The sequence below is a fragment of the Hippocampus bargibanti genome, linkage group LG11 (assembly GCF_051943395.1).
Source record: "Hippocampus bargibanti isolate YZ-2025 linkage group LG11, ASM5194339v1, whole genome shotgun sequence".
NCBI classification, from domain to species: domain Eukaryota; kingdom Metazoa; phylum Chordata; class Actinopteri; order Syngnathiformes; family Syngnathidae; genus Hippocampus; species Hippocampus bargibanti.
The window spans coordinates 22,651,374-22,939,731 of record NC_142744.1 but is presented as its reverse complement, the minus strand read 5'-3'; the positions used below and the strand labels follow the sequence as shown (position 1 = coordinate 22,939,731).

Genomic DNA, 288,358 nt, shown 5'->3' with positions numbered 1-288,358 from the left:
TAGCCTTTGTCTTCCTAAACTTACCCACAAGGCAGCAGGGCAGTGGTTGGTCAGTTCCAGGGCATGTCCACTACATGGGCCTGTGCAGCTGACCTCTGGGGACCATTGCAGCTGCGAGATCCCATGTCGATTAGCCTGGAGTCGCGAGACATCCAGTTACCATGTGTGGACACGAGGAGGCCCGACAGGAGTCTTGGTGATGGAGAGGCTGTATACTGGCAGAGGAAGACTTACATAGAGCTCCTTCCCTGTTCACCACTAAGGGCTAGCCAGCGGCAGTGAGCTGTAAGCGAGACAGTTTCAAGCAGGTGGCGGGTAAACATGCCTCTTGCCTCTAGCTACTGCGCTACTGCACTAGACGCATCACAACACCCTGTGTTAAACACACACACACACACACACACACACACACACACACACACACACACACACATTAACGATCTCGACACCACAAAAATTTAAGACACCAATAAAATGCCATTTTTACATATAAAGAATGTGAACATTTTGTGTACTAATGCCGAGAGGAAGACCAAACAGGAGGTTTATGGATGTTTTCAAAGAGGACATGAAGGTAGCTGGTGTGAGAGAAGAGGATGCACAAAACAGGGTTAGATGGAGGACATTGATTTGTGGCGACCCCTGAAGGGAAAAGAAGAAGAATGGCAACTTATATAAACCATTTCTATTCAAGACTCAATTATGTAGATGTGGGTAGTAGAACATTATTGACCATGATACAACAATAACTTATTATACACCAAATAAGCATGGTCTGGACAGTAGCGATATACATAGGGCCGAAACTACCAGTAAGACTTTAGTTCGCTGAAGAAGCATCTTGGATAAGAAGCGAAACGTCCGACACCTTCAAAGAAGTACCGATGCCAGCTGAAAAAACCTTTTCATCGATGGACAACGACTGAGAGCTTACACAGACGTATGGTCTATGAAAGTTTTGATTTTCATCCAAATGAGTCATGTTGGCACATCCCTCCATTGTGCAAGAAATTTGAATTTTGGTACCACCAGGACTACAACTGGGGTAAATTTAATGCGGTCTCCTTTTTGGAAATGTACTTGACAAATGTTGCAAAAGTCATATTCATACTTGTGCATATTCATGACTTGTACAAAGTCAATTCATACTTGTGATAAAAAATGTGCACTCATAAAAATCTACATATTTGGTTACATTCCTGCTTCAATTAGTTGATTTTAATTTTAAACACTATAGCCAAGAATGTTTGCCTTGATGAGTTTTCTCTTTTTATTTTGTTTTCTCTTCTAAGGACTTTGGAAGAGCAACAGCAGAAGGCCAAACCTATCACAACTGTTTCAGAACTCCCAAATGCAGAAAGTCCACGCAAGGTAAACTTTTTCGAAGGCCTTATGCCAGGGGTGTCCAAAGTCAGTCCTCAAGGGCCGCTGTCCTGCCTGTTTTCCAGCTCTCCTAGGTTGCAGCCGGGTCAGATGTAAAACAGGCAGGACAGTGGCCCTCCTTGAGCTGGACATGTCTGCTTTATGCCCATGGCACACTCACTCACCAATCGAAAATAGGTCTCAGATGAGGGATCGGACAAACGGTGGCTTAAAGGACAACCGACCCCTCCCGACAAGTTGTGTCCATAATTTGTAAAATCACTTCAAATGACTTCTACTGAGCGTATTTTACAAAGATTCCACCGCATATAGCTATATTTTACCTTTTAAGACTCGCGCTGAATATTCAGGAAGTCTTGTTTTTGAGTTGATGACGATTCCTGACATCACGGAGGGAACGCCCCTGACCGAGAAAGCGACACACAATGCATTTTGGGTGTTTTGTTTGGTCTGAAATCTTCATGTTGATCCGTGTGGATGGCGAAATTAGAAGGAAAACACATAAATAACCCGATGGTGAATCGTTGTGTGTTACACCAAGACTACTATTTGATATTCGCTGACACAAATTCCCAGCAGACAAATCAGACCATTTCCAACGGAGCTTTGGCATCATCTTGTGCATTTTCTGGGATGCTACATTTTATCCAAATGACTCGAAATGACACGGAATGACTTCTTTAATCGATTGCAAACATTTATGCTTTCCTGTTCAGAACTATTTGAATCATTTTCATAACTGGATGAAAAACAAGAAAGCATCTTCTCCGAATCTGAAGCCATTGTTTTGATTCTTGAGCAAGGCAACACATCTTGGCATGACGTCACGAACAAGGGGGCAGGACCTTCTGAAACTGAAACTTTCTCAGATAATTTTGAAGTAGTTTTGGGACAATTTAAGTCATTTTTATTGGTGTTTTGCATTTGACTAAAAATATCAGCATGTGTGTTTTGGGTATTTTAGATGCTATAAAACGTTTTTCTGATGTCAGTTCGGAAACAAAAAAATGGTGTCGGTTGTCCTTAAAAAGACCTCTTGTCAGGATGACAGTCACAACATGGGTCCTCGTTCTCATGGACTCACCCGCTGTGAAAGGAGTCGTGAGGTCAGGTACAATGTGAGCTGGACGGCCAGAGACGGGAATCTTTGCGGCCTGATCACAGGCTCTTGTCTAGAATTTGACTCTTGGGGTGTGGAAGAGGAAAAGGAAAGTTGTACGAGTTTGAGAAGTTCACATTATACATACTAGCGGCACCTTCCTTGATATATATACAGTCAGTAGCTTGCTTGCACTCTAGTGCCAGTCCTCTTGAGTGGTTGGACTCTCTTCCAGTCTAAAGTTGGCCATGGAGAGAGGTGCCGAGCAGATGTGTGCAGACTTGTCATGTGGGGTGACTTGCCCGAACTGTTGTTTATGCTTGCGCACCTTCTTCTTTTCCTTTCGGCTTTTCCCCTCAGGGGTCGCCACAGCGAATCAGTGTCCTCCATCTATCCCGGTTTTGTGCATCCTCTTCTCTCACACCAGCTACCTTCATGTCCTCTTTGACCACATCCATAAACCTCCTCTTCGGTTTTCCTCTCGGTCTCCTGCCTGGCAGTTCAAGACTCAGCATCCTTCTCCCGATATAGTCACTCTCTCTCCTCTGGACATGTCCAAACCATCTCAGTCTAGCCTCTCTGACTTTCTCTCCAAAGCCTCTAATATGAGTTGTCCCTCTAATGTACTCATTCCTGATTCTATCCAAACTGGTCACACCCAAAGAAAACCTCAACATCTCGGGCTCTGCTACCTCCAGCTCTGCTTTTTGTGCTTGCGCACCATTTCTTCTTATTTCCAATATTCAGCACAGATGAAAGACGAAAAACAGATGAAAAACAAAGGAGATGTGCAGAGTTGTACTAACTAAAAAGGAATAAAGTTGAGGAGCCATACAATGAAACTCTGGGAAAGAGTAGTTGAAGCTAGACTAAGAGCAGAAGTGAACATTAGTGAGCAGCAGTATGGTGTGATGCCAAAAAAAGAGTACGGCAGATGCAGTGTTTGCTTTAAGAATGCTGATAGAGAAGTACAAAGAAGGTCAGAAGGAATTGCATTGTGTCTTTGTAGATCTGGAGAAAGCGTATGACAGAGTGCCCAGCTGTGGTATTGCATGAGGAAGTCTGGAGTGGCAGAAAAGTATGTCAGAGTGGTGCAAGACATGTATAATGACTGTAAGACAGTTGTGCGGTGTGCTGTCGGTGTGACTGAGGAATTCAAGGTGGAGGTGGGACTCCACCAGGGGTCAGCTCTGAGCCCCTTCTTATTTGCTATGGTGATGGACAGGTTGACAGCCGACGTTGGACAAGAATCTCCTTGGACCATGATGTTTGCAGATGACATTGTGATCTGTAGCGAGAACGGGGAAGAGGTGGCGGAGAAACTAGAGATGTGGAGAAATGCCCTGGAAAGGAGAGGAATGAAGATCAGTCGCAGCAAGACGGAATATATGTGTGTGAATGAAAGGATTCCAAGTGCAAGAGTGAGGCTACAGGGGGAAGAGATAAAAAAGGTTGAGGATTTTAAGTACTTGGGGTCAACTGTCCAGAGTAATGGAGAGTGTGGAAAAGAGGTGAAGAAGCGTGTCCAGGCAGGCTGGAGCGGCTGGAGAAAAATGTCAGGTGTGATGTGTGATAGAAGGGTTTCAGCTAGGATCAAAGGAAAAGTGTCCAATCCAAAACAGTGGTGAGACCAGCCATGATGTTTGGACTGGAGACAGTGCCACTGAAGAAAAGACAGGAAGCAGAGCTGGAGGTAGCAAAGCTGAAGATATTGAGATTTTCTTTGGGAGTGACCAGGTTGGATAGGATCAGGAATAAGTACATTAGAGGGACAACTCATATTAGAGGCTTTGGAGAGAAAGCCAGAGAGGCCAGGCTGAGATGGTTTGGACATGTACAGAGGAGAGAGAGCGACTATATCGGGAGAAGGATGCTGAGCCTTGACCTGCCAGGCAGGAGACCGGGAGGAAGACCGAAGAGGAGGTTTATGGATGTGGTCAAAGAGGACATGAAGGTAGCTGGTGTGAGAGAAGAGGATGCACAAAACCGGGTTAGATGGAGGACATTGATTCGCTGTGGCGACCCCTGAAGGGAAAAGCCGAAAAGAAAACAAGAAGCACAGATGAAAGAAAACCACGTTTGAAAGTGCTCACCTTCATCTGGGTTCTTTGACCTCTGCATTGTCTCATCTTAAACCTCATCTTAAACTTGTTTGTCTTGCCTAGAAGAAAGTAGTAATTGTACCGTATTGGCCCGACTATAAGATGGCCCCGATTTTCAGCCGACCTTTTTTAAGACTGAAGTTTGAAATCAAACTTTTTGAACACCAAATTATTTTTAATGCAGAAAATAATACAGTAAATCTGAAACAAATGATGATAACAATATATTTCAGAGAATAAGCATGTTATTTTGCCTCCTTCAAATCTTAAGGTCTGAAAATTTAAATATGAAAACTAAAGTGCAATCACATTTGTAAATGAAGAGCTTCTGGTTTTTGAAATGTAAATACATCTATTGTGATAAAACAACAAAATTGCAATAACTGAATTTACTGTCAAAGTGAAGTCCAACAACTTCGTTGAAGCAGCCACTCTGAGGACCACAGAAAGCTTTTCTCTTACTGTGAGTATTTTTAGGTGATCTTTTTTAGCTCTCCATCGCCATACAATACACTCTGACACCATATTTCCTCGCCGCTTTGCCATTGTTTGAAGATGAAAAGGGTTCTTCAGCCGTCATCTGTACTTCTTTGAAGGTGTCGGACGTTTCGCTTCTTATCCAAGATGCTTCTTCGGCGAACTAAAGTCTTACTGGAGACTAAACAAATTCTCAAAAAAAGTCTTTATCAACATCGCAGGGATAATACTAGTGGGCCTCAATCGGCAGTACACATGCACCTAAAAGCTAGCAACCACTCATTTGACGACAATGAAGTTAAAATCTTAGCGAAAGAACATAGATGGTTTGAAAGGGGAAAGAAGCGATTTTCATAAAACAGCTAAATCCTTCACTAAACTGATATGGTGGGTTGAGGTTCAATTTGGATCGTTCATACAACAGCCTGCTTAGGAAACATAGGATTAGTCATGCTGATGATACCGGAGCAAGTGGGGCAATCAGGCCAGTTGTTATTCAGGACAATAGGAACAATCAGTGGAGCCGCAGGGAGTAGTCCTCTGCTCCCCCCAACCTGAGAGCTGGGACCTATCATGGCAGAGTCCGGCACCGCCATGTCTGGACAGTAGGGATATATATATATATATATATATATACAGTAAAGTCTCGTTATATCGATATCGGATATATCGATAGTCCCGGTTATATTGATACTATTTCTATGCACGCACGGAGAAAATTACATGCAAACAGGGTCGGATATATCGATAGTCCCGGTTATATCGATAATTTTTCGGACACCCTTGAATATCGATATAACGAGACTTTACTGTATATATATATATATAGGGGTGAAACTACCAGTAACACTTTAGTTCGCTGAAGAAGCATCTTGGATCAGAAGCGAAACGTCCGACACCTTCAAAGAAGTACAGATGACGGCTGAAGAAACCCTTTCATCGATGGACCACTCCTGTACGACTGAGAGCTTACACAGACAAATTGTTTGGAAGACAATGCCTCATTTATCGCTGTCTTCTTGAAGTTTACGTCCTAACTTCTCAGCTGCTGGTTCACCTGGCTGATCTTCAAACCACTTCTCTCCAGATTGTCGCTATGTTTTTCCATGTTCCATTTTCTCTTCTCATACTGTCTTTTTTTATTCTTTTTATTCTTCTTCGTGCTAACACTGTTTGTATTTTTATTATTTGTGATCGGTTCGCTTTGGCCTGTGGACTCAAGTTCAGCATTTGCTTCAATGACAACGTGAATGGGGGACCTCCACTCCCACTTTTTCATCGATGAGAAGGTTTCTCGTGAATGAAGGTATCGGACGTTTGCCTCTATCCAAGAGACTTCGTCAGCGAACTAAAACCTTACTTTTGTACAGATGAGACGACTGAGAGCTTACACAGACGTGTCCCACTTTTTCAGTCTTATTTCAATGCAAAAAACACAATTTTATGAGAGAGAAATTATCATGATGCCGAAATTGCTAATGTTTTGATTCATATTTTGTTCTTCTAGAGCTTTTTCTGTTTATCTTCTTTTCATGCTGTGAATTGTGAATTTCTCCATTGTGGGACCAATATAGGTTACCCTAATCTAATCCAATCTAATGTAGGTCACTGCTGAATACATTGAAGGTGGGGACAAAGGATTCCAAGTGACAGGTGAAACATCAGTACAGTCAGCAGGAGAAACTGCAACTGGCGTGAGTGTTGACCCAAGGTAAACATTAATTGTGATAATTGTGACAGTTGTAACTTCTATACATTTACGTCTTCTGACATTTCTCTTTTGCTTCAAAAACTTTGTTTTTTTATCTTTCCACCCCCCCCCCCCCCCCCAACCCTCACCCCTTTTAATTTTGCTGCTGTGGATTGCAAATATCCCCTTTGCGGGACTATTAAAGGACAACCGACACTGTCAGACAAGTTGTGTCCAATATTTGTAAAATCACTTCAAATGACTTCTACTGAGCGCATTTTACAAAGATCCCACTGCATATAGCTATATTTTACGTTTTAATACTCGCGCTGAATATTCAGGAAGTCTTGTTTTTGAGTTGGTGACGATTCCTGACGTCACGTCACGGAGGGAACGCCACTGACCGAGAAAGCGACACACAATGCATTTTGCGGTACTTTGTTTGGTCTGAAAACTTGATGTTGATCCGCGATGGTGAATATTTGTGTGTTGCACCAAGACAACTATTTGATATTCGCTGACTCAAATTCCCAGCAGACAAATCGGCCCATTTCCAACTGCGCATTGGCGCCATCTTTTGCATTTTCTGGGACACTACATGCTGTCCTTGACGGCTCGAATTGATATGGGAGGACTCCTTTAATCGATTGCAAACATTTATGTTTTCCTCTTCAGAAGTATTTGAATCATATTCATAACTGAATGAGTAACAAGAAAGCATCTTCTCCAAATCTTAAGCCATTGTTTTGATTCTCGAGCAAGGCAAGACGTCTTGGCGTGACGTCACAGAGTTGTCGTAACTACAGAGGAATAAAGTTGATGAGCCATTCAATGAAACTTTGGGAAAGAGTAGTTGAATTTGGACTGAGAGCAGAAGTCAGCATCTGTGAACAATAGTTCACATTTTCATGCCAAAAAAGTGTGACAGATGCCGTGTTTTCTGTAACTCATTCACTGCCAGGCATGTGCGAAAATGTGTCCATCCAGTGACAGGGTTTTTATCATTGTTACTCCAAACTCAAGGACCCACAGAATATTGAGTTTTACGACATAAACATTCAATGCAGCGTAAGAAACCTCACACTCACTTCTTTCATCAGACAATGACTGCAAACAGTTATGAGGTGTGCTGTCGGTGTGACAGAGAAATTCCAGGTCGAGGTGGGACTTCACCAGCAGTCACCTCTTATTCGCTATGGTGATGAACAGGATGGCAGATGGAGTTACAGAAGAATCTTCTTAGACGATGATGTTTGCAGATGACATTGTAATGTGTAGCGAGAGCAAGGAACCAGTGGAGGATAAACTGGAGAGATTAAGGTTTGCCCTGGAAAGAAGAGCAAGATGGAGTGCATGTGTATGAATGAGAGATGTGCATGAATGGGAGGGACCGAAGTACAAGAGTGGGGTTAGAGGAATAATAGGTAAAGAAGGTCAAGGCTTGATTTTAGGTACTTGTGGTCAACTGTCCAGAGCAATGGCGAGTGTGGAAATGAGATGAAGAAGCGTGTACAAACAGGCTCAAATGGCTGAAGATGTGGTGTAATGTGTGATAGAAGAGTTTCAGCAAAAATGAAAGGAAAGGTGTATAAAACTGGTGAGACCAGCAATGATGTTTTGACGAAGAAAAGAAATGAATCAGATCTGGAGGTAGCAGAGATGAAGATAGTTGAAGATATTGAGGTTTTCATTGGGAGTGACCAATTTGCATAGTATCGGGAAAGAGTATATCAGAGGGACAACTGATATTACAGGTTTTGGAGAGAAAATGAAAGAGGCCAGACTGAGATAGTTCAGAAATGTCCAGAGGAGAGGGATTGAATATATTGGGCTGACACACAGAAAACAATTTAAAATTGATTGTTTTACTTGGCATGAAGATCTTCTTCTTTTCCTTTCGGCTTTTCCCTTCAGGGGTCGCAACAGCAAATCAGTGCCCTCCACCTTCAGAGGTTTGATTCGCATGTGTGTTTCGGCCATGCTTTTATGTTGGATGCCCCTCCTGACACAACCCTCTGGACACTGGCTTGAAAAAGTATTCATACCCCTTGAACTTTCACACATTTTGTCACTTTCTGACCACAAATGTGAATATATTTTATTGGCATTTTATGTGAAAGACCAACCCAAGGCGGTTCACAATTGTGAAGTAGAAATAAAATTATACATGGCTTTCAAATAAAAAAAATAATAAAACAACTGAAAAATGTGGCGTACAAAAGTATTCAGCCCCCCTCTGAGTGCAACCAGTTGCCTTCAGAGGTTGCCTGATGATTGTTGAATGATCAGCTGTTGACTTAATGACCAAATGGAGTCCACCATTGTGTAATCTAACCTTAGTATAAATACAGCTATTCTGTGATGGCCTCAGAGGTTTGCATTGGTCAGTGAGCATGCAACACAGCATCATGGAGTCCAAGGAACATATCAAACAGGTCAGGGATAAAGTTGTGGAGAAAGGTAAAGCAGGGTTAGGTTATAAAAAGATTTCCCAAGCTTTGAACATCTCACGGAGCACTGTTCAATACCTCATCAAGAAATGGAAAGAGTATGACACAACTGCAAACCTACCAAGACGTGGTTATCCATCGAAACTTACATGCTGAACAAGGAGAGCACTGAACAGAGATGCAGCTATACGCCCACAGTAACTCTCGAGGAGCTGCATAGATCCACAGCTCAGATTGTGGAGTCTGTCCATAGGACAGCACTGCACAAATCTGGCCTTTATGGAAGAGTAGCAAGAACGGAACAATTGTTGATAGAAAGCCATAAGAAGCCTCGTGGAGAACACAGCAAACGTGTGGAAGAAGGTGTTCTGGTCAGATGAAAATTTTTTTGGCCTAAATGCAAAACATTACGTGTGGCGTAAAACTAATACTGCACATCACTCTCAACACACCATCTCACACTGTCAAACATGGTGGTGGAATCATCATGTCGCGGGGCTGCTTTTCATCAGTCGGCACAGGGCAGCTGGTCAGGGTTTATGGGAAGATTGATGGGGCCAAATACAGGACAATCTTGGAAGAAAACCTGATGTAATCTGCAAAAGACTTGAGAATGGGGCAGAGGCTCACCTTCCAGCAGGACAGTGACCCTAAACACAAAGTGAGATCTACAATGGAAAGGTTTAAAACAAAACACATTCATGTGTTAGAATGGCCCAGTCAAAGTCCAGACCTAAATACAATCGAAAATAATCCATGCTGCTTTCAAGGATCGAAGGGTAACATCATGCCAAGCCTTTTCTATCAGCTGAACACAATGATACATATTGAAATGGTTCTTCCAATAATCCCTAAGGGATAGTTAGGTGTCATCAGTCACGTGAAAGCATCAAGTAAATAAAGCCTTTGTGTAAAGCTTTGTTGCAAAGGATGGTAGCAATGGTGGACTTAGCATATCGGTACCGGGCCGCTAAATCAGACAAACGCACACCTCGTTCGTGTTTCTCAATGATCACCTTCTTCTCCTCGGCTGTAATTTTGTTTTGTCTTCTTCGGCTGAACACGAGCCTGTGGTGGGGTCTTTTTCGGGCCCATATCAGCAAAAGTATCGTTGAAGACGATCGTCGTGTGCATTCAGATAAAGGGGGTGTGGAAAGGTAGGACGGCTGGGGCGCTGTTCGGTCGTGTGCTTTGGTGTTCTTCCGTCGAAGATTACTCCGCCAGCCCTGGTGGGACGGCGCTCCATGTGTATCCCGAAAAGTAGTGCTTATGCCAAGGTTTAATTTTCATAAATTTTACGTTCATAAACCGAAAATTTCGTCAGGCAAGGTGTTCGTAAACCGAGGCCCCACTGTGTGTGGCTAGATCTGAAAACTGCTGTTCACAAATGCTATCCATCAATCTTGCTTAGCTTGAGCTGTTCTGCAAAGAAGAATGGACAAAAAATCCACTCTCTCGATCTGCAAAGCTGGTAGAGACATACAACAAAAGACCTGCAGCTGTAATTGCAGCGAGAGGTGCTTCCACAAAGTATTAACACATGGGAGCTGAATACTTTCGCACGCCGCATTTTTCAGTTTTTTATTATTTTTTTAATTTTAAAGGTCAGTAATATTATCTTTCTACTTCACAATTGTGAACCACTTTGTGTTTGTCTTTCACATAAAATGCAAATACAATATATTCATGTTTGTGGTCAGAACGTGACAAAATGTGCAAAAGTTCAAGGGGTACGAATACTTTCGCAAGCCACTGTATTTATCCGGGCTTGGGACCAGCACAATAACACACTGGCTTGTGTCCCCTTGTGGCACAGGACAAGTGACTCAATGAACTTAATAAAGATGGAGATGCTCAGTAAAAGGCTCCCAAACACAAAATGGTCATCGGCACAGCAGCATTCAAAACAAAGCAAAACTATACTCACTATTTGATGTCTATGCTTTGATCTTACCATGAAATGGCTTAAAAAAAGACAGTAATACAGTATACCATAAATAAATATAATATTTGCGTGAGAGTGAGAGAGATAAATGCACCAAATACAGTGATACTTTTGCTAACGAACTTAATTGGTTCCCAGAAATTGCGTGTAAGGTGAAAAGATGTGTATTCCAAACTTTGATTTCCCATAGGAAACCATTAAAATGAGAATAATCCGTTCCCAGGTTCCCGTAAAACATCATTTTCAACTAAATAAGCCTTAAAACTACACATGATATACCTCATTTTTTGTATAATAAATGTGCTATGGTTATTTTAATTCAGGAAATAAACTGTACTATATAATAAAGTCGTTTTATTGGCCTTTGTGATGGTTGTTGATGGCTTGATGGAATGGATAGCTTTTTGCATAAAGTGTCTCAAGGAGCTCTGGATTGTCCTTCTTGGAAGTTGTAATATTGCAACAGCTGCAGACAGACACACTAGAAACTTCATTCATAGCTGGTTCCCTTGCTTGTCTTGTCTTTTCAAATTGTACAGATGGCTTGTGTGGGTTATTTGTGGAGCCTGATTAATGGGATATTTTAACCTTGCAGTCTACACTCTGCCTGTCAATAAAGTTGAAACAAGTCCAAGTTTCACTGTTTTCTATCCATTTCCTCACCTTTCACTTTTGATTTTTTTTTCACTTTTGTTTTTTTTTTTTTTTGGGGGGTTTTTTTTTTTAGCTCCATGCCTTTCCTGTGGCGTGTGCTCACAGCGTGCTGTTGCACCCCTGCTCCGCTCACTGCTGCGTGTATCTTGCGTGTGTGTCCCCCCACCCCTCCTCTACCACGGACCTTGACCAATCACGTGAGGGCGGAGAATCGAGAAAAAAGTCAGCTGCTATCACCTTATTAGGAGCGCCAAGAACCGTCTCGTTCGCGAACGACACATCACTCACTGTGGCGCTCCGTGTGTTTCTAAAGCGTTCATTAACCGATGTATCACTGTATTGGATTGATGTTAATTTAGGTTCCTATTTAATGCTTTGTAATGTAATGTTCAGTGTTTAAAGGCTCATTGGAACAATATCACAATTAGATGTTAAAATATGGTTTTCTTTTACATTTTCGGTTAGTGGTGTGCCGTGGGATTTTTTTCAATGCAAGAAATGTGCTTTGCCTCAAAAGATTTAAAAATACTGTAGTATACTATTAAAGTCTAAATTATTGTCTCGTAAAAGCAGTGTGTGTACATTACAGTTTTTTTTTTTATTTCTTAATTATCTAATAGTCATGCTACATACAAAGGGTTGAATGATTCCTTTATTTCTGTGCTCATTACTATGTGACCGCTCAGCATTTTTTGACAAATATCTCATCAATTTGTTTTTGGACAGATTAGTGGGAAACAATGGGTCGTTTGCACTGCAGGATGTTTTTCTGTCCTCTTCCTCAACACTCTTGGAAATCCTAGAGGCCATCAAAAATCCCACGTAAGTGTGTATATGGCAAACTGATCACATCATAGTATGGACATTGATCTATGGCTTCCTGCGTGTGTGTGTGTGTGTGTGTGTGTGTGTGTGTGTGCGCGCCCATGCGGGTGTGTACGTGTGCGCACCCATGCGGGTGCGCGCCCATGCGTGCGTGTGCGTTTAAATTATTACTATGGAGTTGTGTAGTGGGAAATAAGATTTATTTGTGAATCTGTAATCATATAGGACAGGTGTACTCCTACTCTCAGAACAGAGAGGCCTGCCATTAAACTGCTTCATAAGCGCTGAAGTCATCCACTGGTTAGTCACCAATGTTGAGGATATAACTACGCAGAGCATGGCTGTTGATCTTATGCAGGTAAAAGTCTGTATGTAATGCAAATAATTTAGTTGTTTCCTCTGTTTTGTTAAGCACTTCGTTACAGCTTCAGATGCTGTTAAAGCGCGATACCAGCGTCTGAAACTCATGACAAAAAGTTAGCGACACCCGGGCAGACAACTCTGAAAATTTGCCTGCCCGGCCATAAAGTTGTGTGCCCCATTTTTCACAACTTGAAACACACAATAAGACGACTGATCGCAAAAAAAAAAGTTGTGAAGTATAAAGGATTTTTTTTAATTAAGGAAGTACCTATGACAAATGCTCCCTTGCTTACTTTATGATTAATATCCCTTGCTGAAGATTTTGCTCCAGTTGTCGTCATGGTGCGCAATCCAATGTCTGCATTGCGTTGTCTGCTACAAGCCACGTAGACTCCTCTTTCTAAGCATTTCAAAACTCTCAAGTACACTTTTCAGTCAAGGTGTCGTCCGAAGCAAGGCTTCTGATTGGCTGCCGGTGCCGAGTATGCAAATTATCATTTGCAAATTGTTATTTGCATACTCGGCACCGGCAGCCAATCCTGTTTCGTGCTTCGGACTACACCGCGACTGAAAAGTGTACTTGAGAGTTTTGAAAGCCGCTTAGAAAGAGGAATCCACGTGGCTTGTAGCAGTTTGCTTGTAGCTTTTGCTTTATTGAATAAAACAAACATTTGATTTGAAAAAAAAAAAAAAAAACACTTTTTTTCTTGAAGAAGTTGTCGGCCACCCGGGCTGAGACATTTTGAAAGTTGTACGCCCGATGTAAAAGTTATACGCCCTGGGCCACCGGGCAGACGCTTTTTCAACCACTGTATAAAAAAATATGTCTTCCTTTCGGCTTTTCCCTTCAAGGGGTCGCCACAGCAAATCAGTGGCCTCCATCTTTAAAGGTTTGATCCGCATGTTTGTTTTGGCCAAGCTTTTACGTCGGATGCCCTTCCTGACACAACCCTCTGTATTTATCCGGGCTTGGGACCGGCACAAGAAAACATATGTCCCTTTGTGGCTACAGAACAAGCAACTCGCTCAGTAAAAGGCTCCCAAACACAAAATGGTAATCGGCACAGCAACATTCAAAAAGCAAAAACTATACTCACCATTTGATGACAATGGTCTGATCTTCTGCGATTACTGTATTTTCCAGACTATCTAGCGCACCCAAAAGCCTTCATTTTCTTCAGATTACCATGCGCCTTATATGTCAAATAATATTGAGCCACACTATTCTCAGCAGCCACTGACTCCATTTCCCCCTGCATACATACACACACACACACTGGTTGAGATCTCCCCAAATCGGACGTTATCCTTAGCTTTCCGTTGTGACTCGACATGTTTGTATTGTTCAATATCGATCACAAAAAGAAAGCGAGATAATACATTTTTTGTGTCTGTTTTGTCTACTTAGAAAATGCTTGAGGAAGGTTTGGTGGCCCATGCATCTGGAGATGCAATGCGGACCTTTGTTTATGGCTTCTACATCTATAGGATTGTGGCAGAGAAGGACGGTGAATGGGTTGAAATCACTTTGGAAAGTGTGCACAATTTCGATAATGTCAGAGATGTCACCATTGCCTTTTCTCATTCAGCAGGGTTGGCTTCACTGCTCCCCCCAACAGTGGCGTGCGGCTGGTCCACTGCAGGCTTGGAAGACTTTGCCCTGTTTCAGAGAAAATGGTTTGAAGTGGCCTTTGTGTTTGAGGAGCAACAACCAAATGACCTCCCGGCATTCCTTCTGCCCTGGTTGCCTAGCCGACCAGCGTCATATGCAAGCAGGCACAGCTCTTTCAGTCGCAGCTTTGGTGGACGCAGCCAGTCAACTGCACTTTTAGGTAACAGGCCAGGTTGTAGTTACAGGTCTATATGAAAATTTCGAGGCATATGCCAGTACCATCTAACCCTACCCAAGGTGCTTTACCATAACGCTGTGGGAAAGTCTGCCATGATTTTATTCATGCTCATTTCCATTTTTTACTTTTATAGATTAACAAAATAAAAAAACAAACATTAAAAATTCAACTCATTTTATAATCCTATCCAGATTAGTGGGCCGGTAGTGAAGTGGTTAGCCTGCAACTTCATGCTGCAGGGGTCTTGAGTTCAAATCCCGCTCTGGCTACCCTGTGTGACGTTTGCATGTTCTTCCCGGGCCCGCATGGGTTTTCTCCGGGTCCTCCAGTTTCCTCCCACATTCCAAAATCATGCATGGCAGGATTGAACACTTGAAATTGTCCCTAGATTTGAGTGTGAGCGTGGATAGTTGTTGTCCACCGCCTCATCCTCTGTTGGGCTCCAAGACCCACCACGACCGTCATGAGGAAGCATGAATTAATTTTCCAGATATTTAAAGGACAACCGAGACAATTTTTTTGTTTCCTAACTGACATCAGAAAAACGTTTTATAGCATCTAAAATACCCAAAACACGCAGGCTGATATTTTGAGTCAAATGTAAAACACCAGTAAAAATGACTTAGTGTCCAAAAACGACTTCAAAATGATCTGAGAAAGTTTCATTTTCAGAAGGTCCCGCCCCCTTGTTCGTGACGTCACGCCAAGACGTCTTGCCTTGCTCGAGAATCAGAACAATGGCTTCCGATTTGGAGAAGATGCTTTCTTGTTACTCATCCAGTTATGAATATGATTCAAATAGTTCTGAAGAGGAAAGCATAAATGTTGGCAATTGATTAAAGGAGTCCTCCCATATCAATACGAGCCGTCACGGACAGCATGTAGTGTCCCAGAAAATGCTAAAGATGGCAAAGCTCCGTTGGAAATGGGCTGATTTGTCTGCTGGGAATTTGTGTCAGCTAATATCAAATAGTTGTCTTGGTGCAACACACAACGATTCACCATCGCGTTATTTATGTTTTCCTTCTAATTTCGCCATCAACACGAAGTTTTCAGTCCAAACAAAGTACCGCAAAATGCATTGTGTGTCGGTCAGGGGGCTTTACAAACGTGGCGTCACGTAGGGGATCGTCATCAACTCGAAAAAAAGACTTCCTGAATGTTCATCGCGAGTCTTAAAACGTAAAATATAGCTATGTGCGGTGGAATCTTTGTAAAATACGCTCAGTAGAAGTCATTTGAAGTGATTTTACAAATTATGGACACAACTTGTTCGGAGGCGTCGGTTGTCCTTTCAGATACAATTTTGACCAGAACATTTTTTTCAAACACCATTGGCGTAGAAGCAGGGTTTTTTTGGCACGCAAAAAAATATTGACATTTTGATCATCTAAAGCAGGGATGCCCATATATTTTGGACTAAAGACCCGTTACCGCGCACGGTATGATGAGAAGGAGCCTGGCACAGAGGCATGCCACGCATATACTGGTCGATTGCTATCAACATTGGGAACCCCTGGTCTAAAGCATGCGTGAAAACAAAATTGTGCACATGTCAGATTTTGCAAAATACAGTACATATTGAATGTTTTTTGCATTTTCTGCATTTTTTTTTTTTTTTTTTTTTGTTTTACAAAAAAAGTATCGGTCTCAGGTTTGACGGAGCCTCTGCCATGGAGACTCAACATATACTTATTCATATGTTGAGTCGTGGATGACACGTTCGCTTGGCCTTCACTGGGTGCAGTTGATCACATGATTTTGCTTGTCCAATCAGTGCAGTGGGAAATATTTTAACATTTGTAAAAATCGATATATTTATTTTTCACTCATCGGTGAATGTGATATGAACTGGTTTGGCTAAGAACCACACTGCTGAACCTTCATTCAGACTTTGGTGGTAAATATAAGGCTAACTGAAACTGTCAGATCATTTTCAGCCTATTTCAGTTGAACTGTGGTTTTTGACAATTTTCTTTTTTTGTTGTTGTTTTTAATGAGGTCAATATGAATAAGCAAAATGCAATACAGGTGAGTAAATGTTAAGTGCATTTTAAACTGGAACAAACAACTACCTTATACACTATTCACATTTGGTCAATGTATACTTTGAAAGTATCTATAAATGGTTGGCGAGCCATGCATTTCACACCTTGGCCTTGGGTATTGCTACATCTGAATCAATCCAACACTGAATAACTATTTTATGACTGTACAATCTAAAATGTTTGGTGTGATTTACTACAAGTCCACTATAGGGTACTGTTAGCCAGGAAAGCGAGAAGCCATGCTATCACAAACTGGAAATCTCATTGGTTCAAGCAACAGTTTCATCGAAACTTATTTAATGCTACAGTTGTCCGGACAACTGTACGCTCTTGTCAAATCAGCTGTGATAAGAGCAATTTTCACTCACTATGATTGGCTAGTGACTAGCCAATCATAGTTTGCTTAAACCTGCAAGAAGGCATTGGTACCATTTGTGGGTTGCCAACTCAAAATCTCATTGTTTAAATCAACAGTTTGATTGACATTTGATGCGAAAGGGCCTGCAGAACTGATTGTGAAGGTGTCGAAGTTAAATTTCTGACCCTGGCAACAAGTGATGGCTGAAATGTTATTGGTTAAATGCTTGAATATGAAAGCACACATCTGGAAGAAACACAACAGGGGAAAAGTAATCAAAAGAAGCTGAAAGACAATTTCATAAGAATTCATGGGCAAAATGTAATTAACATCAGTCTGTGATTCAGATATTTTTCAGCCAGCAGAGAAGGCCTTGTGGACCCTGATGGTCCACCACTTCAGAAAGATGAATACTTGTAAACATATAGGAATATTTGAAATGATAAAACATTTTCAGTATAGTATTGATTGATTATTGACCCAGTCATGGGTGGCAACTCGCGTTTAAGACATTTAGTAAGGGTGGCATCTGTGCCACGTTTGCCACCCTATAAAACTGCCTAAGTTGAACACACTCTAGAGCAGGGGTCGGGACTAAGAGAGCCATAAAAGTCAAATATTTCGAAATGTTTTTCAGTGAGAGCAACACACACGCACGCAAACACGCATGCGCGGCCACTTTTCAACTAAATGTCAGAATGTATTACAGTAAAGTCTCGTTATATCGATATCAGATATATCGATAGTCCCGGTTATATCGATACTATTTCTATGCACGCATGGAGAAAATTACATGCAAACAGGGTCGGATATATCGATAGTCCCGGTTATATCGATATTTTTTCGGACTCCCTTGAATATCGATATAACGAGACTTTACTGTATTTACAATAATTGATCATACTCACTGTCAACATGAATGGTTTTCTGTTCCTTGTTAATGGTAAAAATCCAGCCAAACGATCGAAATGAAAGTCAACTTGCCGGGTCCATAGGCGAAGTTACTGCTAGCTAGCCTGCACACGGCTCATTAGCTTCCACACTTGCTATCTGCAATATACTTCTCGCAGGAGTATATTGATGCTAACGTTAACATGGGGCTTGTTAAAATGTCACTGACATTCGATTGTTTCATTGCAAATTAGAATCAGAACCTTTTCTCTCCACAAAGGCGAATCCTCCGATGCATTCAAGACCCCGTCCCGTAAGTGTTATTTCCTTTCGGGAGTGTGGCTATCTGCACCACTGTGTGCTATTTGCTTTTTTTCAAGGGCTCGGCAATTACAGATTCCTGCAACTTGTTTGTCAAGAAACAACATTATTTTTGAGGGTCTAAACATGCACAAAATCAGGTGTTTTTGTTTTCATCTTTCATCCATGCTCATTTAGGTTGTTTGTCTCTTATCTGTCTCTCCCTCAGCTGCCACAGTTCCAGAGCAGAAAACAGTCACTCTGGATGTGGATGTTAATAATCGCCGGGGTCGAAATGAATGGTGCACTTGTTATTATCATGGCAGCTTCTCCCTGAATTCTGCATTTGAGATCAAACTTCATTGGATGGCTGTCACTGCAGCAGTCCTCTTTGAAATGGTGAGATGATGTATTTATTATTAGTTTTATGTTCTCTATCATTTCTAGATTTCTATGTGAATACTCTCAAATGTTTTTTTGTACTTTATTACTATTTCTTGAAACTATCGCATTAATTTAGGTTGTTGGCACTTTGTCCATCCATTCGTTTTCTGAAATCACTTTATCGCTTATTAAGGTTGGGCACAAAGGCTGGGATAGGCACAGTGCTGGTGCCTATCCCAGCTGACTTGGGCATTAGGCCCAGTACACACTGAACCAGTTGCCAGCCAATTACCGGTAACGTGCAGGTTAGGAAATCCGTGGATTTTTGGGTGCAAGTCTCTTTGGAGTTTGGAATGGGTTTGATTTTTCATCCATCCATCCATTTTCCGTACCACTTATTCCTCAGTAGGGTCGCGGGGGGTGCTGTAGCCTATCTCAGCTGTCTTCGGGCAGGAGGCGGGGGACACCTTGAATTGGTTGCCAGCCAATCGCAGGGCACACAGACATACAACAGTCACTCTCACACTCACACCGAGGGACAATTTGGAGTGGTCAATCTGCCTGCCATGCATGTTTTTGGAGTGTGGGAGGAAACCGGAAGACCCGGAGAAAGCCCACGGGGGCCCGGGGAGAACATGCAAACTCCACACAGGGAGGCCGGACCGGGACGCGAACCGGCGACCTCTGCACTGTGAAGTCAGTCAGTCCACCCTCCCTCCACCCGCCCGCCGACCAAAACTGTCCACTGTTTGTTCTCTTCATACAAAAAATAAAAATAAACACCTCATGTCACGTTCAAAGTCTATTTCAATCTTTTATTAGGTGCAAGGTTGGCACAGGAAAGCGGCATCCTGTGGTTTCCTCTTGGTTCCTGTGTTGGAAGGTCCATTTGCACAGACGTCGCACCTGTATGGAGATCCTCTGAGAGCTCAACTTTTCATTAGTCTCAATATTCATAGTCTTATGAAGAATGGAAGCGAAAACCTGTTTGAAGGTACTGTTCACAATCCCAGATTGAGCAATCCAATGCTCATATGACAGTTTTATCTTCTTCACGTCATTTCTTACATTTATCCAACAGCTTTTGAACCAGAGACGTACTGGGACAGGATGCAACGGTTTCAAGAGGCCATATTGTACAGGTGTAACTTTATGAATTTATTATTAATGGCTGTGCTATACCATGCTTTAAGATACGTCTGTGTTAGCCGGGGGTCGGCAACCTTTACGACTCAAAGAGCCATTTGGACCCATTTCCGACAGAAAAGGAAACACTGGCAGCCACAAAATCCTTTTGACATTTAAAAGGAAGACAACACTGCATCTTTTCATCATCGTTTTTTACCTTTATATATGCATAAACACACTTTGCATTTATGAATCAATGAACTGTTACAGAGAAGCGAAATTACATTTCTGCACGCAACAAAAACATTTTAAACTCCGAAAAAAAGACGTTGGGTTGAAGATTACTTTCAAATATAATACTCAATGTCTATTTGAAAAAAAAAAGAATATTTGCAAAATGGCAAATGCCATATTTATCCCCTAATCCCCTGATTTTCTGCACAATTTCACTCTTGTTTTTAAAGTCTGTGTATAGATGTTCTGACATCTTAATGAATGATTCTTTGATATATTCTCCATCTGTGAACGGCTTCCCGTGCCTGACTAATTCCTGAGCGGCCACAAAACTAGCATATGTAGCTAAATTTGTAGATTTCATCCACTTCATAAAATGATTTTTGCTAAGATCAGCTTTCCGCATCAGTTCCGAAAAGGCTCTTTTTCTCTCATCTCCATCCGGATATTTTTGAGCAAAGGCTGTGTGTTTGTTCTGGAAATGTCTTGCGACATTTGACTTTTTGTTGTTTGCTAACTTCTCATTACATATTAAGCATACCGGTAAAGCCGTCGCGCCAGCAGTGAAGGCGAACGAATCTGCCCACGTATCATTAAATGTTCTGTTTTCTTCAGATACTTTTCTTTTCTTAGATTTATCCATAGTTGGCCTACCTGGGGGTCGAAAAATTCAAGAAATCGTGCACAATTTGGCGGTTGTGACCGGATATACGTCCAATGTCAATAGTTGTGACGTATATTATGAGCGACATAAAAATTGAATACGTTTTATTTTGTATTATTTATAATCACCATAATCTTCAAATTTAGAATTACAGTTTAAAAACGAATGAACTAAAATAACATACATTAAATTAAATACTCATTATTTATTTTCTAAAGCCGCAGGGAGCCGCAGCAGGGGGGTGAAAGAGCCACATGCGGCTCCGGAGCCGCGGGTTGCCGACGCCTGGTGTAAGCTCTCAGTCGTACAGGAATGGTCCATCGATGAAAAGGTTTCTTCAACAGTCATCTGTACTTCTTTCAAGGTGTCGGACGTTTCACTTCTTATCCAAGAAGCTTTGTCTTACTGGTAGTTTCGGCCCTATATATTTCCCTACTGTCCATACGTGGCGGTGCCGGATCATAGCAGAGTCTGGCACCACCACGTCTGGACAGTAGGGATATATATAGGTCCGAAACCACCAGTAGACTTTAGTTCGCTGAAGAAGCATCTTGGATAAGAAGCGAAACGTCCGACACCTTCAAAGAAGTACAGATGACGGCTGAAGAAACCTTTTCATCCATGCTTTAAGATGTTAATATGTTTTTGTTTGAGTAAGACATAGACAAGAAAAATTCCCACAAAAATAAAATAACTGGCTGCACGATCTCTTCCTAGTCTGAAGCCGGCAATTGCTATTGCAAGTTGGCTTGACTTTTAAAACTGTTTTGAACTTTGGTTCCAACAAAATGGGCAGCCATAATGTCCAATTTTAGGCGACTATGAAAAAGCTAACATTTGTTAAGGTGATATTGAGGAACCTGATTGAGTACTTGACATGCTATAAAAGCAGTTAAGCTATCCCTTCCAAGATTGCAACCGGATTGGGAAAAGCCCGAAGGCATAAAGTTCATGATTTTACATTTGTACCCAATTGGAGAATACTTCTTCTAATGAGAAGTGATACAAAAGCTAACGTGTAAAAATGTGTGTATCTAACGTATGACGTAAAAATGTGTGTAGCTAACGTTTAAAAAGAGCCATAGAAAGAATTGCACCCCATGGCCAGGTATGTTTTTGAAAGAGAATGGCTCAGCTGTTGTCATATTAATAATTAGTATGCCAACATATACCAAAATAGAAATTAACACAAAGAAAGCACTGAACAGGATTTTTTTAAAGAACACTTTCCCATATGGTTGCATACAATGCAATTTTTTTTTCAGAAATGGAGGTCTCAAGTCCGTGACTTGACTCAATCGAGACCTGAATTGCGGTTTTTAAGACTTGCTTGCCAACATTGCACCATAAATACTTTTACAGATTTGGATTCATACTTGACAAGTTTTCCGCTTCAGCTTTTAATTTCCCATCAGAAAACAGACCTCAGTACATCCACTTAACAGGTTGGTCACACCCTTAGATACTGTATATATATAAAAAAATGTGTATTCTCTGTACAGGCAAAGATGCATTTTAACCCTTTCTTCTCAGGTACTGTTCTGTTACAGCTGCCATACTCCAAAAGAAAGTATAGCAGCGGGCAACAACGTCGACGCAGGAACTCCACGACATCCACCAGCCAGGGCTCTATCAGTGGTGAAGATCAGATTGGCTTCTATTGGTGCTACAACACCATGTTGACAAAAGCTTGGCGGGCCGGTGTTCTGGGTGACGAGAGAATGGCTGACCGACTGCTAAAAGATTTAACAGACTTCTGTGCCAATAAAGACAACAGACTGCTGAACTTCTGGAACATTTGCCTGGAGAAAATAAATACCAGTGCCCCCTAAAGACAGCAACTGTAGCTCCACGTTTTGATGCCTGATTTAAAATGCCTGATTGCTACATCACCTCTTCTTTTGCTTTCGGCTTTTCCCTTCAGGGTTCGCCACAGCGAATCAGTGTCCTCCATCTTCAGAGGTTTGATTCGCATGTTTGTTTTGGCCAGCTTTTACGTCGGATGCCCTTCCTGACACAACCCTCTGTATATATCCGGGCTTGGGACCGGCACAAGAAGACATTGGCTTATGTCCCCTTGTGGATACAGAACAAACCTGATGGTTAAATTTTTGAATACAAAAACACACATCTGGAAGCGGCGGAACAGTGAAAAAGCGGAAAGACTTCGAATATACAGTGGGGCTTCGGTTTACGAACGCCTTGCATTACGAACTTTTCGGTTTACGAATGTTACATTTATGAAAATGAAACCTTGGAATACACACTACTTTTCGCGATACACACCCCCCACTACGGCTGGCGGAGTAATCTTCCACGGAAGACCACCAAAGCACATGAGCGAAAAGCGCCCCAGCCGGCCTGCCTTTCCACACCCCCTTTCTCTGAATGCTCCCGTAGATCCAGAGCCAGAGAGAGACACACATATCGATCACCTCCAAAGACTTTTTTTACAGATACTTTTGCTTTTTTGGGATCGAAAAAGACACCATAGGCTCGTGTTCAGACAAAAAAGAAAATTACAGTCGAGGAGAAGAAGGAGATCATTGAGAAACACGAACAAGGTGTGCGTTTGTCTGATTTAGCCGCTTAGTGGATATGCTAAGTCCATTTCAATGTGTATCGTTGTGTTCAGCTGATCAAAAAGGCTTGGCATGATGTTACCCTTCGATCCTTGAAAGCAGCATGGACGAATTTGTGGCCCGCATGCATCCTTGAGAGGGACTTTGAAGGATTTGATCCTCATGACTGTTGTTTTGGACGACATTGTTTCCATTGGACAGAACATGGGACTCGAAGTGGATGCAGATGACATCAAGGAGCTTGTTGCTGACCATAATGAGGTCCTCAACACACAGGATTTGATTTGCTAAGTGCAATCATGTGCCGGCTTTGATTGAACAGTTCCATCCTGAAAAGACTGGCTATGAGAATCATCAACATGATGAATGATAATGTGATGCCTCAGTTTCGTAAGACCTTACAAGTCAGAAAGCAACAGGTGTTAATTAAGAGCCATCAACGACCATCACAAATCTAAATAAAGTGACTTTATTATACAGTGCACTGTATTTCTTTCATTACAATACAATAGCACATTTATTATACATAGAATAAGGTATGTTGTATGTAGTTTTAAGGCTTTAGTTGGAAATTATATTTTATGGAGACCTGGGAACGGATTATTCTCATGTTAATGGTTTCCTATGGGAAATTTATTTTTGGGATACACACTTTTCGCCTTACACACTGTCTGGGAACCAATTAAGTTTGTAAGCCAAGGTCTCATATATATATATATATATATATATATATATATATATATATATATATATGTATATGTGTATGTGTATGTGTGTGTGTGTGTGTGTATGTGTGTGTGTGTGTGTGTGTGTGTGTGTGTATTGTGATATCATGAGAGGCTAGCTCTCAGCGGGACGGGACAAGAAGTGCAATGGACGACAGGTTTGGATACAAACAAAAGGTTTTAATCAAGGGTTCCAGGGGGAATTCACAAGCAACAAAGGTTTGAATAGTGTCTCTTCCAATACTTATCAAAATAAAGTCTCTTCTGGTACTTAAATACAAATAAAGTCTCTTCTGCTCCTTAAATCCAAATAAAGTCTCTTCTGAGGTAAAAACTGAAGACGGGGTTCTTTACAAGAGTCTCTAGGCCTCACCCCTCTTGACGACGTCCTCATGCAGCTAGCCACCTTAGCAAGGTCCAAATCCAGTGTCCTGTCGTGTGGTCCCAACTGGCAATGAGTTCCACGCAGCAATCCAGAAGCGAGTAGTTTCGGGACAAGCCCAGAAGAGGTGAGTTGCAGTTTCAGGCTCAGCTTCACAAAATGTACAAGATATATCCTGTAAGGACCGTATCTTATGTTTAACAGGATAGCAACGGTGCAAAAGTTTGTAGGTTATTTCTCTTTGTTTGTTTGTGATGAAAAATTTATATGGGAGGGTCCAAACCTTTTCCCATGGGATATTTGGGACATACGTTCTCCAGTGATGAACAACGTAGGGAACCGTCACAAAAGAATTTTGAAACAAATGTCAAATTGCACGGTTCCGATTTCGAGCAATTGATGAGAAACAGAGTTTCCCCAGGGCAGTTTCTGTCACTGGAATTGGCGGTGGTCTGTCGGGAGTAGCGGAGTGACCCTTGAACAGGCTTATGATACCACTTGGGATGGCATCCATAACGAAGTCCACTTGGGATGGCATCCATAACGAAGTCCTTAGGGGTCACAGGGATTTGATGCGTATTGAGAAACTCAGCTTAGTTCATTAAATCATTGTGTTAAAAAGTTGCTTGACATAAATGATACCCAAGTCAATCCATCTCGACAAAAACAGTGATTTGTTTTTGTACAAAATATGACAGTTATTCCAGATCATACATGAATGCGGAGAGAAAGAATGGTTATACATTAGGCACCAGGCTAATAAAACTTGTTTATGAAATTTTGATAGGTTAACAGGCAATTTTTCAACCTTATAATTACATTTCAGCAAGAAAGACAGACCACCAAGTCGGGAAAACATGGATTTTGGAATGAAATTCCAGATTGCATCAGGGCTACACAGATAATTACGCAGCCAGTTAATCTTAAACGTATAGTTTAGAGAAGTAAAGTCCAAAAAATTTAGGCCTCCCTCCTTTAACGTCCTGGATATGACAGAGTTTCTTACATAATGAGTTGTATTTTTCCATACAAAGTTATACATTATTTTGTCCATTGTCTTACATGTGCTTGGATCCACATTTAAAGCCATTGCAGGATATACAAACCGAGAGATTCCCTCACTTTTTGCTAGCAGTATTCTTCCGTTTAGTGATAGATCCCTTTGTAACCAGTGATTAAAGCGCTTCTTGGTTTTATCAATTATTGGATCGAGGTTCAAATGACAACGCTCTTCGTCGTCTTTGGCTATGACAACACCTAGGTACGTCACTTGATTTTTAACAGGTATGTTGTATAGCATAGATTCATTACATGATTTCACAGCTAACAACTCACATTTATTTATATTAAGCGAAAGACCTGACGCTTTGGAAAACTCTTTAACCAGAGATATGGCCCTTGGAATTTGCTCAGAATTTTTCAGGAAGAGTGTGGTGTCATCTGCCACCTGGCTAATCACAACCTGCCTGCCCGCTACTTCAATACCTCGCTGGACCTCGCTGTCAGTGACCAACAGTGATAAGATTTGTGCTGAAAGTAAGAATAAATAGGGAGAAATGGGACAACCTTGACGGATGCCACGGGAGACGTTGAAGCGAGGGGACGTACCATATTTAAGCAGTATTGAGGAGTTGCAGTTGGTGTACAGTGTCTTAACAGCCTGAGTAAAGTAGTTTCCAAAACCAAAATTGTTAAGTGATTGAAAAATAAAACGGTGTTCCAAAGTGTCAAAGGCTTTGTAAAAATCGAGAAATAAAATAAAACTATTGTGGTTAATAAGCTCCTGATAATCAAGAATATCCAATACAAGACGAACATTATTGGCAATGTGTCTTTTACTCAAGAAGCCTGACTGTGTTTCACTAATTATATGCGGTAAGGATTTTCTAATTCGGTTTGCAAGGATGGAGGCCAAAATTTTATAGTCTGTATTTAATAGGCAGATAGGGCGCCAGTTTTCAAGAGATGATGTGTCTTTTTTTGGTTTTGGAATGAGAGATATAAGACCTTGAGAGAGTGAATAGGGGAGGGAGCCTTTTGAGATGCTTTCAGAAAAAAACATTGAGCAGGAAAGGAGCCAAAGGGTCAGAAAAAGTTTTATACAATTCTGAAGTAAGCCCGTCGTTTCCAGGAGATTTATTCATCTTGAGCTGCTTAATTGCATCCTGCACTTCAATTAGATTGATTGGTTGATCACATCGTTTTTTCTCATTAATGCTAATAGTTTTATTGGACGTAATGGACTCTAAAATTGACACTGGCTCTGCTTGCATATGGTTGGAAGTGTATCGGTTACCATAGAATTTTGAGCAGAAAGAGGAGATTTTGTGGTAGTCTGAAACCATTTTGTTATCAATTTTTAATGTGTCAATGGTTTGCTTTTTAGATTTAGATTTTTCCAAGTTCAAGAAGTACGATGAGCATTTTTCCCCTTCTTCCAGCCAACGGCTCCTGGATCTGATGAATGCGCCCTCTGCTTTTCGTCTATATATATCATCAAGTTTATTTTGGTAGTCTGCTAACTTGGCGTGATCATCCTCAGATAGGGTTGCTGATTGACTGGAAAGAGACATTATTTGAGCACATAAATCATCCTCTTCCGCTCCTCAAAGTCAAAAAGTCAAAGTCAAAGTCAGCTTTATTGTCAAATATGCTAATATGCATGACATACAGCACAGATGAAATTAATGTCCTCTCGGACCCAGCGTGCAAGACATGCAAGGCACTAAAAAAGACATACAATTGACAACAAACAATACATGTAATTTCTGTATGTAAAGTGAGGTAGTGTCGTATGGAAAGTGAGGTAGTGACATATGTATTCCTCTGTGTTTCGCTAAATTGCTGCTATATTTCCTCATATATTTACCAATTTCGTATTTTAGAAGTTCCCATTGGAGGCTGAAAGATTTTTGAAGAAGGGCTGTGTCCCAATGATACTTTATTAACCTGTTTATATTTTCCTTTACTTCATCATGGGCTAACAAACTATTGTTCAGCTTCCAACATAAAGCCTTAGGAATATTCATAACTGGTGTCAAGGTTACCTTAAGTGTAATTATTTTATGATCAGACAGTGGTGCTGGGTGGTAGTCTACTTCAACGAGGTTCGCAGAGATTGTTTTAGATATCAACCAGTAATCCAGTCTAGACTGTTTTGAAAGGTCCTTAGAGTGCCAAGTGTATGTTTTTAGAGAGGGAAACTTTTCTCTGAAAACATCATATAGGTTGTATTTCTCCATGAAGGTGATGAGGTATAGATTAGAGACTGCTTGGCTTGGTGGTGGTAGTCGATCTAGTTTGTTATTCATAACTACATTAAAATCACCAAGAATTAAATAGGCAGTTGGATATTTGTTTAACCAGTACTCAACTTTTTTATCAATTTCTTCGAACAATACAGTAAAGTCTCGTTATATAATAGGCAGTTGGTTATATCGATTATTTCTATGCACGCACGGAGTACATGCAAAACGGATATATCGATAGTCCCGGTTATATCGATATTTTTTCGGACTCCCTTGAATATCGATATAACGAGACTTTACTGTAATATATTTTTAGGACGTGAATTGTACCCATATATATTAATCATGATAACATTTTTATCAGAGATTGCCAACATAAGTATGATATAGTGACCTTCTGGGTCACTGTCATGACCAATAATTTCCCCAGAGAAATTTTCTTTTAGAACTGTGACACCGGCTGCTTTTTCCGACCTGTGTGCTCCCCATAAGTCTCTTCCCCATTGACTTTTCCAGAGACTGATGTCATTTGTTGTACTATGATTTCTTGTAAAAACAAGAAATCACACTTAAATTTTCTGAGAAACAAAAATACAGCTTTGCGTTTCAAGGAGTTCCTTAAACCCCTGGCATTTAGGGAGAGAAGGGAAAGGGACATAGGGATGAGAACAGTAGAAAATAGACAAGGAAAATAGAAGAAGTGAAAAATTAAGCTATGAAACTCTGATGTTTTTCATGTCTTTCAAGTCAGCCTGACGCGTTCCCACGCAGGCAAAGGGTATATAAGTAGCGCGGGACAGCGAGATCGGGGGAATCACTCGCATTCAGACACACGCATGCAGACTCCTCGCCACGACCAAGCTCTGCGAGTCACTTGCCTGTGAGATCTGACAACGAACCTATTATGAATAAAGAGAAACATCAAAACTCTTTAAATCATGCCAACTTTATTTATTTATTTTTTTTGCTGGCAAGATGATTATTCTTGCGTAAAAATAGCAGGGAGTTGTGATGTTAATGAATGTGCGTGTGTTACATGAAAAAAAAAAAAATAATTGCTTTACTTCAAACAGTGACACACAAACAAGGAACAAGACATACCTTTCTTTCATTTTTGTTGAGGGGAAGGTGTTCAGTTCTGTCGAACAAAGTTTACACTTCACCTTTGAAAATACCAACAAAGACATTAAAACAAGGGGTTGAGATCTGCAGTGTTTTTGCGGTGCATTTGAGAGAATATAGCTCGAGATGGTCCTTGTTTAGCTTGAACAAGTGGGATGTTTAGAGGGAATATCTGTTACGAATTTTCAAAAACTGGCATGTAAAGACTTATTTTTGCCATCGAAGTCAAAGTCGATTTGTCGATTTGTGATGGGAATTCCGGCTCTTTTCAGAGATCAGGTTCTTTTGGCTCGGTTCACTAAAAATATCTGGTTCTTTTTGCTCCCAATTTTGTTGTTGTTGTTGTTGTTGTTTTTGTTTTTTTTGTTGCTCTAATTAATTACTGCCAAAACTACCAAAAATCATGTACAATTACGTGAAAAACGAATTACTCATGTAAACAAATACACTGTCAAATATTTTTATTTATTTACGCATATGGCTTTATTTATATGTGCACAGTTAGTGGATGCTAACTTTCACTTTCCCTGTGGTTGCTCTGGTAAGATGATCAGGTGTCACTAATTTGCTTTTCATATTAATAATGCTATAATCCCAAATAGTAAAATTGATAATAATTGAATAATAATAGCAGCATAATGTGATTTGTCCACTGTGCCTGTCTACACTGATCTCCAGTGACCTGCTCAAATGCCTCTAAAACAGTGCATGCGTCCTGCAGCACCTCCCCAGCTCCTCTGCTAAGTTCTCAGAAATGTGTCTTTCATTGAACTCAAAACAATCCAGCAGACAGGTCCCCACTGAAATTTTCAAGAAAGTGGCATGTAACTGACATGTAGGGTGTCGTGGTTCGGGGTGTCCAGCAGTTGTTAGACAAACAGCTATGGCTTTTTTTGACCCGTTCTTGGACTACAGCACGTTCTTTGTCATATATAATTCTGGTATGATTTGTTGAGAAAGTCGTATCAGAATCAGAAAGCCCTTTCGTTTCATGTGCTCCTCACAGTGTGCTTCTGTTTCTCTAACCACTCCTCGTTCTCCTCACTGCTGCACGTGTCTTTAATTCTCCCGTCCCGCCTCTACCACGGATCTTGACCAATCACGCGCGGCTTTAACCGAAGTTTGGGGGAATAGAGGGGGAAATGTCGGCTCCCATTTCTGGCTCCTTGTGACGCGCCGGCTGCCTTCGTTCACTTTAGATTCGACTCTAACTACCGGCTCGTTCGCGAACGACACATCACGATAAACATCAACATGGCCGCCACCTAGGCCCAGTGGTTCGGCTGCTTCGTGTGCTTGCGTTGTGTTCATAGCTGTGGCAGTGGTTACAGATTTCCGACCGCCCCCCAAAATCTCTCTGCAACGGGAAATACGTGTTTAAACGGTGAAGTTTGAACCCTTTTGTTACAGCTAGACCACTGACAATATCGCAACAGGTAGGCATGAGAAATGTGTTTTCATGTGAGCTTCCAAAGGTTAAACTCCGTACATGTATGTTTAATTTGGTGTCGAATTTAGCGAACGCTGTTATTAATACTCATTCCATGGGATTGTTTATACATTTGATGCCACAGACGTGAACATATATGTGTACGTGAATTTTGATGAGGATTGGCTGAACTTGGCTAACATTAAACCACTTGTATTTTTTTAACCGAGAGTGAACATGTGTGTACAAGGAAAAAAGCAGGATACCCGTACAATCCAGAAATACTTTGGCGATTGTTAAGATTTTTTTCAAATGTGTAATTGTGCATATTGTAATGCCCCTCAGCGTGACAAATGATGCGCACAGTCGCTGGTATAGCGGGTCGGTCTTTTAATTACAAAACGTAGCAGTTGTCACATATAAGCTGTTGTTACGCCACAACTCACGCGCAGTCATTCTACTCTGGCACACTGTCGAACCCCCCGTTGTCGGGTCCTCCCTTCTCTCCGTGTCGTCACGCTCCCCCGACAAGCCCAGCCCCCCAAACATGCACAACACAAGCACCGGACGTTACACTATTTGGACATGTGCGTATGACGTTTGGTTACGATTAGTCGTTTTCTTAGTTAAAAAAGACGTGAAGCGTTTTCGATGTTCCAAAGCTTTTTTTGTATCCAGACCCGACGGCCGTGCATTCGAGCACCCTAAATTTGTGTTGCCAATTTAGAGATAGTGTACTGTATGAATTATTCCACCAATGTCTGTTTTCTCAATTTAAAGGACAACCGACACCATTTTTTTGTTTCCTAACTGACACCAGAAAAACGTTTTATAGCATCTAAAATACCCAAAACACGTAGGATGATATTTTTAGTCAAATGAAAAACATCAATAAAAATGACTTAAAGTGTCCAAAAACTACTTCAAATTAAACCCGGAAGTGGCCAGTTGCAGAAGGTTTTGTTGGTGACGTCACGCCAAGACATCATGCCTTGCTCGAGAATCAAAACAATGTCTTCAGATTCGGAGAAGATGCTTTCTTGTTACTCATCCAGTTGTGAATAGGATTCAAATAGGTCTGCAGAGGAATGCATAAATGTTTGCAATCGATTAAAGAAGACCTTCTGTGTCATTTTGAGGCGTCTGGACTGCAATGTAGCGTCCCAGAAAATGCACAAGATGGTGCCCATGCTCTGTTTGGCTGATTTGTCTGCTGGGATTTTGTGTCAGCTAGTATAAAATAGTCGTCTTGGTGCAACACACAACGATTCACCATCGCGTTATGTGTTTTCCTTCTAATTTCGCCATCAACACGAAATTTGTAGACCAAACAGTACCCAAAATGCATTGTGTGTCGCTTTCTCGGTCAGAGGCGTTCTAGACGTGACGTCACGTCAGGCATCGTCACCAACTCAAAAACAAGACTTCCTGAATATTCAGCGCGGGTCTTAAAAGGTGAAATATAGCTATATGCGGTGGAATCTTTATGAAATACGCTCAGTAGAAGTCATATGAAGTGATTTTACAAATTATGGACACAACTTGACCGGGGGCGTCGGTTGTCCTTTAATGCTGTGAAGGAAAAATTGACCGTCCCGGTTTAGTCAACCACAAAAATTTATTGACACAAAATATGTCTCAAAACTGCATTAAAAAAAATACCCCTATTTGTAATGCCTGGGTCCATCACAAATATTAGCCTATTTTAGTGGGTGCCTCAAGTAAACCCATACACCCCCAAAAAATTAGATCTTAAGATATTCAGTCATTCATTCAAGAGCACAATGAGACAAACAACCCTTTGCTCACATCGGGACAATTTTGAGCTTTCAATCAGCCTGCCATGCATGTTTTTGGAAGGTGGGAGCAAACCGGAGGGCCCGGAAAAAACACTGCAAACTCCACAACAGGGAGGCCGCAGCAGGATTTGAACTCATGACCTCTACACTGTGAAGTCCCCATGCTACCCACTCGACTACCGGGCCCCAAAGTATGGCTTATTTTTATTCATATTTTTTTTCAAACTAGCGTATAAATGAATTTTTATTATTGAATATGATATGAATTATTATTATTATTAAAGTTAAAAATAAATGTGGGGTGTGGGCGAAACCTGGATTAACTGGACAAAACCTATGCAGGCACCAGGAGAACACACAAACTCCACGCATCATGTCCCAAGATGGAATCAAACCACTGCAGTGTGAGGCAAACAAATGTAATGCTTTATTTATTATTGAAAAAAATAATACAGTAATTACCCCATTTTTCAAAGGGTTTGATCCACCTGATTCCTCCGACCACTTCTCATCTGAGCAAGTAGGCGGTCTTCTCATTACATGGAGTAGTGTGAGTGAGGAGCTCTACCAGCAGCGTGCAGCAATGTCTTAATCCACTCAATATAATGCGATCATTTGACTAGACCAGGGGTGGGCAAACTTTTTGACGCGCGGGCCGCATTGGGTTCTAAAATTTGACAGAGGGGCCGGGCCAGGAGCATTTGGAGGGAGTGTTTGGGCCGGAAATACTAAACCTAAAGCATTAAAGGACAACCGACGCCACCGGACAAGTTATGTCCATAATTTATAATATCACTTCAAATGACTTCGACTGAGCATATTTTACAAAGATTCCACAGCATATAGCTATAGTTTACGTTTTAAGACTTGCGCTGAATATTCATGAAGTCTTGTTTTCGAGTTGATGACGATCCCCATGTGACGTCACGTTTGGACCGCCCCTGACCGAGAAAGCGACACACAATGCATTTTGGGTACTTTGTTTGGTCTGAAAACTTCGTGTTGATGGCAAAATTAGAAGGAAAACACATGAATAACGCCATGGTGAATCGTTGTGTGTTGCACCAAGACAACTATTTGATATTCGCTGACACAAATTCCCAGCTGACAAATCAACCCATTTCCAACGCAGCTTGGGCGCAATCTTCTGCATTTTTTGGGTGCTACATTGCTGTCATTGACGGCTCGAATTGATATGGGAGGACTCCTTGAATCAATTGCAAACATTTATGCTTTCCTTTTCAGAACTATTTGAATCATATTCATAACTGGATGAGTAAAGAGAAAGCATCTTCTCTGAATCTGAAGCCATTGTTTTGATTCTCGAGCAAGGCAAGACGTCTTGGCGTGACGTCACGAACAAGGGTGTGGGACCTTCTGAAACTAGCCATTTCCGGATTCATTTTGAAGTCATTTTTATTTGTGTTTTTCATTTGACTAAAAATATCAGCCTACCTGATTTGGGTATTTTAGATGCTATAAAACGTTTTTCTGATGTCAGTGGGAAACAAAAAAAATGGTGCCGGTTGTCCTTCAAATGTAGTGTGTACAAACCTCATAGCACAGTAAGAATACTACAACCCAATTTAGTAACTGTCTTTCAAATGTGAAAAATATCCCTGATTAGTTAATAAATTCGTCTCAAGGAATATGGCGTTTACATACTATTTCGCAGATACTTGGAGGAGGAAATGGAAATAGATTAAAATAACATATGCACTGTGATTTATCAAGATTGCGTCTGTTTTTAATAAGTTTTCATTGAAGGGGCAAAGTTAAAGAAATCAATATTTATTGAAAAATGGAATCACTTTCAACATTCAAAACATATTATTACACAACAAAATATTCAAGCTCAATAATGCCTACTTGTGTTAAATTCCGTCAAATCATAGATGGTTTGTCCTGACCGCGTGCTCAACAAACTCCTCACTGACGCCCTCGCCTTCACGCGCAAACAATACACGTGTCCGTCGCTGAGCACACAAACGTAGACTACCTGCAGTTGAAATTGCATACTCGGCACGGCAGCCAATCAGATGTATTTCACCATTGGTCATTCTTGAAGAAAATTAGGAAGCAAACATTTCTGATCGACAAAAATGTGAGATAGCACCACTCTCCCATTTGAATGTCAGTGAGAGCGAGTGCTGTTTGTGGCGCGCCCCTGTCGAGACGGTATTAAAGGACAACCGACAAGTTGTGTCCGTAAGTTGTAAAATCGATTCAAATGACTTCTACTGAGCGTATTTTACAAAGATTCTAGCGCATAGAGCCATATTTTACCTTTTAAGACTCAATATGAATATTCAGGAAATCTTGTTTTCGAGTTGATGATTCGCCCCTGACCGAGAATGGACACACAATGCATTTTGCGGTACTTTGTTTGGTCTGAAAACTTTGTGTTGATGGCAAAATTAGAAGGAAAACACAGAAATATGGTGAATCATTTTCTGGGTGCTACATTGCTGTCCAGATGCCTCAAAATGACAGGGAATAAAGAAATTTAATCGATTGCAAACATGTCTGCTTTCCTCTTCAGAACTATTTGAATCATATTCATAACTGAATGAGGAACAAGAAAGCATCTTCTCCGAATCTGAAGCCATTGTTTTGCTTCTCGAGCAAGGCAAGACGTCTTGGCGGGGCCTTCTGAAACTGCCCACTTCCGGCTTCAATTTGAAGTAGTTTTTGGACACTTGAAGTCATTTTTATTGGTGTTTGACTGAAAATATCAGCCTGCGTGTTTTGGCTATTTTAGATGCTATAAAATGTTTTTTTGATGTCAGTTCGGAAACAAAAAAGTGGTGTCGGTTGTCCGTTAAAGTCAAGGTGTGACGGACTACGGAACTGATTGGTTGGCTAGCTGGCCATAATCATTAATCAATAATGAATGAATTGATGGGTAGCTGATCCTTCTTAACTGTTAAAAGCGTCACAAACTTGCACTGCCACTTACCATTGCCATTTACAAGCATCTTTGTCATCTCAGTTCCCCTCACGATGTTGTTTGTTAGGGACCTCTGGCTATGGCTCAAGACTTACTCGACGAGGAAGGCATTTTTTTTGATGAATTTAACAAAATACGAGCACTAGAACCAGATGTGAGCCAGAAGACCTCGGAACTTAAGGAAGAGTGCAAGGAATTTGCCAACAGTATGACCCGTCCATCTGTACACATCAAAGTTGATTTGTTGATCTCATCGACTGACAATCCGTCTTTTACAGAAATCGGACAGTTCCAGGAAAAAGTTGGATGTCTAATTGAGCTTGTAGATCAGTTGGCAAAAGAGACAGAGACCGAAAAGTTCAAGGTAAGCTTGGGCCTTGATGTACTGTCAATGAAAATGAACTCTTCAAGTTCTTCTGCTGTCATGGATTCTCTAATTTTAGGCGATTGGAGCAAGAAACTTGTTGAAGTTAGTGGCAAAGCAAAGAGAATCACTGCAGCAGCAGCTTCAAGCTCTCATTGCAGAGAAGACGACGCAACTTGAAAGGTAAATGACAATGAAAATGCCATCCGTGTAAGGTTCAAGTGGTTGTAAAGGCCCATGGACATCTCTTTCATGTTGGTTTTATTGTTTTCGCTCCATATTGTGGCTCAAACTACCAAAGACAAGTTCCTTATTTAATACTCTCCATGTCGGTATTTCAGATATCGCATTGAATGTGATGCCTTGTCTAAGGTGGAATCTGAGCAGAACGAGTTTATCAAACAGTTTATTTTGCAGTAAGTATGTGCTTTTTGTGCTTTGTACTGTCGTAGCCACTTTGACATGATGATACAATCGTCAACATAGCCAAAGTATAAATTGACATGAAAGCAAAAGGGAGGGAGGGTGACAAATAAACCCACACTTGCACATAAAACACAACTTCTTCTTTTCCTTTCGGCTTTTCCCTTCAAGGGGTCGCCACAGCGAATCAGTGTCCTCCATTTTCAGAGGTATCAATCTAAATCTCAGCAAGCAGTGCACCCATGACTGCGGGTCTCACATTTCCACTTTTCTGTAATATTTCGACAGTGCTGCATGGAACCTCCCCATTTAGCTTTTCATTGAATTACAAAGGCTCTTGGCGTCACAAGTGAGATCAAACTTGCTTGCAAATCAACTCATCGTCTTTGCCCTGATGGCTCGTCGACTGCTTCCAGTCTCCATCCCAGATATTTTGGATTCCTTCCACCAAGTGTGCATGCTGAAGGGTGGCCTTGGGCAGCCCTCTCAGAGAATTGCTTCCTGCTGCGTTGTACCTTGACTACCGTGCTCGACGCCCTATCCTGTGTCCACGAGCTCAACTCGATGATTAACAACAATCACGGCAGGTGTTGTTGTTACCTGCCCATCCTCTAATGTAGTGGGGAGGAGTCATACTGGGATAAATCTGTATATCAGCGGTAATTGCGCCCAAGCTTGAAAACTTGTCCATGGCTATCATCCAGCTGTCAAGTGCAGCAGAAACACCAAATAGAGTTTGACAGGCAGCTACCTCAATGTTCACAATGGTTTTGAGGTGGTCAACGTCAGCATTTACATTATTTGCTGCATTCTTCGGAGGAGTGGTGAATCCTCGACCTGACAGACTGAGTATAAAACTGGTGAGACCAGCCATGATGTTTGGACTGGAGACAGTTCCACTGAAGAAAAGACAGGGATGAAGATGTTGAGGTTTTCTTTGGGAGTGACCAGGTTGGATTGCGTCAGGAATGAGTATATCAGAGGGACAGCTCACATTAGAGGTTTTGGAAAGAAAGTCTGGACATGTCTAAAATCATCTCAGTCTAGCCTCTCAGAGGAGAGAGGGTGAATATATTGGGAGAAGGATGCCGAGTCTAGACCTGCCAAGCAGGAAGCCGAGAGAAAGACCAAAGATGAGGTAATATGGATGTTGTGGAAGGACATGAAGCACCAAAAAGGGTTAGAATCTAACCGTTAGATGGAGGCAACCAATTTGCTGCGGCAACCCCTAAAGGGAAATAAGAAGACATCCTTCAATGTCTGTTGTGTTGAAGAGGCTATGACAAGATCGCCTTTGCACATTCAATTGACTCAAAACTGAAGTTGTTGGTCATGACCGAAACAAATGTGTCGCCCAATTTTCCCCTTTTATTGATGAAAAGGTTTCTTCAGCCGTCATCTGTACTTCTTTGAAGGTGTCGGACGTTTCGCTTCTTATCCAAGATGCTTCTTCAGCGAACTAGTCTTACTGGTAGTTTCGGCGAAACGTCCGACACCTTCAAAGAAGTGCAGATGACGGCTGAAGTAACCTTTTCATCGATGGACCACTCCTGTACGACTGAGAGCTTACACAGACGTTTCCCATTTTATTTAATCACCATTCACCACTCTTTAACTATAACTTCCCTGTTGTAAATTTGATAGTTTAACTCAGAAAAATTCATCCATCCATTAATTTTCTAATGCACTTGTCCTCACTGAGGTTGCAAGTATTCCGGACAGACTGTCTTTGGGTAGTAGGTGGAGGACACCTTACACTGGTCGTCAGGGTACTAAAAAGTACAGCGAGACCTCAACTTACGAACTTAATTGGTTCCCAGACAGAGTGTGTAAGGCGAAAAGTGTGTATCTTAAAAAAAAAATCCCATAGCAAACCATTAAAATGGGAATAATCTGTTCCCGGGTTTCCATAAAATATACTTTTCAACTAAATAAGCCTTAAAACTACACACAACATACCTTATTCTATGTATAAGAAATGTGCTATTGTATTGTAATGAAAGAAACACACTGCATTGTATCATAAAGTCACTTTATTTACATTTGTGATGGTCATTTATGGCTTGATGGAATGGCGTTGGAGGTCGAAGGTCAAAGGGAATTGCTGTTTGGAAAGAGGCGCATAACTCCCTTGCAGCACTCATTGAAGTTGCAAGTCGCTACATGTCAAAAAAAATCCCAAATAAGTGTGTTTTAATATTTTTAGTTTTGGTGTTTTTTTTTTCATTTTATTTTTTTAAGTGCGGACCAGAATACTGTTAAACCCAACACATCGATAAGCATCGACTTTAAGGGTATTATTATTGATTAAATGTTATCCGTAGCCATTTGTTCTGTGGCCAGGTGGCGGTATGCATTACCAGGCTGTAGTTTAATTATGTGCCATTTTTTTCTCTTTACAGTTGAGCTGCAATAATGAGGTTTTCAAAACAAGTGATATTGTTCAGGATGAAGAGTGGTTGCATTTTAAATCTAAGGTCCTGAAAGTTACACTTAAACACAATTTCCTGGTCCACATTTCTCAAGTATCTTTGATGTACAACTCTGGAATCAATGAACATCAGCACGTCTGTGGTGTCCTCCTTTTCATGTTTTGTCATTCCTTCTGTTCAGCAAACTATGTATCTTCACATGTATTCTTAATGCGGAAAGAAGTAAAAAGATACTGTACACACACATTCATCAATAAACATGTTTGAGATATATATGTTGTTTTTTTATTTTTTTCTTGACCACAACTCTGCCCAAAATGATAAACTGTGTGATCAATTGTTGAAGGACGTTCAGGCTAATTATTATCTTTATTTGCTTGAAAATGGGATACAATAGGTTGGAGTGGGATAGATGGAATATGTTGATATATACGTCTTTCAAAATGACCAGACACGGTATACATCGGTCACATGGAGTTAAAGACCCCAAAATACAGAAAGCAATTGCAAGCACGCAGGAAGTGACTTCAAAATCGACTAGTGATCTTTGTAAAAATTAGAAACACAAGGATAATGTCACACATGACAAGTCACCAAAAAAAGGCCAAGTAAGAATGTACAAAATAAAATGAAAAAAAGCAAGTGTTGGGTTAAATGTTGTTCTTCCTGGTTCAGCTCTCCATTTGTATAGTCTAAATATTAAATCAGCAGAAAGCAAGGTGATATACACAAAATGAATATTTATTATCAGGCAGCGAGAGGATGTTCTCCAGGGGAGAAGCTATGTCAAGGGACAGAGAGGCAAGAGAGAGAGCGCGAGAGCTCGTCTCAGACATTTATAAACAGGAGTGATGTCACTTTGGAAAGGACCTATCATCTGCTAGATACAATCATGAATATTTATTATTAGACTGAAACGTGACAGCTAGATTTGTATCCTAACTAAGTACAAGCTGACTACATGTATACTAATATATACAAATAACTAAACTACATACATATATGGACTTACTAATTGATAAGAATAAGTAGAAATGAAATAACAGGATGTTTTTAGCATGTGTATCAACTAGTTCTAACAGCAAGGCTTATGAGAGCACTTGCCAACGGATGCCGACTCAGGCGCCATCTAGGACTTTGTTTACATTTACGTCCTCTACATCATGCCATCTAAACAAAAAGTAACCGTAATGATTGCGGAAGCGAAAGTGATGCACCTTGTCAAGGGCTCACCGCCCATAGGGGGGACCAAAGGGATCAAGTGTTATATGAGCTGGGCGGCAGAAAAGGTGGGGACCCGGGCCGTCCGATCCACGGCTGCAGAAGCTAGCTCTTGGGACATGGAATGTCACCTCTCTTGCAGGGAAGGAGCCTGAGCTGTTGTCCGAGTTCGAAAAGTTCTGACTAGATAGTCGGACTTGGTAGCAGCCCTCTCGAGAGGGGTTGGACTCTCTTCCACTCTGGAGTTGCGAGAAGCGTAGAGCAGTTGTGAGCATACTCATTGCCCCACGGCTCACCGCCTGTACATTGGGATTCACTCCGGTAGACAAGAGTGTTGCTTCCCTCCGCCTTCGGGTGGAGACGGATCCTGACTGTTGTTTGTGCGTATGCATCAAACAGCAGTTCAGTGTACTGAACGCTTTTTGGGGATCTGAGAAGGTGTACTGGTGAGTACTGGGACTCCCTTGTTCTGGTGAGTGATTTCAATCCTCACATGGGCACTGTCAGTGAGACCTGGAGGGTGCGGGATTGGGAGTAATGCCCCCCCACCAGAACCTGAATGGCGTTTTGTTATGGGAGCTCTGTGCTCCACACGGATTGTCTATAACAAACACTTTGTTCAAAACATAACGGTGTCCATGCACTTAGCACCAGGACACCCTTGGCTGCAGTTCGATGATTGAATTTGGATTGGAGTAGGTTCAATTAGTCTTGCATTGGAAAAATTTACGTTTCACACCAGCAAAGTGATGAAATGAAGAGGAAAGGCAAGGAAGAAGTAGAAAAATAAAACAAATACAGAGCTGCAAAAAGGCAGCCACTCTCACGCCGCCATCTTGAAGTCAAAACAACCAAAAAATAAAAGATAACAAATAATGTGACAACACAAAAGACAGCCATTCAATCGTAATCACTTTCTACCCCTTCCTTGTTATATGAAGCAGTTCTAGATGACAGTGTGGATCAAAGCCTCCTTTTCACCAGTGGATCAGGGACATCGTGAAATGTGCACATCTGCTACAAGATAAATGTTGAAAGCAAACACAAAGCTAAATTGACGAAAAGAGACTGTCTCACATCTCGTGTCCCACATAAATGCGCTTCCCTTGTTCTGCTAGGGGATTTCAATGCTCACGTGGGCAATGACAGTGACACATAGAGGGGCATGATTGGGCGGAATGCCACACTCCTGCCCCGATCAGAAGCCGAGTGGTGTTTTGTTATTGGACTTCTGTGCTCGACACAGATTTCTATAACAAACACTTCAAACATAAGGGTGTCCATATGTGCACTTGGCACCAGGACACCCTTGGCCGCAGTTCGATGATGTTTTGGACATTCGGATGAAGAGAGTGGCAGAGCTGTCAACTGATCACCACCTGGTGGTGAGTAGGCTCCGACGGTGGGGGAAGATTTTTCGTGGTGAAGAAGGAGCGGTGCACAATTTACCAGTCGATCGACGTCCCAACCCTCGTCTATGACCACGAGCCAAATGATTGTGACCTAAAGAACAAGACCCCAGATAAGAGCAGCTGAAATTTGTGTTCTCAGTCGGGTGTCTGGGCTCTCCCTTTGAGATACGATGAGAAGCTCAGTAGTAGGCAGGGGCTCAGAGTATAGCCGCTTCTCCTCCACATCGAGAGGAACCAGATGAGGTGGCTCGGGCATCTGATTAGGATGGCTCTTGGAACACCTCCCTGGTGTTTCGAGCACGTCCCACTGACAAAAGACCCAGGGGACGACCCAGGACATGCTGTAAAGATTCTGTCAGCCAGATGATGCCGGAAGAAGTGCCTGGGGAGAGGGAAGTTGGGCTTCCCTACTAAAGCTGTTTTCCCCGCGACCTGACCGTGGATAAGTGGCAGACAATGGATGGAATGATGGATGAACCTCACGCAATGTTAATTCTCCCAAAAGTGTGGAGGTGATCAGAAAATTGATTGATGGAAAAAACTACTGAGAATGGGGGAAAAAATTTATTTCCTTTTTTTCTGTCTACATGCATATATATATGTGTCAAATACAGGTAACATCCGAGTTACGACCGGGTTCCGTTCCGACAACACGGTCGTAAATCAAAATGCATTCAAAATGGCTGACGACATGATAGAATACGATGTCAATCAGTTGTTTTTAAGCAACATTTTCTATTGAATACTATTACAGTAAAGTCTCGTTATATCGATATTATCAAGAGTCGGAAAAAATATCGATATAACCGGACTATCGATATACATACAGTGGTACCTCGGTTTTTGAACGACTCACAGTTCAAACAAATTGGAGTCCGAACAAAATATTCGAATAATTCTTGCTCGTAGTTCGAACAATAATCGGAGTTCGAACGCCGGTACGCCGCGTGCGTGCGTACGCAAGGGTGGGATGCTGAGCGGCGTACAGGTGTATCGCTCTGTTCGTGACCAACTGCTGTCGCTTGCGGACGTGCTGCGTTTTGCTCTCGCGTTTAATACAGGTGTAGGAAGAGTTTTAGCCCCTAATCATGCCTCCAAAGAAAGTAAGTGCTGCTACAAGTTAAAAAAGAAAAGCAGTGCGTACAACTATTGCATTTAAGAAAGAAATAATAGCAAAATATGAAGGAGGTGTGCGAGTGTCTGATCTGGCTAGGGCAGGGGTGCTCACACTTTTTTCAGCAAGGGAGCTAATTTTGAAATGACCAAGTCAAAATGATCTACTCATGATATTTATTGAGAAATATAGTGAAGATTATTGCAATTTATGTTGATGTATATCCGCATATGTTGCACAACACAACATCTCTCATCTCATCTCATTTTCCGTACCGCTTATTCCTCATTAGGGTCGCGGGGGTTGCTGGAGTCTATCTCAGCTGTCTTCGGGCACGAGGCGGGGGACACCCTGAATTGGTTGCCAGCCAATCGCAGGGCACACAAAGACATACAACAGTCACTCTCACACTCACACCTAGGGACAATTTGGAGTGGTCAATCTGCCTGCCATGCATGTTTTTGGAGTGTGGGAGGAAACAGGAGGACCCGGAGAAAACCCACGCGGGCCCAGGGAGAACATGCAGACTCCGCACAGGGAGGCCGGACCGGGACGCGAACCACTGCCGGACCTCTGCACTGTGAAACCCTAACCACTCAACTACTGGGCCGCCCCACACAACACAACATAATTATATCAATTGTTTGCCATTACCTGAGTTCACTCTGATAACTGGCAGACGAGACAACCGCACTTGAAAATGTCATCGTGAAAAAAAGTCATCCTCTCATTCCGTATGAAAGATACGTTTTTTCTTCTTACTTGGTCCAGCTCATCCACTTTTTTATACTCTCTTACATTTAAGGGGGAAAACCGAGCGAAAAATTAGAATGTAACTAACGACATCCTTGTTCACTTTGCAACGAAGGGGCGTTGTTTGAGCTCGCAGTGAGTCTCTCAATGAGATGTCATTTGATTGGTTCTCCGGTGTATCAATCAAATAAAGGGATGGCTGATTGGCTGACGTCGAGTTTTTTTCAAAAGATATCCACTTGATTTGTTAAGCGTCAGTTCCTGAAAATGTCACATCACCTTGTCTTGCGATCTACCAATAGTACCATGGAGATCGATTGGTCGATCACAATCGACATATTGAGCACCTCTGGCAGGGAATACAGCATGGCGAAATCTACGATCAGTACGATATTAAAGAATAAGGAGGCTGTGAAACCTAGTGATGTGGCCATGGGAGTGAGAGCAAGTGTCATTGGATAGATATTTTAAGAGAAAAGAACATCCTGTCGCCGAGTCATCCGTAGCAAAGAGATTTGAACGTGTGAGCACCCCGAAGTTTTTATGGAAGGGGACTCTCCTTCCAAATAATAAATTTCCTTCCTCCGTCCACCTGCACCTTCTGCTGACCACCACTAAGGTAAAAAAATCCGATTCATAATTATTTTCTTTACGAACGTACATTTAGCCTGGGTTACATTTATGTTTATGTTACGAACGTACATTTAGCCTGGGTTACATTTATGTTTATGTTATTTGTGTCTTTGCCATTTTGCTTAACATTTTCTGAGATATACAGTAAAGTCTCGTTATATCGATATTCAAGGGAGTCCGAAAAAATATCGATATAACCGGGACTATCGATATATCCGACCCTGTTTGCATGTAATTTTCTCCGTGCGTGCATAGAAATAGTATCGATATAACCGGGACTATCAATATATCCGATATCGATATAACGAGACTTTACTGTACATTGCTTTTTATGTGTTGGTCAGCATTTTAATGTGCAATTTAATGCATAAAATTATGTATAAAAACTGTACTAAAAAGGTAAACATTCAGGGTGTTGGAACGGATTAAAACAATTTACATAATTTGTAATGGGAAAAATGGTTTCGTGTTCTAACAAATCGATTTTCGAACAGTGTTCTGGAACGGATTACGGTCGAGAACCGAGGTACCACTGTATACACGATCCTGCGCCGAACTGCATTAAAAGTGGGCAATGGGGGATCTTTGATATGGCATGTCATTTTCTCCTTGAGTTCATGGATTGCGTATATAGCATGCTTTTGTACTGTAGTGAAGTGAAAAATAAACTTATGCATTAAATAAAAATGTCATTTATTATTTTCATAACGCACTCTTGCAATTGTGACTCTGGGTAGCAGTCGACATTGTTCTATACACACGAGAGAAACCACCAACGCCAGCATGTACATTCTATCTGAAAAATTGTGATGATTGCAAGCGATAAATATATCAGAATACAACACAATTAAATACATGTATGGAAAACAAAAATGGCAACGTTTACATTACTTACGATGAAGTATTCTGCGGTACGTCGAACTGTTTCGCGATGGAGAATTTGCTCCTTGTTGGATACTCCTCCACAGCCATTATTGCCTTGTATTTCGTTCCGAGGTCACAATTCTTACGTTTCCCCATGGTTGAAATTGGTGTTGAACAACCGTATACTGTATACTGTTTAAGAAGACTACAGTATGTTTCAGATGCTAATGCAGCTCTGCTACACAGTGTAAGACACGAAAGCTGGTCATGTGACCAAGGGTGAGACCGACACAGATATCGTTAATGGTGGTGCTGTATTGAAACCCTTAAACAAATATCGATTCAGCTTAAGCTGCTTTTGTATCGATATAAGCAGACCAAATTGGCTGGCGGGAGATGAAAAGTGCACCGTAGTAACTGGATTATCGTAATAACCAGGTATCGTACTAACCGGAACTAATTATACAAAAAAGACATTACACATGAGGTTAAAATCTTAGCGAAAGAATATAGATGGTTTGAAAGGGGAGTAAAAGAAGCGATTTTCATAAAACAGCTGAATCCTTCTTTAAACTGATATAGTGGGGTAAGGTTCAATTTGGATTGTTCGTACAACAGCCTACTCAGGCAAAATAGGTTTAGGAATACTGATGAGGTGATACCGGTGGAAGTGGGGCATTCAGGCCAGTCGTTAGTCAGAACAATCAGTGGAGTGGCAGGAAGTAGTCCTCTGCTCCCCCCAACCTGAGAGCAGGGACCTATCATAGCAGAGTCCGGCACCGCCATGTCTGGACAATATATATATATATATATATATATATATATATATATATATATATATATATATATATATATATATATATATATATCGACGAGTGGTTGCAACAGATCCCGGGAACAACATCGAATATCTCGGTACAGAAAAGCGCAGTGCTGGGAACAGCACGGATACTGCGCAGAACCCTCAAGCTTCCTGGCCTCTGGTAGAGGACCCGAGCTAAAATGGTGGACAGACACCACCCATGCTGGGTGAGACGCGGATTTTTTTTTTATATGTATGTATGTATATATTGGGCCGAAACTACCAGTATCACTTTAGTTCGCTGAAGAAGCATCTTGGATAAGAAGCGAAACGTCCGACACCTTCAAAGAAGTACAGATGACGACTGAAGAAACCCTTTCATCGATGGACTACTCCTGTATGACAGAGTTTACACAGACATATACATAAGACTAGAAATTTGCCGGGAAATGAAAATAGTATCGTAATAAGCAGTACTATCAATATAACCAATATCGATATAACGAGACTTTTTTTTTGTATATATCTAAATGTTGACAGTTCATTTATAAATCTTATAACTTTTAGTGTCATTTTAATCATTTGATATTTTGTATTATCGATTTGTATTACTGTATAACTGTACCTGTAATGTATACAAAACGGTTTACTGGAGTTATTTATTAATTTTATACTTTCCTTTTTAGAGTCATTTTATCATTTTATCGATGAGAAGGTTTCTTCAGCCGTCATCTGTACAATTTTGAAGGTTTCAGACGTTTCCCCTCCTATCCAAGAGGCTTCGTCAGCGAACTAAAGTCTGACTGGTCGTATCGGCCCTATTTATATATCCTGAATGTCCAGGCATGGCGGCGCCGGACACAGCTATGATAGGTCCCTACTCTCAGGTTGGGGGGAGCAGAGGACCACTCCCTGTGGCCCCACTGATTGTTCCTACATTCCTGACTAACGACTGGCCTACTTCCCCCACTCCCACCGGTATCACCTCATCAGCATTACGAATGTTGCCTAACCTGTTTTGCCTAAGCAGGCTATTGTATGAACGATCCAAATTGAACCTCACCCCACCAGACCGGTTTAAAGAAGGATTTTGTTGTTTTATAAGAATCGCTTCTTTTAACCCCCACTCATTTGACGACAATGAGGTTAAAATCTTAGCGATATATAAATAGGGCCGATACGACCAGTCAGACTTTATTTCGCTGACGAAGCCTCTTGGATAGTAGGCGAAATGTCCGAAACCTTCAAATTTGTACAGATGACGCCTGAAGAAACCTTCTCATCGATGGACCACTCCTGTACGACTGAGAGCTTACACAGACGTATTTATCATTTTATATTTCATATTATCGATTTTTATTACTGTGTCGGCGCAGATGTTTTCTGCCGACCCAAATACGCACGGCTTCCCACGCATGAGAGCCGTACAAAAATCGCTCTCTCTGCTAACGGAGAAGCCAAAAGAGGTCACCCAACACACACGATTGCTGTGCAAGTGAGATGCTGTCATGCTGGTGAGAATTGTCTACGCGTTTGTTAAATAGTTATTTTGTATCCTCATTTTGTGCAATGCTGCTCCGGCAAATAAACATCCTATTTGTTCGATATTGTCACGTTCGGATTGACAGCTGGGGGCGGGGCCACGCCTAACCGCTTTCCACCACCTCCTTCATCAGGACAGCGGGTACGAAAACGGGACGCTGCCAACTTGTATTTGTACATTGTATTTCCCTGGATTTTCTATATCTTAGGTGTTCGGTCCGAGCCCCCCCCCCCCCCCCCACACACACACACACATCCTGTAATTAGTATTATCCTTCGGGATTGTTCCTTTTCTGCACCACTGTGCGCAAGTTGCTTTTCGCCATTGGCATCGTATGCGGGTCGGGTTTCCCTTTGCCCCCCTTCACTTGTCGTTTTTGGTGTTCTTTAGTTTTGATTATTCTCTGCCTCGTTCGGAACGTGACAGATCTAAACAAGAAGGACCATCTCAGGTGTGTATAGTAGTAAATGCATCACATACATGCTGCGGAGTTCAACAGCGTTGCCGGCTGTAGCGGTGGCAACTGTAGAATTAAAAAAAAAAAGAAAAAAAAAAGGTCCGGTGGTCGTAAGTACGGGTGGTCGTGATTCGGATGTTACCTGTATGTGTATGTATGTATGTATGTATGTATGTATGTATGTATGTATGTATGTATGTATGTATGTATATATATATATATATATATATATATATATATATATATATATATATATATATATATATATATATAGTGCACCGCTCGCTCACTGATTTTAAAAGGAATGAGAGAAGCCACTTCCAATGGCTTCGAAGCAGTTTGGCTGTGTTCACACCTACAATGGTGCAAGCCACCCATTTTAACTGCATGCATGTGCATCTGCGAAAATACCAAAATGAAGTTTATCCCACCTATCCGCACAGTTAAGAAACGTCAAACTTGGATTGAGCGTGAATGTCAAGCCCAACATCACCACAGCTGGCCTTGCATTGTGCTGCAGATAACGATAAAAACGAACAGATTTTTACATACATTTGGAGTTCTTGGGTCCCTTGACAGGTGCCATAAAATGATAAGAGTTAAGAACTACCTTAAAAGTGATTCATTTTCATTTGTTAAATGAAATAATTATGGTGGAAAATGTTTCAAATAAGGGAACCTATTTCTAAATCAATTTTCCTACAGTTACAGAATCAACATGTAACAGACATTTGACTAAATCAATTTTAAATAATTATGTATATATTTCACATATCACCTCGTGGTGAGAAAGATCTGAATGGCCTTCCCGGAACTCTAATGAACATTTCCCCAAACAAATGCATACACCTCAATGTACTTTTGATGTGTGTCATGGGGAACTGACGGCTCATGTTTGTTTTCTTAGGTTCCAAAAAACTGGATTGTTCATCTCTAACTGGGGGGGGGTTGGAGGAGAGGAATGTTGAGGAGTGGATGTAGTTTAAGACATCTGGGGATATGATGATTTCAACTGTAGTAGTTAGTCTCTTGTAGTCTCTTGTAGGATGAGGAAAGAATAATGGAAGGTGATGAATGAAAATGACAGTGACATGTTCAGTGACACCCTCAATTCTCCTCACTCTCTTTTGAAATCATCCTGAACCTCTGCAGAGGCTCATGCACAGGTTCACGAATCGTAAAACTCTGGTGAGTTTGAAGCCCAACTTGCTGGGTAGATCCTTAGTTAGGAGGAAGCAGTTCCTCCTTTGAATAAATTATGGACCCAGGCAAGGGGCGTAGCCTGATGTCAGGAGTCATCATCTGTATCATCGATCAAAACTTTGGTGTCACGAGTCTTTGATCTGGAGGGGGAGAAAAACAGAAATATCATCGCTATACATTGCACTGATAAGTCAGAGACTCTAAGATTTCTAGTCAACGCGATACCAAATGGCAGACTCCCTCTTCGGTTTAGAACAGGGCTTGGGAACCATTGTGATTAAGAGAGCAATAAAAGCAAAATATAGAAATATTTAGAAATGTTTTTCAGTGAGAGTCACACACACACGCATTACTTTTTATACATATATACCTCGGCTTATGAATGCTTTAGCTAACGAACTTTTTGCCTTACGAATGAATGTTAAATTCGCGAGAATATAAACTTGGCATACAAACTATTTTTCGGGAAACACAAAGAACACCACAATGAGTATGCGTCGTTCGCGAACGAGCCAGTTCTTGGAGCTGAATCTCTGAAATGAACAAAGAGAGCCGGCACCTAACTAGGAGCTAGAAATGGCAGCCTACTTTTTTTTGTCCTCTATTCCCCACCCCCAGTGTTCGGTTAAAGCCGCACATGATCGGTCAAGATCTGTCGCAGAGGAGGGAGGGAGAATTACAGACACACGCAGCAGGTAGGAGAAGGAGGAGGGTTTGAGAAACAGAAGCACGCTCTGAGCACATGAAACAGGAATGGCAGACGACAGAGCTTGATACCACTACAAAGAAAAAACTAAAGTGTAAAGGTGAGAAAATGGATAGAAAACAGTGAAATTTGGACTCGTTTCAACTTTATTGAGCGTGCAAATGCAGAGTGTAGGCTGCAAGGTTAAAATATCCCATCAATCAGGCTCCACAAATAACCCACACAAGCCATCTGTCCAATTTGAAGAGTAAAGACAAGTAAGGGAAGCAGCTATTAATGAAGTTTCTAGTGTGTCTTCCTGCATCTGTTGCTGTTGCATGATCACAACTTCCAAGATGTACAACCCAGACCTCCTTGAGACACTTTATCCAAAAAGCTATCAACCCAGCTAAACAGAACACAATTGATGAGTAACTGGGTAAAATTATCACAGAGAAAGCAACTCTAATTAGGCCCCATTTCTTAGTGCTTTGTCTGAATGAAATGAAACTTTAGTCATAACTAGTTTATTATTTTCAAAAAATCACATCAAAACACTAGGGTCTTTTCACCAACACAACACTATCCACAAGTCTTTTCGGGACTAATCGCGAGTGACGCAGCAGCTCCGTACGGAGCTTTGAGATGCCGTCAGAGGAGGGGCAAGAGATCCAGCGTGCTCATCAAGTTACGGCAGTGTGGGTTTCGAACGCCGATCCCATCAATGCATCTCGCTAACCTACGTTCTCTGTTTAAGACTGAGAAGAAATGGACAGATGAAGCAAAGTTAGCTCCACAAGAATGCATAGACTGCACTGGTTGGAGTGTCTTTGAAACTTCAACAGCAACACTGGATGAATATAGACACTGTAACATCATACATTAGTTTCTGTGACGACATGTGTGTACTAACCAAGTCTTTCCGCTTCTTCAACAATAACAAGCTATGGTTCACCCCCAAACTTAGTCATCTTAGAAAGGCCGCATTTAGAATCGGAGATCGAGCGTGTTACAAACACGCTCAAAACCGATTGACATCTGCATCGGTGTGGAATGAACTGAAAGCAATAACAAACTAACTACCTGGCAGAGTGTCCCCTTCCTGCCTGAAAGTCTGCACTGACCAGCTGGCTCCAGTCTTCACATAAATCTTCAAAAGAACCCTGCAGCAGTGTGAAGTCGCATCCTGCTTCATATAGTCTGCCATCATCCCAGTTCACAAGAAACCGCCAACATCTGGATTAAATGACCTTAGGCCTCTCGCTATGACGTCTGTGGTCATGAAGTCCTTTGAACTCCATGTGCCGAACCATCGAAAGAACATCACTGGACCCCTCCTGGACCCTCTTCAGTCTGCCTACCGGGCAAACAATTCTGTGGATGATGAGGTCAATATCAGGATGCACCACATCCTTGAGCACCTCGACAACACAGGATCTTACGCAAGGATCCTGTTGTAAACTTCAGCTCTGTGTTCAACGCCATCATTCCGAAACTCCTCACCCCCAAACCTCTCCAGCTCGGTGTGTCCTCTACGATCTGCCAATGGATCCTCAGCATCAGCAGATGGCGCCCGAGTAGGCAGCCGTCAGCAAGTGCTCTCATGAGCCTTGCTTTTTTTTTGTCTTGTTTTGTGTTTTCTTTTGTCACCTTGTGTTGTTGTGCGTCATGTGGAACGGATACGGATTGTTTTTCAGCATTTTTGGCCACGGCATTCATCAAGGAGGAGACTGTGCTGAGTGGTAGCCGATGTGGAACTGTCGCGGCTTGAAATTGAAGCGGATTTATGGGGGACAGGAGATCTCTTTCGTCAAGAGCATGCTGCATGTTTGCTTTCCACATTGAGCTTGTAGTCGACATGCACATTCCACCATGATGTCCCTGATCCACTTGTGAAAAGATGCTTTGATCCTATCCTCTTTCATCTAGAACTGCTTCATGTAGCAAAGAGGGTACAGAAAGTGATTAAGAAGGAATGCCTCTTTGTCTTTGTGTTGTCATATTGTCGTTGTGTTGTCACATTATTTGTTTTTTAGTATTTTTTGTCCTTTTGACTTCAGGACGGCACATTGGACTCAAGACAGCGACGAGTCTGTGCACTGACAACAGGTGGAGCAGCTGGTGCTGCCGACCTAGAACTGAACACGCTCAAGATGGTAGAGATGATCGTGGACTTCAGGAAACATCCATCACCACAGTTACCCCGCACACTATCCAACAGCCCCATGCCAACTGTCAAGACCTTCAAGTTCCTGGGAATCACAATCTCCAAAGACATGATGTGGGCGGTCAACACCAACCCATCCTGAGAAAGGCTCAACAGAGGATTTGCTTCCTGAGGCTGCTGAAGAAGATATGGCCTGCCACAGGAGGTGCTACGACCTCCTCCTCCTTTCGACACGTCAGTCATCGAATCAATCATTTATTCTTCCATCACGGTTCTGTTCGGTGCCGCCACAAAAAATTGACACAATCTGACTTCAACGGAAAGCTTGGACGGCAGAAAAAAATCATTTGCACCGCCCTTCCCACTCTCGGGGAACTTGCACACTGCAATAATCAAGACAAGAGTGATGAAAATCCTACTGGACCCTCCACACCCCGCCCACCACTTTTCCCAGCTACTCCCCTCAGACGCGACCAATCCATGCGCACCAAATTCAACCAAATTTAAAAAGCTTCTTTCACCTAGCCATTAACTATCTAAACAGTAACCCGAATATAACTGTGTAGTTCCTTTTTGCAATTTTATAAATGTATTATCCCGTTGTCATCATTGTAGCTCCAGCTCCGTACTCACTTGAACCACTGTGTGCTTGATACTTTGATACATTGTCTCACAGTTGTTACTGAGCGATATCCCACTTATGGAATTCGATTAGATTAGCCTTTATTAGTGTCCTCCATGTCATGTCTTTTTTATGATGAGACTAGTGCAGCGTGTTCCACCGGAGACAAATTTCTTGTGTGTTCTACATACTTGGCCAATAAAGATTGTTCTGATTCTGAAGAAGGATCCCACTCACAGTTACGAGTGACGCTCTGTGAATGCTGGTGACTATGCACGCTCCACTGAGATATCCAGGAAAGACATGGTGAGTAAATGTATTTTATGCCTAGGTTAATGTTTGTTTTATGTCATAATACACTTGCAGTATCATGCACACTCCAGTGAGACAACCAGAAAGATATGGTACATTTATTTAATGCTTTGGTTAACTAATTTACAACAGATTCTTTTATTTCAGACAGTGGCGCTTTAGGTGGTTCAATTACATAGTAATTATGTACTTTATCAGAGTGCCACGGATGTTGTTGTGACGCGCCGTTTTCAGCTGATGTTGCTATGAGGACGTGAACTACCTGTCACTCTGTCCACTCGCCCCTCCAGGATACTGCTCCAGGTGGTAAAGAGATGTAAGCTCCCTCATTCCCGTTGATGGTCTTAGGTCCTCGCTTCCGGATCTCAATGGCCTCCCTGATCCAGCACTGATGTTTGTTTTCTTCGGTGCGGATGATTCTGGCCTTCTTCCAGTCCATGATGTGAATTTTCTCTTTTGCAGTGGTCTGTGATGGCTGATTTGTAGTGTTCTTGTTGTGCTTGTTCTTTTATTGCTCTTGTTTGTAGTGTTGCTGTCTCCTTGTCACACTCCTTCATGTGCTATTTTTTTCTTGCATGGGATTTCATATATTTAGTTGCATTTGTTTTCGGGGTGTCTTTTGTCCTTTGGATGTACCAATATCTGGCGGAGAGTTGTGTATGGTTTAACAGAATGACTCTCTGTCTTTGTGTTATGTTTTTTTGTTATTTAGATTTTTTTGGTTCTTTTGACTTCAAGACGGCGCCGCGAGAGTGGCTACCTTTCCAGCAGCTCCTGTATTTTGTTTTTCTACTTTCATTCCTTTCATATCTTTGCTGCTGTGAAATGTAATGTAATTTGTAATGTAATTTCTCCACTGCGAGACTAATAAAAGCAAACCAATCCAATCCAACAGATTTGCCTGTCAGATCTCAGAGGTAAGGTCACGCCTTCCTTGCAACATCAGCTGAAAAAAGGCACGTCACAACATTTGTGACACTCTGATGAAGGCGGAAGTACACGCCGAAACATGTCAGGTAATTGAACCACATAAAACGGCACTGTCTGTAATAAAATAATCTGTTATAGATTAGATCAGGGGTGTCCCCAACCCCTGGATTAGATAATAAGGAGACAGTATGAACTTAACGCAACTGCTTTGGTTAACATGTGTCTTTTTACAGTACATTAGCAGTTACAATACAAAGACAATTCTGTCTAGATTTAAGACTGAATTTTGAAGAGGCCAAATTATGATGAATAGCATTAGCCCCATCCAAGTCCACAAAGCACATGGAGACTGGTTGGGCGAATTCCCATGTACCCTCGAGGACCCTGCTAAGGGTGTAGAGCTGGTCCACTGTTCCGCGGCCGGGACAGTGGACCAGCTCTAGGCTCGACTTCCCGACGGACCCGCCCCTCTAGACCCCCTGAATAGACCTTTCCAGGCGGGCTGAGGAGTGTGATCCCTCTGTAGTTGTAACACACCCTCCGGTCCCCCCTTTTAAAAAGGGGGACCACCACCCCGGTCTGCCAATCCAGAGGCACTCTCCCCGATGACCACGCAATGTTGCAGAGGCGTGTCAGCCAAGACAGCCCCACATCATCCAGAGCCTTTAGGAACTTTGGGCTCCAACCCCAGGGCCTTGCCACCGAGGAGCTTTTTAACCACCTCAGTGACTTCAACCATAGAGATCGGAGAGCCCACCTCAGAGTCCCCAGACACTGCAAGGCGTGTTGGTGGAGTTGAGGAGGTCTTCGAAGTACTTTGCCCACCGGTTCACGACGTCTCGAGTCGAGGTCAGCAGCACCCCATCATCACTGTACATTGTGTTAGTGGTGCACTGCTTTCCCCTCCTGAGACGCCGGATGGTGGACCAGAATTTTCTCGAAGCGGTCCGGAAGTCGGCTTCCATGGCCTCACCGAAGTCTTCCCATGCCCGTTTTTGCCTCGGTGACGATCGAGGCTGCATTCCAAAACATGTGTCCAAAACATGAGGCCGCAAATGCGATGATACAACTACAAAGTCAATCATCGAACTGCAACCAAGGGTGTCCTGGTGCCACGTGCACATATGGACAACCTTATGTTTGAATAAAGTGTTTGTTATAGACAATCCGTGTCGAGCACAGAGGTCCAATAACACCCTCTAAGGTCTCCAAAAAGGAATCTGTCCCCCCACCCGAAGGCGCAGGGAAGCAACCCTCGAATCCCAACGTACAGGTGGCGAGCCGGGGGGCAATAAGTATGCCGACACCTGATCTACGCCTCTCACCGTGGGCAACTCCTGAGTGGAAGAGAGTCCAACCCCTCTCGAGAGGACTGGTACCAGAACCCAGGCTGTGTGTGGAGGCAAGCCCAACTATGTCTAGTTGGAACTTTTCGACCTCGTGCACCAGCTCGGGCTCGTTCCCTGTAAGAGAGGTGACGTTCCACGTCCCAAGAGCTAGCTTCTGCAGTCGAGGATCGGACCCCCAGGGTCCCCGCCTTTGGCTGCCGCCCAGCTCAAAATGCACCCGACCCCTCTGGCCCCTCCCATGGGTGCTGAGCCCTTGAGAAGGGGGACCCACCGGGCCCCATGAGTGTAGGCCGGGCCAACAGGCGCTCGACAGCGAGCGCCATCTCCAGGCCTGGCTCCAGTCCATTTATGTTTCTCCTCATATGGGGTCTTTTGAGTCGTACTTTGTCTGGTCCCTCACCAAGGACCTGTTTGCCATGGGTGACCCTGCCAGGGGCATACAGCCCCAGACAACCTAGCTCCTAGGATCATTGGGACACACAAACCCTTCCACCACGGTAAGGTGACGACTCATGGAGAGGTAGCATTACCTCAAAATGGGGAAATATGACTTGTTATAGTGGCAAAGAGAAATGTTGAAAATATATTATGGTACAACTTTAGGGTTGTTTACATGTATTTTTTGCTAAAATTGTCCCTGGCTGTATCTAAATCAAGAAAGTGAAGTGTGTGGATTTTGAAAATAAACCGTTCAGCAATGTTACAGGTGGGCTGGGCCTGAAACTGCCGGGGATTTTGGGCAAGATAAAAAAGAACCCTCTTCACACTGAAATACTGAATTGAAGCGGATTTACGTGTGACAGGAAATGTGAGACAGTCTCTTTTTGTGAAATGGATGCAACGGCTTCATATTTGGTTTCAACCTATAGCTTGTAGCAGACACACATTTCAGATTTCACCCTGATCCACTGGTGTAAAGGATGCTATTGCTTTGATCCTCTCCTCTTTCACCTAGAACTGCTTCATACAACAAGGAGGGCGCAGAAATTGCTAAAGATTGAATGACTGTCTCTGTCTTTTGTGTTGTGTAACATTATTTGGTTTTTTTTTTGCTGTTGTTTTCCAGCAGGTCTGTATTTTTGTTTTTCTACCTCTTCCTTTCCTTTCCTTTTAGTTTCATCACGTTCATTCGTATGCTGCTGTGAAATGTAAATGTACGACATTTCAAGGGTTATTTTTACTGACCGTTGATTGGTAATGACACATACAAATGTTTGTTTTCCTAACACACGGTCCACCTTTGTTTTCTTATAGTTCTTAGAGCGGCTGTAAGACGCAACAGCCGAATATGTTGAGTCACAGACCAGGAAATCGATGTGACAATCAAAAGATAGCTACATCTGGCTCCGGATGGGGAAAAGAGGGCATTGAATTTCACAACTTTCTGATACATAGAAAATTGCCATTCAAGAATAAGCTGCATTCTGGTTTTGGGACTCTTGTGTTCACTATAAAAGTGCAATTTTTCCAGCGTATGTACTGTTGCATGTGGGGTTCACAAATTATGGCAATAAATATGTTTTTATAGCAGCTGTTTTTGAGTTGTTGTTTTTTTAATGTGTGTCAAATATGGCTCATGGTCTGGCGCAGCATAGGGCCAGAGTTGCAGCAGGCTAGCCTCGCGGCACTCCGTCTGGTGTTGTGTTAGCGCCGCTAGCTCGTGCATCTAGTATTTGATATTATATTCCCCATAATGACAGACAGGAGGAAATGTCTGTATTTTCTCTTATGCAGCGGTCCTTCCCGGCCTGACACCCCCATTTCCTCCTCTTGAGCTCATTGGGGATGTCTGGTTTGACGGACAGTAGCCCGTTGTTTGCTCGCCATGCTAGCAGCGGTGTGGTGTGCAAATATCGGGGGCAGTGTTTTTCTTGTATTTTGCAAATATAAACGATAAAGGTTCAACAGGAGGACAAGGGGCAACTACCATCCGTCGTCCCCAGATATCCTCTTACGCCATCAAAAAAGACAATCTTCCCTGTGTGCAAATTTGTCCGTTTAACTCTCTCCGAGAAAAACTGACAAAATATTCAAAATTTCACCAGGCCTGATAACAGTGCAAACGTTGGTGTGTTTTTGTGCATAACTCGTTCCTCTAAACTGCAATGACAGTGTTTGAAATAGCGTCTGCCCGGTGGCCCGGGGCGTACAACTTTTACGTCGGAAACCTAACCCTAACCTTTTACGTATGAAAGTTGTATGCCCGACGTAAAAGTTGGGCATACAACTTTCTAAACGTCTCGGCCCGGGTGGCCAACAACTTCTTCAAGAAAAAAAAACAACATTTTTTCAAATCAAACGTCTGTTTGATTCAATAAATCAAAAGCTAAAAGCAAACATCCTTATTCATTTCATTCCTTTCATCACTTTGCTGCTGTGAAATGTAAATTTCTCCACTGTGAGACTAATAAAGGCAAATCCAATCCAATCCAATCCAAACCGCTACAAGCCAAGTGGAGTCCCCTTGGCTTGCAAATGACAATTTTGCATACTCGGCACCGGGAGCCAATCAGAAGCCTGTTTCGTGCCTAGGACTCCACCATGACTGAAAACTGTACTTGAGAGTTTTGAAAGCCGTTTGGAAAGAGGAGTCCATGTTGCTTTGAGCAGACAGCGCAACGCAAACATTGCATTCTGCACCATGATGAAAAAAACGACAACTGGAGCAAAATCTTCAGCAAGGGATATTTACCATTACCATATTTAAATTAGGCAAGGGAGCATTTGTGGAAGGTACTTCCTTAATTAAAAAAAAATTCTTTATACTTCACAACAATGTGTGTGTTTTGTTTTTTTGCCATTAGTCGTCTCATTGTGTTTCAAGTTATGAAAAATGGGGCCGGCAACTTTCTGGCCGGGCAGGCAACTTTTCAGAGTTGTCTGCCCGGGTGTCCGCTAACTTTTTGTGTGTCAGACACTGGCAATGAATAATAATTTCTAAAAAACAAGAAGGACCTTGCAGCGGTGACTGCTTGGGTCCTAATATGTTTTATAATAATAATAATTATCATTATTAATAGTTTGTAAAAAAAATATTCAAACTTAGCAGCGGTCACTGCTCAAGCATTTACTTGAAGAAAATAAAGTACTTAGGCAAAAATAAAATACTGCAAACAGCAAAATATGGTCCAAACGTGAATATAATAAACTACGCTACAGGTCACTCTACAACATGGCATGTTGGGAATGTATTTCAGCAACTGTACTGTTGGTGTCGCAAAACTTACTGTGATGCAAGTCTCGGCCTACGTAGGCTCATGCTATAGGTCCGTTTCCAGCTCTTTTTTCCTTGTCGATTCCTGACTCCATCCTCTTGATCCATCATCTGCTCCAGCAGAGTCTGGTCATCAGCATTTAGTGGAGCCACGCTAATGTCTCTGACAGCTCTGAACTCACCACAGTTATTCAGATGTTCATTCTCCAGTCTGAAGAAGTTCCACACAAACCGCCTGGAACAAAAAAAAATATTCCAAATGTTACAGTATTCTATTCTATGAATTTGGTGATCCTGGTTGGATGTAAAATTGCTACATCAAGTTAAAGCTTGGGGCGGGGGGCAGTAGAAACCACACAGTGTTTACACTTCCTAATACGAATCAAACAATAACTAAATTTCACATACAACATTGCAGTGTGAACCTCACGCTATTGAATGTGACATTTACATATTGTTAGATTTGTATTAGTAAGTGTAGAATGTCACATACAAGATAACAGTGTGAACCTCACGGTCTCCTCCATGAGCCATCATCTTAACATGGTGGAGAGGTTTGTGTGTCCAAATAAACCGAGGAGTTAAATTGTCAGGGGCTTTATGCCCTTGGCAGGGTCACCCATGGTAAACAGGTCCGTGGTGAGGGTCCAGACGGAGCACAGCTCAATCTTATGATGAATAAAATAAATGGAACCAAGTTTGCCTTGTCCGGACAGGGGTCACCGGGGTTCCTCTCAGGAGCCAGGCCTGGAATAGGGCTCATTGGGGAGTGCCTGGTGGCCTACACCCATGGGGCCCCGCTCAGCTCAGACCAAAGACGCAATGCTCTCTTGCAGGGAAGGAGCCCGAATTGATGTCCGAGGTAGAAAAGCTCTGACTAGATATAGTCGGATTTGTCTCCACAAACAACCTGGTTTCTGGTACCAGCCCTCTCGAGAGGAGTTGGACTCTGTTCAACTTTGGAGTTGCCCATGGTGAGAGGCATAGATCAGGTGTGGGCACACTCATTGATCCCCGGCTCACTGCTTGTATATTGGGATTCACTCAGGTAGACGAGAGGGTTCCTTCCCTCTGCCTTCAGTTGGAGGGGAGTGGACCCTGACTGTTGTTTGTGCATATGCACCAAAACACAGTTCAGTGTATTGAAGTGTTTTTTGGAGTCCTGAGAAGGTGTACTCGTGAGTACTCCTGCTGGGGACTCCCTTGTTCTTCTGGGTGATTTCAATGCTCATGTGGGCAATGACAGTGAGACCTGGAGGGCCGTAATGAGGAGCGCCCCCTTTCCTGATTAGATCTGATCGGAGCCTCCTTTTCACCAGTGGATCAGGGACATGGTGAAATGAGCACGTCTACTACAAGATAAAGGTTGAAAGCAAACACAAAGCTAAATAATTCATTGACCAAAAGAGACTGTCTCACATCTCCTGTCCCACATAAATCCGCTTCACTTGTTCTGCGAGTGCAGGGGTCGGCAACCCAAAATGTTGAAAGAGCCATATTGGACCAAAAAACAAATATGTCTGGAGCCTCATAATGAAGGCAACACATGCTGTATGTATTTATATTAGCTATATTAGCCTACTATCCAAATGACTAAGTTGGCTACAAATACATAATGAGCCTTCATGATTAAATATTTATTTTCCCTGCAGCGCATCCTGTAGAGAATGGCGCACCACGTGACTACTCTGTTGTACGATGCCACCTCGAGTTTAACTTCATTACAATATTAATGAATTATGTTTCATTGCTTTGATGAAATTAAAGAAATGCAATAAAGAAATCCGATTTTTGATGTCATTTTTATTTTGACAACAAAATGGAACGTGCATAACGTGCCCCTTATCTGGGCAACAAACAGAGTACAATAAAACGCAGCCTGCATTTATAAAAATAAAACAGCAGGCTTTTGAAAAGGTAAAGTATATAAAATCAAATTAATACAGTTTAAGTTTGATTTCTGTGCAAATGCCAAGCAAGTCAGTGCAAGGGTAAAACGCAGCAGCATCCTCTTCTCTTTTGACACGCAACCAACGCAGCTATCCTGGGACATGAGACACTTTATTATTTATCGTCCGGGTTGTAACAAAACTTGCAGCAGTAGTGGAGTTTGGAGATGCAATCCACTTCTTAAATCTATTTTTACACTCCTCTAATTTCTCCAGAAGTAATGCAATCGCACTTTTTCTCTCACTCCTAACTGGATGCCTTCCCTGGAAATGTCTTTCCACATTACTATTTTTGTTATTTGACAACTTCTCGCTACAGAGCAAACATATAGGCAATCCTTCCACATTGGCAATGAATGCAAATGATTCGGTCCAAGAATCGTTGAATCCTCTGTTCTCCTCAGTTATTTTTCTCTTTTTCCGTTGGGATTCATGGCCCGGTTTGTTTACAACAGCCACCTGCCTGGCATCCCGCCCTGCTGATAGAAACGTGTGTCGTAGGCTATGACGCAAATCTTCGTTGACAGAAATGTTGAAATGTAATATTTATTCTACACATTTTTACAGCATTGGAAAACGTTAAGAATGTTTGTGTTGTTGTTCCTACAGAAACCATATTTAAACAAAAATATATATTTCCCTCCCCCATCTTTTTCCATTTTCAAACATTTTTAAAAAAGCTCCAGGGAGCCACTAGGGGACGCTAAAGAACCGCATGCGGCTCTTGAGCGCGGGCTGCCGACCCCCGTGCTAGGGGATTTCAATGCTCACGTGGGCAATGACAGTGACACATGGAAGGGCATGATTGGGAGGAACGCTACCCCCTTCCCCCGAGCTGAAGCCGAGTGGTGTTTTGTTATTGGATTCTGTGCTCGACACTGATTGTCTATAACAACTACCTTGTTCAAACATAAGGGTGTCCATATGTGCACTTTGCAGAAGGACACCCTTTGCTGCAGTTCGATGATTGATTGCTCTCTGATTGTATCATTGGATTTGTGGCTGCATGTTTTGAACACATGGGTGAAGAGAGGTGGAGCTGTCAACTGATCACCGCCTGGCTCTGATTTCCGGGTTGAGTGAACAATGGCGTGTGTGGCTGCTGCTGCTCAACCACAGAAAAACTTATCCTGTGACAGTAAAGTGACCTTGAGAGTTTTGAAAGGCGCTTATAAATGAAATGTCTTCTTCTTCTTATTATTATTATTATTATTATTATTATTATTATTATTGTAAGATGGTCCGACCTGCCGTATTGTGAGGGTTTGTTGGAGTTTGTTGGAGAGTTTGTTGGAGCGGAGTCCCCTGTCAGAAGGAGTTTCAACTCCCACCTCCAGCAGAACTCTTCACATGTGCCGGGGGATGTGCGGACATTGAGTCTGAATAGACCATGTTCCGTACTCATCCTGTTGAGGCGAACATTCAGAGTTGTGGCCGTAAGGTAGTTGGTGCCTGTTGTGGCGGCAACCCCCGTACTCGCTGGTGGACACCAGTAGTAAGGGATGCTGTCAAGCTGAAGAAGGAGTCCTATCTGGCCTATATGGCCTGTGGGACCCCAGAGGCAGCTGATATGTATCGATTAGCCAAGCGGAATGCGAATTTGGTGGTCACCGCGACAAAAACTGGCGCATAGGAAGAGTTCAGTGAGGTTGTGGAAGCCGACTTCCGGAAAGCTTTGAGGAAATTCTGGTCCACCATTCAGTTCTCAGGGGGGAAAGCAGTGCACCACTAAAACCGTGTACAGTGAGGATGGGGCGATGATAACCTAGACTTGGGACGCTGTGAGCTGTTGGGCAGAGTACTTCGAAGAGCTGCTCAACTTCACCAACACACCTTCTTTGGAGGAAGCAGAGTCTGGTGACTCTGGGATGGGCTCTGCGATCTCTGTGGTTGAAGTCACAGATGTAGTTAAAAAGCTCCTCGGTGGCAAGGCACCAGGGGTGGTTGAGATCCGCCCAGAGTTCCTTAATGCCCTGGATGTTGTGGGCATGTGTTGGTTGACACGCCACTGCAACATCACACGGTCATCGGGAGAGTGCCTCTGGATTGGCAGACCAGGGTGGTGGTTCCCTTTTCAAAGGGGGGACCGCGAGGGTGTGTTCCAACGACAGAAGGATCATATTCCTTAGCCCCACTGGTATGTCTATTCAGGGTCTCGGGGAGGGGGCTTATCAGGAAGTCGAGCCTCAGATTGAGGAGAAGCAGTGTGGGTTTCGTCCTGGCTGTGGAACAGTGGACCAGCTCTTCACACTTAGCAGGGTCCTCGAGGGTGCATGGGAAATCGCCCAACCAGTCAACATGTAGTGGTGGGAATATGAGGCCTCATGAAGCAATGAGGCATTCCACCCAAATGGTTCACTTTTTGGCCGATGCATCATCGAGCCCCAATTGCTCGACTGCGCAATCATGTGAATACTAAATCATAACAGACAGTGATAAAAGGCAGGGAGTTGTGATGCGAATGACTGTGTGTGTGTGTTACTTGAAATATTTTTTTTACTTCAGACATTGACACACAAAGAAGGAACATGACACACCTTTCATTCATTTTTGTTGAAAGCAAGGTGTTCTGTTGGTACCCAAGTTCCTCCAAACAAAGTTTACACTTCACCTTTTAAAATATCAGCAAGTAGAATACGTTAAAACCAGTGATACACCTTGTTGTCACAGTAGTTTACATTATATATTCACACTGGTTATTGTAATTTGTACCATGTGCTCTCTGTGAATGGTGCATCCAATGCAGAACAAGTCCGATTAATATCTGTCAAGTGATACTTTTTTGAAAGCATTTTTAGCAGTTCCGAGGCTTTGGGCGTGGCCACAAACAAAAGTAACCTCGAATTGCGCTTGGCAAATTGTTTCACCTGTTTACTCGGCATATGCCGTGGAGCCTCAGCACAGTCGGGCACATCACTCTCTACATGTGCCTTGTGGACTTGGAGAAGGCGTTTGACCGAGTTCCTCGCAGAGTTTTGTGGGGGGAGGGTGCTTTGGTAGTATCAGATAGAGAAAACTCTGATACGGGCCATTCGGTCCCGAGATGACCGAAGTCAGAGTTTGGTTCGCATTGTCGGCAGTATGTCGGAATAATTTCCAGTGAGGGTTGGGCTCCGCCAAGGCTGCCCTTTGTCACCGATTCTGTTCGTAACCTTTATGACAGAATTTCTAGGCACAGCCGAAGCGTTTAAGGGCTCCATTCTGGCGGCTTTCATATAGCAACCCTGCTTTTTGCAGATGTGGTACTGTCAGGGCCTTCAAGTGGGGCCTTCAAACTCTCACTGTAGCATTTCGCAGCCGAATGTAAAGTGGTTGGGATGAGAATCAGCACTTCCTAATCAGAGACAATCGGAAAAGGGTGAAGTGCCCTCTTCGGGTCAGGAGGAGATTATGTCATGATCTGGTTGGCGACCAATGGGGGGCGCTGTCGGCCCCGCCTGCACCTGCACAGGTGCTGGTCGTCCCGATCAGATTGGCGACCAACGGGTAGCGACGTCAGCCCTGCCTGCAGCCTCGCAGGTGCTGGTCGTCTTAATCACTGACACTTAAAATGAGACCCGGCACGACCATCTGGTGTCGGTTCATTGTTTGCTGCTTGTTTGCTGCATGCTGTGCATGCGTTTGTTTAACCTTGCCGGACTTTTACTTTTGGTCTTCTTTTGATACTTTGTATTTTTTCTGTTCAGTTGATTTTGATGTTTTACATTTTGTTCCTGCTGACCTTTATTTTAATACAATTTGTCAAACAACCTCCTGCTCCCTCCTGCCTGCTTCTTGGGATCCGCACCCGCCATCATCACCTCGCAAACCGTGACAGAATGAACCGACCAACCATCGGATCCCGCAGGTACATCGGACCCGTCTCATTTCCACCCTGTGCCTGGCAATGCTACGTCCACGTTAGCCAGAGCCTCGTTGAGTTTGAATTGCGTCACTCGACGAGCCGTAACGTCCACGTAAACGTCCGGCCGAGACCTCCTTCCAGATGGACGTCCAGGGAGACACTGGGGGTCTGGCAGTGCACGCCCACGTCCAGCCACGCTGTCGTCGTGCATGACGAATTGAGTCTCATCCACGACGAGCCGTGCAACGTCCGCGTCAACGTCAGTCCGAGACCCCACTCACCGCTGGTTCCCGGAGCGGCTCCGGACTGGTCTCGTTCTGGTCTCGTGCCAGGCAGTTCACGCCCACGTCGGCATCCGGCCGAGACCTGGTCCCATACGGCCGTACGGGGTGCCATTCTGCGCCTGGCAGTTCGACGTCCACGTTGAGCCATGTGCCGTCGCGTGAACGTGCGAGAGGGATCGCACTCACTCCCACGACGATCCGTGCCGCGTCTTCGTCCACCCCAGGCCGAGTCCCGTTCCCTTCAGGCCGCCGCCCGACGTATGCTGGAGAGTCAGCGGTTGCCCTCTCCACCGATCGTTCCCTGGCGAGTGGACCTTTTGGGAGACTGTTGGGACTTCTGGAAGCAGCCCCTTGAAGGGGGGGGGGGGGTTACTGTCAGGATCTGGTTGGCGACCAACAGGGGGCGCTGTCGGTCCCGCCTGCACCTGCACAGGTGCTGGTCGTCACGACCAGATTGGCGACGTCAGCCCTGCCTGCAGCCTTGCAGGTGCTGGTCGTTTAATGACTGACACTTAAGAGGACACCCGGCACGACCATCCGGTGTCGGTTCATTGTTTGCTGCATGCATTGTGTATGTGTTTGTTTAACCTTTGCGGACTTTTACTTTTGGTCTTCTTTTGATACTTTGTATTTTTTCTGTTCAGTTGATTTTGATGTTTTACATTTTGTTCCTGCTGACCTTTATTTTAATACAATTTGTCAAACAACCTCCTGCTCCCTCCTGCCTGCCTCTTTGGATCCGCACCCGCCATCACCACCTCGCAAACCGTGACAGATTTAGCCCCAAGTGGAGGAGTTTAAATATCTGGAAGTCTTGTTCACAAATGACGGTAGGAAGGACCGAGAGATTGAAAGGTGGATCAGCGTAGGGCCTGCTGTGATGCGGACTTTGTGAGTTCCCAGTTACAAGTGGCCGAAATGAGCTTTCTCCGGAGTCTGTCCGGGTTCTTCCTTAGAGATAAGGTGAGAAAATTGGTCATCCGAGAGGGGCTCAGAGTCGAGTACATAGGGAGGAGGCAGATGAGGTTGCTCGGGCATCTGATTAGGAGGCCTCCTGGACTTCTTCCTGGTGAGGTGTTCCGGGCATGCTCCACTGTCAGAAGACCGACATGCTGGAGAGAGTATGTCAACCAGCTGGCCTGGAAGGCAGGAAGAGCTGGAAGACGTTTTGACAGACAATGAATGGCTGAACCTCACGGTATGTTTATTTTCACAATAATGTGGAGGGTCAGAAAAGTGATGGGTGGAAAAAAACTGAAGAGATTGGTGAAAAACATATTTTTAACATAACTTTGAAAAGAAAAAAGCTCATCAATTTGAATATCAAAGAGCTTTTCTTTTGCAATGTATTCTATAAAATATATACAGGTAACATCCGAGTTATGACCGGGTTCCGATCCGACAAAATGGTCGTAAGTCAAACGGTCGTAAATTGAAAAGAATTCAAAATGGCTGAGGATCACGTGATCATAACAACTGACGACACGCTGGGATCTCCTATACGACAGGGTAGTATACGATGTCAATCTGTTGTTTTTAAGCAACGTTTTATATTGAATACTATTACATACCAAAATGTTAACAGTTCATTTATAAATCTTATAACTTTTAGTGTCATTTTAACCATTTTATATTTCGTATTATAGATCTGTATTACTGTGTCGGCGCACACGCTTTCTCCTGACCCAAATACGCACGGCTTCCCATGCATGTGAGCTGTCCAAAAATCGCTCTCCCTGCTAACGGAGAAGCCAGAAGAGGTCATCTGTCTCAAAGAGGCGACGGCGCCGACCGTGAGCACGACGCGGCGTTTGCGTCACAGCGATCCCACCCGCTCGAGCGCCAGCACCCACCGACCCCCCTCTGCCTCCGATTGCTGTGCGAGTGAGATGCTGTTATGCTGGAGTAAATTCTCGTATGTGTTTGTTAAGAAACAGTTATTTTGTATCATCATTTTGTGCAATCCTGCAAAACATCCTACTTTTTCGATAGTGTCACGTTCAGATTGACAGCTGGGGGCGGGGCCACGCCTCCCCGCTTCCACCACTTCCTTCTTCAGGACAACGGGTATGAAAACGGGACGCTGTCAACTTGTATTTGTACTTTGTATGACCCTGGACTTTCTATATCTTCGGTTCTCGCCCCCCAATCCTTTCGGGATTGTTCCCTTTCTGCACCACGGTGTGCGAGTTACTTTTCGCCATTATCGGGTTTCTGACCCCCCCACTTGTCGTTTTTGGTATTTATTTTTGATCATTCCCCTGGTCCTCTTTTTGGGACCAGCGCTTTGTGTTGTCTCTGAACAAATCATCCTGCACGGACCTCTGTCTCTGTCTTTTATTCGACCAAATGCATCGCAAACACGCCGCGGAGTTAAACAGCATTGCTGGCTGTAGCGGTGGCAGCCGTAGAATTAAAAAAGTAAGTAAGTATGGGTGGTCGTAACTCACGCCGGTCGTAAATCGGATGTTACCTGTATTTGGAAGATCTTTTGCAAACCATTGTATTCTGTTTTTGTGTTTAACGCAATATCCCAACTTCATTAGAATTGGGTTTTAATGTAGCCACAAGGGGGCACAAGCCAGTGTCTTATTGTGCCGGTCCCAAGCCCGGATAAATACAGAGGGTTGTGTCAGGAAGGGCATCCGACGTAAAAAAATTGCCAAAACAAATATGCGAATCAAACCTATGAAACTCTGGGAAAGAGTAGTTGAAGCTAGACTAAGAGCAGAAGTGAACATTTGTGACCAGCAGTATGGCTTCATGCCAAAAAAAGAGTACGACAGATGCAGTGTTTGCTTTAAGAATGCTGATAGAGAAGTACAGAGAAGGTCAGAAGGAATTGCATTGTCTTTGTAGATCTGGAGAAAGCGTATGACAGGGTGCCCAGAGAAGAGCTGTGGCATTGCATGAGGAAGTCTGGAGTGACGGAAAAGTATGTCAGAGCGGTGCAAGACATGTATCATGACTGTAAAACAGTTGTGAGGTGTGCCGTCGGTATGACTGAGGAATTCAAGGTGAAGGTGGGACTCCACCAGGGGTCAGCTCTGAGCCCCTTCTTGTTTTCTATGGTGATGGACAGGCTGACAGACGATGTTAGACAAGAATCTCCTTGGACCATGATGTTTGCAGATGACATTGTGATCTGTAGCGAGAACGGGGAACAGGTGGCGGAGAAACTAGAGATGTGGAGATATGCCCTGGAAAGGTGAGGAATGAAGATCAGTCGCAGCAAGACGGAATATATGTGTGTGAATGAGAGGGATCCAAGTGCAAGAGTGATGCTACAGGGAGAAGAGATAAAGAAGGTGGAGGATTTTAAGTACTTGGGGTCAACTGTCCAGAGCAATGGAGAGTGTGGAAAAGAGGTGAAGAAGCGTGTCCAGGCAGGCTGGAGCGGCTGGAGAAAAATGTCAGGTGTGATGTGTGATAGAAGGGTTTCATCTAGGATGAAAGGAAAAGTGTATAAAACAGTGGTGAGACCAGCCATGATGTTTGGACTGGAAACAGTGCCACTGAAGAAAAGACAGGAAGCAGAGCTGGAGGTAGCAGAGCTGAAGATGTTGAGGTTTTCTTTGGGAGTGACCAGGTTCGACAGGATAAGGAATGAGTATATTAGAGGCACAAGTTATATTAGAGGCTTTGGAGAGAAAGTCAGAGAGGCCAGACTGAGATGGTTTGGACATGTCCAGAGGAGAGAGAGTGACTATATCGGGAGAATCGATGAGAAGGTTTCTTCAGCCGTCATCTGTACAAAAGTGAAGGTTTCGGACGTTTCGCCTCCTATCCAAGAGGCTTCGTCAGCGAACTAAAGTCTGACTGGTCGTATCGGCCCCATTTATATATCCCTAATGTCCAGACATGGTGGCGCCGGACACAGCTATGATAGGTCCCTACTCTCAGGTTGGGGGGCCAGGGGACCCCTCCCTGTGGCCCCACTGATTGTTCCTACATTCCTGACTAACGACTGGCCTATTACCCCCACTCCTGTACGACTGAGAGCTTACACAGACGTATATCGGGAGAAGGATGGTGAGCCTTGAACTGCCAGGCAGGAGACCGAGAGGAAGACCGAAGAGGAGGTTTATGGATGTGGTCAAAGAGGACATGAAGGTAGCTGGTGTGAGGGAAGAGGATGCACAAAACCGGGATAGATGGAGGACATTGATTCGCTGTGGCGACCCCTGAGGGGAAAAGCCGAAAGGAAAAGAAGAAGATTAGAATTGGGTTTTCACTGCCTTTGACACAGCCTCAGGAAGTACATCCTCTGTTGGGCCTTTCTCAAGATGGAGTTGGTATTGACCTCCCACTTCATGCCCAAGGAGACTCTGATTCCTAGGAACTTGAAGGTCTTGACGGTTGACATGAGGCAGTTACATAGTGTGAGGGCAGCTGTGGTGATGGATGTTTCCTGAAGTCCACGATCATCAGAATCAGAATCAGAATCATCTTTATTGCCAAATATGTAGAACACACAAGGAATGTGTTTCCGGTAGAACACACTGCCCTAGTATCATCATCAAAAAATTGCAAAGAGGCACTATACAGTTCTATTTGGGTTACTGTATAAGGAGTCAATGGCTTGAGGGAAGAAGCTGTTTAAATATCTGCTGGATTTGGTGCGCATGGATCGGTAGCGCCTGCCTGAGGGGAGTAGCTTGAAAAGGTGGTGGGCAGGGTGCGGAGGGTCCAGTAGGATTTTCCACGCCCTTGTTTGGATTCTTGCAGTGTGCAAGTCCTCGAGAGTGGGTAGGGCGGTGCCAATGATTTTTTTCCACCGTCCTAACTGTCCACTGAAGTCGGATTTTGGCCATTTTTGTGGCGGCCCCAAACTAAACGGTAATGGAAGAACACATGATGGATTCGATGATAGCCGGGTAGAAATGTCGCAGCACATCCTGTGGCAGGCCATGCTTCTTTAGCACCCTCAGTAAGTACATCCCTGCTCCCCCCAACCTGAGAGCAGGGACCTATCATAGCAGAGTTCAGCACCGCCATGTCTGGACAGTAGGGCTATATATATATATATATATATATATATATATATATATATATATATATATATATATATATATAGGGCCGAAACTACCAGTAAGACTTTAGTTTGCTGACGAAGCTTCTTGGATGGGAAGTGAAATGTCCGACACCTTCAAAGAAGTACAGATGACGGCTAAAGAAACCTTTTCATCGATGCCATATCAAAGATCCCCCATTTATTGCCCCCTTTTAATGCAGTTCGGTGCAGGATCGGATATATCGATAGTCTGGTTATAACGATATTTTTTCCGACTCCCGAGAATATCGATATCTTGAGACTTTACTGTAATTCTAAAGTTTATAGGGAGCCAGTGAATGGATGTAGGGGTTATTGGATTGGATTGGATTTGCCTTTATTAGTCTCGCAGGATATATCGATAGCCTGGTTATAACGATATTTTTTCCGACTCCCGAGAATATCGATATCTTGAGACTTTACTGTAATTCTAAAGTTTATAGGGAGCCAGTGAATGGATGTAGGGGTTATTGGATTGGATTGGATTTGCCTTTATTAGTCTCGCAGTGGAAAAATTTACATTTCACAGCAGCAAAGTTATAAAAGAATAGAAAGTAGAAAAGCAAAACACAGGAGCTGCTGGAAAGGCAGCCACTCTCGCGGCGCCGTCTTGAAGTCAAAAGAACAAAAAAACTAAATAACAAATAACATGACAAAACAAAGACACAGAGAGACATTCAAGAACTTTCTGTACCCACTTTGTTACATAAAGCAGTTCCAGATGAAAGAGGAGAGGATCAAAGTGTCTCTTCATCAGTGGATTAGGGACATCATGGTGGAATGTGCACGTCGACTACAAGCTAAATGTTGAAAGCAAACACGCAGCTGTAGCATCCATGTGCTTATGTGCTTCCTCTTACAAATACCAGTCAGTAGGCGAGCAGCAGCGTTCGAGACCAACTGGAGACGCTACATGGAGGATTGGCTGACTCCAAAGTAAAGCGGATAACAGTAACAGAGCCTAGATGTTACAAAGCCATGCATTAATTACTGTTTTAAGGTGCTCATGACCAAGGAGTGGTCTTATTTTGGCCAGTTGGCTAAGACGAAACAAGCTGGATTTAATAACAGCACCAAATTGTCAGTCAAGTTTAAAGTCACTGACCTGTTTAAGACCCAAGTTTGAGACTGTCGACTTCAGATAAGGAGCCAGGGGGCCCAAGTCAACAGGATGAGCCATTTATCATCTGCCAAGTCTGCAACCTGCTGAGTCATTTTAGACCAGACTGAAAGGTGTTGACTTATACACCGCGTGATTCAAAGCTAAACCAAGGGAATTAGATCACTACCAAGGGGCTTGACTGGATCGTGGTTAAGCGCTTTGTTAGAGCATCAGCGCAAGATAAATCAATACGTATTGTATTATATGCAAATACCGGTGGCAGTATTTTTCTTGTATTTTGCATATATAAACAATAAAAGTCAGACTGGAGGACAAGGAACTCTTAAGTCTGATTACTGGGCAACTACCGCCGTTTGTTCACCCCAGAGATCCTCTTCTACCGTCAAAAAAGACAATGTTCCCTGTGTGCTAAGTCGTCTGTTTAACTCTGTCCGAGCAAAACTCTGACAGATAGCAATTGACGTTTGTGAATGTTGGACTAGTTGTTTCGCGGTCAACTGTGACTGAGTGTTTTGAAGGAAATATTCAGCCCACATTCTCTGCCTGTAACCCTTCTGACCAGGGTTGCTTGTGTAGCATTCCAACAAAGCCATGCAGCCCGTAGCAGCCGTGGCCGCCGGCAATGAAAGTGAGCTGCTTTTCATCACAGACTCCTCGTCAGGTAGACGTTTTCTTGTGGATAGCGGATCACAAGTAAGCCTGCTGACACCCACAGCCACGGACAAGATGGCAGGTGGATGTGGGCCTCCCCTGTGCGCAGCTAATGGCTCGCCCATCCCCAACTTTAGCTTCAGGTCGGTGACTGTGTGCTTACACGGATGGGAATTCAAGTGGAACATTATTGTAGCCTCGATCACAGTTCCAATAATCGGCGCAGATTTTTTTATGTGCTCAGGGACTACTTGTGGACACTTGTGGCTAACCGTCGTTTGATTGACGCCATCTCGTTCGCCACTTTCTCGTGTGAGGCTGGAGGGCTCGGAGTGTTAACACACGCAACTTCTTGAACGACGGGTAACGTTTATGAACATCTGCTGACCGATTATCCCGACTTTTACAATGGCGATAATAAACGCGGGGTAGAGCATTTTATTCCCACGGTTGGCCCGCCAGTTTTTGCCCGCCCTTGTCGCCTCGACGCGGCCAAATTGGCGTTGGCGAAAGGGGAGTTCGCTACGATGGAGCGCTTGGGCATCGTGAGGCGTTCCAACAGCTCGTGGGCCTCACCATTATACATGGTGCCCAAAAGTGACGGTCCTTGGCGGCTGTGCAGTGATTTTCGTCGGTTAAGGAGTATAACCACACATGACCGTTACCCCATTCTGCACATACAAGACTTTTCCGCACGTTTGGTCGGCACCACGATCTTTTCTAAAGTATATTTAGGTCGCGGTTATCACCAGGTGCCGGTACAGGCAGAGGATGTAAGGGGGTAATCACCGCAGTTCTGGGCAAGAGGAACACCTGTCACACTTAACGATGGTTTTCAAGTGTCTTGATTCGCACGGCCTTATCGTTAACCCTGTGAAGTGGCAATTTGGTTTGTCTGAGATAGATTTCTTGGGGCACCGCATTTCTCCACAGGGCACCATCCCCTTACCCGCCAAAGTACAGGCAGTGGTGTATTTCCCCCGCCCGGCCACAGTTAAGGCTCTGCAAGAGTTTTTGGGCATGGTTAATTTTTACAACCCGTTATATTTTATTTTTCTACTTTCATTCCTTTCATAACTGCTGCTGTGAAATGTAAATTTCTCCACTGCGAGACTAATAAAGGCAAATCCAACCCAATTCCTCACACTGCTGACCTCCTACAACCCCTTTATGGCGCCTTGAGAAAAAAGAAGGCTAATATATTGTAGCCGTCTACAAGTGTTAGACGGCTACAATATATATATATATATATATATATATATATATATATATATATATATATATATATATATATATATATATATATATTGTGATGTCACGAGAGGCTGTGTCCTGGAGGGCAAATACATCCCCCTAAGATGGCTCCACCCAGAGAGGCAGCAATTAAACCCACACACCTGCAGCTGAGCAGGGCTTGATTGGAAAGCAGGGCTCTTAAGGCAGAGAGCCTCTGAGTGTGCAGCTTGGGGAAAGACAAGCTCGATTGCTGTGCTCTGTGGAGAAGTTGATTGCTGCGTGGAACTCATTGCCAGTTGGGACCACACGACTGGACACTGGATTTGAACCTAGCTAAGGTGACTAGGCTACATGACGAGGACGTCAAGAGGGGTGAGGCCTCGAGACTCTTGTAAAGAACCCCGTCTTCAGTTTTTACCTCAGAACAGACTTTATTTGGATTTAAGGAGCAAAAGAGACTTTATTTGGATTTAAGTATCAGAAGAGACTTTATTTTGATAAGTATTGGAAGAGACACTATTCAAACCTTTGTTGCTTGTGAATTCCCCCTGGAATCCCTTGATTAAAACATTTTGTTTGTATCCAAACCTGTCGTCCATTGCACTTCTTGTCCCGTCCCGCTGAGAGCTAGCCTCTCATGTCATCACATATGGTGGAGGATGCGGGCACTGGACAAGCGGTAGTAAGTGCATGGACATTGATGGTTTGTGTTATGGTTTTTCTAAATTGAAAATATCCTCAATTACAAAAATGGAAGACGTTTTGAAAACCCTCCTTGCAAGTCAGGAAGCCCAATATCAGACCAATTTGGCTCTCCTGGAGGAGCAAAGGAGAGCCAATGAACTGAAGGCAGAGGAATTGCTCTTGCAGAAACAAATGGCCGCCAAGAATATTCCCCGGGTGAAGGCGGGGGATTTTTTAGCCAAGATGGGGGCGACGGATGATGTTGAGGCGTACTTGCATACGTTTGAAGCAACCGCCACTCGAGAAAAGTGGCCCAAGCAGCAGTGGGTGGGATTGCTTGCACCCTTCGTGACAGGGGAATCGCTGAATGCTGTCCTGGACTTGACCGCAGACAGAGCAGAAGACTACGACTATTTAAAAGCTGAAATTCTCAGCAGACATGGGCTCACCAAGTTCGGGATGGCACAGCGCTTCCACACCTGGACTTTCCAGCCAGACCAACCTCCACGGGCACAGATGCACGAATTGGCCCGCATCGCACGGAAGTGGCTGGAACCGGAAAGGAGCACGGCAGCTGAGGTGGTCGAGGCCATTGTCGTGGATCGCTACTTACGAGCCCTGTCTTATGAGGCAAAAAGGATAATCAGTCAGCAGTCGCTGACAACTGCGGGTCAAACAGTGGCAGCGGTGGAGCAGTACCAGGCCACGGCGGAGATGCTGCGAACGACCAAGAGGGAAACCGGCAACACACCCCCATCCCGGACTGAAATGGCCCGCCCAAAGTTGCCCAAGCCCGCCAAGATTGCTCCAGGTAGTGTCAGAAGTCCACCCAGGCAGTGGCGGACGCCCAGTGGCACCGAAACCAGACGATGCTACAGATGCGGAGAGACGGGACACATCTCATGGCAGTGTGGAAAACCAGCGGAAGAGTCCATGCCGACCGCTGACTCTTCCAGTGCCCACCCTGCTCACTATGCCTCCCTCCTGGGGGGTAGTGAAAGCTCACTAACAAGGCCCCCCACCTGTCCGGTGACAGTGAATCAACAGGATGTTGAAGCCCTGCTGGACTCCGGAAGCCTGGTCACCTTGGTGCGCCAAACGGTGGTCGATCCAACCAGGTTATCTCCGGAGAAAACCCTTCCAGTCTCCTGCGTCCACGGAGACACCAGAGAGTACCACACTACGGAACTCACCATGACCACAACCAAGGGAATGATCCGCACGGTAGCTGGTGTGGTTGACTCTCTCCCTGTCCCCCTCCTGATTGGACGCGACTGCCCGGCCTTTCACCCCCTGTGGAGAGAAACCCAGGAAAGACTGGCCCGACTACCTCGGAAGGGAAGAGGTAAGACGCGTACAGTGAATACTCAAGCCTACCCCTCTGATTCACTCTCCCCAGCCTGTGCCCTCCTAGGGACAGCACATGCACCACCGGAGACGGAGTCTGGCCCAGAGACCGCCGAGGAAACTCCAGCGCCAGAAAATCTCCTGGCTTCCAGTGGTGATGAGAACCCAGGGACCCAGAAGCTGCTTCCTCTAACAGGCCGGTATGGTACAGCCCAGTTACAGGATCCTACCCTTGCCAACGCCATGAAGAATGTGCAGGTTTTAGAGGGTGTAGTACTGGGGGAAAGGACAAGCCCCACATACCCCCATTTTGCGGTTGATCGGGGGTTATTATACCAGGTTACGAAGCAAAATGATGAAGTACGCGAACTACTTCTTGTACCACAACCACACCGAGCTACAGTACTGGACTTGGCACACACACACCTGCTAGGGGGACACCTAGGGGTGGAAGAGACAAAAGAGAGAATCTTGCAACGGTTCTTCTGGCCAGGGGTGCACAAGGATGTGGAGAACTATTGTCGTTCTTGCCCCGAGTGCCAACAGGTGGCGCCCAAGCCCACATACAGAAACCCGCTAATTCCCTTACCCATCATTGAGACCCCTTTTCAGAGGCTTGGGCTGGACATAGTCGGACCGCTACCAAAAAGTGCTAGGGGACACCAGTATATTTTAGTAATGATGGATTATGCCACCCGGTTCCCAGAAGCTGTCCCCCTCAGAAAGGCTACCACAAAGCAGAACCCCGTCTTCAGTTTTTACCTCAGAAGAGACTTTATTTGGATTTAAGGAGCAGAAGAGACTTTATTTGGATTTAAGTATCAGAAGAGACTTTATTTTGATAAGTATTGGAAGAGACACTATTCAAACCTTTGTTGCTTGTGAATTCCCCCTGGAACCCTTGATTAAAACCTTTTGTTTGTATCCAAACCTATCGTCCATTGCACTTCTTGTCCCGTCCCGCTGAGAGCTAGCCTCTCATGACATCACTATATATATATATATATATATATATATATATATATATATATATATATATATATATATATATATATATATATATATACACAGTAAAGTCTCGTTATATCGATATCGGATATATCGATAGTCCCGGTTATATCGAAACTATTTCTATGCACGCACGGAGAAAATTACATGCAAACAGGGTCGGATATATCGATAGTCCCGGTTATATCGATATTTTTTCGGACTCCCTTGAATATCGATATAACGAGACTTTACTGTATATATATATATATATATATATTTTTTTTTTTCCCCAACCCTCAAATAACTGACGTGAGAAAAATCAAACAACAGGTTCACAGGTATCACAACATGGACAGATAGCTACATACCTAAAGACTTCCATAGGAGCCAGTGCAGTTGCCAGTATGTCAGAGATGCTATGAAAACTGGTGAATGTGCTGAGGGAGATGGTTAAAATCCATGAAAATCGTAATACTACATCTTCTACAATGGCACTGTAGTAATAAGCCTAAAGAAACACAGAGACCATAAAATCATGAACACAGAAAAAAACTACTGTGTCGACAAATTTAAGTAAGGTGCCCAATGGCAAGACAGGATGAGTAATATTTGTGAATATACCTTATGTGGGTAGACTATCTCCTCCCTCAAAAAGGTATTTTCTCCAGCACTCCGGTCAAAAAGGCCCCAGTCCATCTTGAGATCCCAAACTAGTGTGTAAAATGAGCTGACCACCAAACATATGATATACAAGTAAAAGAAGATCTTGGCATCATCATTTGATTGAGCTGAGGAAGCAAGACAACAATAGTCATGTGTCAGATTGTCAGAAAGTACAAATGCATGTTTTTGTTATTTGAAGGCCAATATTTCAGAAGCAAAGTTATGTTTTAGCATAGAATATCTCTCTCTCTTTTTATAGTTGTTCATTTATGAAAACAATTAAACCATCCAGTTAGTTGTCTTGGATTTCGCTTTACAAAAAAACACAATGTAGAATATCCCCCTCGTTGCAATCTGCTCCAATCAGGGGCTTGCCTCCACTGCCAAGTTCCCCACCGGGTCCAACGCTCGCTTTTGCGCAAAGACCACATCAAGTGCGGCCCTGATTTTTGTTTAAGGAAGGTTGTGGGGCGGCTACTCTGACACTCTCCTCCATTCTGGCGGGGAGAGTGCTGGTGGACTCACTTTCTTGTGACCCCCCACCTCCTTCTTCACCAGCTGTGGGCATCTAGTCATGTCAGGAGCCCAAAAAAATCCCTTCGCACCACTCGGAGGTATCCCACCAGATGAGGTACAGTATCAGCTAACAATCAAATTAGGATATAGTTTATCATCATCATTAAACTAAAATGATGATTAATCGGTTCTCTTTCTGAGTCAAAGAATAATCTTTACTCTCATTTGACTTGTGTCCTGGCCTACTCTGCTATGAAAATGCCATGCAGTCAATATTGCCACAATTTAGATAGGACTCCTGTCACGTTTCATGTTTTTTTTTTAGGAAAAAAAAAACTTGATAGCGGCAGTGGCTGGTGAATAATGCAGCCAGCCTCCAAGTGATCTGTTAGTATTTTGTTGTATTATTTGTTTTTTTATGAATTATTATTGCCTCACAATAAGTGCCTGTGCCTGAATTAGTTAGTTGAGTTAAATTGTGACAATACCGAAAGACATGATACATCATTTTATCGCTTTACAGACTAAGAAACAAGTATATATGAACAGTCTCATGTTAGACAGTGATTATCTAAACTGCTCAAAACTGGTAAAAATGCACTGCTCAAGGTGTATCATTATTAGACTTAGTTGTATTAAGTTCATCCTGTCTACTTGATCTCTAATTTAATACAGATTCTTTTCTTACAGACAGTGTACACCTAAAATACACTGTCTGTAAGAAAATAATATGTTTTTAAATTACATTATTAGACTTGTTTTTCCAGCGAAGGAGATGACATTAATATTTTCATTCTTAATATTAAAATGCAAATGGCCTAATCAAGTGAAGGACAATACGTTTTCAGTGATACATTCTGAAAGCTGCTTGTGATTGACCAAACTGACAGAAAAGAATTCCATAATTACAGTGGTACCTCAACTTACAAATGTCTCTTTATGGAAAAATTTCAAGTTATGAAATACCTCAACATGAAAATATTGCCTCTTGTTATGAAATACACTTCAAAATATGAAAGTAAAAATACAGTCTTGGAAACTAGTCACTGCTCAAGAGTTTCCTGAACGTAACATGCATAGATGGTCTACCGTTCGCTATTAATGAGCATCATCCTGTCATCTTATTGGCCAAAAGGAACATCTATCGCATGTGTCTATGCTGTCTGTCATTCGCCCCTTGGGCCATGAGGTGGTCCGTTGCTTTTTCTATAAATGTGAAACTCCCAGAAAGTGTAGAACAGTCGGCCAATTGCTCACTATGCTGATGTTTGCCTTGTACGTTTTCAAGGGATTGTTAAAAGCCGACAAAAGAAAACATCCTTCTATCCAAAAGACCAGGCGAACTCACTTTTGAGAGCGAATTTGAACCAAAGAGGGCAAAGAACGGTGAGGATGTACTTGAAGGTGAAATGACCATTTTTATTAATCAATTCTTTATTTCTTCCATGATGCAAAATTCTCATTTATGGTGCAATAATTTAATTGCAACATGTATTTGTTACAGGCGGCCCGGTAGTTGAGTGGTTAGCCGTCTTTACAGCGAAGGGTTTTCTCTGGTCCTCCGGTTTCCTCCCACATTCCAAACACATGCATGGCAGGCTGATTGAACACTCCAAATTGTCCATCGCTGTGAGTGTGACAGCGAAAGGTTTGTTTATCTGTGCGTGCCCTGCAATTGACTGGGAAATGGTCTAGGGGTGTTGCCTGCCTAGTGTGGAGGCTCCAGCCACCACCGCGACCCTCGTGAGGATATAGCGGTCAGGGAGATAAATGGATGAATTGCTACATTCATTGTCATGCTTTATAAAATATTCATATGATTTTTTTTTGGGGGGGGAGGACGAAAACACTCTTCTAATAAAATTTCCTTCCAATACACATTAAATTCCTAAGTAGAGGTACCACTGTATTAATTTATCATGCATTTTTGATATTGCATGTCTCATTGTCATGATGTCGATACACAGTGGTACCTCGGTTCTCGATCATAATTTGTTCCAGGACCCTGTTCGAAAAGCATTTTTTTTGAACACCGAAACCACCTCTTTGCTCCTGTCACGTGCGAGTTGACAGCGGGGGAAGGGGGGCGGGGCTGCCTCTCCCGGCCGTTCTCCACCTGCTGTCAATTCTCTAATCACGGACACGGGGCATTTATACGGTTCGCGATCAGCTCGCCAATGCCGGATGATTGACTCAACTCGCCACCGTACCTGGATTCTTCCTTCGATGCGCGAGTGTATCCGGTCCGAGGTATTTTCCCTGCATCCCGTAAATTTATGTCATCTTCCGGGATTGCGTCATTTTGCACCCTCCTGTGCCATTTGCTTTTTGGCGTAGTAAGCGGGTAGCAAATCGCTATGAGCCACGTTGACTCCACTTTCTCAGCGGGTTTCAAAACTCTGAAGTACACTTTTGAGTCAGGGTGTAGTCCGAAGCATGTTTTTGATTGGCTGCCGGTGCCGAGTGTGCAAATTGCCAAACGAATGTTCGTTTGGCAATTTGCGAGAGGATTTAACAAACATTATGTGTCATAATTTTTCGCGTCTTCGAACGTTTGTTCGAAGACGCGATCGATTGATGTTTCAACGCCGAAGCAAGAATATATCTAATATTTTGTTCGAACACCGATTTGTACGAACTGTGAGGCGTTCGAGAACCGAGGTACCACTTTATATTGTTTTGATATATTGTGCAGCCTCAGTCGCTAAACAATCCAGGTTTCTTTTAAGGTTGCCAAAAAAAGGGGAAAAAGTACATAGGAGGGCGAAGAAAAAGTACTCCTGTGTAAGCAGTGGTTGATCTCCTTCTGTTTCTTGTCCCCATTAATATAGGTGAAACTGTCTACAAAATAATATACCTTTATGTGTGTTGTAAAGGGCAGCAAAGGTTACAACAAAGAAGGAAGTGGAGTATTTCCCAGCATTAACCAGGTGAGGGAAGGCCCTTTTCGTGTCCCGGTAACGACGAAGACACTGGATGAATCTGAACCAAGCAGGGAGACAGTGAACCACTGCACGGATGCCATAGGAGTAGGTATTACACACATCGTTACCTGAGCAGGATGACATTTGAATGATGTTACAATAAGATTTGATTGTTTACAGATAATATGTGATTGCAATACAATTTAATGATTGTATTGCAACTGAAAGAGCAGTCCCACCTTCACTGTTGATGAGTCCATCGTGTTTTCTCCAGTCAAGTTCAAAACTGTAAAAACAGATCATATACTCTATATCTAATAAAACAACTCCCAAAGAGTTCAACTGGTCAGCCAACCAGAAGTCAGCAAAGCCAACACGATGGAATGGTGCCGTCATTACTCGAAACTGTGGGGGAGAAAATTGGGATTTTCTTTCAATATATACCCATGTTAATTATTTCAAACCAGTGAGCAGGAAAGCATCCCAATTACAGAAATCTAAACTTTAATATTTTGTTTTTCTTGACATTCATCATTTGAAGATTGTAAATGTGAGTGATGTTACCAGGAGTTTGAGAAGCCAGAAGCGTGACTTGTAGTAACAGGTCTTGAATGGGTTGATCAGAAAGACAACAAAGAAGCCATAAAGAACCAAAGGATTGGCCTGCATTGGTACTGGAATGTTGTCACTAAACAGACATGACAGCAGGCTGACACACCACAACACCCCCAAAAGGCCTGCAATCTGAGGACAAAAAGGACCAAAATCAACCAAATAAACTACTGTCATAGTAATGGTTAGACACGCACGCTTGCACACACATAATACATATTGTTGCTGTCCATCTTTGTCATGGTAGGTAGGTACTGTAGGTAGGTAGGAGTGTCCATCTTTGTCATGGCAGGTAGGTGGGTTGGGTAGGTAGGTAAGTAAGTAGGTAGGTAGGTAGGTCAGGAGGTGGGTAAGTAGGTAGGTAGATAAAGATATAATAAAATTGTGAATGGGGTCTCCGTGTTTCGGACATCCCATTCCTAAGGTATCCTACACTTAGGAACAGTACAGAAAAGTACATTAACATCCTCAACATAACATCCGTAAATGCAACTGAAAACTCCTCAGCAAAGCAAAAAACAGTTAGCAACAACACCCAGAAAGGCTGATATTTTCTTTGAAACTGAGCTCATCGAGGATGGAAAGGGTGCAGTACTTTGTGATCTAACAACTCCACATTTCAAATTGGTTTGCTTTTTAAAAATTAAAATGAACTATTTGGTTCATTTTAAGAGGGATTATTTTGCAAAACATGATGGGGTTTGGGACGGCCCAGTACTTGAGTGCTGAGTACATTGACTTCACAGTGCAGAGGTTTAATTCCAGTTCCTGCTTTCCTAAGTGTCCATGTTCACCCCTGTGTCGCTTTTCTCCAGGTCATACAGTTTCCTCTCACATTCTAAAAACATGCATGGCAGTCTTATTGAATAATCCAAATCTTACTCTTATCATATTATTTGTTATTTAGTTGTTTTGTTCTTTTGACTTCAGAATGTAGCCACAAGGGGGCACAACCCAGTGTCTTATTGTGCCTGTTCCAAGCCCGGATAAATACAGAGGGTTGTGTCAGGAAGGGCATCCGACGTAAAATTTTTGCCAAAACAAATATGTGAATCAAACCTCTGAATCTCATACCGGATCGGTCGAGGCCACGGTTAACAATGACCGCCATTGTTGACCTTCAAGATGCCGGTGGAAAATGGACTACTGTTGGTCGAAGAAGGAGAGGAGGGAGGTGTGCCCGGAGAAGAGAGAAATGGAACGCCAAGAGTATAAAACTAAGAGTAGGAACTTTGAATGTAGGAACAATGACAGGAAAAGGTAGAGAGCTGGTTGACATGATGCAGAGAAGAAAGGTAGACATACTGTGTGTCCAGGAGACCAGGTGGAAAGGGAGCAAGGCTAGAAGCTTAGGGTCAGGGTTCAAGTTGTTCTATCATGGTGTAGAAATTGAGTAGGTGTTATCTTAAAAGAGGGGTTTGTTATGAATATTTTAGAACTTAAAAGAGTATCAGAGAGAATGATGACTCTGGAGTTAGAAATGGTGTAATGTTATAGGTTGTTAGTGGGTATGCCCCACAAGTCGGATGTGAGCTGGCGGATAAGGAGAAATTTTGGTTGGACTTTGAAGAAGTCATACAGAACATCCCTAGAAGTGAGAGGGTTGTAATTGGTGGAGACTTCAATGGACATGTTGGCGCAGGAAACAAAGATGATGAGGAGGTGATGGGCAGGTCCTCCACACGAAGAACGCTGAATGACAGATGGTGGTTGACTTTGCGAAGAGGATGGAAATAAATTGGGACTTGGGAAACTCCTTCACATCAAGAGGTCATGAGCCAGGTTACAAATCTATCGGTTCAGGGAAAGACAACTAATTAAGATGTCTATGTTCTGTTGTTTATAGTTGTTGGTGCATGTGACGTCCAGGGGCGTGGTATTCAAATCAAGAAGCCTATGTTTTAAGAACGTATCACTTAACTTGGCATATACTCGCAATAAATAGCTTGGCAGAGGGCTGCAGAATTTGGGCGTCGGTCATGAATGGCTGCGTCCCCTGCTGGCAGTAAAAGACATCATCCTGTGTTTGAGCCTTTGTCCACAGTGTCCGACCGAATATCTCTGACACACTGGTAGTGAGGATAATGAAGAAAACAAAGGCAGAACTGAGGACAAAATGGTGGAAGTTGAAAAAGGAAGAGTGTTGCATGACTTTTAGGAAGGAGTTAAGACAAGCACTGGGTGGGCAAGAGGTCCTCCCAGATGACTGGCAAACTACAGTGGACGTAATCAGAGAGACAGGTTGGAAAGTACTTGGTGTATCGACTGGAAGAAAGGTAGACATGGTGGTGGAACGGGGAGGTGCAGGAGTGTATACAGAGAAAGAAGTTAGCAAAGAAGAAGTGGGACACTGAGAGGACAGAAGAGAGTAGACAGCAGTACAAGGAGATGCAGCATATGGTTAAAGTAAAGGTGGCAAAGGCCAAACAAGAGGCCTATGATGACTCGTATGCTCGACTGGACAGCAAGGAAGACGAGACTTATCTTTACAGGCTGGCGAGACAGAGACAAAGATGGTAAGGACCTGCAGCAGGTTAGGTTGATTAAGGATAGAGATGGCAATGTCTTAGCAGGTGCCAGTAGTGCGATAGCAAGATGGAAAGAGTACTTTGAAGAATTGATGAATGAGGAAAATGAGAATGAATAAAGAGTAGAAGATGTGACTGTTGTGGACCAAGACGTAGCAAACATTAGCAAGGCTGAAGAGATCACCCAGGCCAGACCACCCACCCGGAGGTTTGTTTGCAATGTGAATTCTGTAATAATACTGTATACTGTAATAATCTGTCATAATTCAGGTCCGTTATGTTAAAAAAGGCCAGTTTGTCGAGTTATGTACCATTTGCTTTCATGCTGTCGACATCACAAGCGCACTAGTGATGCAACTGTTGTCTCAAGCCAATGGTGTGCTTTTTACCTCTTCGATGCTGTGAGGTGAAAATGGTACAGTATGATGATGTTAGTAAATATTTCTACAGAGCCTGGTCCGAGTGTAGGATCCCCGAATCCCACAGAAAGTACTACAAGGCAAATGGACAAGCATCAGCTCCCACATCAAAGAAGGCATGAACAACCAGAGACAGTAGGATCTGTGTATGGGGGGGGGGGTCTAGGAATTAGACAAGACCTTATTGCAAGTCCTGACCACCTGATCAGTCTCGCTGCACCCAAGGGAGTGCTACACCACATACACTCAAAAGAACTATTGCACACACACACACACACACACACACACACACACACACACACACACACACACACACACACACACACACACACACACACACACACACACACACACACGCACGCACGCACGCACACACACACACACACACACACCTCCACCTGTATATAGTTCATGCGCACACCTGTAAATAGTTCAAACACATGAACACATCTATAAGTAGATTATTTTTGTTATGTGTTTCTGATGCTCTAAAGTAAATGTCGATTTGTCAAGTCTTTTTTTCTTTTGTTGTTGCACAGAAGTAAACTACTGTCTAGATTTGTTAGTTTGAGGTGTCATTCGAAGTTAAAAATATGAGCCTTGATCACGGTTCTGCTTGAATTTGCTTGTTCGCAGAAAAAAATATATCGTTTTCACGTCTTCTCAAAATCAGGTGCTTTTGCTGAAACCACATGATTTGAACAGCCAATATCTCCAGAACCAAATAAGCTACAAATGAATTTTGGAGATGAAAGAAGAGAGTGTAAGGTTTCTAACGCTGTATTGAATATTCATGTAGTCCTCAAACTCAATATTCTGTGGTTCCTGCAATTTGAATGAAAATGATCAAAAGCTCTGGGACTGGAGTGGACACGTTTTTGCAAATCACCTGGCAGTGAGTGAATTAATATAGAGCACCACATTCAGCCAACAAAAGAAAGATACATTAAATACAGGTAACATCCAACGTACGACGGGGTTCCATTCTGACCAAATGGCCGTAAGTGAAAATGGTCGTAAGTCGAGACTCTTTGCTAAATGACTTGCGAACAACATTAGTACAAAATGACTCTTTATGAACTGAAATAGCAAAGTTTGTGGCGGAAATATTTAAAATTTATGACATTGTACTCTAACTCATTGAAACTTGTTGGGGCAATTCGCTATATTTACATGTATCATTTTGTTTTTCTTGTGAACATTTTCACTTGCTGTCACACCTTATATATTTAATAGAGACTGTGTGGCTTTGCTTTCAACATTTGAGCGGATTTATGTAGTAGACGTCCTACATTGCCAACATTTAGCTTGTAGTAGACGTCCACATTCCACCATGACATCCCTGACCGACTGCTGAAAAGGATGCTTTAATCCTCTCCTCTTTCATCTAGAACTGCTTCATATCACTAAGAGGGTACAGCAAGTGCTGAAGAATGAATGACTCTGTGTCTTTGTGTTTTCATATTATGTTATTTTTGTTTTTTTCCCCAAGATGGTGGTGCGTGAACATGCAGCGACTCCTCTCTCTCCCGGCAAATTTCGTGTTTATTATGTTTGTCAAAGTGCCTTGCACGCTGGGTCCGAGAGGACATAAATTTCATCTGTGCTGCATGTCATGCATATTAGCACAATTGACAATAAAGCTGACTTTGACTTTTTGGCGGCAAATATTCCACCCACAGCGTCACACCCAGATTAAGAAATTTCAAGGGTTATTTTGACTGATCATTCATCGGCTTGAATTGGACGGGCCTTTACTCATCTCCCAATGGAGAAATTTACATTTCACAGCAGCAAAGTTATGAAAGTAAGAGGAAAGGAAGTAGAAAGGGTAACGACATGTACAAATACTTGTTTTTATTTGTCTAACACACTGCCCATCTGTGTTTTCTTACAGTTCTTATTGCCGCTATGAGACCAAACAGCCTAGCATGTTGTGTCAGAGACCAAGAAACCGATGTCACAATCAAGAGATGGCTACATCTGGCTTTCGATGGTCAAAAGAGGGTATGGGGAGTACAACAATCTGACGGATAGAAAATTGCAGTTCAAGAACAACATGCATTCTGGTGTGGACTCTTGTGTTCACTGTTAAATCAAGAAAAGTGCAGTTTTCCAGTGCATGTGCAGTTATATGTGAGGTTCACAAATTATGACAATAAAATATTGTTTTTATAACAATTGTTTTTGATGGTTTTTTTAATAAGGGTCAAATATGGCTCAAGACAGAAGTGGGTTAGTAAAGGTTGTATGAAGGCTGACATCAGGAGCCTGTTCTGGCCCAGCATCGGGCCGGATCTGGTCTTTTAATGTGGCTCCAATACGGGCCTGATGCGGCCCACATTGTGGGTGCCGGACCCGGGTCACTTTGCCGTATCTGGGCCAAGTGTGCAGCCATGTGTGGGTCTGAGCTGGTCCAGATCATTTTTGCTGACTGGGTATTCACTGAATTCTGTGTTCTGTTAGAATATTCGAAAGAGAATGATTTACAATGACACCTGATGATTTATGCAGTTGTCACCCTGTTTGGGTTTGCGTAAACTTAGCATTTTGTACAAGTTAGTTACATGGAGTTCTACTCTGCACATGTAAGCATAGCAATTGCAGATCGTCAAGTATACAGCCTGTTGCTAACAGAGAACCCGGTCATAGAGATAATGGCCAAAGTGGGTATTAATTTACAAATTTTCCACTGATCAACTGGGACATGATCTGAGGTGGATAGCTATGGAAATTTCTGCATCAAAAAACTGTGTTCTGATGAGTATTCCCAACAGATCCCTGGAGCAGTGTGTTCCATCCTGCTTCAAACAGTCTACCATCATCCCAGTTCGGAAGAAACCATCAGGATTGAACGACTATAGACCTGTTGCTCTGACGTCTGTGGCCATGAAGTCCTTTGAACGCCTCGTGCTGAACCACTTAAAGAACATCACCGGACCTTTCTGAGACCCTCTTCAATTTGCCAACCGGGCAAACAGGTCTGTGGAGAATGCAGTCAACATCGGGCTGCACCACATCCTTGAACATCTCGACAACACAGGAACCTACACAAGGATCCTGTTTGTGGACTTCAGCTCTGCGTTCAACACCATCATCCCGGAACTCCTCATCCCTAAACGTCTGCAGCTTGGAGTGTTCCCCACCGATCTGCCAGTGGATCCTCAGCTTGCTGACGGGACGGACACAACAGGTCAGACTGGGAAAAATATCATCCGCAACGCGCACCACGAGCACTGGAGGCCCACAAGGATGCATCCTCTCTCTATTGCTCTTCTCCCTCGACACAAACGACTGCACCTCAACGCACCCAGCTGTCAAATTCATAAAGTTCGCAGACGACACTACGGTCATCGGTCTCATCAAAGACGGTGACGAGTCTGCGTATCGACAACAAGTGGAACAGCTGGAGATCTGGTGCTGCCGTCACAACCTTGAGCTGAACACGCTCAAGACAGTAGAGATGATCATGGACTTCAGGAAACATCCATCACCACAGCTGCCCCTCACACTATCCAACTGCCTCGTGTCATTGAGACCTTCAAGTTCCTGGGAACTCAGTCTCACAGGACATGAAGTGGAAGGTCAACACCAACTCTATCCTGAAAAAGGCCCAACAGAGAATGTACTTCCTGAGGCTGCTAAAAAAGCATGGTCTGCCACATGAGGTGCTGCGACATTTCTAAACGGCTGTCATCGAATCCATCCTGTGTTCTTCCATTACCGTTTGGTTCGGGGCCGCCACAAAAATGGACAAAATCCGACTTCAACGGAAAGTTAGGACGGCGGAAAAAAAATCATTGGCATCGCCCTACCCACTTTCGAGGACTTGCACACTGCAAGAATCTAAACAAGGGCGCGGAAAATCCTACTAGATCCTATCTACTATACTATACTATACTATACTATACTATACTATACTATCGCTGCGCATCCTGCCCACCACCTTTTCCAGCTACTCCCTTCAGGCAGGCGCTACCAATCCATGTGCACCAAATCCAACAGACATTTAAACAGCTTCTTCCCCCAAGCCATTAACTCTCTAAACAGTAACCCAAATAGAACTGTATAGTGCCTCCATGTTTCTGCATTTTTTGGTGACACTAGTGCAGCGTGTTGTGCCGGAGCCAAATTACTTGTGTGTTCTACAAACTAGGCCAATAAAGATGATTCTGATTCTGCAGCGCTTTATTTTATCCAATGACCTCCATGTTGTATTGCGGTTAACATTCAATAGTACCACATTATGTGTAAATTGCTGCCCACTTTGCAATTATGTAATCCTGGAAGGGGATCATTCCCCCCCAATTTTGGGACTCATTGCCATGATTTCTTTACTGTATTTTCCGGGCTATAAAGTGCACCCAAAAGCCTTTGTTTTCCTCAAAAGACGATCCTGCGTCTTATATGTGAAATAATATTGATCCAGAACTACTGTCAGCAGCCACGACTGCATTTCCCCCGTATGAAAAAAGTAGTGCGCGATCCATGTTAGGATATGTCTGTGTAAGCTCTCAGTCGTACAGGAGTGGTCCATGGATGAACAGGTTTCTTCAGCCGTCATCTGTACTTTTTTGAAGGTGTCGGACGTTTCGCTTTCCATCCAAGATGCTTCTTCAGCGAACTCAAGTCTTACTGGTAGTTTCGGCCCTATATACAGTAAAGTCTCGTTATATCGATATCGGATATATCGATAATCCCGGTTATATCGATATTATTTCTATGCACGCACGGAGAAAATTACATGCAAACAGGGTCGGATATATCGATAGTCCCGGTTATATCGATATTTTTCGGACTCCCTTGAATATCGATATAACGAGACTTTACTGTATATATATATACAGTATATATATATATAACGCACGGAGAAAATTACATGCAAACAGGGTCGGATATATCGATAGTCCCGGTTATATCGATATTTTTTATATATCGATATACAGTATATATATATATATACATAGAAATAGCATAGAAATACAGTAAAGTCTCGTTATATCGATATCGGATATATCGATAGTCCCGGTTATATCGATACTATTTCTATGTACGCACGGAGAAAATTACATGCAAACAGGGTCGGATATATCGATAGTCCCGGTTATATCGATATTTTTTCGGACTTCCTTGAATATCGATATAACGATATAACGAGACTTTACTGTAGTATCGATATAACCAGGATTATCGATATATCCGATACCGATATAACGAGACTTTACTGTATATATATATATATATATATATATATATATATATATATATATATATATATATATATATATATATATATATATACTCCACTGATTGTTCCTATTGTACTGACTAACGACTGGCCTGATTGCCCTATTTAATCTGGTATCACCTCATCAGCATGACTAATCCTATGTTGCCTAAGAATGCTGTTGTATGAACGATCCAAATTGAACCTCCCACCACCATATCGGTTTCGTGAAGAATTTAGCTGTTTTCGGAAAATTGCTTCTTTTACTCCCCATTCAGACCATCTATGTTCTTCCGTGAAGATTTTAACCCCGTTGTTGTCAAATGAGTGGTTGCTAGCTTTTAGGTGCATACGTACTGCCGATTGAGGCCCACTAGTATTATCCCTGCGATGTTGATAAAGTCTTTTATTGAGAATTTGTTTCGTCTCCAGTAGGGATATATATATATATATATATATATATATATATATATATATATATATATATATATATATATATATATATATATATATATATATATATATATACACAGATGGCGGCTGAACAAACCTTTTCATCCATGTTAGGATATGTAAAATGCAGTTTCATTTCAATAATGTCTTAAAATTACATTGTGACGTGTGAATTTGTTTCACAATTTCGCCAGTATTTTCAGTTTACAGCACAATGATTAGAAATGGAAATGTTTTTTGCTTGTTTTTGTATTTAGTATCTCCTCTCCTTTCCAGGGCATATCTCCACATCTCTACTTTCTCGCCACCTGTTCCCTGTTCTCGCTACAGATCACAATGTTATCTGCAAACATCATAGTCCAAGGAGATTCTTGTCTAACATCGTCTGTCAGCCTGTCCATCACCATAGCAAACAAGAAGGGGCTCAGAGCTGACCCCTGGTGGAGTCCCACCTCCACCTTGAATTCCTCAGTCATACCGACAGCGCACCTCACAACTGTCTTACAGTCATTATACATGTCTTGCACCGCTCTGACATACTTTTCCGTCACTCCAGACTTCCTCATGCAATGCCACAGCTCTTCTCTAGGCACCCTGTCATACGCTTTCCCCAGATCTACAAAGACACAATGCAATTCCTTCTGACCTTCTCTGTACTTCTCTATCAGCATTCTTAAAGCAAACACTGCATCTGTCTTACTCTTTTTTTGGCATGAAGCCATACTGCTGCTCACAAATGTTCACTTCTGCTCTTAGTTTTGCTTCAACTACTCTTTCCCATAGTTTCATTGTATGGCTCATCAACTTTATTCCTCTGTAGTTAGTACAACTCTGCACATCTCCTTTGTTCTTAAAAATGGGCACGAGTACACTTTGTCTCCATTCTTCAGGCATCTGTTCACCATCTAAGATCTTGTTGAATAACCCAGTCAGGAACACCACCGCCACCTCTCCAAGACACTTCCATACCTCGATTGGTAAATCATCAGGCATCAGGCATCATTACATGAAGACATCTAAAGATCATAAATGTGTTAAAGAAGGAAGATTGGTAATCGCTGATTATTGTGTTTATTCTTGTTTTGCCATAAACTGATAGAACCCTGGAATATTCAGCATATACAGGTAACATCTGAGTTACGACCAGGTAAATCGAAAAGAATTCAAAATGGCTGAGGATCACTTGATCATAACAAATGACAACATGCTGGCATCTCCAATACTACAGGATACTATATGATGTCAATGTGTTGTTTATAAGCAGCGTTTTCTATTGAATACCATTATATACCAAAATGTTGACAGTTCATTTATAAATCTTAGACCTTTTAGTGTCATTTTAATCATTTTATATTTCGTATTATGGATCTTTATTACTGCACACGCTTTCTGCTGACTCAAATACGCACAGCTTCCCACGCATGTAAGCTTTCTAAAAATCGCTCTTCCTGCTAACGGATAAGCCAGAAGAGGTCACCTGTCTCAGAGAGGCGGCGGCGGCGAAGCGCCGTTTGCGTCACGGATCCCACCTGCTCCGCCTCGGCGTCGGTGGACACCCCTCCTTCCCCCCGATTGTCACGTTCGAATTTACAGCTGGGGGCGGGCCCACGGCTCCCCGCTTCCTTCACTTCCTTCTTCAGGACAGCGGGTACGAAAATGGGACGCTGTCAACTTGTATTTGTACTTTGTATAACCCTAGACTTTCTTATATACATGAAATGTATTATTATTATTATTATTATTATTGTTTCGTTTCTGCACCAACGTGTGCGAGTTGCTTCCCGCCATTGTCGGGTTTCCCATGCCCCCCCACTTGTCGTTTTTGGTAGTGATTATTCTCCTGGTCTTCTTTTTGGGACCAGCGCTTTGTGTTGTAGCTTAATAAATCAGCCTGCACGGACCTCTGTCTCTGTCGTGTTGCTGGCTATAGTGGCAGCCGTACTATTAAAAAAGAAAAAAAAAAAAGGTCTGGCTGTCGTGGTCGTAACTCCGAATTATGACCGGCGCCATAATTCGGATGTTACCTTCATATGGAAAACATTTTAAAAAATGTCATTCATTGAAGGTGTGCCTTATTATCCGGTACGCCCCCTACGTGGAAAAAGATTGAAAATACACCATTCATTAGGGGTGTGCTTTGAAGTGCCTTAGAGTCCGGAAAATATGGTAAAGTACTTATTTCACCCACGCAGGGATGTTGGTTCATATTTTTCAACAGAGACTCTTTTTTTTTATATTTTCTGTTGTATGTAAATACATTTGACTTGACAATAAGATACATTCAACACCCCTCCTCACCACATGCATGCTAAAATGAAGTAAAAATGTGGTTATATTTCATCGCAGCATCAGTTAATTCTCTTCATTGAAATGCCCGTGGCACATCATTCACTGTGACTTCATGAAAATGAGTTCATGCTGATAATGGGGTCAAAACAATTGGTAATATGTTTTCAATACAATCATTAAATATTCTGCATTCCATTTATGCAAGATGATTGAGACATTGACCATATATGTGTGCTTGTTCAAACCTCAAACAGATGTTGATGGGAGAGGTTATTTCTGGGATTGAGTTCAAATATAAGCACATGGTTGACACCTGCTTGCCTCCAGCCATAGGTGTTAATGCCTATAACAAACACAATTAGGAAAAAAGAGAACATGCATGTGAGAAGACTCAAGGATATACCCATTGTGTATTGTGAACTTATCCACTGTGAGACCTTCCTGTCATGCTACCTTGGAGGCACACTCAATTCAATGCACATTCCATAACTGAATTTCGAGTTCAAGGCCACTTTATTCTCAAATAATAATACATTTAATTTCCCACCATCTTTCAGAACACCCAAGGACACTTTACAATTAAAAGAACAATACACAGAACAACAACACCATAAATAAATGATAAATAATGAAATAGCTGATTTAAACTAAACCGTGAACGCAATTTTAAACAGACGGGTTTTGAGGTAGGATTTGAAAGTGGGAAGTGAGTCAATATTAGGCTATATAATATAAGGAGTCCAAGATGGCGCCCGAGTAGGCAGCCATCAGCAAGTGCTCCCATATGCCTTGCTTTTTTTGTTGTTTTTGTCTTGTTTTGTGTTTTCTTTTGTCACTTTGTGTTGTGCGTCGTGTGGAATGGATACGCATTGTTTTTCAGCATTTTTGACCACGACATTCATCAAGGAAGAGACTATGCTGAGCGGTTGCGCCTTTTCGGCAGCATGAATATGCCAGTACTGTTTTTGAATGGGAGAATGTCAGTGCCATTCGACTTTTATCGCTGGACACCTCTGGGGCCATTGTGCTTTTTTGCGCCTGTTATGGGCAGAATCTTCACAGCCCCGCTTTGTTCAGCGGAAGGTCGGTGCTGTTGGACAGTTTGCAGCTGGATGAATGCATCGCTTGAGCAGCCCGCATTAAGAAGGAGCGTCAGCGCAGAGCGCCGATGCGTATGTGGAAGTGTCGCAGCTTGGAATTGAAGCGGATTTATGTGGGAGAGGAGATGTGAGACAACCGCTTCGTCAATGGATGCTACAGCTACGTGTTTGCTTTCAACATTTAGCTTGTAGTTGACGTGCACATTCCACCATGATGTCCCTGATCCACTGGTGAAGAGACGCTTTGATCCTCTCCTCTTTCATGTAGAACTGCTTTGTGTAACAAAGAGGGTACAGAAAGTGCTTAAGAATGAATGACTCTCTGTGTCTTTGTGTTATCATGTTATTTAGTTTTCTTTGTTCTTTTGACTTCAAGACGGTGCCGCGAGAGTGGCTGCCTTTCCAGCGGCTCATGTATTTTGTTTTTCTACTTTCATTCCTTTGATAACTTTGCTGCTGTGAAATGTAAATTTCTCCACTGCGAGACAAATAAAGGCAAATCCAATCCAATTTTGTTTGGGAGCGGCTGAAAGCTCTGCACCCCATTATGGTGAGACAGGCAGAAGGCACACAGAGGTGGAGGGAGGATGATGATCTGAGGGACCGAGAGGGAACAGAAAATTTTGAAAAAGGTCAGAGAGATGGGGGGGGGGGGGACAAGAAGAGGGTGGCTTTAAAGGACAACCGACGCCTCCGAACAAGTTGTGTCCATAATTTGTAAAATCACTTCAAATGACTTCTACTGATTGTATTTTACAAAAATTCCACCGCATATAGCTACATTTAACATTTTAAGACTCACGCTGAATATTCAGCATGTTTTGTTTTTGAGTTGGTGACGATACCTACTGTGATGTCACGGTAGGTATCGTCACTGACCGAGAAAGCGACACACAATGCATTTTGGGTACTTTGTTTGGTCTGAAAACTTTGTGTTGATGACGAAATTAGAAGGAAAACACATAAATAATGCGATGGTGAATCGTTGTGTGTTGCACCAAGACTACTATTTGATACTAGCTGACACAAATTCCCAGCAGACAAATCAGCCCATTTCCAACAGAGCTTGGGCGCCATCTTGTGCATTTTCTGGGACGCTGCATTGCAATCCACACGCCTCAAAATTACACAGAAAGACTTCTTTAATCGATTGCAAACATTTATGCTTTCCTCTTCAGCACTATTTGAATCATATCCATAACTTGATGAGTAACAAGAAATCATCTTCTCCGAATCTGAAGCCATTGTTTTGATTCTCGAGCAAGGCAAGACGTCATGGAGTGATGTCACGCACAAGGGCGTGGGACCTTCTGAAACTGAAACTTTCAGGCTGTGACACCCTCAACAACTTAAACACAGGAAGTGAATACACTAAAAGGGCATTTCGAAGAAGGCAACCCACCGACAGAAACAATAAAGGCAGGAATATATCTAAAAAAGGGAGGTTAATGCCAAAAACAAACAATTAACACACTAAAAGGCTGCGAGTCGCGGGGGCCCCTCTCTGGAGCCAGGCCTGAAGATGAGGCTCGTTGGCAAGTCAGCCCGGTATTTGCACACACAGCCTGGGTTCTGGTACCAGCCCTCTCGAGAGGGGTTGGACTCTTATCCAATCTGGAGTTGCCCACGGTGAGAGGCGTAGAACAAGTGTTGGCATACTTATTGCCCCCTGGCTCGCCGCCTGTACGTTGGGATTCACCCCGGTAGACAAGAGGGTTGCTTCACCCCCGCCTTCGGGTCGGGAGACGGGTTCTGACTGCGGTTGTGAGGGTTTGTTGGGAACGTCTGGCGGAATCCCCTGTCAGAAGGAGTTTCAACTCACACCCCCGGCAGAACCTTTCACATGTCCCGGGGGGGGGGGGGGGGGGGGGGGGGGGGGGGGGACATCGAGTCTGAATGGACCATGGTCCGTGCCTCCCTTGCTGAGGCGGCCAATCGGAGTTGTGGCCGTAAGGTGGTTGGTGCCTGCCGTGGCATCAACCCCTGTACCTGGGATGACGTCAAGCTGAAGAAAGAGTCCTATCGGGCCTACATGGCCTGTGGGACGCCTTAGACAGCTGACAGGTATCGATTAGCCAAGGGGAATGCGGCTTTGGTGGGCGGCATAGCGAAAATTATGGCATGGGAAGAGTTCGGTCAGGCCATGGAAGACGACTTCCAGATCGCTTCGAGGAAATTCTGGTCCACCATCCGGCGTCTCAGGGGGGGAAAGCAGTGCATCACTAACACTGTGTACAGTGAGGATGGGGCGCTGCTGACCTCGACTCTGGACGTTGTGAGCCGGTGGGCTGAGTACTTTGAAGACCTCCTCAACTCCACCAACACGCCTTCCTTGGAGGAAGCAGTGCCTGGGGACTCTGAGGTGGGCTCTCCGATCTCTGTGGTGTAGCTGACACAAATTCCCAGCAGATAAATCAGCCCATTTCCAACAGAGCTTGGGCGCCATCTTGTGCATTTTCTGGGACGCTACATTGGAGTCCAGATGCCTCAAAATGACACGAAAGGACTTCTTTAATTGATTGCAAACATTGATGCTTTCCTCTTCAGAACTATTTGAATCATATTCATAACGTGAGATGATGAGTAACAAGAAAGCATCTTCTCCGAATCCGAAGCCATTGTTTTTATTCTCGAGCAAGGCCGTCTTGGCGTGACGTCACGAACAAGGGGGGGCGGGACCTTCTGAAACTGGCCATTTCCGGTTTCATTTTGAAGTCGTTTTTGGATACTTGAAGTCATTTTTATTGGTGTTTTCCATTTGACTAAAATATCAGCCTGCGTGTTTTGAGTATTTTAGATGCTATAAAACGTTTTTCTGATGTCAGTTAGGAAACAAAAAAATGGTGTCGGTTGTCCTTTAAATAAGTGGTTAGCACGTCAACTTTACAGTGCACAGGTACCAGGTTCTATGCTTTCCTGTTTCGAATTTGCATGTGCTCCCGGGCCTGTGTGGGGTTTCTCTTGGTTTCCTGACACATTCCAAAAACAATGCATGGCAGGCTGATTTGAACACTCCAAATTGTCCCTGGGCGTGGGTTTGAGCGCGAATGGTCGTTTGTTTCTGTGCGCCCTGCGATTGGCTGCCCACCGGTTCAGGATGTCACCCGCTTACTGCATAAAGACAGCGGACAACTCAACTCTACTGAGATAAAGCGGTTTGGAAAATGAATGAATTAATGCATTTATACGTAGATAATTATGTACAGTGATACCTTGGTTTACAAAATTAATTGGTTCCCAGAAAGTCACATCCCGATTGGCGACAGGTGCGCGCCCCTCCCCTCCCAGTTCCTTCGCCTTGCACACCTGATTTCCATTTCACTAATGTGCCTTCTGACTATAAAAGTCACCCGGTTAGTCTCGGTATTCGCCGGCGTATTCTCCGTTGTGACTTATCGCCTCAACCGTACGCCAGGTTGGTCTCGCTCGATATTGCTGTTCCGTTGTGGCTTGCCCCCCTCCCGGTGTGTCTCCATCGTGTATTTTGAATCCAGCTCCTTTTTGTCCGATGAGGTCGTTTGCTCTCTCCTCGTGCGGACGTGACAGAATACACCAGCCACTATGGATCCCGCCGATGGAGACAAGTTCATGTCTGTTTTAGCTCATCAGGCGGAGCGTTGGAGCCAGCTGGTACAAGCTATCGCGGAGATCCGTGGTACGATGTCCATGCTGACTCACCGCTTAGAAGAGACATGCCTCGTGACTTTGACGACCCCCCCCCCTCTGTAAGCAGTCGCATGCTCCCCTTACCGCACCGCTCACGTTACGGAGGCGAACCCGGGCGCTGCGCTCAATTCCTGACGCAGTGCTCATTGATGTTCGACCAAAAACCCTCCGCATACGCCAGGAACGAGGCTAAGGTTGTGTTTGTCACCAGCCTACTCACCGACCAGGCAGCATCCTGGGTGTTGGCGGTCCGGAAATCCCAACCCGAACTCCAAGCCTCTTACCCAAACTTCGTTGCCGAGTTACGCCAGGTGTTTCATCACCCGGTAACAGAGAGTGAAGCAGAGGGACTGCTCTTGGGCTGTCAAGAAAGGAAGTCGTTCGGCCGCCGAATATTCCATTGCCTTCCGCATCCTGGCCGCCTGGAGCGGGTAGAACGATCGGCCGCTGAGAGGAGTGTTTCGCCGCGGACTCACCGCCGCACTCAAGGATGAGTTGGTGACCCGCGACGCTGGCACAACTCTCAATGAACTAATCGACATCGTGCTCTGCCTGGACAATTGTCTCCGGGAGAGGAAGCGTGAGCAAGGCGGCCAGCGGGCAGGCAAACCCGGCATCCGGCTGCGTATGTCATCACCCGGCATCAGCGAGCGGGCCCGGTGTCAGGAAGGAAGTAACGAGCCGATGCAGATGGGGATCGGGAGCGATCGCGCTAATCCCGGAGGACGTCATACTCAAGGCCCCCCGCCAAAGACCCCCGGCGTCTGTAAGTCCCTTACAAACAGCGGCCGCGGTCCCCGTCGAGGAATGCGCCCGTTACGCGGCTGGATTGGACGGCGAGTTGATTGGTCCGTCCAGTCCGTCCAGTCCGTCCAGAAACAAGCACCCGCTCCTCATATGGATTACATCTACCATCTAGTTCGCATCAGAGAGGGGGATGAATGGAAAACTGCATTCAAAACGCCCTTGGGGCATTTTGAATACATGGTGATGCCGTTCGGACTGGCTCAATCCCGCCGTATTCCAAGGTCTTATTAATGATGTGCTCAGGGACTTTCTCAATGTGTTTGTCTTTGTTTATTTGGACGACATTTTGATTTTTTTCCAAATCCGCAGAAGAACATCGGCAGCATGTCCGGCGGGTCCTGGCGCGGCTCCTGCAAAACCGGCTTCACGTTCAGGTAGAGAAGTGTGAGTTCCACGTCCGTTCTCTGTCTTTGCTAGGGTTCATCGTGGAGCAGGGGCAACTTCGGGCCGATCCCGACCAAAGCGGTGGTAGATTGGCCAACCCCCAAGACGCGCAAGCAACTTCAGCGGTTTTTGGGGTTTGCCAACTTCTACCGCTGCTTTATACGCGATTATACATACACATATATACAATCCTTTAGCACTGGGCAGAGTACTTTCACTCCCTGCTCAACCCAGTAAACCCTTCAGATCCATCTGTCCATGACTCCCTCCCAGAGCTTTCATCAGTTCTCTCCTTTGAACCTCCTCAGTTCACAGAGGTCCTCTCTGCAATCCGCATCCTTAAAAACAACAAAAGCCCTGGCCTTGATGGACTTTCCAGTTTTCAAGTTTTCAAGAGCGCTGGTTACCTCCTGACACGGCAGCTACACCACCTCATCCCTAACATCTGGCAAAACGGGCCACTTCCTAAGAAATGGAAAGACAGCAACATTGTCACCATTTATAAAAGGAAGGGGGACAAGTCAGTCTGTGGCAACAGTCGTGGCATCTCCCTGCTTTCTGTTGCTGGCAAGATTCTTGCAAAAGTAATGCTGTTCCGTCTTACATCGCACATTACCGAAGACATCCTGCCAGAGACACAATGCGGTTTCAGAAAGGACCAAAGCACTCTGGACATGATCTTTGCTGCGTGACAAGTTCAGGAGAAATACAGGGAACAAAACAAGGACCTCTATATCACCTTCATCGACCTTACCAAGGCATTTGGCACAGTTAACCGTGACATTCTCTGGACCATACTGCAGAAATTTGGCGTCCCCTCCAAATTCCGCAGCATCCTTAAACAATACCACAGCGGCATGCAAGCAACTGTACTTGTTGGTGGCCAGCAATCCACCGCGTTCCCTGTGGAAGTCGGGTTTAACATCAGACGCCTACATGCCAAGACCAAGACCCTGATCAGTGACATTCACGAGTTACAATATTATGCAGATGATTGTGCTCTGCTGGCCCACAGCCCATCTGCCATGCAACATGCTCTTGATCCCATGTCCTCCATCTACCGATCACTCGGTCTCGTGATCAATGTAACCAAAACGGAGGTCATGGAAAAAGAGAGTTCTCCACCCTCCATGTTCACCCTCAGTGGCACACCCCTCAAGGTTGTCCAGCAATTCAGCTACCTCGGCAGAATTCTAACACCCTCCTGTCTAATTGATGATTACGTCCAGGCCCGCATCAATCAAGCCTCCAAAGCTTTTGGCAGATTGCGTACTCGTGTGTTCGAAAACAACCACTTATTAACTCCAACAAAAGTCGCAGTCTACCAAGCAGTGTATGTGCCCACGCTGCTATATGGCACAGAAGCCTGGACCATCTATCGACGCCATGATGCATTGCACATCAGGTGCCTCCAACGAAAACTTGGCATCACCTAGCAGGATCGTGTCCCACATACTGACATTCTTCAGCGCACTGCCGCCACCAGTATCAAGGCTATATTAGCAAAGAGGCAACTCCGGTGGGTTGGACATGTCGTCCGGATGCCTAGCTGCCGCTTGCCTCGACAGGTTCTTTATGGACAGCGAATAGGAAGCCTGGTGGTCCTAAGCTGCGATACAAAGACCAGCTTAAACAGACTCTAAAGAACTGCAACATCAAGCCCAGCAATCTGTAGTCTGCTCCAGCTCTGTAGTCTACAGGCCACTCTGGCATTCCTTATGCCACAAAGGGGTGACACAACTTGAAGACAAAGGCACCCAGAGGAGGATCGTGCGGAACCCGCAAAGACACCTTTGTGCTGCTCCAGTACCGCCCCGGCAGCCTGGTCCGGGCCTCACATGTCCTGAATGTGGCAGGATTTGTGGCTCCAGAACCGGGCTTCATAGTCACCTACAGTGGCATCGGCGCCAGCAACAATAACCACTGTCCCACATCAGAATTGAAGCAAGCTATGTCATCTTCGACTTCAATGGACTGCCGAGAGATACTAGCTCACAGGTCATAATCTATGCAGCGTGCTCTGTATACAATTTCTCGTTTGTACCAGTCATTTGGTCTCCAGATCAACTTTGAAAAAACTGAGATGAGAGAACACTCTCATACCACCCAGCCTTCACATCAATGGGATTTCACTAAACACATTACTTACATTAGTTTCCACTTTGCCTGCCAACTGCTCCCTTGACATTGAAGTGCACAAACATATCAATAAACCCTCGTCATTCTCTAGTCGCCTACGCAGTTTTTGCAAACTGAAACCTGAACATTGGAACCAAGATTGCCGGTCTGTCTCTCCGCACTCCTATGTGGGGAACAATCACGGACCACATACTGCCGGCACATTACGACCCTGAGACCTTCCACATCCAAAGCCTGCAAAACATCTTTGGCCTGTCCTGAGAAGATAGAGTATGCCATACAGACATCCTTCAGTGCACAAATTCCAGCTCCAGGGAAGCAGCAGTAGCCAAGAAACATCTTCGGTGGATTGGACACACCATCCGCATGCCTGATCACCGCCTGTTCCGCCAAGTCCTCCATGGCCAGCTGAAAGACGCAAAGCGCTCTGCAGAGGGGTAAAAGCGACAACTCAAAGACTTAACCAGGGACCTCCTCAAACGAGCCACCATCAATACCACGCAGCTTGAAACTCTGGCATTCAATCGACAAATCTGGCAGACCACTTGTGCCAGGATAGTCTCTCAAATCTTCTTCTTTTCCTTTTGGCTTTTCGCTTCAAGGGGTCGCCACAGCGAATCAGGATAGTCTCTTAAATACAGTACATAAAACCAACCAAGACAGACGAATAGAGAGACGCACTCAAAGGCACCAGCAGGCAGCTGGTGTTGGCATCTGGCTTCCTTTGTTCAATCTGCTGACATGTCTGCGACTCAAGGATTGGACTCTATGCTTACGACAAGTGGCACCAGTGACAGTGTCGCTGACCCCCTCCCGCCACCCTTGGAGCAAGCGTCATCATCATACATGATGGAAAACTGTGTGCGTGTGTGTGTGCGTGCGTGTGTGTGTGTGTGTGTGTGTGTGTGTGTGTGTGTGTGTGTGTGTGTGTGTGTGTGTGTGTGTGTGGATGTCTGCGTGCGTGCGTGCGTGCGTGCGTGCCTGCATGTGTGTGCGTGCGTACCTGCATGCGTGTGCGTGCGTGCATGCATGTGTGGGTTTCCTTACCCAAGAGGAAGAGGAATTCTATTAACAGGAAGCCTCCTCTGTAGATTCTGATCATTGGCCAAACATCAACAATAGGAAACATGACAGCTCCTGAAGAAAGGGGTATGAATATAAAGGTATGAAACAAAAACTAGCTATTTATTTCGAGTCTTACTGATTTCTAAATCTTGAATAAAATTGCAGTGTGACAACATTTAAAAAATAGATTTCTATTTTTGAAATAAAATGTTAAAGAAGAACAATATTTCCAAAACGTAAATAATAATAATGACACAATACAATACATATTAATTTATATAGTGCTTGAATAAAGCTGAAGCTCTACCAAAGCGCTTAATATGGACAACTATCGTATACAGGAAATAAAGCGGTCACAAAGATAGTAGAAAGCCCCAGGGAGTAAAACTAAGATGAAGTCTGAATCATGCTGAGTCAAATGTCGAAGAGGAAAAGTGAGTTTTGAGGTCGGTTTTAAAGATCTGCAGAAAATGGGCTTGCCGAATGTTCAGTGGCAGGTCAGTCCAGCGAGTGGGACAAGGAACAGAAAAGTATTGATCCCCTCTGAGCCTCCGTTTAGTTTTTGGCTCATTGAAAATGTCTGCTCAGCAGACCTGAGGCACTGGCGAGGTCCGTAGGGGCGGACGAGCTCAGAGAGGTAAGGAGGAGCAAGGTAAAACAAAATAATGTAGTTTATTCGATACATTGTAAAAATAAAGATTGTAAAGAGCAATAAATTGGGGAGACTCAATAAATTCTCAAGACTTTATCAACATTGCAGGGGATAATGCTCGTGGGCCTCATTCTGCAGTTCATATGTACCAAAAGAAAATACATGGTTTGAAAGGGGAAGAAAATAAGCTAATTGGATATATACAGTAAAGTCTCGTTATATTGATATTCAAGAGAGTCCGAAAAAATATCGATATAACCGGGACTATCGATATATCCGATCCTGCGCCGAACTGCATTAAACAAAAGCCGCCAAAAGAGGGCAGCCAAGCGCCATATAAGAAACGGAGCTGGCCATTAGCTCCCTTTTTTTTGGGTGAGAGATGTTCCCCCAATGTTGCCTCAAAATGGCACATATAATTCTTTAATGATTGTAAACATGTATGCTATAATCTTCAGAACTACAGTGTATTTGAAACATATTCATAACTGGATGTGTAACAAGAAAGCATATTATCCGAATCTGAAGCCATTGTTTGGATTCACAAGCAATGCAAGACGTCTTGGCGTGAAGTCATTTTTATTTGCATTTGAATAAAAAGTGACATCGGCTGTCCTTTAATACACAGTATGGAATGTTAATTTTCATCAAAATCATCGCGCTTCAGCAGACAAAACAAGAAACATTGTTGCAAAAAACGATTGCATTCATATACATTACAGTGGGCATGTACATAACACAACAGGGAAACTGCAACACTTACATCTTACTGTATTATGTATACAATTTAAAAAAGTCATCAATCTTCTTCTGCTTCCCATTTTTACCTTTTAACACAAACACTTCAATCTTGTCTGCTACACACGAGCTCGCGTCTGAAAATGAAAATGGCTCTGCTACACGGGTGCTGGGCACGTAACTAAGTCACCTGACCAAGTCGACCAATGGCGCGACTGATGGCGTGACACGTAACCAAGACACGTGACCAAGTTGACCAATGGCGCGACCGATGGCGTGTCACGTGACAAAGTCACACGGCCAAGTCGACCAATAGCGCGACCGATGGCGGCTCATGTGACCAAGTCGACCAATGGCGCGACCGATGGCGGCTCACGTAACAAGACACGTGACCAAGTTGACCAATGGCGCGACGGATATATCGATATAAACAACAAAAATGGCCGGCGGGGGATGAAAAGGAGCACCGTAATAACCGGATTATCGTAATAACCGGGTAGCGTACTAAACGGTACTAATTATACATAAAAAGACTAGAAATGTGCAAGGGAAATGAAAATAGTATCGTAATAAGCGGTACTATCGATATAACCGATATCGATATAACGAGACTTTACTGTATATATATATATATATATATATATATATATATATATAGTGAGACCTCAACTTACGAACTTAATTGGTTCCCAGGCAGAGTGTGTAAGGTGAAAAGTGTGTATCTCCAAAAAAAATTCCCATAGGAAACCATTAAAATGTGAATAATCCGTTCCCGGGTTTCCATAAAATATATTTTTTAACTAAATAAGCCTTAAAACTACACACAACATACCTTATTCTATGTATAATAAATGTGCTATTGTATTGTAATGAAAGAAATACACTGCATTGTATCATAAAGTCACAAAGAGAGGCACATTACATGAGGGCTGTAATTAAAGAAATAAACTGTGCTGTAAAATAAAGTTTTATTTACCTTTTTGATGGTCGTTGATGGCTTATGGAAGGACAGTCACCTTCCATAAGGACTGTTGGTAACTTAACCTCTAATGTGGCTTCTCTTCTTTTTTCTTTGGAGACTTAAGTCTCCAAAAGTTTTAATTGACACCTGTTGCTTTCTGACTTGTAAGGTCTTACTAAGCTGAGGCAACACATTATCGTGCATCATGTTGATGATTGTCATAGCCAGTCTTTTCTGGATGGAACTGTTTGGTAAAAGCCTGCACATCATTCCACTTTGCCAACATTGCCTTCTCCTCCTCGCCCTCAGATGTTCATCCGTTACTGGCTTTAAAATCCTCAATAAGCGCCGAACTTCCAGGTTGGCGCATGGCGATATCGGCGTGAATTAGCCGTGCTTTCTCGCATAAAATAGCTTTACTCACGCTGTCGCCGGATAGCTGCTTTTCGTGACTCCAAATTAACAGAAGGTTTTCAACTTCGATTGCCCGAGACCGTCGCTTTGAGAGCACGGAAACACCTTTTGCAACAGACGCACCTTTGATGGCTTCTCTGTTCCGGAGAATGGGAGCAATGGTTGACTTAGCATAGCCGTGCTCAGCCACTAAATCACACAAACGCACACCTCGTTCGTGTTTTTCAATTATCTCCTTCTTCTCAGCGACAGTGATTTTATTTTGGGCTGAACACGAGCCTGTGGTGTTTTTTTTTCGGCCCCATCATAGTAAAATTATCAGCAAAAAGCTCCAAGTAGGCGATCGACAAGTGCATTCAAAGAGAGGGGGTGTGGAAAGTAGCGCCGGCTGGAGCGCTGTTTGGTTGTGTGCTTCCGCCGAAGTTCACTCCGCCAGCCACGGTAGGTGTGTATTATGAAAATAGTGCTTATTATAAGGTTTAATTTTCATAAATTTGACGTTCTTAAGATAAAAAGTTTGTAAGATAAGGTGTTTGTAAGTTGAGGTCTCACTGTATATATATCCTCGTCTCACCCACCATGGGTGGTGTCTGTCCCCCATTTTTTTTTAGCTCGGGTCCTCTACCAGAGGCCAGGAAGCTTGAGGGTTCTGCGCAGTATCCGTGCTGTTCCTAGCACTGCGCTTTTCTGGACCGAGATATCTGATGTTGTTCCCGGGATCTGTTGCAACCACTCGTCTAGTTCGGGGGTCACTGCCCCGAGTGCTCCGACCACCACAGGCACGACTGTCACCTTTACCTTCCGGGCTCTCTCCAGCTCCTCTCTCAGCCCTTGGTATTTCTCGAGTTTCTCATGTTCCTTCCTCCAGTTATGTGATGGATTGTCTCACGTGCCTCTTTGCACAACCTACACCTTGGGTCTTGCCTGGTGTGGTGTATCCGTGCGTGGCTCTGGTGCTCAGGGCCTGCTCTTAAGCAGCCACGATGAGTGCCTCTGTGCTGTCCTTTAGGCCAGCCCTCTCTAGCCACTAATATGACTTCTTGAGATCAGCCACTTCAGTTATGGTTTGGTGGTACATCCCATGTATGGGCTTTTCCTCCCATCATTGTCCCTCTTCCAGCACCTCATCCTCTGTTCCCCATTGTCTGAGACATTCTCTGAGCACATCATCCGTTGGAGCCTTCTCTTTTATGTATTCATAGAGTTTGGATGTTTCATCCTGGACAGTGGCTATCACACTCACTAGTCCCCGGCCTCCTTCCTTACGGCTTTTGTACAGTCTCAGGGTGCTAGATTTGAGATGAAACCCTCCATGCATGATGAGGAGCTTTCGGGTCTGAACATCCGTGGTCTGAAGCTCTTCCTTTGGCCACCTTATTATTCCTGCACGGTATCTAATATCTGGCAGGGCATAGCTGTTTATTGACCGGGTCTTGTTCTTGCCATTCCGCTGGCTTCTTAGGACTTGACTCTCCCACTGGAGGTATTTGGTCGTAGCCGCTTTCCTTGTTGCGAGTTCGAGGTTGCCATTGGCTTGTCTTATACCGAGGCACATGTAGCTGTTTTCAATGTCTGCTATTGTTCCTTCAGGGAGTGAGACCCCTTCACTGTGGACTTCCTTGCACCTCTTCGTCACCATCCAACTACATTTCTCCAGCCCGAATGACATCCTGATGTCACTGCTGTAGATCCTGGTTGTGTGGATCAGGGAGTCAATGTCCCTTTCGCTCTTAGCATACAATTGTATGTCATCCATGTAGAGGAGGTGACTGATCATAGCTCCATTTCTAACGCGGTATCCATTGGCGATTATTTGGCTGAAGAGTTTAGTCCTATGCAGAGCAGCAGTGGGGAGAGTGTATCACCTTGGTATATTTGATGGACACTTGCGTTAGTGGCTTGCCATTGGCTTCAAGTGTGGTTTTCCACATTCTCATCGAGTTTGCAACGAAGGCTCTCAGGGTCCTATTGACCTTAGACAACTCCAAGCATTCAGTGATCCATGTGTGTGGCATCGAGTCATATGCTTTCTTGTAATCAATCCAGGCGGCGCCGGACACAGCTATGATAGGTTGTAAGCACAATCCAAAAATATGAAGAGGGTTCGAATCCCGCTTGGGGTAGAAAAGCGCCACCCAGTGTGGGTCCTTGGGCAAGACCCTTGACGTGAATGCCTACCTCATACAATGATAAGAGACAATAAATCGGTTGACATGCCGGCTCAGACATCGCCCAGCCAAACAAGGTCTGCGTCAGGTGCTGGGGAACCAGAGCACCTTGATGAAAAATGGACTGCTCGAACAAAGCGGACAGTGCTGAGCGAGGCAGCAACTCTGCTGACAGATGGCAAGAATGAAAACTGGGCAACCAAGAAACAGATTACAACAGCTATGTGAAGTACCACCTGAAAGACTCATGGACACTGTGAATGCAGCACTGAGGGCGATCCCAACCGAAACGATCATGGAAACCATTGAGCAGATATACGCTTCAGCATCAGTGATCCTAGAGATGCTTGGCTTTAAGAGCAACCATGAGAGCCATGAGACTCGTTATCCACCATGTAAAAGACTGTTGGAGGCTAAGATCAACAGGGCTCGGAAAGATGTGAGTCAATTGACGGAGACCCAGAGGGGTATATGCAGATAACCATACCTGAAGCACTCGAAACTGCCAAACAAAGGCTCCAGACCTTGTCCACTCACCGAAAGAGGTACACGAAAGAGAATGAGGCCAGAAGAATAAACAGGCTGTTCGCAACACAACTTGCAAAAGTGTATGCTCAGTGGCAGGGTTCAAACAGCAGAGCAGACTCTCCAAGGTTGGAAACTGAAAGATACTGGAAAGGCATGTGTGAAAAGGAGGTCGCACATAACAGCAGTGCACAATGGCTGGTGACTCTGAAAGAGGAGCACAGCAACCTCCCCGAGAAGAACCCAGTTACCATCACAGCAGCAGACATACAAGAATGAGTCTCAGACATGAAAAACACGACGGCAAAAGATATGGTCCAGACCTACTGGCTAAAGAAACTCCCAACACTCCACGAGCGCCTAGCAGCACAAATGAACCAGTTGCTGATGGATGGGACTCACCAAGGATGGCTAACCGAAGGGCGAACAATCCTGATCATGAAGGATTCCTCAAAGGGTGCAGTTCCTTCCAACTATTGGCCAATAACCTGTCTGTCTTGTGTATTGAGCCTGTCTGGGTCAATACATGTTGATCCTCAACATGTATTGATCCAGCTGATGTTGCAAAACATCAGCTGCTGGTTGACAGAACAGTCGCACTGCAGACTGCAGGTCCCGACATACTAACCTGCGCACAGCCTGGATTGATTACAAGAAAGCATATGACTCGATGCCACACACATGGATCACTGAATGCTTGGAGTTGTCTAAGGTCAATAGGACCCTGAGAGCCTTCGTTGCAAACTCGATGAGAATGTGGAAAACCACACTTGAAGCCAATGGCAAGCCACTAACGCAAGTGTCCATCAAATATACCAAGGTGATACACTCTCCCCACTGCTGCTCTGCATAGGACTAAACTCTTCAGCCAAATAATCGCCAATGGATACCGCGTTAGAAATGGAGCTATGATCAGTCACCTCCTCTACATGGATGACATACAATTGTATGCTAAGAGCGAAAGGGACATAGACTCCCTGATCCACACAACCAGGATCTACAGCAGTGACATCAGGATGTCATTCGGGCTGGAGAAATGTAGTTGGATGGTGACGAAGAGGTGCAAGGAAGTCCACAGTGAAGGGGTCTCACTCCCTGAAGGAACAATAGCAGACATTGAAAACAGCTACATGTGCCTCGGTATAACACAAGCCAATGGCAACCTCGAACTCGCAACAAGGAAAGCGGCTACGACCAAATACCTCCAGTGGGAGAGTCAAGTCCTAAGAAGCCAGCGGAATGGCAAGAACAAGACCCGGTCAATAAACAGCTATGCCCTGCCAGATATTAGATACCGTGCAGGAATAATAAGGTGGCCAAAGGAAGAGCTTCAGACCACGGATGTTCAGACCCGAAAGCTCCTCATCATGCATGGAGGGTTTCATCTCAAATCTAGCACCCTGAGACTGTACAAAAGCCGTAAGGAAGGAGGCCGGGGACTAGTGAGTGTGATAGCCACTGTCCAGGATGAAACATCCAAACTCTATGAATACATAAAAGAGAAGGCTCCAACGGATGATGTGCTCAGAGAATGTCTCAGACAATGGGGAACAGAGGATGAGGTGCTGGAAGAGGGACAATGATGGGAGGAAAAGCCCATACATGGGATGTACCACCAAACCATAACTGAAGTGGCTGATCTCAAGAAGTCATATTAGTGGCTAGAGAGGGCTGGCCTAAAGGACAGCACAGAGGCACTCATCGTGGCTGCTTAAGAGCAGGCCCTGAGCACCAGAGCCACGCACGGATACACCACACCAGGCAAGACCCAAGGTGTAGGTTGTGCAAAGAGGCACGTGAGACAATCCATCACATAACTGCAGGGTGTAAGATGCTGGCAGGGAAAGCCTACATGGAGCGCCATAACCAGCAGGCTGGCATAGTCTACCAAAACATCTGTGCAGAGTAAGTACAGGAAACCCCAAGGTCAAAATGGGAAACACCTCCCAAGTAGAGAATGGTAGAGAACGACCGAGCAGAGATCCTGTGGGACTTCCAGATACAGACTGACAAGATGGTCATGGCCAACCAACCAGATATCGTGGTCATAGATAAAGGGCAAAGGAAAGCCGTTGTTGTGCATATTGCGATCCCAAGTGATGGAAACACAAGAAAGAAGGAACATGAGAAACTCGAGAAATATCATGGGCTCAGAGAGGAGCTGGAGACAGCCTGGAAGATAATGGTGACAGTCGTGCCTGTGGTGGTCGGAGAACTCGGGGCAGTGACCCCCAAACTAGACGAGCGGTTGGAACAGATCCCGGGAACAACATCGGATATCTTGGTCCAGAAAAGCACGGTGATGGCAACAGCACGGATACTGCGCAGATCCCACAAGCTTCCTGGCCTCTTGTCGAGGACCCGAGCTAAAATGGGGGACAGACACCACCTAAGTCGGGGTGGGACGAGAATTTTTTTTAAATATATATACAGTGTCTGAAACTCATGACAAAAAGTTAGTGAACACCCGGGCAGACAACTCTGAAAGGTTGCCTGCCCGGCCATAAAATTGCCTGACCCATTTTTCACAACTTGAAAAACAATAAGACGACTAATCGCAAAAAAATACAAAAAACAAAAAAAACATTGTTGGGAAGTATAAAGGATTTTTTTAAATTAAGGAAGTACCTACCACAAATGCTCCCTCGCTTAAGTTATGGTAAATATCCCTTGCTGAAAATTTTGCTCCAGTTGTCGTTTGTCGTCATAGTGCACAATGCAATGTTTGTGTTGCGTTGTCTTCTCAAAGCCACGTAGACTCCTCTTTCTAAGCGGCTTTCAAAACCCTCAAGTACACTTTTCAGTCACGTATAGTCCGAAGCACGAAACAGGCTTCTGATTGGCTACCGGTGCCGAGTATGCAAATTTGCATACTCTGCACCCGCAGCCAATCATACCTGTAACCACTAACCCGGTAGTCGAGTGGTTAGCACACCGCCTTCACAGTATTATTTATCATTTTACTTATGGTTTTATTGTTATGTGCTTTGTTTTATTGTTTTTATGGTAAAGTGTCCTTGGGTGTTTAGAAAGGCGCTTGAAATTAAATGTATTATTATTATTATTATTATTACAGTGCACAGGTTGCTGGTTCGCGTCCCGGTCCGGCCTCCCTGTGTGGAGTTTGCATGTTGTCCCCGGACCCGCGTGGGTTTTCTCCGGGTCCTCCGGTTTCCTCCCACACTCCAAAAACATGCATGGCAGGCAGATTTGCCACTCCAAATTGTCCCTAGGCGTGAGTGTGAGAGTGATTGTTGTATGTCTTTGTGTGCCCTGCGATTGGCTGGCAACCAATTCGGGGTGTCCCCCGCCTCGTGCCCAAAGACAGCTGAGATAGGCTACAGCACCCCCCGCGACCCTAATGTGGAATAAGCGGTACGGAAAATGGATGGATGGATGGATGGATGGATATTCAACTTCAAATTTTATCTGTGGTTTTAGTGTCCTTGAGTGTGTTCAAAGTCACTTATTAATACAATTATTAGTATTAGTATTAGTATTATTAGTAGTCGCAGTAGTATTATTACTATTAGTAGTAGTAGTAGTAGTAGTAGTAGTAGAACTAGTAGTAGTAGTAGTAGTAGTAGTAGTAGTAGTAGAACTAGTAGTAGTAGTAGTAGTAGAACTAGTAGTAGTAGTCGTCGTAGTAGTAGTAATAGTAGTAGTAGTAGTAGTAGTAGTAGTAGTAGTAGTAGTAGTTGTAGTAGTAGCAGTATTTTAAAATCAAGAGTGTAAAACCAGTCAAGAATTGTATGCTCTGCGCAATGCACTGCAACAAAATATAATATGATCCAAGTGTGTGTGTCATACCTGTAATAATAACAGTGACCAATAACACAAGGAAAACTCCGCAGTAAAGGCCAACTCTAAAGGTGGTCCAAGCAGGAGCTGGCTGTAAGAAAAAAGAAAGAGTATGAAGAACACATAAAACATAAAGAGGGGAAGGAATTTTTGACATAAATGTATTTGAACCATAGAAAGTACCATGGACTGTATTACAGAGATCCCTCGATATATTGCTTCATTTATCGCTGTTTCAGTACATCACAATTTATGTGCAAGGTGTGACGTTGACCAACAACAGAACACGTGGATATTGCCCATGAGCTGATTGACTGAGCATCTTTCACAGCACCTTAGCACCTTTACTTGTGTCTCGTGACGCTGTTGACTCTGGTTAGTGTTTCATCTCCTTGTTGACTCTGATCCTTTGCCTGCCTCTCTCCGGCATACTCTCTTCTGTTGCATTTGCTATGTGCGGTGTGACGTTGTTAACCAGTGTTTAAACCTTCAAACGGTCGCGACAAAATTATATTTATTATTTCTATTAATATTATAACATTAAGAAAAAGGGACCTGTAAACATTTAACAATAATCAAGAGGAAGGAAAGTTGTTTTGTCATATATAGTAATCCGGAGTGATAATGTAGCCACAAGGGGGCACAAGCCAGTGTCTTATTGTGCCGGTCCCAAGCCCGGATAAATACAGAGGGTTGTGTCAGGAAGGGCATCCGACGTAAAAAAAATTGCCAAAACAATTATGCGAATCAAACCTCTGAAACCCATACCGGATCGGTCGAGGCCCGGGTTAACAACGGCCGCCATTGGTACTGTTGACCTTCAGCGTGCCAGTGGAAAATTGAATACTGTTGGTCGAAGAATGGAGAGGAGGGAAGTGTGCCCGGAGGAAAATAGAGAAATGGAACGCCAAGAGTATAGAACTAAGAGTAGGGACTTTGAATGTAGGAACAATGACAGGTAAAGGTTGAGAGCTGGTTGACATGATGCAGAGAAGGAAGGTAGACATACTGTGTGTCCAGCAGACCAGGTGAAAAGGGAGTAAGGCTAGAAGCTTAGGGTCAGGGTTTAAGTTGTTCTAACATGGTGAAGACAGAAAGAGAAATGGAGTTGGGGTTATCTTAAAAGAGGAGTTTGTTAGGAATGTCTTAGAAGTAAAAAGAGTATCAGATAGAATGAACTGTCTGAAGCTAGAAATTGAAGGTGTGATGTTCAATGTTGTTTGTGGGTATGCCCCACAAGTAGGATGTAGTAGGAGCTGGCGGAGAAGGAGACATTTTGGTTGGACTTTGATGAAGTCATACAGAACATCCCGAGAAGTGAGAGGGTTGTAATTGGTGGAGACTTCAATGGACATGTTGGGGCAGGAAACAAAGATGATGGGGAGGTGATGGGCAGGTTTGGACTCCAGATGAGGAACGCCAAAGGACAGATGGTGGTTGACTTTGCTAAGAGAATGCAAATGGCTATTGTGAATACTTTCTTTCAGAAGAGACAGGAACATAGGGTGACCTACAATAGTGGCGGCAGAAGTACACAGGTAGACTACATTTTGTGTCAACGGCGCCATCTTAAGGAAATCAGTGACTGCAAAGTAGTGGTTGGTGAGAGTGTAGCCAGACAGCATAGGTTGGTGTTGTGTAGGATGACGCTGGCAGTGAGGAAGATGAAGAACCCAAAGGCTGAAGTGAGGACAAAATGGTGGATGTTGAAAAAGGAAGAGTGTTGCATGACATTTAGGAAAGAGGTAAGACAAGCACTGGGTGGGCAAGAGGTCCTTCCAGATTACTGGCAAACTACAGCGAACATAATCAGAGACACAGGTCGGAAAGTACTTGGTGTATCGAGTGGAAGAAAGGTAGATAAGGAGACTTGGTGGTGGAATGGGGAGGTGCAGGAGTGTATACAGAGAAAGAGGTTAGCAAAGAAGAAGTGGGACACTGAGAGGACGGACAAGTGTAGACAGCAGTACAAGGAGATGCAGCGCACGGTTAAAGTAAAGGTGGCAAAGGCCAAACAAGAGACCTATGATGACTTGTATGCTCGGCTGGAAAGCAAGGAAGGTGAGACTGATCTTTACAGGCTGGCGAGACAGAGAGACAAAGATGGTATGGACTTGCAGCAGATTCGGGTGATTAACAATAGAGATGGCAATGTATTAACAGGTGCCAGAAGTGTGATGGCAGGATTGAAAGAGTACTTTGAAGAATTGATGAATGAGGAAAATGAGAAGGAACAAAGAGTAGAAGACGTGACTGTTGTGGACCAAGACGTAGCAAACATTAGCAAGGATGAAGTGAGGAGGGCGCTGAAGAGGATGAAGGGAGGAAAGGCACTCGGGGCTGCTGATTTACCAATCGAGGTATGGAAGTGTCTTGGAGAGGTGGCGGTGGTGTTCCTGACCGGGTTATTCAACAAGATCTTAGATGGTGAACAGATGCCTGAAGAATGGAGACGAAGTGTACTCGTGCCCATTTTTAAGAACAAGGGAGATGTGCAGAGTTGTACTAACTACAGAGGAATAAAGTTGATGAGCCATACAATGAAGCTCTGGGAAAGAGTAGTTGAAGCAAGACTAAGAGCAGAAGTGAGCATTTGTGAGCAGCAGTATGGCTTCATGCCAAAAAAGAGTACGACAGATGCAGTGTTTGCTTTAAGAATGCTGATAGAGAAGTACAGAGAAGGTCAGAAGGAATTGCATTGTGTCTTTGTAGATGTGGAGAAAGCGTACGACAGGGTGCCCAGAGAAGAGCTGTGGCATTGCATGAGGAAGTCTGGAGTGACGGAAAAGTATGTCAGAGCGGTGCAAGACATGTATCATGACTGTAAGACAGTTGTGAGGTGTGCTGTCGGTGTGACTGAGGAATTCAAGGTGGAGGTGGGACTCCACCAGGGATCAGCTCTGAGCCCCTTCTTGTTTGCTATGTTGATAGACAGGCTGACAGACGATGTTAGACAAGAATCTCCTTGGATCATGATGTTTGCAGATGACATTGTGATCTGTAGCGAGAACAGGGAACAGGTGGCGGAGAAACTAGAGATGTGGAGATATGCCCTGGAAAGGAGAGGAATGAAGATCAGTCGCAGCAAGATGGAATATATGTGTGTGAATAAGAGGATTCCAAGTGCAAGAGTGATGCTACAGGGAGAAGAGATAAAGAAGGTGGATGATTTTAATTACTTGGAGTCAACTGTCCAGAGCAATGGAGAGTGTGGAAAAGAGGTGAAGACGCGTGTCCAGGCAGGCTGGAGCGGCTGGAGAAAAATGTCAGATGTGATGTGTGATAGAAGGGTTTCAGCTAGGATGAAAGGAAAAGTGTATAAAACAGTGGTGAGACCTTCCATGATGTTTAGACTGCAGACAGTGCCACTGAAGAAAAGACAGGAAGCAGAGCTGGAGGTAGCAGAGCTGAAGATGTTGAGGTTTTCTTTGGGAGTGAGCAGTTTGGATAGAATCAGGAACGAGTACATTCGAGGGACAACTTATATTAGAGGCTTTGGAGAGAAAGTCAGAGAGGCCAGACTGAGATGGTTTGGACATGTCCAGAGGAGAGAGAGTGACTATATCGGGAGAAGGATGCTGAGCCTTGAACTGCCAGGCAGGAGACCGAGAGGAAGACCGAAGAGGAGGTTTATGGATGTGGTCAAAGAGGACATGGAGGTAGCTGGTGTGAGAGAAGAGGATGCACAAAACCGGGTTAGATGGAGGACATTGATTCGCTGTGGTGACCCCTGAAGGGAAAAGCCGAAAGGAAAAGAAGAAGTAATCCGGAGTGATCCATCATTGCAAAATGGATTTGCCTTCCAACATTGGACCACAATGTATATTTTAATGTTGAAGTGTACAGTTGCTTACGAACTTAATTGGTTCCCAGACATAGTGTGTAAGGCAAAAAGTTCGTATCCCAAAAATTAATTTCCCATAGGAAACCATTAAAATGTGAATAATCTGTTCCCATAAAACGTAATTATCTATTTAATAATTTTCTCAGCCTTAAAACTATACAAAATATACATTATTTAATGTATAATAAATGTGCTATGGTATTATAATTAAAGAAATAAACGGTACTATATAATAAAGTTGTTTTATTTACCTTTGTGATGGTCGTTGATGGCTTGATAGAATGGAGTGGCCGGTTTAATCAGCATTAAACACTTGAAGTGAGGTCTGCAAGACCTCACTTCAACCACTTCAACCCTTTCTTCTTGTTATTTTTTGCATTACTACATTACGTCACTACCTCACTTTACATACGTCACTACCTCACTTTACATAGGTCACTACCTCACTTTACATACGACACTACCTCACTTTACATTCAGAAATTACATGTATAGTCTGTTGTCAATTGTATGTCTTTTTTAGCCACGTTAGCCAACTATTAGTGCCTTGCATGCTGGGTCCGAGAGGACATTAATTTCATCTGTGCTGTATGTCATGCATATTAGCATCTTTGACAATAAAGCTGACTTTGACTTTGATGAGGAACGTAGCCTTCTTCTTTCACCATCTAGAGGAATGATCCCTTGTAGGTGCTTTCTCTGTGATAATGTTACCTTGTTTCTCATCAATTGTGTTATTTGTGGAGCCTGATTGACGGGATATTTTAACCTTGCAGTCTACACTCTACCTTTGAACTATCAAAGTTTAAACGATTCCAAATGTCACTCTTTTCTATCAATTTTCTCATTCTCTCTCTGTCGTCGGCCTGTCTCTTTAATGTTTAACGGCCTCACTCTTTCTCTGTCTCTCTCTGTCTGTAACCCAACCCCTCACTGCTGCGTTCTTGACCACTCACGTGGCTTTAACCAAAAACTGGGGGCAGGGAATAGAGGACAAAAAAAGTTGGCTGCCATATTCTTTTTTGGAGAATGGCCTCACTCTTTCTCTGTCTGTAACCCCCACCCCCTCACCGCTGCGTTCTTGACGAACCATGTGGCTTTCACCGAAGACTGGGAGCGGGAATAGAGGACAAAAACAGTTGGCTGCCATTTTGTTGTTAGAGAACGGGCTCATTCGCGAACGACACATCACTCATTGTGGCGCTGCATGTGTATCCTGAAAGAAAGTTCATATGCCAATGTAATTTTTTCATAAATTTAACGTTCGTAAACCGAAAAGTTCGTAAGCCAAGGGGTTCGGAAACCAAGGTATCACTGTACTTTATAAGCAGTTCGGTGGTCCAGTGGTTAGCGTGTCGACCTCACAGTACAGAGGTCGTGGGTTGCTAATAATAATAATACATTACATTTTAATATCAAGGAGACTATCAAGGAGATTTTACAGTTAGAAAATATTTTTTTCTGCGGGTGAGCAGCGGCAACCACACCTTTTCTGCATCCAATATTATAAGCGCCTTTCAAAGCTCTCAAGGACACTTTACAGTCACAGACAAGCATAGGTACTATAATAAATAAAATATAAGCACAAACAGAATACAATAAAGAAAATACAATTATAAATAGAAACAAGAGAGAGAGCTACACAGAAAATGCAATTTTAAATAGGTCGGTTTTGAGGTGGGACTTGAAGGTAGGAAGAGAATCAATGTTACGAATGTTGGGAGGAAGTGAGTTCCAGAGTTTGGGGGCAGGGCAGCTGAAAGCTCTGTCACCCATCGTGCTGAGACAGGATGGGGGCACATAGAGGTGGAGGGAGGAAGAGGATCTGAGGTAACGAGAGGGAATAGAGATTTGAAGAAGGTCAGATAGGTATTATGGGGGGCAAGGTTATGGATAGCTTTAAATGTGTGAAAAAGAATTTTAAAGTTGATTCTATATTTGACCGGGAGCCAGTGGAGCTCTTGGAGGACAGAAGTGATGTGGTGAAAGGATGAGGTTCTGGTGATGATCTGGGCTGAAGAATTCTGGAGGAGTTGAAGTTTGTAGAGAAGTTTCTGAGGGACACCAGAGAGAAGTGAATTGCAATAGCCAATCCAGGAGGTGACAAGATTATGAACGAGGATAGCAGTGGTGAGAGGAGTGAGAGACGCGCGAAGACGATTGATATTGCGTAGGTGGAAGTATGCAGATCGGTTATTTATATGGGAGTGGAAAGATAGTGTGCTGTCAAGAATGACACCTAGGTTTTTGACCAGATGGGAGGGAGAAACGGTGGAATTGTCAATAGTGAGAGAGAAAATGTTAGCTTTGCTCAAGGTGGATCTTGTACCAACGAGGACAATTTCACTTTTTTCGCTGTTAAGTTTGAGGAGGTTATGGGTAAAACAGGATTTAATGTCAGAGCAGCAGAGTGAAAGGGAAAAGGTGGAATAGAGGCGTCGGGTTTGCTGGAGAGATAGAGCTGGTTGTCATCCACAAAGCAATGAAATTGTATACCAAATTAACGGAGAATATTGCCAAGCGGAAGAAGGTAGGTGATAAAGAGGAGCGGTCCCAGGACAGAGCCTTGGGGCACACCAGAAGATACAGGAGAGGACTGTGAAGTGAAGGAGTTCATTTGGATGAAATGAGAGCGGCCAGAGAGATAAGAGTGGAACCAGCGTAGTAGCGTGTCGGTGATCCCTCTGGAGGATAGTCTGTCAAGGAGGATGGGATGAGAAATGGTGTCAAAAGCTGCAGTGAGGTCAAGAAGGATGACGATGGAGAGTAATCAGAATCAGAATCAGAATCATCTTTATTGCCAAGTATGTAGAACACACAAGGAATTTGTTTCCGGTAGAACACGCTGCACTAGTATCGTTGTCAAAAAAACTGCTAAGTGGCACTATACAGTTCCATTTTGGCTACTGTTGAAACTTCCAAAAGAAGATCATTCGTGACTTCGCGACCCTAGTGAGCATAAATTTGATTGGAAAATGTATGAATGAAAGAATGTACATTTTCAGGGCTGTGTAGCCTTACCCAGACTATAAAGCATATTATCCACGCATGTGTCTCACCTGTGCAGCTCCCAATGGAGGGACCCTCAGTCTCTTCATTGCCTTCTGCCTGTCACCACCTTCCAATTCTGTTGTGACCAATGTCTGAAAGACAGCATCAAGTTGTTATCGTGTGAGCCACAAGGTGCATACCATGTGAACAGTTCATTATCTCTTTAAAGGACAACAGACACCTCCCAGCATAGTTGCGTCCGTAATTTGTAAAATCACTTCAAGTGGCTTCTACTGACCGCATTTTACAAAGATTCCACACCCTGAATTGATTGCCAGCCAATCGCAGGGCACACAAAGACGTACAACAGTCACTCTCACACTCACACCTAGGGACAATTTGGAGTGGTCAATCTGCCTGCCATGCATGTTTTTGGAGTGTGGGAGGAAACGGGAGGACCTGGAGAAAACCCACGAGGGCCCGGGGAGAACATGCAAACAGGGAGGCCGGACCGGGACGCGAACCGGCGACCTCTGCACTGTGAAGCCGGTGTGCTAACCACCCGACTACCAGGCCGCCGTAGCTCCTTCAGCTACGCGGGAGACTATTAGACCTGCGCTGCAAGAAGAAGAGGTACCGCCGCTCGTTCTTACCGAATGCTGTCAGGCTTCGCAATTCTCAATGATCACATGTGGGAAAGAAAAAACTGGACACTTGTAATTATGGGTTGATGCAATACATATCAATATGCCTTTCTTGATACTTACATTATGTACAGTTTTTATGAAACGGTTTTTGCACATTTACAGTATACAGTTGACATTTTTATTCAAGCGATGCTTAGAATATCTTGTTTTCTATCCTTTCACCCCTCAGCCCATCCCCTTTCAAATTGCTGCTGTGGACTGCAAATTTCCCCATTGTGGGACGAATAAAGGTTTTCTGATTCTGATTCTGAAGTGACGTATATTCAGGAACTCCCTCAGCGAGAAAGCGATACACAGGCGAGTTTGAGTGCATTTTTGGCACTTTGGTTAGTCTGAAAACACTGTGTTGAGCGCAAAATTATAAGGAAAACAACAAAAATAACTTGATGGTGAGTCGTTGCGGTAACACGCATCAGAATCAGAATCAGAATCATCTTTATTGCCAAGTATGTAGAACATACAAGGAATTTGTTTCCGGTAGAACACGCTGCACTAGTATCGTCGTCAAAAAAACTGCTAAGTGGCACTATACAGTTCCATTTTGGCTACTGTTGAAGAGTTCAAAGAGTTAATGGCTTGGAGGAAGAAGCTGTTTAAATGTCTGCTGGATTTGGTGCGCATGGATCGGTAGCGCCTGCCTGAGGGGAGTAGTTGGAAAAGGTGGTGGGCAGGGTGCGGAGGGTCCAGTAGGATTTTCCGCGCCCTTGTTCAGATTCTTGCAGTGTGCAAGTCCTCGAGAGTGGGTAGGGCGGTGCCAATGATTTTTTCCGCCGTCCTAACTGTCCGTTGAAGTCGGATTTTGTCCATTTTTGTGGCGGCCCCGAACCAAACGGTGATGGAAGAAAAGGTGTAAGTTTACACAAATTCCCAGCGGAAATACCAGCCATTTGGGCGGAATGGGAAAGACAAGTCCAACAAACGAGAGCAGGGTGGAAGGCCACGAAGCATTCATTTGTTTGTCGTGCTCATTTTGAAGAAGATTGTTCCGAGAGGAAAGTGTCCTCAACAACAGATGGAACAGACGCGGCCGCCCCCAACCAAAAAACAAACAAACTCTGGTTGTCATTTGATAATCAATCCAAAATGCTTAGCTCACCTAACGAAACAGATTTTTTCCCAGTTTTGAGAGGTGAAAATGGCTTGCTTTAATTTGTTACAATGTTTGGGACTTAACAAACATGCTGTCTATGGGTTTCCTTTCAGGTCAGGCTTTTGGAGAAGCGACGTGAAATTAATTAACACGTACATTAAGTGTACAGGCAACATCCGAGTTACGACCGGGTCTGGTTCCGACAAAACGGTCGCAAGTCAAACGATCGTAAATAGAAAAGCATTCAAAATGGCTGACGCGAGGATCACGTGATCATAACCAATGACGACAACCCGGCATCTCCTATACGACAAGATAATATACGATGTCAATCTGTTCTATTTAAGCAGCATTTTCTATTGAATACTATTATATAACAAAATGTTGACAGTTCATTTATAAATCTTAGAACTTCTAGTGTCATTTTAATCATTTTATATTTCGTATTATCGATCTTTATTACTGTGTCGGCGCACACGCTTTCTGCTGACTCACGCATGCGAGCTTTCCAAAAATCACTCTCCCTGCTAACAGAGAAGCCAGAAGAGGTCACCTGTCTCAAAGAGGCGGCGGCGCTGACCGTGAGCCCGACGCGGCGTTTGCGTTGCGGCGATCCCACCCACTCCGCCTCAGCGTCGGTGGACACCCCTCCCTCCCCCCGATTGTCACGTTCGGATTGACAGCTGGGGGTGGGGCCACGGCTCCCCGCTTACTTCACTTCCTTCTTCAGGACAGCGGGTACGAAAACGGGACGCTGTCAACTTGTATTTGTACTTTGTATTACCCTGGACTTTCTATATCTTCGTCCGAGCTTCCCCCCGCCTACCCCAGTTTTTAAAGGCGCATATAAATTAAATGTATTATTATTATTATTATTATTATTATTACAGTAAAGTCTCGTTATATCGATATCGGATATATCGATAGTCCCGGTTATATCGATACTATTTCTATGCACGCACGGAGAAAATTTCATGCAAACAGGGTCGGATATATCGATAGTCCCGGTTATATCGATATTTTTTCGGACTCCCTTGAATATCGATATAACGAGACTTTACTGTATTATTATTATTATTCCGTTTCTGCACCACCGTGTGCGAGTTGCTTCTCGCCATTGTTAGGTTTCCCATCCCCCCCCCCCTTGTCGTTTTTGGTATTCTTTATTTTTGATTACTCCCCTGCTCCTCTTTTTGGGACCAGCGCTTTGTGTTGGAGCTTAATAAATCATCCTGCAGAGACCTCTGACTCTGTCGCGTTGCTGGCTGTAGCGGTAGCAGCCATAGAATTAAAAAAAAAAAAAAAAAAGGTCTGGCGGTCGTGGTCGTAAGTATGGGTGGTCATAACTCGCGCCAGTCGTGAATCAGATGTTACCTGTATATTCAGCAGATTGTTTCTGTCCCCTGAAAATGCGAGCACAACTTTCAAAGAAAGTCACGTAGAGTTCTCAAATGGAGAAAATACAGAGACAAAGAGACAAATAAGTACAAACGGAGAGCCCTTCACTTCCACAGGCTGTAGAGGACACAACAGCCCAGCAGTCGGACAGTTACTTGCTCCAAGGAACAAGGACAGAAAAAAATGACACCTAACAAGCAACTCAAGTGCTTCTCCAGGAGTCTGAAACTTACAAAATGCGCCTGTGTTGACAGACCAAAGCTTCTTCTTCTTTTCTCTTCGGGTGTCGCCACAGCCCATCAACGTACTCCATCTTACCCTGTTTTGCGCATCCTATTGTCTCACAAACGCTAGAAATTAGAGCAACTTTTCACTGAGTTGTAGATGCCACAACCACCTGGCAGTTGAACAGTTACTTGCTTCAACAAGGTAAGCACCGCTAGACACATATTGACATCCGAGAAGCCACTTGAGTGAATGTTACTTCAAGAGTGTAAAATTGACAAGATGTGGTTCATCATATTTCTCACATTCCTGGAATTTGTCCAACATGATCAGAATCAGAATCAGAAAACCTTTAATCGTCCCACAATGGGGAATTTTGAAATACAGTAAAGTCTCGTTATATCGATATTCAAGGGAGTCCGAAAAAATATCGATATAACCGGGACTATCGATATATCCGACCCTGTTTGCATGTAATTTTCTCCGTGCGTGCATAGAAATAGTATCGATATAACCGGGACTATCGATATATCCGATATCGATATACCGAGACTTTACTGTATTCGAAACAAAAGTATTTTGAAGACTGTTTTTGACAGGAACCAACTCCTTTGACATTCCTCTGAATATTCTGATTCATCCAAATCTTCTTAAGGCAATGAAACGATTGCAATTGGACTGTCACAATTTCTCAAACTATTTTAAGACATTTTCAGGGATGAGCTCCTCAAGCCCTTTGCTAGAAATGAAGGCAGTGCAGTGGACCCTGGAATTCTACAGTGTCCAGTGACTGGGTCAGCAGTGATGAGACGACGTAGGCATGCCATTGAGTGGCTCACCTATTCCCCAGAACTCAATAATATTCGAGCAAATCTGGAGAATCATGTTTGTATCTCGAGAGCAGTCCAATGGTTGAGAATCATTAGATTTTGATGGGAAGTGATCCCAAAGCACAATAATAACATTATTATACGGATTTTAAGCATTTGTGACATTTTTAAATGTTTTTATCCTAATTTCATCAGCAATTATTTCTTTGTGACTGAAAAATCCCTTCTTTTTTGTAGTCATGGAATCAGAATCACAAATCCTTTATTCGTCCCACAATGGGGAAATTTGCAGTCTACAGCAGCAATTTGCAGCAATTTATGAAATGTATTTACCTCAGTTTCAGATATAAGCTGTGTGATTTTCTTGCAAGTGTAGAATGGAGCAACTTCAACATGGGCGACTCTCCAATAAGCACCCCGTGATGTATCCAAAATCTTGTCATGCTTCTTCAAGATCTTTCTGAATCCTGTGAAATTCAAGTTCTGTAAACATGCACAGAGAGGAGAGAGAGAAACACTGGTTAATGGACGTGTGTTATGAAAGCACAAAAACATTTAATAATAATAATAATAATAATAATAATAATAATACATTTCATTTACAAGCGCCTTTCAAAGCACCCAGGACACTTTACAATCAAAAAGAACAATCAAACCATAAACACCAGAACACTAAAACCATAAATAAAATTATAAATAATAAAATAGCTGATTAAACTAAACTGTGAATGTGGTTTTAAACAGATGTGTTTCGAGGTGGAATTTGAAAGTGGAAGAGAGTCAATATTTCAGATGTTGGGTGGAAGTGAGTTCGAGAGTTTGGGAGAAAGCTCTGCACGCCATCGTGTTGAAACGGGCAGAGGGAACAGAGAGGTGGAGGGAGGATGAGGATCTGAGGGACCGAGTGGGAACGGAAATTTGAAGAAGGTCAGACAGATAGGGAGGGGCAAGATTATGGATGGCTTCAAATGTATAAGAAGTATTTTGAATTTGATTCCGATAACCATGGCACTGGAGTGGACACATATTTGTACAACGTCTGGTAGTCTTCTTTTCCTTTCGGCTTTTCCCCTCAGGGGTCGCCACAGCGAATCAATCGAACCCGGTTTTGTGCATCCTCTTCTCTCACACCAGCTACCTTCATGTCCTCTTTGACAACATCCATAAACCTCCTCTTCGGTCTTCCTCTCAGTCTCCTGCCTGGCAGTTCAAGGCTCAGCATCCTTCTCCCAATATAGTCACTCTCTCTCCTCTGGACATGTCCAAACCATCTCAGTCTTGCCTCTCTGACTTTCTCTCCAAAGCCTCTAATATGAGTTGTCCCTCTATATGAGTTGTCCCTCTAATGTACTCATTTCTGATGATATCGAACCTGGTCACTCCCAAAACCTGAACATCTTCAGCTCTGCAACGTCCAGCTCCGCTTCCTGTCTTTTCTTCAGTGGCACTTTCTCCAGTCCAAACATCATGGCTGGTTTCACCACCGTTTTATACACTTCTCCTTTAATCCGAGCTGAAACCCTTCTATCACACATCACACCTGACATTTTTCTCCAGCAGTTGCAGGCTGCCTGGACACGCTGACTTACCACTTTTCCACACTCTCCATTGCTCTGGACAGTTGACCCCAAGAACTTAAACTCATCCTCCTTCTTTATCTCTTCTCCCTGTAGCATCAGTCTTGCACTTGGATCCCTCTCATTCACACACATATATTCCGTTTTGCTGTGACTGATCTTCATTCCTCTCCTTTCCAGGGCATACCTCCACCTCTCTAGTTCTCCCCACCGCTACCCTGTTCTCGCTACAGATCACAATGTCATCTGCAAACATCATGGTCCAAGGAGATTCTTGTCTAACATCGTCTGTCAGCCTGTTCATCGCCATCGCGAATAAGAAGGGGCTCAGAGCTGACCCCTGGTGGAGTCCCACCTCCACCTTAAAATCCTCCGTCACACCGACAGCACACCTCACAACTGTCTTAGAGTCACGATAATGTCTTGCACCGCTCTGACATACTTTTCTGTCACTCCAGACTTCCTCATGTAATACCACAGCTCTTCTCCGGGTACCCTATCATACGCTTTCTCCAGATCTACAAAGACACAATGCAATTCCTTCTGACCTTCTCTGTACTTCTCTATCAGCATTCTTAAAGCAAACACTGCATCTGTCGTACTCTTTTTTGGCATGAAGCAATACTGCTGCTCACAAAAGTTCACTTCTGCTCTTAGTCTAGCTTCAACTACTCTTTCCCAGAGTTTCATTGAATGGCTCATCAACTTTATTCCTCTGTAGTTCGTACAACTCTGCACATCTCCTTTGTTCTTAAAAATGGGCACGAGTACACTTCGTCTCCATTCTTCAGGCATCTGTTCACCATCTAAGATCTTGTTGAATAACCCAGTCAGGAACACCACCGCCACCTCTCCAAGACACTTCCATACCTCGATTGGTAAATCATCAGGCCTGAGTGCCTTTCCCCCCTTCATCCTCTTCAGCGCCCTCCTCACTTCATCCTTGCTAATGTTTGCTACGTCTTGGTCCACAACAGTCACATCTTCTACTCTTTATTCATTCTCATTTTCCTCATTCATCAATTCTTCAAAGTACTCTTTCCATCTTGCTATTGCACTACTGGCACCTGTTAAGACATTGCCATTTCAATCCTTAATCAACCTAACCTGCTGCAGGTCCTTACCATCTTTGTCTCTGTCTCGCCAGCCTGTAAAGATCAGTCTCACCTTCCTTGCTGTCCAGCCGAGCATATAAGTCATCATAGGCCTCTTGTTTGGCCTTTGCCACCTTTACTTTAACCGTGCGCTGCATCTCCTTGTACTGCTGTCTACTCTCGTCCGTCCTCTCAGTGTCCCACTTCTTCTTTGCTAGCCTCTTTCTCTGTATACACTCATGCACCTCCCCATTCCACCACCAAGTCTCCTTATCTACCTTTCTTCCACTCGATACACCAAGTACTTTCCGACCTGAGTCTCTGATTATGTTCGCTGTAGTTTGCCAATCATCTGGAAGGACCTCTTGCCCACCCAGTGCTTGTCTCACCTCCTTCCTAAATGTCATGCAACACTCTTCTTTTTTCAACGTCCACCATTTTGTCCTGACTTCAGCCTTTGGTTTCTTCATCTTCCTTACTGCCAGCGTCATCCTACACACCACCAACCTATGCTGTCTGGCTACACTCTCACCAACCACTACTTTGCAGTCACTGATGCACAAAACCAGGATAGATGGAGGACATTGCTTCGCTGTGGCGACCCCTGAGGGGAAAAGCCGAAAGGAAAAGTATATATATATATATATATAATACGAATACTACGCATCTCCAGGATAGTATATAATGTCAATCTGTTGTTTTTAAGCAACATTTTATTAGAGTGGTCATCTTAAAAAGTCGGAAATCCGCCGATTATCAGAAAATTGTCATTCCTTCAATAAAGCGCTGGTCAGACCTCTGCCAATGTTTTTCCCTTCAAGAAGGGGCAGAGTTTGGCAATCTTTTCCCTCCAACAAGGGGCAGAATTTGCCTTTTGTACAGCCGCCCTCATTTCCAGCTCAGATACCTCCAGACCTATATAACTTAGGAATTAACTCTTTTTTTTCTGATGAAAGAAGAGAGTGTAATGTTTCTTCTGCTGCATTGAATGTTTGTGTAGTTATAAAACTTGCGATTCTGTGGGTCCTGCAATTTGACTGAAAATGACTTAAACCCTGGCAATGGAGTGGACACATTTTTGCAGCGTCTGGCAGTGAACGAGTTGAATAAAAATGTCATACATTTGGAAACTATTATCCTTTCTCAAACAAAAAAAATATTGTTTATTAAAGTTACCAAACACTGTAATGAAGAACAACAAGTCTGAAACAAAACATTTTCATGTGTTGTTTGTGTTTCAACACCTGGTAATTCTGCAGCAGGATCAGACTGAGGTAGAACTCTGAGAAGGCCAGCTGAAGGTCTTTTATATTCCTGTGTTTGCACCTCTCTTGCTGTGATAGGGTAAAGACTGTTTTCCTCCTTCGTAGACCCTGCCCATTTGTTACAATCTCTCGCTGGGCATCCAACGATGACTGCAATTCATTTTGTAGAGTAGCAAATCTCCGTTGAGCCTCAGCCAGCTTTTCTGGAAGGGAAAATTCAGGGAAAATAACATGGGGATACAACTTTAGCGAATGAAATGTTGTGTGGAACTGTTCTTGTTAGGCCTCTACTATGCACAATTTATGTCAATATATACAGAATTATATTACCTGAATAAAATGTATTAATCTTGGCCAGCTCTTTTTCACATGTCTGGAAGAACTTCTCTTCAAACTTTGCAAAATACCTTTTAACGGTGTCCTCATCTGTCACTACATAAAGAAAAATGAAACATTTGTCAACACTCAATACAAGAAAACAGCATACCCAACATTAATAAATGTCTTTTCCAGTCCAAAAGTACATTTGCAGTTTCAACTAATGTTGATATTTTTATTTTGCTATGCTTATGCTTGCTATGCTTGTTATGCTTATGCTAGAATATCTTGTTTCCTATCCTTTCACCCCCCCCCCCCGACCCCATCCAATTTCTAATTGCTGCTGTGGACTCCAAATTTCCCCATTGTGGGACGAATAAAGGTTTTCTGATTCTGGTTCATATAAGACCACTGCTAATATGGACAATGGAATGCAGATAAATATGACATTACATTCAAGAGACACCCCCCCCCCCCGAAAATAAATAAGTAAATAAATAAATAAATAAATAAATAAGATGAAAAGGTTCCTTCAGCCGTCATCTGTACTTCTTTGAAAGTGTCGGACGTTTCGCTTCTTATCCAAGAAGCTTCGTCAGCAAACTAAAGTCTTACTGGTAGTTTCGGCCCTGTATATATATATATATATATATATATATATATATATATATATATATATATATATATATATATATATATATATATATATATATATCCCTACTGTCCAGACGTGGCGGTGCCGGACTCTGCTATGATTGGAAGAAATATTTTCATCGATGGACCATTCCTGTACGACTGAGAGCCTCCTCCTCTTCTTTTCCTTTCGGCTTTTCCCTTCAAGGGGTCGCCACCGCGAATCAGTAACGTCCATCTTCAGAGGTATGATACGCATGTTTGTTTTGGCCAAGCTTTTACGTCGGATGCCCTTCCTGACACAACCCTCTGTATTTATCCGGGCTTGGGACCGGCACAAGAAGACTTATGTCGCTTTGTGGCTACAGAACAAGCAACTCGCTCAGTAAAAGGCTCCCAAACACAAAATGGTCATCAGCACAAGTAAAAGTCTCCCAAACACAAAATGGTAATCGGCACAGCCTACACAGACATAAATAAATCAGAATAATCTTTATTGGACAAGTATGTTGAACACCCAAGGAATTTGTCTTCGGTAGTACAGGCTGCACAAGTATCATTATAAAGAAGCGCATGATAAATAAGTATGGAAGGGCATTCCGAAATGTAAGGTTGCCATTGTGCAGTTGTACAAGCGTGGACAGAGTCATGTTTACATAACTCTTTCTTTTAAAAACATTTGATAAACCTTTGGAAGCCGAGGACTCTAATTGCTGAAGCTTGGTACTGTAAATAGACTTAATTCACATTCTTGCTTGATGTATGGTTTCATCTGTTCAACAGCACAGGGTCTCTCGTTCTATTTTATGCTTTGTAATGCATCACACATTTTAAAGGAGGACAAGTACAGAGACTGCATGAAGGCCAGTCTTGTACATGCACTCTTACCATAAAGTCACACTCTTACAATACATGCAGAACGTGGTTTGACATTGTTCTTGCTGAAATAAGTGAGAGCGTCCGTGAAAGAGATGTTACTTGATAGGAACATGTGTTGCTCCAAAACTTGTCTGTATCTTCCAGCATTATCGGTGCCTTCACAGTTGTGCAAGTTACCAATGCCACTGAGAACTCACATACTGTATGCTGGATTTTGAATTATGTGTCCAAAACTGTTGGTTGTTTTTGTCTTTGCCTTGCAGGACAAGCCATCCACAATGTCCCAAAACCTTTTGAAATGTGTGGTTAGTGAGCCAACCTCACAGTGCTGTGGTGCAGGGTTCAATCCCACCCCAGGCCTTCCTGTGTGGAGTTTGCAAGTTCTCCCTGCGCTGGTGTGGGTTTTCTCTGGGTACTGCGGCTTTGTCGCACATTCCAAAGATATGCACGGCAGGTTAATGGAACACTCGTTGGCGGCAGTGCACAAACATTTGCCAGCAACATCTTTGATAGCGTTTCAAAATGGTATGGCACTGGACATGGTATTGGGTAAGCAAAGTGGTGTGCGTGAGATGTTTAAATAAAATTGTTGTAGTTTCATTCCCAAAAACACAGCACCTGGTGGACGATTGACCAAGGCCTTGGACAGACTCCGGTCTTCGAATAAGAAGATGAAAGAACACTCAATTGTCAATACTGAGTGGTGGTCAGATTGGATGAATATGTTTGGGTCATAAAAGTGTTTAATTGCATCTGTAATGATGTCGGCTACTATTGTCTTGGCAATTACGGTGATTTGTGGATGTTGTTGTGTTCCATGTATTAGACCCCTCTCACTTCGGGTGATCGAAAGGACTGTTGGCCCCCTCCCACCTGGAGGCCAGTATGTGATGCTGTCACAAAAGAAAGTCATAGAGTCAGATGGACGTGTCGATGTTCCGTTGGTTGAGAGTGTATGAAATAGTTGTGGTGTCCAGACAGGGGCCATGAGAGGGAATGAAATGTCATATTTCATAATTTGCTTTTATCATACATTTTTGTTATATGTTTTATTTGTCATTTCATGTGTTTTTATTACACCTTTTTGCTTTTTCTTCTCTTCATCCATTTATTTTATTAATATAGTCTACTATTTAGGTAATTGCTGTGATGGTCTATTAGATTAGTCCATGAGAGGAAATGAAGTGTAAAAATAGAGCCTTGCTTCTAATAACTAGATGAGAGTACAAAGATGTAGTGTTTGGTTGGAGACGTGTGTAATAGGCACCATGAGATAATGTCATCACACAAAGGAAGTGTGAAATCACAAAATGATCAAATAATGCACAACGGAGGTGAAAGGTGACAACATGACGCAACTTGAGATATCTCCACCCCTGCCAGCCTAGAGGTCAAAAGAACCACTCAGAGGACGACATCACAGACCGGATAATGAGAGGAATCCAATGAAAAATTAATTGTTTTGTTGGAGCTAAATTTGAATAGGCATGTACCCTTTAAATCTGGGCTACTCCGTCTTAGTCTCTCTTACTGATTTTGAGGGCACACGAATATTCTCTGTGTCAGGGCGCTCTTTGAACTCTTTCAACAGTAGCCAAAATGGAACTGTATAGTGCCACTTAGCAGTTTTTTTGACGACGATACTAGTGCAGCGTGTTCTACCGGAAACAAATTCCTTGTGTGTTCTACATACTTAAATAAAGATGATTCTGATTCTGAGTCCAAGAATTCTGTATCAGAATAAATATATAATATAAACTGAGACAGAGAGAATTTTAAAACTGAAGAAAGATAAGGAAGGCTTCTACAAAGAAGTTATCGACGCCTTTCTTAAGAAGGAGCGGCGCATGGACTTCATTTATAAGTAAAGGTAACACGATCCTAACATTTTTTGTATATTTTTTTCCATGTTACAGTTTGTGTATATAAAGATTGCTGGCATGACATTTTAAACAAAACACATTAACTGTTGCCAATCAAATGGTGAATAAGCTACTCTATAAAGTTCCCATGTTGGTAAATCTGACTGTGATGACGTCAGTGCCTCACCAGCCATGAACCTTACCGCACGTCACTGTCGTGCACCCAGTAAATAAAAAGTTTTAAAATTGGCACATTCAGTGAAGATGCATACGTGTGAGTGAGAGAGCGAGAGTGAGAAATAAAATACCTTCAATGGATGGGGCCTGGTCCTGAGCCGCATACAACATCTCTTTGAATGCCTGAAGAAACAGATTGCATCATAAATATAGTAGTATTGACTAATGGGTTGTGACAGGTAAACACTATACAGTGGGACCTCGGTTTACGAACACCTTGTCTTACGAACGTTTCGGTTTACGAACGTTAAATTTATGATAATTAAACCTTGGCATACGCACTACTTTTCGGGATACAGACGAAGCGCCGCCCCACCACGGCTCGCGGACGAATTTACGGCGGAAGAACACCAAACCACACGACCGAACAGCGCCACCTACCTTTCCACACCCCCTTTCTCTGAATGCATGTGTCGTTTGTCTTCAATGATTTATCACAGAGACTTTTGCTGTTATGGGACCAAAAAAGACGCCACCATAGGCTCGTGTTTAGCCGAAGAAGACACTAAACAAAATTACAGTCAAGGAGAAGAAGGAGATCACTGAGAAACACGACCGAGGTGTGCGTTTGTCTGACTTAACGGCCCAGTACCAATATGCTAAGTCCACCATTGCTACCATCGGTCTCGGGCAATAAAAGAGGTTGAAAAACTTAAATAAAGAATAAAGCAATCATATCCGAGAAAGCACGGCAAATTTACTGATATCGTCATGTGGCACCCTCGAAGTTCGCCGTTTATTGATGAATTTAAAGGCAGCAACTGATGGTTCGAGAACTTCAGACTCAGAATCAGAAAACCTTTATTCTTCCCACAATGGGGAAATTTGCAGTCGACAGCAGCAATTGAAAGATATTCTAAGCATAACAAATAAAAATGTCAACTGTATATTGTGCAAATGTAAATGTGCAAAACCGTCTCATAAAAAAACTACATAGTGCAAGTAACAAGAAATGCATATTGATATATTGCATCAACCCATATTTACAAGTGTCCAGGTTTTATTTTTTTCACATGTGATCATTGAGAATTGCAAAGCCTGACAGCAGTCGGTAGGAACGAGCGGCGGTACCTCTCCTTCTTGCAGCGCGGGTGTAATAGTCTATAATATATATATATCAATATATGAACAATCAGTGGGGCCACAGGGAGTGGTCCTCTGCTCCCCCCCAACCTGAGAGTAGAGACCTATCATTGCTGTGTCCGGCGCCGCCATGTCTGGACATTAGGGATATATAAATATGAGTGGTGGTCACGGTGGACCCGCGTGGGTTTTCTCCGGGTCCTCCGGTTTCCTCCCACACTCCAAAAAACATGCATGGCAGGCAGGCAGATTGATTGATATATATATATATATATATATATATATATATATATATATATATATCGGTTATATTGATAGTCCCGCTTATTACGATACTATTTCTATGCACGCACGGAGAAAATTACATGCGCGCAGGGTCGGATATATCGATAGTCCCGGTTATATCAATATTTTTTTTCGGACTCCCTAGAATATCGATATAACGAGACTTTACTATATATATATATATATATATATATATATATATATATATATCAAAGAAAGCCGCAGTGGCATGGGGCATTGATCATGAGTTACGTGCCAGAAATCTATATTCAAAGTAAGAAGTGAAGAGTCATTCCAACTTTCACTGTACAACAATTGATTTGTTAGTTCGTGAAACCAGACAATACATCGCAGTTTCATGTGATGGAATTGTGTCATGTACATGTTGTGGGAAAAGATGTGTGGAGGTGAAATGTCCCTTCACACTCATGGACAGTGATATAGCTACTGCTGTCAATGACGAGTCATTTTGTCTTGACAAGGACTTGCATTTGAAAAAAGGACACAGATACAACACACAAGTGCAGCTTCAAAAGTATGTACACAAAATAATGTGACTTTTTTCTTTGACCATGTCCTTCCAGAAGTTGTATCAAGAAAACTTGAGAACAGCAGACCAAAACCTAGTGACAAAATTCCTGATAAGGAGTCAGTGGATAATGTGTGGAGCATCTGTCAGGAGGAGCATGGACGTATGATCATGTGTGATGGTGTTGACTGTCCATATACATGGTTTCATTATGAATGTGTAGACCAGGGGTGTCAAACATCTGGCCCACGGGCCGGAACCGGCCACCAAGGAGATTTGATGAGGCTCGCAGGATAATTTAAAAGTGAAAAAAATGCACAAACAACATGGAATTCATATTTTTAATGGGGTGCAATCCAAGAATTGTCCACAATGGGGCAGAGTGGGGCTGTTTCGATCAGCGTAGTAGAAAACAGTGTTTTTTTCAACAACGGTCTTTTTTTTGCAACGTCGGTTTCAACACCCTCATTAGCCAAAATGTCATGATCCAAACGTAGAAATGTAGATGAGGAGTGTAGAATTTTCAATGTGTGTGTGACCAGACCTTATGCGGACGTAAAGCGGTACAAAGACAAGATTGCAAGATTACTGTGGGAGTTTGAGAAACGTTTTTGGGTATTTGGTGAACTTGAGACAGAATTTTTTGTTTTTCGCTCATATTTCACAGTTAAAGCTTCTGATCTAGCAGTCAAAATCCAGCTCGAAATAATGGATTTGCAATGTGATGCAAATTTGCCACCGTAGGTCTGGACAAATTTGATCAGTCTAGACTAACATCCATCCATCCATTTTCCGTACCGCTTATTCCTCGTCAGGGTCGCGGGGGGTGCTCTAGCCTATCCCAGGTATCTTCGGGCACAAGGCGGGGGACACCCTGAATTGGTTGCCAGCCAATCGCAGGGCACACAGACATACAACAGCCACTCTCACACTCACACCTAGGGTCAATTTGGAGTGTTCAATCCGAACAGGGTACCCCAAATTAACAGCCCTGGCTGCCAAAGTTTTGTGCATGTTTGGAACAACCTACCTTTGTGAACAAATCTTCTCAGAAATGAATATCAATCAAAGAAAAATGTGTTCAAAGCTCACAAACAAGCACTCAAATGACATTGTGAAAGTGTCGGCTAGTCAGGACATGACACCTGGTACTGATGCACTTGTACATGCCAAAATATGCCAAATATCAAGAACAAATACATCTAATTTCATCTTAAAGTGCAAGACTATATTTTTTGATACCAATTTATTGTTCAAGTTTTGTGCCGTTGTAGAATCATTGGGAACAGTTGCAATTGTGAATGATAAAAGTAAATGGCACATTTGTTCATGAAACGAAATGTTGTGTAAAAGAATGTTCATTAAATTTTATCCTTTTCCTCATGTTCTTGTGCTTCTTTACACCAAAACTAATGAAAGACGTGATATTTGGTTTATTTATAGCATGGATGGTATCATTTTAATGGTCCGGCCCACTTGACATCTACCGAGGCCATATGTGGCCCACGATGTGAAATGAGTTTGACACCCCTGGTGTAGACATACGAAGGAAGCCAAAAGGGTCTTGGTTTTGTCCAAGCTGTGTGATGGGATAACCGGTGCTGTTCACTTGTTTGAGTCAGAATTGCTATTTCATATGGAAAATTATTCTTTTTTTATGAACATAATAAAAGTATATAAACCCTCATGATTACCATATTTTTACTTGGTGAATGAAAAATGAAACGGCATTGGTGAATATGCATGCAATGCATCAAGTTGAATTTTAACTTGCTTTTATAAAAAAAAGTAAACATTCACTATTTTTCTATGCACAAATATATATGTAAGGAAAGAAACCTGAAGAAAAATGATCTCCTCGACCTCCGCAATGTTCTGGTATCCAATTCTTTCAATTGATGGCCTGAAGCCATAGCTGTTTTCTTCTCTCAGCGATCGGTATTCGGTGAACATTTAAGCCGATCCTTTCACAAAACGGTTCGTACAGCGAAGACTTTCATTCATCAAAACCGAAAATGAAACGCATAAGCCTACAAAAAAAAACAACTCGCTGACAACTGTTGTTTACTTGGCTTTCTGCCTACCGGAAGTAAGCGGCCGATCACGTGATCATAACAAATGACGACACGCTGGCATCTCCAATATAAAATAACAAGAACATGCTTCGTCGGCATGTATTAACGAAGTGTTTCGACTACTCTACGGGTGACTGACGCTGTGGTCGTGCCAACAGACGATGACTACCCTCCCAAAAAAAGCAGCATTTTAGATACTTGACGTCTCGTTTGATAATTGAGACATACAACAATTAAACGATACACTGCCTGCAATGAATCATTTCCGTTATATGTAAACAACAAAATGCTAATCTTTACAGCACGTACTTTAAGTTACCTTATATTGCACTTACCTCATACTGAATATATTGTTTTCTCCATTCCGGGGTGATGTGAGCCGAAAGATGCTCTGTGAATTTCATGTTAGGTTTGGACCCCCACAGGTTCAGTGATTGACCAACTGAAAAAAAATCCCACTAGGACAAACGACAGATGACTAACATCAAATTGTGTACAGCTAATCTTGACAGAAGAGACGCGTTGTTTACACGTTTGGATAGTTGTCCACTCGGAATTTGAACGCCTTCTGTACAACGACTTCTTCGCGTGCTTCTGCTTCGGTACCTTCTGTGACTGTTTCTTCTTCTACTGCGACTGCTTCTTCTTCGACTGCTACTCTTGCGGCATCTGCACTTTCGTCTTCTTCCTCCTCTACCTCTTCGTCCAGTATCTGGTGGACCTGTTCTGGCGACGCTGGCCTAAGGAGTATCTACCGGATTTACAGAAAAGACATACATGGTCTTGTCCACAGAAGAATATCAGTGAAAATAATATCGTCCTAATCGTGAACAACTCAGCAGCAAAGAATTCATGGACGATGGGACATGTAATTGAGACTATTAAGGACATTGACGGACAAGTACGCCAAGCCACGACTCTTCACCAGCAGTGACTTTTTGTGCGTCCTGTGACCAAATTTTGTTTTGTCAGTTTCACGAGACATCGGTAAAGGCTGGTCTCCACCGGTCAGTCATGTGCCGGTAACCTCTGACTCCAAACTCTTTTTTGTTTTATATTTGGTACCTTCATAAAAGAGTTCCTGACATGATGAGACACTTGTACAATGGACATTGTTGAACAATTAATTTTTGGCATTTCTTGCTGCCACCTCATGGCGCTATATGCTAATTTGGTAATTATTTATGTTCAGAAAGACAATTAGGGGCCGGAATGTTAGAGCTATAAGGAAATTTGGGGTAAAATTAGAGATTGTTGTTATTGTTCACAATTTATAATTAGATTTTGAAAAGGTGAGATATGTTTCATTTTATTGCTGTTTTACTGAAAGGACAACCGACATCACTTTTTTGTTTCCTAACTGACATCAGAAAAACGTTGTATGGCATCGAAAAATACCCAAAACACGCAGTATAGTTTTAGTCAAATGAAAAACACAAATAAAAATGACTTAAAGAGTCCAAAAATGACTTCAAATTGTACCCGGAAGTGGCCAGTTTCAGAAGGTCCCGGCCCCTTGTTTGTGGTGTAACGCCAAGACGTCTTGCCTTGCTCGAGAATCAAAACAATGGTTTCAGATTCGGAAAAGATGCTTTCTTGTTACTCATCCAGTTATGACTGTGATTTAAATAGTTCTGAAGAGGAAAGCATACATGTTTTGCAATCAATTGAAGAATTTATTCATTTTAGTCATTTTGAGGCATCTGGACATAAATGTAGTGACAAACTCTTTAGTACTCACAGTACCCAAAAAAGGCAGGAGAGGGCGACAAAGCTCTGTGGAAATTGTCTCCTGGGACGTTTTGTAAGCGAACATCAAATACACTGTACGTCATATAGTGTATCGATTCACCATTGTGTTATTTATGTGTTTCCCTTCTAATTTCGCCATCGACACGGATCAACACGAAGTTTTCAGACCAAACAAAGTACCGCAAACTGCATTGAGGTGATGCAACATAAGTGCTTTCTCAGTTAGGGGCGTTCCTTCAGTGACGTAGGGTGAGGACTCGTCACCAACTCAAAAACAAGACTTCCGGAATATTCAGCGCCAGTCTTAAAACGTAAAATCTAGCTACATGCGGTGGAATCTTTGTAAAATACGCTCAGTAGAAGTCATTTGAAGTGATTTTACAAATTATGGACACAACTTGTCCGGAGGTGTCCGTTGTCCTTAAACAACCGACGTCTCCGGACAAGTTGTGTCCATAATTTGTAAAATTGCATCAAATGACTTCTACTGAGCGTATTTTACAAAGATTCCACCGCATATACTGTAGCTACATCTTACGTTTTAAGACTCACGCTGAATATTCAGGAAGTCTTGTTTTTGAGTTGGTGACGATTCCTGACGTCACGTCTGGATCGCCCTTGACGGAGAAAGCGACACACAATCCATTTTGCGGTACTTTGTTTGGTCTGAAAACAAATCAGCCCATTTCCATCTTATGCATTTTCTGGGACGCTACACATCATGCCTCAAAATGACCCGGAAGAACTTCTTGAATCGATTGCAAATATCTATGCTTTCCTCTTCAGAACTATTTGAATCATTTTCATAACTGGATGGGGAACAAGAAAGCCTCTTCTCCGAATCTGAAGCCATTGTTTTGATTCTCGAGCAAGGGAAGACGTCTTGGTGTGACGTCACAAACTGGGGGTGGGACATTGCCCAATTCACAGCTCAATTTTTTGCAGTTTTAGCACACTAAGTAATTTTTATTGGTGTTTTGCTTTTGACTAAAAATATCATCCTGCGTGTTTTGGGTATTTTAGATCCTGTAAAACGTTTTTCTGATGTCAGTTAGGAAACAAAAAATGGTGTTGGTTGTCCTTTAAAGTAAATGTATTAGCGATATAAAGGTATCTGGGCTTCATTAGTCAACCTGTATTTAGTCTGTTAAAAAAAGGGCCACGCCATGTTGATATATTCCGAAGACAGTAAGGCGTAGAACAACTTTTCTGAACGTCTGAATTCAACTGATCAGACCGACTGAATTGACCTGATCGAATCATTTGAATTCACTTGATCAGGCCGTTTACAGTCACCTGATCTTATCGTCTAAAGTCACCTGACCAGACTGTCAGATCGTCTGAAGTAATGTGATCAGATCATGTGAAGTACAGTTTTTGTTTTTCCCCAAATTGCTGCTGTGGCCTGCACATTTCTCCATTGTGGGACGATTAAAGGCTTTCTGGTTCTGAGAACATGTTAAGACCATGTTAACATTGTGTTTTGTGTTACTACAATGTTTTGTGTATATATATCAGAATCAGAATCAGAATACCTTTATTCGTCCCGCAATGGGGAAATTTGCAATTTGTATATATATATACAGTAAAGTCTCGTTATATCGATAGTGCCGCTTATTACGATACTATTTCCATTTCCCTTGCACATTTCTAGTCTTTTTATGTATAATTAGTACAGTTTAGTACGATACCCGGTTATGACGATAATCCGGTTATTACGGTGCTCCTTTTCATCCCCCGCCGGCCATTTTTGTTGTTTATATCGATATATCCATTGCGCCATTGGTCAACTTGGTCACGTGTCTTGTTACGTGAGCCGCCATCGGTCGCGCCATTGGTCGACTTGGTCACGTGTCTTGGTTACGTGTCACGCCATCAGTCGCGCCATTGGTCGACTTGGTCAGGTGACTTGGTTACGTGCCCAGCACCCGTGTAGCAGAGCCATTTTCATTTTCAGACGCTAGCTCGTGTGTAGCAGACGAGATTGAAGTGTTTGTGTTAAAAGGTAAAAATGGGAAGCAGAAGAAGATTGATGACTTTTTTTAAATTGTATACATAATACAGTAAGATGTAAGCGTTGCAGTTTCCCTGTTGTGTTATGTACATGCCCACTGTACTGTATATGAATGCAATCGTTTTTTGCAACAATGTTTCTTGTTTTGTCTGCTGAAGCGCGATGATTTTGATGAAAATTATTAACATTCCATACTGTGTATTAAAGGACAGCCGATGTCACTTTTTATTCAAATGCAAATAAAAATGACTTCACGCCAAGACGTCTTGCATTGCTTGTGAATCCAAACAATGGCTTCAGATTCGGATAATATGCTTTCTTGTTACACATCCAGTTATGAATATGTTTCAAATACACTGTCGTTCTGAAGATTAAAGCATACATGTTTACAATCATTAAAGAATTATATGTGCCATTTTGAGGCAACATTGGGGGAACATCTCCAAAAAAAAAGGGAGCTAATGGCCAGCTCCGTTTCTTATTTGGCGCTTGGCTGCCCTCTTTTGGCGGCTTTTGTTTAATGCAGTTCGGCGCAGGATCGGATATATCGATAGTCCCGGTTATATCGATATTTTTTCGGACTCCCTTGAATATCGATATAACGAGACTTTACTTAAAATCCTCGTCTATATATATATATATATAAATATATATATATATATATATAAAATCCTCGTCTCACCCCCCATGGGTGGTGTCTGTCCCCCATTTTACCTTGGGTAGGCCAGGAAGCTTGAGGGTGCTCCGGCCACCACAGGCACGTCTGTCACCTTTACCTTCCAGGCTCTCGCCAGCTCCTCTCTGAGCCCTTAGTATTTCTCGTTTTTCTCGTGTTCCTTCTTTCTGATGTTTCCATCACTCGGGACCGCTACATCCATGACAACGGCTTTCCTTTGACCTTTATCTATGACCACAATATCTGGTTTGTTGGCCATTACCATCTTTGCAGTCTGTACCTGGAAGACACACAGGATCTTTGCTTGGTCATTCTCTACTACCTTGGAAGGTGTTTCCCATTTTGACCTTGGGTTTTCCAGTCCATACTCCGCACAGATGTTTCGGTAGACTATGCCAGCCACCTGGTTATGGCGCTCCATGTAGGCTTTCCCTGCCAGCATCATCATTCTCTGAGTACATCCGTTGGAGCCTTCTCTTTGATGTATTCATTGAGCTTGGATGTTTCATCCTGGACAGTGGCTTTCACACTCACTAGTCCCCGGCCTCCTTCCTTACGGCTTGTGTACAGTCTCAGGGTGCTGGACTTGGGATGGAACCCTCCATGTATGGTGAGGAGTTTTCGGGTCTTAACATCCGTGGTCTGAATCTCTTCCTTTGGCCACCTTATTATTCCTGCAGGGTATCTGATCACTGGCAGGGCATAGCTGTTTATTGCTCTTGTTCTTGCCATTGAGCTGGCTTCTGAGGACTTGCCTCACCCGCTGGAGGTATTTGGTCGTAGCCGCTTTCCTTGTTGCTAGTTCGAAGTTGCCATTGGCCTGTGGTATACCGAGGTACTTGTAGCTGTTTGCAATGTCTGCTATTGTTCCTTCAGGGAGTGAGACCCCTTCAGTGTGGACTACCTTGCCCCTCTCAGTCACCATCCGACTACATTTCTCCAGCCCGAATGACATCCCGATGTCATTGCTGTAGATCAGGGGTCGGGAACCTTTTTGACTAAGAGAGCCATAAAAGTAAAATATTTAGAAATGTTATTCAGCGAGAGCCACGCGCGCGCGCACACACACACACACACACACACGGGCGCACGCACACACACACACACACACACAGACACAGGCGCGCGCGCACAGACACACACACGGGCGCACGCGCGCACACACACACGCGCGGCCACTTTTCAACAAAATATCAGAATGTATTATTTAAAATAACTTTGTGATAGTACTCACCATTAACATGAATGGTTTTCCGTTCAGCGTGATTAATAAAAATCCAGGCAAACGATCGGAATGAAATTCAACTTGCCGGTTCAGAGGCGAAGTTACTGCTAGATAGCCTGTACACGCTCATAAGCTTCCACACTTGCTATCTGCAATATACTTCTCCCAGAAGTATGTTGATGCTAGCGTTAACATGGGGCTTGTTAAAATGTCACTTACATTCGACTGTTTCATCCATGGTGTTGTTTCATTGGAAATTAGAATCAGAACATTTTCTCTCCTCAAAGGCTAATGCTTCGGTGCATTCACCCGAAATGCACTCGTGGGGCTCATTTAAAGGGGCGTTTACCTGTTTCGACTGACGGCCAGTGTCATCCAATCAAAATTGCGCTTTCCGCCAACTGCTGCCCCAACGGGAAATCAACGGCGAAAAAAACGAGAATATGTATTTAGTTTTACCGGCGAGCCATATGTAATCATCAAAAGAGCCATATATGGCTCGCAAGCCATAGGTTCCCGACCCCTGCTGTAGATCCTGGTTGTGTGGATCAGGGAGTCTATGTCCCTTTCGCTCTTAGCATACAGCTTTATGTCATCCATGTAGAGGAGGTGACTGATCGTAGCTCCATTTCTGAGGCGGTATCCATAGCCTGTTTTGGCGATTATCTGGCTGAAGGGATTCAGTCCTATGCAGAACAGCAGTGGGGAGAGTGCATCACCTTGGTATATGCCACATTTGATGGACACTTGCGTTAGTGGCTTGCCATTGGCTTCAAGTGTGGTTTTCCACATCCTCATCGAGTTTGCAATGAAGGCTCTCAGGGTCCTGTTGAACTTATACAACTCCAAGCATTCAGTGATCCATGTGTGTGGCATCGAGTCATATGCTTTCTTGTAATCAATCCAGGCTCTGCACAGGTTGGTATGTCGGGACCTGCAGTCTTGTGCGACTGTTCTGTCAACCAATCGCTGATGTTTGGCACCTCTAGTATCTCTACCAATGCCTTTCTGTGCTTTGCTCATGTATTGATCCATGTGTCCACTCATCTTAGCCGCAATGATGCTTGACATGAGCTTCCATGTTGTGGAGAGACAGGTTATTGGCCGATAGTTGGAAGGAACTGCACCCTTTGAGGAATCCTTCATGATCAGGATTGTTCGTCGTTCGGTTAGCCATCCTGGATGAGTCCCATCCGTCAGCAACTGGTTCATTTGTGCTGCTAGGCGCTCGTGGAGAGCTGGTGCCGTCCAGTTTTTCATACCTGAGACGCGTTCATGTGTATCTGCCGCTGTGATGGTAACTGGGTTGCTCTGGTCCTCTTTCAGAGTCACCAGCCATTGTGCACTGCTGTTACAGTAAAGTCTCGTTATATCGATATCGGATATATCGATAGTCCCGGTTATATCGATACTATTTCTATGCACGCACGGAGAAAATTACATGCAAACAGGGTCGGATATATCGATAGTCCCGGTTATATTGATATTTTTTCGGACTCCCTTGAATATCGATATAACGAGACTTTACTGTATCTACTGTATCTTTCAGTTTCCAGCCTTGGAGGGTCTGCTCTGCTGTTAGAACCCTGCCACTGAGCGTACACTTTCACAGGTTGTGTTGCAAACAGCCTGTTTATTCTTCTGGTCTCATTCTCTTTCGTGTACCTCTTTAGGCGGCTGGACAAGGCCTGGAGCCTTTGTTTGGCAGTTTCAAGTGCTTCAGGTATGGTTATCTGCATGTACCTCATGGGTATTGGCCTTTTATTCACACCTCTCTGGGTCTCCGTCAATTGACTCACATCTTTCCGAGCCGCCTTGATCTGAGCTTCCAACCGTCTTTTCCATGGTGGGTAACGAATCTCGTGACTCTCACGGTTGCTCTTGTAGCCAAGCATCTCTCGGATCACCGATGCTGAAGCGTATATCAGCTCATTGGTTTCCGTGATCGTTACGGTCGGGATCGCTCTCAGTGCTGCATTCACAGTTTCCATGAGACTTTCAGGTGGTACTTCACATAGCCGTTGTAATCGGTTTCTTGGTTGTCCAGTTTTCATTCTTGCCATGATATTATCTCTCAGGTCAGTCATTGGGGCTAGCCTCCCAATCTCATCATTCATTGGGGGTTGCCTCACAATCTCTGGTCTAACCTCTTCCTCTGATATATATATATATATATATATAATATTATAATTAATATATATATATATATATATATATATATATATATAAAACATCTAATTAACGACCGGCGCGAGTTACGACCATCATTTTTCATTCTATGATAGCCACCGCTACAGCCAGCAACGCCATAGAGACAGAGGTCCGTCCAGGATGATTTATTTAGCCACAACACAAAGCGCTGGTCCCAAAAACAGGACCAGGGGAATAATCAAAAATAAAGAACACAAAAAACGAAGAGTGGAGGGGAGCAAATGGGAAACCCGACAATGGCGAGAAGCAACTGGCACACGGTGATGCAGAAACGGAATAATCCCGAAAGGATTACGGGATGTGTGTGTGTGGGGGGGCATTATTGTCACAATAATGTGACAATATAAACCACAAAAAGGGGTACAGCGAGTAGCCGGGTGGGGGCAAAACCGTTCAGCCTAAAAAAGCTCAGGAAATAAAATGGCACACGGGGGTGCAAAAGCTCGCGATCGCGAAAAGCAACTAACTTGCGCGATCGCGGCCAACAATCACCTCGGGCGAACCAAATCCTCGTACTGGCAAAAGTCCGAGACACTAGTTTAAATGTCCCAGTGTCGGTGATTAGGGGATTGACAGTAGCTGGCGGAGGTCGGGAGCGGCGGCTCCAACCCAGCTGTCAACTCGCACGTGACAGATACACATTGAAATAGTCCGTCCAATAACGTCTAAGGGATCTCATCTCATCTCCCGTACCGCTTATTCCTCATTAGGGTCGCGGGGGTTGCTGGAGCCTATCTCAGCTGTCTTCGGGCACGAGGCGGGGGACACCCTGAATTGGTTGCCAGCCAATCGCAGGGCACACAAAGACATACAACAGTCACTCTCACACTCACACCTAGGGACACTTTGGAGTGGTCAATCTGCCTGCCATGCATGTTTTTGGAGTGTGGGAGGACACCGGAGGACCCGGAGAAAACCCACGCGGGTCCGGGGAGAACATGCAAACTCCACACAGGGAGGCTCGACCGGGACGCGAACCGGCAACCTCTGCACTGTGAAGCCGGTGTGCTAACCACTCGACTACCGGGCCGCCGTCTAAGGGATAGTTCGGTGTAATTAGTCACGTGAAAGCTTCAAGTAAATAAAGCAAATATATATATATATATATATAACGCGGAATAAAACGCGACAAAAGAAGGCAGGCGGGGCGAATAAAATGGCACACTCGCGTCTAACAATCACCTCGTGCAAAGCAAACACTTGGAGCACAAGCAAACATTTGGAGCACAAGACGTAGCGATGCACTTTCATCGTAATCATGTCACTGGTGAGGTGACAGTGACTCGTTGAAATGAAATGAAATTGAAGAACGACAATGAAATGAAGTGTCGCGAACGTAGGCCACGCCCGAGCTGTCAACTCACATGTGACAATTTAGCGTGACTATTGACACGCTGTTCCGGTGTGTTTGAAAACACTAGCTCTGATTGGCTTACCATGACACATGACTCTACCGTTTAGTCAATCACAATCACTTATATCGCAACTTGACAGAGGGGTGCGTTCAAGTGTAGCAACACAAAAACGTTGGGAAGTGTTTGTCACCGCTCATTCAGTTAGACAATGCTTTCCAAACAGCCTAGAGTCTTAAGAAGTCGTGCGCTATTCTCGAACCTGAACGCACCCCAAGTCTTGGATGACAAATAAACAGAGCAGAGTAGACGTGTACGGCTGGTAGTTTCTTCAATTTATTCATAGTAACGCACCACATTTGAACTGAGGCTGAACACGAGCCTGTGGTGTTTATTTTCCGGTCCCATAATAGGAAAATTATCAGCAAAAAGCTCCAAGTAGGCGATCGACGTGTGCATTCAATGAGAAGGGGTATGGAAAGTAGCGCCGCGCTGTTCGGTCGTGCTTCTGCCGAAGATCACTTTCGCCAGATCCGAAGGTTGTGTGCTTGATGGACCGGCCGTGGTGGGTGTGTATTATGAAAATAGTACGTTTTATAAGGCTTAATTTTCATAAATTTGACGTTGGTATGATGAAAAGTTCGTATTATAAGGCGTTCGTAAATTGAGGTCTCACTGTATATATATATATATATATATATATATATATATAGCCCCTTCTTATTTGCTATGGTGATGGACAGGCTGACAGACGATGTTCGACGAGAATCTCCTTTGACCATGATGTTTGCAGATGACATTGTGATCTGTAGCGAGAACAGGGAACAGGTTGCGGAGAAACTAGAGGTGTGGAGGTATGCCCTGGAAAGGAGAGGAATGAAGATTAGCTGCAGTAAGACGGAATCTATGTGTGTGAATGAGAGGGATCCAAGTGCAAGAGTGATGCTACAGGGAGAAGAGATAAAGAAGGTGGAGAATTTTAAGTACTTGGGGTAAACTGTCCAAAGCAATGGAGAGTGTTGAAAAGAGGTGAAGAGGCGTGTCCAGGGAGGCTGGAACGGCTGAAGAAAAATGTCAGGTGTGATGTGTGATAGAAGGGTTTCAGCTAGGATGAAAAGAAAAGTGTAGAAAACGGTGATGAGATTAGCCATGATGTTTGGACTGGAGACAGTGCCACTGAAGAAAAGACAGGAAGCAGAGCTGGAGGTAGCAGAGCTGAAGATTGTCATGATCTGGTTGACGACCAACGGGTTGCGCTGTCGGCCCCGCCTGCACCTGCACAGGTGCTGGTCGTCCCGATCAGTGACAGTTAAAAGGACTCCCGGCACGACCATTCGGCGTCGGGTCATTGTATGCTTTGTATGCAATTGTACGCATTGTATGCTGTGCATGTGTTTGTTTCACCTTGGCGGACTTTTAATCTTTGTTTTATTTTGATACTTTGTATTTTTTCTGTTCAGATGATTTTGATGTTTTAGATTTTGTTCCTGCTGACTGAATTGTTTAATACAATTTGTCAAACACAACCTACTGCTCCCTCCTGCCTGATTTTTGGGATCTGCAACCGCCATCACCACCATACAAACCTTGACAAAGATGTTGAGGTTTTCTTTGGGAGTGACCAGTTGGATAGGATCAGGAATAAGTACATTAGAGGGACAACTCATATTCGGAGAGAAAGTCAGAAAGGCCAGACTGAGATGGTTTGGACATGTCCAGAATAGAGAGAGTGACGATATCGGGAGAATGATGCTGAGCCTTAAACTGCCAGGCAGGAGACCAAGAGGAAGACCGAAGAGGAGGTTTATGGATGCGGTCAAAGAGGACATGAAGGTAGCTGGTGTGAGAGAAGAGGATGCACAAAACCGGGTTAGATGGAGGACACTGATTCGCTGTGGCGATCCCTGAAGGGAAAAGCCGAAAGGAAAAGAAGAGAGATATTTATATTTTTATATGTATACACACACACACGCACCAAAACGTTTTAATTTTTTTTATTTCTTTTTGTTTTGGTAGCTCAACTAAAATATTTAGAAGCAACGACTGAAGAAACGATCCAACGACTGGTCCAAAGGGAGAAGGGTGTGTTCCAAGCTATGTCTCAACCGTTCTGGAAAATTGATTTTCTATTATTTTTATCATATGTCACAAAATATTTATTGGGGGTTATAAATCCATCAGCTCACAATAGTATCCAAGGCTTGCAGACTAAGTACGTACATGTACCTACTCTCTTTTTTACATGTTGCAACTTAAAATATACAAAATATACAAATTTACTACAAACATGGATTTAAAACTTAAAATATGTACATAGTGTTTATATATGTATTGTATATTTTAAAATAATATTCTCACAGACAAAAATACAAAATCAGATATTTTACTGTACACGAGCACAATAATTGTAAAATGCCCATTTATACACCCAATGAGTACTGTCTGCACACATTATTGGCACATCTTATGATGCTTGCATACACTACAATAATTTGGTCATCACAGTAAAAGCTAATGCGGATGTAACTACAAATTTTTTCAGCACAAAGGTTATTAAGGCAACACTTAAAACAATGAGAATATGAGTTATTTAAAGAAGTCCAACTGAGTTCTGTTTCAAAAATAAACAGAAGGACAAATTTTCGGCTGGTTTCCATCACTTGAGCTACACTGCATTTCAAGCACACATTCAGCTCTTCATAATGTCATTGCCAATGCGATAATTTACTTATGTTGGCTCATTAACTCTTTCTCATTGCCTTATACTTTTGTGTAAAAATGCATCAAAAATTGTACATTATTATACAGAGTTTATCATGCACACACAAAATATCTTGCTGACAAAAAAAAAAGTTAAACAGTTCAAATGTACACATTGTCACCTCAAAATGAAGCAATTGTTGGTTGTCAAATTTGGCAGTTTCACGGGTAGTTTAATTACAAAAGCCCAATCAGAAAATACACGAGTGCATCGCCATATTTCACTTTGAGTCATTTAAAATACATTTAAAAAGAAGCAAAAATTTAAAGTGGCAATATTTTACTATACAAGCCACTGGGCTAAATATATATGTAGTTGGTTCCATCTGCACAAAAATCATAGTATATCACGCAAACCATTTCAATTCACAAGCCAAAAATGTTTGGGGAAAAAAAAAATCCTAGAGAATTGGCAGAGTAAAACAACATCACAATCTATTATGTATTCATTTATGTTTTTTAAGTTTTGAGAAACTTTTTTGCACTGTTCAGGAAGCAGGAATTCATACCAAAAACATTTAGCTATTTAATATAATTTGGGGGTGGTGTGATTTTGATCTGAGTATGCAGTGAGTGCGTTTGTTATTAAAATGATAGTATCAATCATTTTGAGACAAACTATTTGAAACATATACTTTGTTAGGTACGAGAGTGTGCACTGAGGGAGGATGGAGTAAGAATTGGGTACATAAGGATTCTAAGCGAGGGCATGAAAGAGAGTGATAAAGATACTGACGAAAATCTTTGAGCACGAGTGGAGCCGTGGGATGAAAGCATAAAAGTGGGACTCATCGTATTAGGAAGAGCAAGGCAATTGAGTTCGTTGGCCGAACACCGAAATCGCTTAGATCAGAGGTCCCCAACCCCCGGGCCGCGAACTGGTACCAGTCCGTGGGTCATTTGGTACCGGGCCACGCACATAATTTCCATTTTATTTATTATCTGAGTCCAAGCTATGTTTTATTTTGAAAAATGAAAAAAAAAAATACCAGATTACGTCCATCTATGACTTACTCTTGTCGCATGTCAAAACGCTTGTCTAGGTCACGTGATACATACCGCTAAAATTAATACATCACCGTGGTACGCACTCCAGGTTGACGAGTCTACAGATATTGACAACAAGGCAGTGCTACTTGTTTATGTGCGATATCTAAAAATACACAATGGATTCACATTTATTAATATATTTAAAAGAAAAAAAAAAAAAAACAGTTTCCATGCCTGTCGTATCATTTTATTTTGTTGTATTTATCCGCCAGTCCGTGAAAATATTGTCTGACATTAAACCGGTCCGTGGCGCAAAAAAGGTTGGTGACCACTGTCTGAGATGAAAATCAAGCCAGTTTTAGGAAAGGGGGGTCCACGTAGATGTGACGTAGCTTATGGTACGAATACAGAAAGGTGTGGAAGAGTGAATCAGGAAAGAGCCAATGAAATAAACAATGATGGGCCTTGTGCCACAACAGAGTTGATAGAGATTAGACAGAATAGAAGTTATCATATTTAAAAGTCCCATGCTTAGTTGGCCGCCGAACACAAGACAGCGGAAGCACAAAAAACCTGGGGTCAATCTGAGGTGAACAGACACAGCCAGTTAACCTGTCATCTTCATGTAAGAGATCTGGCCGTGGACGAATTTAATACTTGGTCAAGATAAAATTTAGTACTTGATCAACTCCTTAAAAGGAAGAGGTCATTATCCAGGTTAAAAATTTATCAGTTCATGGAAAGGACAACCAATTAAAATGTCTACGTTCTGTTGTTTTATAGTTGTTGGTGCTTGGGACATCCAGGGGGGTAGTATTCAAATCAAGATGACTATGTTTTACTAATGTAGCACTTAAATTTGCATATACTCACAATAAATAGCTTGGCAGAGGGCTGCAGAAGTTGGGCGTCGGTCATGAAGGACTGCGTCCCCTGCCAGCAGTAAAACACGATCTTCCTGTGTTCGAGCCTTTGTTCACAGTGTCCGACTGATTATCTCTGACAAGTGTACAACGACTGAGTGAGGGGAAGAGTGAGATGTGAGTGAAGGACAGATGCGAGCAAGAGGGTTAAGAAGGATGCTGCACAGAACTAATCCACTTGAACACAATGGCGTGCAATGCGCCAGTGTGTGCCGTTTCATTTTTTTTACTATTCTTCATACTACTAGCCTTCATAGGTGAGTCTCGGGTGAGTTTATGATTGCCGAGTGAGTTTTGATTGCGAAAATTTGGCCGTGATTCGGCAAGGTGGTTATGAATCACGTATTCCAACTGCCAAGAGAGACCATTGACTCGATGCCCCACTTGAAAAAGGAAATGAGGGAGGCCAAAGAAGACATGGAAACAGACTGCCAAAGAAGACCTAAGTAATATGGGTGTGAACTGGCATGGAACAACAATGGTCATCCGAGACATAAGCAAATGGGGGAGACCCAGGGCCTAATTTTCCAATAGGAATGTGTGGAAATAAATAACCAACCAACAAACAAACAACCAATCAACTAATGAATGAACTAACCAATTAACTAACTAGCTAAACAACTAACCAACTAACTAACTGGCTAACTAGCTAACACATTAAGTGACAAACTAACTATATGGGTACCACACCCAAAGTAACAGCTGGTCAACACACCCACTAACTATCTGGTTATGTTACTAATCACCTTACTAACCCACCCACAAACCAACTAAGTAACTAACTCACTAAGGTATAGAATGAGACCATGCATGTTAGGACTCAAATTCTCCTCACCATGCATGATAGGGTGCCATCCCAAATCCAGCACCCCAAGACTGTACGCAAGTCGTAAGGAAGGAGGCTGGGGAATAGTAAGTATGAGAGCCACTGCCCAGAATGAAACATCTAAGCTCCATGAACCATCAGGGAGAAGTCTCCAACGGATGACTTACTCAGAGAATCTTTAACAATGTGGAAAAGAGGATGAGGTGCTGGAAGAGGGATCATCATCATCTCATGAAGTGGCTAGAGAAGGCTTGCCTGAAAGATAGCACAAGATACTCAAACTGGCTGCTTAGCAGCCTTGAGCCACACAGCCATAGAGGTCCAGATATATCAGGGACCCCACCGGACAAGACCTAAGGTGTAGGCTGCGCCAAGACCTGGTGGCTGGCATAATCTACAAAACATCTGTACAGAGTATGGACTGGAAACCCCAAGGTCAAAATAGGAAACTCCTCCAAAGGTAGTGGAGAATGACAGAGCGAAGATCCTGTGGAACATCCAGATACAGACTGAGAAGTTGGTAATGACGAACCAACCAGATATCGTGATCAGATAAAGGCCAAATAAAAGCTGTTGTAGTGGATGTAGCAATCCCAAATGATGAATACATCAGAAAAAGTCTAAGATGGCACCTGAGTAGGCAGCCTCAGCAAGTGCTCTCATGAGCCTTGGTTTTTTGTGTTGTGTGTCGTGTGGAACGGATACGAATTGTTCTTCAGGATTTTTGGCCACGAGATTCATCAAGGAGGAGACTGTGCTGAGCGGTTGCGCCTTTTCAGCAGCATGAATATGCCAGTACTGTTTTTGAATGGGAGGAATGTCGGTGCCAAAGATGGTCATCGTTGGACAACTCTGGGGAGATTGAGCTTTCTTGCACCTGTAATGGCCAGAATCTTCACAGCCCCGCTTTGTTCAGCGGAAAGGTCAGTGCTGTTGGGCAGTTTGCGGCTGGATGGATGAATGGCTTGAGGAGCTCGCGATAAGAAGAAAGGACCGCCAGCGTAGAAAGCCAATGCGTATGTGGAACTAATTTAAACAGATTCTTTTCTTACAGACAGTGGCTTTTTAGGTGTTCAATTACCTTACATGTTTCGGTATAACGCATACAACACATACAAAGAGCAATGAGGAAACACAACATAAAAACACAGGCCATTGAGATCCGGAAGCAAGAACCAAGAACTATCAACAGGGATGAGGGAGCCTACATGCTCTCTACCACCTGGAGCAGTATCCTGGAGGGACAAGCGGGGGGTGTGAGTTGCCTGTCAGATCTGACAGGTAGGTCACACCCTCATATCAACATCAGCTGAAAAAGGCGCGTCACAACAACCTCTGTGACACTCTGATGAAGATGGAAATATACGCTGAAACATGTAAGGTAATTGAACACCTAAAAAAGCCACTGTCTGTAAGAAACGAATCTGTTTAAATTTGAAAACAAGTAGACAGTATGAACTTAACACAACGTATGTGGAACTGTCGCGGTTTGGAATTGAAGCAGATTTGCGTCAAACAGGAGATGTGAGACAATCTCTTTTCATCAATGGATGCTACAGCTGCGTGTTTGCTGTCAACATTTAGTTTGTAGTAGACATGCACATTCCACCATGACGTCCCTGATCCACTGCTGAAAAGGATGCTTTGATCCTCTCCTCTTCCATCTACAACTGTTTCATGTCACAAAGAGGGTACAGCAAGTGCTGAAGAATGTGTCTTTTTGTTGTCATATTATTTGTTATTTAGTTTTTTTTGTTCTTTTGACTTCAAGATGGCGCCGCGAGAGTGGATGCCTTTCCAGCAGCTTCTGTATTTTGTTTTTCTACTTCTTTCTTTACTTTCTTCTTCCTTTCATCACGTTGCTGCTGTGAAATGTAAATGTTTCCACTGCGAGATGAATAAAGGCACATCCAAGACAAAAAAGGAACATGAGAAACTCCAGAAATACCAAGGGTTCAGAGAGAAGTTAATGAGAGCCTGGACGGTCAAGGTGACAGTAGTGCCTGCGTTGGTAGGCGCACTCGGGGCAGTTGTTCATTTCAGCGTGCCCTGCAATTGGCTGGCAAACAATTGAGGTTTTATTTCTATATTGTATATCAGTGACGTGCGGTGAGGTTCGTGGCTGGTGAGGCACTGACGTCATCACAGTCAGATTTACAAACATATGAACTCTACAGAGTAGCTTATTCACCATTTGATTGGCAACAGTTAACGTGTTTTGTTTAAAATGTCATGTCAGCATTCTTTATATATACAAACTAGCATAGAAAAAAAGAATAAAAACCGTTATTATCGTGTTACCTTTGCTTATGAATGAAGTCCATGCGCCGCTCCTTCTGAAGAAAGGCATCGATACCTTTGTAGAAGCCTTCCTTATCTTTCTTCACTTTTAAAAGTCTCTCTATTTCTTTCAATTTAGATATGTAATCCTCCATTCTGAAAATAAGGCCAAGCAACACGAATAAATGACTGGATGTTGCACTTAACTTGCTAACTGTTTACTGTAGCTTCCTCTCACTAATTCTATTATTCTGCAGCCAAGGTGGCGCAATAATCTCTGTAATCACCAGCGCCCCCTATCCTGAGGCAAGAGAACTGTGTGCCTCACCTATGCACACAGTTTTGATAAAAATAATATAAAATAAACACTGTAGTACAGTGTTTATCATGTAAAGTGACTCTGCCGGCTGCTGCCTCACCGATGGTCTGTACTTGGCATTAGAACAGTAAACGTGAAAATGCAGCGATTTTGAAAAAAAAATCCAAAAATGGTGAAGTTAAATAGAAAAGAACTTTAAAGTACAAATCACGAAATAAATATGGTTTAATTTATTTTTTCATTTGATATTTCCAGAATGACAGGTGAGGCATGGCCTCACTTGCCTCCCCTGACTGCACGTCACTGCTGTGTGTGTGTGTGTATATATATATATAAAATCCTCGTCTCAGCCCCCATGGGTGGTGTATGTCCCCCATTTTAGCTCGGGTCCTCTACCAGAGGCCAGGAAGCTTGACTGTTCTGCGCAGTATCCGTGCTGTTCCTTCCAGGCTCTCTCCAGCTCTTCTCTGAGCCCTTGGTATTTCTCTAGTTTCTTGTGTTCCTTTTTTCTGATGTTTCCATGACTCTGGACTGCTTCATGCACTACAACGGCTTTTCTCTGCCCTTTTGTCTATGACCACAATATCAGGTTGGTTCGCCATTGGTTCGACGGACTATGCCAGCCACCTGGTTATGATGCTCCATGTAGGCTTTCAGTGGCAGCTATATTATACTCTAATATCACTGAAAGTAATAACTGCATTGATTATACAAGACAACATTTTATCATGTTTTCACTTGTATTCTACATTAAGATTTCTTAGCAGCCAACCCCAGAGTTGGATGTGGGGAATGATTCATTTGGGGACGGGGTAAAGTAGGTGGAGGTTGCAGGCCTGGACGGCCAAACATTCCTTGTAAATGCCGTTCAGAGTGGATGGGATGTGGATTGTCTTGAAAACTTTTCAGGTTTTCCTTGAAAAAATTACTGCTTTCACTTTTGAAGAAGTCGCTTTTCTCACTGAGAATGTGATCAGTGATAAGTCCTGAATCTTGAGTAAATTGAATAAGGGTGTCACTTTTTCTTTCTCTCAATGTGCATTCCCCGCTCGAAGAAGCGGCAGACTGGCTGTCAGAGCTGCCATCTGTACTAGCACTAATCCCTTCCACAGGGGTTATTCTAATGGTAGTGATTGACTGAGGGTGATGATGGAAAGGAGGAGTAAATTTGGCACTGGGAGTGGAAGGTTTGACATTGTTGAGATCCTGAAAATTAGAATGCGACTGATATACTACATGTGGGTAACTGATGTGTAGACCCTCTTCAACTTTGTTTTCTGATTTGGTCCCAGTGACACTTTTTTGCCCATCCAGTGATTCGACATCCTGCATCGAATCACAGGTGTCTGTATTCCTGTTGAAATCATTGATGTTGAAGGCTGGCTTTCGTAGTGATGGTCGCTTTTCTGGTGGATTATGGTGCCTAGATCCGCCTCCATCATTGCTCAGAGGTTTCATCACAGGCTTATTTGACTCTGGGTGGGCTTCAACACGGACTATACTGCTGGTCCGTTCCAAACCTTGGGCTTAAAATGAAAGACAAATAAACACATCATTAGAGCCTTTAAATAACGTTCGGAAATTGAGTGTGTGTGTGTGTGTGGGGGGGGGTGTTATAAAAACAAATAATCTAAGATACACCTATTGATGAGATGCATCTCCTTTCAGTAGATGTATATTACACTTTTTGTAAGTTTGCATGTGGGTACATTTTTGCTCACAAAAGACCACACATTTTCAAATAATTTTCAACATTCATTTTATCTCCCAGGCATATTTTAGATATGGATGGAAGACATAAGTCATGAACAAAACGCAGGAAGCTGACCTTGACTGATAAGTCTGCTCAGAAGTACCTCTTTATTTGGTTCTTATAAATCATAGGTGTCAAACTGCGGTCCTCGAGTGCTGCTATCCTGCATGTTTTCCAAGTCTCCCTCTTGCAACACACCTGATTCAAATGAAAAGCATCTACGTCATTCCGCAGAGCTGGATCATTTGAATCAAGTGTTGCAACAGGGAGACATTAAAAATTTGCAGGACAGCGGCCCTCCAAGACTTGAGTTTTACATCCATGCTGTAAATAGTCACCTCCTGTCTATGTCAGGTTTGGACACAACACACACTTGCAAGGGTTACTGTAAAAAAAATTGAGACATTTTTTTGAGGGTCAGTGGGAGAAAACTTGCAGAAACAAGGGAAGGACTGGTCAAATCTATGACAAGAGTCCATGCACAAGGAGAAAACACCCTGTCACAGGGCAATGGCAGACAAGGACCATTTATACACCAGGGCAGGGCCAACAGGTGGAAATAATCAGAGTTGGACTGACAATCAGAATGTCACAAAAGCAAGGGTAAGTGACCTGAAATGAGAGGTGAAACAAGAGGAGAGTCATTCAGTACCAAACACAAACAACCATCGAGAACAGACCCCTGATGGCCCAGGTATCTTTGGGTGGCCCCCATTGCAGTCCTGAATCAACGAGGGTCATCTATGTGATTTTATGTTAACTGTACTTTCTTCGCTTCGCTTCACTTTCCTTTGTGGGTTCCACTCTCCTCCAACCCATGTCCCTGCAAGTCCACTAGAAATAGCCTGCCCTGACCTCTGTCCCCTGACTGCTAGCATTTTCCTGAACTTGTACAGCCTACCGCCATCCTTTGCTTGCAGTGGCAGTGAGGGTCTAGTATCCGGAACCATGGAGTCCTGTGCACTTGATCTGGCTGACATTGGACATCTTGAGCAGACAATAACACTCAATGCCTAGATTGATACTCGGGTGCAGAACAACACAGATGGTGTGAAACACTCTTTTTGTCCTGATGCCAGATGAACACTTGACAGGATTTATTGTTTCCCAGACCCAATCCTCCGTGGAGGGCCACCATAACCCTGGTTCTTGAATAATAACCTTCAAATGGATCCATGGACAGCAAGCCATGAGGTATGAGCACAGTGTTTCCCATGATCATCCATGGGCCAGGGACTGGAATCTAAAGACCATTGGTTCATTTCTGGACCTTGTCAATTCCTACTTAAATTTGTATGTGAATGTGCAGTAATGAATCTGATAGAGACAAGGTATGATTGGGATTTTTGAGCAGTCCATACCTTCTATTGCACCAGTCGTAGAGGCAGGTAGTGATGGGTCCTGGTCCATAAGTAATCGATATCGAATAGACCCAGAGCAGCTGACAGAGCTGCCACTATCCTCTGATCGCGAGTTGCGCAAACCCTGCTGTTTTGAAAAAGCAATTACCTAGACGGACAGATGACAGTGAAAACATCATTAGTTTACTAAGGGAAAGACAAAATCCACTGAGCACACATCCCATTTTACAACCAAGATTCAAAGATTTTCAATGTTTACTTAGTTCTCCGTGTCAGAAAATTATTTACAGAGGAACCCCACTTTCCGGCCGGGCCCATGATTAAGAATCAGAATCATCTTTATTGCCAAGTATGTAGAACACACAACAAATTTGTTTCGGGTAGAACACGCTGCACAAGTATCATCATCAAAAAATTGCAAAGAGGCACTATAAAGTTCTATTTGGGTTACTGTTTAAAGAGTTAATGGCTTGGGGGAAGGAGCTGTTTAAATGCCATCTGGATTTGGTGCGCATGGATCGGTAGCGCCTGCCTGAGAGGAGTAGCTAGAAAAGGGGGTGGGCAGGGTGCGGTCCAGTCGGATTTTCCTCGCCCTTCTTTAGCAATAATCCACGTGTAGAGAGCCATTGAAAGCATTGAGATGAGAGATAAGATAAGATTTTTTGTCTCACATTTAAGAAATTCAGAATTCACAGCAGTAAAGTTATGAAATCAGTGGTTGGCCGTCAGAGCCAGCAAGGCCTTCTCTGCTGGCCTAACATAATCAGACATCATTATCATAATTATAATAAAAGTCAATTTCATTAAAAAAGTTTTTTTTTTCCAAACATATATAGAATTATTCTACATACTGTTTTCTTGATGTTATATTATATCCATTTGGTTATGCTCTTTTCAGTGTTGTAGTTTTAGGTACAGAGTTTTTAATCCAATCAGAATTCAGCTAGCTTGTGTCGCCAGGCTGTATGAAATCTGACCGACGCCTTCAGAGTCAACAGTGAGGGCGTCTGTGCGCTGTACATGAACGGGCACATGTAGTTGATATATAGTTGCGATAGCCAATCAGATCACGAGTTGGCACAGTAAGGCCAGCTAGAGGGCCTCGCGTTGAACATGACATGTACACGTCCTGTGATTGGATACTCACTTTACCTCAGCCCTCAGCGGAGGCAGCGCTATGCAAATCAACCAAGCTACAACAGATCAGACCCGGAAACTTTAGCAGAAAAACCAAGTATATCGACTCGCTTTTTTAACCCACAATGGCTGAAGGAGAGGACACCTCGCTGTCCCATGTAGGCCTATTCTCAAGAACAATTGTAAAAGATTTGTTTACTTTTATTTTCAACAAATAGTTCGTTTTGTGAACGTCTTGTCTTTTTTTCTTATATTAAACTGACATTTTGTAATTTAGCGTAAAATCTTGTTAAAGATTGCATATTCTTGGTGGACTTAATAATTTTAAATGTACTTTTATTTTTAAGTGTTTGCAGTATCACGTATAGTGACAAGTTCTAATTGCTGATGCAGATTTATTGATGTGTAATTGCTCCGGAAAATAGCCTGCGTTGTAGACGATTAAGGTGATGCCACGCCTAGTATTGCGTGCGTGTGCTTTTGTAAATGATATCTCCAGCCGTTGTGTCATAAATTATGGTATTACGAGGGATATTTGGTCAAGTCGGACTAAGCAGGACTTCACTGAAGGCCTAGGTGTGAAATGCACGGACCGCCACTGTATGAAATGAAGAGCAAAGGAAAAGGAATAAGTAGCAAAAAAGGATAGGAGCTGCTGTGAAGACTCTTGGAGTCAAACCAACAAAATACAAAAAAAGAAATAATATGACACAACACAAAAGACACAAACAGTCATTCAATCTTAAGCAATTTCTGCACCCTCTTGGTTGTCTGAAGCAGTGATAGATGAAAGAGGAGAGGATCAAAGTGTCTTTTTAACCAGTGGATCACGAATGTCATGCTGAAAATGTGCCCACGTCTACTATAAATGATCCAGTTTGCTCAAGGTATTTAACATGATAATAGCAGTGTCTGAAACTCATGACAAAAAGTTAGCGGACACCCGGGCAGACAACTCTGAAAAGTTGCCTGCCCCATTTTCACAACTTGAAACACAATAAGACAACAAATCGCAAAAAAAAACATTGTTGCAAGAATAAATGATTTTTTTAATTAAGGTAGTACCTACCACAAATGATCCCTTGCTTAATTTATAGTAAATATCCTTTGCCGAAGATTTTGCTCCAGTTGTCGTTCGTCGTCATGGTGCACAATGGCAACGTTTGCGTTGCGTTGTCTGCTCAAAGCTAGTGGACTCCTCTTTCGAAGCGCCTTTCAAAACTCTCAAGTACACTTTTCAGTCGCGGTGTAGTCCGAAGGACGAAATAGGCTTCTGATTGGCTGCCGGTGCTGACTATGCAAATTGCCAAACTAACATTCGTTTGGCAATTTGTATACTCTGTGTTGCGCTCTCCCCTATGGTAAGGGAGATACGGTGTTGTGGGATCCAGAAAAAAAACCACAAGACAAGCGGTGGGATACGTCTTGACTCAACAGTAGCTTACTTCGAATGCCCAGATGTAATGCAAACGTATGCGTACAACAACTTCCTGTCCAATCATCTAAATCGGTCTGACACGAAACACTAACCGAAGCAGGCAGTGTAAACCAATATAACTATGCGAATGTAACCAAAATACGAAATAAGATACTTTACAACCTGTCACATACTCTCTCTCAAAATAGATGTTGTCCCCAACATATGTACTAGTAAATACATAAATGCGCTGGACGACATGCCCAAAACAATTACGCACGGTGTTATGAACTGCATCCATCCTATAATAATGACCAGTTTACAGACTGGAACTCTTTTCATACATTCTGTTTACATTATAATAATCAACAGTTCACAGACTGGAACTCATTTCATACATTCCATTTGAATTATACTCATTGGGGCTCATCGGGTCTTCCTGTGTCCATCTCACTGTACTACCAAACAGAAGTGTCGATTAACCATCTCTGTAGTACTTCGTGACATAATAGGGGTGTGCACCATGCATCCAAGGCATTGTCTGTTCACCATAACAATGTACTGTCCCTGCATTGTAACAAGATGGCGAACCAAGGCTATCATACGTGAATAACTTGGGTCTCCTGTGCTCTCGTCGTGGCCGTTTACTTTCCCCAATATCAGGATTACTGGGGGGTGGATGGGGAAAAGGGGGACACACCGTCACAGGTGGATCATTTTCCGGACCAATGTTGCCCTCCTGAGGTTGGTCAACTTCCGCAGACTGTCCCCGGCAGTTCATTCCCCAGTTGATTGTCATCATGGTGGGTTGTCTCCACGAAGCTCACGTCCCGCAGTTCTGGCGAGTCTGGTCGGGCGCTCTGGCGATGCAACACTGGATAATACTTATCCTCCTCATCATCCTCTTCTGAATCCATCTCCGGCATCTTGTTCGGTCGTTGTCGAGTGGACTTTTTCTTTGACTGGGGCTGTAGTGAAGTCTCTAATGGCAAATGATCACATGGCAGCATGAGATTGCGGTGGAGTATCCTAGATCTGCCTTTCCCCCTCTTAGGTTTCAACTCATAAAAGCACCAAATAAGACATTTCTTTCCCACTAACTCCCTGACCGAAGGTAATTTGCCAGACTGTTTCTTATCTGTACGCTCGACAAATGACTGATTATGTCTCTTCTGAACGGGGCCACGTGTCCACACGTGGCCCCGTCCATTTGGCTTACATTCCATTTTCATAGCACCACTGTAACACTGGGACCTATCTGTCTATGTGGTCACACCATGTCCCACTGGGGTAACCCTTTCTAGTTTAAAGCGTGGCTCCTGGCTGGGTTCTGTGCTTTGCAGCCTGCTCTGAAATGTTCACTTGCCGTGCGGCGAGACAGCAAGCAGGTGGAAAGAGGATAAAAGTTGATCTCAGCCAGATGCAGGAAGGGTATTGTGAGTTTTCTTTATTTGAAGTTGACATCAGTTTTCGGCAGACCCCAGGTAACACTGCTCTCCAGGTTGTCCTTTGTCCCTCTTCTTCCTCCCCGAAGTGACTCGCTCAGTCTGGCTTTAAAGGTGCTTCACCTGAGCTTCTGGCCAATCGGGTCCCAGCGGCAATTGGCCATTCCCAGGTGGTTGCAATCACCTTCTCAGAGTTAATTAGTGGTCGCCCAACTCTACTGTTTTGGATGGGGAGAAATGCGTACCTTTCTCCCATCCAAAATCCAGAAAACACAAAATTATTTAACATTTCTTTTGGCATCATGACATCACTACTTACACATTTAAAACAGTGCTGACAATATTCTTCGCCTGTCTGAATACAAGAATAACACCTGGGCAGAGGGCGACGGGGCATGTAGTATTGCTGAGGGGCGGACCGCTGCTGGAACTGTGCTGCCCCCCTTATCGGCCTGGGACATGGTGCTGGGTGGTACTAAATGAAGAGCTGATGGGGAGTGCTGGGTGTAGTTTTGCCTGGCTGGTGGATCTACCTGATATGGTGAAGGTGGAGTGAAGACGACCTGTTCAGGGTAGTGGTCACTCAGGCGTTCAGATCCTCCGCTGAAGGGCTGAGAAGTGGCTGTTAGTTTCTGAATAGTCTCTTTGATCTGGGACACTTCCGCCCGCAGCACCCCCCGCGACCCTAATGAAGAATAAGCGGTATGGAAAATGAGATGAGATCTCTGACCTCATCTCTTTGATCTCTGAAAGGAGTTCATTCGGCACAGTAACAGTATTGAGCTTTAAGACTGTCTTCTTCCCAATCGAGGCTGGTGTGTCATCTAACTGGACAGTGTTCACCGTAGTCAGCCGCGGAGCAGCATTTTTCTTTTTTTCCTGTCGCTCTTTTTCATTTGCACATGCTATGTTTAATTTTTCTAACAGTACTTCATCTGATGTGGTGGTTAGCAGGAGGAAAGATTGCATGTCACTCTTTACATTGTCACTCTGTAACCCTGTCAGAACTGTGTGCAGGAATAAACTCTGGACCAATGTAGGATCATACTTCACCCCTGATTCGGCCTCTTGAGATGCAAAAAGAATCCTTTGATGAAGATCCATTGCACGGAGTATAAAGTCCTGCGGGGACTCTTTATTAGTCTGCACTTCCGATGACAGCTGCTTGTACAATTCAGTGGCTCCTCTCTCCTGATAGTGAGATCGGAGAATCCTTCGTAAAGAAGGTAGGGTGAGGTTTTCTTTCCCTTTGAGGTAGCTTCTCAACTGCAGACCTGGTGTTATGGCACGAACCACTGCATCGATGATCCCATCCCCCTGGTAGCCTTTACTGAGCCCACTTTCTATCTGTCTGACAAAACTAGGAAATGTGAGTTTATCTTTTTGTCCGAGCTCACCTATTTGTCCAGATATCTTGAAATCTTTGCGCCAGGGGGCAGTGTCTGGGGGCACTATGCTTCTCTTTCGCACTGCATCTTCACCTTTTTCACTTGGTTTGGCTATTCCTTGTTCAAAATCTTTTATACTTTCAATCAAGTCCTTTACACGTAGCAAATCTTCTAGCTCTAATTCAGCTCTTTCAATGTAGTTTGACACAATATTAATTAGTTGGCCTCGAGTCTTTCCTGTAAGTTGCTCTCTTCTCAGTCCAGCTATTTGGATTTCAGCACATAACTCTGACAACTGTTGAACATTCAGTCCAAATAACTTGCCTTTGATGTTCAACTGTAATTCCTCTAACTCTATTTTCGAGAGGGTACACGCAGTTCAACTGGCCGGATTCACTTCATAGACTTCCAGCGCCCTCCAGTGGTGGATGTACGCACAGAGATGCAACCAGAGCACAGGTAGGAAAAAAAACAGTAAACGGCGATGCCACTCCGACTGGGTTGATTGGGGATATTCGGCGCGAGCTTCTACCCACGGCGAGTAGACAACACTCGAACGCAAATATCCCAGCGGTGCCTCCAAAATGTTGCGTTCTCCCCTATGGTAAGGGAGATACGGTGTTGTGGGATCCAGAAAAAAACCACAAGACAAGCGGTGGGATACGTCTTGACTCAACAGTGGTTTACTTCGAATGCCCAGATATAATGCAAACGTATGCGTCCAACAACTTCCTGTCCAACGATCTAAATCGGTCCCACACGAAACACTAACCGAAGCAGGCGTTGTAAACCAATATAACTATGCGAATGTAACCAAAATATGAAATAAGATACTTTACAACCTGTCACATCGGCACCGGCAGCCAATCAGAAGCCTGTTTTGTGCTTCGGACGACACCGCGACTGAAACGTGTACTTGAGAGTTTTGAAAGCCGCTTAGAAAGAGGAGTCCATGTGGCGTGTAGCTTTTGCTTTATTGAATAAAACAAATGTTTGATTTGAAAAAAAAAATCACTTTTCTTTTTCTTGAAGAAGTTGTTGGCCACCCGGGCCGAGATGTTTTGGAAGTTGTGTGCCCGACGTAAAAGTTGTACGCCCCGGGCCACTGGGCAGACGCCATTTCAAACACTGATAATAGTTAAATTATTCTACGAAACGTGCAAACGTGCGTTGAGTCGCAAGCGATTGATTCGGAGCATGGGTATTGCCGGAATCGGACTGAGCAAGAATCGCTTTCTTGTTTTTGAAAGTCTTGTAGGTTTTAGTCTTTCCAACTCGAAGTGTCTCCTGAATGTTTCGTACTATGTAGCCCGCTTCGTTTAATCAGATACATCTTACTTTCTCTTCCGCTGTAATTATTGTTCTTTGTTTGAATACCACGACCTAGGTGCATAAATGTAATTCAATTAAATTAAACTCACTGCAATCAAGAGTCACTTGTATGTCACCATTTAGGATCCAATAATAAGAAATGGTGGGGCCAACACTTTTTTTCCTGTCGTTTCTTCGGTTAAATGAGATTTCTTCCTCTATCTCTCTTCCTCCCTCTTTGTCTCCCCCTCCCTCCCTGTGCTCTGCAACTTCAACTAACTGGGCCACCCAGTGTTGAAATGCTTTCATTACAAGTCCAAATGAAAGGAATGTCATTCACATCGAACCTTACTTGTGTACCAACATTTGGCGGGTCAGCCCACGGGCCGGAGTTTGCCCACCTCTGTCCAGAAATGATGAAATCCAATCCACATCTGGTCCACACGACACAAGAACAACACAGTGACAAAAGAAAACACACACACAAAAAAAAGCAAGGCTGATGAGAGCACTTGCCGACGGCTGCCTACTCAGGATGCCATCTTGGACTTTGGAGTAAGTTACATTTTAAGTCCTAATGTATAAAATACCGTAACAAAAACAGATGAATGAGTGTTGTCCTTAAAAAATGATGAAAAGTGGGGAAGAAGGACCCACCCGAGAAAAGAAAATTTTGAGACATCTCTATTTATATCTCACTTTCATAACAGCTAATAAACGAAGCCTCTTGGATAGGAGGCGAAACGTCCGAAACCTTCACTTTTGTACAGATGACGGCTGAAGAAACCTTCTCGTCGATGGACCACTCCTGTACGACTGAGAGCTTACACAGACGTATAACAGCTAATACAATACAACTCAACATAAACATCAACAATAATACAACCGAAACAACTCTTCCTACATAACCCTTGTATTAGAAGCGGTTATACAGTACATGAAAGAGGAGATGAAAAGTTTATTTTAAACAGTGGTTCAGAGACGTATAGCTTTCAGTATGTATGACGTCACACGCATTTGCTACAGTTGAAATTTGAAAGTTAACAAGGAGCTGTAGTGTACATTGAAAATTGGAGAGATTGGTTCAGGTCTCTTATCCCAATGTTGTAAATCTGCGTCAGTTCTAAGCGCCAACAATGCGCCAACAAATACACAGCCACACTGCACACCAAGGCTCTCGTCATACTTAGCCACACAAGCTCTGCGTCGCAACATCCACAAACGACAATTGCTATCACAACTTCAGATTGATGAGGTAAAACACAAATTCCATGTGGAAGGAACCGAGGCTGCCTGACCAGAGGAGGAGGGCTAGACCAGAGATTGATAGGGGAGCCGCAATGAATGAAATGCTGAGCGAGGCAGCAAAGTCCAACCAAAATTTCTCCTTATCCGCCAACTCACATCCGACTTGTGGGGCATATCTGTGGCGTCACCGGTGCGCACCGCAGCTTTAAGCTTTAATGTCTTTCAATTCCTTGATCTCCTTGATGTGCGTCTCACCCTGACGCATATCACAGGCTTGACAATGGTATAAAAGCAGCTGTCGTGGGACAGGGAGATTCAGACTCATCTCGGACTCAGACCCGGACAGACGCACCGCTCGCAGAGACCTGCTCAGCATCGCACGGAGTTTCACAGCACGACTTGCTCGACTCTACGCCACGATCAAGCTCTGCGCATCATCTGCCTGGAAGATCTGACAACGAACCTACTTATAAATAAAGAGAAACATCAAACTCATATATCTATGAACAACATTTAATATAACACCTTCAATTTCTAGCTTCAGACTCATCATTCTATATGATACTCTTTTTACTTCTAAGACATTCCTAACAAACTCCTCTTTTAAGATAACCCCAACTCCATTTCTCTTTCTGTCTTCACTATGATAGAACAACTTAACTTGACCCTAAGCGTCTAGCCTTGCTCCCTTTCCACCTGGTCTCCTGGACACACAGTATGTCAACCTTCCTTCTCTGCATCATGTCAACTAGCTCTACCTTTACCTGTCATTGTTCCTACATTCAAAAGTTCCTACTCTTAGTTCGATACTCTTGGCGTTCCATTTCTCTCTTTTCCTCCGGGCACACCTCCCTCCTCTCCTTCTTCGACCAACAGTAGTCCATTTTCCACCGGCACCCTGAAGGTCAACAGTACCACTGGTGGTCGTTGTTAACCCGGGCCTGGACCGATCCGGTCTGGGATTCATGGGTTTGATTCGCATATTTGTTTTGGCAATTTTTTTTTACGTCGGATGCCCTTCCTGACACAACCCTCTGTATTTATCCGAGCTTGGGACCGGCACAATAAGACACTGGCTTGTGCCCCCTTGTGGCTACATTAAGAATAAGAATAAGAATAATAGAGGATTTACAAGATCCTTTCAAAGCATCCAAGGACACTTTGCAATCAAAAGGAACATTTGAATAAAACCATAACCAAATTTATAAATAATCAAAGAGCTGAGTAAACTACACTGTGAATGTGATTTTCAACAGATGGGTTTTGAGGACGGATTTGGAGGTGCATAGAGAGTAAATATTTTGAATGTTGGGTGGAAATGAGATCCATCGTTTCCAGAGCTACTGCAAGACGGGTGAAATGTGGTGAAAGGAAGAGGTTTTTGTGATGATTCGGGCTGAAGAATTCTGGACTAATTGTAGTTTATGAAGACATTTTTGATGGACACCGAATAGAAGTGAATTGCAATAATCGATAAGGGAGGTGACAAGACTGGCAAGGATAGCATTGGTGTGAGGGGTGGAAGAGGGGCAGAGACGATTGATAATATGCGGAACAGGTTATGTTATTTATATAGGAGTGGAAAGATATTGAGCTATCGAGGATGACACCGAGGCTCTTAACCTGAAGGAAGGGGGGGCACGGTGGAACTATCAATAGTGAGAGAAAAACTGTTGGCTTTTAGAGGGTGGAGTTGGTACAGACAAGGAGAAGTTCAGTTTTTTACTGTTAAGTTTCAGGAAGTTATGGAATTTAATTCTGTTATGGATTTTATTTCTGAGAGGTGTGTGATTTCTGACGAGTCAACTTGTGGAGTGGTGAACCGCATGCTGGATGTTTGCTGCCAGTATTCTGCTGCCCAGCTTGTAGGTGTGAAAATGTTTAAAAGGGATGGATGGTTCCTTTCAGAATCAGAATCATCTCTATTGCCAAGTATGTAGAACACACAAGGAATGTGTTTCCGGTAGAACACGCTGCACTAGTATCATCACCCAAAATGTGCAAAGAGGCACTACACAGTTCTATTTGGGTTACTGTTTAAAGAGTTAATGGCTTGGGGGAAGAAGCTGTTTAAATGTCTGGTGGATTTGCTGCCCATGGATCGGTAGCGCCTGCCTGAGGGAAGTAGCTGTAAAATGTGGTGGGTAAAGAGGGACTAGTAGAATTTTCTGTGTCCTTGTTATGGCAACGTCAGCCATTGTGCAACCTGGAGACATTGATTCGCATTTGGTCAGATTTTTTAAAATTAGGCTTTCCTCTTCGTTTCATAAATTTGCTGCTGTGAAATTTCTCCACTGCGAGACGAATAAAGGTACAGTGAGACCTCAACTTACAAACACCTTAACTTAAAAATTTTCGTCTTACAAACGTCAAATTTATGAAAATTAAACCTTATAATAAGCACTATTTTCATAATACACACCCACCACGGCTGGCGGAGTGATCTTCGGCGAAATCACACCTCCGAACAGCACCAACAGTCCTTATGGAAGGTGACTCTCCTTCCATAAGCCATCAACGACCATCAAAAAGGTAAATAAAACTTTATTTTACAGCACAGTTTATTTCTTTAATTACAGTCCCCATGCAATTCCCTTTGACCTTCGACCTCCAACGCCATTCCATCAAATGACAATCACAAATGTAAATAAAGTGACTTTATGATACAATGCAGTGTATTTCTTTCATTGCAATACAATAGCACATTTATTATACATAGAATAAGGTATGTTGTGTGTAGTTTTAAGGCTTATTTAGTTGAAAAGTATATTTTATGGAAACCCGGGAATGGATTATTCCCATTTTAATGGTTCCCTATGGGATTTTTTTTTTTTTTTTTGAGATATACACTTTGCGCCTTACAAACTCTGTCTGGGAACCAATTAAGTTCGTAAGTTGAGGTCTCACTGTACATCCAATCCAAAATAGGTTGAAATTGTCCATGAAACTCACATCGTGGGTCCTGCGGGCAGTTTGATGCCAGGTGAGAAGACCAACAATGCGGCTAAAAATGTCAATGCCGCGGTGCGGAGAGAGTGGGCCGCTAATGAAAATTGATTTACCAGTCAAGTTGAGGAACTGAAGAAATTTGTTGAAGTGACCATTGGTGATGTCTGACTGTCGGTGGGATGCATCAACGCAGCAAAAATAATAATATAATTCTATGAACAGGAGGTATTAGTGGATGAAGCAGGTTGGGGAGTTTTGGTACGATGATGGGAACAGTGGAAGCAGTGAACTAAATATTGAGAAATCAGATAAAATCCAGTAAAATGGCTAGGCGTCACTCGAATAACAGCAACATTTTTGAAGGGGGGACGGGATAAGATTCTATTTTGAAAAAAATACATTCATCACAACATATAGAAATAAAAAGTCATGAAAATTAGTACCATTGAGTATCAGTGTGGATTCCGAGAGAATTCGAACATAACAGTTATCGTTTTTGATTTGGAAAAGTTGGAAGTTAATGGTTATCAATAGCCATTATCAATATCAGAGAGAAGAAAATGGTCAACAATCCTATTGTGGATCTATCATCCAATTGTGTATCTAACATCCAATTAGTGATAGTTCAACTATTTCTGTCTTGAAAAGGGAAAATATTCATTAAACACAATATTAGAGTTATTTTAATAAAAATCAATAATCACCTGCATGAGTCGAGGCTGACCACCTGCACTGAGCGGTCTGCAAGGGAGAGTGGCCTCCCCCGCAACTTTTATCCACGTCTGTTTCGCAGATCCAACGGTATCAAAAGTGTTGTTTTCCGATTCACTCTCTTGATCCTTGGGATTACAATTTTCCTCCTCAGGAATGTGAACTAATTGAGAAGATCCAGGACGCGACTGCATAGCCATTCTTGGTCCAGTGGCAAAGCCAGTTCCTCCATTCTGGGTCAAAGTATTTGTATTGGCGATTGGAATACAGCTTGCACCTATTTTTATATAAGACGTTGGGATGTGCACTTGAGATTCCTGGCCAGTGGCAGAACGGAGGTGGTTTCCATTGCGGATCTCAGTGTCCTGAACTATGGCAGATGATTCGGAGGGGTATTGTAGCTGCATATCTCTTTGGGGAGACAGGGAAGCGGGTTTAATGCCATCCATGGCTTGGAGGGACAGCTTTCTCTTGTCATTTTTATTTCTCCACTGGCTGAAGAGCTGCTTCGATCTGGTTGAATCCATTGAAGTATGGATAGAGGCTTGACGCCTTGGAATGCGACATCCCTCCAATGATGAGCCACCATGGGACCTGGAGGAATAAGCAAAACAAAATTGTATCTCTATGTATAACTGTTAGGGTAATTCGCCATACAAACATCTCTAAACATCGCTCTGTAATCTTTGTTTACATTTTGAACTTCCTCGTATGTCATATCCTGCCTTCCTTTACACGATGTCGCACTTTTAGTACGTCACATCCTGTCGCGTCATTGCTATGCACCGCATAAATACTCCTGCAGCCCGTTCATCTCTCTCTCTCTCTCTCCATGCGCTCCCTCCTCCGCGTCACTACACTGCCCGTGCTCTCCAAATTAAATCAACTTTCTGTTCAAGTCCTGGCTCCCTGATGATTTAACCATCGATCTCCATCAACACCCGTCGAAGCAATGAACCAAGGGCGAACGATAAAAAATAACCCAACAATAACATAGGAACTAATGTAGAAATCAAAGATAAATGACGAACACAGAGTATGAATGTTGAACTTGCAAAGTACTGTCTTCTAATAATAATAATAATACATTTTATTTCAAGCGCCTTTCAAAGCTCTCAAGGACACTTTACAGTCACAGACAAGCATAGATACAATAATAAATACAATACAATTATAAATAGAATACAATAAATAAAATACAATTACAAATAGAAACAAGAGTTCGAGCTACACAGAAAAATGCAATTTTAAATAGGTGGGTTTTGAGATGGGATTTGAAGGTGGGAAGAGAATCCACGTTACAAATGTTGGGAGGAAGTGAGTTCCAGAGTTTGGGAGCAGAGCCGCTGAAAGCTCTGTCCCCCATCATAATGAGACAGGCAGGGTGGGCACACAGAGGTGGAGGGAGGAAGCGGATCTGAGGGAACGAGGGAATATAAATTTGAAGAAGGCCAGATAAGTCTGGGGTGGTAAGGTTATGGATAGATTTTCAGGGGTCTCAAACTCCGGTCCTCTCGGGCTGCAGTCCTAAATGTTTTCCAAGTCTCCCTGTTGCAACACACCTGTTGCTACACAGCCTCAGGTGCATTGCAACAGGGAGACTTGGAAAACATGTCGGGCTGTGGCCTTTGAGGACCGGATGAGACCCCTGCTTTAAATGTATAAAGAATAATTTTAAAGTTGATTCTATATTTGACCGGGAGCCAGTGGAGCTCCTGGAGGATGGGGTGATGTGATGAAAGGATGAGGTTCTGGTTATGATCCGGGCTGAAGAATTATGGACTAGTTGAAATTTGTGGAGAAGTTTCTGAGGGACACCAAGGATAAGTGAATTGCAATAGTCAATCCGGGAGGTGACAAGACTATGAACAAGGATAGCAGTGGTGTGAGGGGTGAGAGACAGGCGAATACGACTGATATTGCGTAGGTGGAGGTTTGCTGGAGAGATAGAGCTGGGTGTCATCCGCAAAGCAATTAAATTGTATACCAAATTTTCTAAGAATGTATGTGATAATGTTCTTCCCTAAGAATGCCTAAGAAGTCTTTGTAAATTGAAATTGACTTCTTCCCAACCTGTCAGAAAAGATGGCCCCACTGAGACAACTAACTGAGAAGAAGATAGAATGGCAATGGAATCATGAGCATGAAAAGGCATGGAATGAACTGAGGAAGCTGCTCACAGAGCAACCAGTACTGAAATTCTATGATCCAGAAAAACCAATCAAAATATCATCGGATGCATCACAGAGTGTGCTTGGTGCAGTACTTCTACAAAAACATGAAGCCTGTTACATTTTGAACTTCCTCGTATGTCATATCCTGCCTTCCTTTACACGATGTCGCACTTTTAGTACGTCACATCCTGTCGCGTCATTGCTATGCACCGCATAAATACTCCTGCAGCCCGTTCATCTCTCTCTCTCTCTCTCCATGCGCTCCCTCCTCCGCGTCACTACACTGCCCGTGCTCTCCAAATTAAATCAACTTTCTGTTCAAGTCCTGGCTCCCTGATGATTTAACCATCGATCTCCATCAACACCCGTCGAAGCAATGAACCAAGGGCGAACGATAAAAAATAACCCAACAATAACATAGGAACTAATGTAGAAATCAAAGATAAATGACGAACACAGAGTATGAATGTTGAACTTGCAAAGTACTGTCTTCTAATAATAATAATAATACATTTTATTTCAAGCGCCTTTCAAAGCTCTCAAGGACACTTTACAGTCACAGACAAGCATAGATACAATAATAAATACAATACAATTATAAATAGAATACAATAAATAAAATACAATTACAAATAGAAACAAGAGTTCGAGCTACACAGAAAAATGCAATTTTAAATAGGTGGGTTTTGAGATGGGATTTGAAGGTGGGAAGAGAATCCACGTTACAAATGTTGGGAGGAAGTGAGTTCCAGAGTTTGGGAGCAGAGCCGCTGAAAGCTCTGTCCCCCATCATAATGAGACAGGCAGGGTGGGCACACAGAGGTGGAGGGAGGAAGCGGATCTGAGGGAACGAGGGAATATAAATTTGAAGAAGGCCAGATAAGTCTGGGGTGGTAAGGTTATGGATAGATTTTCAGGGGTCTCAAACTCCGGTCCTCTCGGGCTGCAGTCCTAAATGTTTTCCAAGTCTCCCTGTTGCAACACACCTGTTGCTACACAGCCTCAGGTGCATTGCAACAGGGAGACTTGGAAAACATGTCGGGCTGTGGCCTTTGAGGACCGGATGAGACCCCTGCTTTAAATGTATAAAGAATAATTTTAAAGTTGATTCTATATTTGACCGGGAGCCAGTGGAGCTCCTGGAGGATGGGGTGATGTGATGAAAGGATGAGGTTCTGGTTATGATCCGGGCTGAAGAATTATGGACTAGTTGAAATTTGTGGAGAAGTTTCTGAGGGACACCAAGGATAAGTGAATTGCAATAGTCAATCCGGGAGGTGACAAGACTATGAACAAGGATAGCAGTGGTGTGAGGGGTGAGAGACAGGCGAATACGACTGATATTGCGTAGGTGGAGGTTTGCTGGAGAGATAGAGCTGGGTGTCATCCGCAAAGCAATTAAATTGTATACCAAATTTTCTAAGAATGTATGTGATAATGTTCTTCCCTAAGAATGCCTAAGAAGTCTTTGTAAATTGAAATTGACTTCTTCCCAACCTGTCAGAAAAGATGGCCCCACTGAGACAACTAACTGAGAAGAAGATAGAATGGCAATGGAATCATGAGCATGAAAAGGCATGGAATGAACTGAGGAAGCTGCTCACAGAGCAACCAGTACTGAAATTCTATGATCCAGAAAAACCAATCAAAATATCATCGGATGCATCACAGAGTGTGCTTGGTGCAGTACTTCTACAAAAACATGAAGCCTGGCAACCCGTAGCATATGCATCACGTTCGACGACGGGTCAGGAAACACGTTATGCACAGATTGAAAAAGAACTGCTCAGCATTACGTATGCCTGTGAGGGATTTCATCAATTTGTGTCTGGACAAGAAATCAGTGTGGAGACGGATCACAAGCCCTTAATAGCATTGTTTCAAAAGCCACTAAATGACTGTCCACTCCGTATACAGCGAATGATGATCAGGCTGCAACGTTACTCACTGAAGGTTGCATACACCCCTGGAAAACTGATGTATACAGCTGACCCGTTATCCAGAGTTGTTGACCCGAAAGAGCACTCGAAGGCTAAACTGGATGAAGAAGTCGAAGCTTACGTACACATGAACATGATTGCCAGTTGCAGATGCAAAGATGGAGATTATACGGATGGAAACAAACAAAGATGAAACACTGAATCAATTGAAACAAATCGTAGAAAATGGATGGCCCAAAGTGAAACAAAATTGTTCACCAGACGCAGCAGAATATTGGAACTACATGATGGAGTTATCTGTAGTGGACGACATCATATACAAAGGCAGTAAGATTGTCATTCCAAAGACTTTGAGAAGTGAAATGCTCAAAAAGATCCATGAAGGAGGTCTTGGAATTGAAAAGTGCAAGAAAAGAGCATGCCAACTGATGTTCTGGCCTAGAATGAATCAAGACATCACAGATCAAGTGTTGAGATGTACAATTTGCCTCAAATATAAAGCAAATCAACCGGCAGAACCACTACACCCACACCAAGCACCAGAAAGACCATACCAAAAGGTGGGTGCTGACCTGTTTTCGTGTAAAGGCAAAGATTATCTTTTGGTCCCAGACTACTACTCCCTGTATCCAGAAGTTTGCAGACTGCAAGCCACAACAGCAGATGCAGTGATAACATGCATGAAGGCCATATTTGCTAGAAACGGGATTGCAAACCAAGTGTTTTCTGATAACTGTCCACAATTCGCCAATGAGAAGTTCAGAAAGTTTGCGAAGGAGTGGGACTTTAAACACATAACCTCAAGTCCACATTTTCCACAATCCAATGGCTTGGTGGAAAGTTCTGTCAAGACTGTGTATCGCACAACGCCGCTCGAGTGTAGTATGTCAGCTACTCATGGTACGCGTGCTTAGATCCAACTTACCCATCCCGGAAAACCTGCTATAGACAAAGGAAGGGGAGAAAGTGAGGACGATCAAAGAACAACAGAAACAAAAACAAAAGTTCGACCATGACAGAAGAACACGGAGCCTACCTGAACTACACATCGGTGACAAAGTATGGTACAAAGACAAAATAGATACATGGTCACAGAAAGGGACTGTTCTGCGTCAGGTCCAACCAAGGTCATACAACATTCAGACAGAGGAAGGTGCTGTTTTAAGAAGAAACCGTCGAGATCTTCTCAAAGAACCAACTATAGCAAGTCAACAAACAGAGACTGTAACAGAGACTGTTATAAGCCCTCTAAATCCAGGACATGCTATCCGAAAATCCTCAAGGAAAGTGAAACCACCTGAGAGACTGATTGAAACCATTTAACATGTTTTCTAAGTGATCATGTGGTGAAAAAAAATGATTGAATGTTTCATGTGAATGTTTCATTTGTTATTGCAAAAGTTGGAATGACTTTATTCAAGTTTAAATTTGCTAATTACTGACATAATTAAATTCATTACATTTGTTAAAAGTAAATAATTCAATTAAGAAAGGGAGATGTAATGATATGAGCAAATCATATTTGCATGTTCTACTAGTGATGCCTGGCTATAGACCAAAGGAGCAGGCGCGCTGCTGCAAGTCAGTCTGATGAGAGCCTACGAGAGCCACAGATGTCAATTGCCTTCTCCCTCCAACCAACACAGCCGTCCTAATAAAGAACCTCAACTCTATCCAGAAGTTGTATCAGTTACCGAACCCGCTTACACAAAGCAATACAGGGTGTTTCCATGATAGCACTACAGATTTCGAACAAGATGTTTGGTTTATACATGTTTTCTATCGGGATATTATTTGGGCTGTGACTCACAGGGTTTTACTCGATCACACATTGAGACATGCGAAAGGCCCTCTGGAGCATGAAAAAAATTTCACTCTAACAGAACTGGGCTGGTGAAAATGTGGGAGAATACAAGACGGTCTCACAAAAAAATTGAGAAAAATTGGAGAAAAAAATGCAGGCTCTTTATACCAAAGAATGGGACAGAAAATCAGCATAATGAAAAGACTAATGGCAGAACTCAAACCTTATGTAAATGAGAGGAAAAATATACAATCATCTTTGATAAGACATAAATGATGAGACATGTCACTGGAGCACGAAAAACAAATCAAATAATAAATACATATGCAAGTATATCAGACGAGGATCTTTTTTTGGATGTTTTACCAACACTGATTTATCTTCTTTTCCTTTCGGCAGGGGTCACAACAGCGAATAAGTGCACTCTATCTAACCCTGTTTTGTGCATCCACTTCTCTGTCACCAGCTATCATAATGTCCTCTTTCACAACATCCATAAACCTCCTCTTTGGTCTTCCTCTCATCCTCCCGCCTGGCAGTTCAAGACTTAGCATCCTTCTACCGAAAGATTAACTCTCTCTTCTGTAGACATGACCAAACCACCTCAGTCTTGCCTCTCTGTAATTCTCTGCAAAACTTTGAATATGAGTTGTCCATCTGATATACTCATTCCTGATCCTATCCGACCTGGTCTCTCCCAAACACAACCTCAACATCTTCATCTCTACTTCCTCCAGCTCTGCTTCCTGTCTATTCTTCAGTGGCAGTGTCTCCAGCCCAAACATCACAGTATTATTCACCCTTCCTTTCATCTTATATACACTTCTTCACCTCTTTTTCACACTCTCCATTGATCTGGACAGTTTACACCTAGTACTTCAAAACTTCCACCTTATTTGGGTGACTATCATTCACACAATGACCTTCATTCCGCTTGACCAAGTCTTCGCCTCTCTCGTTTCTCATCCAGCTGTTTCCTGCTATATCACAATGTATTCAAACATCACTGTCCATAGAGATTCCTATTTAACTTTGTCTGTCAGCTTTTCCATCACCATCACGAATATGAAGGGGCTCAGAGCTGTCCCTGGTGAAGTATCACCTCCAACTTAACTTCCTCAGCACATGACAGCACACCTCACAATTGTCTTACAGTCATCATACATATACTGCACTGCACTGACATACTTCTCTACCATTCTAGATTACCTCATGCAATGCCACAGTTCTTGACTCGGCACAGTTATACGCTTTCTCCAGATCTACAAAGACACAATGCAGTTCCCTCTGACTTTCTCTGTCAGTATCCTTAAAGCAAACGCCACATCTGCCGTACTCTTTTTTTTTTTTTTACTATGAAATCATACTGCTTCTCATAAATGCTCACTTCTGCTCTTAGTCCAGCTTCAAGTACTCTTTCCCATAGTTTCATTGTATGTTTGTAGTAACTACAGAGGTATAAAGTGTTATTCTACTACAACTCTGCACATAACCCTTGTACTTAAAAATGGTCACCAGTACATTTCACCTCCATTCCTCAGGGATCTAGATCACCATCTAAGATTTTGTTGAGAAACCCAGTCAGAAACACAACTGCCACCTCTCCTAGACACGTCCAAACCACTCTTCATCATCCATCCATCCATTTTCCGTACCGATTATTCCTCATTAGGGTCGCGGGGGGTGCTGGAGCCTATCTCAGCTGTCTTCGGGAACGAGGCGGGGGACACCCTGAATTGGTTGCCAGCCAATCGCAGACTCTTCATCATGAAATGTAAATTTCTCCACTGCCACTGCGAGAATAATAAAGGTAAATCCAATCCAATCCTCTTCAGTCAACTCAAGTAGTAATGAATTGAATGTGTTGAATGAGTATGGCACATTCAAACACATGACAAAGCAGTATTATTACCTCACCCGGGAAACAGATAAAAAAAAAGAACAACATGATTTTGTAGTTACCTTGGCAATGTGCTGCTGCTGAAGGTTTTATTACAATTCCCCATAGGACTCATCTCCAAACTAGCACTGATGAGTTTCACATTGGTTTGAGATGGCTCTCGGTAGGAGGAGCTTCGTGTGAGAATTCGCTCGGTCTGCTTTGAGGACAAGGAATGAGAAGTGGTCCCAATGCTGACCGGGTCTGGTTGGCTTGCTGTCAACATGTGGTGGCCCACTAGATCACAAAGTTAAGAGACACAAGGGCTGAAGCTAAATCCACACGAGACAGTGCAAAAATTATAAGAGAACAGCATAAACATAAACCGATAATATCAGTGTCTGAAACTCCTGACAAAAAGTTAACGCACACCTGGGCAGACAACTTCGAAAAGTTGCCTGCCCAGCCATAAAGTTGACCGCCCCATTTTTTACAACTTGAAACACAAAAAGACGACTTCTTCTTCTTTTCCTTTCGGCTTTTCCCTTGACGGGGTCGCCACAGCAAATCAGTGTCCTCCATCTTTAGAGGTTTGATCCGCATGTTTGTTTTGGCCAAGCTTTTACGTCGGATGCCCTTCCTGACACAACCCTCTGTTGGGACCGGCACTTATGTCCCTTTGTGGCTACAGAACAAGCAACTCGCTCAGTAAAAGGCTCCCAAACACAAAATGCTCATGGGCACAGCAACATTCAAAAAAGCAAAAACTAGACTCACCATTTGATGACAATGCTCTGATCTTACCGATGTAAAGTAAAAAGTATTATTCCAGACTCTTCCCCGGCCAATCGTAGCAGCATCTTGGCGTTGGAGAATATTTTATTATTTTTTGATGGGCCTCCAAATGGAAAACTTTTAATTTTATATAAATACTACACGTACTTTCTCAAGATTGTTAGAAATTATTGTATACAATTAAACCTATGATAATGTTGACAAAAACATTAATTCACGTTTTCAAATTTTATTTAAATATTAAACTGCTTTTAACTCATTCACTGCCAGATGATGTGCAAAAATGGGGCCACTCCATTGCCAGGGTTTTTGTCATTTTCACTCTAATAATAATAATAATAATAATAATAATAATAATAATAAATGTAATTTCTAAGTGCCTTTCTAGACTCTCAAGGACAATTTACCTTCACTGGATTTTTGTTTTCTTATGCGGGTGAGCAGCGGCAGCCATTCGCCATTTACCCGGAAGTAACGCAGCAGCAAAGTTATGAAAGGAAGAGGAAAGAAAGACGTACAAAAAAAAAATAATACAGGAGCTGCTGGAAAGGCAGCCACTCTCGCGGCGCCATCTTGAGCAGGGCCCACAGAATACTGTATTGAGTTTTAGGACTACATAAACATTCAATGCCGCATAAGTAAACTTAGACTCTCTTCTTTCATCAAAAATTCCAAAATTATATGGGTGTGGAGTTATCTCTGCTTGAAATGAGGGCGGCTGTACAAAATACAATACGTACAAATTGATTAATATCGTGCTTTTACAACAGCTGTAGCTGTAACAAAGCACTAACATGGACAAAAGGCAAATGCTTTTGGAAAATGGAAAAACATTGCCCGAGGTCTGACCAGCACTTTATCTGCACCCCTCGTAAGAAAAATTCGGGAATGGCAGCGAATGAGTTAAGAATGAGTTATGAATTAGATTTCTTTTGGATTTTTTTCCAATGTGAGAATAAATTTGTATTTGTCAGGTGTTCTTCAAGCCAATGTCAGAATCGGATCGACGAACAGAAGAAGAAATGGGCATCATCTTTGTCAACTGGAGAGAGCTCATCATGTTCAACACAAGACTGCTCAAGTGCGTACGTCAATGCCTGAGATGTCTTCCATATATCTTCCTAGTCGCTTCAATGTGTTCCGTTTCAGGGCGCTGTGTGTGCGCAAGAAGACGGGCGGTGACAACATGCCAGTGCAGCTGATCGGTGAGATGCTGGCATCGGAGCTGACGCACATGCAGCCTTACGTCCGCTTCTGCTCACTAATCGCAAAAAAAAAATGTTGCGAAGTATAAAGGATTTTTTAAGTGAAGGAAGTACCTACCACGAATGCTCCCTTGCTTAATTTATGGTAAATATCCCTTGCTGAACATTTTGCTCCAGTTGTGGTTTGTCGTCATGGTGCACAATGCATTGTTAGCGTTGCATTGTCTGCTCAAAGCCACTGAGTATGCAAATTGCCAAACGAACGTTCGTTTGCTAATTTGCATACTCGGCACGACAGCCAATCAGAAGGCTGTTTCGTGTTTCGGACTATATTGTGACTGAAAAGTGTACTTGAAAGTTTTGAAAGCTTAGAAAGAGGTGTGCACGTAGCGTGTAGCGGTTTGCATGTAGCTTTTGCTTTATTGAATGAAACAAACGTTTGATTTGAAAATATAGATTTTTTTCTCTTGAACAAGTTGTCGGCCACCCGGGCCGAGACGTTTTGAAAGTTGTACGCCTGACGTAAAAGTTGTACGTCTTTTTACTCTGAGCTAAATTTGGCTTCCTGCATTTACTGAGAAAAGAAATGAGAGAAATAATCCTTAAACCTTTGAATATGTTTAGAAATTATGTATCAACCATGTAACAAAAATTATTGAACTCAAAATTTCAGGCAACAAACTTAAAATTTTACATTGGGCAAATGTTACTGGTGTGAAAATTTGCATCCCCCCATATTACAACAAAGAAATACATTTATAGAATCAGTGGCTGGCCGTGTATGTCACTGCTCGGCCTTCAGTAGTGCTACGTCTGAATCAATCCGCAGCTGCCACTGTAAAAAAGTGTGGTGTGATGTAGTACATGTCCTTTTCTGTACTAGAGGGTACAGTTAGCCATGAAATAAGAAAGAAATACTGTCATGAAACTGTTCAACGCGTGGATTCATGATATGGGGATCAGAAGTCGCTCTTACACACCACAGAGCAGATGATTGGTGAAGGATGGCAAAGCATCAATAATCTTCTTTTCCTTTCGGCTTTTCCCTTCAGGGGTCGCCACAGCGAATCAGTGTCATCCATCTAACCCGGTTTTGTGCATCTTCTTCTCTCACACCAGCGACCTTCATGTCCTCTTTGATAACATCCATAAACCTCCTCTTCGGTCTTCCTCTCGGTCTCCTGCCTGGCAGTTCAAGAGTCAGCATCCTTCTCATTATATAGTTGCTCCCTCTGTTCTGGACATGTCCAAACCATCTCAGTCTGGCCTCTCTGACTTTCTCTCCAAAGCCTCGAATATGAGTTGTCCCTCTAATGTACTCATTCCTGATCCTATCCAACCTGGTCACTCCCAAAGAAAACCTCAACATCTTCAGCTCTGCTACCTCCAGCTCTGCTTCCTGTCTTTTCTTCAGTGGCACTGTCTACAGTCCAAACATCATGGCTGGTCTCACCACCGTTTTATACACTTTTCCTTTCATCCTAGCTGAAACCCTTCTATCACACATCACACCTGACATTTTTCTCCAGCCGTTCCAGCCTGCCTGGACATGCTTCTTCACCTCTTTTCCACACTCTCCATTGCTTTGGACAGTTGACCCCAAGTACTTAAAATCCTCCACCTTCTTTATCTCTTCTCCCTGTAGCATCACTCTTGCACTTGGATCCATCTCATTCACACACATATATTCCGTCTTGCTGCGACTGATCTTCATTCCTCTCCTTTCCAGGGCATAGCTCCACATCTCTAGTTTCTCCGCCACCTGTTCCCCGTTCTCGCTACAGATCACAATGTCATCTGCAAATATCATGGTCCAAGGAGATTCTTGTCTAACATCGTCTGTCAAGAAGGGGCTCAGAGATGACCCCTGGTAGAGTCCCACCTCCACCTTGATTTCCTCCGTCACACCGACAGCACACCTCACAACTGTCTTACAGTCATTATACATGTCTTGCACCGCTCTGACATACTTTTCTGACATACTTTTCTGTCACTCCAGATTTCCTCATGTCTGTTGTACTCTTTTTTGGCATGAAGCCATACTGCTGCTCACAAATGTTCACTTCTGCACTTAGTCTAGCTTCAACTACTCTTTCCCATACTTTCATTGTATGGCATATCGACTTTATTCCTCTGTAGTTGTTCTTGAAATGGGCACCAGTACACTTTGTCTCCATTCTTCAGGCATCTGTTCACCATCTAAGATCTTGTTGAAAAACCCATGTCAGGAACACCACCGCCACCTCTCCAAGACACTTCCATACCTCGATTGGTATATCATCAGGCCCGATTGCCTTTCCCCCCTTCATCTTCTTCATCGTCCTCCTCACTTTATCCTTGCTAATGTTTGCTATGTCTTGGTCCATACAACATAAACTATTATTTGTTATTTTTGCTGGTCCGACCTTCCTTAATGATGTATAACTTTTCTTCCCTCTTGAAAATGGCTTGAACAATAAATCAACACAATATATTTGCTTATGCCGCTCTCGACTGATACAGTGTGCTCCCTCTGGCCACTACGCTCTAGTCAATTGTGGTGACTGATGAGAGCAGTTTTCGAAAACCATGATTGGCTAGTGACTAGCTGGTGATGAGCCAATCATAGTTTGCAAAAACTCTGATGTTGACCAGCACCTATAAGAACCCAAGGTACCCCTTTTGGGTTGTCAACTCGAAATGCAATTGGTGTTTTTCAACCTTTTTTGAGCCAAGGTACGTTTTTTAGATTGGAAAATTTTTGCGGCACACCACAAACCAAAAATGTTATAAAATGACACTCTGAGCAGTATATTTAAAGGACAACCGACACCAACTGGGCAAGTTGCTTCCATAATTTGTAAAATCACTTCAAATGACTTCTACTGACCGCATTTTACAGAGACTCCACGGCATATAGCTAGATTTTACGTTTTAAAATTCGTGCGTGAAATTCATGAAGTCTTTTTCGACTTGCCGCCGATGCCAGAAGTGACATCGCAGAGGGAACTCCCCCTGACCGAGAAAGCGATACACAGTGTATTTTGGGTACTTTGTTTCATCTGAAAACACAGTGTTAATCGCAAAATTAGAAGGAAAACTACATAAATCGGGGATCAACACGAACGAGGTGTGCGTGTTGATCCCCTAATCACCGATACTGGGACATTTCAACGAGTCGCTGTCACCTCACCAGTGACATGATTACGACGCCTCGCACCTCGCTTTGTCTTGTGCTGGCAAGTCTAAGAGTTTGCTTTGCCCGAGGTGATTGTTAGCCGCCATAGTGTAAGTTTGTTGCTTTCCGGGATCGCGAGTGTGCCATTTTATTTTGCCTAGCTTGACAGGCTTGTTGTAATAAAATCTCTGCCAGCACCTACGGGACTCGAAGTGGATGCTGATGACATCGAGGAGCTTGTTGCTGACCATAATGAGGTCCTCAACACAGCTGATTTGATTTGCCTTCAAGAGGACAGGCAGAAGCAGGCCATTCAGGAGTTGATGTGCAGGCTTTTATTGAACAGTTCCATCCAGAAAAGGCTATGAGAATCATCAACATGATAAAGATAATGTGATGCCTCAGTTTCGTAAGATCTTACGAGTCAGAAAGCAACAGGTGTCAATTAAGAGCCATCAACGACCATCACAAATGTAAATAAAGTGACTTTATCATGCAGTGCAGTGTATTTCTTTCATTACAATACAATAGCACATTTATTTACATGTATTACATACATACAGAATAAGGTATGTTGTGTGTAGTTTTAAGGCTTATTTAGTCGAACATTATATTTTATGGAGACCTGGGAACGGATTATTCTCATTTTAATGGTTTCCTATGGGATAATTTTTTGGGGATACACACTTTTCGCCTTACACACGAACCAATTAAGTTCGTAAGCTAAGGTCTCACTGTATATATATATATATATATATATATATATGTGATTTCAACATAATAATAATCATCATCATACATTTTATTTCAAGGGTCTTTCAAAGCTAAAATGTCAGATGTCATAATGTATTATTTAAAATAACCGTGATAATACTCACCATTATTATGAATGGTTTTCTGTTCCTCGTGATTAGTAAAAATCCAGCCAAACTTGGAATAAAAGTCAATTTGCCGGATACATACGCAAGGTTACTGCTAGCTAGCCTGCACACTGCTCATTAGCTGGCACGCTTGCTTTCTGCTGCGTGTCACAGTAGTACATTGATGCTAACGTTAGCATGTCATAGTGCAACTGAAATTTGATAGTTTCATCAATGGCATTGTTTCATTGCAAATTATAATGTATCAAATTAGAACCTATTCTCTCCACAAGGCAAATCCTTCCGTCTATTCAAATTGATTTTTTTCCTCGTCCGCTTATTCAAAAGGGGGTGTTTACCTGTTTCGGCACCCAAGTCAAGATCATCCAATCAAAATGGCGCTTTCAGCCAACACAAACCGAAACAGGAAATGAACAGTGAAAAAGCAAGAATACATACTAGTTGTATCTGGTCATTTTGGTCTGAAAAAGTCGGGAATCCGCCGATCGGCGGAAAATTCTCATTCTTGGTACGTTTGTAACTTTTTGCATGCGCATCCATTAAACAATCTGCATTGATGTTGACATCTTGTAGCTTATTATTTGTTATTCATGTCCTAATATGCCACATATCACCAAAGTTGATGTTATATTGCTAATTCACGGAGCTTCAAATATGCTTCATATGTCGTGGCCTTCACCGGCTCTTGCGTACGCGGCTCGAATTGATAAGGAAGGACTTCTTTAATGGATCGCAAACACTTATGCGTCCCTCTATTTCAGGGGTCGGGAACCTTTTTGACGAAGAGAGCCATAAAAGTAAAATATTTAGAAATGTTTTTCAGTGAGAGCCACAACACGCGAGCACACACACACACACACACACACACACACACACACACACACACACACACACACACACACACACACACACACACACACACACACACACACACACACACACACACACACACACACACACGCACGCACACACACACACGGGCGGCCACTTTTCAACAAAATGTCAGAATTTAATAATCAAAATAACTTTGTAATAGTGCTCACCGTTAACATGAATGGTTTTCCGTTCCTCATGTTGGTAAAAATCCAGCGGAACGATCGGAATGAAAGTCAACTTGCCGACTCCATACGCGAAGTTAATGCTAGCTAGCCTGCACACGGCTCAATAGCTTCCACACTTGCTATGCAACATACTTCTCACAGAAGTATATTGATGCTAACGTTAACATGGGGCTGGTTAAAATGTAATTGAGATTTGACTGTTTCATCGATGGTATTGTTTCATTGCAAAGTAGAATCAGACCCTTTTCTCTCCACAAAGGTAAATCCTCGGTGTATTCAAGCTGAAGTGTACTTTGTTTTGACTCCTCTGGCTCATTTAAATGGGCGTTTACCTGTTTCAACTGACAGCCAGTATCATCCAATCAAAATTGCGCTTTCCGCCAACGTCGGTCAGTGTCATCCAATCAAAATTGCGCTTTCCGCCAACCGCAGCCCCATCAGAAAATGAACAGAAAAAAGCGAGAATATGTATTTAGATTTATCGGCGAGCCATATGCAATCATCAAAAGAGCCATATATGGCTCGCGAGCCATAGGTTCCCGACTCCTGCTCTATTTGAATCATTATCATAACTGGATGAGTAACAAGAAAGGATCTCTTCCAAATCAGAACTCTCTGAAACCATTGTTTTGATTCTGGAGCAAGGGGTGTGAAGGAGTTTCCTGATGAGACGTCATGAACATGGGGGCGGGACTTTCTGAATCTCTCCAGTTTTGAGCTCATTAGTGGCAGTTTTGGGAGAGTTTAAATCATTTTTATTGGTGTTTTGTGTTTGACTAAAACCATCAGCCTGCGTATTTTGGGTATTTTAGATGCTATAAAACGTTTTTTATGTCAGTCAGGAAACAAAAAAATGGTGTCGGTTGTCCTGTAAGTACAATATAATTTCTCAATTCAATCATCTCCACCCAACATCCGAAATATAGACTCTCTTCCCGCCTTCAAATCCCGCCTCAAAAGCCATCTATTTAAAATCGCATTTGCAGTTTAATTTAATCTACCCTTTTATTATTAGAAATTGTTATTTATGGTTTTATTGTTGCGGCCCGGTAGTTGAGTGGTTAGCACGCCGGCTTCACAGTGCAGAGGTCGCCGATTTGCGTCCCGCTCCGCCCTCCCTGTGTGGAGTTTGCATGTTCTCCCCGGGCCCGCGTGGGTTTTCTCCGGGTCCTCCAGTTTCCTCCCACATTCCAAAAACATGCATGAGAGGCAGATGGAACACTCCAAATTGTCCCTAGGTTTGAGTGTGAGAGTGACTGTTGTATGTCTTTGTGTGCCCTGCGATTGGCTGGCAACCAATTCAGGGTGCCCCCCGCCTAGTCCCCAAAGACGCCCGGGATAGGCTCTAGCACTCCCCGCGACCCTAATGAGGAATAAGTGGTATGGAAAATGGACGGATGGATGGATATTATTGTTCTGGTGTTTATTGTTCCATTGTTCTTTTTGATTGTAAAGAGTCCTTGAGTGTTTTGAAAGGTGCTTGTAAATAACATATTATTATTATTATTATTATTATTATTATTATTATTATTATTATCAACCCAACTCTAGGTTGGATCGGATCAGGAATGAGTATATTAAGTATATTAGAGGGACAAGTCACATTAGAGGCTTTGGACTCATATTAGAGGATTTGGAGAGAAAGTCAGAGAGGCCAGACTGAGATGGGTTGGACATGTCCAGAGAGCGACTATATCGGGAGAAGAATACTGAGCCTTGAACTGCCAGGCAGGAGACCGAGAGGAAGACCAAAGAGGAGGTTTATAAATGTTGTCAGAGGACATGAAGATAGCTGATGTGAGAGAAGATAATAAGCGGCAGAAGATGGATGGATGGATACAAAATCCTCGTCTCACCCCTTAGGTGGTGTCCGTCCCCGATTATTTATTTATTTTTTTGGCTCGGGTCCTCTACCAGAGAGGTCAGCTTGAAGGTTCTGCGCAGGATCCATGCTGTTCCCAGCACTGCGCTTTTATTGACAGAGATATCCGATGTTGTTCCTGAAATCTGTTGCAACCACTCATCTAGTTTGGGGCTCACTGACCCCAGTGCTCCGACCACCACAGGCACGATTGTCGCCTTTATCTTCCAGGCTCTCTCCAGCTCCTCTCTGAGCCCTTGATATTTCTGTAGTTTCTCGTTTCCTTCTTTCTAATATTTCCGTAACTCCTGATCGCTACTTCCACTAAAGTGGCTTTTCTCTGCGCATTATCAATGATCACGATATCTGGTTGGTTCACCATTACCATCTTGTCAGTCTATACCTGGAAGTCCCACAGGATCTTTGGTCGGTCATATCACCTTTGGAGGTGTTTCCCATTGAGACCTTGGGGTTTCCAGTCCATACTCCGCCCAGATGTTTCGGTAGACTATACGAGCCACCTTGTTATGGCGCTCATTGTAAACTTTCCGTGGCAGCATCTTCCACCCCGCAGTTATGTGTTGGATTGTCTCAGATGCCTCTTTGCACAACCTACACATTGTCTGTCTGTCTGGTGGGGTATATCTGGGCCTCTATGGCTCTGGTGCCATAGGTCAGTCCTCTCAAGCCACTGATGGGACTTCTTGAGATCAGCCACTTCAGTTATGGTACGGTGGTATCTCCTGTGTAAGGCTTTTCCTCCCATGATGGTCCCTCTTCCAGCACCACATCACATGTTCCCCATTGTCTGAAACATTCACTGAGTACATCATCCATTGGAGCCTTTTCTTTGTTGGATTCATGGAGCTTCAGGGGCTCTTACACTGACTAGTCGACGGCCTCCTTCCTTACTGCTTATGTACAGTCTCAGGGTGCTGGATCTGGGATGGAACCCTCCATGCATGGTTGGGAGCTTTCGGGTCTTAACATCCATGGTCTGAATCTCCTTTGGCCACCTTATTATTTCTGCAGGGTATCTGATCACTGGCAGGGCATAGCTGTTCATTTCCCGGGTCTCGTTCTTGCCATTGAGCTGGCTTCTTAGGACACGCGCTGGAAGTATTTGGCCGTAGCCGCTTTCCTTTTTGCCAGTTCGAAGTTGCAGTTGCCATTGGCTTGTGGAATGCCAAGGTACTTGTAGCTGTTTTCAATGTCTGCAGTTGTTCCGTCAGGGAGTGAGACTTCTTCAGTGTGGACTACCTTGCCTCTTATAGTCACCATCCGACTACATTTCTCAAGCCCGAATGTCATCCCGATGTCACTGCTGTAGATCATGATTGTGTGGATGACAGAGTGTATGTCCCTTTCGCTCTTAGCATACAGCTTTATGTCACCCATGTAGAGGAGGTGACTGATCGTATCTCAATTTCTGAAGCGGTATACACAGCCTGTCTTGGCGATTACAGTGGGACCTTGGCTTACGAACACCTTACCTTCCGAACTTTTCGGTTTACGAACGTCAAATTTATGAGAAATTAAACCTTGGAATACGCACTACTTTTCACGATACACACGGACCATGGCTGGCGGAGTGATCTTCGGATCTGGCGGACTGATATTCGGATCTTCGGCGGAAGCACATGACCGAACAGAGCTCCAGCACCTTTCCACACCCCATGTCTCTGAATTCACACGTCGATCACCCCCGAGGAGCTTTTTGCAGATAATTTTACTAATATGGGATCGAGAAAAAAAGACCACAGGTTCGTTTTCAGCCAAGCAAGACACAAAACAAAATTACCGTCGAGGAGAAGAAGGAGATCATTGAGAAACACGAACGAGGTGTGCGTTTGTGGCGTTACATGTGCACGCCGTGATTGTCATGTGAATCTCAGCCTGACACATCTCTCACGCTGTGTGTCACTTCCCTGAGAGTAACTTTCTACGACCATTCTACAAATAAAGAGCCCGGTACCGTCCACCATTGCTACCATCCTCCGCCTAAAAGCTTTACACAAAGGTGTTATTTAGTCGATGCTTTCACGTGACTAATGACCCCGAAATTGTCACCTGCTTGTTGACAGCTGAGGCGAGGCCGCCGCTCGCGACCTCCGCCAGCCGAAGAAGACACTTCAATTTCATTTCATTTCAACGAGTCGCTGTCACCTCACCAGTGACATGATAACGACACCTTGCGCCTCGCTGTGTCTTGTGCTGGCAAGTCCAAGAGTTTTCTTTGCACGAAGTGATTATTAGCCGCCATCGCATACGTTTGTTGCTTTCCGGGATCGCGAGTGTGCCATTTTATTTTCCCTAGCTTGACAGGCTGGACGGATCGCCCCGCCTGCCTTCTTTCGTCACGTTTTATTCCGCGTCCGTGGAATCATCTGACTCGCGCCTTTTGTTGTAATAAAATCTCTGCCAGCACCTACGGGACTCGAAGTGGATGCAGATGACATCGAGGAGCTTGTTGCTGACCATAATAAGGTCCTCAACACGGAGGATTTGATTTGCCTTCAAGAAGACAAGCAGAAGCAGGCCATTCAGGAGTTGATGTGCAGGCTTTTATTGAACAGTTCAATTATAAAAAGGCTATGAGAATCATCAACATGATGAATTATAATGTGATGTCTCAGTTTCGTAAGACATTACAAGTCAGAAAGCAACAGGTGTCAATTAAGAGCCTTCAACGACCATCACAAATGTAAATAAAGTGACTTTATTATACAGTGCAGTGTATTTCTTTCATTACAATACAATAGCACATTTATTATACATCTGCGCATCTGGCAAAACAGCCACAATGCTACATATGGTCCTTTGACAGCGATAAACAAAAATAGTTTAGTAATATTAAATTTAGTAATAGTAAATTGTCCTGATGTGCACAGCTTGGTAAAGCCCATTGTTAGAACTAGTTATATACGCATGCAAAAAAACATCCTGTTATTTCATTTCTACTTATTCTTATCAATCATTAAGTCCATATATGGATGTAGTTTATTTATTTGTATATGTTAATCAGTATACATGTACTCAGCTTGTACATAGTATAGTCTAGCTTGTACTTAGTATAGTCTAGCCATCATGTTTCAGTCTCATCATGAAACACTGGACATGATGTTATTCTGTCCGTTCGTGCCAATGGATGGTGCGCACATGAGATTTAGCCTTGTTGTTGAGAGTGGTGTGGGAGCTGTGCCTCAGGGATGGGAGTTTGTGAATTTGGGACACATCGTCAGTAGTGTGCCAAAGAATCATTGGGTGTTTCGGCCTTTTAATCACGAGACACCCTCATCGATGGTGGCCAGCGACAGGTTGATCACGCCCACGCTTGTGTCCCATGCCCAATCAGATGTTCAGAAGCTGGTGGGGGGGGGGGGGTCTTAGGTTGCTGACGTCTGTGTAAGCTCTCAGTCGTACAGGAGTGGTCCATCGATGAGAAGGTTTCTTCAGCCGTCATCTGTACAAATGTGAAGGTTTCGGACGTTAAGCCTCCTATCCAAGAGGCTTCGTCAGCGAACTAAAGTCTGACTGGTCGTATCGGCCCCATTTATATATCCCTAATGTCCAGACATGGTGGCGCCGGACACAGCTATGATAGGTCCCTACTCTCAGGTTGGGGGGGCAGAGGACCCCTCCCTGTGGCCCCACTGATTGTTCCTACATTCCTGACTAACGACTGGCCTATTACCCCCACTCCCACCGGTATCACCTCATCAGCATAACGACCCTCATCAGCATTACGAAAGTTGCCTAACCTGTTTTGCCTAAGCAGGCTGTTGTATGAACGATCCAAATTGAACCTCACCCCACCAGACCGGTTTAATGAAGGATTTTGTTGTTTTATAAGAATCGCTTCTTTTACCCCCCTTTCAAACCATCTATGTTCCTTCACTAAGATTTTAACCTCATTGTCGTCAAATGAGTGGTTGCTAGCTTTTAGGTGCAAATGTACTGCCGATTGAGGTCCACTTGTATTATCCCTGCGATGTTGATAAAGTCTTTTTTTTTTTTTTGAGAATTTGTTGAGTCTCCCTAATATACTGCTCTTTACAAAAAATAGGTTGCTGACCTATGAGCCCAACAAGGGTCCTTCCTCTTCATCCAGATCCAATGGCTGCTTCTTTCTGCCGCTTCAGAGAGTGACCTAACTGTGACCCTATGGGATAGACCTTGGCTTTCCATCCTCGCTGTTGCGCATCCACTGCGAGTTCTGCATAGCGCAGCTTCTTACGCTTATAGGCCTCTTCAACTGAGTTTTCCCACGGGACTGTAAGTTCTGTGATGTAGACAGCCTTGAGTGAAGGGGACCACAGCACCAAGTCTGGTCTTAGGGTGGTGGCTGCAATCTCCGCTGGGAAAATCAATTGCTGGCCAATGTCAACCCGCATCTTCTAATCCCGGGCCCTGGCCAGCTGTCCAACCTCTAGTTTTGCAGGAGGATTTTTGGGCTTTTTCTCTCCCTCTCGGATAAAAGTCAACGGTGCTGTGCTGGAAGTGGTGGCTCTCATGGGCAAGGAGTTGATGGTATTCCTATTGCTCTCAAGGACAACTGCCAAACTCTTCAGGACCTGGTTGTGCCTCCAGGTGTAGCGGCCTTGTGTGAGGCTGGTCTTACAACCGGTCAGGATGTGTTTGAGAGTTCCTGGAGTTCGACAGAGGTCACAGGTTGGATCTTCGCCATACCATTGGTGGAGATTTTTTGGAGATGGGAGCACATCATTGATAGCTCTGATGATGAAGCTGATGTTGCTTGCCTCCATTTCCCAGAGATCCCTCTAGCTGAGCTTTCGCCTCTCCAGGCCTTCCCACCTCATCCATTGTCCCTGCTTGGCAAGAGATACAACCTTCGCAGTTCTTTCAGCTTCCTCTTGGCGGCGCAGCTCTTCCATCACCATTTTCCTTCTTTCCGATGTTGAGGCCTTACGCCAAGATGGTTTGTTTGTAAGGCCAAAGCCCCCTCTTCCTAGCTGGACATGTCCCTCGATATTGCTGTGTTTATGTTCTGTGGCCTGCTGCACCGCGGTGGATGGCGTCCATTTCCGTCCAGTTGATAGGGGGGGTGCAGCTTGACTGATCTTCCGGTCCCTGGAGTCTGTAAGGGTCATCTGAAGTCTCACTTTAGAGCACTTGTACTCTTCGGTGAGGCTTGTGATTGGAAGCTCGAGGACCCCTTTGCCATAGAGGCTGATGAGACTAATAATACATATTAATGATTGTATCTAGCAGATGATAGGTCCTTTCCAAAGTGACATCACTCCTGTTGTCTACTTATCTGTCCGGGACGCGCTCTTGCGCACGCTTATTGTCTCTCTCTCCCTTGGCTTTGTTTCTCCACTCGAGAACATCCTCGAGCTGCCTGATAAATAAATATCCTTTTTTTGTATATCACCTTGCTTCCTGCTGATTTAATATTTCGACTACACAAATGGAGAACTGAACCAGGAGAAACAACATTAACGCAACACCCATAACATCCGTTTTTGCAAGGTCATAAGACTTGTCGTGTCTTTAAATGATTCAGCCAATCACAGATTAGAGCTACACCTGTGAAATACTGTAATTAACACATTCCCAGGTGTGTATAAAAAGAACTCCAGCACACCAGACCTACATGTGAAGTGCAACCTGACCTCTGACAACATGCCAAGGATTCAACCGCAGACGAAAGTGCTAATCATGCCTGAAGACCAAGTCTGCCACTGAGGTGGCAGACATCGTTAATGTGTCCAAACGTCCAAAGTGGAGAGGACAAGACAAAGAATTGAAAGAATGAGTGACGTTCATGACAAGCCAAGGTCAGGAAGACCCCGGAAGACAACTGTTCTAGAGAACCGTTTGTTGCTTCGCCAGTCCAAGGCCAGCCCCTTTTCAACTGCAGCGGAGTTACATGGTCACCAGAAACCCCTGTATCTACAAGAACAGTTTGTCGAATTCTCTCACGCCGTGGTCTCCATTGCAGAGTTAGTGGTCAGAAACCAGCATTAAACAGAAGACAACGAAACAATCGCGCTGCATTTGCGAAGGCCCACAGCTTGCAGAAAGGATGGACAGTGGAAAAGTGGCAGAAGGCAGTATGGGGGTGTGCGAGAAATCTGCAGAGTGGATGGCAACATTAACAGCCTGAAGTATGAAGAAATTCTTGCTGTCCATTACATCCCAACCTGCAAGAGAGGGCAAATTCTGCAGCAGGATGGTGCTCCTTCTCATACTTCAGCCTCCACATCAAAGTTCCTGAAAGCAAAGAAGGCTAAGGTGCTCCAGGATTGGCCATCCCAGTCACCAGACATGAACTTTATGTTCTGACGTATTGTAGCATATTTGTGTATACAAAATGAAATACGTATCTGTATAATTTCCAAATTATTTTTGTATGCGACAAGACTTTTGTCCAAGCAAAATTTGACCTTTCTGGTGGCCCAAGAAATTACGGCAGTTAAAAAACAGATACAATATACCAATGACATAGATATTCAGAAAAAAAAAATACTTTTTAAAAGTAGAATTATTATGTTAGTTGTATTAAGTTCATCCTGTCTACTTGATATCTAATTTAAAACAGATTCGGGTATTCGAACACCGACAATACACTGTCTGTAAGATAAGAATTATTATGAGTCGGGCAGGAAAGCAACAAAAATAACCTGGCATTTAAATTAAGGAAGCAACAAGCAAAAAAATTAAGGGCCAAATGAAATTTGATTTCAAGGACTTCCAAAGTTGCTTTGAAATATACAGTAAAGTCTCGTTATATCGATATCCAAGGGAGTCCGAAAAAATATCGATATAAATATCGATATATCGACCCTGTTTGGACGTGCATAGAAATAGTATCGATATGACTATCCCGATATCGAATGCTTACTGTATTATCAGGACCTCTATGCCCAAATGCTTCCGGAAGATGGAGAAGCTCCTGAGGCTATGTTGGAATCACTCAATCTCACAACAGTCTCCGATGATCAAAATGACGGTGAGAAGAGATGAAGTCAAACTGAAATGTGATTCAGAGAGGATCAGATATTTGGGCGTGAATATTCCAAAGGACCTACATAAAATGTTGCTTTAAAATGACTACCCTCTCTTTGCCCAAATTAAAGCAGACTTGGTGAGATCGACTCTGGTCCCATTCCATGGAATATTACAAAGAGTGGAAGCAATCAAAATGAACATGTTGCCCAGACTACTATACCTAATTCAAACTTTGGCAATTGACATATCCAAGGTTATATTCCAAGGGTTTGACAAAGTAATATCACGATTTATTTGGCTGGGGAAGAGACGTAGAATGAGATACAAGACTGTACAACTAATGAAAAGCAAGGGAGGCCTCTCCCTACCAAAGATGATGAATTATTATAAGGCAACCCAGATAAATATTTTGGTCAATATCTGTAACCCATCATATAGGGCAAAGTAGAAAGACATAGAATGCCAGATATCAAGTGAAATTCCATTGCAAGCAATTATTGGAGACCCTGCATTAACCAATTAAGTGTTAATCCTTGGATCAAGACCTCATTAAGGTGTGACATGGAATATTAAAACAAGATAAAGACAATAGCCCATATTTGCTTCTAAAATGGATCGGATTTGACTCAGATTTTTTAGCATACAGAACTGATGCAGGTTTTCAAAATGAGTTGGAAAAGGGTTTACAATCCACAGAGACCTCCTTGAGGAGGGAGGGATATGACAATTCCAAGACTGGAGAAACTACTATGGATTGAGTAATCACAATTTATATAGATACCTTCAACTAAGACACGACTGACGGAGAAACCTACATAAAGAATGGGTCCAACAAAGTGGTTTCGGCTTCATTAAAATATTCCTATTAACCTATGGCAGTGTCCGAAGTAACGTCTGCCCGGACGGGGCGTGCAACTTTTACATTGGGCGTACAATTTACAAAACGTCTCCGCCCGGGTGGCTGACAACTTCTTCAAGAAAAAACAAAAAACAAACAAATCAAACGTTTGCTTTATTCAATAAAGCAAACGTTGGAACGAAGATTTTGAAATTGGAATAAATTATTCAGATTTCGAAATCTTTTTTCGGTTTGGAAATTACGGACTTTTAGTTCGTTTGGCAATTTGAATACTCGGCACGGCAGCCAATCAGAAGCCTGCTTCATGCTTCCGGACTTTCCCGAGCGTTATAAGGTCGTGCATTTGCATATCTTTTTCCAAAATAGATGCACAGAACCTCAATCCCAGAAGAAAGATTCAAAAGAAGATAACAAAATTGATGACGCTACAAAACGTAAACGTACATTATACCGTGACTGTAAAGTGTCCTTGAGAGTTTTGAAAGGCGCTCATAAATTAAATTTATTATTATTATTATTATTATTATTATTAAAAGCATCTTGGAAAAAGGAGTTCACGTGGCTTGTAGCAGACAACGCAACGAAAACATTGCATTGTGCACAATGACAAACAGTGTATGGACAAACAACAACTGGAGCAAAATCATCAGCAAGGATATTCACCATAAATTAAGTATGGGAGCATTTGTGGTAGGTAAATCCTTTATACTTTGCAACAATTTTTTTTCCGATTAGTCGTCCTATTGTGCTTCAAGTTGTGAAAAATGGGGCAGGCAACAAGACTTGTCTGCCCTGATGTCCACTAACCTTTTGTCATGCGTTTCAGACACTGCCTATAGGTCAGTGGTGTCAAACTCATTTCACATCGTGGGCCACATATGGCCTCGGTAGATGTCAAGAGGGACAGACCATTAAAATTATACCATACATGCTATAAATAACCAAATATCATTCCTTCAATACCAAAACTTGTTGAAAACTGTTAGGTTAGAATATTACATGCTAATATTAGCGTTAACAGTTACATTTAATCTTTTAACAATTTTGAACTGAATTAAATATTTTAAACTTACTATTTTAATGTTTGTCTTTTGCAATATTTAATATGGCTAAATAAATGTATCTAGTTCCTTCAAAACACACAAAGCACAAATGTTTCCCACGCATCTTTGTAAACAATATGACATGATTTATTTTTCATTGAAAATTCTACACTCATGTACTTTTCTGTTTGGATAATGACATTTTGGCTAATGAGGGTGTTGAAACCGCGATTGAAAAAAAAGACCGCTGATTTCTTCTGTTGATCGAAACAGTACCACTCTGCCCTGTAGTGGACAATCCTTGAATTGCACCTCATTAAAATATCAATTTTGTGTCGTTATTGCATTTTTTTCCACTTTTAAATTATCCTGCGGGCCTGATCAAACCACCTTGGGGGCCGGTTCTGGCCCGCGGGCCGTATGTTTGACTGCTATAGGTTATAACCTATAGCAGGTTATATAAAGCAACGTTTGGACAAGCAATGTAATGTGATCATTTGCAGCCAGTAATGACCAAGGGGGTGTGTCATAGCTAATTGACATTTTTCAAGTCCATGAAAAACCCCAAGACTGATTCAATTAAACCAGGGGTGTCAAAGTCATTTTTTGCCACGGGCCACATTGTAGTTATGGTTTCCTCTCAAGGGGCTTTATGAATTTGGGGAACCCATTAGAATGTTTAAATCCCTTCAAATATTACATATAGAGCGCAAAGCAAATTAATGAATAACTCGTTTTCAAATATGAAGTCAAGAATAATGACTTTTATTGTGGTTGACATCCAAAAATATGACATTTTGGCTCAGATTTTAGCAATCATCATGGAATTTAACAAGTTTGATTTGCTTTCGCGAGCCGAAAAAAATGATGTGGCGGGCCGGATTTGGCCCGCGGCCTTGACTTTGACACCTGTGAATTAAACCATAGCGTTCATTTAAACTCAGGTTAAGAACCATCAAGCATATGGACTGACTGTGAAATTTACCAAACTGTGACATTCTCTTTACCTTGGCGGCTGTTGTTGACATCTGACTGGTATACGCTGTGGAAAGGTGAGGGGGGAAGCTTCTGAAATGTGAAGGGACGAGGCTGCCCTTTTGACTTATCTTCACCAGGGCAGAAACCTCCCACTGCAAAAATCCCCTGAATACAAATTTACAATGTCAGTCTGATGACACGGGAAAGTCACAAATGCCTTAGCCTTAGATGAATGAACTGCATCGTACTCAGCATTTTTTTGGAATGTGTTGCATGCATCAAATTCATACTGACAGAATAGTTTCAAAAAAATAATCCATGCTCACAATCTTACCTAGGGACAATTTCAAGTATTAAATCAGACTGCAATGCATGTGTTTGGGATTTGGGAGGAAACCGGAGTATCGCACACAGTATCCACACAGGCACAGGAAGACCATACAAAATTTATCCAGTAAGGCCAGAACCCGGAACCAAACCTTGCAATGTATTGGAAGTGCTAAACAGTCAACCACCATGTCACCGAAACACAGACCTACGCTTATAAAGTAAATGATGTGGAAATACAAAACAAATCACTTCCAACAGTCTTTGTTTTTATTTCACTGTATAAGTCTTGGCTGTATAGCTTCAATTCCTTTCATTGATTCTGAAGGTGTTGGACAAAATAATATGTTCACGGGAACACAACAAAGACGACATCTCAATGTACAAAATCTAACTTTACCTACAAATGACTGGAAACCATGCAGCCCCTCCATAATTTAAGTTGCCCATGCCTGGTCTACTATATCCACATTTAAATCAATTAAAAATATGATTTGTTGATGGCATTACCAGGTAGGTAGCAACCCCTATCCCCAAGATCCATCCACAGTAGACATCAACATGATGGTTTCGGAACTGTATGATCCTGGTTAATCCAGCTAGGATGGCCAACATGATGAAAGCAAACACCAAGAGAGGTTTCAATAGCTTTGTGGAGTCTGTCAGCACTGCATTTAAATACATCTGAAACACAATTCAAAAGCTTTTATGTAGTCCAATCATACATCATATTATGAGATCCATATCATCAAAGAAAAATCATGTTTTACTATTACTACAGGCAAGTGCTATAAATACAGAGATATAATAGATTACCTGAGTGTGTGTGTGTGTGTGTGTGTGTGTGTGTGTGTGTGTGTGTGTGTGTGTGTGTGTGTGTGTGTGTGTGTGTGTGTGAGATTGTGCCTCTACAAAGATCACCACTTTATCGTGGTGAGGCACTTTGTGCATCTCCATGACCCCGAGAGCTAAGCGTATGTCGGACGGGGCCTTGTACTTCTGGCAGTGTCACCCAAGCCGAACAGGTCGAAGGGTAGAGGCCGTACAGAGAGTGATCCCAAACCCGCACCCGGGGTAGGCATAGGCGGAGTCGCCGAGACCGGACTACCGGCAGCCCCGTGCAATCGCACTCAGCTGAAGGTCATCTTGAGTCCTCACTGATGCCATTGGAATAGAGTGGATGTGGCCAAGTTTGTGGAGGAATGAATTGCGCACCCCGTCCTTCACACTAAATCCACTAGTAGCTCAGGCTTCAGCTTCCACCATATAAGTCCTCTGGCGATAGAACATAGTGATGGGGGCAGGTCATGGATGTGACTAGGAGCTTCTAGCTTGATTCCTACACATGGGCGGTACAGGCTTGATGGTCGTTGAAAAGATGGGATGGAGCAACATTGTCCTTTGGCAGTTTCCTGTGCATCTGAGCAGCCCTTTTCAGGGTCCGCACTGCTCACCCCTTACAGGGGTAGGGTCTAGAAAAGGTGACCAATACATGATTGGTCGTGCACAGGTGGAATACCTCTGCGGTCGAAAATGCAAAATAAGAAAACCCACGACTATGGACCTGGCTTCCTGGAATGTTCACACCCTTCTTGATGCTCGAGACGGAATGGAGAGACCTCGAAGACTAACTGCCCTCATTGCACATGAGCTCAAGAGATATAACATTGATATTGGAGCACTCAGTGAGACTCGGTTCTCAGATAAGGACTCACTCAGAGTCGTTGGTGAGGGCTACACCATCTTCTGGAAGGGTCTCCATGAGAATGAGCGAAGACTCCATGGAGTTGGCTTTGCTGTGAAAAGCAGCTTACTCAGTACAATCCCGGAGTCCTCCCAAGGCATCAGTGAACGGCTTATGACCTGGCGTATACCCCTGGTGAAAGGTCACTTTGCCACTCTAATCAGTGCCTATGCTCCCACATTGGATGCTGATGACAACATCAAAAATGCCTTCTACAACTCCCTGGATAAATATCTAAATATCTAAAGTCCTGATAAACTTGTTCTGATGGATGACTTCAATGACTGAATAGGTACTGATGCCAGGTTCTGGAAACAAGTAATCGGAAGGCATGGGACAGGGAAAATAAACAGCAATGGTCTCCGACTCCTCACTCTGTGCTCTGAGCATCCAACACCATCTTTCATCACAGTACATCACATCATGGATGCACCCTATTTCCTAACATTGGCATTTACTGGGCTGCATCATCAGAAGACAACAGGACCGAAATGACATCTGCATTACTTGGGCCATGCGTGGGGCTGAATGCTGGACTGATAACCGACTGATCAAGTCCAGGCTCAAGCTGAGAATTCAACCTCCTCATAAGAAGCAGCAACCCCGAAGGTGTCTAAACTCCAGGGCCCTGGACTCTCCAGAATGTGTAGCAAGCTGGCAGAGGGACTTGCCAGCCTGGAGACCAGTAACGGTGACCTTGATGTGGAGAGCAGGTGGGAAAAATTGAGGAGGCATGTTTGTGTGTGTGTGTGTGTGTGTGTGTGTGTGTGTGTGTGTGTGTGTGTGTGTGTGTGTGTGTGTGTGTTTATGTATGTGTGTGGGTGTGTGTGTGTGTGCGTGTGTGTACTTACGGAGACATAGACTGCTGCAAAGCTAGCCAACGAAGCATGCTGGGAGGGGAAAGACTTCCTTTAAAATAAGAAAAATGTGTTATGTGTGACATCATCTAGGTCCTAGATGCTAAGAAAAAGATGATAAGGATACCCCTAAATATTCCCATTGCATTGGGTGATCTGTTGATGCAATATTTGGAGTTTCTCATGGCAGTATGGTGAACTACTGTAGTTCAGATGTACAGTGTCACATCCTCGTCGATGCCAGGAGTGTGCCCCTCCCCTCCTGTCTCTTCCTCCGCTGCTCCTTGGAGCGGGCCCCTCCCTTCCTGGCTCTCCTGACTCACGCACCTGTTCCCCATTTCCTTAATTGTGCGTTCTGGCTATAAAAGCCACCCTTACAGTCCAGTTGTTGTCGGTGTATTCATGGAAGTTCCCCGTCACCCCTCCGCACGCAGGTCTGTTTTTGTTGTTGCCCTCTACCTTGCCTTATTTTCTGTTCATGCCATATGTGTCTCAGTCAAGACTCTTTTTTGGAATCACTGTCTCCACCGTGTATTTTGGATCCAACCTTAACCACCGTCCGTCGTCCCTCGAGTCCTGTCGCCACTCCTCGAGCGGACGTGACATACAGTATGTAGTACCAACAGAAAAAGGACATTAATTACTAAACGATTATTTACTTAGTAATTACTAATTTCTTCTCTTTTTTTTAAATCACTCTTGTTTACAATCCCGTTGTTGAATACGAAAAAAAAACTCCTCGTTAAACCAGGGTGATATAACAATGGACAGGGAGCCCTCACAAATCGGAGCTTGTGAGGTCTGCCTTGTGTACATTTTCACTAACATACTACAATGCAAAAATGACTGTGTATTGTTCAGAAAGTATAAAAAAACACACTTCGGTGTGTCATATGCGGATTTGTTGAATTGACAGATGGGCTCAGAGGTAGTAATTAATGAGGATTACTTTTTAAAAGGTGGTGTCCACTGATGCTCTCCTGATAATGTAAGATACTTTGTGCAATGGTGATGACATGGGTCTGGACATTCATTTGAAGCAAATCAAAACTCCCAAAAACTAACATCCACGAGGCATGTCCAGTCCATGGCGAGCATCCATAGTTAATAGTGGTCTCCAATAGTCTTCAACTGTTCTTGTCATTCAGATTCCTTGTATTAAAAAGGTGGCTTTCTTCGTGTCTTGCGAATCCGTTTCCTGTTGCGTCAGCTTTCTTGCATTTGGTTCCCTTGGTTCTGTCAGTCTTTGTTGGATGATTGTGTACCTGTGGACTAGTGTCAAGTTTTGTTTCTGTCATATTTTTTGTAGTTTCTAGTATGTTTCTGTACTTCAGTAAATGCCATCAGGATCGCTGGCGATCCCACCCACCCCCTCCCACAGCCTGCTGCCATCGGGTAGGAGACTGCGGAGTCTCCGAGCCAAGACCAGCAGGCAGTCCGAAGACACAACTCCCTCCCAGCCCTGCCCCCCCTGCCCCTTCCCACTGCCACACTCACCGAACTCTGAGTACACGCTGTACTATCATCCTGAACTGTATTTTTTGTTCTTTCTCGTTTTTTTGTCTTTCTGCAAGACGGCACTTCAACTTTTTGTTGTTGTTTTGGTTTTGTATTACTACTATTTCATCACTTTGTATATGACACTACCTCACTTTACATTCAGAAATTACATGTATTGTCTGTTGTCAATTGTATGACTTTTTTAGCCACGTTATAAGTGCCTTTCACGCTGGGTCCGAGAGGACATTAATTTCATCTGTGCTGTATGTCATGCATATTAGCATATTTGACAATAAAGCTGACTGACCTTTGACTGAAAATAAACTCCTGCAAATGCCTTTATGAATATATTTTGCTCAGTACACCCTGTTCCCCCGGCCTCCCTGCTTTTTGGGGTATCATAATGCAAAAGTTGACATAATGATACAAGCAAGACCACATGACTACAGACCTGGTCCCACACCCTCCTGTGCCAGTTCCAGTGTCACAATTGTTGCGGCTGCTAATTGCGTTCCAGCAGTGCAGAGATGCAGCTGCAATCTCCAGTCTGGCAGCGCAAGTAATGCTGCTGCCACACCTTTTTCCACTGGATAAAGTACAGTGATAGCCCGGTTTACGAAACCCTTGGCCTACGAACTTTTCGGTTTACAAACATTAAATGTATGAAAATTTTACTTTGGCATACGAACTATTTTTCGGGATACACACGGAGCTGCCACAATGAGTGATGTGTCGTTCGCGAATGAGCCTGTTCTCCTGACAAGAAAATGGTAAGCTAAACTAACAATAAATCTAAGCTAAACTAAGGTAAACTAAGATAAACTAAGATAAGATAAGATAAGATAAGATAAGATAAGATAAGATAAGATAAGATAAGATAAGAAGAAGAGTAGTGCATTTCCACTGTGCCTGTGTTCAATATTCAGTCATACTGTGGAGCGCAATGTATACAGTTCTTCTTTTCCTTCCGGCTTTTCACTTCATTGGTTGTGAGGACGAATCAGTGTCCTCCACCTAACCCAGTTTTGTGCATCCTCTTCTCTCACATCAGCTACCTTCATGTCCTATTTCACAGCATCCATAAACCTCCTCTTTGGTCTTCTTCTCAGTCTCCTGCCTGGCAGTTCAAGCATTCAATTTTTCCTATGGGCAAACCTCCCCCCTCTCCTTATTGAATGCATACTGTTATTGTGTGTGCTAATTTGTCAAAACGGAAGAATGCATTAATTCAGAGTACAGTAACTCCTCCCTATTTTGCGTTTCATTTATCACGGCTTCAGAACAACAGATTTTTTTTCCAGTCTTGTAGTAGAAGACTGTAAAAAAATGTTGAATGAAGGTTGTGTACAGGCCTGTACTGTACTGTACTGTATATGCAATAGCCACTCATTCAAGGCACATGCTTTTTTCTATGAGCAGATTGGCTGTGCACCTTCGCAGTCCCATCCAGCAACTTCCTTTGTGTATTTTAACTGTCTGTTGAATGTTTGACAAACTATTGCTTAGTGTTGTGTTTGCTACATGGGAGGGATGGGCTTGTGGGGAGAAAGGGTGCGCGGGGTGTTAATGGTATTGTCCCACTGCAGCAGCAATTCACTCTTTGCCTCCTCCTCCTCCTCCTCATTGGCGATTAATTGCCTTAAAAACCCAATTGGTTACACAGCAATCGCTGGCCAGGAGCTAGCTGGAGGCTAATGGTGGCTGCACCATCAGAGTAACACAAGTCTCCATCATGTCTCTCAGAATACACTCCTGATGAATGTTAATTGCGGTATCAGATTTTATCATTCATGATTTAAGTAAGGATGTGTACTGCTGTAGTCTGTTGTGCAAATACTGTTTGCATATTTTAAACATGCTGGTACTCACATACACAAATATTTCTTGTGAAGGCATAACTGGAACTCATGCACACAGTCCAACCAAAACTATACACATACTAAAAAGAACACACAGAAAATATTTACCTCCCAGAAATGATTACAATCATGTCTTGTCCAGAACAAATATCGTCCAGAATAAAAGCTTCATCACAAGTTGATATGTTGATGTGAGTTAAATTGGGTTTGCACACATCAAGCCAGTAAGGTGTGTGCTGTCCAGTAGAGAGCTGCAAAATGTCAGTTATCAGTGCAGTCACAGACAGGCCGAAGATGTGTACCCCTGTGAAAAAGCATAAGAATTGTTTTTAAATAGAGGTTGTATCTGATTTGTCTTATAAATAGCTCAAAAATGCATCTTCAGTTTAGACACACACAACAAAGGTTTTAATGCTTCTGCAAATGTACCCAGAACTTCCATCCATCCATCCATCCATCCATCCATCCATCACAGGCTTGTCAGGTCACAGGGGTAACAGCTTCAGCAGGGAAGTCCTTCTCTCCGGCCACATGTACCAGCTCTTTCCGGGGATTCCAAGGCATTCCCAGGCCAGCTGGGAGACAATGTCTCTACAGAGTGTCCTGTGTCGTCCCATAGGTCTCCTACCCGTGTGACATGCCTGGAAGACCTCACCAGGAAGGCATCCAGGAGGCATCTTATTCAGATGACCCACCCACCCATTTGGCTCCTTGCAACATGAAGAAGAAGCGGCTCGACTTTTGAGCCCCTCCTGGAGGACCAACCTTATCACCCTGTCTCTTGAGGAGGGCACGGTGACCCTGCAGAGAAAACACATCATGGCTGCTCGACCCATAGCTCATGACTATAGATTAGTTTGGACATACATCGAAATTGAGAGATTGGCCTTTTGGCTCAACTCCTTGTTTACCACGACAGAATGATACAGTCCGCAGCGCAGCAGATGCTGCGCCAATCCGCCGCACAAATCTGCCTGTCAATCTCTCACTCCCTCTTGCCCTCACTAATTGTAAAGATCCCATGATACCTACACTCCTCCTACTGGAATAAGATCTCCTCCCTGACCTGCAGTGAATTTTTCCGACTGAGGACTACTATTTCAGATTTGGAGGTGCTAATTTTCACCCCAACCATTTCACATTTTGCTGCAAAACGCTTCATTAATGTTGGAAGGCCTTGCTTGAAGAAGTCAACACGACCACTTTATCTGCAAAAAGCAGCGATGCATTATTGAGGCAATCCCTCTCAATGAAACAATTCCGACTTACTGCTGGCAATGCAAAGCAAATTCTGACATCTCATACTCACAAAGCACCCCACACAGAACTTTGTGGTTGGGCAAGGTCCAGTTACCTTACATTACCTTACATTCCAGTACCTTACATTGCAGGAGTTTCTGAAAAATTACCGTATTTTCACGACCATAAGGTGCATATAAACGTCTCAGATTTTTTTCAAAATGTGTGGTGTGCCCTGTAGTGCGGACATATTAGAGACCGCCATAAGGAGGACGTGTCGAGAACATGAGGGGATGTGTGGGCGTGGTTTGTGTATAAACGAACCGGTATGTGCTTTATGCAAAACATTGCTGTTTTAACAACCCTGAAAATGGCAAAGAGACATGGTTATGAAGCTCAGTTTGAACTGAAGGCTATCAGCTACGCCGAGGAACATTGGAATCGAGCCGCTGTGACGTAATACGCGGACATAAGGCAAAGTGGCCGGAGTTGGAGGAAAGCTTCGAGCAATGGATCGGCGAGTTAAGAGCGAGCGGAAGGAGCGTTTCGACTGTCACCATACCACTCAGAGCAGTAACGCTCGCGGAGGAAATGAAAATTGAACATTTCCAAGGAGGTCCGTCTTGGCGCTGCCGTTTTATGAAACTGCCATCCGGACCAGGACTACGGCAGCTGGCGAAAAGGCTTCGTTTCCTGTTTTGCTTGGCTGCCATGCTAACAGAGCGAAACTCCCGCCGATTGTGATTTTTTTAAAAGACTTTGCCTAAAAAGACATTTCCAGCAGGCGTCATTATTAACGAAAAGGGCAGGATGTTACGTCACAGTTTGCCAATGGATTGTGGTTGCTTGGGCTAACGTGTCTGCACTTCAGTGAGTTCTGTTTCCCCATCTCTTAGCTGTATCAGGAGTTTGGCCTCTACCTTGTCATTGGCTTCCCTAACTTTGTCAGCTGCTGCGATGAGCGTCTTAAAACTGTCTCTGAGCTCCTCTTCAGACAAGTCATCATGGTTCCTGGTGAGGCTGTTAACCAGGCGGGTGAATGATGCTTTTGCAGTTGTCCTCTCAGTCTTAAGCTGGTCAATTGCCTTCTTGTCGGCCATACTCACAATTCAGGTGGAGTTGGAGGGAACTGGGTGAATTTAAGCTGTTTAATTTTTAGTCAGGGGGCCTGGACGATCCTGGTTTCCAGAACTTCTTTTTCACTGATGTCCAGTGGGGGGACCGGTTTTTCACTGATGTCCAGTGGGGGACCGGTTTTTCACTACGGTTTTTCACTGTCAAGTTATGTTGGTTTTTTGAGTTCTCCTCCTAACTTGAAAAGGGTTTTGACTGTGTTGACCGGGATTACACTGGGACTTCACTCTTTGACTCCAGTGATGAGACAGATTTTTCCTTTCTTTTTCCTCTTTTATTTTGGACTTAATCATCTCTTTTCTCATTGAAAAGACAATTGCAGATTGCAAGCTGATTTCAAGATTGCAAGTTTGCAAGGTGAAAAACCTTTGAAGAAGGTAAAACACAAACAGCAATTAGGTTTACATTTGAAGGCTTAACAGGCTGGTTTTGACATTAAACCATCAAATCAAATTATCAAATAAACGGTTACAATAACAGGTTCTCTCACCGTCAGCCACCCTGGTCTTTACACAGTTGAACTCTACTGTCCTGGTAAACTCCTAGAGCAGCACTTGAACCGAACCTGAACAGTGTTGCAACTGACTATTTTAAGGAGTGGTTGCTTCTGGTGAGAGCCTTTGATTTCTGAATGGCTTTCAGCTGCTGGCACACCTGCCTTCATTTCAGCTCTCTCCTCTGGGGGAAAAATGGTGCCACTCATCTTTGGACTACAGCTTCGGCCATATTTGTAGTTTTTCACCAAGACACTCATCTTTGGACTACAGCTTCGGCCATATTTGTAGTTTGCCGAGACAATTCTATTTGACACAAATTCCCAGCAGACAAATTAGCCAATTTACAATGGCGCTTTGGCGCCATCTTGTGCATTTTCTGGGACATTACATTTCATCCAGATGCCTCAAAATCACACGAAGTTACTTCTTTAATCGATTGCAAACATTTATGCTCTCCTCTTCAGAACTACAGTAAAGTCTCATTATATCGATATCGGATATATCGATAGTCCCGGTTATATCGATACTATTTCTATGCACGCACGGAGAAAATTACATGCAAACAGGGTCGGATATATCGATAGTCCCGGTTATATCGATATTTTTTCGGACTCCCTTGAATATCGATATAACGAGACTTTACTGTATTTGGATCATATTCTCAGAATCTGAAGCCATTGATTTGATTCTCGAGCAAGGCAAGACTTCTTGGCGTGACACCACGAACATGGGGGCGGGACCTTCTGAAACTGAAACTTTCTGAGGTCATTTTGAAGTAGTTTTGGGAGACTATAAGTCATTTATATTGGTGTTTTTCACTTGACTAAAAATATCAGCCTACGTGTTTTGGGTATTTTAGATGCTCTAAAACGTTTTTCTGATGTCAGTTAGGAAACAAAAAAATGGTGTCGTTGTCCTTTAACTCCATCAAATGAACAGCGACAAAAGAGAACTTCTACTTGTCGGTACCAAATCCACCCCTGCTAGCGAATGAACATAGATGGTTTGAAAGGGGGGTAAAAGAAGCGATTCTTATAAAACAACAAAATCCTTCATTAAACCGGTCCGGTGGGGTGAGGTTCAATTTGGATCGTTCATACAATAGCCTGCTTAGGCAAAACAGGTTAGGCAACATTCGTAATGCTGATGAGGTGATACCGGTGGGAGTGGGGGAAATAGGCCAGTCGTTAGTCAGCAATGTAGGAACAATCAGTGGGGCCACAGGGAGGGGTCCTCTGCTCCCCCTAACCTGAGAGTAGGGACCTATCATCGCTGTGTCCGGCGCCGCCATGTCTGGACATTAGGGATATATAAATAGGGCCGATACGACCAGTCAGACTTTAGTTCGCTGACGAAGCCTCTTGGATAGGAGGCGAAACGTCCGAAACCTTCAAATTTGTACAGGTGACGGCTGAAGAAACCTTCTCATCGATTGCATTGCATTGTATAAAGACTTTATTGCCAACTTCTGTGTCATTTCTACTTGTGGGAGCTCCTCACCTGACAATTATGCAACAATCGACCATTTTATATATATATATATATATATATATATATATATATATATATATATATATATATATATATATATATATATATATATATATATGAGAGATAGATAGAGAGACAGACAGACAGACAAGTGGATAGATAGATAGATAGATAGATAGATAGATAGATAGATAGATAGATAGATAGATAGATAGATAGATAGATAGATAGATAGATAGATAGATAGATAGATAGATAGATAGATATTTCATATGTTTTATTCCAGTACGTATTTTAAAACATAGTATACTGATGTAAGCGATTTCTCACCAATGAAGCGAACAACTCTGCGAATGTAGGAGTTGAAATTACATCCAGCAGCACTGATGTTTGATTCCGTCTGCAAATTCAAATACCTCCTGGATAGATAGCAGAATAGAACGGCCTCTCCTATGAGTATCTAAACAAAAGAAAGAACAAGTAAAATATTTTATGTCATGATTCATTTGACACCATTCATTTGAATGTTGTTATTTTTTTCAACCTCATTACATTCATTTCTAGTGACTGCATTAATGTCACAGTTCTGTTCTGTTCATCTGTGACAAAAAACACATTAAACTATGGAACATACAAAGTAGAATATATCGTGAAAAGCACCATGTCTCAGTAAGATGATGGTACAATTATATACTTACATATAAATTGGCCTAATAAATTGACCTAAATTCAGCCTATCAAGGCACTCCCTAATTTGGACACAAGAGGTCAACAGACCTATTTGTCCATTGAGTTCTCACCTCATGAATCCATTCCGAGTGGGTTAAAATTGGCCTGCCTTTATTTCTTTGAGTGTTGGAATGAGATAACAACATGGTGTTAGTTTGTTAAATTATAATTTTGTGTTAGGACAGCAAATGCTTTGGTACTGCTTATGTAATGATATAACCAGTGGATGATATTTACTTCCAAAGGATGTCACCTGATGAAGAGAAAGAACATGATCAGGACTTGTTGTTTACAAGGAAGAATTTGGTGATATCTTACACTTTATACTGCTTAGAAATGATACTAAAGATTATATTTGGTGCATAGTGTCTACTACTGAGTTGAGAAGTATGGTTGTGACTGAATAAACAAACTGTTGGGACAATGACCAGAAAACACGACAAAGGAATATCTGGCTAGGCGCCCAAGGTGTCACGGTTTTCACGGTCGTGATGGTGGTGGCCCCCAAAAAAGCATGCAGGAGGGAGGATTGGATTGGATTTGTCTTTATTAGTCTCACAGTGGAGAAATTTACATTTCACAGCAGCAAAGTGATGAAAGGAATGAAAGTAGAAAAACAAAATACATGAGCTGCTGGAAAGGCAGCCACTCTCCCGGCGCCGTATTGATGTCAAAAGAACAAAAAAAACAAAATAACAAATAATATGACAATACAAAGACAATATGACCCACAAAGACACAGAGAGTCATTCATTCTTAAGCACTTTCTGTACCCTCTTTGTTACATGAAGCTGTTCTAGATGAAAGAGAAGAGGATCAAAGCGTCTTTCCACCAGTGGATCAGGGACATAATGGAAGAGCAAAGTGTATTAGACACATTTTATTAAAATAAAGTCAGCAGGAACAAAATCTAAACCATCAAAGTCATCAGAACAGAAAAGTCTAAAGTATCAAACAAAACCATGTGTAAAAATATGACAAGATGAAACAAACCTGACAGGGTTAAACAAACACAGTGACCCGACACTGAATGGTCATTCCGTGCCGGGAGTCCTAAGAACTGCCGCTGATTAAAATGACCAATATCTGTGCAGCTACAGGCAGGGCCGACGGTGCTGCCCGTTGGTCGCCAACCACAATGTGACTATTAGGGCAATTCGTATACGAACTTATTTTAAACATCTTTTCATTTCCTGACACATCGTTTTATTTTCTTGGACCTCCATTTTATTCTTATACTTCCAGTCATGACATCACATCCTGCCGGTCTTTACAAAAGGTCCTCTTTCTCTTCGCCCCTCGGGCTGCCTGCCCCTCTGCGTGCAGGCAGTTGCATTTTGTGCTGTCCAAAAGATTAAAGAATCGTTTTGCTTTTCCTTTTGATTCTTGCATTGATAACGACCCTAACATTTGGTGCTCTCAAGTCCTGGGAGTCTCAACTACTGCAAGTCCACTTTCCAGTATTGCTTGAAGGCAACACAAGGAGCCTGGAGACGGCTTGCAGATGATGACTTCAAACCAGGGCAGTTGAAGCGAATAAGGTAAAACACGACAACACTCAGCAATTTGGTGGTAAATGTTGTGGGATTTTTCTTAATCTCAATGGATGGAACTCACCCAGGATGGCTAACCGAAGGGAGAACAATCCTTATCAGGAAGGATCCCTCAAAGACTTCCAGTCTGAGTGTACGACAGCGCGTTTGTGCTGCCGCTGCTCTCCGGCAAACCATCGATTCTTTGCCGCCAGCAGATTACATCGATCTCATCCCGTTACATTTTTTGAGCCTTCAATCCATCATCTCTACTGTTTTGATTGCTATTAGTGATCACTTGACTGCTATTAGCGATCATTTGCGACATCCTATCTGTTGGCTCCAACTGCCCGTTGTCGGCTTCAACCGCCCGTTCAATTCTTCCACCAGTTGAACGATGGCCCCACTTTCCTGCGACAGAGCTGCTCTGCTCTCGCGGGATGAGCCTTCCACCGTCGTTGATTCACCACTACCCGGACATCGACTCACGGAACGGCGGCTCAAATATTCAGTGTCCGAGCTCCTTACTATCTGCTCAAAATGGACGGGCTCCCCCCGCCGATGAACCACTTCGCCGACATCGCCCGTCGTCCTCCGTGGAAATACATCCAACATTGGTCTCGTCTGAGATTCCCCGTCGATGACTCGAGGGACTTCACCTCCCTTCGGTCAGCCCGACGCCGGATTCGCAGAAATAACCGCCGATCCATGGATCACAGCGTATGAGCCAGCCTGGCTAGGCACGAAAACACTACCACAAAGGACTGCACCGCTGTCATCTTTGGCCTTCTAAACATCCGCTCACTTACTGGAAAGGGGGAACTGATCCAGGACATCCTCCAAGACCGTAAACTTGACTTTCTTTGCCTGAACGAAATGTGGCAAACGCCTCTACGACTCTACTCCTCCAGGATTTGTGTATATTCCTAAACCACGCCATTCTAGCCGTGGAGGTGGCCTAGCTAAAGTAAAGTCTCGTTATATTGATATTCTCGGGAGTTAGAAAAAATGTCGATATAACCGTACTGTCGATATATCCGTCCTGCGCCGAACTGCATTAAAGGGGGGGGGGGACGTAAACGGGAGAGCTTTGATATGGCATGTCATTTTATCATTGGGTTCATGGATTGCGTATCTGACATGCTTTTTGTACAGTAGTGAAGTGAAAAATAAATTTGTGCATAAAATAAAAACGTCTTTGCACTTTTTTAATGACTATTTCCTGTCAAAAATGCCACCAATGCAAAATCCTCACGTTCTATTCACACGAAACCACGAAAAAAACTGTGATTGTTGCAAGCGATAAAGATATCTGAATGCTACACAATTAAATAGAGTACATGCATGAAAAACCAAAACTGCAACGTTTACATTACTTAATGAAGTATGTTAGGTCTGAGAACCACGTTGCGCCAAAAAGCCGCCATTAGAGGGCATCCAAGCGCCATATAAGAAGAAACGGAGGTGGCCTTTGTGCCTCTTTTTTTTTGGGTGAGAGATGTTCCCCCAATGTTGCCTTAAAATGGCACATATAATTCTTTAATCGATTGCAAACATGTATGCCATTGTTGAGGACGGTAGAAAATGTCGTCTGCTACACACGAGCTGGCGTCTGAAAATGAATATGGCGTCTGCTACACGGGAGCTGGTCACGTAACAAACTCACGTGACCAAGTCACGTGACCAAGTCGACCAATGGCGCGACCAATACAGCAACCGATACAGCGTAGCGACCGATACAGATTTCGATAATGGTGGCAAATATCGACCTTAAATATCTTTTGTATCAATATAAACATACCAAAATGGACGGCGGGAGATGAAAAAGAGCACCGTAGTAACCGGAATATCGTAAAAACCACGAATCGTACTAAATGGAACTAATTATACATAAAAAGACTAGAAATGTGCACGGGAAATGAAAATAGTGTCGTAATAAGCAGCATTATCAATATAAACGATATCGATATAACGAGACTTTCCTGTATTTTTTATTGTGACATATGGAATGTCGTCCCAGTCTTGCTCCCTGAAATGTGTTCATTTGAATGCATTGCATGCCAAATTTCTGGTCCAACTCCCACAATTCCCGCCACTATTTACCGCCTCCCCCAAACCTTATTGTGACTTTTTAAACAAATTTTCTACTATTCTCACGGATCTCTCCTCTCTCTCACCAAATATAAATATCATGGGAGACTTGAACATACATACACATTATGTAATGTCATGAGAGGCTAGCTCTCAGCGGGACAGGACAAGGAGCGCAATGGGCGACAGGTTTGAATGCAAACAACGGTTTTAATAAAGGGTTTCAGGGGGAATTCACACGCAACAAAGGCAAGAATGGAGTCTCTTCCAATACTTAAATCATAATAAAGTCTCTTCTGAGGTGAAACTGAAGACGGAGTTCTTTTCCATGTGTTTCTAGGCCTCACCCCTCTTGATGTCCTTCCTAGGTAGCCTAGCCACCTTTAGCAAGGGTCCAAATCCAGTGTTCTGTCGTATGGTCCCAACTGGCGATGAGTTCCATGCAGTAATCAGTTTCTCCAAAGAGCACAGCAATGGAGCTTGTCTCCACGGCCTCTACACTCAGAGGCTCTCTGTCTTAAAAGCCTAGCTTGCCAATCAAGCCGTGATCAGCCACAGGTGTGGGGTTTGAATTGCTGCCTCCCACCAGATGGGGCCAAAACTCTCTCTGGGTGAAGCCATCTTAGGGGAATGTATTTGCCCTCCAGGACCCAGCCTCTCGTGACATCACAATAGATAATTCAACTATTCAGCTAACAATTGATTTCATTCTTCCATTGATAGCCTTGGCTTCAGCCAATTTGTGGACTTTCCTACGCACACACTTGACCTCATATGCTACTCTGGATTGTCTCCTTCCAACTGCACAGCTGTTGAACTCCCAATAACAGACCATTACCTCATTACTTGTAAGGTTTCCATCACACTCTCCACCACCAAAACACACCGTTCTATTAACTTTCGTAACTCAAGGGCTTTAACCCAGACTCTCTTGCTTCAATGTTTGATTATCTCCTGATGAACTGGTTTCCCCACTACAACTCGGACCTCAACGACATTCTCAACACACTCGCTCCTGTCAAATCCCGTTCTGTTTTATTTACTCGTTCTGCACCCTGGTTCAACGCTCATCTCCGCTCCATGAAATCGAAAACACGCCAGCTTGAAAGACTTTATCGGAGAATCAGACTCACTGTTCACAAAGATATGTACACCGTTTTCTCTCTCCAAGAACAGTATCTCTCAAGCTAAATCACAATACTACTCTGCACTCATTGAATCAAATACTCCATATATATACTGGAGTATTTCCAGTATTAATGTAGCCACAAGAGGGCACAAGCCAGTGTCTTATTGTGCCGGTCCCAAGCCCGGATGAATACAGAGGGTTGTGTCAGGAAGGGCATCCGACTTAAAAATATTTGCAAAAACAAATATGCGAATCAAACCTCTGAATCTCATACCGGATCGGTCGAGGCCCGGGTTAACAACATTGGGACTGTTGACCTTCAGGGTGCTCGTGGAAAATTGACTACTGTTAGTCGAAGAAGGAGAGGAGGGAGGTGTGCCCGGCGGAAAAGAGAGAAATGGAACGTCAAGAGTATAGAACTAAGAGTAGGAACTTTGAATGTAGGAACAATTTCACTTTGCTGCTGTGAAATGTAAATTTCTCCACTGTGAGACTAATAAAGGCAAATCCAATCCAATCCAATCCAATCCAATGACAGGTAAAGGTCGAGAGCTGGTTGACATGATGCAGAGAAGGAAGGTAGAAATACAGTGCGTCCAGGAGACCACAGTGGAAAGGGAGCAAGGCTAGAAGTTTAGGTCAGGGTTTAAGTTGTTCTATCATGGTGAAGACAGAAAGAGAAATGGAGTTGGGGCTATATTAAAACAGGAGTTTGTTAGGAATGTCTTAGAAGTAAAAGGAGTATAAATTAGAATGATAAGTCTGAAGCTAGAAATTGAAGGCGTGATGTTCAATGTTGTTTGTGGGTATGCCCCACAAGTAGGATGTGAGCTGGCGGAGAAGGAGAAATTTTGGTTGGACTTTGATGAAGTCATACAGGACATCCCGAGAAGTGAGAGGGTTGTAATTGGTGGAGACTTCAATGGACATGTTGGGGCAGGAAACAAAGATGATGAGGAGGTGAGGGGCAGGTTTGGACACTAGATGTGGAACGCTGAAGGACAGATGGTGGTTGACTTTTGTAAGAGAATGGAAATGGCTATTGTGAATACTTTCTTTCAGAAGAGACAGGAACATAGGGTGACCTATAAGAGTGGAGGCAGAAGTACACAGGTAGACAACATTTTGTGTCAACAGAGTCATCTAACGGAAATCAGTGACTGCAAAGTAGTGGTTGGTGAGCGTGTAGCCAGACAGCATAGGGTGGTGGTGTGTAGGATGACGCTGGCAGTGAGGAAGATGAAGAAACCGAAGACTGAAGTGAGGACAAAATGGTGGAAGTTGACAAAGGAAGAGTGTTGCATGACATTTAGGAAGGAGGTAAGACAAGCACTGAGATGGGCAAGAGGTCCTTCCAGATGACTGGCAAACTACAGCAAACATAAACAAAGACACAGTTCAGAAAGTACTTGGTGTATCTAGTGGAAGTAGTGGAGGTAGATAAGGAGACTTGGTGGTGGAATGGGGAGGTGCAGGAGTGTATACAGAGAAAGAGGTTAGCAAAGAAGAAGTGGGACACTGAGAGGACGGATGAGAGTAGACAGCAGTACAAGTAGATGCAGCGCACGGTTAAAGTAAAGGTGGCAAAGGCCAAACAAGAGGCCTATGATGACTCGTATGCTCGACTGGACAGCAAGGAAGGTGAGACTGATCTTTACAGCCTGGCGAGACAGAAAGACAAAGATGGTAAGGACCCGGAGCAGATTCGGGTGATTTAGGATAGAGATGACAATGTATTAACAGGTGCCAGTAGTGTGATGGCAAGATGGAAAGAGTACTTTGAAGAACTGATGAATGAGGAAAATGAGAAGGAACAAAGAGTAGAAGACGTGACTGTTGTGGACCAAGACGTAGCAAACATTAGCAAGTATGAAGTGAGGAGGGCGCTGAAGAGGATGAAGGGGGGAAAGGTACTCGGGCCTGATGATTTACCCCTCGAGGTATGGAAGTGTCTTGGAGAGGTGGCGGTGGTGTTCATGACTGGGTTATTCAACAAGATCTTAGATGGTGAACAGGTGCCTGAAGAATGAAGACAAAGGGTACTTTGTGCCCATTTTAAGAACAAAGGAGATGTGCAGAGTTGTACTAACTACAGAGGAATAAAGTTGATGAGCCATTCAATGAAACTCTGGGAAAGAGTAGTTGAAGCTAGACTAAGAGCAGAAGTGAACATTTGTGAGCAGCAGTATGGCTTCATGCCAAAAAAGACTACGACAGATGCAGTGTTTGCTTTAAGAATGCTGATAGAGAAGTACAGAGAAGGTAAGAAGGAATTGCATTGTGTCTTTGTAGATCTGGAGAAAGCGTATGACAGGGTGCCCAGAGAAGAGCTGTGGTATTGCATGCTGAAGTCTGGAGTGACGGAAAAGTATGTCAGAGTGGTGCAAAACATGTATCATGACTGTAAGACAGTTGTGAGGTGTGCTGTCGGTGTGACTGAGGAATTCAAGGTGGAGGTGGGACAGGGGTCAGCTCTGAGCCCCTTCTTGTTTGCTATGTTGATAGACAGGCTGACAGACGATGTTAGACAAGAATCTCCTTGGACCATGATGTTTGCAGATGACATTTTGATCTCTAGCGAAAACAGGGGGCAGACAAACTAGAGATGTGGAGATATGCCCTGGAAAGGAGAGGAATGAAGATCAGTCGCAGCAAGACGGAATACATGTGTGTGAATGAGAGGGATCCAAGTGCAAGAGGGATGCTCCAGGGAGAAGAGATAAAGAAGGTGGAGGATTTTAAATACTTGGGGTCCAGAGCAATGGAGAGTGTGGAAAAGAGGTGAAGAAGCGTGTCCAGGCAGGCTGGAGCGGCTGGAGAAAAATGTCAGGCATGATGTGTGACAGAAGGCTTTCAGCTAGGATGAAAAGAAAAGTGTATGAAACAGTGGTGAGACCAGCTATGATGTTTGGACTGGAGACAGTGCCACTGAAGAAAATACAGGAAGCAGAGCTGGAGGTAGCAGAGCTGAAGATGTTGAGGTTTTCTCTGGGAGTGACCAGGTTGGATAGGATCAGGAATGAGGACATTAGAGGGACAACTCATATTCGAGGCTTTGGAGAGAAAGTCAGAGAGGCCAGACTGAGATGGTTTGGACATGTCCAGAGGAGAGAGACCGACTATATCGGGAGAAGGATGCTGAATCTTGAACTGTCAGGCAGGAGACCGAGAGGAAGACCGAAGAGGAGGTTTATGGATGTTGTCAAAGAGGACATGAAGGTAGCTGGCGTGAGAGAAGAGGATGCACAAAACCGGGATAGATGGATGACGTTGATTCGCTGTGGTGACCCCTGAGGGGAAAAGCCGAAAGGAAAAGATATATATATATATATATATATATATATATATATATATATATATATATATATATATATATATATATATATATATATATATATATATATATATATATATCTATCGATATTCTCGGGAGTCCGAAAAAATATCGATATAACCGGACTATCGATATATCCGATATCGATATAACGAGACTTTACTGTATATATATATATATATGTATACTTTGATTTTTATATAACTTTGATAGTTCAAAGGCAGAGTGTAGACTGCAAGGTTAAAATTCCCGTCAATCAGGCTCCACAAATAACCCACAGAAGCCATCTGTAATCTTGATGCAAAAAGCTATCAACCCAGCTAAACAGAACACAATTGATGAGGAACTAGGTCAAATTATCGCAGAGAAAGCACGTACAAGGTATCATTCCTCAAGATAGTCAAAGAAAAAGCCTACATTCGTCATCAAGTGTTTAATGCTGATGAAACCATCAAGCCATCGACCATCACAAAGGTAAATGAAATGACTTTATTATACAGTACCGTTTATTTCTTTAATTATAATACCATAGCACATTTATTATACATAAAATAATGTATAATTTGTGTAGTTTTAAGGCTTAGAAAATTAGAAAGTAGAAAATTATGTTTTATGGGGACCTGGGAATGGATTATTCTCATTTTAATGGTTTCTTATGGGAAATTAATTTTTGGGATCCACACTTTTCGCCTTACACACTCTGGGAACCAATTAAGTTCGTAAGCCAAGGTATAACTGTCTGTAGGCTCTCAGTCGTACAGGAGTGGTCCATCGAGGAAAAAGTTTCTTCAGCCGTCATCTGTACTTCTTTGAAGGTGTCAGACGTTTCGCTTCTTATCCAAGAAAAAACTTTGTCAGCAAACTAAAGTCTTACTGGTAGTTTAGGACATATATATATATACAGTAAAGTCTCGTTATATCGATATTCAAGGGAGTCCGAAAAAATATCGATATAACCGGGACTATCGATATATCCGACCCTGTTTGCATGTAATTTTCTCCGTGCGTGCATAGAAATAGTATCGATATAACCGGGACTATCGATATATCCGATATCGATATAACGAGACTTTACTGTATATATATATATATATATATATATATATATATATATATATATATATATATATATATATATATATATATATATATATATATCCCTACTGTCCAGACATGGCGGTGACGGACTCTGCTATGATAGGTACCTGCTCTCAGGTTGGGGGGAGCAGAGGACTACTCCCTGCAGCGCTCCACTGATAGTTCCTTTCGTTCTGACTAACGACTGGCCTGATTGCCCCATTTCGACCGGTATCACCTCATCAGTATTACTAATCCTATGTTGCCTAAGCAGGCTATTGTATGAACGATCCAAATTGAACCTCACCCCACCAAACCGGTTTAATGAAGGATTTAGTTGTTTTATGAAAATCGCTTCTTTTGCTCCCCTTTCAAACCATCGATGTTCTTTCGCTAAGATTTTAACCTCATTGTCGTCAAATGAGTGGTTGCTAGCTTTTAGGTGCATATGCACTGCCGATTGAGGCCCACTTGTATTATCCCTGCGATGTTGATAAAGTCTTTTTTTGAGAATTTGTTTCGTCTCCCCAATGTACTGCTCTTTACAATTTTCATTCTTACAATGTACTGAATAAACTACATTACTCTGCTTTTCATTTGGCAGCCTATCTTTTGGATGCAATAATTTTTGCCTTAAAGTGTTTATCGGTTTGAAATAAGTAGGAATTTTGTGTTGCCAAAGGACTCTGTAGTTTTTCAGAAACTCCTGCAATGTAAGGTACTGCTACTCCTCTCCTTTTTGTACCTTCATAATTTTTGGTTTCATTCCCTATTCTTTCTTTCTGACATTTGTTAAATGACCACTGAGGGTACCCAGTTTGTGAGTACTCTCCTGATATGTTTTGACTCCTTTTCTCTACCTTCAACGCTCAAGGTATAACTGTATATTCATCATTTAGTGACGAAATTGATAATCTTAAAACATATTTTAAAGTGACAACCAATGATTAGAAGAGTTGTACTTAACCTTGTTGGAGGTACCGAACCCCACCAGTTTCATATGTGCATTCACCGAACCCCTGTTGCTTGAAAAATAAAATGTTTTTTTCGAGACAGATATGTCATTTATTGCTATACAAAATCAGCCGTGCATGATCATCACCTTGTTCAAATAACAAAACCAACACAATGCATAAACTTTGCTAAGAGGTACAAATCCAAGAGCAGGCAGAATGGCCCTTCTAGCTCTCTTCACCGTGAATTCAGCAATTGTTGTGTTCTTGTATTCCCCGTCTCCATGCAGCTTGAAGAAGTGTTCCTTTAGTTTTGCTGGTGCTAGACTCGAGTTGCTCAACTTGGCACTGATGAGAAGGTTTTTTAGCCGTCATCTGTCCTTCTTTCTCAAAAAGTCGATGGACCACTTTTGGACACAGACGTCAACTTGGCATTGCAAATCATGCAGATAGGACGCTCACTCCCATCACCTTCCGTGATCCATGAGAATCCATGTTGTACATATTCATCTGACCACTTTCTTCTTTTTCCTGACACAGTAGTATGGATAAAACATAAAAACGACGTACTACAACGACAGTCACACGTTGATTACTGGTAGCTACTGGCTAGCCTGTTCATTCATTGTGAATGGGCGATGCAGCAGCAGTCTAGTCACTCGACGAGCCGGCCTCTCTGACTAGCTGGCCTCTCTTCCTCTCTCTCTGTATTCATTTTTTCTGATTTGGTACGCTTCTGACTCTAACTGCCCCCACGATTTCCTGTGGTATTTCTCTGTTTCGTCTGGAGCTCTACCGATTGCGACGAAACGACCTCTGGGGCCGGACGGAATGTTCCGTTTCCATAATTAAAGGAAGTGTGTCGCGGAGGCTCTGCCGAACCCCTGAGATCGACTCATCGAACCCCAAGGGTTCGAATGAACCCAGCTTAAGAACCAGTGCATTAGAATGTTGGATGACAAAATCAATTACAAATGAGCCAAGGAGCGAAATACAGTACAGTGACGAAAGATGTACTCACAGTCGCAGTGGGAATGGCAAATGCCAAGCCGAAGAGCAGAGGCAGAGGACAAACTTCTTTTTGGGGTATGATGTAGGGCAGTGAAAGTGTTTTGTCATTACAGCTGTAGCCATAATGCACTGGCTGGAAAATATCTGTTAGCTCCAGGAAATAGAGACTGATTACCGATAGGGCCAGAATAGGCAGCTAAAGAAAAGACAGACAAACACACACACAAAGAAAAAGGAAATTAATTAAATGATATAAAATGTATATATACTCAACTCACAGTATGTTGCCAAACATTCGAACAACAGTGCCTTGGCAATTGCGAAGATGGTGTCAGAGTGATGGTATCAGGTATGCTGCCTCTCAGCATCCTGAAATGTGCTTATGCACACATACATTTATTTATATAGAAACAGGTAACATCTGACTTATTACCGGCTCGACCTCCGACCACCCGTATTTACAACCACGACCACCAGAACCTATTTTTTTTTTTATTCTACGCCTGACACCGCAACGCGCTAGCTGCCTGGCAGTGCGTATGACAAATTTGTCCAGCAAGCCTGCATCTCGCAAAGCAATTGACCGAGTGATGGCATCGGAGGGGAGAGTGTCCACCGACGCCGGCCGCGGTGCGGCAAGGACTAGAACCGAGGCGGGTGGGCCTTGGCGCTTGGGCGTGCGGGACCACCGTTACGAGAACGGGGGGAGTCCCCCACCGGCAGCTGCGGCCCAGACTAGAGCCGACGTGGGTGGGCGTGGGGGCTCTGGATCACTGCAACGAAAACGCCGTGTTGGGCCCAAAATTCTCTGTGCTCCATTGTGTGCTGGCCTTGTAGTCACACACAGAGAGGTGTTAATAAAAGTCCAATACCCAAGAGGTACATGCAGATAACCATACCTGAAGCACTGGAAACTTCCAAACAAAGGCTCCAGGCCTTGTCCAGTCGCCTAAAGAGGTACACGAAAGACAATGAGGCCAGAAGAATAAACAGGCTGTTCGCAACACAACCTGCGAAAGTGTACGCTCAGTGGCAGGGTTCTAACAGCAGAGCAGACCCTCCAAAGCTGGAAACTGAAAGATACTGGAAAGGCATATGGGAGAAGGAGGTCGCACATAACAGAAGTGGACAATGGACTCTGAAAGAGGAGCACAGCAACCTCCCTGAACAGTACCCAGTTGCCATCACAGCGGCAGATATACAAGAAAGCGTCTCAGGTATGAATAACTGGACGGCACCAGGCCCGGATATGGTTCGTCAGCAAACTAAAGTCTTACTGGTAGTTTAGGCCATATATATATATATATATATATATATATATATATATATATATATATATATATATATATATATATATATATATATATATATATATATATATATATATCCCTACTGTCCAGACATGGCGGTGACAAACTCTGCTATGATAGGTCCCTGCACTCAGGTTGGGGGGAGCAGAGGACTACTCCCTGCCACTCCACTGATTGTTCCTATTGTTCTGACTAGCGACTGGCCTGAATGCCCCACTCCCACCGGTATCGCCTCATCAGTATTCCTAATCCTATTTTGCCTAAGTAAACTGTAGTACGAACGATCGAAATTGAACCTCACCCCACCAAACCGGTTTAATGAAGGATTTAGTTATTTTATGAAAATTGCTTCTTTTACTCCGCTTTCAAACCATCGATGTTCTTTCGCTAAGATTTTAACCTCATTGTCGTCAAATGAGTGGTTGCTAGCTTTTAGGTGCATATGTACTGCTGATTGAGGCCCACTAGTATTATCCCTGCGATGTTGATAAAGTCTTTTTTTGAGAATTTGTTTAGTCTCCCCAATGTACTGCTCTTTACAATTTTCATTCTTACAATATATTGAATAAACTACATTACTTTGTTTTTCATTTAGCAGCCGATCTTTTGGATGCACTAATTTCTGCCTTAAAGTGTTTATCGGTTTGAAATAAGGAGGAATTTTGTGTTGCCAAAGGACTTCAGAAACTCCTGCAATGTAAGGTACTGCTACTCCTCTCCTTTTTGTGTCTTCAGAATTTTTGGTTTCATTCCCTAGTCTTTCTTCCTGACATTTGTTAAATGCCCACTGAGGGTACCCACAGTTTGTGAGTGCTCTCCTGATATGTGTTGACTCCTTTTCATTACCTTCAATGCTTGTTGGTATTAGTTTAGCCCTATGCTGGAGGGTTCTGATAACTCCTAGTTGGTGTTGTAAAGGGTGGTTAGAATCAAAAAGTAAGTATTTATCAGTGTGCATAGCCTTCCTAAAGACTTCTGTTTTTAATGCTCTGCCCTCTTTTATGATTACTTTAGAATACAAAAAGGCTAGTTGGTTCTCTTTAATGTCCTCACGAGATTTAATGTTGATGTCTACCGAGTTGAGATGATCTGTAAAGGATTGTTTTTTAATTATGACAAAAGTATCGTCCACATATCTAAACCAATGTCTAGGTTTTGTCCCCAGGAAGGATGTAAGGGCCTATTTCTCCATCTCTTCGATGTACAGATTAGCCACTATGGGTGAGACTGGTGAGCCCATAGCACAACCATGAATTTGTTTGTAGAATTATTCCCTAAATTGGAAATACGTAGTATGAAGGCAGATTTCCAATAATTGGCAGATGTGGTCCGGTTTAAATTTGGTTCTTTCATGCAGAGAAATGTCCGCCAGCAGTCTCGTCCTCACAACTGATACTGCTGCTGGGGTAGGGACAGATGTAAAGAGAGAAGTCACATCGTAAGATGCCGATGTTTCCTCAGGTTCCAATATGAGGCCTTTGATCCTCTCTAGAAACCCTGTGGGTTTCTCTACGTGATATTCTGTGTTACCAACCAACGGAGCTAAGATAGTATTTAAATATTTGGCTACATTGTATGTAGAGGAGTCAATGCTACAAACAATGGGTCTGAGGGGGAACCCTTCTTTATGTATTTTTGGTAGGCCATAGATACATGGTGTGGCCTCTCCCAGGTATAATCTAAAATACATCTGTTTGTCTATATGTTTACCTTTCTCTAACTTTTAGAGAGTCTATCAGTTATTTCTTGTATATATTGGAAGGGTCCCTTTTTAGTTGCTCATAAGTGTCACGTTTTGCGAGGTGGTGATGGCGGGTGCGGATCCCAAAAAGCAGGCAGGAGGGAGCAGGAGGTTGTTTGATAAATTGTATTAAAATAAAGGTTAGCTGGAACAAATTGTAAAACATCAAAATGATCTGAACAGAAAAAAAGGATCAAGAGAAAACCAAGTGTAAAAGTCCGTCAAGGTTAAACAAACATGCACAGCATACATGCAATTGCAAACAAAGCATGCAACAAACAGCATACAATGACATTTAACAATTACCCGACACAGAATGGTCGTGCCAGATGTCCTTTTGAATGTGACTGATTGGAAACGACCGGCACCTGTGCAGGTGCAGGCGGGGTCGCCAACCAGATTAGGACAGTACCCCCCCTTCAAGGGACTGCTTCCAGAAGTCCCAACAGTCTCCCAAAAGGTCCAACTCGCCTGGAAACGATGGTGGAGACGGCAACCGTTGCCTCTCCAGCATATGATGGGTGGCGGCCTGAGGGGAACGGGACTCAGCCTGGGGTGGACGAAGACGCGGCACGGATCGTCGTGGGCGTGAGTGCAATCCCTCTCGCACGTTCACGCGATGACGCATGGGACGTCGTGGACGTTGCACTGACAGGCGCAGAGTGACACCCTGGACGGCCGGATGGGAACGGGTCTCGACCAGATGTTGGCGTGGACGTTACGGCTCGTCGAGTGACGCAATTCAAACTCGACGAGCCGTGGGCTAACGTGGACGCGAACCGCCCGGCACCGGGGAAACGAGACCAGTCCTTAGCCGCTTCGGGATCCAGCGATGAGTGGGGTCTCGGACTTACGTGGAACGCGGACGTTGCACGGCTCGTCGTGGATGTGACTCAATTCAAACATGCACGACGACAGCGTGGCTGGACGTGGGCGTGCACTGCCAGACACCCAGTGTCACCCTCGACGGCCACCTGGAAGGAGGTCTCGGCCGGACGTTGACGTGGACGTTCTGGCTCGTCGAGTGACACAATTCAAACTCGACGAGGCATGGGCTAACGTGGACGTAGCGTTGCCAGCCACAGGGTGGAAATGAGACGGGTCCGTTGTACCTGCGGGATCCGATGGTTGGTCGGGTAATTCTGTCACGTTTTGCGAGGTGGTGATGGCGGGTGCAGATCCCAAAAAGCAGGCAGGAGGGAGCAGGAGGTTGTTTGACAAATTGTATTGAAATAAAGGTTAGCAGGAACAAAATGTAAAACATCAAAATGATCTGAACAGAAAAAAAAGTATCAAAAGAAAACCAAGTGTAAAAGTCCGCCAAGGTGAAACGAACACATGCACAGCATACAATGCATGCAATTGCAAACAAAGCATGCAACAAACAGCATACAATGACATTTAACAATTACCCGACACCGAATGGTTGTGCCAGGTGTCCTTTTGAGTGTGACTGATTGGAAACGACCGGCACCTGCGCAGGTGCAGGCGGGGCCGACAGCGCCATCCGTTGGTCGCCAACCAGATCATGACAATAAATGGAAGAATCACTGATTAACCTATTTATTTTGTCTTCATAATCCGGTGTGTTGAGAAGCACTGTACACATACCCTTGTCTGTTGGCAAAATAGTCATATTTTTATCATTTTGTAGAGTAGTTAACGCCTTTCTTTCTTCTAATGTTATGTTGGACGGAGGTGGTTTGGCACTTCTAAGAAGGGCTGATATTTTAATGCGCAGATCATCTGCCTCTGCATAGGAAAGTTTATATTTAATAGCCGATTCAGTAGCTGTGATGTAGTCTATTGTAGGTATTGTTTTAGGAGTTACTGAGAAATTTAAACCTTTTGTTAGTCCCGCCTTTTCTGTCTCTGAGATATCTCTGTTTTACACATTTTTGATCCAATTCTCCCTTGAAATCTGCTCATACCTAATTTTTCCCGTGTTTACAAGTAGCTGTGATTGTTTCTGTAAAAGTAATTTTTGAAATTTATCCCTTTGTCTCTCTTTGGTTTTGCTGTGGTGCCTCATGTATCTGGATTTGGTAAATTCGCACACTTCCTGATACATTTTGTGGGTAAATTCAGTTTGTAATCGTTGATAATAAGTTTCTATTTCTGACTGTTTCTTTTTTATCTTGATGTTAAGTCTCGTAAATTTAGTATTTTCCTAGTATAATTTTTGCATTTTATCGGCTAAGTATCCAAGTTCCAGGAGTGCTTGCTTCAAGCATTTAGGAATTAACCGGCTCTGTCTACATCTAAGATTGAATCTGAGGTGGTTCTTTAAGTCAGCTAATTTAAAAGTGGCCTTTTCTAAGTTACGTACCAGCATAAGGATGTCTCTCCAAAAGTTGGCAGCCATACGTCTGTGTAAGCTCTCAGTAATACAGGAATGGTCCATCGATGAACAGGTTTCTTCAGCCGTCATCTGTATTTCTTTGAGGGTGTCGGACATTTCGCTTCTTATCCAAGAAACTTCGTCAGCAAACTGACTAGTAGTTTAGGCCCTATATATATCCCTACTGTTCAGACATGGCGGTGCCGGACTCTTCTATGATAGGTCCCTGCTCTCAGGTTTTCACCGTTTCATCGATGGACCACTCCTGTACGACGGCTGAAGAAACCTTTGCATCGAGTCCTCAAAGGGTGCAGTTCCTTCCAACTATCGGCCAATAACTTGTCTCTCTACAACATGGAAGATCATGTCAGGCATCATTGCGGCCAAGATAAGTGGACACATGGAACAATACACAGAGAGGCATTGGTAGAGATACCAGAGATGGCAAACATCAGCTGCTGTTTGACAGAACAGTCGCACAAGACTGCAGGTCCCGACATACCAACCTGTGCACAGCCCAGATTGATTACAAGAAAGCATATGACTCGATGCCACACACATGGATCACTGAATGCTTGGAGTTGACAACAGGACCCTGAGAGCCTTCGTTGCAAACTCGATGAGGATATGGAAAACCACACTTGAAGCCAATGGCAAGCCACTAACGCAAGTGCCCATCAAATGTGGCATAGCATTGAACCCCTTCAGCCAAATATTCGCCAAGACAGGCTATGTATACCGCCTCAGAAATTGAGATACGATCAGTCACCTCCCCTACATGGATGACATAAAGCTGTATGCTAAGAGCGAAAGGGACATACACTCTGTCATCCACACAATCATGATCTAAAGCAGTGACATCGGGATGACATTCGGGCTTGAGAAATGTAGTCTGATGGTGACTAAGAGGGGCAAGGTAGTCCACATTGAAGGGGTCTCACTCCATGCAGGAACAATAGCAAACATTGAAAACAGCTACATGTGCCTCGGTATACCACAAGCCAATGGCAACCTCGAACTAGCAACAAAGAAAGCGGCTACCACCAAATACCTCCAGCAGGTGAGGCAAGTCCTAAGAAGCCAGCTCAATAGCAAGAACAAGACCCGGGCAATAACCAGCTATGCCCTGCCAGTGATCAGATACCCTTCAGGAATAATAAGGTGGACAAAGGAAGAGAGTCAAACCATGGCGGGTTCCATCCCAAGTCCAGCACCCTGAGACTGTACACAAGCCGTAAGGAAGGAGGCCGGGGACTAGTGAGTGTGAGAGCCACTGTCCAGGATTAAACATCCAAGCTCCATGAATACATCAAAGAGAAGGCTCCAATGGATGATGTATTCAGAGAATGTCTCAGACAATGGGGAACAGAGGATGAGGTGCTGGATGAGGGACAATCATGGGAGGAAAAGCCCCTACACGATGTACCACTGAACCATAACTGAAGTGGCTGATCTCAAGAAGTCCTATCAGTGGCTAGGAGGGCTGGCCGAAAGGACAGCACAGAGGCACTCATCTTGGCTGATCAAGAGCAGGCCCTGAACATCAGAGCCATAGAGGCACAGATATACCACACCAGGCAAGAACCAAGGTGTACGTTGTGCAAAGAGGCACCTAAGACAATCCAACACATAACTGCAGGGTGTAAGATGCTGGCAGGGAAAGCCTACATGGAGCACCATAACCAGGTGGCTGGCATAGTTTACTGAAACATCTGTGCGGAGTATGGACTGGAAACCCCAAGGTCAAAATGGGAAACACCTCCCAAGGTGGTGGAGAATGACCGAGCAAAGATCCTGTGGGACTTCCAGATACAGACCGACAAGATGGTAATGGCCAACCAACCAGATATCGTGGTCATAGATAAAGGGGAAAGGAAAGCCGTTGTCGTGGATGTAGCGGTCCCGAGTGATGGAAACATCAGAAAGAAGGAACATGACAAAATGGAGAAATACCAAGGGCTCAGAGAGGAGCTGGAGAGAGCCTGGAAGGTAAAGGTGACAGTCGTGCCTGTGGTGGTCGGAGCACTCGGGGCAATGACCCCCAAACTCGACGAGTGGTTGCAACAGATCCCGGGAACAACATCGGATATCTCGGTCCAGAAAAGCGCAGTGCTGGGAACAGCACGGATACTGCGCAGAACCCTCAAGCTTCCTGGCCTCTGGTAGAGGACCCGAGCTGAAATGGTGGACAGACACCACCCTGGTGGGTGAGACGAGGATTTTTTATTTTATATATATATATATATATATATATATATATATATATATATATATATATATATATATATATATATATATATATATATATATATATATATATATACAGTAAAGTCTCGTTATATCGATATCGTTTATATTGATAATACTGCTTATTACGACACTATTTTCATTTCCCGTGCACATTTCTCGTCATTTTATGTATAATTACAGTAAAGTCTCGTTATATCGATATTCAAGGTAGTCCGAAAAAATATCGATATAACCGGGACTATCGATATATCCGACCCTGTTTACATGTAATTTTCTCCGTGCGTGCATAGAAATAGTATCGATATAACCGGGGCTATCGATATATCCGATATCGATATAACGAGACTTTACTGTCGTTCCGTTTAGTACGATTCGTGGTTTTTACAACAATCCGGTTACTACGGTGCTCTTTTTCATCTCCCGCCGGCCATTTTGCCATGTTTATATCGATACAAAAGATAGTTAAAGTGAATCGATATTTGCTTAGGGGTTTCTACACAGTACCACTATTATCGAAATCTGTATCGGTCGTGACTTGGTCACGTGACTTGGTTACGTGACCAGCTCCCGTGTCTTGCAGTGGAGCAGACGCCATATTGCTTCCGTCTTCAACCATAGCAAAACGAAAGAATTGTGACCTCGGAAGGAAATACAAGGCAATCGTGGCTGTTGAGGAGAATCCAACTCGAAATTAAAGCCAAGTATGCTTCAGAAGATTCCCACAATGACGAGGATGACGAGGATGAACAACCAACAAAGACACAAGTGTTGCAAGGTGTTACGGACGTACAATCTTACTTAGAATCCAAAGAAAATGCATCAGGTTTTTTAGAAATGTTAAACACGATTGAATCGTTTGTGTTGAAAGGTGAAAATGGGAAGCAGAACAAGATTGAAGATTTTTTTTTTAAATTGCATACTGTCATAAGATGTAAGCGTTGCAGTTTCGCTGTTGCAGTGTTATGTAGATGTACACTGTACTGTACTGTTTATGAATGCAATCGTTTTTTTGCAACAATGTTTATTGTTTTGTCTGCTGAAGCGTGATGATTTTGAAAATGACTGTACATGCCATACTGTATTAAAGATCCCCCAGTCACGTAACCGGCTTCCGTGTTTCTGTCACAATTAAAAAAAAATTGTAGCATAGCTCACGTCTTTCATTACTGAAACATACTGTAATGCCCCTCAGCATGGGAAATGATGTGCACAGTCGCTGCTATAGCGGGTCGGTCTTTTTAATAACAAAACGTAGGGTAGGGTATACCTTCTTCTGGAAACGGGTCCCCGAAGGCAACCGCCGTATCCATGGAGTTGGCTTTGCTGTGAAGTCCCAACTGCTGCAATGCATTCCGGAATCCCCTATTGGCATCAATGAAAGGCTGATGACCTGCCGCATTCCCTTGGCAAAGGGACGCTTCGCTACACTCATCAGTGCTTACGCACCAACTCTGGATGCCAACCACATTGTCAAGGACGAGTTCTACAGAGCTCTGGACACCATCCTGCAGAAAACTCCTGCCACGGATAAGCTCCTCATCATGGGAGATTTCAATGCGAGGGTGGGCATGGAACATCTCGTGTGGAATAAAGTTATTGGCCAGCATGGAGTGGGAAAGATGAACACCAATGGCCTTCGGCTACTCTCCCTCTGTGCAGAGCATCACCTGGTCATTACTAACACCATCTTCCAAATGAAAGACAGGTTCAAGACCACTTCGCAGCACCCCCGCTCCAAACATTGGCACCTCCTGGACTATGTGATTGTCCATCAGAAGGACATACAGGATGTCCTTATCACCCGTGCCATGCGTGGAGCTGAGTGTTGGACTGATCACCATATGGTCAGATCCAAACTCCTTATACGCATACATCCCCGTCGTCCAAGGACAGCTCCCAATGGAAAGCTCTGCTGCACAGCACTGACCAACCGCACCATCAAAGCCAACCTTCAACGTCTCCTTGCCGAAAAACTCCACAAGATCCCACAGGAACCGGTCGACTGGCAAGCCCTGCGTCAGGCTATTTACAGCACAGCCTCAGAAGTGCTTGGACAGTCAAGGAGAAGACACCAGGATTGGTTCGATTTAAACTCGGATGAAATACAGTCCATTCTAAAAGCAAAACATGAGGCCCACAAGAGCAGCTCTTCTGTCCTGTCCCACTGTCCCCTGTCATGGAGGACTCCTGGTGGTTGCAGAAGGCACACGAGATCCAATATCTGGCAGACTGTAACAACACCCAGGGTTTCTACAATGCCATCCAAGACCTGTATGGCCCTAGAAAGCAAAAACTTTCTCCAGTGCAATCTGCTGATGGGTCTGTGCTCCTTAAGGACCGCCATGAGATCCTTGCTCACTGGGCAAACCATTTCGAGACCCTTCTCAACACCACCAACCCTGTCAACTCAAAAATGCTGGACAATCTTCCAGACCTGCCGCCAATCATGAGCCTCAACACCCGACCATCTTTTTCGGAGACCAGGCAAGCCATCATTAGCCTTAAGAACAACAAAAGTGCTGGACCTGATGGCATTCCTGCAGAAGTTTACAAACACTGAGGTGAAGGTGAAGAAGTCCAAGATGGCGCCCGAGTAGGCAGCCTCAGCAAGTGCTCTCATGAGCCTTGCTTTTTTTGGTTGTTTTTGTCTTGGTTTGTGTTTTCTTTTGTCACTTTGTGTTGTTGTGCGTCTTGTGGAACGGATACAGATTTTGTTTGTTTTTCAGCATTTTTGACCATGACATTCATCAAGGAGGAGACTGTGCTGAGCGGTTGCGCCTTTTCGGCAGCATGGATATGCCAGTACTGTTTTTGAATGGGAGGAATGTCGGAGCCATTCGACTGCCATCGCTGGACACCAAAGAGGCCATTGTGCTTTTTTGCACCTGTAATGGGCAGCATGTTCACAGCCCCGCTTTGTTTAGCGGAAAGGTCAGTGCTGTTGGACAGTCTGCGGCTGGATGGATGCATGGCTTGAGGAACCCGCGATAAGAAGAAAGGAGTGTCAGCGCAGAACGCCGATGCGTATGTGGAACTGTTGCGGCTTGGAATTGAAGCAGATTTATGTGGAACAGGAGATGTGAGACAATCTCTTTTCGTCAATGGATGCTACAGCTGCGTGTTTGCTTTCAACATTTAGCTTGTAGTCGACGTGCACATTCCACCATGATGTCCCTGATCCACTGGTGGAAAGACGCTTTGATCCTCTCCTCTTTCATCCAGAACTGCTTCATGTCATCACAAAGAGGGTAGAGCAAGTCCTGAAGAATGAATGTCTCTCTGTGTCTTTGTTTTGTCATATTGTCTCTATGCTGTCATATTATTTATTTAGTTTTTTTTTATTCTTTTGACTTCAAGACGGCGCCGCGAGAGTGGCTGCCTTTCCAGCAGCTCATGTATTTTGTTTTTCTACTTTCATTCCTTTCATCACTTTGCTGCTGTGAAATGTAAATTTCTCCACTGTGAGACGAATAAAGGCATATCCAATCCAATCCAATCTCCTCACGCACCGTCTGCACCTCCTTATACATAACATCTGGGAACACGGGAAGCTCCCACAGGACTGGAAGGACGCCAACATCATTGTAATCTACAAAAAGTAAGGGGACAAAACAGTGTGTGGGAATAGCCGAGGAATCTCTCTCCTCTCCACCGCAGGGAAATTTTTGTCCAAAATCATGCTCAGTAGGCTGGTCAAGCATCTCTCAGTCTGTGCTTCCAGAAACGCAGTGTGGTTTCCGGAAGACAAGATCCACCCCAGACATGATTATTGTATTAAGGCAGCTTATGGAGAAGAGCAGAGAACATCACCTGGACCTCTACATAGCCTTCATAGATCTCAACAAAGTATTTGACATCGTCAACCGTGAGTTGCTATGGAAGCACCTCTCCAAACTTGGGGTTCCACCCAAGTTTCTTTGCATCCTCCAGCAGCTGCATGACGGGATGCAAGCCAGAGTACTCTTCGGAGAGCTCCAGTCAGAGCTCTTTGGGGTGAACTCTGGGGTGAAGCAGGGCTGTGTCTTGGCTCCAGCGCTCTTTAATATCCTCCTTTCTGCCGTCACGTGCCTATTTCACAAAGGCATCGGACATGAAGATGGCATCCGCGTGGAGTACCGCCTCGATGGAAACCTCTTCAACATCAGACGGCTCCAGGCCCACACAAAGACAAATATCTGCCACATCTGCGAACTTCAGTATGCTGATGACTGTGCTGTACTAGCTCACAGCTCAGAATCTATGCAGCAGGCTCTCAATACCATTTCTAACTTGTACCATTATTTTGGTCTCCAGATCAACATAAAAAAACAGAGCTCATGTTCCAACCTGTGTCGCCAACTCCCACACCACCCAGCCTTCACATCAATGGCATTTCACTAAATATAGTGGATTATTTTACCTACCTTGGCTCCACTTTGTCCACCAATTGCTCCCTTGACATTGAAATACACAATCGTATAAATAAAGCTTCATCATCATTTGGACGTTTACGCAGCAGAGTCTTTATGAACCGAAACCTGAGAATTGGAACCAAGATTGCCGTATACAACGCAGTATGTCTGTCCACTCTCCTCTATGGGGCAGAAACATGGACCACATACCGCCGGCACTTAACTACCCTTGAGGTCTTCCACATCCGGAGCCCGCAGAAGATCCTTGGCCTGTCCTGGGAAGATCGAGTTCCCCACTCAGACATCATTCAGCGCATAAATTCCATCTGCATGGAAGCAGCAGTTGCACAAAAAAACACCTTTTATATATATATATATATATATATATACGCCTGACACCGCAACGCGCCAGCTGCCTGGCAATATATATATATATATATATATATATATATATATATATATATATATATATATATATATATATATATATATATATATATATATATATATGGCTGTGTGTGTGTGCGTATGCGTGTGTGTCTGTGTGTAAAATCAGAATCAATATTGATTTTGAAAAAAAACGTTGATGAAGGTTCATTTACTCAAATACAAATTTAATTACTTTCCTTCCTTAACAAACTGATATAATTGAATCACACCAGTAATTACATTTCTGTATTTTTTTTTACATTTCTCCAGTGTGACACTAATAACAGCTAATCTAATCTAATTATTATACGGTATATATTATCTGGCAGTCTGGCAATGTGACTGTTTTGATTCCAGAGATAGGTAGGGAGAGAGGTGATAGATTGACTCACCTCTACAAAATAAAAACATGGCAGCAGTGTAACGCTGTCCTTTGTTTCCCTTCCAAATTTCAGACGCTTCAATGTAGTCATTCCGTGCTGGATTCTGATTTCTTCCGTTGCCAGGAAACAAGACGCCTTGCTGAATCGCTATTTTAATACTGACAAAATTCTCCCGTTTCCCCACAAAATGTTGTCTCTTGCCTGTCGAATAATGTCCTGCGTTTTGGTTTTGGGTGTCCGAAATGCGTGTATCCGTTGCCCTACCAAGGTTCAATAGGATTGATATGACATCCGCCAAAATTCAAAACACGATCACCAAAGATAGCAATTCCTCAAGCCTACAGCACAAATGTGCAATAATACTCCCCCGACTGTGCTATAAAACACAGTGGTTAATTCGCGGCTCCCGAGCCACTAACCACGCACACACCCACACACACACGTACGCGCGCACATATACACGCGCATGTGCAAACAAGTGCAGCCTGTTGTATTATAATTTCACTTAAATACGGTTTCACCGCACCCTTATCCAGTGCGGTTAAAAGAAGGTATTTTACCTCTTTTCAAATCCCGACTTTTTCCGGTTTCCACACTTTAAGATGAGCAAATACAATCGATGTAAATATCAGACAAGATCTGCATTCCCATTCGGCTTTTCCCTTTGGGGCAACCACAGCGAATATCAGACAAATCACAAAAAAATTCAGATAAAATCCAGTTTTTAAAAAGTTATTGTTGGGTTTAAAAATGATCTTCCCCTTTGGTTCATGGCTCACGATTCAATTTGCAGCACCATTTGCCTAATTGCTGAAATTTCGGTGTTTTGCATTTCATCCACGTTCAAACTGTCACGTCTGCTGGAGGAGTGGTGGTGACAGGACTTAATGGACGAAGAAAAAATAGGAAGGGGTTGGATCCGAAATACACGATAGAGACAATAAGTTCAAGAAAGGTTTTTACTGAGACATGCAGGGCAAAACAGAAGGTAAGGCAACCAAATAGACGAACGGGACCATCCTGCGTACTCCTGACAGGGTAACAAAAGAGAATACACCGGCGAGGATCGAGCGAGAACGGGTGGCTTTTATAGCCAGAAGGCACAATCAAGGAAATGGGAATCAAGTGAGTGAGCCCGGAGAGCAGGGAGGGGAGAGGCGCGCACCTGACACCAAGGAGGATGTGACAGTGCCCCCCTCAACGGACCTGACAGCCCACCCGGTTTGGAGGGGTGAGCCGAGTGGAATGCTCGGGTGAGAGATGGGTCGAGGATCCAGGAGCGGAGAACCCACTGATGTTCTTCCGGCCCGTAGCCCTCCCAATCGACCAGGTATTGCAATCCCCTGCTCATGCGCCTTGAGTCCAATATCTCCCGCACTGTGTAGACTGGGTTGCCGTCCACCATCCGGGGAGGAGGTGGGGGGGCGGATGCCGGAGCTAGGGGGCTGGTTTCCACCGGCTTGAGGAGGGATACGTGGAAGCCCGGGTGGATCCTCATCGTGGGTGGCAGCCGGAGCCTAACCGAGACCGGGCTGAGGATGGTCTCGAAGGGGAAGAGACCCGTGAACCGTGGGTCCAGTTTGGGCGATGTCCCGGCCAACCGGAGGTCCCTCGTGGACAGCCACACCTCCTGCCCGACCTGGCGGCGACAACGATCCGCGATGTGTTGGTTCCGGGATGCCGTGTGCGACAGGACGGCTCTGGTCACCTTCCACACGTGATGGGCACGTCTAAGGTGGTGTTGGATAGACGGGACCCCCATCTGGTCCTCCTGGGTGGGGAACAGCAGCGGCTGATAACCACAGGCGGACATGAATGGGGACCGACCTGTGGCTGAGGAGACCAGGGTGTTGTGCGCGTATTCCACCCACGGCAAGTGGAGGGCCCACGACGCTGGACGATGGAGGCACACACACCATAGACCGCTTCCAGATCCTGGTTCTTGCGCTACGTCTGCCCGTTGGATTGGGGGTGGTCGTCAGACGACAAGCTCTCCAATGCCCCTATGGACCGACAGAAACGTTTCCATACCTGCGGTCCCCAGTTCGACACGATGTCCGCTGGGATCCCGTGGAGACGGACGACGTGGTTAACCAGGAGTTGGGCCGTCTCGATGGCGGACGGCAACCTGGTTAACGGAATGAAGTGGGCCGACTTGGAAAAGCGGTCCACCACAGTGAGGATGACCGTCTTGCCACGGGAAGGGGGGAGGCCCGTGACGAAGTCCAGGGAGATATGGGACCAGGGTCAGGAAGGGACCGGGAGTGGCTGGAGAAGTCCCGCCGGGAGTTGATGGGAGACCTTCCCGCGGGCACAGGCGGGACATGCCTTCACATAGTCCGCAATGTTCCTCCTGTACTCCGGCAACCAGAACCGCTGGGCGATGAGATGGATCGTCTTATTGACCCTCGGGTGACAGGCGACCCTGGATGCGTGTCCCCAGTGCAGCACCTCAGGGCGTAGTGCGGGGGGGACGAATAGGCGATCCACCGGGCAACCCTTGGGAATAGGGTTACCCCCTGGGCCTCTTGAAGCTTCTTCTCCACCTCCCACCTCAGGGCGCCCAGGATGTGTTGTGCCGGTAGGATGTTGGCGATGACCTCCTCCTTCTCTGCCGGCTCGTGAATGCGAGATAGGGCGTCAGGCCTAGTGTTCTGCAAACCTGGGCAGTAGGTGAGAGTAATGTTGAAGCGGCTCAGAAACAGTGCCCATCGGGCCTGCCACGAATTGAGTCTGTTTGCGGACCGAATGGCGGCCAGATTCTTATGATTGGTGAAAACGGTGAAGGGGTGTTTGGCCCCCTCGAGCGTGTGTCTCCACTCCTGCAGCTCCAGGATGACCACCAGCAGTTCCCGGCTCCCCGATTCGGAAAGTACTTGGTGTATCGAGTGGGAGAAAGGTAGATAAGGAGACTTGGTGGTGGAATGGGGAGGTGCAGGAGTGTATACAGAGAAATAGGTTAGCAAAGAAGAAGTGGGATACTGAGAGGACGGACGAGAGTAGACAGCAGTACAAGGAGATGCAGCGCACGGTTAAAGTAAAGGTGGCAAAGGCCAAACAAGAGCCTTATGTTGACTTGTATGCTCAGCTGGACAGCAAGGAAGGCGAGACTGATCTTTACAGGCTGGCGAGACAGAGAGACAAAGATGGTAAGGACTTGCAGCAGGTTCGGGTGATTAACGATAGAGATGGCAATGTATTAACAGGTGCCAATAGTGTGATGGCAAGATGGAAAGAGTATTTTGAAGAATTGATCTTCTTTTCCTTTCGGCTTTTCCCTTGAAGGGGTCGCCACAGCAAATCAGTGTCCTCCATCTTTAAAGGTTTGATCTGCATGTTTGTTTTGGCCAAGCTTTTATGAATGAGGAAAATGAGAAGGGACAGAGTAGAAGACGTGACTGTTGTGGACCAAGACGTAGCAAACATTAGCAAGGATGAAGTGAGGAGGGCGCTAAAGAGGATGGAGGGGGGAAAGGCACTCGGGCCTGATGATTTACCAATCGAGGTATGGAAGTGTCTTGGAGTGGTGGCGGTGGTGTTCCTGACTGGGATATTCAACAAGATCTTAGATGGTGAACAGATGCCTGAAGAATGGAGACGAAGTGTACTTGTGCCCATTTTTAAGAACAAAGGAGATGTGCAGAGTTGTACTAACTACAGAGGAATAAAATTGATGAGCCATACAATGAAACTCTGGGAAAGAGTAGTTGAAGCAAGACTAAGAGCAGAAGTGAACATTTGTGAGCAGCAGTATGGCTTCATGCCAAAAAAAGAGTACGACAGATGCAGTGTTTGCTTTAAGAATGCTGATAGAGAAGGTCAGAAGGAATTGCATTGTGTCTTTGTAGCTCTGGAGAAAGCGTACGACAGGGTGCCCAGAGAAGAGCTGTGGTATTACATGAGGAAGTTTGGAGTGACAGAAAAGTATGTCAGAGCGGTGCAAGACATGTATCATGACTGTAAGACAGTTGTGAGGTGTGCTGTCGGTGGGACTGAGGAATTCAAGGTGGAGGTGGGACTCCACCAGGGGTCAGCTCTGAGCCCCTTCTTATTTGCTATGGTGATGGACAGGCTGACAGATGATGTTAGACAAGAGTCTCCTTGGACCATGATGTTTGCGGATGACATTGTGATCTGTAGCGAGTACGGGGAACAGGTGGCAGAAAAACTAGAGATATGGAGATATGCCCTGGAAAGGAGAGGAATGAAGATCAGTCGCAGCAAGACGGAATATATGTCTGTGAATGAGAGGGATCCCAGTGCAAGAGTGATGCTACAGGTAGAAGAGATAAATAAGGTGGAGGATTTTAAGTCCTGGGGTCAACTGTCCAGAGACATGGAGAGTGTGGAAAAGAGGTGAAGAAGCGTGTCCAGGCAGGCTGGAGCGGCTGGAGAAAAATGTCAGGTGTGATGTGTGATAGGAGGGTTTCAGCTAAGATGAAAGGAAAGGTGTATAAAACAGTGGTGAGACCAGCTATGATGTTTGGACTGGAGACGGTGCCACTGAACAAGACAGGAAGCAGAGCTGGGGGTAGCAGAGCTGAAGATGTTGAGGTTTTCTTTGGGAGAAACCAGGGTTGGATAGGATCAGGAGTGAGTACATTAGAGGGACAACTCATATTAGAGGCTTTGGAGAGAAAGTCAGAGAAGCCAGACTGTGATGGTTTGGACATGTCCAGAGGAGAGAGACCGACTATATCGGGAGAAGGATGCCGAGAGGAAGACCGAAGAGGAGATTTATGGATGTGGTCAAAGAGGACATGAAGGTAGCTGGTGTGAGAGAAGAGGATGCACAAAACCGGGAAAGATGGAGGACAATGATTCACTGTGGCGACCCCTGTAGGGAAAAGCCGAAAGGAAAAGAAGTACTGAGAGAGTGTGTGTGTGTCTAAAACACAAAGCCCAACCGTGAGGCCAGAGCCTCTCTCACTAATACTGTGACCACTCAGCCTTTTGAACTTGTTTCTGTTGACTTTTTGCATCATGACAAATGTAAGGGTGGTTATGTATACGTGCTTGTGTTTGTAGACCATTTTACACGTTTTGCTCAAGCTTAAGCTACAACGTCCAAATCTGGCAAAACAGCTGCAGACAAAATATTTAATGACGATGCCTTAAAGTTTGGGTTCCCCCTTTGGCTTCACCATGACCAGGATGGTGAATTCGAAAATGCACTTTTTGTCCAACTAAAGGAATACTGTGGGGTTGCAGGTTCAAGGACAACTCCCTACCACCTACAGGGAAATGGATAAATTGAACGATTCACTCGAACACTGATCCAGATGTTAAAGACTGACAGAGAAAAAAAGAGTAACTGAACAAACTAGTTTATGCTTACAACTGTACCGAAAGTGAGCTGACAGGGTATTCTCCTCTTACTTACTTTATGGACGTTCACCATGTATATCAGTTGATATGTTGTTTAGTTTGACTCCAGACTCTCACCAGGGTGACACCAACCAGAAGGACTAAGTGAAGAAGTGGAAAAAGGGTATGGAGGAAGCATATGTGACCACTCGAGAAAAAATAACAAAAAAAGCTGCTGCGAGGAGTAAGTCTATTACAGTAAACTAAAATATTCTACCTTGTTGCACGGTGATCGTGCTTTAGTTCGTAACTTAACTCAGGTCCAGGCTGACCACAGAGAGACCACTGGGAGGATGTTATGCAGACAGTGGCTAGTCAAGTTAGCAGAGACATTCCAGTTTATGAGCTGAAACCTGAGAGGGGGAAGGGCAGATCTAGGATACTACACCGCAATCTCTTGCTGCCATGTGATCATTTGCCATTAGAGACTTCCCTACCCCGTCAAAGAAAAAGTCCACTCGGCAACGATCGAATAAGACGCCATAGATGGATTCAGAAGAGGATGATGATGAGGATGAGTATTATCCAGTGTTGCATTGCCAGAGCGCCCGACCAGACCCGCCAGAACTGCGGGACGTGAGCTTCATGGAGACAACCCATCATGATGACAACCAACCAGGGAACGAACTGCCGGAGACAGAGCCGGGAGCTGCAGAAGTTGACCAACCCACAGAGGGCAACATTGGTCTGGAAAATGATCCACCTGTGAAGGTGCTGTCACATCCTCGTCAGCACCAGGAGCGTACCCCCCCCCTCCTGTCTCATCCTCCTCTGCTCCTGGAGCGGGCCCCTCCCCGTCCTGCTCTCCGGACTCACTCGTCTGTTCCTCATTTCCTTAATTGGGCCTTCTGGCTATAAAAGCCACCCTTACTGTTCGATCTGCACCGGTGTATTCTCTGAAGTTCCCTGTCACCCAGCCGCGCGCAGGTCTGTTACTCTGTTCTCCTCAATTGCCTGATTTCCTGTATTACTTTATGTGTCTCAGTAAAGACTCTGTTTAAAGTTGCTGTCTCCACCGTGTATTTCGGATCCAACCCTTACTACTTCACGTCGTCCCTCGAGTCCTGTCACCACTCCTCGAGTGGACGTGACATAATACACCGGCCAACTATGGATCTCGCCGGTGGAGACAAATTCTTATCCGCCTTAGCCCATCAGGCGGAGCGTTCGAGCCAGCTGGCGCAAGCTATCGAGGAGAACCGCCTCATCGCGTACTGGCCGGCTCAACGCCTACAGGAAGTCGAGACACACCTCGCTACCCTGACGGCCCCTCCCTCCCGTGAGTAGTCGCGAGCTCTCTCTGCCACACCTCTCACGCTACGAAGGCGAACCCGGGCGCTGTGCTCAATTCTTGATGCAGGGCTCGCTGGTTTTTGAACAACAACCCTCCGCCTTCGTTAGCGATGAGGCTAAAGTGGCCTTCATCACTAGCCTGCTCACGGGCCAGGCCGAGTCATGGGTATTGGCCGTCCGGGAGTCCCAGCCCGAACTTTGCAGTTCCTACCCGGACTTTGTGGCCGAGCTTCGCCAAGTGTTCCACCACCCGGTCACAGAGTGTGAGGCTGAGGGACCCCTTCATGACTGTATGCAAGGAACGTGTTCGGCCGCTGAGTACTCCATAGATTTCCGCATCCAGGCTGCCCGGAGTGGCTACAACGATCGAGCGCTGAGAGGAGTGTTTCGTCGCGGGCTGAGCACCGCTCTCAAAGATGAGTTGATCACCCGCGACGCTGGCACCACCCTCAGCGAGATGATCGATGTAGTCATCTCCCTGGACCATCGCCTCCGGGAGCGGCAGCGGGAGCAAGGTACCTTTAGGTCGCCCTGCATGCGTAAACAACGGCGCTAAACGCAGCAAAATTTACAAGCTAGTCAGCGAATTACCTCAGATTTTAAGCCCTTGCTAAAACATATGGTGATCAAAATCAGTGAGAATCCTGGACCAAGTAAGGTGGCAAAACATATTACTTTTATACGGAATGGGAAAATGTGGAGCGCCATTTTCGGACTGTTCATGGAAAATACGACATTGACTTCCCGCCGAAAAGCCAGCTGAGAAAGAGAAAGGTGGACGAACTAAAATCCCAGTTGTCCGGACAGCAGTCAATTTTCCCTCAACATACTTCAAAAGCGAAAGCCGCCACCGAAGCATCGTTCCGAGTGAGTCACGCCATCGTTAAAAACAATAAGACGGAGAGATGGTAAAAGACGCATTCGTTGAAGCAGCTGACTCCTTGTTCCGAGACTTTAAAAATAAGGCAGAGATATTATCTTCAATCAAAGCTCTGCAGCTGTCAAGACATACAGTTACACGGCGCTGTGAAGCCATGGCTGAGGAATTAACCCAGCAAACGTGGAAAGACATCGTAGATTGTGAGTGTTCTCACTGCTGAAGTCCAGGGCTCATGGACAGTTCTGGAACTTACTCACAGAGGAAAAGTACCCCAACATGAGGAAATAGTTATTATGTGTGTTGTGCAATATTGGCTTATTCAGTTATGCAAGGTACATCAACATACTTTGTACATACAAAGAATCCTTAATACATTTGAAAATAATTATGTTTTGCATTTTTGTAGTATGTAGATCATTTTGACTTGGTTGTTTTTATAAGTAGCTCGTATGCTAAAAAAAGTGTGAGCACCCCAACTCCATATCAATTCGAGCCGTTTGCAAGTGATGAAACCGGAGAAGATCTGGACCGCAATGATCGTATCCCAGAAAATGCACAAGATGGCACACAGGCGGGGTTTCGTCCCGAGCTGAATATTGGACGCTTACAGAATGGTTTGTATGTCCATAATGGGTCTACATGTCGGCGTAGTGGGCTTTTGACAGGGATATTGATGTCTGCTTCTTGGCTTCAGGTGCATTTGTCAGAACTGCCAAGCAATGGAAACGCCTGAAGAATGTCAATGTTGCCACGAAATACCAAAAGTGAAAGCAGAAATGGAAGAGGAGGGCAGCATTACCTGCATCACTGAACACCCGGGTTTCGAGGCACTGCCTGAATCAATATGTTCTACGGACCATGTATCGAGATTATGTTGGGCGCTATGGAGCACCTTGAGGTCCAAGAGAAATCCATCAGTAAGTAGTCCATGCTAATTCTGGTATGACTTAGACCACACAATGCGGTAACAAAATGTACATTTATATTTTCAGAAAATACCGCTAGGTGGCCTATCGGAATTTTGTATGGCTTTGCTGGGTGTAACTGGGGCGTTCGGTTAGGGTTCCACTGCCATCATGCACTGTGAGAAAAATTCGGGAAGCATTCTGTCAGAGATATGACAGTCAGACACCGTGGACAGAGAAAGATTGTCCCCACTGCCGGCAGTGACATGACATACGTCTGAATTCTGCGCCTCTCTGCCAAGCTATTTATTGAGAGTATATGTAAATTAAAGTGATACGTTAGTAAAACAGTTTTCTTGATTATAATGCCACACCTCTGGACGCTCCGAGGACCAACAGCTGCAAGCAGTAAAACATAGACATTTTAATTGGTTGTCTTTTCCATGAACTGATAAATTTGTAATCTGGCGCTTGTGCAGGATGTTTAAACCCTAAATATCTCAAGCCCTAAATTCTGTGCAAGGCCGGCCGGACCTACTAGATGGAGACGACAGTTCACCTTGCCGTGTCTGTTTCACTCAGATTTACTGTGGCCATCTGCGCTTTGACTGTGGGCCCATTGTTTAGTTGGTCAGCAAAGCACGGCACTTTTAAACATGATAAATTCTTATTCTCCATCACATTCACATCATCAGAATATTGTGGATTCAAATATCCAGAAATCTAGCCTATCTAGTCATGCTAAGGAATTGATTCAAATCCTGATATGACCATTTTGTGCATTGTGTTGATGTCAAAGAAATTAAACCAAACATACGTACATGTGTTTTGTTCCTTTATTTCCATTGTTCATTATGCAGTGACAACAAACGACAGTAATATAATCTCTTCCTCTCTCTCTATCTGTTGTGCGGCGAAACAGCAAGCAGGTGGAAAGATGATAAAAGTTGCAGCCAGATGCAGGAAGGGTATTGTGAGTTTTCTTTATTTGAAGTTGTGGTTGATATCAGTTTTCGGCAGACCACAGGTAACACTGCTCTCCAGGCTGTCTTTTCTCCCTCTTCTTCCTCCTCGAAGTGACTGGCACAGTCTGGTTTGGTTGCAATCACCTTCTCAGAGTCAATTAGTGGTTCCCCAACTCTACTGTTTTGGATGGGGAGAAATGTGCACCTTTCTCCCATCCAAAATCCAGAAAACACAAAATTATTTAACATTTATTTTGGCATCATGACACTATCTATCCATCCATCCATCCATCCACCTATCTATATACAGTGAGACCTCAACTTACTAACTTATTTGGTTCCCAGACAGAGTGTGTAAGGCGAAAAGTGTGTATCTCAAACAAAAATTCCCATAGGAAACCATTAAAATGGGAATAATCCGTTCCCGGGCTTCCATAGAATATACTTTTCAACTAAATAAGCCTTAAAACTACATACACCCTACCTTATCCTATGTATAATAAATGTGTTATTGGATTGTAATGAAAGAAATACACTGCACTATATAATAAAGTCACTTTATTTACATTTGTGATGGTCATTGATGGCTCTTAATTGACACCTGTTGCTTTCTGACTTGTAAGGTCTTACGAAACTGAGGCATCACATTATCATTCATAATGTTAATGATTCTCATAGCCTTTTCTGGATGGATGAAAAGGTTTCTTCAGCCGTCATCTGTACTTTTTTGAAGGTGTCGGACGTTTCGCTTCTTATCCAAGATGCTTCTTCAGCGAACTAAAGTCTTACTGGTAGTATCGGCCCTATATATATATATATATCCCTAATGTCCAGGCATGGCGGCGCCGGACACTGCTATGATAGGTTCCTACTCTCAGGTTGGGGGGAGCAGAGGACCACTCCCTGCGGCCCCACCGATTGTTCCTACATTCCTGACTAACGACTGGCCTGATTGCCCCACTGCCTCCGGTATCCCCTCATCATCATTACGAATGTTGCCTAACCTATGTTGCCTAAGCAGGCTATTGTGTGAACGATCCAAATTGAACCTCACCCCACCAAACCGGTTTAATGAAGGATTTAGTTGTTTTATGAAAATCGCTTCTTTTACTCCCCTTTGAAATGTTCTTTCGCTAAGATTTTAACCTCATTGTCGTCAAATGAGTGGTTGCTAGCTTTTAGGTGCATATGTACTGCCGATTGAGGCCCACTAGTATTATCCCTGCGATGTTGATGAAGTCTTTTTTGAGAATTTGTTTAGTCTCCCCAATGTACTGCTCTTTACAATTATCATTCTTACAATGTATTGAATAAACTACATTACTTTTTTTTCATTTGGCAGCCTATCTTTTGGATGTACCACGAAATAACTAGTAGCTCAGTGTTCCAATATCCACAAACCGCAATTGCTATCACAACTTGAGATTGATGAGGTACAACACAAATTCCGAGGTGAAGGGCCCCAGGCTGCCACATCAGAGGAAGAGGTTCAACCAGAGATTGGGAGGCAAGCCCCAATCAATGATGAGATTGGGAAGCCAGCCCCAATGAATGAAATGCTGAGCAAGGCAGCAACTGACCTGAGAGATAAGATCATGGCAAGAATGAAAACTGGGCAACTAAGAAACCGATTACAACGGCTATGTGAAGTACCACCTGAAAGTCTCATGGAAACTATGAATGCAACACTGAGAACGATCCCGACCGGAACGATTACGGAAACCAATGAGCTGATATACACCTCAGCATCTGTGATCCTAGAGATGCTCGGCTACAAGAGCAACCATGAGAGCCACGAGATTCATTACCCACCATGGAAAAGACGGTTGGAGGCCAAGATCAAGGCGGCTCGGAAGGATGTGAGTCAATTGACGGAGATCCAGAAAGGTGTGAATAAAAGGCCAATATCCAAAAGGTACATGCAGATAACCATACCTGAAGCACTCAAAACTGCCAAACAAAGGCTCCAGGCCTTGTCCAGTCGCCTAAAGAGGTACACGAAAGAGAATGAGGCCATAAGAATAAACAGGCTGTTCGCAACACAACCTGCAAAAGTGTACGCTCAGTGGCAGTAACAGCAGAGCAAACCCTCCAAGGCTGGAAACTGAAAGATACTGGAAAGGCATATGGGAGAAGCAGTGCACAATGGCTGGTGACTCTGAAAGAGGAGCACAGCAACCTCCCTGAACAGAACCCAGTTTCCATCACAGCGGCAGATATACAAGGAAGAGTCTTGCGCCTAGCAGCACAAATGAACCAGTTGCTGATGGATGGGACTCACCCAGGATGGCTAACCGAAGGGCGAACAATCCTGATCATGAAGGATTCCTCAAAGGGTGCAGTTCCTTCCAACTATCGGACAATAACCTGTCTATCCACAACATGGAAGCTCATGTCAGGCATCATCGCGGCTAAGATAAGTGGACACATGGATCAATACATGAGCAAAGCACAGAAAGGCATTAGTAGAGATACGAGAGGTGCCAAACATCAGCTGCTGGTTGACAGAACAGTCGCTAAAGACTGCAGGTCCCGACATACCAACCTGTGCACAGCCTGGATTGATTACAAGAAAGCATATGACTCGATGCCACACACATGGATCACTGAATGCTTGGAGTTGTATAAGGTCAACAGGACCCTGAGAGCCTTCGTTGCAAACTCGATGAGGATGTGGAAAACCACACTTGAAGCCAATGGCAAGCCACTAACGCAAGTGTCCATCAAATGTGGCATATATCAAGGTGATGCACTCTACCCACTGCTGTTCTGCATAGGACTGAACCCCCTCAGCCAGATAATCACCAAGACAGGCTATGGATACCGCCTCAGAAATGGAGCTACGATCAGTCACCTCCTCTACATCGATGACATAAAGCTGTATGCTAAGAGCGAAAGGGACATAGACTCCCTGATTCACACAACCAGGATCTACAGCAGTGACATTGGGATGTCATTCGGGCTGGAGAAATGGAGTCAGATGGTGACTAAGAGGGGCAAGGTAGTCCACACTGAAGGTGTCTCACTCCCTGAAGGAACAATAGCAGACATTGAAAACAGCTACAAGTATCTCGGTATACCACAGGCCAATGGCAACCTCGAACTAGCAACAAGGAAAGCGGCGACGACCAAGTACCTCCAGCGAGTGAGGCCTCATAAGTTAGCTCAATGGCAAGAACAAGACCCGGGCAATAAACAGCTATGCCCTGCCAGTGATCAGATACCCTGCAGGAAGAGATTCAGACCACGGATGTTAAGACCCGAAAACTCCTCACCATGCACGGAGGGTTCCATCCCAATTCCAGCACCCTGAGACTGTACACAAGCCGTAAGGAAGGAGGCCGGGGACTAGTGAGTGTGAGAGCCACTGTCCAGGATGAAACATCCAAGCTCCATGAATACATCAAAGAGAAGGCTCCAACGGATGATGTACTCAGAGAATGTCTCAGACAATGGGGAACAGAGGATGAGGTGATGGAAGAGGGACAATCATGGGAGGAAAAGCCCCTACACGGGATGTACCACCGAACCATAGCAGAAGTGGCTGATCTCAATAAGTCCTATCAGTGGCTAGAGAGGGCTGGCCTAAAGGACAGCACAGAGGCACTCATCCTGGCTGCCCAAGAGCAGGCCCTGAACACCAGAGCCATTGAGGCAGGGATATACCACACCAGACAAGACCCAAGGTGTAGGTTGTGCAAAGAGGCACCTGAGACAATCCAACACATAACTGCAGGGTGTAAGATGCTGGCAGGGAAAGCCTACATGGACTGCCATAACCAGGTGGCTGGCATAGTCTACCGAAACATCTGTGCAGAGTATGGACTGGAAACCCCAAGGTCAAAATGGGAAACACCTCCCAAGGTGGTGGAGAATGACCGAGCAAAGATCCTGTGGGACTTCCAGATACAGACCGACAAGATGGTAATGGCCAACCAACCAGATATCGTGGTCATAGATAAAGGGGAAAAGAAAGCCGTTGTCGTGGATGTAGCGGTCCCGAGTGATGGAAACATCAGAAAGAGGGAACATGAGAAAATCGAGAAATACCAAGGGCTCAGAGAGGAGCTGGAGAGAGCCTGGAAGGTAACCACTCGGGGCAGTGACCCCCAAACTCGACGAGTGGTTGCAACAGATCCCGGGAAAAACATCGGATATCTCGGTCCAGAAATGCGCAGTGCTGGGAACAGCACGGATACTGCACAGAACCCTCAAGCTTTCTGGCCTCTGGTAGAGGACCGAGCTAAAAATGGGGGACAGACACCACCCATGGTGGGTGAGACGCGGATTTTATATATATATATATATATACAGTAAAGTCTCGTTATATCGATATCGGATATATTGATAGTCCCGGTTATATCGATACTATTTCTATGCACGCACGGAGAAAATTACATGCAAACAGGGTCGGATATATCGATAGTCCCGGTTATATCGATATTTTTTCGGACTCCCTTGAATATCGATATGAGATTTTACTGTATATATATATATATATATATATATATATACACTATTCGCTTTAAACACTGTCTGGTAACCAACTAAGTTCGTAAGCCAAGGTACCACTGTATCTATAAAACGATATACAGTAAAGTCTCGTTATATCGATATCGGTTATATCGATAGTACCGCTTATTACGATATTATTTTCATTTCCCTTGCACATTTCTAGTCTTTTTATGTATAATTAGTACCGTTTAGTACGATACCCGGTTGTTACGATAATCCGGTTATTACGGTGCTTCTTTTCATCCCCCGCCGGCCATTTTTGTTGTTTACATCGATATATCCGTCGCGCCACTGGTCAATTTGGTCACGTGTCTTGTTACGTGAGCCGCCATCGGTCGCGCCATTGGTCGACTTGGTCACATGAGCCGCCATCGGTCGCGCTATTGGTCGACTTGGCCGTGTGACTTTGTCACGTGACACGCCATCGGTCGCGCCATTGGTCAACTTGGTCACGTGTCTTGGTTACGTGTCACGCCATCAGTCGCGCCATTGGTCGACTTGGTCAGGTGACTTGGTTACGTGCCCAGCACCCGTGTAGCAGGGCCATTTTCATTTTCAGACGCCAGCTCGTGTGTAGCAGACGAGATTGAAGTGTTTGTGTTAAAAGGTAAAAATGGGAAGCAGAAGAAGATTGATGACTTTTTTTAAATTGTATACATAATACAGTAAGATGTAAGCGTTGCAGTTTCCCTGTTGTGTTATGTACATGCCCACTGTACTGTATATGAATGCAATCGTTTTTTGCAACAATGTTTCTTGTTTTGTCTGCTGAAGCGCGATGATTTTGAAAATTATTAATATTCCATACTGTGTATTAAAGGACAGCCGATGTCACTTTTTATTCAAATGCAAATAAAAATGACTTCACGCCAAGACGTCTTGCATTGCTTGTGAATCCAAACAATGGCTTCAGATTCGGATATGCTTTCTTGTTACACATCCAGTTATGTGTATGTTTAAAATACACTGTAGTTCTGAAGATTAAAGCATACATGTTTACAATCATTAAAGAATTATATGTGCCATTTTGAGGCAACATTGGGGGAACAAAAAAGGGAGCTAATGGCCAGCTCCGTTTCTTATATGGCGCTTGGCTGCCCTCTTTTGGCGGCTTTTGTTTAATGCAGTTCGGCGCAGGATCGGATATATCGATAGTCCCGGTTATATCGATATTTTTTCGGACTCCCTTGAATATCGATATAACGAGACTTTACTGTATGTGCGTGTGTACCCCCCATCCCCTGCCTTTTTTTTTTCACTTTTTTTCCTCATTTGTCATTCTCATCCCTGCACCTTGCAGTAAAATTAACCAGGGGCATTGCAGGCATATTATTCTGGCTAATGCAAGGTTAGAACAAAAAGATGGGAACCCCAGATATTTGTCAAACTTTATAATCATGCTCAATTGTCCACACCAACACCTAGAAATGTGCCAGATATACTTTCAAAAACATGATGAAAAGAGTGAGCTAATTGCAGATCTTCATCAATTACATTGCTGCCTCCATTGCTCTGGCAATATTCAGTTTGACATGTTAGTTTTTGACTATGGTCAGACATAACTGATTCCTTCTTCCTCATACGCTTCACTTCTTTGTTTAGGAGATGTTGCTGCTTGTTTTTCATCACGGTCTGGATGCTCTGGTAATACCTAGAAAGCACAAGTTATTGAACGTGTATCCACTTCAATGTTAGTCTTTGCGAAATACTCACCTCTCAATTCGTCTTAAATTGTCTTCCATCTTTTGATTGGCCATCCCAATTAAGAAATCTATATACTCGTGAGTAACCAAGAGCTTGCCTTGGTAACTGAGCGGAACCTCCAGGCGATGGGTACAGCGAACTGCCTACGGATAGAAAGTACAAGAGGTTAATTGTTTCATTGTCACCGATTGCACGAGACCTTCACTGCATTGGAATGATGAATGATTTCAGCTCTCAGCCTTATCCAAATGCTCCCATCCATTTGACCAAAGGTGATGGTCTGCAATTTTAGGCCAAATAGTCAAAGTCAGCTTTATTGTCAAATATAAATTTGCATGACATACAGCACATATGAAATTACTGTCCTCTCGGACCAAGCATGCAAGGCACTTATAATGACTTTAACAAACATAATAAACACAAAAACGCCAATTTGCCGGGAGAGGGGAGCCGCTGCGTGTTCATGCGCCGCCATGTTGGGAAAAACAAAAAAACAAAAATAACAAATAATATGACAACACAAAGACACAGAGAGTCGTTCAGAGTGGATCAGGGACGTCATGGGGGAATTTGCACATCTACTACAAGCTAAATGTTGAAAGCAAGTAGTTGAACGAAACAAGAATTAACTAATTAGCACAGTTTTGTTCATTCTGGTCAGATAATCACCACCGGAAAAAATAGGACACTTGATAAAGAAATTGATGGATTAAAAGTAATCGTTTGTTCCTGGTTCATCGCTTCTCAGGGTGTTAAAGTGGGATTGTGAAATCAGCAGGAAGCCAGGTGTTGAACGTAAGGAGTTATTTTAATCTTGTAGACTGCAGGGAAATTGTGTGAGGTCGGCCGAGGAGGGACAGAAAGGAAAGAGAGCGAGAGAAAGACGAACTGGGAGAGCATTTATAAGACGGACAGGGAGCAACGCAATAGGATGTGATCTGACATCATGTAAAGGCAGGCAGGATGACCTATCAGGAAGTCAAAAACAAACGATGCAAAAAGATGTTTAAAGATGTTCGTATAGCGAATTACCCCAAGACAAATTAATCTTCAAGTAATGGAAATTTTGCCTCTCCCTCCCCCCCATATAATCTTGAAAGAATATGAATAGCAGGAGCTATGAGTAGCAATAAAGAGCCATTGGAGCCTTTTCAGTGTGGTGGCAGTGGCATGATGGATTATTCTTTTCATGAATCATGGACAATCAAACTATCAGAATTTTCCCCTCACTCGAGGAGGTGCTGCAGAGCCATTTTTCAGCATTGATGACAAATTTAAAGGACAACCGACACCTGCCGACAAGTTGCATCCATAATTTGTAAAACGACTTCAAATGACTGCTACTGAGTGCATTTTACAAAGATTCCACCGCGCATATCTCTATATTTTAGTTTTTAAAAGTCACGCTGAATATTCATGAAGTCTTGTTTTCGAGTTGACGACGATGCCGGAGTGACGTCGCTGAGGGAACGCCCCTGACCGAGAAAGCGACACACAGTGCATTTTGGGTACTTTATCTGAAAACACCGTGTTGATTGCGAAATTAGAAGGAAAACTACATAAATAACATGATGGTGAATCGTTGTGTGGCAGCCAATTGCGGTAACACGCATAAAGAAGGTGCAAGTTTACACAAATTCCCAGTGGACAAAGCAGCCATTTCCACCGTGTCATTTGTTACTCAGATCTCCTTCACCGGTTTCATCGCTTGCAGATGGCTCGAATTGATACAGAAGGACTTCTTTAATCGATTGCAAACATTTATGCTTTCCACTTCAGAACTATTTGAATCATATTCATAACTGGATGAGTAACAAGAACGCATCTTCTCCGAATCTGAACACTCTGAAGCCATTGTTTTTATCCTGGAACAAGGCAGTTTGTGGGTGGGCCAAACCTAACGTGATGTCACAAACAAGGGGGCGGGACTTTCTGAATCTCCCCAGTTTCGAGCTCATTAGTGGCAGTTTTGGGCAACTTTAAGTCATTTATATTGGTGTTTTGCATTTGACTAAAAATATCAGCCTGAGTGTTTTGAGTATTTTAGATGCTAGAAAACGTTTTTCTGGTGTCAGTTAGGAAAAAAAAATGGTGTCGGTTGTCCTTTAAAGTCACATTTTTAAATTTCGTTTTTTTCAAATTTATTTCAAATTAATTTCCGATAGGAAACCATTAAAATGAGAATAATCTGTTCTCAGGTCCCCATAAAACATGATTTTACACTTTCTAATTTTCTAAGCCTTAAAACTACACAAAATATACGTCATTTTATGTATAATAAATGTGCTATGCGTTATTGACCAATCACGTGCGGCTTTAACCGAAGACTGGGGATGGGGAAGAGAGGACAAAAAAAAGTCGGCAGCCATTTCCTTGTTAGGAGAACGGGCTCGTTCGCGAACGACACATCACTCATTGTGGTGCTCCGTATGTATCCCGAAAAATAGTTTGTATGCCAAGATTAAATTATGGTGAATTTAACGTTCGTAACCCGAAAAGTTCGTTGGCCAAGGCGTTCGTAAGCCGAGGTAATCACTGTACCAATTTAGAGTTTACCTTGTTTTCCACCCTAAGTAAGCACACTTTACCAAGTTCAGAATCAGTTGTGTGAAAATGGATGCATTGCAATTTCTCTGAAAGAAAGGGAACTCACAGCAATCACTGTTGGTGCCCTAGTCATGATAGTAACAGTTGCTTGAAAACCTCACAGCAGTCATTGCCTGGAGCCTAATAAGAAGAATAATTTACTGAAAAACAACTGAGATCTCACAGCCGTCGCTGCCTGAGTCCTAATAATATTAAAGTTTAAAGTTTTAGCTGGAGTGGCTGGAGAAAAATGTCAGGTATGATGTGTGATAGAAGGGTTTCAGCTAGGATGAAAGGAAAAGTGTATAAAACAGTGACGAGAGCAGCCATGATGTTTGGACTGGAGAGACTGCCACTGAAGAAATGACAGGAAGCAGAGCTGGAGGTAGCAGAGATGAGAGTGACCAGGTTGGATAGGATTAGGAATGAGTACATTAGAGGGGCAACTCATGTTAGAGGCTTTGGAGAGAAAGTCAGAGAGGCCACACTGAGATGGTTTGGACATGTCCAATGGAGAGAGAGTGACTATATCGGGAAAAGGATGCTGAGCCTTGAACTGCCAGGCAGGAGACCGAGAGGAAGACCGAAGAGGAGGTTTATGGATGTTGTCAAAGAGGACATGAAGGTAGCTGGTGTGAGAGAAAAGGGTGCACAAAACTGGGATAGATGGAGGACATTGATTCGCTGTGGCAACCCCTGAAGGGAAAAGCCAAAAGGAAAAGAAGAAGAAGATAAATAAATAAATGAATGAATAGTTTTGAAAACATAAAGCCCAATGACAGCTGGAATGGGCTCCGGCACAACCCGCGACCCTCGTGGGGAATAAGCGGTTCAGAAGATAAATTCATGAATGAGTACCATGATGATCTTCCCAGTCTTGCTCAGGGTGAGACCAGAGTTCCTGCAGCCAGACTGGACAGCGGCTGAAAGCTAAACAGAAAACACATTAATGGACAAAAAAGGTTTGAAATTAAAACAAAGTTAATTTTATAGTCTCCTGACAAGTTGTGTCCATAATTTGTAAAATCACTTCAAATGACTTCTACTGAGCGTATTTTAAAAAGATCCCATTGCATATAGCAATATTTTACGTTTTAAGACTCACGCTGAAAATTCAGGAAGTCTTGTTTTTGAGTTGGTGACGATTCCTGACGTCACGTCACGGAGGGAACGCCCCTGACCAAGAAAGCGACACACAATGAATTTTGGGTACTTTGGTCTGAAAACTTCGTGTTGATCCATGTTGATGGCGAAATTATAAGCAAAACACAAATAATGCGATGGTGAATCGTTGTGTGTTGCACCAAGACTACGATTTGATTCTAGTTGACACAAATTCCCAGCAGACAAACCAGCGCCATCTTGTGCATTTTCTGGGATGCTAAATTTCATCCAGATGCCTCAAAATGACACGGAATTGCTTCTTTAAATCGATTGCAAACATTTATGCTTTCCTCTTCAGAACTATTTGATTCATATTCATAACTGGATGACGAAAAAGAAAGCATCTTCTCCGAATCTGAAGCCATTGTTTTGATTCTCGATCAAGGCAAGATGTCTTGGCGTGACGTCACGAACAAGGGGGCAGGACCTTCTGAAACTGAAACTTTCTCAGATCATTTTGAAGTAGATTTGGGAGAATAAGTCATTTTTATTGGTGTTTTTCATTTGACTAAAAATATCGGCCTGCGTGTTTTGGGTATTTTAGATGCTATAAAACGTTTTTCTGATGTCAGTTAGGAAAAAAAATGATGTCGGTTGTCCTTTAAGTATTGTGCCTGCTCACAATACTTGTGGTTGTATAGTTCAATCGATATTGAAAAAAAAGATGTCTGGTTGAGATCTCTGCAAATTACATGTGATTATGTGTAGCATTCCATCGTGGGTCAACGTATTTGTATTGTTCAATCACGATTTTAAAAAAGGCAGACATGTCTGCTTGAGATCTACGCAAATCAGACTGTTAACCTCGTGTTGCATCTTAGAGGCAACATTGCTCCCAAGCATTTCCAGGAGTTATAGAAAGAAAAGATGAAAATTACGCGAACTGCAGTGTGAATCGGCAAGATCTATCAAGGTCTATCCGACATGAAGGAATCAGTGATGTTAAAGACCAGTGAGGTATTTTATTTAATGAGCAAATGTGGTTTAATAAGGACTCGGGTTCAGTATCTGCTGAATAAAATGTGATCAAAACCATTCCTTCAACATATCAATTATATTTGAGCTTGAGTACTGTATCATTTGTCTTAAAGAACAACCGACGCCTCCGGACAAGTTGTGTCCATAATTTGTAAAATTGCTTCAAATGACTTCTACTGAGCGCATTTTACAAAGATTCCACCGCAATGGGACACTGCAGTCATTGTGCACTTTACATTATAAGTGCACTCATCTTTTTTTTTTTTTTTTTTTTTTTTTTTTTTAACTTTGAAGTGTATACTCTTATCTTTTTAGGACAGAAAGTATTTCCTGTGAACATATGAAAATTCAACATTTTTATGATTCATTGATGTGTACAGTAAAGAATGTTAATGTGGATGTGTTTCAAATTTAAGATTGTTGGATTGGATTGGATTGGATATGCCTTTATTAGTCTCACAGTGGAGAAATTTACATTTCACAGCAGCAAAGTGATGAAAGGAATGAAAGTAGAAAAACGAAATACATGAGCTGCTGGAAAGGCAGCCACTCTCGCGGCGCCGTCTTGAAGTCAAAAGAACAAAAAAAAAAAAAAAACTAAATAACAAATAATATGACAGCATAGAGACACTATGACAAAACAAAGACACAGAGAGACATTCATTCTTGCTGTACCCTCTTTGTGATGACATGAAACAGTTCTAGATGAAAGAGGTTGATAGCTCTTTTTGTCAACCCACAGAATGTAGGTGTGAGGTGCATTTGAAGTTACTAACAATGTCTTACAATTCATTCTACTTTATCCACTACAACTTTTATGTCGGGCATACAACTTTCAAAACGTCTCGGCCCAGGTGGCCGACAACTTCTTGAAGAGAAAAAAAAAAGCAAACGTTTGTTTTGTTCAATAAAGTAAAAGCAAAAAGCAAACCGCTACAAGCCAAATGGACTCCTCTTTCTAAGCGGCTTTCAAAACTCTCAAGTACACTTTTCAGTCATGGTATAGTCCGACACACGAAATAGGCTTCTGATTGGCTGCCGCTCCCGAGTATACAAATGACAATTTTGCATGACCGAAAAGTGTACTTGAGCGTTTTGAAAGCCGCTTAGAAAGAGGAGTCCACGTTGCTTTGAGCAGACAACGCAACGCAAACATTGCATTGTGCACCATGACGAAAAACGACAACTGGAGCAAAATCTTCAGCAAGGGATATTTACCATAAATTAAGCAAGGGAGCATGTTGGGGTAATTCGCTATAAGAACATCTTTAAACATCGCTTTCTAATCTTTGTTTACGTTTTGGACTTCCTGGTATGTCATATCCTGCCTTCCTTTACACCAGGGGTGTCCAAACTACGGCCCGCGGGCCAACTGCGGCCCACAGTCCATTTTTAATTGGCCCGCAAGAAATTTTATAAACAGAATGGAATATGGCCCGCACTTCAAATTTTGCCCGCACTTTTACATTTTAACACCAGGGGGAGCTACTGTTGATCAAGGCAGTTGGTCCACCAAAAAGGCCAATCCCAGAAGAAATTTACCCGTTACTAAACAGGGCAGAACCAATACGACAAATCTACAGTGTAGATTTTGCTGCAGTAGTCATTTGTCATCATGGTGCACAATGCAACGTTTGCATTGCTTGCTACAAGCCACTAAGCCCCTTTCATAAGTGTCACGTACAGTTTACAGTCACGGTTTAATGTAAATTTACGTTTTGTAGCGTCACATATGTTGTTAGCTTCTTTTGAATCTTTCTTCTGGGCTGAGGTTCTGTGCATCTATTTTGGAAAATGATATGCAAATTAATGACCTTAGAGCGCTTGCGAAAGTCCGGAAGAAAGAAGCAGGCTTCTGATTGGCTGCCGTGCCGAGTATGCAAATTTCAACTGCAGGTAGCCTACGTCTGTGTGCTCGGCGACGGTACATGTGGATTGTTTGCGCGTGAAGGCGAGGGCGTCCGTGGAGAGTTTGTAGAGCGCGCGGTAAGGACAAACCATCCATGATTTTGCGGAATTTAACACAAGTAGGTATTATTGAGCTTGAATATTTCGTTGTGTAATAATATGTTTTGAATGTTGAAAGTGATTCCATTTTTCAATAAATGTTGATTTCTTTAACTTTGCGCCTGCGATGGAAATTTATTAAAAACAGACTCTTGATAAATCACAGTGCATATGTTATTTCAATCTATTTCCATTTCCTCCTCCAAGTATCTGCGAAATAGTATGTAAATGCCATATCTTGCATATTCCTTGAGACAAATTTATTAACTGATCAGGGATATTTTTCACATTTGAAAGACAGTTAATCAGAATCAGAGTCATCAGAATCATCTTTATTGCCAAGTATGTAGAACACACAAGGAATTTGTTTCCGGTAGAACACGCTGCACTAGTATCGTCGTCAAAAAAACTGCTAAGTGGCACTATACAGTTCCATTTTGGCTACTGTTGAAAGAGTTCAAAGAGTTCAAAGAGTTAATGGCTTGGGGGAAGAAGCTGTTTAAATGTCTGCTGGATTTGGTGCGCATGGATTGGTAGCGCCTGCCTGAGAGGAGTAGCTGGAAAAGGCAGGGTGCGGAGGGTCCAGTATGATTTTCCGCGCCCTAGTTTGGATTCTTGCAGTGTGCAAGTCCTCGAGAGTAGGTAGGGCAGTGCCAATGATTTTTTTCCGCCGGCCTAATAAATTGGGTTGTAGTGTACTTACTGTGCTATGAGGTTTGTACACACTACATTTAAAGGACAACCGGCACCATTTTTTTAGTTTCCCACTGACATAAAAAAAAACGCTTTATAGCATCTAAAATACCCAAAACAGGCAGGCTGATATTTTTTGTCAAATGAAAAACACCAATAAAAATGACTTCAAAATGAATCCGGAAATGGCCATTTTCAGAAGGTCCCACCCCCTTGTTCGTGACGTCACGCCAAGACGTCTTGCCTTGCTCGAGAATCAAAACAATGGCTTCAGATTCGGAGAAGTTGCTTTCTTGTTACTCATCCAGTTATGAATGTGATTCAAATACTTCTGAAGAGGAAAGCATAAATGTTTGCAATCGATTAAAAAAGTCCTTCCGTCTCATTTTGAGGCGTCTGGACTCCAATGTCTTCTTTTCCTTTCGGCTTTTCCCCTCAGGGGTCGCCACAGCGAATCAATGTCCTCCATCGATCCCGGTTTTGTGCATCCTCTTCTCGCACACCAGCTACCTTCATGTCCTCTTTGACCACATCCATAAACCTCCTCTTCGGTCTTCCTCTCGGTCTCCTGCCTGGCAGTTCAAGGCTGAGCATCCTTCTCCCGATATAGTCACTCTCTCTCCTCTGGACATGTCCAAACCATCTCAGTCTGGCCTCTCTGACTTTCTCTCCAAAGCCTCTAATATGAGTTGTCCCTCTAATGTACTCATTCCTGATCCTATCCAACCTGGTCACTCCCAAATAAAACCTCAACATCTTCAGCTCTGCTACCTCCAGCTCTGCTTCCTGTCGCCCAAGCTCCATTGGAAATGGGCTGACTTGTCAGCTGGGAATTTGTGTCAGCGAATATCAAATACAGTAAAGTCTCGTTATATCGATATTGGTTATATTGCTAGTACTGCTTATTACGATACTATTTCTATGAACGCAAGGAGAAAAATTACATGCCGCAGGATCGGATATATCGATAGTCCGGTTATATCGATATTTTTTCCGACTCCCGAGAATATCGATATAACGAGACTTTACTGTAGTTGTCTTGGTGCAACACACAACGATTCACCATCGCGTTATTTGTGTTTTCCTTCTAATTTCGCCATCAACACAAAGTTTACAGACTAAACGAAGTACCGCAAAATGCATTGTGTGTCGCTTTCTTGGTCAGGGGCGGTCCTAACGTGACGTCACATGGGGATCGTCATCAACTCGAAAACAAGACTTCATGAATATTCAGCGCGAGTCTTAAAACGTAAACTATAGGTATATGCTGTGGAATCTTTGTAAAATACGCTCAGTCGAAGTCATTTGAAGTGATTTTACAAATCATGGACATAACTTGTCCTGAGCCGTCGGTTGCCCTTTAATGCTTTAGATTTAGTATTTCCGGCCCAAACACTCCCTCCAAATGCTCGTGGCCCGGCCCCTCTGTCAAATTTTAGAACCAAATGCAGCCCGTGAGTCAAAAGGTGTGCCCACCCCTGAAACAAGCCAACAAACAAATGAATGAACAGAAGCCGAACTTGAGTGATTTTGAAGGCAAAATAAAGTGTTTTTGTTAGATTGGATAAAGTGTCTTAACTAAGAGAATTGACCAGGATTCCAGTGTTTTTGTCTGCGATCGGGACACATAATTTAGAAATCCTGATTCGGGTGAATGCAAAATGAATTGGAAATTGTATAAAATGACAGTGTCAAAGAGTGAATTTATAAAATTATAGGATTAGTTTTGTTAGATTGAGCTAAACTTTGTTTTGTATATGGCTTGATTAAGCCATTTGAAAGAAGACAGAGTTATTCACGATGCCTTCATTGGGGAAAACAAAAATATATATAACAAATAATATGACAACCCTCTTTGTGATGACATGAAGCAGTTCTAGATGAAAGAGGAGAGGATCAAAGCATCCATTTCAGCAGTGGATCAAGGACGTCATGGTGGAATTTGCACGTCTACCACAAGCTAAATGTTGAAAGCAAACACGAAGCTGTAGCATCCATTGACGAAAAGACATTGTCTCACATCTCCTGTCGCACATAAATCCGCTTCAATTCCAAGCCGCGACAGTTCCACATATGCATTGGCGCTCTGCACTGATGCTCCTTTCTTCTTATCGCGGGCTCCTCAAGCCATGCATCCATCCAACCGCAGACTGACCAACAGCACCGATATTTCCGCTGAACAAAGCGGGGCTGCCCATTACAGGCGCAAAAAAACACTAAGGCACCAGAGCTGTCCAGCGATGACAGTCGAATGGCTGCGACATTCCTTCCATTCAAAAACAGTACTGACATATCCATGCTGCCGAAAAGGCGCAACCGCTCAGCACAGTCTTCTCCTTGATGATTGTCGTGGCCAAAAATACTGAAAAACAATCCATATCCGTTCTACACGACGCACAAACAACATAAAGTGACAAAAGAAAACACAATAACAAGACAAAAACAACAAAAAAAGAAAGGCTCATGAGAGCACTTGCTGACGGCTACCTACTCAGGCGCCATCTTGGAAAAAAAAATCCCTGTTTCAATTGTCATAGGAGATCTGATAAAGGAAAGCCGCTGGTGTAATTCACTTGCACATCTAGAGTTTGGCACACCCAACTGATGATTTGGGATCGATGACAAGGCCCCTATTGATAATAGTTTTGATTTCCAAAAGTATAGTTTTTGGCATTTATTCAAGTGCATGACGATTTTTATTTTGCACATGTTTTCCGCTGAATTTTCAGACATTTTGATGCTCGACATTCAGAATGCTGTTGAAGTAATTCTCATCCATCCATCCATTTTGCGAGCAACAAATTGTAACAATTAGGCTTGATCGAACGAAAGATATTCAACGTTGGAGATGCAATGGCGGAAATCCAACGTTTATTAAGACAAATGCTAATTTATCTTCTGGCTGCCTTTGCCTACAGTGATGACATTTGTCAGTTCAAAAGTAGTTTATAGTTACGACTAAGAAGGCAGGGTAACCTGTCGAGATTGATTTGATTACGAATTATTATTATTAATTGAATGCAGTGCACATTGAAGTAATTGACTGCAGTGCACATTAGGGGAATTTCTTGTCGTTAAGAGTGAAATTGACGGATAAGTTGAGTGGGGGCCGGTGTCAGTCAGATATTTAGGCAGAATTAGATATTATATTGTATAGCTAACCAGCTTCTTTCAGAATTGGGAGAAGGAGATTCTTCAGAAGGGAAGAACTCCGGGTGCATCCATGACCGGTGACCGGAAATGAAGCTGGGTTGCGCAAATGGATGTCCGATGCAGAAGCGAAACTGACGGTCAACTGGTGCCCTCCAACTGAATGACAAAAGCTGAGTATGATGACCATTTACGCAGATTGCCATAATGTTGCTAACCATGTCAACTTGTGCTCAAGAATTGTGGAAGGCTGTCCTCCACCCAAACAATGTGGCGGCATGCAAATGTCTACCCCACGAAAAATTTGCAGATATGATTTGCTTGGGTGCCAGCAGAGGAGTAACAGCAGGAGAAGCTGTGCTCAACATACAAATTTTTCGTGGTACAGGCCACATGAATTGGTTACCATTCGGGTGTTGAGAGACATGCCAAGATTTGGCCTCCAAAATTTTGGAACAATGATTGACAAATGGTTTTATACAAATTGATAATCTGTGCAATGTCAAAGATGGATCGTGTTTTCCACGCAAACACGTTCCCAGTTGGCAAATTGAGACTTTTCATGTCTCAACAGGGGTGAGTGACGATAGCTCTGATGATCATTACCAAAATTTTCAGTTTTGGTAATGAGTGATGTTGGCTGCAACGTCATTCCCCAAGAAAGTGGTGCCCTCCAGAAATGCAGATTCACTAACCACCAACAATGTACTAACCAACTAACATCTAACAATGATTTACTGCCATTTCTGTGAGAGAATGCATTGCAGAGCCTAAACGATGAGACAGACTTTGATAGGGAAAGAAACGTCAAGGAAGTGTGATGTGTAGAATGAAACCATCCTTTCGACATGTGACCTGGTACAAGTCTTCTTTTGTTCCCCACAGGACGGAGCTGCGGTCTGAAGGGAATGACGTGGACCACGCCAACGTGGGATGGACCGGTTGCAGAGCTGCTAGCCGTCTTACCAGCCACAAGCTTCATCTGGATTCGCAAGGACATCGTTCATCAAGATTCCCGATGCACGTCAGTGGAGCCGACAGATTACACCCTCTTTCCCAGTCACCAGCTCATCCGTATCACACCCTGGGGCCTGCTTTTTTTTTCCCCCAAAATAGAGGCGCGTGCACACGCAGCGGCTCCTCTCTCTCCCGGCAAATTGTTTTTTTCGTGTTTATTATGTTTGTCTCACTCGTGTAAATGTTCGTTTCCGTCTGCCTCGCTACACCCGAGGCGTACCTACTCCCGTGAGGTTCTGCTCGACATCGGCAGTTCATTTTTAAAACCAAAACCAGCTGAAGCAGAAGTACTACGCAAGCATGGATTGCTCAGGGAGTAGGCTCGTCCATTGACCCCCACTCTTCCACCGACCCCGACTCCTGCACCCAACCCAGAGGAGAGGCGCCACAAGCGCTGTATGAGGGAACAGAAGAGGGGAAAGCGTGGAGGTATCCGCACTAGACTCTCGGCTAGCCCCCACCGGCTGACCATTCCTACCATCACGCTGGCTAACGTGCGCTTGCTGGACAATAAAATGGACTACATCAGTCTTGTCCGCTCAACTTCCAAGACCGTGGGTGAGTGTTGTGCCCTTGTGTTTGTGGAAACATGGCTGACCGACAGCATACCGGACAGTGCCATCCAGCTAGCCCAGCTAACTAGCTTCCGGGCAGACAGAGCGCTCGTCGAGGGGGTGGGGGGGGGGGGGACTCTGTGTTTACATCAGTGATGCCTGGTGCCGCAACGCTGTTGTGGTATGCAAACACTGTTCACCACTGATGGAGCTTATGTCATAAAATGTCGGCCATTCTACCTGCCGAGGGAATTTAGTGCCATACTGCTGGTAGCAATTTACATCCCCCCGAGCTCAATTAACCACAGGAGTGCGGCATTGAATGAACTCTCCCAGCACATCAGCGAGCAACAAACTGCCCACCCAGATGCTTTCCTTATCCTGGCGGGCGATTTTAACCATGCCAACCCGAAAAGCGTGTTTCCACAACTCCATGGACACATTAACTTTCCGACTAGAGGTAACAACATTCTGGACAATATTTTCACCGCACACACAAAGGAGCCTACAAAGCCTACCCCCTGCCCCACCTAGGAGCTTCGGACCATTCCACCATCATGTTAATGCCCGCATACAGGCCACCTGTAAAAGTCGTCAAACCAGTCAAGAATCAGATAAGGGTGTGGCCTGATGGGTCGTCAGAGGCACTCAAAGACTGCTTCTCCAACACCGACTGGAACATGTTCAGACAAGCGGCCACCTACAACAACACCACAGTCCTCCAAGAGTACACAGACTCTGTTACCTCCGACATGAGGAAGTGCATGGATGACCTGACTGTCACCAGATCTGTCACCATCCAGGCCAACCAGAAGCCATGGCTGACGGGTGAAGTCCACAGGCTCCTTAGGGCTCGGAACGCTGCCTACAAAGCTGGCGATGAGCTGGGCCTGAGGACAGCCCGGGACAACCTGTCACGTGGCATCAGGATGGCCAAGAAGCAGCACTCCAGGAGGATCGCCAACCACTTCAGGGACAGCAGAGACACCAGGAACCTGTGGCATGGGATACAGACGATGACTACAAGCCCTCTCCACAGACCTGCGAGAACTCCACCACTCTGCTGAACCAGCTGATTGACTTCTTCGCCTGCTTCGATGCAGACAACAGCACACCAGCACAGAAGACCCCACCACCTCCTGGCGAACAGGTGCTGACACTGTCCCAGGACAGTGTGAGGCGATCCCTCAGAGGGACCAACGCACGAAAAGCCCCGGGTCCCGACGGCATTCCTGGCCGTGTTCTGAGAGACTGCGCTGAGGAGCTCACAGATGTCTTCACGGACATCTTCAACACCTCTCTGAGCCAGGCTGTTGTGCCCACGTGCCTCAAAGCCACCACCATTATCCCGGTCCCTAAGAAGTCGTCCCCCACCTGCCACAATGACTACCGCCCGGTCGCACTCACTCCCATCCTCATGAAGTGCTTCGAGCAGCTAGTTATGAACCACATCAAGGCTGCCCTCCCCCCCAACCATGACCCTTTCCAGTTTGCATATCGGCCCAACCGCTCGACCGATGATGCCATCTCCACTGCTCTCCACACAGCGCTCACCCACCTGGAGACCAGAGACTCCTACGTCAGAATGCTGTTCATCGACTTCAGCTCAGCATTCAACACCATCATCCAATCTCAACAATGGTGACAGCCTACAGGGACGAGGTCAGCCGCCTGGCCACGTGGTGCAAGGACAACAATCTCCGTCTGAATGTGGAGAAGACGAAGGAGATTGCTGTGGACTTCAGGAGAGTGCGCCCCCAGCATGCTCCACTAAGCATCGACTGTGCTGCAGTGGAGAGAGTGAGCAGCACCAAGTTCCTGGGAATGCACATGTCCTGGAGCCACAACACGGCATCACTGGCCAAGAGATCCCACCAGCGCCTGTACTTCCTCCGCAAGCTCAAAAGAGTTGGAGCCCCGACCCCCATCACGACCTCCTACCGCGGTACCATCGAGAGCATCCTGACCAGCTGTACCGTGTCCTGTCGTAAGACTCTGCAGCGCATCGCGAGGACAGCTGAGAAGATCATCTGTGTCTCTCTTCCCCCCCTTCAGGACATTTACAACACCCGCCTCACCCGAAGAGCCATCAGGATCCCCCCCCCCCCAGCCTCTTCAGCCTGCTGCCATCGGGGAGGAGACTGCGGAGTCTCCGAGCCAAGACCAGCAGGCTCAAGGACAGTTTCTGCCACCAGGCAGTCCGGAGACTCAACTCCCTCCCGGCCCTGCCCAGCCTGCCCCTTCCCACTGCCACACTCACCGAACTCTGAGTACAAGCTACATGCTGTACTATAATCCTGAACTCTATTTTTTTTTTGTTCTTTCTCATTTTTTTTCTACAGGACTTCACTTCAACCCTTTCTTGTTGTTTGTTTTTGCATTACTACATTACGTCACTTTATATATGTCACTACCTCACTTTTCATTCAGAAATTACATGTAATGTCTGTTGTCAATTGTGTCTTTTTAGCCACATTATAAGTGCTTTGCATGCCTTGCACGCTGGGTCCGAGAGGACATTAATTTCATCTGTGCTGTGTTTCATGCATATTAGCATATTTGACAATAAAGCTAACTTTGACTGCTTGCGACAAATGACGTGAATTTGAGATTGTTTCCATTGTGATTGTAATATTTTGTGATTTTCTTTTCTTTCTTCTTTCTGTTCACCTCTACCGATGTTAGATATGTTCGTCAGGGGGGACATGTTGGGGTAATTCGCTATACGAACATCTTTAAACATTGCTTTCTCATCTTTGTTTCCGTTTTTGACTTGCTGATACGTCATATCCTGCCTTCCTTTACATGATGTCGCACACCATTACGTCACATCCTATCGCGCCACACCTTGTGCGCCACATAAATGCTCTCCCATTCCATCTCTCTCTCTCTCTATGCTTCCTCCTAGCCGACTCCGCTCTCTTCAAGATTAAACCAACTTTCTGTTCAACACCTGGCCTCCTGATGATTTAACCATCCTCTGCCATCAACGTCCGTAGAAGCAATGAATCAGGGACGAACGATCATAATAAACCAATTAGAGCATTTGTGGTAGGTACTTCCTTAATTTTAAAAATCCTTTATACTTCGCAACAATGTTTGTTTTTGCGATTAGTCATCTTATTGTGTTTCAAGTTGTGAAAAATGGGGCAGGCAACTTTCTGGCCGGGCAGGCAACTTTTCAGAGATGTCTGCTTGTCTGCACGGGGTGTCCGCTAACTTTTTGTTGAGTTTCAGACACTAAGATATATATATATATATATATATATATATATATATATATACACACACAATTTGTTTCAGATGTAATGTAATTATTTTCTCTATAAAAATTCATTTGGTGTTCAAAAAGTCTTTTTTCGGGCCAATATGGTACTTGGCCAAGAATGATGATTCATATTCTGATTCAGTTGTGACGACTGTGTCTGACCATGTATGTAAATATTATGTACCACCCCAAAAAAGTGTGTGACCAAATCTGTGCATGTGTGACCATCCGAAAAAGCTAGTCTTTTGCCCGGTGTTTTGGTTCACAGAACCATTGTTCTCACCATTCGCTGTGCATCCTCGAGTGTCCGACACTGAACATGAAGGACAAATGGCTCAAACTTCAGCACAGCTGTTCCACAAGAGCTGGCCAGAGCAGACATCTGAAACACAAACACATACTCTGTATTTTTACAAAAGAATAATGAATCACTTAATTAAGTTCATGAAGTTTTGAGAAAAAAAGGTACTCACCACATCTTCAACTGTGCATTTTGAATGTGAGACAAAAAGCAACGTAAGATTTTTTTTCTGGACACCACAGCATTCAGGAGCCTAAAACAGAAGAGGAAAATGTGACAAAACCTCGGGAAAATGTATCACAGTAATTCAAAAATAAATCATGGTCACACAACAACATGTTATAAGTCGTCCCCTAAGGCTACAACTTATTCAAAACCAATCGGCCTGATGGAATATTTTAACATTTGATTAATGTACCCATTGCATTATTAGTTGATGCCTGGTTGGACTAGATACGTATTTGTATCGAGTGTTGTTTATTAATGGCACATTGAAAGCCCGTGTACCTCACTGAACCGTTTCTCTTCCATACAAGGAAAAAAACAGCTTTTTAGTTGTTGTTTTTAATGTAATGACTACTAACGTAAAATAAATTGTTTATTGAAACAATTTATTGGGGATGACATTCCCTCCATCTTTTGATTGTGTACTTTATAGATCAACATGTATGCTTTGGTTTACGTGAAACTTAGGCAATCTCGAGATCAGTACATTACCATTTTATATTTTGGTAGTTTGTACCATTTTTGGGCTTATCGACCTCTGCAGACAATTCTTGATCGCACTTCCCTGCTCACAATGATACGAATGTGATTTCCACATTTTTCGAATATTTTCCGAGACCCCCCTAATACAATGAAAATTGTGTTTTTGAAAAGGAGATAAGCTAACCACTCCGTTTACGTATACAAACAAAATAAGAGCTCGCTCACCGTGTCAATGACTGTAATGCGTCCGGAGCATGAACTGGTGGTGAAATACTCCTCGAAGCTATTGAGCAAAGACACCAAGTGTACAATATCTTCATCCACACTTCCCTTTTTACTAATGTCACATTTGTTCAGACACCGTTTCTTCCATTCACAAAACGTTTTCTCCATTTGCAAAGCTTGTGAAGAAGCGTTAACGCGGGTAACTTTTATTTGACTTCAAACGCAATCCTTGTGTTCAGTGACTCTCTCGTCTGGTCGTTGACGCCCCTCTGCTGACGTAATCAGCCAGCGACACTGATCTTGTTATCAACGATTACACCACAGCTCTGGTGATGGGAATTCCTGCTCTTTTCAGAGAGCCGCTTCTTTTGGCTCGGCTCACTAAAAACATCGGCCTTTTGGCTCCCAAATGGCTCCTCAGTTTTTTTGTGGTTACTCTGGTCTGATGATCAGCTGTCACTAATTTGGTTTTCATATTAATAATGCTATAATACCAACTGGTAAAAAGGATAACAATTGAATAATAATAACAGCATTGTTGCGCTAGTCATTCTGGCAGCAGTCTTAGAGTTTTAATAGTAACCAAAATGGTAACTTTTCGTAGCGATTGAAAGTACTCACGAGAAAAGTGATGCACAGCAGTGTCAATCATTGGTCTGGGAACCCGACAAACAATTTATTCTGCGCATGCGCTTAAAAAGGCTTCACAATTTCCGAGTATCACATGATCAGCTCGTTTTGCAGGTGATATCAATCATGAAATTTCCTCAATCGTGTCTTTGCCTCACACACACATTCACGCACGCACGCTCAACACTCCCACTCAAAGACATGTTCACAATTTCATGCAGCAAACAAAAAGAAAAACACGAAAAACATTGAAACAAGAAATACATTGTTGTAAAAATAAAAACATTCGACATATTTGCAACACTGCAAGCTTCAAAATATTTACATTTCTCCAAACAAATATCTCTTGAATCTTTCAAGTTTCAATCTTGTCACCGCCTTAGTAAAAACATCTGCAACCATGTTTTCTGTCGGACAATATTTCATAGATATTTTCCCCTCAGTGTGCGCACAAAGTGATATTTAATATCTACGTGTTTGCTTCTCTGCTTACAAACTGGGTTTTTGGACAAAGCTATTGCCCTCTGATTGTCCTCATATATTTTTACTGGTAAGTGGCGGTTACTGCTGTCTATCCCTTTTATTAATTGGACAAGGTACATGCTTTCTTGAGTTGTGTCCGCCAGTGCCATATAATCAGGTTCACAAGTTGATAACGCCACAGTTGGCTGTTTCCTACTTTTCCATGATATAGCTGGACCTTCCTTAGTTAGGCTAAAACAATATCCGGTTGTGCTCCTCCTGTCATTTATATCGGCAGCCCAATCAGCGTCACTATATCCTTCTAGTCTTCCCTTCAAATTTTCGGAAATTAAGCTCTTGAGCTGTCGTACCTTTTAAATATTTCAGTAAATGTTTAACTGCAGTCCAATGCTGCTGTTTTGGTTCAGCTAGGTGTTGTGAGAGTTTGCGAACAACCCATCTTAAATCAGGACTGGTACATGTCATTATGTATATTAAGTTGCCCACAATCTCTCTGTACCCCGATGAGTTGATAACTTCACCCTCACTGTAAAAGTCCAATTTCTGTTCCCACGGGGTGCTTCTTACTTTGCACTCAGCCATTCCATATTTTTTTTCAACATTCTCTCAATGTGTTTCTTTTGGGTTATTTTGATCTCTCCTTTACTTTGTTTAAAATCGATACCTAGGAAGTGTCTAAGTGGACCCATATCTTTCATTTTAAACCTTCTTTTTAGCATTTCTTTTACTTCACTGAGTAGGGTATCGTTACTCGCTACGATGATTAAGTCATCCACCCACACTAACAAAATGACCTTTTTTTTCGGATTCTCTGCAGAAAACACAGTGATCAGCATCATTTTGTATAAAACCATTCTTTATGAGGTGAATATTTTGTAACATGTTCCAGTGACGCCCTGACTGCTTTAAGCTATACAGTGATTTGTCGATGAGAGGGTTTCTTCAGCCGTCATCTGTACTTTTTGAAGGTGTCGGACGTTTCGCCTCCTATCCAAGAGGCTTCGTCAGCGAACTAAAGTCTTACTGGTCGTATCGGCCCTATTTATATATCCCTAATGTCCAGACATGGCGGCACCGGACACAGCTATGATAGGTTACAGATGTCTGAAACATCTAACATCTCTCAGGTTGGGGGTAGCAGAGGACCACTCCCTGTGGCCCCACTAATTGTTCCTACATTCCTGGCTAACGACTGGCCTGTTTGACCCACTCCCTCCGGTATCACCTCATCAGCATTACAAATGTTGTAATGGGCTATTGTATGAACGATCCAAATTGAACCTCACCCCACCAGACCGGTTTGCAGATGACGGCTGAAGAAACCTTCTCATCGATGGACCACTCCTGTACGACTGAGAGCTTACACAGACATACAGTGATTTGTTGAGCTTAAATAACAAATGTTCTCCTGTTTGTGACGTGATCTCAAAACCTTCAGGTTGCTCCACATATAATTCACAGTCCATTGGGGAATGGAGTAATGCAGTCTTCACGTCCATTTGGTGTAAGGTGAGATCTTCTTGTACAGCCACCTGCAGCAGTGCTCAAATGGAATTCATATTATCTGTCGGCAAAAATGTCTCTCTGCAGTCTATTTCTTCCACTTGACCAAATCCTTTTGCCACAAATCTGACTTTACAAGTCTCAGATCCATCTGGGTTTTCTTTCAGCGTATTCACCCAGCAACCTCCCACTGCTTGTTTGCCCTTTGGTTGCGGGGTCAAAGTGTAAGTCTTATTTTCTTTCAGGGATTCTATCTCCTCTTCCATTGCAGTAGCCTACATTTTTGACTTTTCAGATTGCATAGCCTCTTTAAAAGTCCTTGGTACACCATATGTTACTTTGTAGAAAGTAGTAGTATAAAGAAAGTAGTCAATATTTTTGGCTTCGTCATCATCACACTTAGTTTTACATATGTACTCCTTTAAATATTCTGGAGCTCTTTTTTTGTCTTTTAGGAAACCTCCTTCCCTGTTCAGTCTGAATATTGCCTGTTTCTACTGTCTCTTCAGCACTTGGTTCTTTGCTTTTCTCAAGTTGATCTTGACTCGGTTTGATTTCCTTTCGGGGTACTTTACTGTAGCTCTGAATATCGTCCCACAAGTCACGGCCCGTTTGAGTTTGACCATCTGTGTTATTTTCATACAAACTTTCACCAGTCTGTTTCAGAACTACAAACTTTCACCATGTTTCAGAACTTTCCTTGTCTCGGTGTAGTACACATTATAGGCTGGACTATACTTATCATAGCCTACGAAAATCCCCTTCTCACATCTGGAATCTAACTTCTTTTTGTCCTGTTTATAAATGTAACATTCACAGCCAAATATTTGCATGTTGGAAAGGTTGGGTGTTGGGGTAATTTTCTATACAAACATCTCGAAACATCGCTTCCTAATCTTTGTTTACGTTTGGATTTCCTGATACGTCATATCCTGCCTTCCTTTACATGATGTCGCATCTACATTACGTCACATCCTATCACGTCACACACTGTGCTCTCCTATTCTAGTTCGTCTCTCTCTCCCCTATGCCTCCCTCCTTGGCCGACACCGCGATGTCTCCGCTCTCTTCAAGATTAAACCAACTTTCTGTTCAACACCTGGCTTCCTGATTATTTAACCATCCTCGGCCGTCAACGGCCGTAGAAGCAATGCACCAGGGATGAACGATCAAAACAAACCCATCATTATTGGTGCCTTTGACCTGGATCCTAGCTGATGGCTTCGAGAGGGGGGGAAGGAGTGGGCCATGTATTTCTTCCAGTGAACGAAGCTCAGGATTCGATTCACGGGTGAGTTTCAGCGCTAGCATGCAGCTATGTTGAGTGAACGTATTGTGGAATTCTTTCGGCCAAAAGTAATTATATTTACGGTTAATCTGCGTATCTTCGGCTAGTAATGCGAATTTCAATCGGACCATCCTAATTCGAGCTGATGTGCGGAGTTTTTGCATGTGACTGATTGACGCCATTTCGGGTCGAGAGAGTCTGTTTCCGCGCCTCCGGCGGACGGATTGTGAGACCGGGAAAGTTCTAGAAGGAGATTCTTCAGAACGGATGAAGTTCTGGAAGTTCGGATGCGAGGATTGGCGAAAAATTGATTTACAGTAAAGTCTCGTTATATCGATATCGGATATATCGATAGTCCCGGTTATATCGATACTATTTCTATGCACGCACGGAGAAAATTACATGCAAACAGGGTCGGATATATCGATAGTCCCGGTTATATCGATATTTTTTCGGACTCCCTTGAATATCGATATAACGAGACTTTACTGTATTAATTATTGATTCATTAATTTGGAGCCAGACGTTTGTTTTCTTTTTTTGTTTAATTGCAGCTTCAATAGATCGTGGATTACTGTAACATTAATGCATTCACCAACACTAGCGCGTGGTCAACACTGCTAGCCGTTGCTACAGGGTTTCTCAGGGAGTTTCATTGTACAGGGGATGGCCCGTGGAGACAGAGAGGGATCGGCTGAGGGGGGGGGGGGCGTTTGGAGGAGCTGTCTTTGTGTGTGTGTTTTTGTCTTCCGTTTTGTGTCCTTTGTCTTTTGTCTTTTTGTGTTGCATTGTATTTGTCTATTTTTGTGTATGTGCGCGCATTGTGTGAGCTTCGCTAGGGGGGGTGGGGCAAAGGGGGGGTGGGCTGCCATCAGAGAGAGCGGGCAGCCCAGTCCTCCCTCCTTCCTTCTCTGCCCGAAAGAGGGTGGGGGGGGGGGTAAATTCACAGCCGCATTCTCGGATCGGCAAAATTGATTCGTTCGCGAATAGGTTAATAAACGGAAATAAAATGAATAAAGCGCTTGCATTAACATTCACATACGTATTGTGCAAAAACTTTGTTCCAGCCTGCATAAAATCTGCCGCGCAGTTCTCTTTTCTCCTTTCACAGGATGAGAGAATGTGCCCTGGGAAAAGAGCCATGTCATTACAAGAGGACTCGACGGAGGTGCCATGCAGATGACTATCCTGTCTCATCGGGAAACCTGTCCGACCATGCCAGCACGACGTCCTCATGAATGACGTAACAGTTTTTTCCCATAGCTTTTTGATAAATACCGTCCACTTGAAACAAAAAAAAGAATTAAATAGGCAGCCAAATTAGACTGAGTGAACAAATAAATAAGCCAACAAACAAATGAATAAACAGAAGCCAAATTTGAGTGAATTTGAAGGCAAAAGTAAAGTATTTTTGTTATATTTGATAAAGTGTTTCACTAAGAGAATTGAACACCTTGAAGTCAGAATTCCAATGTTTTTGTCTGCGATCGGGACAAATAATTTTGAAATCCTGATTTGGGCGAATGCAAAATGGAAATTCTTTAAAATGACAGAGTCAAAGAGTGAATTTATAAAATTATAGGATTAGTTTTGTTAGATTGAGCTAAACCTTGTTCTGTCTACAACTTGTTTAGGCCATTTGAAAGAAGCCAGAGTTATTTACGATGCCTCTTCAAGGGTTTTGTCAGCACAAAACTTCAAAGAGGGGTTTAAAATGCAGGGGCAATTCCGGGACATACCACATTTTCTAGGCAGACACTGCTGAATCACAGTCGTAGCATCGAACTGCATTTTGATTCTTGATATCTTTGGAAACAAAATTTAATCTCTGTTTCAATTGTCATAGGAGATCGGACAAAGGAGAGGCCGCAACGGCTGGTGGGATGCACCTGAGTTGGCACACCCAACTAATGATTTAGGATCAATGACAAAGCCCCGATTGATAATAGTTTTGATTTCCAAAGGTGTAGACGTACAGAATGCTGTTAAAATATTTCTCATCCAACCATGTAGCGAGCGATGAATTGTGACAATTAGGCTTGATCGTACGAAAAATATTCAACTTGGAGATGGGATGGCGGAAATCCAACGTTTATTAAGACATCCACAAATGCTAATTTATCTTCTGGCTGCCTTTGCGTACAGTGATGACATTTGTCAGTTCAAAGGTAGTTTATGGTTATGACTAAAAAGGCAGGGTAACCTGTCGAGATTGATTTGATGATGAATTATCATTATTATTCTGAATTGAATGCAGTGCACATTAAAGGAATTTCTCGCCGTTCAGGTTGGTAAGATTGAAATTGGCAAATGAGTTGAGTGGGCACAGATGTCAGTCAGAAATTCAGGCGGAATCAGATATTATATTGTATAGGGCTTCCACGCTAACCAGCTTCTTTCAGAATTGGGAGGAGATTCTTCAGGAGAGCTCCTGGGGAGTCCATGCCAGGGTGACCGGAAATGAAGCTGGGTTGCGCGGAAGGATGTCCTATGCAGAAGCGAAACGGCAGAGGATGTAGACATTCAGAATGCTGTTAAAATATTTCTCATCCAACCATGTAGCGAGCGATGAATTGTGACAATTAGGCTTGATCGTACGAAAAATATTCAACGTTGGAGATGCGATGGCGGAAATCCAATGTTTATTAAGACATCCACACATGCTAATTTATCTTCTGTCTGCCTTTGCGTACAGTGATGACATTTGTCAGTTCAAAGGTAGTTTATGGTTATGACTAAAAAGGCAGGGTAGCCTGTCGAGATTGATTTGATTATGAATTATTATTCTGAATTGAATGCAGTGCACATCAAAGTAATTGACTGCGGTGCACATTAAAGGAATTTCTCGCCGTTCAGGTTGGTAAGATTGAAATTGACAAATGAGTTGAGTGGGCACCGATGTCAGTCAGAAATTAGATATTATATTGTATAGGGCTTCCACGCTAACCAGCTTCTTTCAGAATTGGGAGAAGGAGATTCTTCAGGAGAGCTCCTGGGGAGTCCATGCCAGGGTGACCGGAAATGAAGCTGGGTTGCGCAGAAGGATGTCCTATGCAGAAGCGAAACTGACTAAACTGGTGCCCTCCAACTGAATGACAAAAGGCGAGTATGATGACCATTTACGCAGATTGCCATAATGTTGCTGACCATGTCAACTTGTGCTAAATAATTGTGGAAGGTTGTCCTCCACCCATACAATGTGGCGACATGCCAAGATTTGGCCTCCAAAATTTCGGAACAATGATTGACAAATGGTTTTATACAAATTGATAATCTGTGCAATGTCAAAGATGGATCGTGTTTTCCACGCAAACACGTTCCCAGTTGGCAAATTGAGACTTTTCATGTCTCAACAGGGGGGGAGTGACAATAGCTCAGATCATCATTGCCAAACTTTTCACTTTTGGTAATGAGTGATGTTGGCTGCAACGCCATTCCCCAAGAAAGTGGTGCCCTCCAGAAATGCAGACTCACTAACCACTAACATCTAACAATGTCTGCCATTTCTGTGAGAGAATGCATTGCAGAGCCTAAACGATGAGACAGACTTTGATAGGGAAAGAAACGGCAAGAAAGTGTGATGTGTAGAATGAAACCATCCTTTCGACATGTGACCTGGCACAAGTCTTCTTTTGTTCTCCACAGGACGGAGCTGCGGTCTGAAAGGAATGACGTGGACCACACCAACGTGGGATGGACCGGTTGCAGAGATGCTAGCCGTCTTAGCAGCCACAAGCTTCATCTGGATTCGCGAGGACATCGTTTATCAAGAAGATTCCCAATGCACGTTACTGGAGCCGCGTCGACAGATCACACAACTTTTCCCAGTCAGCAGCTCATCTGTATCACACCCTGGGTCCTGCTTGCGACAAATGCTACAAACAATTTCGTTCCTCCTCCTCCTCCTGGTGATCACCAACCAGGATGCCATGAAGATTTTACTGTTGTAGCGAATGACACAACTTTAATTTGAGGTTGTTTCCATTGTGATTGTTCTATTTTGTGATTTTCTTTTTTTTCTTTCTTTTCTGTTCACCTCCACCGATGTTAGATATACACCGCGATGTCTCCGCTCTCGTCAAGATTAAACCAACTTTCTGTTCAACACGTGGCTTCCTGATGATTTAACCATCCTCTGCCATCAACGCCCGTAGAAGCAATGAACCAGGGACGAACGATCAAAATAAACCCATCATTGGGTACCTTTCCTGTAAAAGCCTGGTAAGGTGTCTGCTGTAGCCGCTTATTGTAGCATCTGTTGCGAATTTGAGCGGCCGTTTGTACGGCATATGTCCATAGTTGCTTGGGTAGGTTACTTTCCAACAGCATGCATCTAGACATCTCAAATAGTGTCCGCCGACCTCTGTCGGCAGTACCGTTTTGATGAGGCAAGTAGGGTGCACTCGTCTCATGCCTTATCCCATTCTTTCTTAAGATTGAAACTCTTGCCCAGTGAACTCTGTGCCGTTGTCGGATCGGATGCATTTTATTTTTCCATATGGGGCTCCATCGGCTATGAATTTTTCTATAGCCTTTGTCGTGTCAGCCTTTGCCTTAATAAAATATGGAAAAATCATCTCCCTGTGGTCATCAGTGAATGCTATTGAGTACCTGTAGTCATTTTTATCTGTCGGTTCTATAGGACCGCACAGGTCTGTGTGCACTAGCTGTAGTACAGTTGCAACTTTAGCATCTGCATGTCTGTTCCTGCTCTGTGTCAGCTTGCCCTGTGTGCATATTTCACAGTTTTGATTTGGCTCGTGTTTCCCTCTAATAGACATTCCTTTAACCACTTTATCTAAATTAGCAACATCTTCGAAGTTACAATGACCCAGTATTTTGTGCTAAGTTTGGATGTCATAACAACCATATGCTTCATCGACATTTTTCTCTTCTATTGTGTTTAGGTAATACATTCTACCAAATACCTCCATTTTGAATTTTGTCCCATCCCTGTGGACTAACCAGTCATCACCGTCTTTGAAGCGGACCTCTGCTCCACTTGCTGTTGCGGCTTTGACGGAGAAGATGTTCTGCGGAAATGCTGGGATGTAGAGTGCTTGCTTCAGTCACGTCTTCACGTGTCGCTGTCCAGCAAGTAGACCTCAGCCTCGCCTCTCATCTTTGCCATTCCGCTCGGCTTGGTTCCGTCTGCGAGCTCAATGATGTGGTCCTCGGGTTTGAAGCTCTTGTCGCCTCCTCGATCTTGATGTGGCGTGTCCCACCTTCTTTCCTCTTTTCTCGGCTGGGAAGTCCGAGGACATGTCTTGGCAATGTGCCCTCTCTTACCGCAGGTGTAGCACTCGATATCAGCCAGGTCCATTTTTCCTCCTCTCACTCTCCCATGCGGTTTTGTAGTCCCGCTGGTTTTCATTACATTGTCTTCGTTGGCACTCTGGTCACCTTTTCCATACTTTTCGGTATTCTCAAAAGTTCTTAACTTAATTTTGAATTCGCCGAAAGTCATTCTGTCATTAGATTGGGTACGTGCACAATGAACGGTTTGTAAGAGTCAGGAAGCCCTTTTAGCACCATGGCTATATGAAGCCCGTCGCTAATGTGCTCTTCTGCTCTTCTTAATAAGGTGACTGTCTCATAGCTGCCTTTTCGTAGTGAGGAAAGTTCGCAATACTGTAGCATATGTCACACTGCTACAGAATGTTGCGACAGGTCGAAAAGCAGTGGTGACGTCACGACCGCAGGTAGACTAAGATGGTGGCACAATAAACACGTTGACAAAGCAACTCTCCTCTCTCATTCCTCCGGACACAACATTGGCGACGAAGATGGACTTCTACACAGCTCCCCTCCCCTCGTTTCTCGCGCTCCCCGGTGAGCCACCAGTCCCGTGGTCCCGCTGGTATGACTCGTTCACGACATATCTGATGGCGACCGGACTAAACGAGACAAGCGAAGCACGCCGAACGGCTATGCTAACACAGTTTAGGTAGTGAGGGGCAGCACATTTTTCGCTCTCTTGGACCCGCGCAGACATACAGGGATTGTGTCACTTTATTGGCCCGACATTTCGCCCCACCTCAGGGCGTGATTGTCTGGCGGATTGCCTTCAGTCAACGACGGCAACGAACAGGCGAGTCGGTACACCACTACGTTGCCGACTTGCGGTGTTTAGCGGGCCTCTGTAAATTCGGCCGCTTGGAGGAGGAAATGATTAGGGATCAACTCGCCGAGCACACGATTGATCCCAAACTACGGGAGAAACTGTTATTGTACCCTGACGACCTCCCACTATCGAAGGCTGTGGAGATGGCGTTCCAATTGGAGAACACAGCACAACTAACGGCTCGGCTTGTGAACCCACCCACACCTTCACACTCTCCCGCATTGGCACAGATTGTTGCTCCAACCTCGCCACTCCCAGAAGCCACCGCCACCTACGACTCCACCTCTACATACGACGGTGCCGAGATAAATGTGGCCAGACGTCAAGGGGCCGATGCACGCACGCCTTGTGCCAACTGTGGGTCAGCCTCGCACCCCACACGTGCGCCCACTTGCAGAGCCACCGGACAACGATGCCAACGCTGCGGGAAGATGAATCATTTCGCAAGGATGTGCCGCTCTGCTCCCACCTTCACCTACGACCGTACCGAGATAAATGTTGTCAGACATCAACGGGCCAACACACGCATACCTTGTGCCAACTGTGGGTCTGCCTCGCACGCCGCACGCGCGCCCGCTTGCAAGGCCACCGGACAACGATGCCAACGCTGCGGGAAGATGAATCACTTCTCCAGGATGTGCCGCTCCGCCCCTACGTCGACAAACATATCCCGCTTGCCAGACCAGCCGAGGCGAACCACCATCCACTGCGTGGGCTCGCGCGCCAAGCCATTCAAGTGGTGCACAGTGGAACTGGATGGAGTGAGCTTACCACTCCTGCTCGACACTGCAGCCTCCAGGTCACTGTTGAACGTGTCCACAGTTCGACGGCTATTTCCTCATCTCCCGATCGAGGCCAACGCTGAGGACTTGTTTGGCTATGGCCAAACTAAGATTGGTATGGTGGGCACTGCCACCTTCACGGTGCGCTATGGCTCAAGGACTCTCCCTGCTTTCACTTTCCAAGTGTCCCGTCACGGCGCCAACCTCTTGGGCTTGGACTTGTTTTGTGCACTCGGCTTTTCTATCTCTGACAGTGCGGGTGCCCCAATTCACCCCCAGGCCAACGGGGGTGGAGGAAGCTCCAACCAAGCAGACGGCCTTCCCTACTCTTCCTCAGCCAGCAGCGGGCCCAACGAGAAGCGCCGGACGAAGCAAGGCACACTTACTGTGTCGGACTGCGTTTTTTGGGTATTTTAGATGCTATAAAACGTTTTTCTGATGTCAGTTAAGAAACAAAAAAGTGACGTCGGTTGTCCTTTAAAATTTCATGTGAAGAGATGCTTGTAATTAGAGATACCAATGTACACCCAGTTGCATTTGTAAATGAGACACACTTTGAGAAAAATCACTGGTGCTCCTTGTCCCCTTTGAAACCCCCTTTATCATAGGTCCGAACATTAACACAAAGTCCTTGTATATCCCTTGAACGATGGTGAGCAACATAAGACATGCATATGTACAATGACAGCCAAACATTCATCCTCTGTCCAAAACCTGAGATCATAAAACCAAATGAAGCTGTGACAATGTTACACTAGTGGTGGGCAAACTAAGGCCTGTGGTCTAGTTCCAGCCCGCAAGTCTCTTTAGTCAGACCTGCCGAATGTTGGTACACAATTATCATTCAATGTGAATGGTTTCTTTCATTTCATTTAGACTTGTAATGACAGGTATTCCAATGCCAGGTGGCACAGTTACTTGAAGTTCATGAACACAGGGAGGGAGAGGGAGATGAAGAGAACATAGCGGGTGAAATCTTCCATCCGATGACCTTTATCAAACTGAAATTGCAAAACCTGGTAAAAAAACTGCATTAAACTTTATACTACGGTATGACATTAACGATTAATTCATAACAGAAGTTCTGGAAGTCATACAGAAACCTGCAAATCAAGCACCACCCACTTGATGCAACAAGTTTTCTATCATGAGTTCCAAAATGGTGAGATGCAAGTGACTCTTTAATGTAGTGAGTTTTAAAATCAGAAAGCAGAATCAGAAAGCCTTTAAAAGTGCCACAGTGGGGAAATTTGCAGTATACACTGCTGTAAAGGCAGCCTCATGGGGGGGGGGGGGTGCCATGACATTACTGGAATTACAAATGTTTTTTAATATTCGTTTACATTTATGTGCTGTAAATCATGGAATCCAAACAAGGTGGAACTGTAATGACCGTGGAAGATAAAGTAATATGTATCTGATTAAATGAATCAGGTCACAAAGTATGAAAGACGCTTAGAATCAGAAATAATCAAATTTATGTGAAAGCGCAGTCTGATCTTGCGATTTCCATGCTGAAAGTGACTTGTTTGCGGCTCTGCGGACAGTTGAGTAAATGAACGTTTCCTGGAATGTCTGTGTTTCCTGGAATGTCTCAGTCACACAGGAGTGGTCCATCGATGAAAAGGTTTCTTCAGCCGTCATCTGCACTTCATCGAAGGTGTCGGACGTTTCGCTTCTTATCCAAGAAACTTCGTCAGCAAACTAAAGTCTTACTGGTAGATTATGCCCTATATATATATATATATATATATATATATATATATATATATATATATATATATATATATATATATATATGCATACATATATATACATATACATATATATATATATATATATATATATATATATATACATATATATATATATATATATATATATATGTATATATATATATGTATATATATATATATATATATATATATATATATATATATATATATGAAAGACAATCTTCATGTCTTCTTCCTTGACCTGGCCAATGCCTTTGGCTCAGTTCCCCATAACCTTCTCTGGGAATCCTTCAACTTCTTCCATGTTCCATTACCCATTACTGCCTTGGTAAAAGCCTACTTCGAAGACCTGCGACTCTGCTTCACAACAGCTGACTTCACAACATCATGGCAGCGGGTAGAAGTCGGCATCATGGCAGTTTGTACAATTTCACCCCTGGCCTTCAAAATGGCCATGGAGGTCATCATCAGGGCCTCAAGGTGGGTGGTGGGGGGTGAGTGAACAAGGAATGGGATCCACCTCCCACCTATCCGGGCATACATGGATGACATGACCACCTTGACAACTACCGCAGCTTGCACCAGGCGGCTTCTTGGAAAACTGCAGGAAGACATCAAATGGGCCCGGATGAAAATCAAGCCGAACAAGTCACGCAGCATCTCAATCGTCAAGGGACAGCTAAAAAATGTGAAGTTCTGCATTGGTGATGACCCAATACAAACGGTTTCTGAGGAACCGGTCAAAAGCCTGGGCAGGTGGTACAATGCAAGCCTCAGAGACAAAGATCAAGTGCAGCAACTAAAGCAGGACATCACCAATAGTCTGGAAAATATCAACAAGACTCCACTGCCAGGAAAGCTCAAGCTCGGGTGTCTGCAGTTTGGACTTCTCCCTCGGGTAATGTGGCCACTCACAGTCTATGGGGTCCCACGCTCAACTGTGGAGAAGATGGAGCGAGCCATCACTAGATATGTGAAACGCTGGCTTGGTGTTACACGCTGTCTGACCAACATCGTCCTTTATGGCAAAGGGGTCCTTGAGCTTCCAATCACAAGCCTCACTGAAGAGACTTCAGATGACCCTCACAGACTCCAGAGACCGGAAGATCAGTCAAGCTGCACCCCCCTATCAACTGGACGGAAATGGACGCCATCCATTGCAGTGCAGCAGGCCACAGCAGCCCTAAGGCACAGCGACATTGTGGGACACGTTCAGCTAGGAAGAGGGGGGGTTTGGCCTTACAAACAAACCTTCTTGGCGTAAGGCTTCAACATCGGAAAGAAGGAAAATAGTGATGTCAAAGGTGCGCCGCCAAGAGGAAGCTGAAAGAATTGCACAGGCTGTCTCTCTTGCCAAGCAGGGACAATGGATGAGGTGGGAAGGCCTGGAGAAGAGAAAGTTCACCTCGAGGGATCCCTGGGAAATGGAGGCAAGCAACATCAGCTTCATCATCAGAGCTATCAATGATGTGCTCCCATCTCCAAAAAAACTCCACCAATGGTATGGCGAAGATCCAACCTGTGACCTCTGTCGAACTCCAGGAACTCTCAAACACATCCTGACCGGTTGTAAGACCAGCCTCACACAAGGCCGCAACACCTGGAGGCACAACCAGGTCCTGAAGAGTTTGGCAGTTGTCCTTGAGAGCAAGAGGAATACCATCAACTCCTTGCCAATGAGAGCCACCACGTCCAGCACAGCACCATTGATTTTCATCCGAGAGGGACAGAAAAAGCCCAACCATCCTCCTGCCAAACCAGAAGTTGGACAGCTATCCAGGGCCCACGGTTGGGAGATGCGGGTTCGACATTGGCCAGCAATTAGTTTTCCCAGCGGAGATTGCAGCCACCACCCTCAGACCAGACTTGGTGCTCTGGTCCCCTTCACTCAAGGCTGTCTACATCGCAGAACTCACAGTCCCGTGGGAAAACTCTGTTGAAGAGGCCTATGAGCACAAGAAGCTGCGCTACACAGAACTCGCAGTGGATGCGCAACAGCGGGGATGGAAAGCTAAGGTATATCCAATTGAAGTTGGATGCAGGGGCTTTGTGGCTTCCTCCACCATCAGGCTGCTAAAAGACCTGGGTATCCACGGACAGGCTCTGCGGCACAGATCAGTCTCTGAAGCCGCAGAAAGAAGCAGCCAGTGGATCTGGATGAAGAGGAAGGACCCTTGTTGGGCTCATAGCACAGCAACCTAAGACACAACACGCCTCCCCCCCACCAGCTTCTCAACATCTGATTGGGCATGGGACACAAGCGCGGGTGTGATCAACCTGTCGCTGGCCACCATCGATGAGGGTGTCTAGTGATTAAAAGGCCGAAACACCCAATGATTCTTTGGCACACTACTGATGATGTGTCCCAAATTCACAACCTCCCATCCCTGAGGCACAGCTCCCACACCACTCTCAACATCAAGGCTAATCTCATGTGAGGACCATCCATTGGCACACATGGATAGAATAACATCAGAATCAGAATCAGAATACCTTTATTCGTCCCGCAATGGGGAAATTTGCAGTCCACAGCAGCAATTGAAGAGGGATGGGGATGGGGTGGGAGTGAAAGGATAGAAAACAAGATATTCTAAGCATAACAAAATAAAAATGTCAACTGTATACTGTGCAAATGTAGATGTGCAAAAACCGTTCTATAAACAAGACTGTACATAGTGCAGAATCAAGAAATGCATTTAGATATATTGCAACAACCCATATTTACAAGTGTCCAGTTTTTTTTTTTTTTTTTTCACATGTGATCATTGGGAATTGTGAAGCCTGACAGCAGTCGGTAGGAACGAGCGGCGGTACCTCTCCTTCTTGCAGCGCGGGTGTAATAGTCTCTGGCTAAAGGAGCTACCCAGAGCTGTCAGGATGGGCAGGAGGGGGTGGGAGGGGCTGTCCGTCATAGCTTTTAGTTTAGCTAGCGTCCGTCTGTTGCCCACCTCCTCTAGAGAGTCCAGCGAGCAGCCCACGACAGAACTGGCCCGCTTGACAAAGCGCTCCAGTCTTTTTCTGTCCCGGGTGGTGATGCTGCCTGACCAGCAGACAATGCCATAGTGGATGGCTGATGCCACCACAGAGTCATAGAAAGTCTTTAGGAGTGACCCCTGAACTCCAAAAGACCTCAGTTTCCTGAGGAGGAAGAGGCGACTCTGTCCCTTTTTGATTAGGGCATCCGTGTTTGTTGTCCAGTCCAGTTTATTGTTGAGAGTAACACCCAGGTACTTGTAGGAGGTCACCCTCTCAATGTCCGAACCCTGGATGTTCAATGGTGCAGGTGACGATTGTTTCCTGCAGAAATCCACCATGGTTTTGCCGGTGTTGATCTGGAGGTGATTCTGCTGGCACCAGTCCACAAAGTCCTTTGTCAGTCCCCTGTACTCCCTATCGTCTCCCTCTGTAATGAGGCCGACAATAGCTGAGTCGTCAGAGAACTTCTGAAGGTGGCAGGTTGGGGTGTTGTAGTTGAAGTCCGAGGTGTAGAGGGTGAAGAGGAATGGAGCCAGTACTGTTCCCTGCGGCGCGTCCAGTGTTTCATGATTCTTCATTCATATATATATATATATATATATATATATATATATATATATATATATATATATATATATATATATATATATATATATATATATATCTACTGTTGTGTAAAAAGGAAATCGCATGTTAAACTTGGTTTTACATGCAGTACAGACTTGAAAGGGTTAATCTGATCAGCCGGTGAGTGGGTGTGGCTGTGCAGTTAAATGCTGTCTGAACCAGGTGGCTCTTGTTAGCCAAGGGAGACACACCGCCGGTGAGTCCACATGTTGCATTTTCTCGTTCTACCTTTCTGTTGATTTAACCTAAAATAATGTCAAAGTATTGATTGAAATGATTGTGAATGAGTTGCATTCATGTTCTGTGTTTCTATTTGTAGGTTTATGACCTACTTCACTGCTCATCTACCAAACAAAAAGGAACCAATTTATTCAAAACTCAATTAACAATAAATAACGAGAGTGAGTTGTGTTGTATCAGTGTGTGTCTCTGGGATCCCTTTCGGTGGGAAAACGTGAAAACGTAAATTGACCGAACAGTCATAAACCGCCGCTCACTGCACTGGACTGGTGCAGCAGCAGCTTGCTCACCTGAAAGGCAAAGCCAACCCAGCCCTTGCCGACCTAACACTCCAGTGACTGACTGGAGCCCACCTGGAACTGCTGGTTAAGCTTAACCCAAAGCAACCAACTGTGCCACCCGGTACAGTAGTCTGTAACTGGGTTTCAGACCACAAAGACAAATCCAATCAATTCATCTTTAGAAATTCCAGTTGGCCAAATGCCAATTGCACCAATAAAGTGGAACAAAGCCCCTCAACTAGGACCCCACTGGTCAAATAGTCGGCTCTCCAGTCAACAGAAACGGAATTGAGATGGATGACTTGAAAAAACTTAAGAGTGCACGATCAAAAGCACAGGCCTCATTCACCAGAAAAGGAAATGCTTTGACGACTTATGTGGCGGCTGGACTCCTGGACCCAAGTGATGTTCCAAATGAGTGGAGGAGCTTCAAGATGGACTTCTCTAAAGTTGTTGGTGACGGGCTTGAGTATGCCAACGCCCTAAGAGAATCAGACGATGAGACGGTCAGAGAGTCTGCAGTGGAGGTCGACAGGCTGACCGCTGAGTGCGAGGCAAAGTTCCTTGAGGTGAAACGAGCCACACAAGAAGCCTTTTGGAAAGGATATGGCAATGACATGTTCCCTGCCCAGTCTAAAATCGCTGAGTCTGCAGTTACTCAGGCTGAGGAGGACGAAGTCAGCCCTCAGCAACCAATCAAGGACCGCAGGCTGGGGAATAAAGGCCTAGACAGAGAAGTCGCCGAACTCAGTGACATGCTGGTGGAATGGAAGGAGTTGATTCCTGCCTCCAAGGTAGTGGACCTAAGAATATGCTACCGAACGCTGAGTAAGAGGCTCCTGGCTTTGTGTGACAAGCTGGAAGAGGAGGAAAAGGAGGAGCCAAGTGGTGCAACACTGGCCTCCAACTTCGGAGTGGGAATGTCCAGCACAGACACCCTTTCTCTCCCAGATAAGCCTGTGGAACCAAAGCCTGAACATAACACCAAGAAAGCACTAACCTCCAACCTTGGAATGGCAATTTCCAACACAACCACCCAGCCTTTCTCACCACAAATCAGCCCCAGAACTGTGCAGCAAGGAGCATTTGATTTCAAGCCTCAAATCAGCCTTGAAAGGGCGCGGCTACCCACTTTCTCCGGTGACATGAGGGACTACTACAGGTGGAAGGCCGAGTGGGTGGACCTGCAACAACTAGGTAACCCACAGGGAGCAGAAGCTGTGAGAAAGTTTCACCTACTAAGCAGCCTGCATGAGAAGGTAAAAAGGGAACTTGTTCTCTCCAGCTGTGGTTCCGCAGATGACGTGTTCAGACTGCTGGATAACAAGTATGGGAACAAGCAGAAGATTGTCTGGCTAATCACAAATGAAGTCCAGGCTCTTCCCTCTCTTAAAGGCAACAACCCCAGCAAAACCATAGAACTGATTCAGGCTGTGGAAAGAGCGCTTTGCAGCCTTCAGATCCTTGGAGAAGAGGATGCCGTCAAGAATCGGGTGGTCTGCCAGTCTCTGGAGAGCAAGCTTCTCAGCACACTAAAAAAGGAGTGGATTGTACACAGAACTAACCCTGCTAGCGGATTCTCCCCATTGAACCACTTTGACTGCCTCCTGGACTTTCTAAAGAAACAGGAAGCAATCCTGGAAGAATTGGACCAATTAGAGCCCACCTCCTTAGAAAAAGATGCAGTGGAGAAAAGTTCATCAGTCGTGAAAGTGAAGAAAGCCTCTAAATCTGCTGCAGGTCAAAAGGACGATCCGATGAGCTGCACTGTGTGTGGTGACAACACGCATGCTGGCAGGCTATTTGTGTGCAAAACCTTCAAGGAACAAGACCTTGCTGGAAAAAAAGGCTCATCTAAAGAAGATTGGGTCATGCTTCAAATGCTTGCGGCCTCACACCAAGGATGGCAAAGGTTGTACCACCAAATTCCTCTGCACAAAACCAGTGTGTCGGGAAGCAGGGGTCTCAGACCACAACTATCTCCTCTGTCCTGAGCCACCATCACCAAAAAGAGACAAGTGTGAGAATCAAAGCAGCAAACAAGCTGGAGAAAAGAGAATTGGCTTGACTAAGAGGCAGGAGGAGTTTCTGGCGGAACTGACACCAGAACGAAGAGAAAAGTGCAAGAAGGTATTCTCGAACAAAGTCTCATCAACTGTATGCACCAATGCTGGAGATGGACTGAAGGAATACCCAGTAGTGATGATGCTGCTGAAAGCAACAACAACCTCAGGCTGTCTAATTGGCACCCTCATTGACCTCGCTTCTGATACAAACTACATTACTTATGAAGCAGCCAACCGCCTTGGTCTGTCAGGTGAGAACAACCCCCAAGGGAAACAACAAACCCCCAAGGGAAAAGTGGATGAACATAAGATTCTCTGCTATGGCCTACATAACATTGCTGAGGTGAACCAGCCTGTTTCACCCAGGCAATTGAAAAAATTCTTCCCTGACGTTGCCGCTGATGAACTAGTACGGCCAAAGAAAATAGACCTACTGATCAGTCACCGCGAGGGTCGACTTGTTCCCCAGCCAACCAAGATTGTGGGGGACCTCGTGCTGTGGGATGGCCCATTGGGCAAGACTGTTGGAGGAACCCACCCCAACCTGATTGAGGCTATCGACTTGGCTGTGTACCGCTCTGAAAGGAGTATGAGGTCTGCCTCGCCGGCCTGTAAAGAGACAGTCTTTGTCCAAGCAGCGGAGGAGAGAGCACTTGCCCAGAGCCTCACAGCTACAAACAAGGAGGTCCTCGAATGGTTCAAGTGGGACAGCATTGGAGCAGTCTGTAGTCCCTTATGTGGTGGCTGCAGGTGCGGCAAGTGTTCCCCAGGAGGGAAGGAAATGACTCTCAAGGAAGAAAATGACCTGGAGAAGATAAAGGACTGCCTCACTTACGTGTTGGCTGACAAACACAGTGATTCTCCCCATTGGGACGCAGCGTATCCGTGGAAGGGTAACCCTGCAACACTGCCAGAAAACCGTCAAGCAGTTGAAGCGACGTTCAGGAATACTGAAAGACGTCTGGAGAAGGAACCTGTCTGGAAAGCCGCATACAAAGAACAAATTCATGAAATGGTTGCCAGAGGAGCTGCTATCAAACTCTCTAATGAGGAAATCAATAGCTGGACCAGACCAACATGGTATGTAAGTCATCTAGTTGCACCTAATCCTCACTCCACTTCAACCCCTGTGAGAAGTGTGGAACAGCAGCCAAGAGTTCCGAGGGATGAGTCTCAACAATCTCCTGTACAAGAGTCCCGATGTTCTCAACCCAATACGGGGAATGCTTCTGAGGTTCAGGAGTGGACAACACACTGCACTGGGAGATGTGAAAAAAATGTATAACTCAGTGTGGCTGAAGGAAAAGGAAGTCCACCTACACCGCTTCCTCTGGAGAGACCACCCAGAAGATGAAATAGAGGTGTTTGCAGTTGTCAGGGTAAACATCGGTGACAAACCAGCTGGTTGTATCGCCCAAGTCGCCATGAGGGAAACCGCCAACCTTCCCCAGTTCGCTGACATGATTGAAGAGCACCACGTTCTAATGGAGGATAGCTACGTGGATGACATCTTGACATCACACGATGACCTTGAAACCCTGCAAAAATGACCAGGGGGGGTGGAGGCTATTCTGACAGCGGGGGGTTTCTTCCTCAAGCCATGGATCCTGTCACACCAAAGTGGGAGGATAGTACACCTGCTGACATCAGGGCCAAAACAACAAATCCCAGGACCTTCGTGCTGCCAAACCAAATGAAGGATGAGGAGAACAAAGCGCTGGGCGTTGGCTACGAACCAGAGACAGACATGCTTCGGGTGATAACCTCCATCAACTTCTCCAAGAAAAGAGGGAAAATGAGAACAGGGCTCAATCTGAGAGAGGAGCTGGTCAGGGAAGGCACACCAAACCCCCTGACAAGGCGGATGCTGCTAAGCCAAATTGCAGGGTTCTACGCCCCAATTAGTCTCGCCTCACCAGCTAAGCAAAAGGGAGTCATGCTGGTACGGGAGTCCCTCCAAGAAGCTGGCAAAGACAACCCAGGCAAAGACATTTTGGGACGTCCCTCTCTCACCAAGACTTCGAGAAGCTGCAATAACACTCTTTGAGGAGTACGTAAGGCTTGGCCAAGTCACGTTCGAGAGGAGTCTCACACCACCTGGAGCTCTAGGCCCACCAATGGGCTTTACATTTTCGGACGGGAGCGAATCCTCATATGGAAAAGTGCTCTACCTTCGGTGGACAACCCCAAATGGAGTCGTTATAAAGTTGGTGGAATCCAAAGCTAAACTTACTCCCCTGGACCAAAAGGAGGATGTTATCAAGGCAGAACTTTGTGGCGCAGTCTTTGCTACCCGCATAAAGAAATACTTCGAGAAGCATTGCCACATTAGAGTAAAGCGCTGGATCCACTTCGTCGACAGCCAAACGATCCTGGCAGCTATCCAAAAGGACAGCTATGGCTATCAAATGTTTTTCGCTAATCGAATTGGCGAGATTCAGATAGATGGTCAAGTGGACGATTGAAGGTGGATCGAAGGCAGCCAAAATATCGCTGACATCCTCACTAGGGGGGGGCAAACCCCGAGGAACTAAATGAAGGGTCCAAGTGGCGGAAAGGCCCTGAGATCCTACAGTGGCCAGAAGCAGACTGGTCCATGAATATGGCCAGTGAAATAATACCTTCAGCTGCTGAAAAGGTTGGAAAGCTACAAAGGAAAGGGTTTTCCGCAGCAGTCACCAGGGCCCTGTCAAAACAAAAGGGAAAGACTGGCCCTTGCGCGTCTGACATCAGAACAGATCCCAAAGAGGAAATTGCCCTCCAAAACACAGTGTCTCCAGTTGCCCCAGATTCATCACAAGCACTTGGCAAACAAAGAACCTGGAGCATTGGACTGGTGCACCTTGTGGAGCTTCAGCGATTCAGTTCCCTGTCAAAACTATGTGGAACCAAAGCCTGGACCCGAAGAGCCGCAGAGACCTGGCCGAGAAGTAAACGCCGGACACCTGATAGGCTAAAGTGGGAGGCAAACGGCTTCATACTGACTGCCGAAGGAAGGACAGAAGCCTTCCAAGATCTGGCCCTCGCTGCTCAAGATGGAGTTAAGTTCCAAGACACTGCACTGGATCGTTTCGTGGTCCACAAGATACAAACACAGGAATTTTTCTCTGTGGAGACAGAATCCAGGCCTGCAGAGAAAACGGGACAACCGTTCCACTAATCCCTTTCCATGCATGGTTAGCAACTCTGTTGGGAAGAAAAGCTCATGAAAAGAACCACGAAGGCTTTGCTGCCACACTGTTGCGCACAAGGAATATTGCAAGGTCGAAGAACTGTCAAGATATTTATAAATAACTGTGTTGCCTGCCGCAAAATGAAGGTGAGAATGTGCCAGCAGATTATGAGCGATTTGCCACCAGAGCGCTCACAGTGTGCCAATCCATTCGAATACACCACGCTTGACCTCTTTGGTCCTTTCGAAATCAGGGATGCCGTCAAGAAAAGAACCAGAAAGAAGGTGTGGGGCATAGTGTTCTGCTGCATGGCATCAACAGCAGTTCATGCAGACCTTCTTGACGACCAATCATCTGAGAGCTTCCTCCAAGCTTACTCTCGTTTCGTAGCCCTGAGAGGCCATCCAAAAAGACTCTGGTCTGACCGAGGAACAAATTTCCTTGGAGCTAAACCTGCCTTGAACGAACTGTACAAGCGCCTGGCCAGCCTGCAGGAAGCTTCCATCCAGAACAAAGCTGCCGAGAATGGAACAGAGTGGTTCATGGGAGTTCCACCCGGCTGACGCACCTCATCGCAACGGAGCTGCTGAAGCCGCAGTAAAGCCCTTAAAGAGAGCCCTCATGAGCCTCGGTGGGACAGCAGGCTCATTCACCTGGAGCGAACTCCAAACCCTCTTTTATCAGGCAGCTAACCTAACAAATGAAAGACCAATTGATGCGAGGGCGTAACGACAAGAGGACTCAGTTGAGTACATCACACCCAACAGGCTACTCCAGACGGACTGGACAAAGAGGCGATACAGGAGAAATCGACTTGTGTATACATCCCTGGCGCCGGCTCAGAGCCATTCAGATCAGCATGGACATGTTCTGGTCAAAATGGCGTGAACTTGCTGGACCAAACCTATTTGTGCGGGCAAAATGGCACCACACGAAGAGGAACGTTGAAGCCAGTGACATTGTGTGGATTGCTGACCAGAACCCTCTACAAGGACAATTCCGGCTAGGACGGATCCAGGCCTTCTACCCAGACAAGAAAGGACTTGTTCGAACAGCAGATGTAAGGATATGTGCCGACCTGCCTGCCCCACTGGCAGTCGGGCAACGCAGGAAGGACGTGCCGCTGCAAACAACCATAATCTTACGGAGAGACGTCAGGAGACTGGTGGTCCTCCTCCCCGTTGAACACCAGCATGGCCCAGCTAGGCCTGACACTGGTTTCCTTGACTGACATCACTCTGGTTCTGCAGGCACTGCCCCGACGTCATTGCCCTCACACCTTCAGGGCTGGTAGGTGCAAGCCTAGCGCTGCCTCCAGGTCCCACACTTGCACATACACGAAGTAAGAAGATGAAAACACGCACATAACCATGCTCTGTCAAGGTAGGCGCCCGAACATTGACATCATCTCCTTCGTGTGCAGTAAATAAGTAATGTAATATGTAATGTAATATGATTTAATGTTGGGTGACCTCTCTGAGTAATCAGTCGGTCAAGTGGGAAGTATTGTGTAAAAAGGAAATCGCATGTTAAACTTGGCTTTACATTCAGTACAGACTTGAAAGGGTTAATCCGATCAGCCGGTGAGTGGGTGTGGCTGTGCAGTTAAATGCTGTCTGAACCAGGTGGCTCTTGTTAGCCAAGGAAGACACACCGCCGGTGAGTCCACATGTTGCATTTTCTCGTTCTACCTTTCTGTTGATTTAACCTAAAATAATGTCAAAGTATTGATTGAAATGATTGTGAATGAGTTGCATTCATGTTCTGTTTCTATTTGTAGGTTTATGACCTACTTCACTGCTCGTCTACCAAACAAAAAGGAACCAATGTATTCAAAACTCAATCAACAATAAATAACGAGAGTGAGTTGAGTTGTATCAGTGTGTCTCTCTGGGATCCCTTTCGGTGGGAAAACGTGAACATGTAAATTGACCGAACATCTACTGTCCAGACATGGCGGTGCCGGACTCTGCTATGATAGGTCCCTGATCTCAGGTTGGGGGGAGGAGAGGACTACTCCCTGCAGCTGCTCCACTGATATTTCCTATTTGCTTGACTAACGACTGGCCTGATTGCCCCACTTCGACCGGTATCACCTCATCAGTATTACTAATCCTATGTTGCCTAAGCAGGCTATTGTATGAAGGATCCAAATTGAACCTCATACACCAAACCGGTTTAATGAAGGATTTAGTTGTTTGATAAAAATCGCTTCTTTTACTCCCCTTCAAACCATCTATCTTATTTCGCTAAGATGTTAACCTCATTGTCGTCAAATGAGTGGTTGCTAGCTTTTTTTCTACTGTCCAGACATGGCGGTGATATGACTCTTTGTAGTTTTTCAGAAACTCCTGCAATGTAAGGTACTGCTACTCCTCTCCTTTTTGTATCTTCAGAATTTTTGGTTTCATTCCCTATTCTTTCTTTCTGACATTTGTTAAATGACCACTGAGGGTACCCACAGTTAGTGAGTGCTCTCCTGATATGTTTTGACTCCTTTTCTCTACCTTAAAGAGTCCTTTGTCTCTACCTTAAGAGTCCTGTCTGGACAGTAGGGATATATATATATATATATATATATATATATATATATATATATATATATATCGGGATTGAACGACTATAGACCTGTCGCTCTGACGTCTGTGGTCATGAAGTCCTTTGAACGCCTCGTGCTGAACCACCTAAAGAACATCACCGGACCTCTGCTAGATCCTCTTCAGTTTGCCTACCGGGCAAACAGGTCTGTGGAGGATGCAGTCAACATCGGACTGCACCACATCCTCGACCACCTTGACAACACAGGAACCTACGCAAGGATCCTGTTTGTGGACTACAGCTCTGCGTTCAATACCATCATCCCAGAACTCCTCATCCCCAAACTTCTCCAGCTTGGTGTGTCCCCCACGATCTGCCAGTGGACCCTCAGCTTCCTGACAGGACGGACACAACAGGTCAGACTGGGAAATATATCATCCACAACACGAACCACGAGCACTGGAGCCCCGCAGGGATGCGTCCTCTCTCCATTGCTCTTCTCTCTCTACACGAACGACTGCACCTCAACGCACCCAGCTGTCAAATTCATAAAGTTCGCAGACGACACCACGGTCATCGGTCTCATCAAAGACGGCGACGAGTCTGCGTACCGACAACAAGTGGAGCAGCTGGAGCTCTGGTGCAGCCGTCACAACCTGGAGCTGAACACGCTCAAGACAGTTGAGATGATGGTGGACTTCAGGAAACATCCATCACCACAGCTACCCCTCACACTATCCAACTGCCTGGTGTCAACCGTTGAGACCTTCAAGTTCCTGGGAATCACAGTCTCCCAGGACATGAAGTGGGAGGTCAACACCAACTCTATCCTGAAAAAGGCCCAACAGAGAATGTACTTCCTGAGGCTGCTAAAGAAGCATGGCCTGCCACAGGAGGTGCTGCAACATTTCTACACGGCTGTCATTGAATCCATCCTGTGTTCTTCCATCACCGTTTGGTTCGGGGCCGCCACAAAAATGGACAAAATCCGACTTCAACGGACAGTTAGGACGGCGGAAAAAATCATTGGCACCGCCCTACCCACTCTCGAGGACTTGCACACTGCAAGAATCCAAACTAGGGCGCGGAAAATCCTACTGGACCCTCCGCACCCTGCCCACCACCTTTTCCAGCTACTCCCCTCAGGCAGGCGCTACCGATCCATGCGCACCAAATCCAGCAGACATTTAAACAGCTTCTTCCCCCAAGCCATTAACTCTTTGAACTCTTTCAACAGTAGCCAAAATGGAACTGTATAGTGCCACTTAGCAGTTTTTTTGACAACGATACTAGTGCAGCATGTTCTACCGGAAACAAATTCCTTGTGTGTCCTACATACTTGGCAATAAAGATGATTCTGATTCTGATATATATATATATATATATATATATATATATGGCCTAAACTACCAGTAAGACTTTAGTTTGCTGACGAAGTTTCTTGGATAAGAAGCGAAACGTCCAACACCTTGTGTGTGGTGTTCCGCAAACATATGCAGAGGCCACGAGATCAACCTATTCTCAAAAATGGGCAAAAGCCATGGATGAGGAAATTCAGTCATTAAATGACAAGAACACATTTACTGTAACAACCATACCAGCGGGCAAGAAAACAGTAGGGGGTAAATGGGTCTATGCTAAACGTGATGTAGATGGCAGAGACAAATGCAAAGCACGATTCGTCACAAAGGGCTACAGCCAGGTGAAGGACATAGACTGTCGAGACGTTTTCACCAACAGCCAATCTAACAAGTATAAAAGTGGTGCTTAAAAAAGCAGCTCTGGAAAATTTACTCCTTAACCAGATGGACGTGAGAACAGCGTATTTACACGAGCCTTTGGAATATGACATCAAACCACCAGAAGGTTATGAAGAAAAGTATGATGGCCAAGTTCAAAACCTAGAAAAATCACTTTACACTCTCAAACAATCTGGTCAAAACTGGAACAGAGTCCAAAGGGACATATGTCTTCTTGTGCCGGTCCCAAGCCCGGATAAATACAGAGGGTTGTGTCAGGAAGGACATCCGACATAAAAGCTTGGCCAAAACAAGCATGCGGATCAAACCTCTAAAGATGGAGGACACTGATTTGCTGCGGCGACCCCTTGAAGGGAAAAGCCGAAAGGAAAAGAAGATGTAATAAATTTAAGCAAAACCCAGCTGATTATTATATTCATGCCAAAGAGTCAAAAAGTGACAAGGTGATTTCATTATTGACGACTACCAATAGGCAGAAACAATTGTATTTGAGAGTTTACACCCAGTTTTTGGAAGTTGAAATGTGTAAGACAGAGTTCACATTGTTCTGTTTATCTTAGTTTACATTACAGCAAACTGAGAATTAAGTGGGCGTGTGAAGAAAGTTATATTGTACCCTCATTTTATGAAATGCTGTAATATTGAGCGGATCTGGCAACCCAGCTACAACGCGACATCACATGCTTTGGTAGCGATCAAAGCCAATGGATGTGAGTGACTTCTTTTACGATGCAGAGAAGCGGTTGCTCTCTGTGCTCTGGCAAATAAACATCCACTTGTGCGATCTAAATAAGGACCATCTCGAGTATTCTCCCAAATGCATCGCGAAAGCGCTGTAGATCTCAACACTACACAAGAGTGATAGTGGAACGGTGATGTCTCTGGATGAAGGATAATACATTTGTGGAATTGGGCATGGTTAGTGTTGGAACTAGTTTATATACACATCCTAATAACATCCAATGTTATTTCATTTGTAGTTATTTTTACCTGTTAGTCTATATATGTATGTAGTTTAGTATATATGTATGTAGCTCAGTTAAAACCTTAAGCTGATATCACATTCACCCTTGAATCTCGTAGCTGATAGGTTCCTTTTAAAATGATGTCATTCCTGTGGTCTATATCTGCAGGAGACAACTTCTCTCCCCTTTTGGCTCCCCCTGAACTGTGCTTTCTCTGCTGCCTAATAAATAATCTTTTTGTACATCATGTATATATATATATATACACACACACACACACACACACACACACACACACACACACACACACACACACACACACACACACACACATATATATACACACATGTGAGAACTGTGAGTCGGATAGGCTTCTCTGCAGCACCGGAGCGTCGCAGGGGACAGTCCTGGCTCCATTCCTGTTCACCCGCTACACCTCGGACTTCAACTACAACACCTCAACCTGCCACCTTCAGAAGTTCTCTGACGACTCAGCTATTGTCGGCCTCATTACAGAGGGAGACGATAGGGAGTACAGGGGACTGACAAAGGACTTTGTGGACTGGTGCCAGCAGAATCACCTCCAGATCAACACCGGGAAAACCAAGGAGCTGGTGGTGGACTTCTGCAGGAAACAATCCTCACCTGCACCGTTGAACATCCAGGGTTCAGACATTGAGAGGGTGACCTCCTACAAGTACCTGGGTGTTACTCTCAACAATAAACTGGACTGGTCTACAAACACGGATGCCCAAATCAAAAAAGGGACAGAGTCCCCTCTTCCTACTCAGGAAACTAAGGTCTTTTGGGGTTCAGGGGTCACGCCTAAAGACTTTCTATGACTCTGTGGTGGCTTCAGCCATCCACTATGGAATTGTCTGCTGGTCAGGCAGCATCACCACCCGCGACAGGAAAAGACTGGAGCGCCTTGTCAAGAGGGCAAGTTCTGTCCTGCGCTGCTCGCTGGACTCTCTGGAGGAGGTGGGCAACAGACGGACGCTAGCTAAACTAAAGGCTGATGGACAGCCCCTCCCACCCACCCTGACAGCACTGGGTAGCTCCTTCAGCCAGAGACTATTACACCCGCGCTGCAAGAAGGAAAGGTACTGCCGCTCGTTCCTACCGACTGCTGTCAGGCTTCACAATTCTGAATGATCACATGTAAAAAAAAACTGGACACTTGTAAATATGGGTTGATGCAATATATCAAAATGCATTTCTTATTCTTGCACTATGTACAGTTTTTTATGGAACGGTTTTACACATTTACATTACCATAGTATACAGTTGACATTCTTATTTTGTTATGCTTAGAATATCTTGTTTTCTATCCTTTCACCCCCACCCCAACCCCATTCCTTTTCAATTGCTGCTGTGGACTGCAAATTTCCCCATTGTGGGACGAATAAAGGTTTTCTGATTCTGATATATATATATATATATATATATATATATATATACAGGGCGGCCCGGTAGTCGAGTGGTTAGCACACCGGCTTCACAGTGCAGAGGTCGCCGGTTCGTGTCCCGGTTCGGCCTCCCTGTGTGGAGCTTGCATGTTCTCCCCGGACCCGCGTGGGTTTTCTCCGGGTACTCCGGTTTCCTCCCACACTCCAAAAACATGCATGGCAGACAGATTGACCACTCCAAATTGTCCCTAGGTGTGAGTGTGAGAGTGACTGTGTATGTCTTTGTGTGCCCTGCGATTGGCTGGCAACCAATTCAGGGTGTCCCCCGCCTCGTGCTTGAAGACAGGTAGGATAGGCTACCCCCGCGACCCTAATGAGGAATAAGCGGTACGGAAAATGGATTGGATTGGCCTTTATTAGTCTTGCAGTGGAAAAATTTACATTTCTCAACAGCAAAGTTATGAAAGAAATGAAAGTAGAAAAGCAAAACACAGGAGCTGCTGGAAAGGCAGCCACAATGATCATCTCTCATCAATGAGATGAGAGATGAGATATATAATCCTCGTCTCACCCACCATGGGTGGTGTCTGTCCCCATTTCAGCTCGGGTCCTCTACCAGAGGCCAGGAAGCTTGAGGGTTCTGCGCAGTATCCGTGCTGTTCCCAGCACTGCGCTTTTCTGGACCGAGATATCCGATGTTGTTCCCGGGATCTGTTGCAACCACTCGTCTAGTTTGGGGGTCACTGCCCCGAGTGCTCCAACCACCACAGGCACGACTGTCACCTTTACCTTCCAGGCTCTCTCCAGCTCCTCTCTGAGCCCTTGGTATTTCTCGATTTTCTCATGTTCCTTCTTTCTGATGTTCCCATCACTCGGGACCGCTACATCCACGACAACGGCTTTCCTTTCCCCTTTATCTATGACCACGATATATGGTTGGTTGGCCATTACCATCTTGTCAGTCTGTATCTGGAAGTCCCACAGGATTTTTGCTCGGTCATTCTCCACCACCTTGGGAGGTGTTTCCCATTTTGACCTTGGGGTTTCCAGTCCATACTCCGCACAGATGTTTCGGTAGACTATGCCAGCCACCTGGTTATGGCGCTCCATGTAGGCTTTCCCTGCCAGCATCTTACACCCTGCAGTTACGTGTTGGATTGTCTCAGGTGCCTCTTTGCACAACCTACACCTTGGGTCTTGTCTGGTGTGGTATATCCCTGCCTCTATGGCTCTGGTGTTCAGGGCCTGCTCTTGGGCAGCCAGGATGAGTGCCTCTGTGCTGTCCTTTAGGCCAGCCCTCTCTAGCCACTGATAGGACTTCTTGAGATCAGCCACTTCTGCTATGGTTCGGTGGTACATCCCGTGTAGGGGCTTTTCCTCCCATGATTGTCCCTCTTCCAGCACCTCATCCTCTGTTCCCCATTGACTGAGACATTCTCTGAGTACATCATCCGTTGGAGCCTTCTCTTTGATGTATTCATGGAGCTTGGATGTTTCATCCTGGACAGTGGCTCTCACACTCACTAGTCCCCGGCCTCCTTCCTTACGGCTTGTGTACAGTCTCAGGGTGCTGGACTTGGGATGGAACCCTCAGTGCATGGTGAGGAGTTTTCGGGTCTTAACATCCGTGGTCTGAATCTCTTCCTTTGGCCACCTTATTATTCCTGCAGGGTATCTGATCACTGGCAGGTCATAGCTGTTTATTGCCCGGGTCTTGTTCTTGCCATTGAGCTGGCTTCTGAGGACTTGCCTCACCCGCTGGAGGTATTTGG

General features: G+C 43.8%; 6 protein-coding genes and 2 long non-coding RNA genes across 17 annotated transcripts in view; 3 read left to right on the top strand and 5 right to left on the bottom strand.

Moving 5' to 3' along the window:
• The window catches only part of depdc5 (DEP domain containing 5, GATOR1 subcomplex subunit), an 89,777-nt gene extending 65,844 nt beyond the window's left edge, over positions 1–23,933 (top strand). For 6 of the 7 annotated variants that reach the window (XM_089007413.1, XM_089007410.1, XM_089007411.1 and 3 more), the window contains 11 exons: positions 1,293–1,371; positions 6,666–6,772; positions 12,527–12,622; positions 12,851–12,983; positions 14,397–14,496; positions 14,578–14,820; positions 18,665–18,834; positions 19,642–19,813; positions 19,901–19,961; positions 22,208–22,290; positions 22,379–23,933. In XM_089007413.1, coding sequence (XP_088863539.1) covers positions 1,293–1,371; positions 6,666–6,772; positions 12,527–12,622; positions 12,851–12,983; positions 14,397–14,496; positions 14,578–14,820; positions 18,665–18,834; positions 19,642–19,813; positions 19,901–19,961; positions 22,208–22,290; positions 22,379–22,677 — 1,543 coding nt within the window. In that variant the 3' untranslated portion in view covers positions 22,678–23,933. The remainder of the gene's footprint in view (positions 1–1,292; positions 1,372–6,665; positions 6,773–12,526; positions 12,623–12,850; positions 12,984–14,396; positions 14,497–14,577; positions 14,821–18,664; positions 18,835–19,641; positions 19,814–19,900; positions 19,962–22,207; positions 22,291–22,378) is intronic. The other variant, XM_089007412.1, reaches the window with a different exon arrangement.
• Positions 78–14,381, bottom strand: LOC148891957 (uncharacterized). The gene is made up of 3 exons (XR_016116354.1): positions 14,086–14,381; positions 235–373; positions 78–135 (listed from the first exon to the last, which is right to left on the bottom strand). It is a non-coding gene; the product is annotated as an uncharacterized LOC148891957 (long non-coding RNA).
• Positions 23,934–30,131: 6,198 nt separating the features above from the next.
• Positions 30,132–38,574, top strand: LOC148891955 (intraflagellar transport protein 20 homolog). 2 transcript variants are annotated; one of them, XM_089007481.1, is made up of 7 exons: positions 30,132–30,340; positions 32,194–32,323; positions 35,150–35,288; positions 35,361–35,446; positions 35,526–35,629; positions 35,788–35,862; positions 38,272–38,574. In XM_089007481.1, the coding sequence occupies exons 2-7, from the start codon at positions 32,294–32,296 to the stop codon at positions 38,273–38,275; spliced, it is 438 nt and encodes a 145-aa protein (XP_088863607.1). In that variant the 5' UTR covers positions 30,132–30,340; positions 32,194–32,293; the 3' UTR covers positions 38,276–38,574. The 2 variants fall into 2 exon arrangements, with proteins under 2 accessions (XP_088863607.1, XP_088863608.1); XM_089007482.1 differs by lacking the exon at positions 32,194–32,323.
• Positions 38,575–47,384: 8,810 nt separating this feature from the next.
• LOC148891954 (solute carrier family 53 member 1-like) lies at positions 47,385–133,792 on the bottom strand. Of its 2 annotated transcripts, XM_089007467.1 has the most exons (17): positions 132,052–133,792; positions 127,816–127,867; positions 124,146–124,247; positions 123,795–124,018; positions 120,213–120,362; positions 115,698–115,781; positions 108,804–108,885; positions 99,518–99,607; positions 90,620–90,717; positions 79,411–79,590; positions 79,086–79,251; positions 78,780–78,974; positions 75,365–75,531; positions 75,112–75,251; positions 57,765–57,817; positions 57,596–57,693; positions 47,385–48,443 (listed from the first exon to the last, which is right to left on the bottom strand). In XM_089007467.1, the coding sequence occupies exons 1-16, from the start codon at positions 132,118–132,120 to the stop codon at positions 57,629–57,631; spliced, it is 1,917 nt and encodes a 638-aa protein (XP_088863593.1). In that variant the 5' UTR covers positions 132,121–133,792; the 3' UTR covers positions 47,385–48,443; positions 57,596–57,628. The 2 variants fall into 2 exon arrangements, with proteins under 2 accessions (XP_088863593.1, XP_088863592.1); XM_089007466.1 differs by having other exon boundaries at positions 57,596–57,817.
• A 15,954-nt stretch (positions 133,793–149,746) lies between these two features.
• LOC148891953 (phospholipid phosphatase-related protein type 4-like) lies at positions 149,747–226,152 on the bottom strand. 2 transcript variants are annotated; one of them, XM_089007464.1, is made up of 11 exons: positions 225,735–226,152; positions 212,891–213,076; positions 201,355–201,484; positions 196,772–196,967; positions 193,299–193,356; positions 191,214–191,387; positions 190,406–190,541; positions 171,645–171,858; positions 163,758–164,358; positions 152,159–152,306; positions 149,747–150,570 (listed from the first exon to the last, which is right to left on the bottom strand). In XM_089007464.1, exons 1-11 carry the CDS (start codon positions 225,813–225,815, stop codon positions 149,795–149,797), a joined length of 2,700 nt encoding a protein of 899 aa, XP_088863590.1. In that variant the 5' UTR covers positions 225,816–226,152; the 3' UTR covers positions 149,747–149,794. The 2 variants fall into 2 exon arrangements, with proteins under 2 accessions (XP_088863590.1, XP_088863591.1); XM_089007465.1 differs by lacking the exon at positions 212,891–213,076.
• Positions 226,153–234,988: 8,836 nt separating this feature from the next.
• tyw3 (tRNA-yW synthesizing protein 3 homolog (S. cerevisiae)) lies at positions 234,989–258,292 on the bottom strand. Its single transcript, XM_089007480.1, has 6 exons — positions 258,006–258,292; positions 257,245–257,325; positions 257,055–257,153; positions 244,799–244,870; positions 241,364–241,497; positions 234,989–241,301 (listed from the first exon to the last, which is right to left on the bottom strand). Exons 1-6 carry the CDS (start codon positions 258,171–258,173, stop codon positions 241,052–241,054), a joined length of 804 nt encoding a protein of 267 aa, XP_088863606.1. The 5' UTR covers positions 258,174–258,292; the 3' UTR covers positions 234,989–241,051.
• Positions 258,293–262,802: 4,510 nt separating this feature from the next.
• On the top strand, positions 262,803–270,523 carry LOC148891951 (uncharacterized). The gene is made up of 3 exons (XR_016116372.1): positions 262,803–265,817; positions 265,961–266,130; positions 266,817–270,523. It is a non-coding gene; the product is annotated as an uncharacterized LOC148891951 (long non-coding RNA).
• Positions 270,524–280,917: 10,394 nt separating this feature from the next.
• On the bottom strand, positions 280,918–288,244 carry LOC148891950 (uncharacterized). Its single transcript, XM_089008688.1, has 2 exons — positions 287,331–288,244; positions 280,918–281,037 (listed from the first exon to the last, which is right to left on the bottom strand). The coding sequence occupies exons 1-2, from the start codon at positions 287,943–287,945 to the stop codon at positions 280,918–280,920; spliced, it is 735 nt and encodes a 244-aa protein (XP_088864814.1). The 5' UTR covers positions 287,946–288,244.
• Positions 288,245–288,358: the final 114 nt, after the last annotated feature.

Excerpts from the sequence above, each read along its gene's own strand:
- LOC148891955 (XM_089007481.1), top strand. The coding sequence starts at position 32,294 with ATGCTACCCACTCGACTACCGGGCCCCAAA. Across the intron at positions 32,324-35,149 it reads CTCGACTACCGGGCCCCAAA|GGACCTCTGGCTATGGCTCA; the intron begins GTATGGCTTATT and ends GTTGTTTGTTAG. Across the intron at positions 35,447-35,525 it reads CAGAGACCGAAAAGTTCAAG|GCGATTGGAGCAAGAAACTT; the intron begins GTAAGCTTGGGC and ends CTCTAATTTTAG.
- LOC148891954 (XM_089007466.1), bottom strand. The coding sequence starts at position 132,120 with ATGAAATTCACAGAGCATCTTTCGGCTCACATCACCCCGGAATGGAGA. Across the intron at positions 115,782-120,212 it reads AGCTTATATCTGAAACTGAG|ACATTGGTCACAACAGAATT; the intron begins GTAAATACATTT and ends GCTGTCTTTCAG. Across the intron at positions 78,975-79,085 it reads TGGACTCATCAACAGTGAAG|GTAACGATGTGTGTAATACC; the intron begins GTGGGACTGCTC and ends CATCCTGCTCAG.
- LOC148891950 (XM_089008688.1), bottom strand. The coding sequence starts at position 287,945 with ATGTACCACCGAACCATAGCAGAAGTGGCTGATCTCAAGAAGTCCTAT. Across the intron at positions 281,038-287,330 it reads TGGTTGGAGCACTCGGGGCA|CGGCACGTCCTTCCTGCGTT; the intron begins GTGACCCCCAAA and ends GGTTGTTTGCAG.
- LOC148891953 (XM_089007464.1), bottom strand. The coding sequence starts at position 225,815 with ATGACTACATTGAAGCGTCTGAAATTTGGAAGGGAAACAAAGGACAGC. Across the intron at positions 191,388-193,298 it reads TTGCAGCAGTCTATGTCTCC|ATGTATTTAAATGCAGTGCT; the intron begins GTAAGTACACAC and ends ATTGTGTTTCAG. Across the intron at positions 164,359-171,644 it reads AGCAGCAGCACATTGCCAAG|GTCCCATGGTGGCTCATCAT; the intron begins GTAACTACAAAA and ends TTATTCCTCCAG.
- tyw3 (XM_089007480.1), bottom strand. The coding sequence starts at position 258,173 with ATGGAGAAAACGTTTTGTGAATGGAAGAAACGGTGTCTGAACAAATGT. Across the intron at positions 257,154-257,244 it reads AATGCACAGTTGAAGATGTG|ATGTCTGCTCTGGCCAGCTC; the intron begins GTGAGTACCTTT and ends TTTGTGTTTCAG. Across the intron at positions 241,498-244,798 it reads AGACTGGGAAGATCATCATG|GCAGTTCGCTGTACCCATCG; the intron begins GTACTCATTCAT and ends TTCTATCCGTAG.